General features: G+C 52.7%; 2 protein-coding genes and 1 long non-coding RNA gene across 4 annotated transcripts in view; 1 reads left to right on the top strand and 2 right to left on the bottom strand.

The window, feature by feature from the left end:
• The first annotated feature begins 46,186 nt into the window (after nucleotides 1-46,186).
• apbb3 (amyloid beta (A4) precursor protein-binding, family B, member 3) lies at nucleotides 46,187-223,297 on the top strand. Its single transcript, XM_072512744.1, has 12 exons — nucleotides 46,187-46,345; nucleotides 99,986-100,173; nucleotides 100,874-100,965; nucleotides 119,473-119,530; nucleotides 122,038-122,184; nucleotides 133,035-133,162; nucleotides 190,517-190,631; nucleotides 191,488-191,575; nucleotides 208,031-208,114; nucleotides 211,406-211,521; nucleotides 220,515-220,694; nucleotides 222,951-223,297. The coding sequence occupies exons 1-12, from the start codon at nucleotides 46,297-46,299 to the stop codon at nucleotides 223,194-223,196; spliced, it is 1,491 nt and encodes a 496-aa protein (XP_072368845.1). The 5' UTR covers nucleotides 46,187-46,296; the 3' UTR covers nucleotides 223,197-223,297.
• LOC140427173 (uncharacterized) lies at nucleotides 48,116-69,177 on the bottom strand. Its single transcript, XR_011948403.1, has 3 exons — nucleotides 69,042-69,177; nucleotides 50,444-50,475; nucleotides 48,116-48,272 (listed from the first exon to the last, which is right to left on the bottom strand). It is a non-coding gene; the product is annotated as an uncharacterized lncRNA (long non-coding RNA).
• A 19,266-nt stretch (nucleotides 223,298-242,563) lies between the features above and the next one.
• The window catches only part of mrpl22 (mitochondrial ribosomal protein L22), a 7,964-nt gene continuing 3,879 nt past the window's right edge, over nucleotides 242,564-246,648 (bottom strand). For both annotated transcript variants that reach the window (XM_072512742.1, XM_072512743.1), the window contains 3 exons: nucleotides 245,620-245,697; nucleotides 244,268-244,337; nucleotides 242,564-242,868 (listed from right to left, as the gene is read on the bottom strand). In XM_072512742.1, the coding sequence (XP_072368843.1) occupies nucleotides 242,660-242,868; nucleotides 244,268-244,337; nucleotides 245,620-245,697 (357 nt within the window). In that variant the 3' untranslated portion in view covers nucleotides 242,564-242,659. The remainder of the gene's footprint in view (nucleotides 242,869-244,267; nucleotides 244,338-245,619; nucleotides 245,698-246,648) is intronic.

The following is a 246,648-nucleotide window of genomic DNA, read 5'->3' as shown; positions in this document are numbered from 1 at the left end:
ACAGCTTGGAGGAAAATGCCCGCAACTCGCCTGGGAACTGTCTATGCTGCCCACCATACAGGACTATGTGCCGAACCTTTGACAGGACTGGCTCCGTCTGGGTCCACTCACGGATCTGTGATGCCGTGACAGGCAAGGTGACCATAAAATTTAGGGTTGCAACCACCTCACCGGTCGTGGAGGTCAACATGGGGCCGGTCGATAAAGTCAATCGGCTCAGTGCGTCGGCATTTGCTATCTGCGTACCTGGTTTGTGCTCCAGAGAATACTCGTATGCAGCAAGCAACAAAGCCCAGCGCTGGATCCGTGCGGAAGCAATGGGCGGTATTGGCTTATCCTCTCTGAAAAGTCCCAGCAGAAGCTTATGATCAGTCACGATAGTGAAATGGCGGCCATACACGTACTGGTGGAAGCGTTTCACCGCAAAAACCACTGCCAGGCCCTCCTTCTCGATCTGCACGTACTTTTTCTCCGCTGCAGTCAATGTGCGGGAGGCGAAAGCTATCGGTCGCTCAGCCCCGTTCTCCATCTTGTGGGACAGGACGGCCCCAATACCATACGGGGATGCATCACATGTGACGAGCAAAGGCTTTCCAGGATCATAGTGGGTTAGTAACCCAGACGACGACAATTGTTGCTTTACCCGCCGGAAAGCAGTTTCTTGCGGCTGACCCCAAACCCAGGTGTGATTTTTCTTTAGCAGAAGGTGCAAAGGGGCCAGCGTAGTTGCCAGATTGGGGAGGAACTTCCCGTAATAGTTTACTAGACTGAGAAAAGAACGAAGATGCGAAGTGTCAGTCAGGGCGGGGGCCTGTTGAATTGCACGCACCTTCTCTGCGACGGGGTGCAAACCTTCGCGGCCCACCCGATAACCTAGGTAGACTACTTACTTTGCCTGAAATACGCACTTTGCGCGACGTAAACGGACTCCAGCCTCCGAAAGGCGTCTAAGGACAGCCTCCAGATTTTCCAAATGTTCCTGCTCCGACGTCCCTGTAATCAAAACGTCATCTAAGTAGACAGCAACACGTGGTGAACCTCTCAAAATGCCCTCCATAACACGTTGAAAAATTGCGCAGGCAGAGGATACTCCAAAGGGCAACCGTGTATATTCATACAGGCCCCAGTGTGTATTAATCGTTACATATGGTAGGGAGGCAGGGTCCATCCAGCTCCAACTGCAGGTAGGCGTGACTCATATCTAATTTTGTGAACGAGAGTACACCTGCAAGCTTCGCGTAGAGATCCTCTATGCGAGGCATTGGATATCGGTCGAGTCGGGAAGCCGTATTCACTGTAAGTTTATAGTCGCCACACAAGCGAACTGTGGCATCTGGCTTCATTACAGGTACAATTGGTGCTGCCCAGTCAGCAAAACGGACGGGCCTGATAATACCCAAACTCTCCAAACAAGTGAGCTCCCCTTCTACCTTCTCGAGCAAGGCTTAAGGCACCGGGCGCGCCCGGAAATAGCACGGTGTGGCTCCTGGTTCGACTTAGATATGGGCTACGGCCCCTTTTATTTTCCCCAAACCAGGCTGGAATACATCTGGGTATCGTCCTAGCACTCAGTCAACCCTTCAGAAACTGTTTGGAGGATGTGCTGCCATTGCAACCGCAAATGGCGCAACCAGTCCCGACCCAACAGGCTGGGCCCATGTCCGCGCAACACGATAAGTTTCAAACGTCCCTCCTGGCGTCCATAAACAACAGGGGTCATTGTAGTTCCTGCAATGTCCAGTGGTTCCCCCGTGTAGGTGGCCAACCTGGCCTGTGAGTCGGTTAATGTAAGGGTCTGTATACCCTGCTTGATGCGGTCGAATGTCCTCTGGGCGATCACGGAGACCGCTGCGCCAGTGTCCAACTCCATCTCAAGCAGGTGGCCATTGACCCGTACTGTCACCTTAATGGGGGCCACACGGGGAGCTGCCACACAATGCAGCTGCAGGCAGTCGTCCTCCGTCTCCACGTCCTCAGGAATAGTCGCCGCAGGTTCATCCACATGGAAGGTACGGCCCCTGGGCTGGTCCCAGTTACGGCCCCTGGGCTGGTCCCAGTTTCGGTCGGAACGACGGCGCCTCTGGCGTCCCCAGGACCGCCGTCCGCGACCGGGTCGGCGCCTACAAGTCTGACACGGACATGGCTCCTCATCCATTGGTTCTGGAGAAGGCTCCCTTCGGGGAGGAATGTCCGACGGCCACTGGCGTTGGTCTGGTCGTTGCCTCTCCCAAGGTACCGCAGGAGTGCGGGGGGATGTTTTCGGACGGAATGGGTTGCGCCCCAAGGCATGCACTTCCATTCCCTGTAGCTCCTGCACTCCTCGTTCTGCGCTCTCTCGGGACAATACTATTTGAATGGCCTGTTGAAAAGTCAATGTTGACTCAGCTAACAACTTTCTCTGGGTGGCCGCATTGTTAATACTGCAAACCAAACGGTCGCGTAACATTTCTGACAAGGTCTCACCATAGTCACAGTATTCCGCAATCCTGCGTAGCCTGGATAGAAAATCGGCAAGGGATTCTCCAGGGGTCCTCTCAGCGGTATTAAACCGGTAACGCTGGACTATCGTGGACGGGGTTGGGTTAAAATGTTGATCCACTATATTCACAAGTTCATCAAATGTTTTGGTGTCCGGCACAGCTGGGTACATAAGGCTCCTAATCACCCCAAACGTATGCGGGCCGCAGGCGGTGAGCAATATGACCACCTGGCGCTCGTTTTCAGTGATATTGTTTGCCCGGAAATAGTAACGCATCCGTTGTGTGTACTGGTTCCAGCTTTCCAGCGCAGCATCAAAAACATCCAAACGTCCGTACAGAGGCATGGTATAATAGAAAACAACTTCCAACCTGTATCCAACAAAAATCCAGGGAAGTGGCTTCAGCAGTGTAGACAGCTATTCACTTTTACCTTCGTCGCCAGTTTTGTGAGGGCCACGAAGAATCTAGCACGAGTTTTAAGGATACAAAGTAATAACATTTATTTACAATAACATATATATATAACAGCAGCAGCAACTTCCCTTGCTGCACTCTCCTTCCTGCTGGTTTCTAAACTGGCCAGCTTTATTTATACTAGGAGTTTACTAATGGTTTCTCCGCCCCCCTCATTGGGGAAGCTCATACTCCCACAGGATTGTGGGATTGTCATTAGTCCCCAGCCAATGGTAAGTAGGCAGGTTATAACAGTTCGATTCCCCGCTGGGTCACTGTTTGTGCGGAGTCTGCACGTTTTCCCCGTGTGTGCGTGGGTTTCCTCCGGGTGCTCCGGTTTCCTCCCACAGTCCAAAGATGTGCAGGTTAGGTGGATTGGCCATGATAAATTGCCCCTTAGTATCCAGGGATGCACAGGATAGGTTACAGGGATATGGTAGAGTGCATCGGTGCAGGTTCAATGGGCCGAATGGCATCCTTCTGTACTGTATGATTCTGAAAAACCTTTTCACACTGCAAGTGGCTGGGATCTGGAATGTTCTGCCTGTAAGTCCCCTGGGCCGGATGGGATTTATCCTAGGATTCTCTGGGAAGCTAAGGAGGAGATTGCTGAGCCTTTGAACTTTAAGTCATTTTTGTCAACAGGAATAGTGCCAGAAGACTGGAGGATAGCAAATGTTGTCCCCTTGTTCAAGAAGGGAAGCAGAGACAACCCCGGTAACTATAGACCAGTGAGCCTTACTTCTGTTGTGGGCAAAATCTTGGAAAGGGTTATAAGATTAGAGATAGTCAACACGGTTTTGTGAAGGGTAGGTCGTGCCTCACAAACTTTATAGAGTTCTTTGAGAAGGTGACCAAACAGGTGGATGAGGGTAAAGCAGTTGATGTGGTGTATATGGATTTCAGTAAAGCGTTTTATAGGGTTCCCCATGGTAGGCTACTGCAGAAAATATGGAGGCATGGGATTCAGGGTGATTTAGTAGTTTCGATCAGAAAGTGGCTAGCTGGAAGAAGACAAAGGGTGGTGGTTGATGGTAAATGTTCAGACTGGAGTCCAGTTACTAGTGGTGTACCACAAGGATCTGTTTTGGGGCCACTGCTGTTTGTCAATTTTATAAATGACCTGGAGGAGTGCGTAGAAGGAAGGGTGAGTAAATTTGCAGATGACACAAGTCGGTGGAGTTGTAGACAGTGCGGAAGGATGTTACAAGTTACAGAGGGACATAGATAAGCTGCAGCGCTGGGCTGAGAGGTGGCAAATGGAGTTTAATGCAGAAAAGTGTGAGGTGATTCATTTTGGAAGGAATAACAGGAAGACAGAGTACTGGGCTAATGGTAAGATTCTTGGCAGTGTGGATGAGCAGAGAGATCTTGGTGTCCATGTACATAGATCCCTGAAAGTTGGCACCCAGGTTGAGAGGGTTGTTAAGAAGGCGTACGGTGTGTTAGCTTTTATTGGTGGAGGGATTGAGTTCCGGAGCCATGAGGTCATGTTGCAGCTGTACAAAACTCTGGTGCGGCCGCATTTGAAAAATGAAAAATGAAATGAAAATCGCTTGTCACAAGTAGGTTTCAAGGAAGTTACTGTGAAAAGCCCCTAGTCGCCACATTCCGGTGCCTGTTCGGGGAGGCTGGTACGGGAATTGAACCGTGCTGCTGGCCTGCCTTGGTCTGCTTTAAAAGCCAGCGATTTAGCCCAGTGTGCTAAACCAGCTCCCATTTGGAGTATTGCGTGCAATTCTGGTCGCCGCAGTATAGGAAGGATGTGGAAGCATTGGAAAGGGTGCAGAGGAGATTTACCAGAATGTTGCCTGGTATGGAGGGAAGATCTTATGAGGAAAGGCTGAGGGACTTGAGGCTGTTTTCGTTAGAGAGAAGAAGGTTAAGAGGTGACTTAATTGAGGAATACAAGATGATCAGAGGATTGGATAGGGTGGACAGTGAGAGCCTTTTTCCTCGGATGGTGATGTCTAGCACGAGGGGACATAGCTTTAAATTGAGGGGAGATAGATATAGGACAGATGTCAGAGGTAGGTTCTTTACTCAGAGAGTAGTAAGGGCGTGGAGTGCCCTGCCTGCAACAGTAGTGGACTCGCCAACACTAAGGGCATTCAAATAGTCATTGGATAGACATATGGACGATAAGGGAATAGTGTAGATGGGCTTTAAAGTGGTTTCACAGGTCGGCGCAACATCGAGGGCCGAAGGGCCTGTCCTGCGCTGTAATGTTCTATGTTCTATGAAGTGTGGTGGAGGCAGGTTCAATCCAAACATTCAAAAAGGCATTCGATAATTATTTGAATTGAAAGGCTGTGCAGGGAAAAAGCAGGAGAACAGCACTGAGCCATAAAGTTCCTTTGGGGAGCCGATGTGAGTAAAAGTAAAGTCGCCACAGTCCTAGATGACCGTTGGCTGGTGGCTGTGTCGGGTAAGCCTCCCATGTAGTATATTAAATTGATGCGCTCAGCGTCAAGAACCACAAAGACATGTGAGACTTTAACTCAGGCTTTAATATACTACATGGGAGGCTTACCCGACACAGACGACCCCAGACAGAATGGGGCTGCCCCAGAAGAGGTTCTTATACTGACTCCCGGGGGAGTGGCTAAGGCGGAGCTCTCCGTGGCCAGGTCGGGTTACCTACCAGTGACCGAACCTCTGCAGAGTTACAGTACAATACACAGTATTACAGGGCCACGTTACGCACAACTATTATATACTAGGTACAATGGTAGGGAGGTACAGTGGTGTATCACCACAGTGGTTTAACCTGAGCATCATCACACTCCAGGCAAGGGGCAAGGTTGAGAAGGCGGAGCCCTCATTACTAACCTCAGCCGGTGCGGGAATTGAACTCGCGCTGTTAGCCTCGCTCCGCATCACAAACCAGCTGTCCAGCCAACTGAGCTAAACCAACGGTGCAAACATGCTGGTGTAAATTTGATGGGCCAAAAGGCCTCCTTCACCATAACAATTCTAACAATTTGCCTCAGGTTGAGGCAGAATTGGACAGGCTGGTCCAGACTGGGGTCCTTAAACTCATTAATGTAGCTGATTGGGCCACGTTGACAGTCCCATTGATGAAGAAGTTTGGTACGCATATTTGGTGATTTTAAAGTCACTATCAATCTGGTACTGGGTTCAAAGCTGTACATCTACCTTTAATTGATGATTTATTTGCTGGGTTAGCTGGAGGTCAGCATTGCAGCAAAGTTGACCTGAGTCAAGCTTATCTACAGATAAATGTGGATCCAGATTCACAACAATATTTGACAATCGTGACACACAAAGGACTAGTCAGATATAAAAGACTTCCATTTGTCATCACGTCCGGACCTGCCTTGTTCCAATGTGCCATGGATCAAATTCTAAGCGGATTAGATGAAGACCAGCGTTACTTAGACAATATGCTAGTTACTGGAACAAATGAAGAAGAGCACCTTCATAATTTAGATTCAGAGACTAGAGGATTACGGATGACGAGTACAGAAGGATAAATGCGAATCTTCAAATTTTCGATTGACTCCTGGGGCACGTCATATATGCAAAGGGACAGCACAAATCACCTTCGAAAGCAACCCCCCCCCCCCCCCCCCGCCTCCCCCCGGAGCACCAGTCCGGGGACGATACCAGCTTCTCGTCACTGCTGTCACCAGCACCCTCCACCATCCCAGAGACTCTCACCTCAGTGGGTCACTATTGAGCCTATCAGCAGCACATTGGGAGGGGAAGGCCTGAAATTAGAGGACCAGCCCCTTGCACGAATCCTCGACCTCACGGACCCGTCTTCGCATCATTTTGAACGATGGCGCTGGGGGGGGGGGGGGCACACGGAGGGGGTCCTGTGGACCACAATGAGGCTCGCTGGTCATGGATTGGACAAGTGGGTCGTGGGTTTGGAAGATGCTGTTGAAGGACCCATGGTGAGTTGCTGCAGTGCAACTTGTAGATGGTACACACAAATCTTACTACTGTGCGTCAGTGGTGGAGGGAGTGAATGTTTGCAGATGGGGTGCCAATCAAGCTCTCTCTGGCTGCTTTGTCCTGGATGGTGTTGAGCTTCTTGAATTTTATTGGAGTTGCACTCATCCAGCCAAGTGGAGAGTATTCCATTACACTCCTGACTTGTGCCTTGTAGATGGTGGACAGGTTATGGGTGTGTGTGAGGAGTTGAATTACTCTCACAGCCTTTCACAGTATCTCCCGGTATTTCTTTTGACTTTGAACTGCCTTAGACGGAGGGAGAGAGTGGAAGAACTAGAAACAGAGACTGAGATCAATGAAGCTGGGGAGACAAAGAGACAACGTTCTGAGTCTTCAATGTGAACCAAAACTGGAATCATGTTCTCATCAAGGGCATTGGAGACATTGTAAATTCAATGAGACTTTAATGTGTTCACTACTCCTTTGGGTAATTATCTGCTTCAATTCCATAAACCTCCTCATGTGAGAACGTCTGAGTTAGCACAAAAATTGTATTTTACTGAGGTTCATGCTCCTTAAAATATAAATTTTAACTTCTTCTCTCCCTCTCGCTATAAAATGAGGAACCTTTGAACTGATTCGTAACGAATGGTTTTCATTGGGCGGCAGGGTAGCACGGTGGTTAGCACTGTTGCTTCACAGCTCCAGAGTCCCAGGTTCGATTCCCGGCTTAGGTCACTGTCTGTGCGGAGTCTGCACGTTCTCCCCGTGTCTGCGTGGGTTTCCTCCGGGCGCTCCGGTTTCCTCCCACAAGTCCTAAAAGACGTGCTGTTAGGTGAATTGGACATTCTGAATTCTCCCTCAGTGTACCCGAACAGGTGCCGGAATGTGGCGACTAGGGGCTTTCCACAGTAACTTCACTGCAGTGTTAATGTAAGCCTTGTGACAATAAAGATTATTATTATTATTATTATTAATAAAATATTTTATTCAGGCATTTGCACAAACAACAAACTAAACAAATGAAAGTAGGAGCAAAATAATACAACGTGATAAATATCCAACATCCACTCCCCCCACTCTGCCTTGACACCTCCTCCCATCCTGAATTTCCATTTTAACCCCCTTAAACCACCATTTCCCCCCTCCTTTCACTGATTCCTAAATCCTCCTTAAAGAAGTTGATGAACGGCATCTACCTCCAGGTAAACCCATCAACCGACCCCCTGAGGACGATATAGACCTTCCCCAGCCTCAGGAATTCTGCCGGTCACTCACCCACACCCCCGCTTTCGGCAGCTCCGAGTCCCTCCATCCAAGTAAGATCCGTCTCCGGGCTATCAGGGAGGCAAAGGCTGAAGCGTCGGCCTCTCTCGCCCCCTGGACTCCCGGGTCTTCCGACACCCCGAATATCGCCACCTCTGGGCTCGGGACCACCTTCACCCCCAAATACCTCGGACATTATGTCCGCAAACCCCTGCCGGAACCTCATTAGCAATGGACATGCCCAAAATATGTGGACTTGGCTCGCAGGCCTCCCCGTGCACCGGCCACACCTGTCCTCTACTCCCGCAGAAAAACTACTCATCCTCGCCACTGTCACATGTGCCCCGTGGAATACTTTAAACTGAATGAGGCTGAGCCTCGCACATGGGGATGCATTCACCCTCCGCAGGGCCTCCTCCCACGTCCTGGCCTCCACCGCCCCATCCAGCTCGTCCTCCCACTGTTGCTTTATATCCCCCACAGGGCCCCCTCCCTGTCCATCAGCTTCTATAGACCTCGGACACCTTCCCCTCCCCGTCTCCCTCTTTGACAACACCTTATCCTGCAGCCCCAAGGGCGGCAACCCGGGTAAAGACGGCGAGGATGGCACCTCCCTCCTCCCTCCATCTCTCCCCCATGCCGACCCCTCCCACACTACCCATTTCGTAACCATGGTGATGTTCCCCGCCCAGTAGTAGCTCATTATATTCTGTACCCCCTCCCCCTCGCTCCTGCTCCAAAAAAGCCCTTTTGACCCACGGGGTCTTCCCCGCCCAGACAACCCCCGAGGTCAGCGCGTTAACCTTTTTAAAGAGCGACTTTGGAACAAAGGTCGGGAGGTTCTGAAATACGAACAGGAACCTTGCAGCACCGTCACCTTCACTGTCTGCACCCGCCCTGCCAATGACAACAGCAGCACCTCCCAACTCTTAAAGACCCCCTTCATCTGCTCCACCAACCAACTCAAATTTAACTTGTGCAGCTGCGCCCAACCCCGCGTCACTGAATGTCCAAGTATCTAAAACTCACGCCCACTACCTTAAATGGCAACTCCCCTAACCTCCTCTCCTGCCCTCTGGTCTCAATCGGGAACACCTCGCTCATTCCCATGTTCAACTTGTACCCGGAGATCCGACCAAAGTCCTCCAAAATTCCCATAATGTCCCCAATGCCACCCAATGGATCCGAAATATATAACAACAGGTCGTCTACATACAGTGAAACGCTGTGGTCAACGCCCCTGTGGTGAACCACTGTATGAGGAGATGTAAGGTAGGACCTGCGCTACAGGTTCGCCGGTAGCCCCTGCCGGCTGGCTCTGCCCAGGGTGAACTGTATAAATATACATGACCTCCAGTGCCCTGCCATTTCACCAGCTGCAGCAGGAGGCCACGCATCTGACTGTAATAAAGCCACAGTTGTACCCAACTTTAGTCTTTGTGCAATTGATCGTGGATCAATTTATTACAGTCAGATTTTCCACAGAATGGATATCAGAATTAAGCCCGATCGCCTGCAGCTGGATCCGCACTCGCCCGACGCCAGGAAAGACTTTACTCACTGGCTAGCATGTTTTGAGGCCTACATCAAGGCTGCGGACCCCGCGCCAACGGAGGCTCAGAAGATAAACGTCCTGTACTCCAGACTGAGCTCCAGCGGGTTCCTGTTGATCCAAGACGCTACGAATTACACAAAAGCAATGGAACTCCTGAAGGAACACTACGCGCAGAAGGCGAACACGCTCTTCGCCAGGCATGTACTCGCCACCCGCTCGCAAATACCTGGTGAGTCCATCGAAGACTTCTGCCAGGCCCTAATTCCACTCGTCCGGGACTGGGACTGTCAGGCCGTTACTGCCGCCGAACACGCAAATCTCCTCATGCGCGATGCTTTCGTGATGGGGATTGTGTCGGACCGCATCCGAGAACGATTACTGGAAGGGGCCACGCTCGAACTGGCGGAGACAAAAACCTTGGCGCTCTCCATGACGGTCGCATCCCGTAATGTACAATCGTACCCCTCCCGCCGCACTGCCCACCCTTCTACTCCTTCCTACCCCTCCTGGACCCCGTCGAAGACCTCCTCAGCCGGGGCCCTGCCTTCCCAATACGCCTGCGCCGCACGCCGCTCCGCGCACCCCGGGGGTCCCCGCTGCTACTTCTGCGGTCAGCGGAAGCTCCCCCGCCAAAACTGCCCGGCCCGCACGGCCGTTTGTAAAGCCTGCAGTAAAAAGGGCCACTTCGCGGCTGTGTGCCAGGCCCGCGCAGTCGCTGCGATCGCACTCGCTATCGCCCCCTCCCCCATGCCAGACACACAATGGGAGCCGACATCTTCCCCTCCCGGGTCCATCTGCGACCAATGGGCGCCGCCATCTTGTCCCCCTTTGGCCACGTGCGCCGCATGGGCGCCGCCATCTTGTCCCGACCCCGCAATGTGCGCACCATGGGTGCCGCCATCTTGTCCCGACCCTGCAATGTGCGCACCATGGGTGCCGCCATCTTGTCCCGACCCTGCAATGTGCGCACCATGGGTGCCGCCATCTTGTCCCCCTTTGGCCACGTGCGCCGTATGGGCGCCGCCATCTTGTCCCGACCCCGCAATGTGCGCACCATAGGCGCCGCCATCTTGTCCCGACCCTGCAATGTGCGCACCATGGGCGCCGTCATCTTGTCCCCCACAGGGTCTCTGGACATCCCGACATCGGAACCGCACATGCTTGCCACCCGAAGCATCCGACGGCTACCCCCAACTCGCTTTGATGACGCTGGACCAATTTCGCCCGCACAACCTGGCCACCGCGCCGACGATTGTGAAAATCAACGGCCACGCGACCTCGTGCCTGCTGGACTCCTGGAGCACCGAAAGCTTTGTTCACCCAGATATGGTAAGGCGCTGCTCCCTCGCGGTCCACCCGGTCAATCAAAGGATCTCCCTAGCCTCCGGATCCCACTCCGTCCCGATCCGAGGCTTTTGTCCAGTCACCCTCACGGCCCAGAATTTAGTAACTTCCGCCTCTATGTTCTTCCTAATCTCTGCGCTGCACTCCTGTTGGGCCTGGACTTCCAGTGCAACCTCCAGAGCCTCACCCTCAAATTCGGTGGGCCCTTACCCCCCCTTACCGTTTGCGGCCTCGCGACCCTCAAGGTCGATCCCCCCTCCCTTTTTGCCAATCTAACTGCGGATTGCAAGCCCGTTACCACTAGGAGCAGACGGTACAGCACCCAGGACAAGACCTTCATCAGGTCCGAAGTCCAGCGGCTGCTTAAGGAGGGTATTATCGAGGCCAGCAACAGCCCCTGGAGAGCCCAAGTGGTAGTGGTTAAAACTGGGGAGAAACACAGGATGGTCGTGGACTACAGCCAGACCATCAACCGGTACACGCAGCTCAACGCGTACCCCCTCCCACGCATATCTGATATGGTCAATCAGATTGCGCAGTACCGGGTCTTCTCAACAATTGACCTGAAATCCGCCTACCACCAGCTCCCCATCCAGAGGTCGGACCGGCCATACACGGCCTTCGAGGTGGACGGTCGCCTCTACCACCTCCTTAGGGTCCCTTTCGGTGTCACAAATGGGGTCTCGGTCTTCCACAGAGAGATGGACCGAATGGTCGACGAGTACGGTTTGCGGGCCACCTTTCTGTACTTAGATAATGTCACCATCTGCGGCCATGACCAGCAGGACCACGATGCCAACCTCGATAAATTCCTCCGCACTGCCACTCTTCTCAACCTGACCTACAACAAAGAGAAGTGTGTGTTCAGCACGACCCGGTCAGCCATTCTCGGGCCCGACCCCGATCGCATGCACCCTCATGGAACTTCCCCTCCCCCACTGCCCCAAGGCCCTCAAATGCTGCCTGGGGTTCTTTTCCTATTATGCCCAGTGGGTCCCAAACTATGCGGACAAGGCCCGCCCACTCATTCAGTCCACCCAATTGCCCCTCGCGGCCGAGGCACAACACGTTTCGCCCGCATCCGAGCAGACATCGCCAAGGCCGGGATGCGCGCAGTGGACGAGTCACTGCCTTTCCAAGTAGAAAGCGACACTTCAGACGTCGCCCTTGCCGCCACTAAACCAGGCAGGCAGACCCGTGGCATTCTTTCCCCGCACCTTTCATGCCTCTGAAATTCAACACTCACCCCTCTAAAAGGAGGCCCAAGGTATCGTTGAAGCTGTGCGGCATTGGAGGCATTACCTGGCCGGTAAGAGATTCACTCTCCTTACGGACCAACGGTCGGTAGCCTTCATGTTCAATAACACACAGCGGGGCAAGATCAAAAATGATAAAATCTTGCGGTGGAGAATCAAGCTCTCCACCTATAATTACGAGATTTTGTATCGCCCCGGTAAACTCAACGAGCCCCCAGATGCCCTCTCCCGAGGTACATGTGCCAGCGCACAAGTGGACCACAAGTGGACCAACTCCGGGGCCTACACAACAGCCTTTGTCACCCGGGGGTCACTCGATTGTACCATCTGGTCAAAGCTCGCAATCTGCCCTACTCCGTCGAGGAAGTAAGGACAGTCACCAGGGACTGCCAGGTCTGTGCGGAGTGCAAGCCGCACTTCTACCGGCCAGACCGTGCGCGCCTGCTGAAGGCTTCCCGTCCCTTTGAACGCCTCAGCGTGGATTTCAAAGGGCCCCTCCCCTCCACTGACCGTAACGCGGACATTCTCAGTGTGGTCGACAAGTACTCCAGATTCCCCTTCGCCAGCCCCGATATGACGTCTGCCACCGTCATCAAGGCCCTCAGCACCATCTTCGCTCTGTTCGGTTTCCTCGCCTACATCCACAGTGACAGGGGATCCTCATTCATGAGCGATGAGCTGCGTCAGTTCCTGTTCAGCAGGGGTATCACCTCCAGCAGGACGACCAGCTACAACCCCCGGGGAAACGGGCAAGTAGAGAGGGAGAACGGGACAGTATGGAGGGTCGTCCAGCTGGCCCTACGGTCCAGGAACCTCCCAGCCTCTCGCTGGCAGGAGGTCCTCCCTGACGCTCTGCACTCCATCCGGTCACTATTGTGCACCGCCACTAATAACACACCCCATGAATGTGTTTTACCTTCCCCAGGAACTCCACATCTGGGGTGTCGCTCCCGACTTGGCTCGCAGCTCCAGGACCGGTCCTTCTCCGTAGGCACTTCCGACTCCACAAGGCGGACCCCTTGGTGGACAGGGTTCACCTGCTCCACGCCAACCCTCAATATGCCTACGTTGAGTTCCCCGACGGCCGCCAAGATTACTGTCTCACTCAGGGATCTGGCACCGTTAGGTTCCACCCCAACACACCCCACCCATGCGGCATCCCCCTCTCACCGCGCCGCCAATATTGACCCCACCAGACCACCCCCCCCCTCCCCTTTTCTGCACAAGAGGACAAAGAGGACTTTGGCACCCTCCCGGAGTACCCCGATGACTGGCCAGCATCAGCACCGCCATCACCGCCATCGGTGCCACCTCCACCACCGCCAGCACCGACTTCGCCGCCACCGTTACGGCGCTCCCAACGAAGCACCAAAGCACCGGACCGGCTGAACCTTTGACGGACTCCGGACCGTCAACATGGACTTTTCTTTCCCTACCACTGTACATAAGTACACTAATTGTATATAGTTTCACGTCACCCCCGCCAGACTCATTTTTAACAGGGGGTGAATGTGGTGAACCACTGTAATAGGAGATGTAAGGTAGGACCTGCACTACAGGTTCGCCGGTAGCTCCTGCCGGCTGGCTCCGCCCACGTAGAACTGTATAAATATGCATGACCTCCAGTGCCCTGCCATTTCGCCAGCTGCAGCAGGAGGCCACGCATCTGACTGTAATAAAGCCACAGTTGTACCCAACTTTAGTCTTTGTGCAATTGATCGTGCATCAGTCCCCCCCTCCCTCCTCCCGCCTCCATTGACACTCTAAGCGCCATTACCAATGGCTCAATCGCAAAAAGTGGCAGGAGAGTAGGCAGCCTGAGCTCACCCGACTCACCCGGACACTTGCGACAGGTGCCTAGCACAGCAACCGTACCCAGTCCACAAACCCTGCCCGAACCGTCCCAGCACTTCCCACACATATTTCCATTCCACCGGGTCGAAAGACTCCTCCGTGTCCATTGATACGTCTGGTATCACAGAGAGTGTGGTGATATAGCTAAGGCCCCCGAGGATAATAGTTTGGACACTCTAGAAGCGATCTTGCTGGAGGCAAAGGGTCAAAGTATCTACATTCACATCACTAACCATTTAAAAGGTTATGACATCAGGTTTTAGCTCTTCTTATTCGGCGATCACTCGCTAACGAGTAGGATTATCCACCTGAGCAACCCGTGCTACGGGTAACTGGTTCTGTGGGTTCTTGTGTGGCTGATGAGCCCGACCCTAGAGCCTCATCTTCGACCGCACACTTGACAGGTGCTTCCAGGAGGTGGGATTGCTCCTTGGATTGGAGATCACTGGCAGTCCTTTCTTAGGCTCCTTTTCATGGCCTCCTCTAGCTGTTGGATGTTCTCAAAGAATCATGTCCCATCAATCAGGGGATTCCTCCAAGTAGGCCTCTTCTGAGCAAGGGTCTACCAGGCATTGACGTCTATGTTGCGTTTCTTGAGATAAGCCTCCAGGGTGTCTTTGACGTGCTTCCTCTGTCTTCCTCTTGTTCAGAAGCCTTCCTTAAGCTGGTGTTATGGGCGAGGCATTTTCAGAACCCCAAAATGTATCATGGAGTTCAACCAACCTCTCCCTTTAATGTATTTGTTGCTCTTCCTAACACGGCTTGTTCCCTAGGTGTGGGATTACAATTATGGACACGTGGGTTTTTAAACACAAAACAATGTTGATTCCATGAACTCAACTTAACATCTTAAATAAACATTGGACCTCTTAACACCCCTTACTTCAAAGATAACTCAGAAAATATTGCAACAGTAAATAATTCCTCAAAATGTTCCTTCAAACTTCCAAGAGACTTAACCCCTTTAGACAGAATCACATCAGGTTAAAGGCTTTACTATTAAGAGTTTAAATCACCAAATGATCCAGAGAGTCTTTCATGGCAGAGATCCAGCTCACTGCAAACACAGACACTCCCCAAGCTCTTTTCAAACTGTAAAACTAAACTGCAAAATGGCTGACCTGACCTCAGCTCCATCCACTCTCTGACATCACTGTTTTCTTCAAGGTACATTGCTTAAACATCCATGTCTTGAAGGTACTCTCACATGACACTGGGAAAAGAAGATTTATATCCTAAACACCTGGCCGGCCAAGCGGAGTTGGTTTCGGATGATAGTGGCCTCGATGCTGGTGTTCTTGGCTTCTTCAAGAACACTGATGTGAATACGCCTGTCAAAGAACAAAGAGAAGTACAGCACAGGAACAGGCCCTTCGGCCGCCCAAGCCTGTGCCGACCATGCTGCCCGTCTAAACTAAAATCTTCTACACTTCCTGGGTCTGTATCCCTCTATTCCCATCCTATTCATGTATTTGTCAAGATGCCCCTTAAATGTCACTATCGTCCCTGCTTCCACCACCTCCTCCGGCAGCGAGTTCCAGGCACCCACTACCCTCTGTGCAAAAAACTTGCCTCGTACATCTCTTCTAAAAACCTTGCCCCTCGCACCTTAAACCTATGCCCCCTGGTAAGTGACCCCTCTACCCTGGGAAAAAGCCTTTGACTATCCACTCTGTCAATGCCCCTCATAATTTTGTAGAACTCTATCAGGTTGCTCCTCAACCTCCGTCGTTCCAGTGATAACAAACCGAGTTTATTCAACCGCTCCTCATAGCTAATGCCCTCCATACCAGGCAACATCCTGGTAAATCTCTTCTGCACCCTCTCTAAAGCCTCCACATCCTTCTGGTAGTGTGACGACCAGAATTGAACACTATACTCCAAGTGTGGCCTAACTAAGGTTCTATACATCTGCAACATGACTTGCCAATTCTTATACTCAATGCCCCGGCCAATGAAGGCAAGCATGCCGTATGCCTTATTGACTACCTTCTCCGCCTGTGTTGCTCCTTTCAGTGACATGTGGACCTGTACACCTAGATCTCTCTGACTGTCAATACTACACCTAGATCTCTCTGACTGTCCTCCCAACTGATTCTGAAAATCCATCTCAGACATCATTGATGGTGACAATATTGAATTCTTTACCCGTCAGTCTGGCCTCAATAAAACTCGAGATGGATTTGTAGGTATAGTATTATTTATTTTAACCAACTTGCAAGGCTGACTCGCTCCACAGAGATTCAGAACACAGAAGCTGTCTCCTGGACCCCTAGAACCGAGTGAGGTCGGAGATAAAGAAATCTCTGCAAATACATTCAAATGGCATCAAGTTTCACATACAAGATTCCCATAGGTCATCCTATACCCCTCCTGACCTGGCCATATGTCCTGATTGGCTCACTTCGCATTCCTTAACCCTGGGCCTCTTGTTACCCAGCATCCTTTTCCCCATCCTCCTTGCCATGCTTTCTGAATTCCTTTGTCCTTTGTGAACTCACTACTATCTACATTACTGTAACTAATATTTGAACTAACTATTTTATATCACATTTGTTTGTTCAATTCCTCAATGGTGCCTGTCCAGGGCCTTGAGGTGGCGTCTGTATGTAATCCTGGTTTCTGAGCCATACAGAAGAGTTGGGAGGACAACCTCCTTGTACACGAAGATCTTGGTGTCAGCATGTTGCGGCCATCGAAGACTCTTGTCCTTCGGTGTCCGAAGGTGGCACTCACAGATTGGATACAATGTCATATCTCCGCATCAATGTCAGCCTGAGATGAGAGATAGCTCCCTTGGGAGGGTAAATATTCCATGATTTGTCTATTGATCTTGTTTGAGGGAGAGATCGGATCTTGCTCTGGGGCACGTTGGTAAAGATTTGAATCTTCTTGAGGATGAGATTGAGACAGATTCTTTGGTTTGATTCTGTGAAGGTGTCAAACATGACTTGAAGATTCTCTTCTGAGAGAGTGGAAATGGCATCCACATGTGGACGTTCCGTGAGTGATGTTGGCGATGTTTTTTTATTGAATTTCAACCGGATGAGGTTGTAAAGTTTCCCCTCCATCCTGTAAACTATGTGCACCCCACTGGGAACTTTGCTCTTGACAAGGTGAAGGATGGTGGCGATGAAGATGGAGAAAAGGGCGGGTGCGATGACTCATCCTTGCTTGACTCCAGTCTCGGCCTCGAAGGTTTCTGTCCTATCTACGTCGGTGAGGACAGGCGCTGACACCTTGTCGTGGAGGAGACGGAGGACGTTGATGAATCTTTCGGGTCACCTTCTGGTTGCTGCCTTGCTTTGCTTTCAGTTTTTCAGCCCACAGACCGAGTAACTTTGTTGGGCTGTCCCTGTGGGATTGCCCCCACACCCTGTGCAAAGACTCCATTCTGTCTCCGCTCTTCAGCCTGATTGGGCAGTTGTACAGCTTCACCTCAAGTCAAGTCTTCCGAAGATTGTAAAAGCTCAGAGAGGTTTTCATCTAAAGCACCTACAACTATTCCATCTCTGCTCAGGTCATTTTTTAATGTTCCAAACTCCCAATAGCTAGCTAGACGGTACAATTTGTTGATGAATGAGTCAATCCCTTCACCTTGTTTTTGACTGCGTCGATTAAATTTTGCTCCCTCCATCATTAAATCGCTATGGAGACGGAAGTACAATTCAAAGGCTCCAATGGCACACTTGGCAGCTGTCCATTTGTTCATTCCCTTGTCTGGCCAGCGCATCTATCTCGTTCCCGACTTCAAATAACAAAGGGCTAAATTGATCATTATTATTTTTATTCACAAGACCTAAAGCGTTGTGTACTAGGTCAAACGCCTTTCCAATGTTGCCATTGTTCAGCCTGTCTGGGGCCCTCCATGTTTTGGAATGAATTCTGGGAGAGGTAAAGAATTAGCCATTTCTCAACCCGGATTGAGGTTCACTTTTCCTCGCGTTGCCTGTCTTGCTAGTCGTCGGGCTGTCCCCATGTCTTTCTCTGACAAAGAGTTGTCCGGACTCGAAACGTCAGCTCCCTCCTCTCTCCACACAGGCTGTCAGGCCTGCTGAGATTGTCCAGCATTTTATGTCTTGGTTTCAGATTCCAGCATTTGCTTTTATCTCGTGTTTTTCTTCTTCGTTGTGGTTGTCGGGTTGGCCTCAAAGTTCTTCACCCACTGCTCTGCACTTCTAGGTTTCGCTTCAGGATTTTCCCACCATTTTCTACTGCTTCTCTGTGGGTGTCATCACTGCTGCCACCGTCAATTGTGGGTTTATCTCCAGGTTCTGTGGTTTCACACTCGAGAGGCGATCTTGCTGGAGGCAATGGCCTTTCACGCAAAATACCTTTATTTAGATCACTAACTATTTTTTTTTAAAAAAATATTTTATTGAAAGTTTTTGGTCAACCATCACAGTACATTGTGTATCCTTTACACAATAATATAACAGTATAAATAACAATGACCTGTTTTATAAACAAAGAATAAATAATATATAACAAAAACGAAAACTAAAACTAAATGGCAACTGCCTTGTCTCAGATAAACACTCTCCAAAAATATGATTTAACAGTCCAATATACAATTATTTATAGCAACGACCTATACATATTATACATATATATTAACAACCCTGAGAGTCCTTCTGGTTCCTCCCCCCCCCCCCCCCCCCCCCCCCCCCCGGGCTGCTGCTGCTGCCTTCTTCTTTTCCATTCTCTCTATCTTTCTGCGAGGTATTCGACGAACGGTTGCCACCGCCTGGTGAACCCTTGAGCCGATCCCCTTAGGACGAACTTAATCCGTTCCAGCTTTTTAAACCCTGCCATGTCATTTATCCAGGTCTCCACCCCCGGGGGCTTGGCTTCCTTCCACATCAACAGTATCCTGCGCCGGGCTACTAGGGACGCAAAGGCCAAAACATCGGCCTCTCTCGCCTCCTGCACTCCCGGCTCTTGTGCAACCCCAAATATAGCCAACCCCCAGCTTGGTTCAACCTGGACCCCCACTACTTTCGAAAGCACCTTTGTCACCCCCACCCAGAACCCCTGTAGTGCCGGACATGACCAAAACATGTGGGTGTGATTCGCTGGGCTTCTCGAGCATCTCGCACACCTATCCTCTACCCCAAAAAATTTACTGAGCCGTGCTCCAGTCATATGCGCCCTGTGTAACACCTTAAATTGAATCAGGCTTAGCCTGGCACACGAGGACGATGAGTTTTCCCTACTTAGGGCATCCGCCCACAGCCCCTCCTCAATCTCCTCCCCCAGCTCTTCTTCCCATTTCCCTTTCAGCTCATCTACCATAATCTCCCCCTCGTCCCTCATTTCCCTCTATATATCTGACACCTTACCGTCCCCCACCCATGTCTTTGAGATCACTCTGTCCTGCACCTCATGCGTCGGGAGCTGCGGGAATTCCCTCACCTGTTGCCTCGCAAAAGCCCTCAGTTGCATATACCGGAATGCATTCCCTTGGGGCAACCCATATTTCTCGGTCAGCGCTCCCAGACTTGCGAACTTCCCATCCACAAACAGATCTTTCAGTTGCGTTACTCCTGCTCTTTGCCATATTCCAAATCCCCCATCCATTCTCCCCGGGGCAAACCTATGGTTATTTCTTATCGGGGACCCCACCAAGGCTCCCGTCTTTCCCCTATGCCGTCTCCACTGTCCCCAAATTTTCAAAGTCGCCACCACCACCGGGCTTGTGGTGTATTTCTTCAGTGAAAACGGCAATGGGGCTGTCACCATAGCCTGCAGGCTAGTCCCCCTACAGGACTCCCTCTCCAATCTCTTCCACGCCGCTCCCTCCTCTTCTCCCATCCACTTACTTACCATTGAAATATTGGCGGCCCAGTAGTACTCACTTAGGCTCGGTAGTGCCAGCACCCCCCTATCCCTACTACGCTGTAAGAATCCCTTCCTCACTCTCGGGGTCTTCCCGGCCCACACAAAACTCATGATACTCTTTTCGATCCTTTTGAAAAAAGCCTTCGTGATCACCACCGGGAGGCACTGAAACACAAAGAGGAATCTCGGGAGGACAACCATTTTAACCGCCTGCACCCTCCCTGCCAGTGACAGGGATACCATGTCCCATCTCTTGAAGTCCTCCTCCATTTGTTTCACCAATCGCGTTAAATTTAACCTATGCAATGTACCCCAATTCTTGGCTATCTGGATCCCCAAGTAACGAAAGTCCCTTGTTACCTTCCTCAGCGGAAAGTCCTCTATTTCTCTGCTCTGCTCCCCTGGATGCACCACAAACAACTCACTTTTCCTCATGTTCAGTTTATATCCTGAGAATTCTCCAAACTCCCGAAGTGTCCGCATTATCTCTGGCCTCCCCTCCGCCGGGTCCGCTACATATAACAACAAATCATCCGCATACAGAGATACCCGGTGTTCTTCTCCTCCTCTAAGTACTCCCCTCCACTTCTTGGAACCCCTCAATGCTATTGCCAGGGGCTCAATCGCCAGTGCAAACAATAATGGGGACAGAGGGCATCCCTGCCTTGTCCCTCTATGGAGCCGAAAGTATGCAGATCCCCGTCCATTCGTGACCACACTCGCCACTGGGGCCCTATACAACAGCTGCACCCATCCAACATACTCATCTCCAAAACTAAATCTCCTCAGCACCTCCCACAGATAATCCCACTCCACTCTATCAAATGCTTTCTCGGCATCCATCGCCACCACTATCTCCGCTTCCCCCTCTGGTGGGGGCATCATCATTACCCCTAGCAGCCTCCGTATATTCGTATTCAGCTGTCTCCCCTTCACAAACCCAGTTTGGTCCTCATGGACCACCCTCGGGACACAATCCTCTATCCTCATTGCCATTACCTTGGCCAGAATCTTAGCGTCTACATTTAGGAGGGAAACAGGTCTATAGGACCCGCATTGCAGCGGGTCCTTTTCCTTCTTTAGGAGAAGCGATATCGTTGCCTCAGACATAGTCGGGGGCAGCTGTCCCCTTTCCTTTGCCTCATTAAAGGTCCTCATCAGTAGCGGGGCGAGCAAGTCCACATATTTCCTGTAAAATTCAACTGGGAATCCATCCGGTCCCGGAGCCTTCCCCGCCTGCATGCTCCTAATTCCTTTCACTACTTCCTCTATTTCAATCCGTGCTCCCAGTCCCACCCTTTCCTGCTCCTCCACCTTGGGAAATTCCAGCCGGTCCAGAAAGCCCATCATTCTCTCCTTCCCATCCGGGGGTTGAGCTTCGTATAATTCTTTATAAAATGCCTTGAACACTCCATTCACTCTCTCCGCTCCCCGCTCCATCTCTCCTTCCTCATCCCTCACTCCCCCTATTTCCCTCGCTGCTCCCCTTTTCCTCAATTGGTGGGCCAGCAACCTGCTCGCCTTCTCCCCATATTCGTACTGTACACCCTGTGCCTTCCTCCACTGTGCCTCTGCAGTACCCGTTGTCAGCAAGTCAAATTCTACATGTAGCCTTTGCCTTTCCCTGTACAGTCCCTCCTCCGGTGCCTCCACATATTGCCTGTCCACCCTCAGAAGTTCTTGCAGCAACCGCTCCCGTTCCCTACTCTCCTGCTTTCCTTTATGTGCCCTTATTGATATCAGCTCCCCTCTAACCACTGCCTTCAGCGCCTCCCAGACCACTCCCACCTGGACCTCCCCATTATCATTGAGTTCCAAGTACTTTTCAATGCACCCTCTCACCCTTAGACACACCCCCTCATCTGCCATTAGTCCCATGTCCATTCTCCAGGGTGGGCGCCCTTCTGTTTCCTCCCCTATCTCCAAGTCCACCCAATGTGGAGCGTGATCCGAAATGGCTATAGCCGTATACTCCGTTCCCCTCACCTTCGGGATCAACGCCCTTCCCAAAACAAAAAAGTCTATTCGCGAATAGACTTTGTGGACATAGGAGAAAAACAAAAACTCCTTACTCCTAGGTCTGCTAAATCTCCACGGATCTACTCCTCCCATCTGCACCATAAAATCTTTAAGCACCTTGGCTGCTGCCGGCCTCCTTCCAGTCCTGGACCTCGACCTGTCCAGCCCTGGTTCCAACACCGTATTGAAATCTCCCCCCATTACCAACTTTCCCACCTCTAGGTCCGGGATGCGTCCTAGCATACGCCTCATAAAATTGGCATCATCCCAGTTCGGGGCATATACGTTTACCAAAACCACCGTCTCCCCCAGTAGTTTGCCACTCACCATCACGTATCTGCCCCCGCTATCCGCCACTATAGTCTTTGCCTCAAACATTACCCGCTTCCCCACTAATATAGCCACCCCCCTGTTTTTCGCATCTAGCCCCGAATGGAACACCTGCCCCACCCAACCTTTGCGTAGTCTCACCTGGTCTACCAGTTTCAAGTGCGTTTCCTGTAACATAACCACGTCTGCCTTAAGTTTCTTAAGGTGTACGAGTACCCGTGCCCTCTTTATCGGCCCGTTCAGCCCTCTCACGTTCCACGTGATCAGCCGGGTTGGGGGGCTTTTTACCCCCCCCCCCCTTGTCGATTAGCCATCCCCTTTTTCCAGCTCCTCACCCGGTTCCCACGCAGCTGTGTCCCCCCCCAGGCGGTGCCCCCCTGCCCATCCCACCCCATGCCAGCTCCCCCCTCTTCCCAGCAGCAGCTCAATAATTCCCCCCTCCCACCCCCCCGCTAGATCCCCCACTAGCGTAGTTACACCCCCCATGTTGCTCCCAGAAGTCAGCAAACTCTGGCCGACCTCGGCTTCCCCCCGTGACCTCGGCTCGCACCGTGCAACGCCCCCTCCTTCCTGCTTCCCTATTCCTGCCATGATTATCATAGCGCGGGAACCGAGCCCGCGCTTCCTCCTTGGCCCCGCCCCCAATGGCCAACGCCCCCATCTCCTCCACCTCCTTTCCTCCCCCCACCACCTCCTGTGGAAGAGAGAAAAGTTACCACATCGCAGGATTAATAACATAAAACCTTCCTTGCCGCTGCTCTAAAGGATCCACTGCAATCCGGCCACCTTCCTCTCCTTTTTTCATCCGTATCCAGGGGGGATTCCCTTCTGGTTCACCGCACAGTACTTTTAGCCATTAAAATTGCCGTTGGGGCTCTTATTAAGAGCCCAAAAGTCCGTTCCACCGGGAGCTGCCGAAACGTGCGACTCAGCTGGTCATCGCCGCACCCGGAAGTCAGATCACTAACTATTGACATCAGGACTCCTCTCCAAGGTAATTCTCACTCAACTCCTCGCAGTGACTGTCATCACTACGACATTGCTCCATACGCATATGCTCAGTTTCATTTTTCTTAAATAACCCTTTTGTGACATTATATAGAATGTCTAGAATATTGGATAAAAGCTTAACCATGCTTAACATCCCAGGCCCAAAATACTCATTCTGACGAATGTGATATAAAATAGTTACTTTAGAGATATTAGTTAATGTAATGTAGAAATAAGCCACTTTGATTCTGGCAGGTAGAGACAAAGGGATTTGAGACCGCATGGAAAAAGCAGGAAGAGGTGTGTCTATGAGAGTGATGCTGCATTGATAGGGGCCGGAGAAAGGGATTGGAAGTGAGCCAATCAGAATAGATCAAACAGGTCAGGAGGGACATAGGATGACCTATGGGTGTCGAGTATGTGAAACTTGATGCCATTTGAATGTATGAGTACTGATCTCTTTGTCTGGGACCTTCACTTAGTTCCCGGGACTGCAGACAGCAACATGTTGTCTGTATCACTGTGGACTAGGTAGCTTGCAAGCTGAATAAAATAACTTATTTTTACTTGCAAATCCATCTCGACTTTTATTGAGGCCAGACTGATGGAGAAAGAAATTTGGAAATCAACATTTGGTGCCGAAAACCGGGATTTCTCAGGGCGATCCTGATCCAACTGCGAAATCAGAATTAGACTGATTATGAACAGGAGGATGGGGAACAAAGGGCCCTCAATGTAGAACTGGAAAACGACCGCGCATTGATTGTTCCCCTCTTCTTATCGTCTGATTAGTCTGGTCACTCGCGGTTGGCACAGAAAGACCGCCTCGCCGAAATCACAGGTCAGTCTGGGGATTAGCAATTTAATTGATGGGATTTCATATTGTTGTTTCGGCTTGGGTTAGGGTTTTGGGTTGATGTGACATCTCAAATGATGATTCAATTCCAAGTATAAGGGTTCAGAGGCTGATGGGACTTCAGTAATGAAGGTTCAGTCTATTATATGGGTTCAGGGGCTGATGGGACTTCAGTAATGAAGGTTCAGTCTATTATATGGGTTCAGGGGCTGATGGGACTTCAGTAATGAAGGTTCAGTCCAGTATAACTGTTTTTAAATCTGAAGATGGTTCAACTCTATGTGTGAGTGTTTTAAATATATAGTTGATTAAGCTAAAATTGTCTCCTTGGACTGTATTGGCGAAAAACGCAGTTCCGAGGACTAGTTGAGATTGTGGGGAACGCTGCATATTGGTTGAAGCAGAAGTCTCTCAAAGGGTTAACAGCAGCAGGCAAAGTTAAAGACAGACAGTGCTTCTCACTCAGGCCTTGAGATAACAGCACCAGTCTGTAGTGTAATCGGATACCTTTCCTTTGAGTCAGTGAACACCAGCAAAGTTACGTTTTGAATTAATTAAAGGAAACCAGTGGGTTTCTCCACCTCTTTGATAAAAGTTATTATTTTCGAAAGCAATTGATTGAAATTGCCAGAATCTTAAGTTTTACTTACTTGAAATAAGGTTTATCTCATTTTATCTGGAGATTAATAGAAACTTAAAGAAGATCATGGACACCATTTTAAAAAGTGTCAATCTGGAGATGATAGTTGATTTTGCTAATACTTATGTGTATGTAAAAAAAAAACTTGATAAAAGAAAAATTGTTAAGATAAAGAAATAATTAAGTTGTAAATGTTATACAAGTTTGTGTTAAGCAAATTGTAAATTTAGTTCTGAGTTGAGATCAGAGCTAAGCTTGCAAGTTGCAGTAATTCAATTTGAATTTTCAAACATTTTTAAGTTTAAAAAAAAAGCGCAAGTAGAGACAGGAAAGACGCGGGTCAAACAAGAGAGGAGCTACGTAGTTCAATGGCTGGCCTTGAATTGACAGAAAAAGAAAAATTCAATAATTTGGAAAAGTAAGCATATCACCTAAGTCTCTCCAAACTAAGCAGAAACCACAAGATTCGGGAACAAAGGAAGCTGAAACAACTTCTTTTGAAGAGAAAGAACTCCCCCTAGTGACAGGGAGAGACGTTGAAGTCTTGGAACAACCTGGGGAAATAGCTAGAGTGCCCCCTGGTGACATTCGGAGACAGTTACCGATTAGGAAGATGCGAAACCCCGACCCAGTGACTGCGGGAGCGAACCCCACGATAGACGTTTACTTCCCATGGACACCCAGTGAGATGATGGCTATTATGTCTACAATCCCAGATAGAAAAAATCTCCTGCTGCCTTCATGGATTCCTTGAGAACTACCATCTCAATTTATCAAGCTGATTCAAGGGGCCTCTGGGCCCTAGTCCAGCAGATTTTAACCCCAGCAGAGTACCGCAATTATCTTAACCACCTGAATTATGCTAGTCATGCCGCACTCCAGCAGGCCTATGCGTTAGACGACGATAGAAGGACACAGATCTTGAATGCGTTGAATAGCACATTTCAAAGGCCCATAAATCTTTCTGTTATCTTAGACCTAAAACCTAAGAAGACTGAAGAGCCAGAGGAATTTCTGGAGCGTTTTAATGAAATCTACCGGGGACAGTCAGGCGATTTGCTGTATCAAAATGGTCAGAATTCCCCTCAATACTGTGCTATGTTAATGCATTGCCTACCACCTTCTGTGGTTACTGCTGTGAAATGTAATAACATGAATTGGACAGAGAACGACCCTTCCCAAATGGCAAGGGCAGTCAGATTTTACTGGAAGGAGGGTGTAGGCCAAGAAGGAGGCTCAGTTACAAAGGTTAAGACTGAGTATGTAATGAAAAAGGATGATCTGCGACCCCAACAAGCGGCAGAAATGGTAGTTTACCAGCAGGAGCCCCAATATAGTGACTTTGGGTGGGTGGATCAGCGAAGAGGAGGATACAAAACCCACCCAAAGGGACCCTCACCCCCTTTTTATGGCCCACCGAACGAATCAATAGCTCTACAACCGCAGCCCCCTCTGAGGGGCCATTGGTCTACTGGAAGAAGAGGACGGGGCAGCCATGTCTTCTGTGCAATCAGCACTTAAATTACCATTATCCGACCACACGCAGCAATTGTCAGTGTTCCAAGGACAGGTGTGTGAGTATCCTATTTCTGAACCTGTGACAGTCACTTACGAGAATAAGTCTGCAGATCATCAGTTTGTAGTGACTACTGGATTGGACTGTAACTTGTTGGCCCGAGATTTACTGTGTATCTTCCAGCTACAGCTAGAATGCGGAGATGAGGGGGTAACGGTTATATCATGGCGGATGAGACAACAGTGCTTTATTTCTATCACCCCCCCCAGTGGTGGACGTTAGACGTTGAACAGTCACTGCATCACGTTACCCTGGCCTATGACAGAACTGGACGAAACAGGGAGTTGGAGGACAAATACCGGCCATTACTTGAGACCGAATGGCCAGTCAAGGTTACAGCCACAGTCACGGGAAAAGAAGGTACAGCCGATTTTGTTACAATATCACCACATTTATGGCCACAGTCAGCTTCGGTAAGCCCTCATATTACACATCAGGTCCATGACCAGTACCATGCCAGGGATATGGGGCGAATGGTCAGGAGGGCAGTGGATCATTCGGATCCAACAGACTACGCACTTCAAGTCATGCCGGACGGCACTACCATAAAATATTTTGAGGTCCCTGAAACAATTAACACTCGACTGCAGCATCACAGGGGACATGATGTGTTGGAATATGTCAATCCACAGGTCTGGGCGGAATACCCATCACAAGTGGGAAAGACAAATGTTACACCTATTAAGGTGATGATTAAGGATCATGTAAAGCTACCTTCCATTCGACAATACCCCCTGAAATCTCAAGCTGCTCCATCAATAGATAAATTAATTCAAGAGCTGTTGAAACAGGGTATTTTGGTCCCTTGCCAATCAGAATGTAACACCCCCATACTTGCTGTGCCTAAACCAGCCAAACCAGACCAGTACCGATTAGTACAGGATTTACGTTCAATCAATGCCATCGCATAGCCATTACATGCTCTCACCCTCCAACAGGATATTACGGTGTATAGCTCCCACTCGGTCATCGCACTACTGAGGCAACTGCAGACTCAGCATTTTACCGCAGCTCATCAGAATAGGTATGAGATATACCTTTTGAACAATCCACGTCTGACATTTAAACACTGCACCACTATCGATCCAGCCTGTTTTCTTAGTGGTCCCCCTGTCCATGAAGACGCACCTGGCCACGACTGTTTAGCCTTGATACAGGAAACTACCACAATAAGGGGCGATTTGAGTGACATTTCGTCAGAACAACCTGACATGATTATGTGTGGTCAAATATCCCACCGGGGTTTAGTTAATGACCTACTGCAGGCCCTCCTTATGCCCGCGCAGATTTCCGTTATTAAATGCGCTGCCCACACGAATGGTACAACCCCAGTTGACGTTGGTAATGAACAAGCAGATTGTGCAGCGCGAACAGCCGCGCAAATTCAGCAAGTGATGGTGCCTAAGATGTTAAGTCAGACTAAACGATCTACTATAAATATGTCTGCTTCTGACAAGTCAATGCCAACCATCCAAGACGTCATAAGGTTACAGGAGGACGCTCCTGAGAGTGATAAACAAATGTGGAAACGGTTAGGTTGTACATATGATTCTGTTTCCTCTTTATGGACCACGCCTGCACATCAGACTTGTATGTCTGATGTGCTGGCTTTATGGGTCATTGAATGTATACACTTTGCAACTCATTGTGGGGCTCGAGGGACTAGTGATTTGTTGCTGGACACTTGGTGGCACCCTAAAATGCAGGGGTTAGCCCAAAGTATCAGTATTCGGTGTTTGATTTGGCAGCAATATAACACCGGAAAAGGTATCCCTTGTGGGAAGGGGCAAACCCCGTTGCCCAGTGGTCCCTTTGAGACGCTCCAAATGGATTACATTGAGTTGGAAAGGTGTCAATGTTATAAATATGTTTTGGTCATTGTGGATGTGTTCAGCAGATGGGTTGAGGCGTATCCGACTACCGATAATAAAGCTGCTACTGTGGTTAAAGTCTTGATGAGGGAAATCATTCCCCGGTACGGTATACCAGCTCAGTTAAGTTCTGATAATGGGCCTAATTTTATTGGACAAATTAACAAGGAGTTTTGCTCCCAGTTGGGCATACGCCAGCAGTTACACTGTGCTTACAGACCGCAGGCGGCCGGGTTGGTTGAGAGACACAATCAGACCCTCAAAACTAAATTGGCTAAATTAAGAGCAGACACGGGATTGACATGGCTTAAGTTGCTCCCCGTTGCCCTCTTCCAGCTGCGGGTTACACCTGCGGGACCGGCCCGGCTCTCTCCCGCCGAGATTCTTTATGGCAGGCCTCTTAGAACTCCCTGGAGCCTGCAGGTTCCCAGACTGGTTCAGTTTCATCAGATGACTGAAGAAATGACCACCTATGTTCTAGCCCTCACGCAAGTGCTCAAGGAACTCCATGGCCAGGTCCGCGCGGCTCACCAGCCATTGCCCCCAGTACCTAGCTCACTTTCAGTCCAGCCCGGTAGTTATGACATGGTCAAAAATTGGACTAGGAAGGGGTCGGAGCCGCGATGGGACGGGCCCTTCCAAGTTCTCCTTACCACCCCCACAGCAGTTAAAGTGGAGGAGAGAAGTGCTTGGGTCCACCTACATCAGTGTAAATTGAGTCCATCTCCACTACTGTAAAAGGTCGGATACTAACCTGCCTCCCTTCTCCAGTGCTATTTTACAGGTGTGGAGCATGATGGAGTGGCTACGTATCGTCTGTCTGATATTTGGCCTCACTTCGCTTGGCGTGTTATTGGCGATGGACATGGAAAAGGGGAATATTATGTATCTGTGTAGCCCCAACCAATCTACAAGGATACATCACCTCTGCAAAGGTGATGTTCTTCGCTGCCCCCATATACGAGGACATGGTATCGACTCATGGAAGGTCATCAAAGTTAAGGAGAATGCAGGAGTCATGAAGCAGTTGCACCGGTCCCGGCGATGGGAAGGGAACATTATATGGACATTGCCTTGTTTTCGGAATACATGTAAATTCGATTTTGGATGTGTTAAGAGTGGTACAATAAAGGTAAAATCAGGCTGTCAGAAGAGTGTAGGAAGAGGCTATGAGAAAGAGAAAGGGACTAGAGAGAGGACGGGACGTATGAGAAGGGAAGTACAGCTAGAACGTAGGTTACCGGGAGATACACTTAAGTTAATTAAAGGCCAAACTGAGGAAAACCCGGGTAGTATGAATCTCTTCTACCAGATTTACCATCGCTTGTATGGCCAGGGACGGGTTGTCTGCTACCCAAACCCCGCAGCGGTGTCTAGGTTATTTTCTGTTTCACCGCTTTGGGGCACTCCCCAAACGGTGGTTCATTGTCAGCATTCTGAACCACTGCCCGTTCAGGTCACTCTTCCTTACGATCCGGGTTCAGCACCACCGGCTATTTGCCTTCCCCTTCCTCGGGATAATTCCCATTCACAGTACGATAGGCTGCGACGGTAGAGGGCGTACATACCTAGCCACTTCACTCCCAATAGGGATTCCCGGTCGTACGAGAATTGCTTCAGCAGTGAAGGATACGGCTGTTTGCTGGTAGAGGTGGACACAAATATAACATGTCTGTTTCCCACCTGTACGGACAGGAGGTGCCATATCACCCAGGCGTCTGGCCAATGCGTTTGTTACAACACCACTTGCGTTCCATTGAACGCCGGCCTCCAGCTCCTCTGTGGCTGGGCGAATGTCTCTCATATCACTGTTGGGACTAGGGCTTTCCGCATTGCTGGGCGGCCCGAATGGGCATTTCAAAGTTGGATAAACTGGGCTACTGGGGGGTCCTTACGCAACCGATATGCTGATTGTGATGCTAGCCTGCACACGGAGCAAGGATACTACTTTTTATTTAATGGCACAGCGACCAACGTTTTGTCACCCCCATTTCCCCGCCGAATTGCTATAGGGACTCTAGTCCCTACCACAGTCCCTTGCCCCTCGGCGTGGATGCTGCATACTCAGTTAACCCGCCGGGCAGTCTCGGCTGAATTTTGCGAGAACTGGAAAAAACCTCAGGTTCTCGCACCCAACCGGGGCCACTCAGCCGGGTGGGGCATTCTGAGCGTATTGACACTGGGAGGTGTGGGGTGTTCCTTGGCTGTCAGTGATCGGAATTATTTTATTTGCGGCCTTACCATCTTGGGAAATGAAACCTTGGGAGCCCTCGGGGCAATAACCAAGGAGTTGTCTCAGCTACGGTTGTTTGCAATGCAGAACCGGTATGCTCTTGACTATCTTCTGGCCCGTGAGGGTGGGGTATGCGCCATAGTACAGGGCAAGTGTATCATGGGAGTTCAGGACTTGACCGCTAACATCACTAAATTTATGGATCGCATACAGGATCACTTGGACGGGATGCAGGATCCTGGCTCTTGGGGTAACTGGGGATTTGGAGGATGGAAGGACTGGTTGATAAATATGGCCATGTATCTAGTGGTAGCTATCGGCTACATCTTTGTGGGCCTGGCCATCCTTAAATGTGTGATGGGTAGAATGCGGGGTACACTGGATCAGATCACCGCCCCAATCACCGCAAAAAAAAATTTAACTGTTAAAATCCATGAGGGTGAGGCAGATGAAGGGGGGCTAAGACAGGAATTGGAAATGCAGCGACGGATCTTTTTAGATGAGGAACCGTAGCTATGGATTGGATAGTCCGGTTATCATGGAATGATAAAAGGAGGGAATGACGAATGTGATATAAAATAGTTACTTTAGAGATATTAGTTAATGTAATGTAGAAATAAGCCACTTTGATTCTGGCAGGTAGAGACAAAGGGATTTGAGACCGCATGGAAAAAGCAGGAAGAGGTGTGTCTATGAGAGTGATGCTGCATTGATAGGGGCCGGAGAAAGGGATTGGAAGTGAGCCAATCAGAATAGATCAAACAGGTCAGGAGGGACATAGGATGACCTATGGGTGTCGAGTATGTGAAACTTGATGCCATTTGAATGTATGAGTACTGATCTCTTTGTCTGGGACCTTCACTTAGTTCCCGGGACTGCAGACAGCAACATGTTGTCTGTATCACTGTGGACTAGGTAGCTTGCAAGCTGAATAAAATAACTTATTTTTACTTGCAAATCCATCTCGACTTTTATTGAGGCCAGGCTGACGGAGAAAGAAATTTGGAAATCAACAATTCCAGGTTAAGCAGCGTTTCACTTGCACCTCTTCCAATCTGGTCTACTGCATTCGCTGCCCCCAATGTGGTCTCTATATCAGAGAGACCAAACGCAGACTGGGTGATCGCTTTGCTGAGCACCTTCGGTCTGTGCGTATTCAGGACCCTGACCTACCCCTTGCTTGCCATTTTAACTCAAGACCCTGCTCCCATGCCCATGTGACTGTCTTTGGCCTGCTGCAATGTTCCAGTGAAGCTCAACGCAAACTGGAGGAACAAGATCTCATCTTCCGGTTAGGCAGCTGCAGCCTTCCGGTCTCAACATCAAATTCAACAACTTCAGCTCTACCGCACCTCGACCCATTTGTTTTCATTTCATTTTAACCGTCTTTTACCATTTCTTTCTTTCTTAATATATATTTAACCCCCCCCCCCAACCTTATCCACCTTTCCTTCACCTTTCTCCTCTTTGCTTCCCCCTTCCCCTCCCCCACATCTACAGTTCATCCTCTGATGTTAGTTTCCCTGCTGTTTGACCTTTCACATCTTTTGTCCTCTCTGGGGACTGCCATTAACACTCTTTCCCCCTGGTTTCTGTGGCCGTTAGCACCCAGTTTCCCTGGGTTTCTGTGGCTATGACTCATCTTTCATTCTCACTCCAAGGTATCAATATTTCCCACTTTCTCTGTCTGTTAGCTTTGACAAAGAGTCATTGGACTCGAAACGTTAGCTCTTTTCTCTCCCTACAGATGCTGCCAGACCTGCTGAGATTTTCCAGCATTTTCTCTTTCATGTCTAGAATATTAATGATGTGGAGATGCCGGCGTTGGACTGGGGTGAGCACAGTACGAAGTCTTACAACACCAGGTTAAAGTCCAACAGGTTTGTTTCGATGTCACTAGCTTTCGGAGCGCTGCTCCTTCCTCAGGTGAATGAAGAGATATGTTCCAGAAACACATATATCTTCACCTGAGGAAGGAGCAGCGCTCCGAAAGCTAGTGACATCGAAACAAACCTGTTGGACTTTAACCTGGTGTTGTAAGACTTCGTACTGTGCTCACCCCAGTCCATCGCCGGCATTTCCACATCATAGAATATTAATGGTTAATGTAATATCATAATTGACCACTAGATGGAGCTGGAAGCTGAACTATATAAAGCACTGACCCTCAGTCTTCTGGGAGAGGGCTGGAGAGAGTGCAGAGGAGGGGTCTAGAGGGTGCAGAGTACAGTTATGGATAGAGTGTAGAGACTGGTGTTCGTAGAGTGTAGATTACTAGATTATTGCTTGCTATAGAAGTAAGTGGTCGAGCTTTAATAAGTCAGATAATAAATGTAAGCTTTGTTATTGAACTTAGCTTCTGTGGTCTTTGTGAACACTACAACATCCATCCTGATAATAAAAATCAGAAAGAACACCACACTGTTACTCTACAGGGAGTTTAGGCCGTGTGCAGCTGAAGGCACTAACCCTAATAATGGGGTGAGGAAAAGCAGCGATGCTCAAGAAGCCAGGGTTGGAGGAGGGCAATAGGATGTTGACCAAGTGATATCAGTTAAGGATTGAATATTGGTTAGAGGGCCGGGTATAATTCCATCGCCCAGCTTCTGTTTTACATCAACGTGCGAGGGCAGATAGACTTCACTTTAAATTCTCAGTCCGAAAGACAGCACCACCAATAGTGCAGCACACCCTCAGCACTGGAACCGGGGTCACATGTTCAGGTTCATGCAGGGGTACCTGGACTCATGTCCTTGACAAAACTGCCGCTAACTAGGTAAATAATAACAGCATAAGATTTTAATATTTGCATCTGAAAACTAAGGAATGCAAGATGCATGCGACCCGAGTTTGAACAATGAGTTTGGAATCAATGGCACAAACATGTATTCCTGTGCTGTAATATTATCGGCGCATTGATCCTGTGTTTCTATATATAGGAGCCAGGATTCATTCTGCCAAACCCATTCAGAATCAGTACAAGAAAAGCCTTGGATAAACAAACCATCAGCAACTTTTAATTTATTCCTCGGTGAGCTTGGACAATACCTTTAACTAAACCTTATTTGAGCTGGATGAGCTACTGTACTTAAACTATGGACTTAAAGTGGGGGAAAGGAGGGTTCGTAAATTAACTTTTCAGATTCCTTTCACCTAATTGGCTTGGGTTTTTGTTTTGTCTCCCACCTGGAAAGACGGAGGTTGAGGGGGGACCTGATTGAGGTCTACAAAATTATGAGAGGTATGGACAGGGTGGATAGCAACAAGCTTTTTCCAAGAGTGGGGGGTGTCAATTACAAGGGGTCACGATTTCAAGGTGAGAGGGGGAAAGTTTAAGGGAGTTGTGCGTGGAAAGTATTTTACGCAGCGGAGGTGGTAGAGGCGGGCATGATAGCATCATTTAAGATACATCTAGACAGATAAATGAACGGGCGGGGAACAGAGGGAAGTAGATCCTTGGAAAATAGAAGACAGGTTTAGATAAAGGATCTGGATCGGCGCAGGCTGGGAGGGCCGAAGGGCCTGTTCCTGTGCTGTAATTGTCTTTGTTCTTTGTTCTGTCTTTCAGGGTGGAAGGGATCCGGGGGGTATTACTTTAAACATTTGATGGTTCGTGTCATAATATACACCAGTATATCATAGTGCAGACACACACACTGATGGACACACAGTGGGACCAATCAACACACACAACACCGCAGCCAATCACCAGTTATAAAGACAGAGGGCATCAGAGTTCCCGCTCATTCGAGTTGCAGCTAGCTAGGAGGACAGAGCTCACAGCCTGCAGCACAGACATTCACCATGTGCTGAGTGCATCGACTGGTTAGGACAAGGCAAAGGTCTTTAGTTAAAGCTGGTGTCATATTAACCCACAGTGAGAGTATGTTAAACTGTTAATGACTCAATAAAATAGTGTTGCACTATTTCAAGTGTTGGTGACCTGTATGTGTCCCACGGATCCAGAACACCCAGCACATCAGCCGTTCAGGGAGCGTTTCCTCACATGAAAGGTGCTGGAAATGGGGAACTCTCTCCCTGCAATGAGCTGTTCATAGAGCCATAAAATCTCTACAGTGCAGAAAGAGGACATTCAGCCCATCGAGTCTCCACCGATCTTCTGAAAAAGCACCCCACCCAGCCCGGCCCGCATGCCCGCCCACTCTCCCTATTCCCGCAACCCAGTAACCCCATCTAATCTTTTGGACACTAAGGGGCAATTGATCACGGCCAATCCACCTAACCCGCACATCTTTGGACTGTGGGAGGAAACCGGAGCACCCGGAGGAAACCCACGCAGACACGGGGAGAAAGTGCAGACTCCACACAGACGGTGACCCGAGGCCGGAATTGAACCCGGGTCCCTGGCGCTGTGAGGCAGCAGTGCTAACCACTGTGCCACCGTGTTCAGTCTGGGGGTCAATTGAAAATTCCAACGCTGAGATGGAGAGATTTGTGTTGAGTGAAGGGTATAAACGGTTAGGGGAACTAAGACAGGTAGAGGGGTCCGAACCAGCCTATCACAATCCTGAGATGTTGGGTGCCTTGTCCTGTTCTTGGCTTCCTACGGCGAGTGGCGGGAGGCAGGGGAGTGAGGGGCTGGGATTCTACATAGTGATACACAAAGAATCGCAATTGTATGGTGCAACAATAACTTCCATTTATATAGCACATTCAATGCAGTAAAATGTCCCAAGGCATTTCATAGGAGCGCTATCCAATACAATGACAGCAAGAAACAGAAAATAGGGGCAGGAGGAGGCCATTCGGCCCTTCGAGCTTGCTCCACCATTCATTATGATCATGGCTGATCATCCAACTCAATACCGGTAGCACAGTAGTTAGCATTGTTGCTTCACAGCGCCAAGGTCCCAGGTTCGATTCCCACTTGGGTCACGGTCTGTGTGGAGTCTGCACGTTCTCCCCGCGTCTGCGTGGGATTCCTGCGGGTGCTGTGGTTTCCTCCCACAAGTCCCAAAAGACTTGCATGTTAGGTGAATTGGACATTCTGAATTTTGGCGCCTGTTCGGGTACACAGAAGGAGAATTCAGAATGTCCAATTCACCTAACAAGCACGTCTTTCGGGACTTGTGGGAGGAATCCGGAGCACCCGGAGGAAACCCACGCAGACACAGAGAGAACGTGCAGACTCCGCACAGACAGTGACTCAAGCCGGGAATCGAACCCGGGTCCCTGAATGAATGAAAATGAATGAATGAAAATCGCTTATTGTCACAAGTAGGCTTCAAATGAAGTTACTGTGAAAAGCCCCTAGTCGCCACATTCCGGCGCCTGTTCGGGGAGGCTGGTACGGGAATTGAACCGTGCTGCTGGCCTGCCTTGGTCTGCTTTCAAAGCCAGCGATTTAGCCCTGTGCTAAACAGCCCCAGTAGGCGCTGTGAAGCAACAGTGCTAACCACTGTGCTACCGTGCCACCCTTCATCAAGGTTTTGGCCATCTGTCCTAATATCTCCTGAGGTGGTTTGGTGTCAAAGACTGCCTTTCACCCGCTGGGAAGTCCTCACTATGATGAAGGGGCAGTATGAATGCAACTTGTTGTTAAAAAGAAGTGGATAATTATTTGAAAATTTAAAAATAGAAGGGCTGTGGAAAAGGTGGGGATTTGGTAATAAATTGAAAGTTCTTTCAGAATATGGACACATGTATGCAGGAAAATTGCCCTGTAGAGTTTACCGTTCCATTTGTATATAGTTTGTGGGATCAGTGGACTCAGTCCCTCCTGATAAGAATTGGACAGCACAGAAACAGGCCATTCAGCCCAACTGGTCCATGCTGGCGTTTATTCTTCATCTTAGCCCCACCAACATAGCCTTCTCCCTCGTGTGTTTCCTCACTTCCCCTGAGCATCTAAGAACAGAATAAATATGAGCTGGAGTAGATCATACCGTCCCTTGTGTCTGTTCCACCATTTCATAACACCATGACTGACTCTTTATGACTCAACTCCACTTTCCTGCACTATTCCCACATCTTTTGATTCCATTAGGGTCCAAAAATCTATCATTCTCAGCCTTGAATCTACTCAATGACTGGGCATCGACAGTCCATTACGATAGAGAATTTCAGAGTTTCACAACTCTCTGAATGGAGGCATTTCTCACTCCAGCCTTAAACGATCACCTTGTCCTGAAAATGTGAGGCCTAGTCCTAGATTTTCCAGCCAGGAAATACCAGCTTCCCAGCTGTCAAGCTCTCTGGGAATTTCGTTTGGGCAGGAGTTTTTGGACGATGGGGTTTCCGGCCCTGCCACCTGAAGACTCGGCGGGGAACGCACTCCCACCAATACCAGCTGCCGCACAGCCATTAAACGTTCTGAGGAGTGTTCATTGGCTGGAAGTGGGACCTCCCCTCCCCACGCGGGCATCTGTCCCAGCTCAGGTTGGCCGATGGTTCTGTAGCCCCAATAGCGCCAAACAGTGGTCAGCACTGGGACTGCAAGCAACACTCAGATTCTATATCCTGGGGTCCAGGACCAGGTAAGTGCGGGGGGGTGGGGGGTGAGGGAGGAGGGGGTCACAGCAGGGAGAAGGTGACGGAGAGGGATTGGGGATTTGGTGGAGGGATGGTGGTGAGGGATCACCGTGCTGGGGGTGGGGTGGGAGGGTGTGAGCAGTCCTTGGTCTGGGGCGGGTGGGGGTTTGGCGGGGGGGGGGGGGTTTCCAATGAGTGAGATGTTCCCCCTTCCTGCCTGAGGCTCAAGCAGGGTGACCAACTGGGCCCTGCCCCCCAAAAAGGGTCCTTAAGTGGTACAAACACCTGCCAGCCAGGGTCAGGGGCGGGCTTTGGGAGTTGGGGGGGGGGGGGGGGGGGGGGGAGAGAGGGGGTGGCGAGGGAGGGTCATAGAATTCCGTCCTCTGTTTCAGCAAGATCACTTCACATGCATCTAAACTACAGAGAGTAAAGGCCGTGTGTACTCAATCTCTGCTCCCGTTTTACAATAATCTTTATTAGTGTCACAAGTAGGTGTGGTAAACCACTGTTAGTATATTATATGTAATGTGGTAAACTGTTACTGTACTACATGTATTGTGCTAAACCACAGCCTGATGGCTCCGCCTCCCCTCGGGCTCGGCATAAAGGTGGCTGACCTCCGGCCCTGCCTCAGTTCGGGATCAGAGGCCAGGAGGCTTTCTGTTGAGCTTATTAAAGCCTCAGTTTCGTTCACTACTCTTCTTGTGATTAATTGATGGCGCATCAGAAGGCTGACATCACCACTGCAATGAAGTTACTGTGAAAATCCCCTTGGGACTCCCCCTCCATCCTCAGCATTAGTGAGACATCACTGAACCCCCCCCCATGGCAAATATATTCTTCCTTTTCCTCTTACCCTGTAGCACTTATGCTATTTGCCTCAATTCCTCCAAGTGGGAACATCTTTCAAATTGCTTCTTGTGAATGTAGAAATACTGATTCAGTATTTACCAGATTCCAGCAGTTATCCTCACAGCAATGTAAAGGCTGTTCATCTTAATGTCAGACAAAGTAACCATGTTTGATCGGACTGGGGATCTGTGCCAGGGAAATTAAGCAACTTCCACTGCAGTTATTCAACTCCCGATAATTAAAGAGGCTGTTAGCAGAGACCTGAGTAATCTCCGAGATTCAGGCTCATTGCCTTGTGGTCAGTAGCCTGTATTTCCAGGACACGGTGAGATTGTCTCCACGTTTTCCTTTCTCTTTATTTCTTGACAGTTTTCCCAGTGTAAACACGGCTGTGACAGCACATAGCAACGCCTTGCAGTTAACATAGAATTACACCCAATTCATAAACAGGTTACTCAGCTCACCTAGTCTCTGCCAGTATTTATGCTCCACACCCTACTTACTCCCACCCACCCCGATCAGCAGAAGCTTCCAGAATCATAGAATGATACAACACAGAATGAGGCCGTTTGGCCGATTGTGGTCTGTGTTAGCTCATGGCCCAACTCATGGGTGGAACGGGCAAACGCATGGCATTGAAATCGTGTGGCACAGAACATGTCAAGTGATTCAACTTGGTAGGAAGAACAAGCAGAAGCAATGTAAATAAACGGTGCATTTCCACAAGGGTCCCGGGGGCAGATTGTGTAGCCACACAAGTCTTTCGCATTGTTGGGGTTGGTCGAAAAGGCTGCGAAAGGGCAGCACGGTGGCACAGTGGTTAGCACTGCTGCCTCACGGCGCCGAGAACCCGGGTTCGATCCCAGACCGGGTCACTGTCTGTGTGGAATCCGTACATTCTCTTTTTTTTAATATAAATTGAGAGCACCCGATTAATTTTTTTCCCAATTAAGGGGCAATTTGGTGTAGCCAATCCACCTACCTTGCACATCTTTTTGGGTTGTGGGGGTGAAACCCACGCAGACACGGGGAGAATGTGCAAATTCCACACGGACAGTGATCCAGGGCCGGGATTCGAACCCGGGTCCTCAGCGCCACAGTCCCAGTGCTAACCACTGCGACACATGCCGCCCATGATTTTTTGCATTCTCACCGTGTTTGTGTGGTGTTATATGAGAGTACCTTTAAGAAATGGGTGTTTATAAATGGGTGTGTATATAAATGAAATGAAATGAAAATGAAAATTGCTTATTGTCACAAGTAGGCTTCAATGAAGTTACTGTGAAAAGCCCCTAGTCGCCACATTCCGGCGCCTGTTCGGGGAGGCTGGTACGGGAATTGAACCATGCTGCTGGCCTGCCTTGGTCTGCTTTAAAAGCCAGCAATTTAGCCCAGTGTGCTAAACCAGAATATCTGTAGTGAGAGTACCTTTAGGAAATGGGGCTGGTTTAGCACAGGGCTAAATCGTTGGCTTTGAAAGCAGGCCAGCAGCACGGTTCAATTCCCATATCAGCCTCCCCAAACAGGCGCCGGAATGTGGCGACTAGGGGCTTTTCACAGTAACTTCATTTGAAGCCTACTTGTGACAATAAGCGATTTTCATTTTCATTTTCATTTCAAATGGGTGCTTATTACTGCAGTGATGTCAGAGAGTGGGTGGAGCTGGGCTGTCTGTCAGATTTTTACTTTCATTTTAGGCTGTTTGCTGCAGGATGTGTTTTAGTTTTGTTTTCAGTGTTGGAGCTGAAGCCAGACAGAGCAGGTGTACTGCTGTTCTCTCTGCCTTGAAAAGACTATCTCTTGATCATTTGGTGAACTCAGAATTATAAATGTTTTCAGTAGTGAATGTAAACCTGATGTGCTTCTGTTAAAAGGTATTCCTTTTGTCTTCTGGATGTTGTTTGGGAAGTTATGAAGGATTACTTACTGTTGTATTCTTTGGGGGTTGTATTTGAATTAATGGTTGCTAAGATGTTCACTGTATGTTTTAAAAAGGTTGACTTGAGTTCATAGAATAAACATTGTTTTGCTTTAACAAATACTTTTCCATTTCTGCTGTACCACACCTGTAGAGTGGGCCGTGTGCTCCCCATACCACAATCTATTAAAAGTTGTGGGTCAGGTGAACTCCATGATACACTTTGGGGTTCTCTAAAACCCTGGCCCATAACAGTGGGTCTCACCCCCACAACCCAGGGCAGGTGGATTGTCCACGCTAAATTGCCCCTTAATTGGGAAAAAAATTATTGGATGCTCTATGTTTATAAAAAAGAAAGAAAAGGCTGTGAAAAAGGTACACAAGATCCTTGACTTTATTAGTGGAGGCATAGACTATAAAAATGAGGAGGTTATGGTAAGCCATTATAAAACACCAGTGAGGCTTCAGCTGGAATATTGTGTCTGGGCTGCAGGATCCGCAAACACGTTGGACAATTTCAGGGCCTCAGGCTCCTCCATTGCTACCTTACGAATCCCCATACCTGCCTCTCTTGCGGCCGCACCCTCCAGACCCCGACCACCGAGCTGAAACCCACAGTCTGAGGGTTGCAACCGTCTCCTGGAGCCAAAGCCTGCAGGTAATCGCCCCCCCCCCCCCCCCCTCCCTGATGCATCACAGTGCCCAACACTCAGACTCCAGCTCAGCATCTTTGAGTGTGAGCAGACACTCAGTGTCGCTGTGGTTGCCGTGGGTCACAGCAGGACCTACGTGCTGCGACCTTGCTAGCGATGCCCACATTTTATGGATCAGTAAATAAATAACAACTCTTCCCGAAGTCAGTGGAACAGAAAACAATCCTATGAATGAATTTTTGTTGCAGTAATGACTGTCTCGATATGAAAAAAAGGGATGGCAGGCCAACAAACACACCATCGTAAGTAATTTTAGCCCTGGACTGGAGCCATATTGATAACCAGTTTCCAGCATTTTCTCGAGGGAGGACAGCTTGAAAGGTCCTGTCATTTGGAGGGTAGATTTAATGTATTCCTTGATTCCACATATTTTTGATAACTGTTATCTTTAAGGCACTTCAAGCAACAAAGGAGATGTTCATGCCGGGTCGCTCATGACAACCAATATAATGGGGGATGTTTCTTTATGGATGAATCCTCCTTAGATGTCAGCCACAGCTCAGTTAGCAGCACTCTTCTCCCTGAGTCAGAAGGTTGTGGGTTCCCGACACACTTCAGGGCACATAACTGAATCACGCAATATTGAGGGAGTGCTGCTGATGTGCTAAGCGTCAAGAACCACAAAGACATGTGAGACTTTAACTCAGGCTTTAATATACTACATGGGAGGCTTACCCGACACAGACGACCCCAGACAGAATGGGGGCTGTCCCAGAAGAGGTTCTTATACTGACTCCCGGGGGAGTGGCTAAGGCGGAGCTCTCCGTGGCCAGGTCGGGTTACCTACCAGTGACCGAACCTCTGCAGAGTTACAGTACAATACACAGTATTACAGGGCCACGTTACGCACAACTATTATATACTATGTACAATGGTAGGGAGGTACAGTGGTGTATCACCACAGCTGCACAGTCAGGAGTTCCGTCTTTCCGATTAAGGTGTTAAATCTAGGTCCTTGTCATCTCTCGCTGGGGCACTATTGGAAGAACAGCAGGAGGGTCTCCATTCCAGTATTTATACATCAGCCAACTTCACTAACACAGGTCACCCAGTTGTTCATCTCATTATTAGATAGGACGTGATGAAGGAGCTGCTCTCCGAAAGCTAGTGATTCCAAATAAGCCTGTTGGACTTTAACCTGGTGTTGTTAGACTTCTTACTGCGCCCACCCCAGTCCAACGCCGGCATCTCCACATCATATCTCATTATTGTTTGAGGGAACACGCACGAACAGACTCAAAAACAGCTTCTTCCCCACTGTCACCAGACTCCTAAATGACCCTCTTATGGACTGACCTCATTAACACTACACCCTGTATGGTTCACCCGATGCCAGTGCTTATGTAGTCACTTTGTGTTGCCCTATTATGTATTTTCTTTTATTTCCTTTTCTTTTCATGTACTTAATGATCTGTTGAGCTGCTCGCAGGAAAATACTTTTCACTGTACCTCGGTACACGTGACAATAAACAAATGCAAATCCAATCCAATGTGTTTTCCACATTGCAACACTTCAATCGTAGCTCATTGGCTGGAATGGGATGCCTTGATGTCACAAAACTACTCCCACCAATGACCTCTTTCGTTTGTTATCTTACATCCACCCAAACTGATTCTTCATTTTGATCCTCTGAACAAAGATCATTTCTCACGGCTGTACTGATCTCATTCTTTATTAACAGAGCTACCCCACCTCCTTTTCCTTTCTTACCGTATTTCCAAACTATCAAATACCCTTGAATATGAAGTTCCCAGCTGTGATCACTTTGCAACCATGGCCGGGATTCCCCGGTATCCGGCGAGGCGGGCCGTATCGGCGCCGGTGGGTGTGGCGTGAACCACTCCAGCGTCGGGCCGCCTGGAAGGTGCGGAATCCTCCGTACCTTCGGGGGCTAGGCCGGCGCTGGAGTGGTTGGCGCCACACCCACCGGCGGTGAAGGGCCTCCGCCGGCGGGCACGAGTTGGCCATGCGCAGGAGCGCCAGCGTCTTCCCAGAACCGCTGGCATGATTCCTGCACATGCGCAGGGGGTTTCTTCCCGCGCCGGCCATGGAGGAGCTTTACAAAGGCCGGCGCGGAGGGAAAGAGTGGCCCCACGGCACAGGCTCGCCCGCAGATCGGTGGGCCCCGATCGCGGGCCAGGCCACCGTGGGGGCCCCCCCACCCCGGGGCCGGATCCCCCCCGTGCCCTCCCCCCCCCGAGGACTCCGCAGGCCGCCCTCAGAGCCAGGTCCCGCCGGTACGGACCTGGTCTAATCCACGCCGGCGGGACTGGCCGAAAATGGGTGGCCGCTCGGCCCATCGGGGACCGGAGAATCGCCGGGAGGGCCATTGCCAACGGCACCCGACCGGCGTGGCGCGATCCCCGCCCCCACCAAAAAAACCGGCGCCGGAGAATTCGGCAGCCGGCATCGGAGCGGCGGGGTGGGATTCACGCCGTCCCCCGGAGATTCTCCGACCCGGCGGGGGGTCGGATAATACCACCCCATGTCGCTTTAATCTTCTACTCGTTTATTTCTATTTGCACTATCAATTCATCCTTTTTCTTACGCATGGTGTGAGGATTAAGATTACAGAGCCTTGAATTCTGCCTTTTTATCATTTTCCCTACTCTGACCTTATTCGCTGGTGCAATCTTCGGTTTGTATGGTCTGTCCCTTCCTGTCACAATCTGGTTATCATTGTCCTGCACAATTGTCTTGCCTCTTTAACTTTATAAATGTCTCCTCACGTGGAACCTCCCCAGCTATTTAGTTTAAAGCCGTCTCTGTAGTTGTATCATTCACCAGGACACTGCTCCCAGCCCAGTTCAGGTGAAGACTGTCATCCTTTACTTCCCTCAGTGTCCTCAGATGTATCGCAAGTGCTCCTGGGGATTTATCAATTTTAATCCAGCATTTCTGATGTCTTCTCTTTATCAATAATTATTCCACGTGTGGCGAATTCGTGAGTAGGGCCACACAGCCGCCCGCACAGCCATTCAGTACGATCATGACTGATCATCTGCCTTAACTTCACTTTCCCGACCATTCCCCATGTCCCATAATTTCCCGAGAGACCAAAAATCTGTCCATGCCAGCCTTAAATATACTCAACCACGGAGCATCTATGGCCCTCTGAGGTAGAGAATCTCAACCCCTTGAGCATCATCATCTCGCATTTACAACTGCACCATTCCCACTTCCTTGGTCAATTAACCCAAATCTATCCCATTTAATCACATCCCATTTATCCCAGGCTGTAACATCTCCCCTTGTACTGGAATAATAACCCTGCCCCTCACCCCCGCATAGCCCCCAGTGCTGCAATGATTGAATTCAGGAGAAACTTTACCCACGGAGCAGTTGAAGAACGGATCTATTCAAGGGAAGAGAGCTGAACACAGGAGGGAGAGATGAATTAAGGCCATGTTGGTGGAATGAGATGAGGAAGGGTGGGTGGAGGCTCGTGTGGACCAGTTTTCCTGCTGTAATGCCGAGGACCCACTGGAGAGCTACCTGGACACAATCGAAGAGATTGGATCGTGAGCTGTGATCATGGTTTTCATGGGAAAACGTTGAAAGGTGACCTATTTGCTGACTTTAGGATTCCGGAGAATGGCCACGGCAAGTTGTCTCACACTGCCTGGAGGAGAGAAAACAGGAAGCTGCAACGGAACATCAACAAACAATAGGGGAGGGGGAGAGAGCGAGGGAGGAGGGGCTGGAAAGGGGAAGGGGTGATCAGGAGGGAAAGGAGGGATGTGGATGGGGAGGGGAGAGGGACGGAGGGCAAGAGGGAGGGAGGAGACGGAGGAGTGAGACGGAGAGATGGAGGAGAGGAGGGTGATGGGGAGGAAGAGGAGGGAGTGGGTGATGCACGATTAATTACACAAAGACGAGAGTAGGATGTAATCGAGGCTTTATGGGCGGAGCCAGCAGGCAGGGATCTACCCCCGTACCTGTAGTACAGGGGCCTTACCGTAACATCCTCGTATGCAGTGCAGTATGTACAATATAATACAACAGTGGTGACTACCACAAGGGGGTGGGGAGGGAGGAGCAGAGGGCGATGGGGAGAGGGAGATGGGGAGGGGGGGCGAGGGAGAAAAAAGGAGGGGAGAGTGTGATGGGAGGAGGGGAAGAGGGAGATGGTAGGAGGAGGGAGATGGTAGGAGGTGGAGGAGGGGAGAAGGGGGGTGGGGAGGAGGGAAGTAGATGGGTGGGGAGAAGGGGATGTAGAGGAGGAGAGGGGGCGAAGAAGGAGGGGAAGGCAATGAGGGGAGGAGAGCGAGGAGTAGAGGGTGATGTTGGAGGGGGAGAGGGGACGGGTAGTAGGGGAGGGGAGGTGTTGGGGGGAGGGGAGGTGTTGGGGGGGGGAGGGGAGGTGTTGGGGGGAGGGGAAGTGAGGGGAGGTGTTGGGGGGAGGGGAAGTGAGGTGAGGTGTTGGGGGGAGGTGTTGGGGGAGGGGAGGTGTTGGGGGGGAGGGGAGGTGTTGGGGGGAGGCGAGGTGTTGGGGGGAGGGGAGGTGTTGGGGGGGAGGGGAGGTGTTGGAGAGGGAGGGGAGGTGTTGGAGGGGGGGGAGAGGGGAGGTGTTTGGAGGGGAGAGGGGAGGTGTTTGGAGGGGGGAGGGGAGGTGTTGGGGAGGGGGAGGGGAGTTGTTGGGGGGGAGGGGAGTTGTTGGAGAGGGGAGGTGTTGGGGAGGGTGGGTGTTGGGGAGGGGAGGGGTTGGGGAGGGGGAGAGGAGGTGTTGGGAAGGGGAGGTGTTGGGGAGGGGGGAGGGGAGGTGTTGGGGAGGGGGGTGGGGAGGTGTTGGGGAGGGGGAGGGGAGGTGTTGGGGAGGGGAGGTGTTAGGGAGGGGGGAGGTGTTGGGGAGGGGAGGTGTTGGGGGGTAGGGGAGGTGTTGGGGAGGGGAGGTGTTGGGGAGGGGAGGGGAGATGTTGGGGAGGGGAGGTGTTGGGGAGGGGAGGTGTTGGGGAGGGGAGGGGAGATGTTGGGGAGGGGAGGTGTTGGGGAGGGGAGGTGTTGGGGTGGGGGGGAGGGGAGGTGTTGGGGAGGGGGGAGAGGAGGTGTTGGGGAGGGGAGGTGTTGGGGAGGGGGGAGTGGAGGTGTTGGGGAGGGGGGTGTTGGGGAGGGGAGGTGTTGGGGAGGGGGATGGGGAGGTGTTGGGGAGGGGGGTGTTGGGGAGGGGGATGTTGGGGAGGGGGGGATGGGAGTTGTTGGTGAGGGGAGATGTTGGGGATGGGGAGGTGTTTGGAGGGGGAGGGGAGGTGTTGGAGGGGGGAGAGGGGAGGTGTTGGAGGGGGGAGAGGAGAGGTGTTTTGGAGGGGGAGAGGGGAGGTGTTGGGGAGGGGGGAGAGGGGAGGTGTTGGGGAGGGGGGAGGTGTTGGGGAGGGGGGAGAGGGGAGGTGTTGGGGAGGGGGGAGGTGTTGGTGGGGAGTGGGGAGGTGTTGGGGGGAGTGGAGGTGTTGGGGGAGAGAGGGGAGGTGTTGGGGGGAGTGGGGAGGTGTTGGGGGAGAGGGGAGGGGAGGTGTTGGGGAGGGGGGTGTTTGGGGGGAGGGGAGGGGAGGTGTTAGGGAGGGGGAGGGGTGTTGGGGAGAGGGGAGGTGAGGTGTTGGGGAGGGGTGGTAGGAGAGGGGAGGGGGAGAGGAGAGGGGTGGTGTTGGGAGGGAGGTGTTGGGGGTGAGGGGGAGGGGTAGCAGGAGGGGAGGTGTTGGGGGGGGGGGGGGCACATTGCCTTGCGAGCTGTCAGTGAGGAAGCCATTAGTGAGCAGTGACTGAGGCTGGGGGAGAGCAGCAGCGCGGAGCCTGTCTGGGTGTCTATGGAAAAGGCAGCGGAGGGTTGGTGCCGCCGCGATGCTGGGCAAGGATTACATGTTGGCCATCATCATTGTCAACTATGACGGTGGGTGAAATGTTGCAACAATCTGAGCTGCTGCTGTTTGCAGAGAGAAGCTGCGCACTGGCTGCGTGCAGCTGCTGCATTAAAAGCTTCTCTCTTCATTCACCCGCCACACATTCTGGCGACAGCGATTCTTGCCGGTTAAACTTCGCAATTCAGGCCACAGAGATGTGTTTCCCCAGAGCAGTGAGTGTGCAGTGTGTGTGTGTGACATGAGCTCCAGGGAAGGGCACGATCCTGCCTTTTGCATCCCCTGCTCCGGTCCGCACTCAGCAAGTCCCAACAACAACAGCAGCAGCAGCAGCAACTTGCATTTCTCTAGCGCCCGTGACAGAGGCAACGGCTCCAAAACGTTTCACAGGAGGATCACCTGCCACAATGTGACACTGTCCACATAAAGAGGTGGGGGGGGGGGGGGACTGAATGTTTTAGGGAGCAGGATAAAGGGATGGAGAGAGGGAGAGGGATAGGGAGGTAGAGAGGGTTAAGCAGGGAGTTTAGGGATCAGCTAGCAGAAGGCTAGATGGAGCGATTGAATCAGGACTGCTCATTGCAGGGGTAGAAAAGAGGGTTTAGAGTTAGTGCAAGTGCTGGTCCCGAAATCAGCAAATAATCAGGATGGTGCTTAAAGCTAAAGGGTTAAATGATGAGGCCAGGCTCTGTGGACCAGGCTTCTATTCCCTCGAGCAGAGACGATTAATGGATGATCTAATTGAGTTGCTTAAGATGATTAAAGGATTTGATGGAGTAGATAGAAATAAACCATTTCTCCGGTCGGTGGGGTGGGGAGAAGGCCACATACCAATAACATTGGAGCCAGAGTTAACCATTGAGGGGGCATTGGCATCGTGGAAACCTGAAACTGCCTGGGAAAGCAGGTGAGGCTAGCGGTCGATTGAAATGTTCAAAACTACGATTAATAGGCAATTTATCGAGAGGTCTGGAACGAAGGCAAGCAGATGGTGTTCAGATGCAGCTCAGTCACAACCTAATTGAATGGCAGCGGAACAGGCTCGAGGGGCTGAATGGACTCTTCCTGTTTCTGATCACTGTCCATTGATCCTTCTGGAAATTGGGTTTGTCGGTGGACGTTGAATCTCTGTAATTTAACAGAGTCAGCATTCACCGTGGACTTTGCTGACGAAACCTGGAACAGGCCAGGTTCATTGTATCTCAGTGAGAATCAGCCCCCCCCCCCCCCCCCCCCCCGTGAGGAGGAGGAGAACATTTGAGGGGGAACTCAAGACTAAGGTTAAAAACCTCAGCTCGTCTCGTTTCCTGCGAGTAGCTGGGCTCAGCCTGACGTGGCCGGCCCATTGTACTTCCTGCTAATCCATTATGTCCCCGTGTGAATTGAAAGGACCTGCGGCAGCAGCATACGCGCATCAGCCTAGCCTCTCACCTCAGCTGGACAGGGCTTCAGGTCCCCGCTGCACAGAGCTGAGCACAACATCCCAGTTGACACTCCCTGTGCGTGTACTGAGGAGGTGCTGCACTGTCAGAGGCCCTCTTCTTTGAACGAGATGTTATCAACTCAGTGAACTTAAGAGATCCCAGAGCAAATATTTTGGAGAAAGAGCTGTTTTTTAATATATTGCATGTATCAAACATATTCGGGCGAGACGGTGATGTGTGGTGGTCATGTCATTGGGATAGTAATCCAGAGAGCCAGGCTAATGCTGTGGGGGACGCAGATGGAAATCCCACCGTGGCATCTGACATCGGGAACCGAAAGATAATCTCCGTAATGGTGACCATGAAACCCTTGTCGTTTGTTGTAAAAACCCGCCTGGGTCTCTCATGTCCTTCTCCGCTCTGGCCTACACGTGACTCCAGACCCAAGCAATGTGGTTGACTCTGAAATGGCTCAGCAAGCCACTCAGTTCCAGGGCCCATAAGGGGGGTGGCCTTGCCAGCGATGCCTGCAACCCTTGACGGAGTGAATTAAAAAAAAAATATTCGTAACTAGGGCAGGCGAGGCTTAAGTTGGAAGTTTGTGCCTCAGAGATGTAAACAGTGAAGAGGATAGTAACAAACTGGAGTAAAGGGCTGATGATGTAATGCGATGGTTAGAAGTGTGAAGTGATTCATTTTGGAAGGAAGAGGCAATCAAAACAAAATGCTTTGACTTTTAAGGAAGTGCCGGAACAGACACTTTGGGTCGATAAGGGGATGTTTAGCACAGGGCTAAATCGCTGGCTTTGAAAGCAGACCAAGGCAGGCCAGCAGCACGGTTCAATTCCCGTACCAGCCTCCCCGAACAGGCGCCGGAATGTGGCGACTAGGGGCTTTTCACAGTAACTTCATTTGAAGCCTACTTGTGACAATAAGTGATTTTCATTTCATTTCATAAGTGGAGGCACAGATTACAAAAGCTGCATTTGTTATAAAACCCTGGTTAGGCCTCAGCTGAAGATCTTTGGCTAATTCAGGCCATTGTATTTTAAAAGATGACAAAGCCTTGGCGATGGTGCATAGTTTGCTAGAATTCCTGGAAAACCTTTGTGGTAAACACCACGTCATACCCTACGTGTATTACGGTACTGCCACTGTACTACAGTCAATACAGTAAATCCCGGCCTGCTGGCTCCACCCAGCAGGCTCAGGATAAGAGTGTGCACTCTCCTGTGCTGCCTCCATTCTGGTTCCTCCACCAGCTGGAGGTTCCCCTCCAAGTCATTCACCACCCTGACTTGGAAATACATCGGCCGTTCCTTCACTGTCATCGGGTCAAAATCCTGGACCTCCCTCCCTAACAGCACGGTGGGTGTACCTACACCACATGCACTGCAGCGGCTCAGGAAGGCAGCTCACCATCGTCCTCTCAAGGGCATTTAGGGATGAACACACCTTGTGAACAGATTTAAAAAAAATTAGCAACAGGGATGAAGACATTGGAGAAAGAGGAGGATCTGGGATTGTTCTCTGTTTGAGCAGAGAAGGTTATGGGGAGATTTAACTGAGCCATTCACAACATTGCAAGGTTCTGCTGGATCAAGCAAGCACAAACTGTTTCCAATGGCAGCAACTGGAGGATACCGAGTGCCGGAGATTGACAAGAGAATAATAATAATCTTTATTGGTGTCACAAGTAGGCTTATATTAACATTGCATTGAAGATACTGTGACAATCCCCTAGTCGCCACATTCCGGCGCCTGTTCGGGTACTCACTGGTGGCGGGATTCTCTTCCCGTCGCTTGTCAATGGGATTTCCCATTGAAGCCACCCCATGCTGCCGGGAAACGCACGGGTGGATTTATTTGACAAATCAAATCCAAATCCAAGGTGCTACATCAAAGGATATTGTAGGAAGTAAGAGCTCATGGTGTAAGGGGTAACACGGACAGAAGATTGACCAGCTGACAGTAAACAGAGAGTATGCACAATTGGATCTTCGCCTGATTGGCAGGATGTGATAAGTGGAGCCCCACGGGGGTCTGTGCTGGGGCCTCACCTTTATGTAATTTATATCGCTGACTTAACTCAAGGGATTGAAGACTTGGTAGCTAAATTTGCAGATGACACAAAGAAAGGCAGGAACGTACAAGGACAAAAGGAGTTTGCACAGTGGTTAGCACTGCTACATCACGGTCCCAGGGACCCGGGTTCTGGCCTCGGGTGACTGTGTGGAGTTTTCACTTTCTCCCCGTGTGTACGTGGGTTCCCTCCGGGCGCTCCGGTTTCCTCCCACCGTCCAAAGATGTGCAGGTTAGCTGGTTTGCCCATTCTAAATAGCCTCTTAGTGTCCAAAGATGTCTAGGTTATGTGGGATTATGGGGATAGGGCAGGGGAATGGGCCTAGGTAGGGTGCTTTTCCAGAGAGTCGGTGCAGACTTGATGGGCCAAATGGCCTTGTAAGGATTCGATGGATTCTATAGGGTGCACTGCCAGTGGGAATTGAGAATCCCAACGGCTGGAGAATTCCTGTCTATGAGTCTTTAAGGGCAAGGCCTCCCCCTTCCTTCTCTCCAAGTCGATATTTATCCACTGAGACTGATTATCGGGCTATTTATTTCATTGTTGTTTTGTGCATTTCTGGGCACAAATTGGTGGAATTGTTTCCTACGTTGTAACAGTGACGGTGCTTCGAAAGTACTTACTGTAAATGCTGACCCGGCAGGTCAGGCAGCATCTGTGGAGAAAGAAACAGAGTTAACGTTCCAAACCGGTGATCTTTCATCACATCCGATTTCACCCACAGTATTTTGCTTTTGCTCTCAAAGTACTTGATTGGTTTTTAAAGTTTTGGGATGTCCAGGAATTGTGAAAATTGACGTTGAAATGCAAGTTTAAGCTTTCTGAAACTGTCAGAAATATATTTCCTGTAATTCCACTTGCAGGATCGATCCAGCCCGTCAGAGTTCCTGAAGAATCTTTGTTATAGAGACAGCATCAGTGTTAATATGAATTATACTGATCAGGCAGTTTTGCTGAAATATTCCAGGCAGCATCAGTATTTGTGATCAAAGCTGTATTACTGATTAACTAGCAATTTTGCTGTAGCCGTTTTCCCTTTGTCAATCTCATGCTCCTCGGTATGATGAATAACGGGCAGACTGAGAGGTTGCATTCCCTGGCCGGGAAATTTAGACACAAGGGGCAACGTCTCGGGATAAGGAGATGCTGATAAAAATGGGAAAGTGTTGCTGCAACTGTACAAGGCAGTGGTGAGACTGCACCTGGGGTACTGTGCACAGACCTGGTCCCGTTACTTGAGGAGGGATGTAGTTGCATGAAAGGCAGTGCAGAGGAGCTTCACTGGATTGAAACCAGAGATGAGGAGCTAGATTCTCTGCTGTCGGGATTCCCCGTTGCGTCGGCCGCGCACCCGCGCCCGGGGTTTTCCCGACGGTGTGGGGCTGCCCACAATGGGAAACCTCATTGGCCGGCTGGCGAGATGGAGAATCCCGCCACCGGCGGGGGCGCAGGCGTGCCGCATGTGACGGAGAATCCCACCCAAGGGGTTTGTCATATGAAGAGTGATTGAGCAGTATCGGTCTATACTCTCTTGAGTTTAGAAGAATGAGTGGAGATCAAATTGAGGTATACAAAATAATAAAAGGTATTGACAGAGTAGACAAAGAGCAGATGTTGCCTCTTGTGGGGCAATCTGGAACGAAACGTCATTGTTTTAGGATAAGGGGTAGCAGTTTTAAAACAGAGATGAGGATAAACTACTTCTCCCAAAGGGTCATGAATCTGTGGAATTCACAACCCCAGAGTGCAGTGGATGCTGGGACATTGAGTAAATTTAAGGTGGAGATAGACAGATTTAAAAAAAAAATTTCAATTCCCCAATTCTATTTTTCCCCAACTAAGGGGCAATTTAGCGTGGCCAATCCGCCCACCCTGTGCATAGAACATAGAACGATACGACGCAGTACAGGCCCTTCGGCCCACGATGTTGCACCGAAACAAAAGCCATCTAACCTACACTATGCCATTATCATCCATATGCTTATCCAATAAACTTTTAAGTGCCCTCAATGTTGGCGAGTTCACTACTGTAGCAGGTAGGGCATTCCACGGCCTCACTACTCTTTGCGTAAAGAACCTATCTCTGACATCTGTCCTATATCTATTACCCCTCAGTTTAAGGCTATGTCCCCTCGTGCCAGCCATTTCCATCCGCGGGAGAAAGCTCTCACTGTCCACCCTATCTAACCCCCTGATCATCTTGTATGCCTCTATTAAGTCTCCTCTTAACCTTCTTCTCTCCAACGAAAACAACCTCAAGTCCATCAGCCTTTCCTCATAAGATTTTCCCTCCATACCAGGCAACATCCTGGAAAATCTCCTCTGCACCCGCTCCAAAGCCTCCACGTCCTTCCTATAATGCGGTGACCAGAACTGTACGCAATACTCCAAATGCGGCCGCACCAGAGTTTTGTACAGCTGCAACATGACCTCCTGACTCCGGAACTCAATCCCTCTACCAATAAAGGCCAACACTCCATAGGCCTTCTTCACAACCCTATCAACCTGGGTGGCAACTTTCAGGGATCTATGTACATGGACACCTAGATCCCTCTGCTCATCCACACTTCCAAGAACTTTACCATTATCTTTGGGTTGTGGGGGTGAAACCCAGGCAGACACGGGGAGAATGTGCAAACTGCACCCAGACAGTAACCCGGGTCGGGATCGAACCCGGGTCCTCGGCGCCGTGAGGCAGCAGTGCTAACCATTGGGCCACCGTGCCACCCAAGATAGGCAGAGTTTTAATTAGTCATGGGTTGAAGGGTTATGGAGAACGGGCAGGACAGTGGAGTTGAGGCCGAGAGGAGGCCATGCTGGTACTGAATGGCGGAATGGGCTCGAGGGGCTGAATGGCCAATCCTGATCCTAGTTTTTACGTGCTTATGATCATTTCGGATGGAGATGAGGAGAAACGTGTTCAAAGGGTTGTGACTGTGTGGCATTCTCTACCTCTGAAGGTTGCGGATGGCCCACACGACTGAATATATTTAAGGCTGGAATAGACAGATTTTTGTTTCTCAAGGAATCAAGGGATTTTGAGTGTGGCCGGGAAAGTGAAGTTGAAGCCGTGGTCATTATGATTGGCGGAGCAGGCTGAATGGGCCGTACGATCCACTCCCGCTCCTGTTTCCCATGGGAACATCGGAGCAGGGGAAGGCCCTCCCACCATTCAGTGAGATTATTGCTGATCTGCTCTTTGATCATCGAATCATAGAATCATTGAATGGTTCTAGAAGCCTGTTATGTAAATGCTGACTCCGTACAAGAACATCTCACTTTATGGAAACAGTGTGCAGGGAAAAGGCAGGGTAATGGCACAAAGCCATGATGCTCAATTGGAGAGCCGGGGCAAACACGATGGGCGGGATCAGTTGGCAAATCTACATGAGACAGCGAGTGAAAAAATGAAAATCGCTTATTGTCACAAGTAGGCTTCAAATGAAGTTACTGTGAAAAGCCCCTAGTCGCCACATTCCGGCGCCTGTTCAGGGAGGCTGGTACGGGAATTGAACTGTGCTGCTGGCCTGCCTTGGTCTGCTTTAAAAGCCAGCGATTTAGCCCAGTGTGCTAAACCAGCCCCTGTTTATAATTTGGCACGGTAAGCACCGTTCAATTCTGGCCCCCACAAATTGGGAACAGACGTAATGGCACTTGGGGGGGGGGAGGTCTCCCGGGGGCTGGAGGCCCCCATGTGGTTGCCCTCGTGGGCAGGCTGGCACTGCCCAGATGGAACCTCCAGTTGGCAGGGGACACTGGCAAGGTGCCAGGCTGGCATTTTTCCCATGCTGGAGATCAGGCCTGGGGGTGCCCTGCCCATGTGAGGTGCGGGGGGGGGGGGGGGGTGGTGAGGTTGGCTGAGAACCCCCTCGTAGGTGAGTTGGGGTTGCTTTGTGGGGGGGTGGAGAGCGGAGCTCCTCAGTGGTGGAACTAAGTGCGGCTCGGTGGGTGTTCTCCGCTCAGGCTACCGATTGCAACAAAGTCCCGCTAGATAGCGTGGTCTTTCTCGCCGCTGCCGGGAAACACCCGGCTAAACACGCTTGACACGGGACTCTGCTGCAATTTGGTAGGAAGATCGCGCCCATTGTCTCTCTGTGATCTTCCGACCAAAATGAATCAGCTCACACTTCCCTGCATTAAATTTTATCTGTCACCTATCCACTCATTCTACTAACCTGTCTGTGGCCTCTCGAAGTTAAACACTATGTCCCTTACTGTACGCTTAACCTGCAGGTTTCGTAGCATCTGCAAATTCTGAAATTGTGCCCTGTACACCAAAACCTGGTCATTAGTAGAAATCAGGAAAAGCAGGGGTCCTAACACTAACCCTGGGGAGTCCCACGATAAAGCTTCCTCCTGTCTGAAAGACAATGGTTCACCACTATTCTCTGCTTCCTGTCACACAGCCGATCTCATATCCATGCTGTTTGTTACTGTCCCTTTTATTCCATGGCCTCTAGCTTTACCCACAAGTCTGTTATGTGGCACTTTCTCAAATGCCTTTTGGAAGTCCATGTAAACCACATCAACAGCATTAGTCTCTCCTACCCGCTTGGTAGCTCATCAGAAAGCTCAAGCAGGTTCGTTAAACATGATTTTCCTTTAAAAAAAATCCAACCTGGCTTTCCTTAATTAATTCACCCAAGTGACAGTTAACTTTATCCCAAATTATTGCTTCTCAACGTTTCTGCACCACTGAGGTCAGACGGACTGGCCTGAAGTTGCTGGGTGTAGCCTCACACCCTTTCTCAAACCAATGTGCAACATTTGTCATTCTCCAGTCCTCTGGCACCATTCCTGTATCTAAGATTATGGCTGGTGCCTCCGCATTGCCTGTAATTATGTGATAAATTATTAAATCGGCTTTAGTTTTTGGTTTTTATACTAATGAATCGATGAAGTCTTATTTTAAAGTTGATTAATTTAGGTTAGATTAAAAGCTTACCAGTATACTTAGCTCACCTGCTTTCTGTTTCTCACTCTCTCTCGCCCTCCCCCTCTCTCTCTCCCTCCCCCCCTCTCTCTCTCCCTCCCCCCTCTCTCGCCCTCCCCCTCTCTCTCTCCCTCCCCCCCTCTCTCTCCCTCCCCCCCCTCTCTCTCTCCCTCCCCCCCTCTCTCGCCCTCCCCCCTCTCTCGCCCTCCCCCTCTCTCTCTCCCTCCCCCCCTCTCTCTCCCTCCCCCCCCTCTCTCCCTCCCCCCTCTCTCTCCCTCCCCCCTCTTTCTCTCTCTCTCTCTCTCTCTCTCTGTTGATTATGATGTCACTCCAACAATCACTTTGTGATTTCTCTCAACAATGAAGTTAGAAAAGGGTTGCTGTTGTCTCTGTGGATTTTAAAATTGATAACATTTTAATAGATTTCCGTTAAAGTACCACATAAAAGACTAAAAAACATGAAGCTGATGGGGGCTAAAGGGATGGTGGCAGAGTGGGTACCAAATGGGGGGCAGCTGGCACAGATGACGAGATAGCAAGAGAGCGCTGCAGAATGTTGTCAAGGTGCAGGTTCGATCCTCGTACTGGCTGCTTTAGTTCAAAGCGGCTTGTCTCCTTACCTTGCCCCGTGCTTGATGTAGAGTGGTGTCCCCATGCTGCATAACCAATGGTCTATCTCTCTCTAATGGAGAGATATGCCTATTGTCCTTTGTGGACTTCAGATAGTTGGTCAAATTGGCGCGCGGACAGAAAGTAAATGGTGAATATTGTCATGTGAGAGTACCTGTAAGACATGGATGTTTAAGCAATGCACGTTTAAGAAAACAGTGATGTCAGAGAGTGGGTGGAACTGAGGTCAGGTCAGCCATTTTGCAGTTTAGTTTTGCAGTTTGAAAAAGCAGCTTGGGTGTGTCTGTGTGTTTCCAGAGAGCTGCAGTTGCAGTTTGAAAAGAGCTTGGGGAGAGTCTGTGTTTGCAGCGAGCTGGATCTCCGCCATAAAAGACCATCTCTGGATCATTTAAACTCATAATAGTAAAACCTTTAGCCTGATGTGATTTTGTTTAAAGGTGTTAAGTCTCTTGGAAGTTTGAAGGAACATTTTAAGGAATTATTTACTGTTGCAATATTTTCTGAGTTATCTTTGAAATAAGGGGTGTTAAGAGATCCAATGTTTATTTAAGATGTTAAGTTGAGTTCATGGAATAAACAGTGTTTTGTGTTTAAAAACCCACTTGTCCATAATTGTAATCCCACACCTAGGGAACAAGCCGTGTGCTGGGAAAGGCAACAAATCCATTAAAGGGGGAGGTTGGTTGAACTCCATGATACATTTTGGGGTTCTGAAAACGCCTCGCCCATAACAATATTGTTCTCTAGTCTGGAGTGAAACATACGATCCTTCAGGTGTTGATAGAAACATAGAAAATAGGAGCCATTCGGCCCTCGAGCCTGCTCCGCCATTAATTCTGATCATGGCTGATCATCCAATGCAGTAACATGGGGAGGCAGTAGCTGAGTGGTATTGTCGCTGGATTAGTAATCCAAAGACCCAGAATAATGCTCTGGGGACAAGGGTTCAAATCCCGCCATGGTGGAATTTGAATTCAATAAAAATCTGGAATTAAAAGTCTCAAGGTGACCATGGAACCATTGTCGATTGTCTTAAAAACCCATCTGGTTCACTAATGTCCTTTAGGGAAGGAAATCTGCCGTCCTTACCTGGTCTGGCCTACATGTGACTCCAGACCCACAGCAATGTGGTTGATTCTTAAATGCTTTCAGGATGGGCAATAAATGCTGGACCAGCCAGCGATACCCACATCCCATGAACGAATTGAAGCAAATCCTGTTCCCTCTTTCCCCCCAGGGATCATAAAATCCCTATAGTGCAGAAGGAGGCCATTCGGCCCATTGAGCCTGCATCAACCCTCCGAAAGACCACCCTTACCCACACCTAACCTTTGGACACTAAGAGCAATTTAGCACGGCCAATGCACCTAACCAGCACATGTTTGGACTGTGGGAGGAAACCGGAGCACCCGGAGGAAACCCACGCAGAAAGTGAAAACTCCACACAGTTACTCCACAGTTGAACCCACGTCCCTGACAGCAGTGCTAACAACTGTGCCACCGTGCTGATATGTCGAACTCCTTCTTGAAAACATACAATATATAGGCCTCAGCCGCTTCCTGTGGTGACAAATTCCACATTTTTACCACTCTTTGGGTGATGAGAATTCTCCTCAGCTGAGTCCCGTCCTCTCAGCCTATGACCCCTGGTTCTGTATGCCCTCACCATCGTGAACATCCTTCCTGCATCTACCCTGTCTCGTCCTTTTAGAATTTTCTACGCTCCTATAAGATCCCCCCTCATTCTTTTGAACTCCAGCAAATACAATCCTAACAGAGTCAATCTCTCCTCATACATCAGACCTGCCATCCCAGGAATCAGTCTGATGAACCTTCTCTGCACACATTAGCTACCCTCCAATCTGTAGAGATTGTTCCAGAATCTATAGAATCTTGGAAGATGACCGCCAATGCATCCATTATTTCGAGGGCCACTTCCTTAAGTACTTTGGGATGTAGATTATAAGTTCTGGGGATTTATCGGCCTTCAATCCCATCAATTTTCCCAACACCTTTTCTCTATTAATACTGATTTCCTTCAGTTTATCCCTACTCACTAAACCAGGCATCGTCAGCAGCTGGCTTTCAATAACGTCAGCTGCGAGCGGCCTTCAACATGGCCACGAACATGTAAAAAAAATTGGCCGCACTGAGCATGCGTGCGTGATCATCGGTGCGCATGCGCGCCTGATCGTCGGTGCCGCAAAACTATGCGCATGTGCACCGATGATCGGGCACGCATGCGCAGTGCGGCCGTAGTTTCTTTTTACGGTGGCAGCCTTTTTTTTCGGGGGGGTCAAAGGGACCATTGGGGTCAAAGGGAGCCAAAACCATTTCCTCCATTTTTGTCAGCAACAAACAAGGTAAGAGAAAATGGCGGGTCGCGCAGGTCAGCCGGCGTGGGTCGCGAAGGTCGGCTGGCATGGGTTACGAAGGTCGGCCGGCGAAGGTCGCGAAGGTCGGCCGGCGTGGGTCACGAAGGTTGGCCGGTTGGTAAAAATGGGTCCCCAGAAAAAAAGTTTGAAAAACACTGCACTAAACCATGTATCCCCCACCATTTCTGGCACATTTCTTGTGTCCTCCTATGTGAAGACAGAACCAAAGTATGTATTTAGTTGGTCAGTCATTTCTTTGTCCCCCATTATACATTCCCCTGTTCTTGACTGTAGGAGACCTACATTTGTCTTCACCGATCTTTTTCTATTCACATACCTATAGAAGCTTTTACAGTCATGTTGTTGCAAACGTACTCTCGTACTCTATTTTGCCCCCTTCTTGATCAATCCTTTGGTCTTCCTGTGCGGAATTCTAAACTGCTCCCAATCCTCAGGTCTGCTGTTTTTCCTGGTCAATTTGTATGCCTCTTCCTTCGATTCCATACCATCTGTAATTTCCCTTGTAAGCCATGGTTTGGCCACCATTTCCGTTTTACTTTTGCACCAGACAGGAATGAATAATGGGCTCCTTCAATGTTTCCCATGCATGTGGGAATCATGACTTTTATACGGATTAATGGCCTGACTATGGGCACAGGGGGGCATCATTTCAAAATTTGCAGGTGAGACAAAACTTGGAGATGTTGGAAACAGTGAGGAGGTTATAAAACCAGAAGATGTAGGGGCAACTCTGTAAGAGCTTATAAGCCAGTTTACATTGGGTGTCTGGGGAGAACTGGGAGAGTGTGTGACTCTGCTTTGCTGTCTTGGAAATAGACCTGCTTCAAGGTAAAGGTTAGCTTCAGAGTCATTTTTCCTCAACACACAATTAGTGGAAATGACACTCGACAAGCTTAGAAGCTTTTGTACTCAAATCTGTGAAGGCGGTACGGCAAATCAAGACGGCTACTGGAAAGTTGTACGGGATCTGTGGGATGGAGATCTAGAAACAAGATGGTAGCGGAGTTCGCTCAGCGGGTCCCGGTTGCCGTGGCAACATGCACTTTGTAGTCTGGCGCTGTGGGTGGCGATGGTCGAGGCTCCAATATTCTTTCCATCATCTGGCTGACGAGGAATCTCTCCCGTTACTACCTGCCATTAGCATGTGTTGGAAGGATTTGCAGGTTAACATTCGATCTGCTTGACCACGTTACGAAAGAACCTTCCTTGGACGTCAGGTCCTGGGTGGGTCTCGAAACCGGAGCTTCCGGCTCAGAGAGAGGGACGCAACCCACAAGACCACAAGTCCTCCAATCAAAGCAAGGACATTGTGTAAAGTCTTTATAATTAGGCCCCAGATGAAGCATAATTGCCAATTACGGGCATCACACTTTAGGATAGATTTATTGGGATTGCACAAGGGATGAGGGACATCCATTGCTGGAGAGGCTTGGGTTGTTCTCCTTAAAGCAGGGACTTAAAGGTGCAGTTTAACAGAGGATATTCATAAACATGAAGGAGTTTGATGAAGTAAATACGAAGAAACTGTTTCAGCAACAGTGGTGACGTGGAGGAATGTTTAATGTAGTGAGTGAGTTCTGATGATCTGGAACATGCAGCCCGAAAGTGGGGCGGGGCGGGGGGGGGGGGGGGGGGGGGGTGGCAGATTCAACAGTAACTCGCTGCGCCGAGAAGGAACTCGCTATCTAATGTGGCTCTGGCTAGAAATGGGGCCTTGGCGGGGAACGCGGGGTCGAGGCCGCACTTAGTACCATTTCCTGCACTGAGGAGTCCCGCTCGCCGAGACCCCTCAGGGCAGGGGGAGATTGGGACGCCATTTAAAAAATGTTCTCAAGCCCCCGACGCAACCTCCAAAAGAAACCCCGCCCCCCCAACCCCAACTCACTGTAAGGGGGTCCCCTGGCCCCATCCCCCACCCCACACCCATGCAGGGCACCTCCCAGCCCAATCACCGCCGCGCAGAAGATGCCAGCTTGGCATCTTGGCAGTGCCAGGCTGACAGTGTACCAGCCAGCTGGCAGTGTCACCTGGGCACCTTGGCAGTGACAGCTTGGCAGTGTCCCGGCCAGCTGGCAGTGTCGGCACCTTGGCAGTGCCAGCCTGGCAGTGTCCCGGCCAGCTGGCAGTGTCACCTGGGCACCTTGGCAGTGCCAGGCTGGCATCTAGGTGGCACTTCCAGCATGCTAGGCCGGCAGTGCATAGATGGCACGAGCAGTGATAGGGTTCCACCCTACCCAGAGGGCAGGGGGCATCTACCTGGTGGCCTCCAATCCCCTGGGAGACGCCCACAAGTGCCGTTCCGTCTGGTACCTATTTGCGGAGACCAGCACTGAACGGCGCTTGCCCGAGGTCTCCGTGGCAACGGGGATAGACCCCACTGCCTTGCACTTGCAACCCTGTATTAGAGTGAGCCTCGCTGTCTCGCTCTCATATGCAGATTTTCCAAAAAGCAATCTTGCCCACAATGGGCGGGCTTCAGAACACGATGTCTGACGAGATCGTGTTCGATCTCGCGAGACATGTCGGGTTGGGTAGATCCCGGGAGTGGAGTCTCCCGGCAGTGAGCGACCACGTTGCGCCGCGGCGCATTGCTTTTTGGGCACAGCGTCGCCAGTAGCTCGTGCCCGTAATGTAGGAAGCGCTCCAGTTAATTGGTGCACAGCAAGCTCCCAGAAACAGGAATGTGATAGTGACCAGACAAGCCGTTTTCTCAATGATGATTGTTTGAGGGATAGATATTGTGCAGAACATTCTTGCCACTCCTCATTGTAGTGCCTCAAGATGCTTGAATCTATTTATCAGAGAGGGCAGACGATAGCTCATCTGATTCTATTAGTATTGTGCTCCAACAGTGGGAACATCAGTCTGACTGAATGTCTCTGGATGGCACTTAGACACTGTGGTAGTATGTATTGGGGGTCATGTGCGACTGGAAGCCCTAGTGTCATTGGCTGACAGATCCCGGGTCCTGGTTGGCCGTTGACCTCAAGCTCCGCCCTGAAGGCGGAGTATAAGAAGCCGGAGTCTTCCCCCGCAGGCCAGTTTACTATCGGGCTGCTGGGGAACAGACACGCTTAATAAAGCCTCATCGGCTTCACTCTATTCGTCTCACGGAGTCTTTGTGCGCTACAATTTATTAAGCGTGCCTAAAAAGGACTATGGAGCTCAGGATCATTCCGGAATGCCTGAGGATCAGCCCCCACGCAGTGAACGCGGCAGCAGCCTTCAAACACTGGCAGACTTGCTTCGAGGCCTACCTCAGAACGACCACCGGCCGAGTCTCAGAAGACCAAACACTGCAGGTCCTGCACTCGAGGGTGAGCACGGAGATTTTCTCCCTCATCGAAGACTCGGACGATTTCCAGACGGCGTTCGCAGCACTGAGAAGTCTATACGTTCGCCCAGTTAACCAAATCTACGCTCGCAACCAGCTCGCGACGAGACGGCAAGCTCCCGGAGAATCGATGGACGAGTTCTACGCTGCGCTGCTGATTTTGGGACGAGCCTGCAGCTGCCCGTTGGTGAACGCAAACGAACACACGGACATGTTAATGCGCGACGCTTTTGTGGCAGGTATGCAATCCTCCCAAATCCGCCAAAGGCTTCTAGAAAAAGAGGCGCTAGGACTCTCAGAGGCACGGGCCCTAGCAGCCTCCCTAGACGTGGCCGCGCGTAATACCCGCGCCTACGGCCCCGACCGCGCGGCAGCCCCGTACGTACCCGTCGCGGCAAACCCCCTACCCCCCCCCCCCCGGACACCCCACAGGCTTGCGCGGTCCAAACGCTGAGTCGCACCGGGGGCGCCCGCAGTTATTTCTGCGGCCAGGCGAAACACCCCCGACAGCGCTGCCCGGCCCGCGCAGCTATCTGCAAAAGCTGCGGGAAAAAGGGCCATTATGCGGTTGTGTGCCGGTCCCGCGAGGTCGCCGCCGTCCCGGGAGCACAGGGAGCCCTGCAAGCAGTTTACGCGCCCCAAGCCCCCCAGCACGCCATGTACGACCCGCAGGCGCAGCCGCTCTGGGTCCCGACCACCGCGGTCCCGGGAGAACTGGGAGCCCTGCACGCCGCCTACGCTCCCCAACCCCCCTCCCCGCAGCCCATGTATGACCCGCCGCCGGCACTACCGCTTTGGGTCCCGGCCAACACTCTCCACGGAGAGGAAGGAGCTTTCCGCGTCCCTTACACCACCCTAACCCCCACCCCGCGCCCCACGCCTGACCCGCCGGTGCCACCTACTTGGGCCCCGACCACAGCTGTCCCCGGTGAGGGAGCTCCGCGCGGTCCTAGCGCTCGCGGCCCCACGCCTGACCCGCCGGCGCCGCCGACTTGGGCCCCGACCACCGCTGTCCCCGGTGAGGGAGCTCCGCGCGGTCCTAGCACTCGCGGTCCTAGCACTCGCGGTCCTAGCGCTCCCCAGCACACCATGTGCGACCCGCAGACGCCGCCATTTTGGGTCTCGGCCACCATGAGGGGAGGAGGGGCGCCGATGTGCGACCCGCAGACGCCGCCATTTTGTTTCCCGGCCACCACGAGGGGAAGAGGGGCGCTGCCATCTTGGACCGCCCCAGACCTGTACGGCGCATGGGGGCGCCCATTTTGTCCACCCCCGCCGCCATCTTGTGACCCCCCAGCCACGTGCGATGTATGGGGGCGGCCATTTTGTTCATCCCCGACGCCATCTTGGACGGCAACAATGGACCCCACTCCACTACTACAACCACGGCTCGCTTCGATTACGCTCGATCAAGCTCGGCCCCGGACACTCCAGACGACGACGACAACGGTCCTAATAAACGGCCACGAGACGCCATGCCTAGTCGACTCCGGGAGCACGGAAAGCTTTATCCACCCCGACACGGTAAGACGCTGTTCCTTGACCACCTATCCCAGCGCACAAAAGATTTGCCTAGCTGCAGGATCCCACTCCGTACAGATCCAGGGATTCTGCATAGTTACCCTAACGGTGCAGGGGAGGGAGTTCAAAAACTACAAACTAAACGTCCTTCCCCAACTCTGTGCCCCCACCTTGCTGGGATTAGATTTCCAATGCAATCTACAGAGCCTTACGTTCAAATTCGGCGGCCCCATACCCCCACTCACTATTTGCGGCCTCGCAACCCTCAAGGTGCAACCCCCGTCCTTGTTTGCGAACCTTACCCCGGATTGCAAACCCGTCGCCACTAGCAGACGGTACAGCGCCCAGGACCGGACCTTCATTCGGTCCGAGGTCCAGCGGCTACTAAAGGAGGGCATAATCCAGGCCAGCAATAGTCCCTGGAGAGCGCAGGTGGTAGTAGTGAAGACAGGGGAGAAACAAAGGATGGTCATTGACTATAGCCAGACCATCAACAGGTACACACAACTAGACGCGTACCCTCTCCCCCGCATATCCGACATGGTCAATCGGATTGCCCAATATAAAGTCTTCTCCACCGTGGACCTCAAGCCCGCCTACCATCAGCTCCCCATCCGCCCAAGTGACCGCAAGTACACAGCCTTCGAGGCAGACGGGCGATTATACCATTTCCTACGGGTCCCTTTTGGCATCACAAACGGGGTCTCGGTCTTCCAACGGGAGATGGACCGGATGGTTGACCAACATGGGTTACGGGCCACGTTCCCGTATCTCGACAATGTAACCATCTGTGGCCACGATCAGCAGGACCACGACGCCAACCTCCAAAAAGTCCTCCAGACCGCCAAAGCCTTGAACCTCACGTACAACGAGGACAAGTGCGTTTTTAGCACCGACCGGCTAGCCATTCTGGGCTACATAGTACGCAATGGGATAATAGGCCCCGACCCCGAACGTATGCGCGCGCTCATGGAATTTCCCCTCCCGCAATTGCCCAAAAGCCCTGAAACGCTGCTTGGGGTTCTTTTCGTACTACGCCTAGTGGGTCCCCCAGTACGCAGACAAGGCCCGCCCCCTAATACAGACCACGACCTTCCCTCTGTCGACAGAGGCTTGCCAGGCCTTCAGCCGCATCAAAGCGGATATCGCAAAGGCCACGATGCGCGCCATCGACGAGTCCCTCCCCTTCCAGGTCGAGAGCGACGCCTCCGACGTGGCTCTAGCGGCCACCCTTAACCAAGCGGGCAGACCCGTGGCCTTTTTCTCCCGGACCCTCCACGCCTCAGAAATCCGCCACTCTTCAGTAGAAAAGGAAGCCCAAGCCATAGTGGAAGCTGTGCGACATTGGAGGCATTACCTGGCCGGCAGGAGATTCACTCTCTTCACTGACCAACGGTCGGTAGCTTTCATGTTCGATAATGCACAGCGGGGCAAAATTTAAAATGACAAGACCTTAAGGTGGAGGATCGAGCTCTCCACCTTCAACTATGAGATCTTGTACCGGCCCGGAAAGCTGAACGAGCCGTCCGATGCCCTATCCCGCGGCACATGTGCCAACGCACAAATTGACCGCCTCCAAACCCTCCACGAGGACCTCTGCCACCCGGGGGTCACTCGGTTTTACCACTTCATCAAGTCCCGCAATCTCCCATACTCTTTAGAAGAGGTCCGTACAGTCACAAGGGACTGCCACATCTGCGCGGAATGCAAGCCGCATTTTTTCAGGCCAGATGGAGCGCACCTGATTAAGGCTTCCCGCCCCTTTGAACGCCTCAGTCTCGATTTCAAAGGGCCCCTCCCCTCCACCGACCGCAACGCATATTTTCTTAATGTAGTGGACGAATACTCCCGCTTCCCTTTTGCCATTCCCTGCTCCGACATGACCGCGGCCACAGTCATTAAAGCCCTGAACAGCATCTTCACACTGTTCGGTTACCCCGCATACATCCACAGCGACAGGAGGTCCTCTTTCATGAGTGACGAGCTGCACCAGTTCCTGCTCAGCAAGGGCATAGCCTCAAGCAGGACGACCAGCTACAACCCCCGGGGGAACGGGCAAGTAGAAAGGGAGAACGGCACGGTCTGGAAGGCCGTCCTACTGGCCCTACGGTCCAGGGACCTCCCAGTTTCACGGTGGCAGGAGGTCCTCCCGGACGCTCTCCATTCCATCCGGTCGTTATTATGTACAAGCACTAATCAAACGCCTCACGAGCGTCTCCTTGTCTTCCCTAGGAGGTCCTCCTCTGGAACGTCGCTGCCGACCTGGCTGGCGGCCCCAGGACCCATCCTGCTCCGAAAGCATGTGCGGGCACATAAGGCGGACCCGTTGGTCGAAAGGGTTCACCTCCTCCACGCGAACCCCCAGTATGCCTACGTGGAGTACCCCGACGGCCGACAGGACACGGTCTCCCTGCGGGATCGGGCCTTGTCTGCGTACTGGGGGACCCACTGGGCGTAGTACGAAAAGAACCCCAGGCAGCGTTTCAGGGCTTTTGGGCAGTGCGGGAGGGGAAATTCCATGAGTGCACGCATACGTTCGGGGTCGGGGCCTATTATCCCATTGCGTACTATGTAGCCCAGAATGGCTAGCCGGTCGGTGCTAAAAACGCACTTGTCCTCGTTGTACGTGAGGTTCAAGGCTTTGGCGGTCTGGAGGACTTTTTGGAGGTTGGCGTCGTGGTCCTGCTGATCGTGGCCACAGATGGTTACATTGTCGAGATACGGGAACGTGGCCCGTAACCCATGTTGGTCAACCATCCGGTCCATCTCCCGTTGGAAGACCGAGACCCCGTTTGTGACGCCAAAAGGGACCCGTAGGAAATGGTATAATCGCCCGTCTGCCTCGAAGGCTGTGTACTTGCGGTCACTTGGGCGGATGGGGAGCTGATGGTAGGCGGACTTGAGGTCCACGGTGGAGAAGACTTTATACTGGGCAATCCGATTGACCATGTCGGATATGCGGGGGAGAGGGTACGCGTCTAGTTGTGTGTACCTGTTGATGGTCTGGCTATAGTCAATGACCATCCTTTGTTTCTCCCCTGTCTTCACTACTACCACCTGCGCTCTCCAGGGACTATTGCTGGCCTGGATTATGCCCTCCTTTAGTAGCCGCTGGACTTCGGACCGAATGAAGGTCCGGTCCTGGGCGCTGTACCGTCTGCTCCTAGTGGCGACGGGTTGGCAATCCGGGGTAAGGTTCGCAAACAAGGACGGGGGTTGCACCTTGCGGGTAGCGAGGCCGCAGATAGTGAGTGGGGGTATGGGGCCGCCGAATTTAAACGTAAGGCTCTGTAGATTACATTGGAAATCTAATCCCAGCAAGGTGGGGGCACAGAGTTGGGGAAGGACGTTAAGTTTGTAGTTTTTGAACTCCCTCCCCTGCACCGTTAGGGTAACTATGCAGAATCCCTGGATCTGTACGGAGTGGGATCCTGCAGCTAGGCAAATCTCTTGTGCGCTGGGATAGGTGGTCAAGGAACAGCGTCTTACCGTGTCGGGGTGTATAAAGCTTTCCGTGCTCCCGGAGTCGACTAGGCATGGCGTCTCGTGGCCGTTAATTAGGACCGTTGTCGTCGTCGTCTGGAGTGTCCGGGGCTGAGCCTGATCGAGCGTAACCGAAGCGAGCCGTGGTTGTAGTAGTGGGGTGGGGTCCGTTGTTGCCGTCCAAAATGGCGTCGGGGATGGACAAAATGGCCGCCCCCATATATCGCACGTGGCTGGGGGTCACAAGATGGCGGCGGGGGTGGACAAAATGGCCACCCCCATGCGTCGTACAGGTCGGGGGCGGTCCAAGATGGCGGCGCCCCTCCTCCCCTCGTGGTGGTCGGGACCCGAAATGGCGGCATCTGCGGGTCGCACAACGGCGCCCCTCATCCCCTCGTGGTGGTCGGGACCCAAAATGGCGGCGTCTTTGGGTCACACATGGTGTGCTGGGGGGTCTGGGGAGCGCTAGGACCGAGAGCGCTAGGACCGCGCGGAGCTCCCTCACAGGGGACAGCGGTGGTCGGGGCCCAAGTCGGCGGCGCCGGCGGGTCAGGCGTGGGGCCGCGAGCGCAAGGAGCGCGAGGAGATCCCTCACCGGGGACAGCGGTGTTCGGGGTCCAAGTAGGTGGCGCCGGCGGGTCAGGCGTGGGGCGCGGGACGGGGGTGAGGGTGGCGTTAGGGACGCGAAAAACCCCCTCCTCTCCGTGGAGAGTGTTGGCCGGGACCCAAAGTGGTTGCGCCGGCGGCGGGTCGTACATGGGCTGCGGGGAGGGGGGTTGGGGAGCGTAGGCGGCGTGCAGGGCTCCCAGTTCTCCCGGGACCGCGGTGGTCGGGACCCAGAGCGGCTGCGCCTGCGGGTCGCACATGGCGTGCTGGGGGGGTTGGGACGCATAGACTGCTTGTGGGGCTCCCTGTGGCCCCGGGACGGCGGCGACCTCGCGGGATCGGCACACCACCGCATAATGGCCCTTTTTCCCGCAGCTTTTGCAGATGGCTGCGCGGGCCGGACAGCGCTGTCGGGGGTGTTTCGCCTGGCCGCAGCGGGCGCCCCCGGTGCGACTCGGCGTTTGGACTGCGCAAGCCTGTGGGGTGTCCGGGGGGGGGGGGGGTAGGGGGTTTGCCGCGACGAGTACGTACGGGGCCCAATGGGCTGCCGTGCGGTCGGGGCCGTAGGCGCGGGTATTACGTGCGGCCACGTCTAGGGAGGCTGCTAGGGCCCGTGCCTCTGAGAGTCCTAGCGACTCTTTTTCTAGAAGTCTTTGGCGGATTTGGGAGGATTGCATACCTGCCACAAAAGCATCGCGCATTAACATGTCCGTGTGTTCGTTTGCATTCACCGACGGGCAGCTGCAGGCTCGTCCCAAAATCAACAGCGCGGCGTAGAACTCGTCCATCGATTCTCCGGGAGCTTGCCGTCTTGTCGCGAGCTGGTAGCGAGCGTAGATTTGGTTAACTGGGCGAACGTAGAGACTTCTCAGTGCTGCGAACGCCGTCTGGAAATCGTCGGTGTCTTCAATGAGGGTGAAAATCTCCGTGCTCACCCTCGAGTGCAGGACCTGCAGTTTTTGTTCGTCTGAGACTCGGCCGGTGGTCGGTCTGAGGTAGGCCTCGAAGCAAGTCTGCTAGTGTTTGAAGGCTGCTGCCGCATTCACTGCGTGGGGGCTGATCCTCAGGCATTCCGGAATGATCCTGAGCTCCATAGTCCTTTTTAGGCACGCTTAATAAATTGTAGCGCACAAAGACTCCGTGAGACGAATAGAGTGAAGCCGATGAGGCTTTATTAAGCGTGTCTGTTCCCCAGCAGCTCGATAGTAAACTGGCCTGCGGCGGAAGATACCGGCTTCTTATACTTCGCCTTCAGGGCGGAGCTTGAGGTCAACGGCCAACCAGGACCCGGGATCTGTCAGCCAATGACATTAGGGCTTCCAGTCCCACATGACCCCCAATACATACTACCACACACGCACACCCCCCCGACACCATCAACCCAACCCCACACACTGCCAACCCCCCCCCTTCCTGCCACCACCGCACCCCGCGACCCCCCCTTCCCAGGAGGATCGGTTCCCCTCCCCTCAGCACCGACCAAGAATCAAACCCGAGCTGAAACCGTACGGCTCCTGGAGGCGACAACACCGGTACAAGCACCACCACCACCGCCGGGGCCGAGGCGATCGACACGGACGACCAGACCGCCCGACCGACTCGTGGCGTCGATGTAAAACAAATATGGACTGTTCACAAGAACATTTTGATTTTCTTCCTATACCCTCTGTAAATAGTTGCAACAGGACGAAATTGTCCAATACTGTATTGCCATGTGAATGTTTTGTCCTCCCAGGACCAGCCCTGTAAACCCTTACCACCATACGAAGCATCACCCCGCCGGGTTCATTTTTGACAAGGGGTGAATGTGGTAGTATGTATTGGGGGTCATGTGGGACTGGAAGCCCTAGTGTCATTGGCTGACAGATCCCGGGTCCTGGTTGGCCGTTGACCTCAAGCTCCGCCCTGAAGGCGGAGTATAAGAAGCCGGAGTCTTCCCCCGCAGGCCAGTTTACTATCGAGCTGCGGGGGAACAGACGCGCTTAATAAAGCCTCATCGACTTCACTCTATTCGTCTCACGGAGTCTTTGTGCGCTACAGACACACGACTATCTGACTCAGAGACAGGAGTCGCAAGTGACACTGACTACCTGGGCCGCTATCTAAAATGGGCCCCAAATTTCCGACCCCCTTCCCGCACCCCCCCAAGCCTCCCAACCCAAACTTTGACCGACTTGATCTCTGCTGCTCTCGGTTTCATTGGCTTTGTCTCTGATTCCCTGCTGCTCTGCAATGGAAATTAAAATCTTCACCCAGCTTTCTCGATACATAAATATACAGATATCCGCTTGCAGAGAGAGGGTAAAGAGTCCGTTAACCTGCTCATTTCTTTCAAAATCCCCTTTCCACAGCTGCAGCTTCCCAATTCTGTTTTAGTAGGGCATTGTTTCCCAGATCGGCACGGCTCAGCACACTTCGAGCAGGGTCTAATTTTAGGTCTGACGTTCCTGTCGAATTGCTGAAAGACAGAGAGAGAGAGAGAGAGAGATGGAATCGAGGTGGATTACTGCGGTGTTCGGTCACAGAGGAGGAGAGGTTTATCACTGGGGCCTGCATTTAAATAGTCACACTGTAGTAAATCCTTCTTACATAACCTCAGGAAGTAGGTGGTGTGCAAAACGCACTGTTGTGCCAGGTAGAATTGGGTAGGGTATTTGATCCTACCCTGCACTCTGTCACAGTCTCTGTCACAGTCTCTGACCCTGATCCCGCTCTCTGTCACAGTCTCTGTCACAGTCTCAGTCACTGTCACTGTCACAGTCTCTGACCCTGATCCCGCTCTCTGTCACAGTCTTTGTCACAATCTCTGTCACAGGGCGCGATTCTCCGACCCCCCACCGGGTCGGAGAATCGCGGGGGGCTGGCGTGAATCCCGCCCCTGCCGTATCCCGAATTCACCACCACCAGAGATTCGGCGGGGGCGGGAATGGCGCCGCACCGTTCGGCGGGAATGACGCCGGTCGGCGGGCCCACCCCCGGCTATTCTCCGGCCCGCGATGGGCCAAAGTCCCGCCGCTGTCAACCCTCGACAGCCGGCGTGGATTAGACCTCCTTTTGAACGGCGGGACAAGGCGGCGCGGGCAGGCTCCGGGGTCCTGTCGGGGGCGCGGGGCGATCTGGCCCCGGGGGGGGTGCCCCCACGGTGGCCTGGCCCGCGATCGGAGCCCACCGATCCGCGGGCGGGCCTGTGCCGTGGGGCACTCTTTTTCTTCCGCCTTCGCCATGGTCTTCACTATGGCGGAGGCGGAAGAGACCCCCTCCCCTGTGCATGCGCGGGGATGCCGCGAGCGGCCGCTGACGCTCACGCACATGCGTCGCCCGGTGAAGGCCTTTCGGCGCCGGCTGGCGGGGGCGGAAACCACTCCGGCGCGAGCCCAGCCCCTCAAGGTGAGGGCTTGGCCCCTAAAGGTTCGGAGAATTCCGTACCTTTGGGGCGGCCCGACGCCGGAGTGATCCGCGCCATTTTTGGCGCCGGGTAGTGGACATCGCGCCAGTTTGCGGAGAATCCCGCCCACAGTCTCTGTCACAATCTCTGTTGCAGTTTCTGTCACAGTCTCTGACCTTGATCCTGCTCTCTATCACAATCTCTGTCACTGTCTCTGACACAGTCTCTGACCCTGATCCCGCTCCCTGTCCCAGTCTCTGTCACAGTCTCTGACACAGTCTCTGTCACCATCTCTGTCACAATCGCTGTCACCTTCTCTGTCACAGTCTCTGTCACAGTCTCTGTCACACTCGCTGTCACAGTCTCTGTCACCATCTCTGTCACAATCGCTGTCACAATCTCTGTCACAGTTTCTGCATCAGCTCCTTTCTTTTGTGAATCCCGTTTATTAAGATCGGTCTGATACAGATTGGTTATAAATTTTCAAAATAAGCTTTCAAATAAAATCAGAAAATGCTGAAAAACAGAACTGTTCCCACGTTCTGCTCTTAAGTCCAGCATCTGTAATTTTCCTCTTTCCTGATCACAAGATTAACTTGTGTTTCTGATGCCCATTCGATAGCCCAAGATCTCCCGATCCATTCCACAGCCAACTAACTGCTGTTGAGGTCTCTGGTGTGTTTGTGTGCACAGCAAGCTCCCACACGGAGCAATATGGTCATGACCAAACATTGTTTTTAAGTGAATTTTCTTTGAAGGGTAAATATTTGTCAGGGTATTGGGGAGAGTTCTCCTGCTGATAGAATCCTACCACGCGATGACGGAGAACGAGGCCATCCAGCTCATCACGCCTGGGCCGCTTTCTAAATATTGATTGAGGAATATGTTACATTCAGCCGAGAGAGCGGGCAGATCCTCGGCCTAATGCCTCGGAGTGCCACCAACAATGTGGCTTGGTCTCAGTGCAGCAACCGACAAGATCCTGGGCTCAAGGCTTGAACCAGCAGCTTTCTGACTGGGAGGTGGGAGAGTTAACAACCAGTCAGCAAGAGCTGTCAGGTCCGCTTTCAATTATTATTATTTCACAGGCACAGCTTTTCTTAGCTGTGCCCACACCTCACAGATAGTCCAATTCCAGGGTCGTTAACGACAAGACGATGTCGAACACGGAGAGGCATTTCTTGAAATATATGTGCTTAACCCAGCTGTCAAGTCTTAATTAAAGCCTTCAATGGAAGTCGTTTAAAGTGCGGCACCACCTCCTTGCAGGGAAATGCCTGTCATCCCATTTATAATGATGGCTTCCCTGGCCATAATGGGTAGCACGTGATTAGCACTGTGGCTTCACAGTGTCAGGGTCCCAGGTTCGATTCCCTGCTGGGTCACTGTCTGTGCGGGGTCTGCACATCCTCCCCGTGTGTGCGTGGGTTTCCTCCGGGTGCTCCGGTTTCCTCCCACAGTCCAAACACGTGCAGGTTAGGTAGATTGGCCATGATAAATTGCCCTTAGTGACAAAAAAGGTTAGAAGGGATTATTGGGTTACGGGGATAGGGTGGCGAGGGCTTAAGGTGGATACACGGTGCAGATGGGCCGAATGGCTTTCTTCTGCAATGAATGTTCTATGTTCTTGCTTCATTGGGGATGACGTGAAGGGGACTTGACGTGTCCAGGGGCTGGTTTAGCACAGGGCTAAATCGCTGGCTTTGAAAGCAGGCCAGCAGCACGGTTCAATTCCCGTACCAGCCTCCCCGAACAGGCGCCGGAATGTGGCGACTAGGGGCTTTTCACAGTGACTTCCTTTGAAGCCTCCTTGTGACAATAAGCGATTTTCCATTCATTTCATTTCAGAGGGCTTGGGATTGGAATCCCTCTGGCTCTCTAACCACCTGGGAGACGGGAGGCCTCGGCGTTCCTTGTGGAACACAAAGCTGGCGCTCCTTCTCTCCCTGGCCCGCACCGGAAAAGGGCTAAGCCTGGAAAGGCTCACTGCATTCCCCGCCCTCTCCACAGCGGCCTCCACTGTCTCTTTAACAACCTCCAAGCCCCTGATCCCAAAGGGGCTGAGATACAAAAGGCGGGAGGAGTGGTGCTTGAGCTGGAAAGAGCCTCGGTCAGACCCCCAGCGGAGTAAATGTGGTCAGTGCAGGACCACGCACCTCAGGAAGAATATATCAGCCTCGGGCTGGATGAGGCCCTGAATCACCAGAATGATACCAGCACAGAAAAGGGTTACAATTCTGTGGTAGTCACCACTAGTAGTATATTACATGTATTACGGCACTGCCCATATATTAGAGGTACAAGGGTAAATCCCTGCCTGCTGGCTCCGCCCACTATGCGGGGTATAAATGTGTGTGCTCTACGGCGCTGCAGCCATTCTGTTCCAGCTACAGGAGGCACAACATCTCGTTCAATAAAGCCTCGATTATTCCACTACTCTCGTCTTCGTGGTAATTGATAGTGCATCAAATTCGAAGCCAGATTAAGTAAACGTGGCTTCTATTCATTAGAGTGTAGAAGGATGCTTTAATTGAGGTGCTTAAAATGATGAATGGGATTTGTTAAGGGCAATAGAGGGCAATTATAATCGAGGACAAGGGAGCATAAGCTTGAAATAAGAGCCAGGTCATTTCAGGGGTAAACTCAGGAAAAGAATCTTCCCAAAAAGGGTAATGGAAATCTGGGAATCTACTTCCCCCTGCCGCAGGGAAACTATTGGAACTTTCAAAACTGAGATTGATAGACACTTGTTGGGTAAGGATATGGAGAGATAGTAACGGCAGGTAAATGGGATTCAGGTACAGATCAGCCATGATCTGAATGAATTCTTACAGTGCAGAAGGAGACCATTCGGCCCATCGAGTCTGCACCGACCCTCTGAACGAGCACCCTTCCTCGGCCAATCCCCCACCCTATCACCAGAACCCCGGAACGCCACCTAACCTGCTCATTCTTTGACCCTAAGGGGCAATTTAGCACGGCCAATCCACCTAACCTGCACATCTTTGGATTGTGGGAGGAAACTGGAGCACCCGGAGGAAACCCACGCACACACGGGGAGAAAGTGCAAAGTCCACACTGACAGTCCCCGGAGGCCGCAATTAAACCCGGGTCCCTGGCGCTTTGAGGCAGTAGTGCTAACCCGGGTCCCTGGCGCTGTGAGGCAGCAGTGCTAACCCGGGTCCCTGGTGCTGTGAGGCAGCAGTGTTAACCCGGGTCCAGGGCGCTGTGAGGCAGCAGTGCTAACCCGGATCGCTGGCACTGTGAGGCAGCAGTGCTAACCCAGGTCCCTGGTGCTGGGAGGCAGCAGTGCTAACCCGGGTCCCTGGTGCTGTGAGGCAGCAGTGCTAACCCGGGTCCCTGGCGCTGTGAGGCAGCAGTGCTAACCCGGATCGCTGGCACTGTGAGGCAGCAGTGCTAACCCGGGTCCCTGGTGCTGTGAGGCAGCAGTGCTAACCCGGGTCCCTGGTGCTGTGAGGCAGCAGTGCTAACCCGGGTCCCTGGCGCTGTGAGGCAGCAGTGCTAACCCGGATCGCGGGCACTGTGAGGCAGCAGTGCTAACCCGGGTCCCTGGTGCTGTGAGGCAGCAGTGCTAACCCGGGTCCCTGGCGCTGTGAGGCAGCAGTGCTAACCCGGGTACCTGGTGCTTTGAGGCAGCAGTGCTAACCCGGGTCCCTGGCGCTGTGAGGCAACAGTGCTAACCCGGGTCCCTGGCGCTGTGAGGCAGCAGTGTTAACCTGGGTCCCTGGCGCTGTGAGGCAGCAGTGCTAACCCGGATCGCTGGCACTGTGAGGCAGCAGTGCTAACCCGGGTCCCTGGTGTTGTGAGGCAGCAGTGCTAACCCGGGTCCCTGGCGCTGTGAGGCAGCAGCGCTAACCCGGGTACCTGGTGCTTTGAGGCAGCAGTGCTAACCCGGGTCCCTGGTGCTGTGAGGCAGCAGTGTTACCCCGGGTCCCTGGCGCTGTGAAGCAACAGTGCTAACCTGGGTCCCTGGCGCTGTGAGGCAGCAGTGTTAACCCGGGTCCCTGGCGATGTGAGGTTGCAGTGCGAACCCGGGTCCTGGCATTGTGAGGCAGCAATGTTAACCCGGGTCCCTGGCGCTGTGAGGCAGCAGTGTTAACCCAGGTCCCTGGCGCTATGAGGTGTCAGTGCTAACCCGGGTCCCTGGCGCTGTGAGGCTGCAGTGCTAACCCGGGTCCCTGGTGCTGCGAGGCAGCAGTGCTAACCCGGGTCCCTGGCGCTGTGAGGCAGCAGTGCTAACCCGGATCGCTGGCACTGTGAGGCAGCAGTGTTACCCCGGGTCCCTGGCGCTGTGAGGCAACAGTGCTAACCCGGGTCCCTGGCGCTGTGAGGCAGCAGTGTTAAACTGGGTCCCTGGCGCTGTGAGGCAGCAGTGCTAACCCGGATCGCTGGCACTGTGAGGCAGCAGTGCTAACCCGGGTCCCTGGTGTTGTGAGGCAGCAGTGCTAACCCGGGTCCCTGGCGCTGTGAGGCAGCAGCGCTAACCCGGGTACCTGGTGCTTTGAGGCAGCAGTGCTAACCCGGGTCCCTGGTGCTGTGAGGCAGCAGTGTTACCCCGGGTCCCTGGCGCTGTGAAGCAACAGTGCTAACCTGGGTCCCTGGCGCTGTGAGGCAGCAGTGTTAACCCGGGTCCCTGGCGATGTGAGGTTGCAGTGCGAACCCGGGTCCTGGCATTGTGAGGCAGCAATGTTAACCCGGGTCCCTGGCGCTGTGAGGCAGCAGTGTTAACCCAGGTCCCTGGCGCTATGAGGTGTCAGTGCTAACCCGGGTCCCTGGCGCTGTGAGGCTGCAGTGCTAACCCGGGTCCCTGGTGCTGCGAGGCAGCAGTGCTAACCCGGGTCCCTGGCGCTGTGAGGCAGCAGTGCTAACCCGGATCGCTGGCACTGTGAGGCAGCAGTGTTACCCCGGGTCCCTGGCGCTGTGAGGCAACAGTGCTAACCCGGGTCCCTGGCGCTGTGAGGCAGCAGTGTTAAACTGGGTCCCTGGCGCTGTGAGGCAGCAGTGCTAACCCGGATCGCTGGCACTGTGAGGCAGCAGTGCTAACCCGGGTCCCTGGTGTTGTGAGGCAGCAGTGCTAACCCGGGTCCCTGGCGCTGTGAGGCAGCAGTGCTAACCCGGGTACCTGGTGCTTTGAGGCAGCAGTGCTAACCCGGGTCCCTGGCGCTGTGAGGCAACAGTGCTAACCCGGGTCCCTGGCGCTGTGAGGCAGCAGTGTTAACCTGGGTCCCTGGCGCTGTGAGGCAGCAGTGTTAACCCGGGTCCCTGGCGATGTGAGGTTGCAGTGCGAACCCGGGTCCTGGCACTGTGAGGCAGCAATGTTAACCCGGGTCCCTGGCGCTGTGAGGCAGCAGTATTAACCCAGGTCCCTGGCGCTATGAGGCAGCAGTGCTAACCCGGGTCCCAGGCGCTGTGAGGCTGCAGTGCTAACCCGGGTCACTGGCGCTGTGAGGTAGCAGTGTAAGCCCGGGTCCTTGGTGCTGTGAGGCAGCAGTGCTAACCCGGGTCCCTGGCGCTGAGAGGTAGCAGTGTTAACCCGGGTCCCTGGCGCTGTGGGGTAGCAGTGCTAACCCGGGTCCTGGCACTGTGAGGTAGCAGTGTTAACCCGGGTCCCTGGCGCTGTGAGGCAGCAGTGCTAACCCGGGTCCCTGGTGCTGTGAGGCAGCAGTGTTAACCCGGGTCCCTGGTGCTGTGAGGCAGCAGTGCTAACCCGGGTCCCTGGTGCTGTGAGGCAGCAGTGTTAACCCGGGTCCCTGGCGCTGTGAGGCAACAGTGCTAACCCGGGTCCCTGGCGCTGTGAGGCAGCAGTGTTAAACTGGGTCCCTGGCGCTGTGAGGCAGCAGTGCTAACCCGGATCGCTGGCACTGTGAGGCAGCAGTGCTAACCCGGGTCCCTGGTGTTGTGAGGCAGCAGTGCTAACCCGGGTCCCTGGCGCTGTGAGGCAGCAGTGCTAACCCGGGTACCTGGTGCTTTGAGGCAGCAGTGCTAACCCGGGTCCCTGGCGCTGTGAGGCAACAGTGCTAACCCGGGTCCCTGGCGCTGTGAGGCAGCAGTGTTAACCTGGGTCCCTGGCGCTGTGAGGCAGCAGTGTTAACCCGGGTCCCTGGCGATGTGAGGTTGCAGTGCGAACCCGGGTCCTGGCACTGTGAGGCAGCAATGTTAACCCGGGTCCCTGGCGCTGTGAGGCAGCAGTATTAACCCAGGTCCCTGGCGCTATGAGGCAGCAGTGCTAACCCGGGTCCCAGGCGCTGTGAGGCTGCAGTGCTAACCCGGGTCACTGGCGCTGTGAGGTAGCAGTGTAAGCCCGGGTCCTTGGTGCTGTGAGGCAGCAGTGCTAACCCGGGTCCCTGGCGCTGAGAGGTAGCAGTGTTAACCCGGGTCCCTGGCGCTGTGGGGTAGCAGTGCTAACCCGGGTCCTGGCACTGTGAGGTAGCAGTGTTAACCCGGGTCCCTGGCGCTGTGAGGCAGCAGTGCTAACCCGGGTCCCTGGTGCTGTGAGGCAGCAGTGTTAACCCGGGTCCCTGGTGCTGTGAGGCAGCAGTGCTAACCCGGGTCCCTGGTGCTGTGAGGCAGCAGTGTTAACCCGGGTCCCTGGTGCTGTGAGACAGCAGTGTTAACCCGGGTCTTTGGCGCTGTGAGGCAGCAGTGCTAACCCGGGTCCCTGGTGCTGTGAGGCAGCAGTGTTAACCCGGGTCCCTGGTGCTGTGAGGCAGCAGTGCTAACCCGGGACCCTGGCGCTGTGAGGCAGCAGTGCTAACCCGGGTCCCTGGCACTGTGAGGCTGCAGTGCTAACCCGGGTCCCTGGCACTGTGAGGCTGCAGTGCTAACCCGGGTCCCTGGCGCTGTGAGGCAGCAGGATTAACCCGGGACCCTGGCGCTGTGAGGCAGCAGTGCTAACCCGGGACCCTGGCGCTGTGAGGCTGCAGGATTAACCCGGGACCCTGGCGCTGTGAGGCTGCAGTGCTAACCCGGATCCCTGGCACTGTGAGGCAGCAGTGCTAACCCGGATCCCTGGCGCTGTGAGGCAGCAGGATTAACCCGGGACCCTGGCGCTGTGAGGCAGCAGTGCTAACCCGGATCCCTGGCGCTGTGAGGCAGCAGTGCTAACCCGGATCCCTGGCGCTGTGAGGCAGCAGTGCTAACCCGGGTCCCTGGCGCTGTGAGGCAGCAGTGTTAACCCGTGTCCCTGGCGCTGAGAGGCAGCAATGCTAACCCGGGTTCCTGGCGCTGTGAGGCAGCAGTGTTAACCCGGGTCCCTGGCGCTGTGAGGGAGCAGTGTTAACCCGTGTCCCTGGCGCTGTGAGGCAGCAGTGCTAACCCGTGTCCCTGGCGCTGTGAGGCAGCAGTGCTAACCCGGGTCCCTGGTGCTGTGAGGCAGCAGGGCTAACCCGGGTCCCTGGTTCTGAGAGGCAGCAGTGCTAACCCGTGTCCCTGGCGCTGTGAGGCAGCAGTGCTAACCCGTGTCCCTGGCGCTGTGAGGCAGCAGTGTTAACCCGGGTCCCTGGCGCTGTGATGCAACAGTGCTAACCCGGGTCCCTGGCGCTGTGAGGCAGCAGTGCTAACCCGGGTCCCTGGCACTGTGAGACAGCAGTGTTACCCCGGGTCCCTGGCGCCGTGAGGCAGCAGTGTTAACCCGGGTCCCTGGCGCTGTGAGGCAGCAGTGCTAACCCGGGTCCCTGGCGCTGTGAGGCAGCAGTGCTAACCCGGGTCCCTGGCGCTGTGAGGCAGCAGTGCTAACCCGGGTCCCTGGCACTGTGAGGCAGCAGTGTTAACCCGTGTACTTGGCGCTGTGAGACAGCAGTGCTAACCCGGGTCCCTGGCACTGTGAGGCAGCAGTGCTAACCCGGGTCCCTGGCACTGTGAGGCAGCAGTGCTAACCCGGGTCCCTGGCGCTGTGAGGCAGCAGTGCTAACCCGGGTCCCTGGCGCTGAGAGGCAGCAGTGCTAACCCGGGTCCCTGGCACTGTGAGGCAGCAGTGCTAACCCGGATCCCTGGCGCTGTGAGGCAGCAGTGCTAACCCGGGTCCCTGGTGCTGTGAGGCAGCAGTGCTAACCCGGGTCCCTGGCGCTGTGAGGCAGCAGTGCTAACCCGGGTCCCTGGCGCTGTGAGGCAGCAGTGTTACCCCGGGTCCCCGGCGCTGTGATGCAACAGTGCTAACCCGTGTCCCTGGCGCTGAGAGGCAGCAGTGCTAACCCGGATCCCTGGCGCTGTGAGGCAGCAGTGCTAACCCGGGTCCCTGGCGCTGTGAGGCAGCAGTGCTAACCCGGGTCCCTGGCGCTGAGAGGCAGCAGTGTAAACCCGGGTCCCTGGCGCTGTGAGGCAGCAGTGCTAACCCGGTCCCTGGCACTGTGAGACAGCAGTGTAAACCCGGGTCCCTGGCGCTGAGAGGCAGCAGTGTTAACCCGGGTCCCTGGCACTGTGAGACAGCAGTGTTAACCCGGGTCCCTGGCGCTGAGAGGCAGCAGTGTAAACCCGGATCCCTGGCGCTGTGAGGCAGCTGTGTTAACCCGGGTCCCTGGCACTGTGAGACAGCAGTGTTAACCCGGGTCCCTGGCGCTGTGAGGCAGCAGTGCTAACCCGGGTCCCTGGCGCTGTGAGACAGCAGTGTTAACCCGGGTCCCTGGCGCTGAGAGGCAGCAGTGCTAACCCGGGTCCCTGGCGCTGTGAGACAGCAGTGTTACCCCGGGTCCCCGGCGCTGTGAGGCAGCAGTGTTAACCCGGGTCCCTGGCGCTGTGAGGCAGCAGTGTTAACCCGGGTCCCTGGCGCTGTGAGGCAGCAGTGTTAACCCGGGTCCCTGGCGCTGAGAGGCAGCAGTGTTAACCCGGGTCCCTGGCACTGTGAGACAGCAGTGTAAACCCGGGTCCCCGGCGCTGTGAGGTAGCAGTGCTAACCCGGGTCCCTGGCACTGTGAGACAGCAGTGTTAACCCGGGTCCCTGGCACTGTGAGACAGCAGTGTTAACCCGGGTCCCTGGCGCTGAGAGGCAGCAGTGTTAACCCGGGTCCCTGGCACTGTGAGACAGCAGTGTAAACCCGGGTCCCTGGCGCTGTGAGGTAGCAGTGCTAACCCGTGTCCCTGGCGCTGAGAGGCAGCAGTGCTAACCCGGATCCCTGGCGCTGTGAGACAGCAGTGTTAACCCGGGTCCCTGGCGCTGAGAGGCAGCAGTGTTAACCCGGGTCCCTGGCACTGTGAGACAGCAGTGTTAACCCGGGTCCCTGGCGCCGTGAGGCAGCAGTGTAAACCCGGGTCCCTGGCGGTGAGAGGCAGCAGTGCTAACCTGGGACCCTGGCACTGTGAGACAGCAGTGTAAACCCGGGTCCCTGGCGGTGAGAGGCAGCAGTGCTAACCTGGGTCCCTGGCACTGTGAGACAGCAGTGCTAACCTGGGTCCCTGGCACTGTGAGACAGCAGTGTTAACCCGGGTCCCTGGCGCTGAGAGGCAGCAGTGTTAACCCGGGTCCCTGGCGCTGTGAGGCAGCAGTGCTAACCCGGGTCCCTGGCGCTGTGAGGCAGCAGTGCTAACCCGGGTCCCTGGCGCTGTGAGACAGCAGTGTTGACCCGTGTCCCTGGCGCTGAGAGGCAGCAGTGCTAACCCGGGCCCCTGGCGCTGTGAGACAGCAGTGTTACCCCGGGTCCCCGGCGCTGTGAGGCAGCAGTGTTAACCCGGGTCCCTGGCGCTGTGAGGCAGCAGTGTTAACCCGGGTCCCTGGCGCTGTGAGACAGCAGTGTTAACCCGGGTCCCTGGCGCTGAGAGGCAGCAGTGCTAACCCGGGTCCCTGGCGCTGTGAGACAGCAGTGTTACCCCGGGTCCCCGGCGCTGTGAGGCAGCAGTGTTAACCCGGGTCCCTGGCGCTGTGAGGCAGCAGTGTTAACCCGGGTCCCTGGCGCTGTGAGGCAGCAGTGTTAACCCGGGTCCCTGGCACTGAGAGGCAGCAGTGTTAACCCGGGTCCCTGGCACTGTGAGACAGCAGTGTAAACCCGGGTCCCTGGCGCTGTGAGGTAGCAGTGCTAACCCGTGTCCCTGGCGCTGAGAGGCAGCAGTGCTAACCCGGATCCCTGGCGCTGTGAGACAGCAGTGTTAACCCGGGTCCCTGGCGCTGAGAGGCAGCAGTGTTAACCCGGGTCCCTGGCACTGTGAGACAGCAGTGTAAACCCAGGTCCCTGGCGCTGAGAGGCAGCAGTGCGAACCCGGGTCCCTGGCGCTGTGAGGCAGCAGTGTTAACCCGGGTCCCTGGCGCTGTGAGGCAGCAGTGCGAACCCGGGTCCCTGGCGCTGAGAGGCAGCAGTGTTAACCCGGGTCCCTGGCGCTGAGAGGCAGCAGTGTTAACCCGGGTCCCTGGCACTGTGAGACAGCAGTGTAAACCCAGGTCCCTGGCGCTGAGAGGCAGCAGTGCGAACCCGGGTCCCTGGCGCTGTGAGGCAGCAGTGTTAACCCGGGTCCCTGGCGCTGTGAGGCAGCAGTGTAAACCCGGGTCCCTGGCGCTGTGAGGTAGCAGTGCTAACCCGTGTCCCTGGCGCTGAGAGGCAGCAGTGCTAACCCGGATCCCTGGCGCTGTGAGACCGCAGTGTTAACCCGGGTCCCTGGCGCTGAGAGGCAGCAGTGTTAACCCGGGTCCGTGGCACTGTGAGACAGCAGTGTAAACCCAGGTCCCTGGCGCTGAGAGGCAGCAGTGCGAACCCGGGTCCCTGGCGCTGTGAGGCAGCAGTGTTAACCCGGGTCCCTGGCGCTGTGAGGCAGCAGTGCGAACCCGGGTCCCTGGCGCTGAGAGGCAGCAGTGTTAACCCGGGTCCCTGGCACTGTGAGACAGCAGTGTTAACCCGGGTCCCTGGCTCTGTAAGACAGCAGTGTTAACCCGGGTCCCTGGCACTGTGAGACAGCAGTGTTAACCCGGGTCCCTGGCGCTGTGAGGCAGCAGTGTTAACCCGGGTCCCTGGCGCTGTGAGGCAGCAGTGCGAACCCGGGTCCCTGGCACTGTGAGACAGCAGTGTTAACCCGGGTCCCTGGCTCTGTAAGACAGCAGTGTTAACCCGGGTCCCTGGCACTGTGAGACAGCAGTGTTAACCCGGGTCCCTGGCGCTGTGAGGCAGCAGTGTTAACCCGGGTCCCTGGCACTGTGAGACAGCAGTGTTCACCCGGGTCCCTGGCTCTGTAAGACAGCAGTGTTAACCCGGGTCCCTGGCACTGTGAGACAGCAGTGTTCACCCGGGTCCCTGGCGCTGTGAGGCAGCAGTGTTAACCCGGGTCCCTGGCACTGTGAGACAGCAGTGTTAACCCGGGTCCCTGGCGCTGTGAGGCAGCAGTGCGAACCCGGGTCCCTGGCACTGTAAGACAGCAGTGTTAACCCGGGTCCCTGGCGCTGTGAGGCAGCAGTGTTAACCCGGGTCCCTGGTGCTGTGAGGCTGCAGTGCGAACCCGGGTCCCTGGCACTGTGAGACAGCAGTGTAAACCCGGGTCCCTGGCGCTGAGAGGCAGCAGTGTTAACCCGGGTCCCTGGCGCTGAGAGGCAGCAGTGTTAACCCGGGTCCCTGGCGCTGAGAGGCAGCAGTGTTAACCCGGGTCCCTGGCGCTGAGAGGCAGCAGTGTTAACCCGGGTCCCTGGCGCTGAGAGGCAGCAGTGTTAACCCGGGTCCCTGGCGCTGTGAGACAGCAGTGTAAACCCGGGTCCCTGGCGCTGAGAGGCAGCAGTGTTACCCCGGGTCCCCGGCGCTGTGAGGCAGCAGTGTTAACCCGGGTCCCTGGCGCTGTGAGGCAGCAGTGTTAACCCGGATCCCTGGCGCTGTGAGGCAGCAGTGTTAACCCGGGTACCTGGCGCTGAGAGGCAGCAGTGTTAACCCGGGTCCCTGGCGCTGTGAGGCTGCAGTGTTAACCCGGGTCCCTGGCGCTGTGAGACAGCAGTGTTAACCCGGGTCCCTGGCGCTGAGAGGCAGCAGTGTTAACCCGGGTCCCTGGCGCTGTGAGGTAGCAGTGTAAACCCGGGTCCCTGGCGCTGTGAGGCAGCAGTGTTAACCCGGGTCCCTGGCGCTGAGAGGCAGCAGTGCTAACCCGGGTCCCTGGCACTGTGAGACAGCAGTGTTAACCCGGGTCCCTGGCGCCGTGAGGCAGCAGTGTAAACCCGGGTCCCTGGCGGTGAGAGGCAGCAGTGCTAACCTGGGACCCTGGCACTGTGAGACAGCAGTGTAAACCCGGGTCCCTGGCGGTGAGAGGCAGCAGTGCTAACCTGGGTCCCTGGCACTGTGAGACAGCAGTGCTAACCTGGGTCCCTGGCACTGTGAGACAGCAGTGTTAACCCGGGTCCCTGGCGCTGAGAGGCAGCAGTGTTAACCCGGGTCCCTGGCGCTGTGAGGCAGCAGTGCTAACCCGGGTCCCTGGCGCTGTGAGGCAGCAGTGCTAACCCGGGTCCCTGGCGCTGTGAGACAGCAGTGTTGACCCGGGTCCCTGGCGCTGAGAGGCAGCAGTGCTAACCCGGGCCCCTGGCGCTGTGAGACAGCAGTGTTACCCCGGGTCCCCGGCGCTGTGAGGCAGCAGTGTTAACCCGGGTCCCTGGCGCTGTGAGGCAGCAGTGTTAACCCGGGTCCCTGGCGCTGTGAGACAGCAGTGTTAACCCGGGTCCCTGGCGCTGAGAGGCAGCAGTGCTAACCCGGGTCCCTGGCGCTGTGAGACAGCAGTGTTACCCCGGGTCCCCGGCGCTGTGAGGCAGCAGTGTTAACCCGGGTCCCTGGCGCTGTGAGGCAGCAGTGTTAACCCGGGTCCCTGGCGCTGTGAGGCAGCAGTGTTAACCCGGGTCCCTGGCACTGAGAGGCAGCAGTGTTAACCCGGGTCCCTGGCACTGTGAGACAGCAGTGTAAACCCGGGTCCCTGGCGCTGTGAGGTAGCAGTGCTAACCCGTGTCCCTGGCGCTGAGAGGCAGCAGTGCTAACCCGGATCCCTGGCGCTGTGAGACAGCAGTGTTAACCCGGGTCCCTGGCGCTGAGAGGCAGCAGTGTTAACCCGGGTCCCTGGCACTGTGAGACAGCAGTGTAAACCCAGGTCCCTGGCACTGAGAGGCAGCAGTGCGAACCCGGGTCCCTGGCGCTGTGAGGCAGCAGTGTTAACCCGGGTCCCTGGCGCTGTGAGGCAGCAGTGCGAACCCGGGTCCCTGGCGCTGAGAGGCAGCAGTGTTAACCCGGGTCCCTGGCGCTGAGAGGCAGCAGTGTTAACCCGGGTCCCTGGCACTGTGAGACAGCAGTGTAAACCCAGGTCCCTGGCGCTGAGAGGCAGCAGTGCGAACCCGGGTCCCTGGCGCTGTGAGGCAGCAGTGTTAACCCGGGTCCCTGGCGCTGTGAGGCAGCAGTGTTAACCCGGGTCCCTGGCGCTGTGAGGCAGCAGTGTTAACCCGGGTCCCTGGCGCTGAGAGGCAGCAGTGTTAACCCGGGTCCCTGGCACTGTGAGACAGCAGTGTAAACCCGGGTCCCTGGCGCTGTGAGGTAGCAGTGCTAACCCGTGTCCCTGGCGCTGAGAGGCAGCAGTGCTAACCCGGATCCCTGGCGCTGTGAGACCGCAGTGTTAACCCGGGTCCCTGGCGCTGAGAGGCAGCAGTGTTAACCCGGGTCCGTGGCACTGTGAGACAGCAGTGTAAACCCAGGTCCCTGGCGCTGAGAGGCAGCAGTGCGAACCCGGGTCCCTGGCGCTGTGAGGCAGCAGTGTTAACCCGGGTCCCTGGCGCTGTGAGGCAGCAGTGCGAACCCGGGTCCCTGGCGCTGAGAGGCAGCAGTGTTAACCCGGGTCCCTGGCACTGTGAGACAGCAGTGTTAACCCGGGTCCCTGGCTCTGTAAGACAGCAGTGTTAACCCGGGTCCCTGGCACTGTGAGACAGCAGTGTTAACCCGGGTCCCTGGCGCTGTGAGGCAGCAGTGTTAACCCGGGTCCCTGGCGCTGTGAGGCAGCAGTGCGAACCCGGGTCCCTGGCACTGTGAGACAGCAGTGTTAACCCGGGTCCCTGGCTCTGTAAGACAGCAGTGTTAACCCGGGTCCCTGGCACTGTGAGACAGCAGTGTTAACCCGGGTCCCTGGCGCTGTGAGGCAGCAGTGTTAACCCGGGTCCCTGGCACTGTGAGACAGCAGTGTTCACCCGGGTCCCTGGCTCTGTAAGACAGCAGTGTTAACCCGGGTCCCTGGCACTGTGAGACAGCAGTGTTAACCCGGGTCCCTGGCGCTGTGAGGCAGCAGTGCGAACCCGGGTCCCTGGCACTGTAAGACAGCAGTGTTAACCCGGGTCCCTGGCGCTGTGAGGCAGCAGTGTTAACCCGGGTCCCTGGTGCTGTGAGGCTGCAGTGCGAACCCGGGTCCCTGGCACTGTGAGACAGCAGTGTAAACCCGGGTCCCTGGCGCTGAGAGGCAGCAGTGTTAACCCGGGTCCCTGGCGCTGAGAGGCAGCAGTGTTAACCCGGGTCCCTGGCGCTGAGAGGCAGCAGTGTTAACCCGGGTCCCTGGCGCTGAGAGGCAGCAGTGTTAACCCGGGTCCCTGGCGCTGAGAGGCAGCAGTGTTAACCCGGGTCCCTGGCGCTGTGAGACAGCAGTGTAAACCCGGGTCCCTGGCGCTGAGAGGCAGCAGTGTTACCCCGGGTCCCCGGCGCTGTGAGGCAGCAGTGTTAACCCGGGTCCCTGGCGCTGTGAGGCAGCAGTGTTAACCCGGATCCCTGGCGCTGTGAGGCAGCAGTGTTAACCCGGGTCCCTGGCGCTGAGAGGCAGCAGTGTTAACCCGGGTCCCTGGCGCTGTGAGGCTGCAGTGTTAACCCGGGTCCCTGGCGCTGTGAGACAGCAGTGTTAACCCGGGTCCCTGGCGCTGAGAGGCAGCAGTGTTAACCCGGGTCCCTGGCGCTGTGAGGTAGCAGTGTAAACCCGGGTCCCTGGCGCTGTGAGGCAGCAGTGTTAACCCGGGTCCCTGGCGCTGAGAGGCAGCAGTGTTAACCCGGATCCCTGGCGCTGTGAGGCAGCTGTGTTAACCCGGGTCCCTGGCGCTGAGAGGCAGTAGTGTTAACCCGGATCCCTGGCGCTGTGAGGCAGCAGTGCTAACCCGGGTCCCCGGCGCTGTGAGGTAGCAGTGTTAACCCGGGTCCCTGGCGCTGAGAGGCAGCAGTGCTAACCACCATGTCACTGTCCCGCTCCTGGAATGTAGGTAACAGGTTGGAGGGGTTGAATGGCTTCTTCCTCTTCCGATGAATGTTTCAGGGTTAGGAAGGGAAATTGAAGCAGATTGCAGAGCAGAAGAAGATTCACAGTATCCACTGCAACAAATTACACGCTTTCAAATCTCTTGGAGGGTGTTTGAGAGTCTGACAATGTTAGCAATATGCAGACCATGTCCCACGATTAGTCCAGTTATGCCTCCCAGTCATTCTTGTTGGCCAACAGAGCTGGTACTGTCCTGTGAACATCACTATCCTATTTTGATAGGACTGTAATTAAAGACAATGGGTTCTAGAATGACTTGGCACGCCACATGTGCTCAGTCAGATCTCAGGCACAGATCACCTTGTTCTGCTGCACTGCATACTTTGTCCATTTATAGCCCATGTACCATAATATCATCTTCATCTGAATAGTTATAATCAATGATGTGGCTGTTTCTCAGTCACAGGATGTCACTGTTCCCAACTGTGATCTTTGCACAATCGAATTGGACTGTGGGCATTGCTGGCAATGTTCGCATTTATTCCCCATTCACAGGTTTTAAATGTTTTTTCTTTATTCGTGGGACGTGGTGCCAGCATTTATTGCCCATCCCTAATTGCCCTTGGGGGTGCAATTAAGAGTCACATTGCTGTGGGTCTGGAGTCACATGTAGGCCAGACCGGGTAAGGACGGCGGATTTCCTTCCCGATAGGACACCAGTGAACCAGATGGGTTTTTACGACAATGGTCATCGCTGGACTTTTAATTCCAGATTTTTATTGAATTCAAATTTCAGAGGCCGGATTCGAACCTGGGTCCCCAGAGCACTACCCGGTCTCTGGTTTACTTGTCCAATGACAATACCACCACGCCACTGCATCCCCTGAGAAGGAGGGTGGGGGTATACCTTCCTGAATGTTTGTGGGTAAATCTACAGCCCTGATAGGGAGGGAGTTCCGGCATTGTGACCGAGCAATGATGAAAGGGCAGTTGAAACATCTTCAAGTCAGGATGGCGTGTACGATTCGAAAGAGAAAACTTGCAGGTGCCTGGTATCGAACATCGATAAATCCCTTTCTTAACTACTGGAAACCCCCAGTGTATGTCTCGAGACACCACATTGGCGACGAGGTGAAAGTTTTCAATCACAGCCGACAGTCATTGTGAACCCGGGGGGGGGGGGGGGGGGGGAGTTGAGAAAATTGAGAAGCTCCAGCAAGAGTCAGAATCATTTAAACCGTGAGTGAAAATGCAGATCATCAGGAACCCCGGTCATGGCCAATGCGGAGACGAACCCTCCCGCGCATGCGCTGGGATGACGCCAGCACACGTTGGCGCTCCCTTGCATGCGGCAACTTGCGGCGGCCGGCGGAGGCCCTTCGGTGCCGGTTGGCGCGTCGCCAAGCCCCTTCCCCGCCGGATGGTGGGGCACAAACCACTCCGGGGCGGGCCTAGTCCCTGAAGGTACGGAGGATTCCGCACCTTCGGGGCGGCCCAACGCCAGAGTGGTTCACGCCACTCCTCGGCGCCGGGATACCCCGCCCTGCCGGGTAGGGGAGAATCCCGCCCACTGTATCAGAAAGTTGAAGCAGAGCTAAAGAGATTGGAAGAGCTGGGTATAGTCAAGTCGGTTCAGTTTTCGGAGTGGGCGGCCCCGATAGACCCTGTCCTTAAACCTGATCAGTTGATAAGGATTTGTGGACTATAAGTTAGCCAGGTTGATCAGTAGCCGATTCCCCAAATTGAAGAATACTACATCAAGCTGGCGGGGGCCTCCCTCACCTCTTCAAATTTGGACATCAGTGACACCTATCTGCAACAAGAGGAGTTTCAGAAGTTTGCTACCAGACTGTTGTTCGGCATGGCTTCAGGCTGCGCTATCTTCCAGCACACGATAGGAAATCTGCTCCAGGGAATTCCCATCTTGGTGACGTGCCCGTCACCGGCACCGCACCAGAAGAACACATGGCCAGCCTAGAGGAAAAAGTAAACAGATTTTGTGATGCTGCAGTCCGCCTAAAATAATAACTTATTGTCACAAGTAGGCTTCAGTGAAGTTACTGTGAAAAGCCCCGAGTCTCCACATTCCGGCGCCTGTTCAGGGAGGCCGGTACGGGAATTGAACCGTGCTGCTGGCCTTGTTCTGCATGACAAGCCAGCTGTTTAGCCCATTGTGCTAAACCAGCCCCTGGTTTACACGGAATATGTACTTTTCAGAACCTCTGAAGTGACGTAGGATTTTGCGTTGATGCGACACAGTTGCACCTTTGGCAAGAAAGGGCCAAGGCCATACGTGACATCCTTGCACCAAAAATGTCAGCGAGCTTTAGTCCTTCCTCAGTATGGTCAATCACTGTGGAAGGTTTATTTAAAATCTAACCACAACTTTGCCACCATTGCACCTAGTTTTAGGGAAGAATCAGTGGTGGCGATGGAGGGAGCCCTGTAAAGAAACCTTCCGAGGTGTGAAATAATAATAATAATCTTTATTGTCACAAGTAGGCTTACATTAACACTGCAAAGAAGTTACTGTAAAAATCCCCTAGTCGCCACATTCCGGCACCTGTTCAGGTACACAGAGGGAGAATTCAGAACGTCCAATTCACCTAGCAAGCACGTCTTTCGGGACTTGTGGGAGGAAACCGGAGCGCCCGGAGGAAACCCGCGCAGACACGGGGAGAACGTGCAGACTCCGCACAGACAGTGACCCAAGCCGGGAATCAAACCTGTGAAGCAACAGTGCTGACCACTGTGCTATCGTGCTGCCCTACCACCACCTTCTGAAGTGAAAATGGGATAGTGTTATATTGTTATATTCCAAAATAAGCACGACAGTCATCAAACCTCTTGGTGCATTTCGATCTGGGAAAACCAAATGTGCTGACTTGTGACCCTGAGGTACAGGGGCAGTTTTGTCCCACAAGATGGGAGATGGTTCGGAATGTCCTATCGCTTTGCCTCAAAGACCCTTTCCGAAGTAGAACAAGACTACGCCCAGATTGAGAAGGAGGGCTTGGCGGTTATATTCGGTGTGAGGAAATTCCAGCGGTATGTGCACGGTCGACGGTTCGACATAGTGACAGACCACAAGCCATTGTTAAGAGGAGATAAGCCAATACCGCCCATAGCCTCGGTGAGGGTGCAGCGTTAGGCCCTGCTGTTGGCAGCTTACAACTCTGCTTTCCGGCACTGGCCTGCGACACAAACTGTCAATGTGGATGCATTAAGTTGCCTGGCCCGAGCCAAGAGCATTCCGCCACCACCTGTACCCCAGGAGATCATTCTAACCCTGAACCTCTTAGACACCCTGCCAGTGTCTGTGGGGCACATCCGCAGCTGGATGCAAAGAGACCCTATTCTTTCAAAGGTTAAACGAATGATCCGGTCTGGCTGGCGCGAAGTCTGAACAGCTGACATGTGAAGACAGCATGATTCTGTGGGGGCCACGGGTGGGCAGCCCCGACCCAGGCCAGGGGGAGCCTCTCCAGACAGCGCCCACCCAGGGCAGAGGAAGATGAAGATGTTGGTATGCAGCTACCTCTGGTGGTTGGGCATAGACAAAGCCATTGAAGAATTAGTACGACAGTGCAACCCTTGCCAAATGAAGCAATCTCTGCCAGCATGCACCAACCTTCACCTTGGGAATGGCCAGATCACCCGCGCCTAGGGTGCACATTGATTATGCCGGCCCTTTTCTGGTCGAGATGTTTTTGGTGCTGATGGATGTCCACTCAAAGTGACCATCAGTTCAAGAGATGGTGACCATGGCCTTGGCGGCCACGGTAGATTCCTTGTGCCAAATGTTTCCCTTTCATGGGCTTTCCAAGTCAATTGTTTTGGACATTGTCATGTGAGGGTACCTTTAAGAAATGGATGTTTAAGCAATGTACCTTTAAGAAATGCAGTGATGTCAGTGTGGGTGGAGCTTGGTTTTAGTTCAGCCATTTTGCAGTTTAGTTTCAGTTTTGAGGAAAAGAGCTTGGGGTGTGTCTGTGTTTGCAGTGAGCTGGATCTGCTGTGCTCTCTGCCATGAAAGACTATCTCTGGATCATTTGGGTGATTTAAACTCACAAAAGTAAAGCCTTTAACCTGATGAGTTTCTGTTTAAAGGTGTTAAGTCTCATAGATGTTGAAAGGAATAACTGAAGGATTATTTAGTGTTGTAATATTTTCTGGGTTATCTTTGAGGTAAGGGGTGTTTAGAGTTCCAATGTTTATTTAAGAGGTTAAGTTGAGTTCATGGAATAAACATTGTTTTGTGTTTAAAAACCCACGTGTCCATAATTGTAATCCCACTCCTGGGGAACAAGCCGTATGCTTGGAAAAGCAACAATAGCATTAAAGGGGGAGGTTGGTTGAACTCCATGATACATTTTGGGGTTCTGAAAACGCCTCGCCCATAACAACATCGGCGATGATTCCCAGCGTTCTGTGAGAGCAAATGGCATACAACACACGAGGACAGCCCCCGATCACCCGGGGCCAAACAGTCTGCCTCAGAGGGCCATTCAGACTTTCAAGAATGCCATGAAAAAGTAGTCAGCTAAACCACTTCACCAGAGATTGGCTAATGTTTTGTTGTTGTCCAACTCAGCCTCCTTTCATAGAACATAGAACATACAGTGCAGAAGGTGGCCATTCGTCCCATTGAGTCTGCACCGACCCACATTAAGCCCTCACTTCCACCCTATCCCCGTAACCCAATAACCTCTCCTAACCTTTTTGATCACCAAGGGCAATTTATCATGGCCAATCCACCTAACCTGCACGTCTTTGGACTGTGGGAGGAAACTGGAGCACCCGGAGGAAATTCACGCACACACTGGGAGGATGTGCAGACTCCGCACAGACAGTGACCCAGCAGGGAATCGAACTTGGGACCCTGGAGCTGTGAAGCCACAGTGCTGTCCACTTGTGCTGCCGTGCTGCCCTACCATGAAAGTCACACCAACTGAGTTGCTCATGGGCCGACGGTTGAGAACCTGGTTGGATCTTGTATTTCCAAATTTGACGGGGAGGGTGGAGGCACGTCAGGCCTCCCAGAAGAGTCAGCGGTCAGAGCAGAAAGGTGACAGGTTGTTCTGGATGGGATACCTGGTAATTTCACAGCAGGCTTGCTTTGGTTAGAAGAACTGGTTGTGGCCCAGTCGGGGTCGGTGTCTTATCGACCACGTTCAGGAAGTATGTGTTTCGGTCGGTGGAGGGGTCCTTTGAAGTCCATGCTGAGGCTTTCAAAGGGGCGGGAGGCTTTCACCAGGTGCGCTCGATCTGGTCGGTAGAAGTGCGGTTTCCACTCCGCGCAGACCTGGCAGTCTCTGGTGACAGCCCTGACTTCCGCAATGGAGTAGGGGAGGTTGCGGGCCTTTATGAAGTGAAAGAACTGGGTGACCCCCGGGTGACAGAGACCATCGTGTAGGGCCCGGAGTCGGTCCACTTGTGCGCTGGCACATGTACCTCGGGATAGGGCATCGGGGGGCTCATTGAGCTTCCCGGGGCGATACAAAATCTCGTAATTGTAGGTGGAGAGCTCGATCCTCCACCTTAAGATTTTATGATTTTTGATCTTGCCCCGCTGTGTGTTATTGAACATGAAGGCTACCGGCCGTTGGTCAGTGAGGAGAGTGAACCTCCTGCCGGCCAGGTAATGTCTCCAATGTCGCACAGCCTCTACGATGGCTTGGGCCTCCTTTTCGACAGAGGAGTGCCGAATTTTGGAGGCATGGAGGATGCGGGAAAAGAGTGCCATGGGTCTGCCTGCCTGGTTGAGGGTGGCGGCCAGAGCGACGTCTGAAGCGTCGCTCTCGACCTGAAAGGGGAGGGTCTCGTCGACTGTGTGCATTGTGGCCTTAGCGATGTCTGCCTTGATACGGTTGAAGGCCTGGCGTGCCTCAGCCATCAGGGGGGAAACTGTGGAGTGGATGAGTGGGCGGGCCTTGTCCGCATAGTTAGGGACCCACTGGGCATAATAGGAGAAAAAACCCAGGCATCATTTGAGGGCCCTGGGGCAGTGGGGGAGGGGGAGTTCCATGAGAGGGCGCATGCGGTTGGGATCGGGCCCTAGAACTCCATTTTCCACAACATAGCCAAGGATGGCTAAGCGGTTGGTGCAGAACACTTCTCCTTATTGTACGTGAGGTCCAGGAGTTTGGCGGTGTGGAGAAATTTGAAAATGTTAGCGTTGTGGTCCTCTTGGTCGTGGCCGCAGATGGTGACGTTATCCAGGTACAGGAAGGTGGCCCACAGCCACACAGTTAGTGACGCCAAAGGGAACCCTAAGGAAGAGGTAAAGGCGGCCGCCTGCTTCGAACGCAGTGTATTGGTAGTCCACCTTGCGGATGTGGAGCTGGTGGTAGGCAGATTTCAGGTCCACTGTCGAGAAGACCCGGTACTGTGCAATTTGATTGACCATATAAGATATGCGTGGGAGGGGGTACGCGTTGAGCTGCGTGTACCGGTTGATGGTCTGACTGTAGTCAATGACCATCCTGTGTTTCTCCCCAGTCTTCACTACTACCACTTGGGCTCTCCAAAGGCTGTTTCTGGCCTCGATGATGCCTTCCCGCAGCAGCCGCTGGACCTCCGACCTGATGAAGGTCCTGTCCTGGGCACTGTACCGTCTGCTCCTGGTGGCGACGGGCTTGCAATCCGGGCTGAGGTTTGCAAACAGGGAGGGTGGGTCAACCTTAAGGGCCGTGAGGCCGCAGACGGTGAGGGGGGGTAGGGGTCCGCCGAATTTTAGAGTTAGGCTTTGGAGGTTGCACTGGAAGTCCAGGCCGAGTAGCAAGGCAGCGCAGGGGTTGGGGAGGATGTAGAGCCGGAAGTTGCTGAACTCTACGCCCTGGACGGTGAGTGTGGCGATACAGTCCCCCCGGATTTCCATGGAGTGGGATCCGGAGGCCAGGGAGATTCCCTGGGTAACGGGGTGTACCGCGAGGGAGTAGTACAGTAGAGGGGTGGATGAAGCTTTCTGTGCTCCAGGAGTCAAGAAGGCAGGAAGTCTTGTGCCCATCAACTTTCACCGTCGTCGTCGCGGTTGCGACGTTGTGAGGCCGGGACTGGTCGAGCGTGATGGAGGCGAGCTGCGGCTTGTGTTGGTAGGCCCCGTGCTGGTCGGTGGCGGTGGCGGGCGATGAGCGGCCAGATGACGTGCCCGACGAGCCGGGGACCTGAGGCGCCGTCCAAAATGGCGCCGAAGATGGCGGTGCCCATGGGACGCACGTGGCGGGCAGCGTTAAAGATGGCGGCGCCCACGGGCCGCACGTGTTCTGCTGGGAGAAAGATGGCGGCGCCCACGGGCCGCACATGGGCTGCCGGGACGAAAATGGCGGTGCCCAGTTTGAGCTTCCGGGCACGAATGGTCCTTCAGGTCCGGGTCTTTGTAGGTAGGCAGGTTCCTAGCTTTCCTCGCCTCCCCCTGAGGGGACTACAGGATAAGGTGATGTCAAAAACTGGGGTTGGAGAGGGGAGGATTTCGAGATATACAAGGAGTTTGTGGAGTGGGAGGGGGCCCCGATCAGGGAGGTGAAGCAGAAGTGGGAAGAGGAGCTAGGAGGTGAGCTGGAAATGGAAAAGTGGGAAAAAGCCTTGAAGAGAGTCCTGTGCCAGACTTAGCTTGATCCAGTTCAAAGTGTTCCACAGGGCCCACATGCCGGGAGCCCGGATGAGCAGGTTCTTTGAGGAGGTGGAGGATAGATGTGGGCGGTGTAGGGGTAGCCCGGCTAACCATATACATATGTTCTGGGCGTGTCCGAAGTTGAGGAAGTCCTGGAAGGGAGGGCAACTCCGGGTCCAGAATTGGCAATATTTGAGGTGTCGGATGATCCGGGGGCCAAGGGGGGGGGAGGGAGGCCGATATCCTGGCCTTCTCCTCCCTGGTGGCCCGGAGACGGATTTTGCTGGGATGGAGGGACTCGGAGCCCCCGAAGTCGAGAGTGTAGGTCAGCGATGTGGTAGAGTTTCTCAGCCTGGAGAAAATCAAGTTCGCCTTGAGAGGGTCAATTCAGGGGTTCGCCCGAAGTTGGCAGCCGTTCATCGACTTCTTCAAAGAAAATTGAACGTTAGCAGTAAAGGGGGGAGAAAAGCGGGGGGGTGGGGGGGGGGGGGGAAAGAAAATAGGAGGCATGGCAGTGTTAGATAAGGACAGGGGACTCAGCATGCGGGTAGTTAGGGACTAGGGCATGGGCAGCAGGGGACATTGTTTTTAGGTTTTTTGTGTGAATCATAGAATTTACAGTGCAGAAGGAGGCCATTCGGCCCATCGTGTCTGCGCCGGCTCTTGGAAAGAGCACCCTACCCAAGCCCAAACCTCCACCCTATCCCTGTAATCCAGTAACCCCACCCAACACTAAGGGCAATTTTGGACACTAAGGGCAATTTAGCGTGGCCAATCCACCTAACCTGCAAATCTTTGGACTGTGGGAGGAAACCGGAGCACCCAGAGGAAACCCACGCAGACACGGGGAGAACGTGCAGACTCCACACAGACAGTGACCCAAGCAGGGAATCGAACCTGGGATCCTGGAGCTGTGAAGCAATTGTGCTATCCACTGTGCTACCGTGCGGCTCATGCGGTTGTTTAAGAAATGTTAATGTGTTAAACTGTGAAAATTACAAATGCTTCAACAAAATATTTTCTAAAAAAAAAAGAAATTGTGAGCCCAAGTCACTGACATATCAACTCGCGGAAACAGGTTATCCTTCTTCACCCTGTCAAAATTGTTCAGAATTTTGAACACCTCAGTAAGGTCGCCTCTTAATCTTCTCTGCTCCAAAGACAACAAGCCCAATTTCTCCAATCTTTCCTTGGCGATCTATAGTTCCTCATTCCTGGCATCATTCCAGTAAATCTCCTCTGCACTCTCTCCAGGGTTACCATTTATCTTCCATCTTTTATTAAAAATGTACAATGATAGAAGCTTGCAGTTCAGTCGTTCAATGAAAGAGCCAACTGTTCACCTCACAAAATAGGTGTCAGCAAATTAATAGAATTCTGTCCTCATTAAATGGCTACCTAGATTACAAGGATTTAGCAATTTTCTTTTTTGCTGGCTGGTGCTCTGGGCCAGACTTTTCTTATTTTTCATGGAATGTGGGCAGCATTGGCAAGGCCTATTTGTTGTCCATCATTAATTGGGTGGCACGGTGGCACAGCGGTTAGCACTGTTGCTTCACAGCACCAGGGTCCCGGGTTCGATTCCCGGCTTGGGTCACTGTCTGTGCGGAGTCTGCACGTTCTCCCCCTGTCTGCGTGGGTTTCCTCCGGGTGCTCCGGTTTCCTCCCAAAAATCCCGAAAGACGTGCTGTTAGGTGATTTGGACATTCTGAATTCTCCCTCCGTGTACCCGAACAGGCGCCGGAATGTGGCGACTAGGGGCTTTTCACAGTAACTTCAGTGCAGCGTTAATGTAAGCCGACTTGTGACAATAAAGATTATTATTATTATAATTGCCATTTCAGAGGGCAATTAATGGTCAACCACATCGTTGTGGGTCACGTGTAGGTAAGAACTCCTTCACTAAAAGGGCATTAGTGAACCAGATGGGTTTTTCCACCAATCGATGACAGTTTTGTGGTCACCATTACTGACATTAGCTTTCAATTTCAGATTTGATAACTGAACTTAATGTCCACCAGTGGCTGTGGTAGGATTTGAACCCACGTCCCCAGAGCATTCGCCTGGGTCTCTGGTCCAGTGACATCGCCACTACCTCACCGTCTATCCTACAGCCACTTAGGTGAGTTGCACTGTCTCTCTGGATTGTCACTGGCTGGGCCACGTTGCTGAGTTGCACTGTCTCACTGGATTCCCCCTGGCTGGGGCACATTGCTGAGGTGCACTGTCTCTCTGGATTCTCACTGGCTGGGGCACATTGCTGAGGTGCACTGTCTCTCTGGATTGTCACTGGCTGGGCAACGTTGCTGAGTTGCGCTGTCTCTCTGGATTCTCACTGGCTGGGTCACATTGGTGGGTTGCACTGGCTCTCTGGATACCCACTGGCTGGGTCACATTGCTGAGTTGAACTGGCTCTCTGGATTCTCACTGGCTGGGTCAAGTTGCTGAGTTGCACTGGCGCTCTGGATTCACACAGGCTGGGTCACATTGCTGAGGTGCACTGGCTCTCTGGATTGTCACTGGCTGGATCATGTTGCTGAGTTGCACTGGCTCTCTGCATTCTCACTGGCTGGGTCACATTGCTGAGTTGCGCTGTCACTCTGGATTCTCACTGGCTGGGTCACATTGCTGAGTTGCACTGGCTCTCTGCATTCTCACTGGCTGGGTCACATTGCTGAGTTGCACTGGCTCTCTGCATTCTCACTGGCTGGGTCACATTGCTGAGTTGCACTGGCTGTCTGGATTGTCACTGGCTGGTCACATTGCTGAGTTGCACTGGCTCTCTGCATTCTCACTGGCTGGGTCACATTGCTGAGTTGCACTGGCTGTCTGGATTATCACTGGCCGGTCACATTGCTGAGTTGTACTGGCTCTCTGCATTCTCACTGGCTGGGGCACCTTGCTGAGGTGCACTGGCTCTCTGGATTGTCACTGACTGGATCATGTTGCTGAGTTGCACTGTCTCTCTGGATTGTCACTGGCTGGGCCACGTTGCTGAGTTGCGCTGTCTCTCTGGATTCTCACTGGCTGGGTCACATTGGTGTGTTGCACTGGCTCTCTGGATACCCACTGGCTGGGTCACATTGCTGCGTTGAACTGGCTCTCTGGATTCTCACTGGCTGGGTCAAGTTGCTGAGTTGCACTGGCTCTCTGGATCCACACAGGCTGGGTCACATTGCTGAGGTGCACTGTCTCTCTGGATTGTCACTGGCTGGATCATGTTGCTGAGTTGCACTGGCTCTCTGCATTCTCACTGGCTGGGTCACATTGCTGAGTTGCGCTGTCACTCTGGATTCTCACTGGCTGGGTCACATTGCTGAGTTGCACTGGCTCTCTGCATTCTCACTGGCTGGGTCACATTGCTGAGTTGCACTGGCTCTCTGCATTCTCACTGGCTGGGTCACATTGCTGAGTTGCACTGGCTGTCTGGATTGTCACTGGCTGGTCACATTGCTGAGTTGCACTGGCTCTCTGCATTCTCACTGGCTGGGTCACATTGCTGAGTTGCACTGGCTGTCTGGATTATCACTGGCCGGTCACATTGCTGAGTTGCACTGGCTCTCTGCATTCTCACTGGCTGGGTCACATTGCTGAGGTGCACTGGATCCCTGGATTCTCACTGGCTGGGTCACATTGCTGAGTTGTACTGGCTCTCTGCATTCTCACTGGCTGGGGCACCTTGCTGAGGTGCACTGGCTCTCTGGATTGTCACTGACTGGATCATGTTGCTGAGTTGCACTGTCTCTCTGGATTGTCACTGGCTGGGCCACGTTGCTGAGTTGCGCTGTCTCTCTGGATTCTCACTGGCTGGGTCACATTGGTGTGTTGCACTGGCTCTCTGGATACCCACTGGCTGGGTCACATTGCTGCGTTGAACTGGCTCTCTGGATTCTCACTGGCTGGGTCAAGTTGCTGAGTTGCACTGGCTCTCTGGATCCACACAGGCTGGGTCACATTGCTGAGGTGCACTGGCTCTCTGGATTGTCACTGGCTGGATCATGTTGCTGAGTTGCACTGGCTCTCTGCATTCTCACTGGCTGGGTCACATTGCTGAGTTGCACTGGCTCTCTGGATCCACACAGGCTGGGTCACATTGCTGAGGTGCACTGGCTCTCTGGATTCTCACTGGCTGGGTCACGTTGCTGAGTTGCGCTGTCTCTCTGGATTCTCACTGGCAGGGTCACATTGCTGGATTGCACTGGCTCTCTGGATTGTCACTGGCTGGTCACATTGCTGACTTGCACTGGCTGTCTGGATTCTCACTGGCTGGGTCACGTTGCTGAGTTGCACTGGCTCTCTGCATTCTCACTGGCTGGTCACATTGCTGAGTTGCACTGGCTCTCTGCATTCTCACTGGCTGGGTCACGTTGCTGAGTTGCGCTGTCTCTCTGGATTCTCACTGGCTGGGTCATGTTGCTAGATTGCAAAGGCTCTCTGGATTGTCACTGGCTGGGTCACATTGCTGCGTTGCGCTGTCTCTCTGGATTCTCACTGGCTGGGTCACATTGCTGAGTCGCACTGGCTCTCTGGATTGTCACTGGCTGGTCACACTGCTGATTTGCACTGGCTCTCTGCATTCTCACTGGCTGGTCACATTGCTGGTTTGCACTGGCTCTCTGGATTGTCACTGGCTGGTCACATTGCTGCGTTGCGCTGTCTCTCTGGATTCTTACTGGCTGGGTCACGTTGCTGAGCTGCGCTGTCTCTCTGGATTCTCACTGGCTGGGTCACATTGCTGGATTGCACTGGCTCTCTGGATTGTCACTGGCTGGTCACATTGCTGACTTGCACTGGCTGTCTGGATTCTCACTGGCTGGGTCACGTTGCTGAGTTGCACTGGCTCTCTGCATTCTCACTGGCTGGTCACATTGCTGGTTTGCACTGGCTCTCTGGATTGTCACTGGCTGGGTCACATTGCTGATTTGCACTGGCTGTCTGGATTCTCACTGGCTGGCTCACGTAGCTGAGTTGCACTGGCTCTCTGCATTCTCACTGGGTGGTATCATTGCTGAGTTGCACTGGCTCTCTGCATTCTCACTGGCTGGGTCACATTGTTGAGTTGCACTGGCTCTCTGCATTCTCACTGGCTGGGTCACATTGCTGAGTTGCACTGGCTCTCTGCATTCTCACTGGCTAGGTCACATTGCTGAGTTGCACTGGCTGTCTGGATTCTCACTGGCTGGATCACATTGCTGATTTGCACTGGCTCTCTGCATTCTCACTGGCTGGGTCACATTGCTGATTTGCACTGGCTCTCTGCATTCTCACTGGCTGGGTCACATTGCTGAGTTGCACTGGCTGTCTGGATTCTCACTGGCTGGGTCACATTGCTGATTTGCACTGGCTCTCTGGGTTAGGTTTATGGTCTGTATTGGCTGCACTCTCATGAGCTGATCGTGCTGCCTTGGAAACCGTTGACCCACTTGCGTTTGGGTCAGCTTTGGCTGCTGACAGGTTTCCAATTTCACTGAAAACTTCAGACAGGGAAAATGTTAAGTTGGTCATTTTGGAAAGTGAAAAAAAGAACGGTTCTATTTAAATGGAGGAAAACTGCAGAAAGCTGCAACATAAGGGGACTTGGGAGGGACTTGTGCACGAAACACGGGAAGCTAGCACACAGGGCAGCAGCGAATCAGGAAGGCTTTGGAATGTTGGCCCTTATGTCAAAGGGGTTGGAGTATAAGAGTCGGGAAGTTTTGCTGCAACTGCACAAGGTACTGGTGACACCACATGGAGCAGTTTTGGTCCCTTATTTAAGGAAAGATATTATTTAATTGGAGTCTTTGGAACTCCTTTTTACAGAGAGCCGTGGGGGCAGAGACCCCGGGCGGATTCTCCGACCCCCCCGAGCTGGAATCGGGCCCGGCGCGGGGGCGGAGAATAGCCGTTCACGCCGGAAATCCGCGATTCTCCGCCGACCCGCCAGTCGCGCGCGCGGTCGACGCGGTGCCGGTCGGGGGCCGTTGGAAGAGGCCCCTGGGGCGATTCTCCGCGGTCGACCGGCTGAACTCCCGTCGGTGTGGTTTACATCTGCCACCACACGGCGGGAGCTCGGACCCCCGGCAGCGGCGGCAGTCCTGGTGGGGGGGGGGGGGGGGCAGTGGGGTATCTGACTCCAGGGGGGGGCCTCAGCAGTGGCCAGGCCCGCGATCGGGGGTCACCGATCGGCGGGCCATCGCGATCTGGGGGGGGGGATCTACCTTACTCTGCGCCGGCCGGCTGTGTGGCTCCGTTACGTCGGCGGCGCCCGTGCCGAAGTGGGCCGCCGCCGCATGCGTGGCAGCACGGTCTGGTCAGCAAGGCCCCGCTGGCAGCCAGGGCTGCGGGACGCGTGCCAGGGCCCTGCTAGCCCCCTGGAAATCACCCGGGACTTTCGAGGAAAAAGTCGGGAGCGGTTCTCGCCCGTTTTCCGGTGTCGTGGGGACTTAGTCCCCCACAGGAATCCCGCCCCTGTGTATATTTAAGGCTGAGATAGATTAATGATCAATAAGGGAATCAAGCTTTACAATAAAGGGCAGGGAAGGGATGGGAGGAATGTCGGATCAGCCACGATCCTAGTGAATGGCGAAGCCGGCTCGATGGGCCGAATGGCCTACTCCTGTTCCTATTTCTTAGGGTCTTCAGTTAGGGACGGACTGGTCTGTTGGAGTTTATGAAACCCACCTTCAAATCATTGGTGGGGAGCATAAAATCCTGCTCATGTAATTTTTTTAAGTTCATGCAGTGTGAGGTCATCCCAAAGTTCCCTTGCGAAAGGGGTGATGAGCTGCCATCTTGAACCGCTGCAGTGTAGGTGCACCTATAGTGCTGTTAGGGAGAAAATTCCAGGATTTTGGCCTGGCAACAGTGAAGGAACGGCGATATATTTCGAAGTCAGGGTGGTGAGTGACTTGGAGGGGAACCTACAGGTGGGTGGGGTTCCCAGGTACTGCTGCCCTTGTCCTTCTCGTTGGCAGAGGTGTACTCATTCAGCCAGCTAGATCAATTCTCATGCTCGTTCCCCATTGCTGTCAAGGTTTGCCCAATTCCTTTCTGCGTCGGGCATTGTGTTCGAGATCATAAACTCGTGTGACTTTGTTTCGATGGTGCATTTGCAGACAATCTGTGGAGTGATCAATCACTGGAGATAGACCCGGACCTCCCCCCGGGGTGGAGGACAATCAGGGACACGAGTGGGACGTACTATTGGCATGTCCCAACTGGCACCACCCAGTGGCAGCACCCGGCATGCATCTCCGATATCAGTCTGGGCTCGGAGAAACTGTCAGCAGCCCTGGAGCACAAGGTGAGTGAGAATGGAGGGGAGCCGATTCTGAGCACATTTTAATCGTCGGCGTGTGTGCAGTGTGAGTAAGTGTGCACACCAATGTGTGCACATTCCAGTGTAAGTGTATACATGCATTTGCCAGTGTGTATATGTCAGTGTGTACACATGTTCACGTGTGACTGCACCTGTGTGTATGCACCAGTGTGTGTGTGTTCATGCGCTGGCGAGTGTGCCTGCCAGTGTGAGCATGTGTGCCAATCTATGTGCGAACAAGTGTGAGTGAGTGAGTGTGTGTGTGAACCAGTCTGTCTGAGTGGGTGTGCACCAGTGTGTGTTCATGCGCTGGCGAGTGTGCATGCCAGTGTGTGTGTGTGTGTGCCAGTGTATGTGTGTTCATGTGTGAGCAAGTGTGAGGGTGTGTGTGCAAGCAAGTGTGAATTAGTGTGTGTGATTGTGACTGATTTTGTGTGAGCAGATGAGTGAGTGAGTGTGCGCCAGTGTGTGAGCGTGCACGCATCTGTGTGCCCGTGTCTGTCAGTGTGAGTGAGTATGAATGAGCAGCTGTGTGTGTCATTGTGAATGTGCACACGTGTGCTGCAGGTCGGTGTCTGTGAGTGAGCGGATTTGAGTGTATGATTGGTGTGAGGGAGGTAGTTTACGGGAATGAGTATATCTGTGTTTCTGAGTGTAATCTCTCCGCTGTTTCTGCCTGTCTCAGGCTGTTGCCCCAGATGCTGCGACAGTGAATCGTATCTCTGGAGGAGGGAAGTTCGCGAACTCAATGCCATCTTCCTCATCGATAAATCTGAGGTAAATCTCCTCAGGCTGGGGACCGGGGTGGTAATGGAGTGATATTCCATCTCGGCTCAGTGACTGAGCTGTGTGAGTGCCCTTCAGTAGCTCTGCCCTGAATTAAATTAAATGAATCAGTATGTCCCCTATAAACATGTCAAATATATCAGATGGCTTTAACAATGCATCACCCTCTGAAGAACCATGTCTGCTGCTGTGGTGGATGATATACGTTGAGACAGAGCTCCTGAGTGATGGATATTCGGTGGTAGAATGCCAGAACTTTCACTGAACCGGAAAAACACAGAAACATGGACAATTTATGGCTCAGAAGGAGCTACTAGGCCCATCATTCCCATGCCAATCGAGAAAGAGCCGTCCCCTCTTGCCCCACTTTCCAGCTCTTTGTCTGCTGCCTTGTAGGTTACACTGCCTCAAGTGGGGAGAGAGGGTAATTAACATCTTGTTAATGTCACTGGGCTAGTAATTCGGGGGCCCAGACTCATGCCCTGGGGATGTGGTTTCAAATCCCGAATTCAATGAATGGTCTGGAAGTGAAAGGTTAGCCTCAGTAATTGGTGGTGACCATGGAAACGACTGTCATAACCACCCATCTGGGGAAATCCGCTGTCCTTTCCTGGTCTGGCCTGGCCTACATGTGGTTGGCTCTCAGTTGTTCTCTGAAATAGCCCAGCAATCCACTTAGTTCACAGGGCAATTAGAGTTGGCCAATAAATATTTTAAAGAGCGCATCCAATTGCTTTTTAATGATAGAATCATAGAATTTACAGTGCAGTAGGAGGCCATTCAGCCCGTCGAGACTGCACCGGCCCTTGGAAAGAGCATCCCACTTAAGCCCACACCTCCACCCTATCCCCGTTACCCCGTCTGATCTTTTTTGGACTCTAAGGGCAATTTAGCATGGCCAATCTGCACAGACAGTGGCCTAAGCCAGGAATCGAACCTGGGACCCGGGAGCTGTGAAGCAACTGTGCTAACCACTGTGCTACCGTGCTTCCCACATGGTGATGAGGTGCCTCCCCCTTTAGGCGGTGGATGAAACACTTCCTCCTCAACTCCCTCTAATCTTTCTACCAATCGCTTTAGAGCAAAGAGAATAAAGAACAAAGAACAATATAGTACAGGAACAGGCCCTTCAGCTCTCCAAGCCTGTTCCGGTCATGATACCAGCCTTGACCAAAACCCTCAGCACTTCCTTGTGCCGTATTCCTCCATACCCATCCTATCCATGTGTTTGTCAAGATGCCTTTTTAATGCCGTTAATGTATCTGCTTCCACAACCTCCCCTGGCAACGCGTTCCAGACACTCACCACCCTCTGCGTAAAAAACCTGCCTCGCACATCTCCTCTAAACTTTGCCCCACAAATCTTAAACCTATGCCCCTCATGACTGACCCCTCCACCCTGGGAAAGAGTGCCTGCCCATCCACTCTATCAATGCCCCTCATAATCTTGTAGACCTCTATCAGGTCACCCCTCAACTTCCATCATTCTAATGAAAACAGTCCGAGTCTATTCAGCCTCTCCACATGGCTAACACCCTCCAGACCAGGCAACGTTCTGGTAAACCTCCTCTGCACCCTCTCCAAAGCCTCCACATCCTACTGGTAGCGTGGCGACCAGAATTGTGCCAATATTCCAAGTGCGGCCTTACCAAGGTTCTATACAACTGTAGCATGACTTGCCAGTTTTTATACTCGATGCCCCGTCCAATGAAGGCAAGCATTCCGTATGCTTTCTTGACTACCTTGTCCACTTGTGTTTCCACCTTCAAAGATCTGTGGACCTGCACGTCCAGATCTCTCTGACTTTCTATGTTCCTAATATTCCCAAATCGATGCCGCCTAGTTGTTGGCCTCTCTGCTCACTGAAATAGCTCCTCCCCATCCGATCCAACTCGGAGTATTGTACACCTTAAATAAGTCTCCCAGCAGCCTCCTTATTGCACAGAAAACATCCCCAAGCAACAGTGGAATTAAAAAAAAATAAAAGCAAAATATCACGGATGCTGGTAATCTGAAATGAACAAAAATGCTCGAAATCCTCAGCAGGTCTGGCGATAGAAACAAAGCGAAACTTTCAGATTGGTGGCCTTTCGGCAGAACTGGGAAAAGGAAACATAATGGGTGGGATCCTCCACCCCGCCAGCCGGCCAATGTGGTTTCCCCTTGTGGGCACCCCCACGTCCTCGGGAAATCCATGGGGTGTGAGTGTGCTGTCGGTGAAACGGGCGATACTGCCGGTGGTGAATCCCGCCCAATAGCTTTTGAGCAAGTGAAGTAGGCAGTGTCTTGTTATGCTCTAGGTGTAGCATAAACGGCTCCCTTGTGGTGCACTTGACAAAGGAAGGTTCAGACGTGGAGATAACTTCAACACGTTTATTAAACTACTTACACTTCTATTACTCGGGTTCGACACTACTGCTAATCCTACTATAGCTACCCAGACTGACTAACCAGTCTGCTGCAATCCACGTGGTGGGTGTAATATTGAATCAACCCTGTGTCTCTACTCACTGACTCTCTCCACTGGAAAGAGGCAGATCATGTGTGTGGTGTCCTTTATATATGGGTTGGTGTAATGCCCTCCTGTGGTCATGTCACCCCTGTGTGTATCGTGAATGTCCATTGGTCGTGTCCTATCTTACTGATCTATTGGTTGAGTGTGTGTGTGTGTGATGTCACTGGTGCTCCCTCTAGTGTCTAGCTAGCCTACATGCATTTACATTAACCCCTTGTGTATTTACAGTGATGCACATCACCACAGGCAGGGGAGGAGTTGGGAGGATGGAGGTTGGGAAGAATAATAAAAAGGAGATTGGGTAGGGGGGCAGCTTATTCAATCTTTCCTCATAGCTAAAAGCCTCCAGTCCTAGAACCATCCATGTAAATTATTCCTGTAATGTGGTGATCAGAACTGTACCCAGTTCTCGAGCTGTGGCTTAATTCGTGTTTTGGATAGTTCTAGCAGATTGCTCTTATTCTCTAGGCTTTGACTAATAAAGGAAAGTATCACATATGTCTTCTTAACCACCTTAAGTACCTGTCCTGCTATCTTCAAGGATCTATGGACATACATTCCGCGGTCCCTCTCTTCCTGTACCACTCAGTAACTTCCCATTTTGTGTTCCACTGTCTTATTTTTCTTCCGCGATGCATCTCATACTTTTCTGGATTGAAATCCATTTGCCGCTTCTCTGCCCACCTGACGAGTCCAGTCCACAGCTTTCTCCCTCACCATCAACCACCCGGCCACTTTTTGTATCACCTGCAAACTTTTTATTCAAGTTAATCGAAGTTACATCGGCCCATTCATCCCAACCAGTCCATATCAGTATTATACACCCCACTCTCATATCTCCTTGATTCCCTTTTCCACCCCCTTTCATCCACCAGCGCCTTCCCTTCCGAGCCACTCACCACCCGGACGGGGAAATATATCGGCCTTTCCTTCACTGTCAACGGGTCAAACTCCTGGAACTCCCTCACTAACAGCACTTTGGGTGGACCTACACCACATGGACTGTAGCGATTCAGGAAGGCAGCTCACCTCAAGGGCAGTTACGGATGGACAATAAATGCTGGTCCAGCTAGCAAATACGTACAAAACCGCCAATGCATTCCCTAATTACAGCCTCTAACACTGGGCATACATCATAAGACCTCACAATTTAGTGACGATGAGGAAATCAGAGTATTGAATCTTCTGTCTGTGACCCCTGTTATGATCCCAGTTGATATTAAGCTGGATGGAAAGATTGGCTCAAAAGGTGGATGTGGGGGGGGGCAGCAGCAACTTTTACTATTGTTTAGTGAATGTGGCGGAACAGTCACAGGAATGCCACATTAGCTTTTAACAACAAAAAACATTCATTAAACATGAAAGGTTTGACTATAAGGGGCGGCACGGTGGCACAGTGGTTAGCCCTGCTGCCTCACGGGGCCGAGGACCCGGGTTCCAACCCGGCCCCGGGTTTACTGTCCGTGAGGAGTTTGCACATTCTCCCCGTGTCTGCGTGGGTTTCGCCCCCACAACCCAAAAAGATGTGCGGGGTAGGTGGATTGGCCGCGCTAAATTGCCCCCAAGGGACATAGTGCAGCAACTTGAAAACATAGACACGGTTGTCCAGGAGACAGCAGTTTCCTCAATTGCAGCGAGTGAACTCTGTGTCACAATTGCTGTGTCTCCAGTGCTGCTTCCCAAGGCCACTAAATGGATTAAATTATGAGGACAGCTTGCACTGACTAGGATTGCATTCCCTTGTATATAAAAGGTTAAGGGGTGATCTGTGTGAACTGGTTCAGATGATTCAAATATTTGATAGGACGGATCGAGAGAAATTATTTCCCTTGGTGAGCAGGAGTCCAGAATAAAGAAACGTAGCCTTAAAGTCAGACATACACCATTCAGAGGTGATGTCGCGAAGCACCTCCTCACACAGAAGGATCGTGAAAATTCAGAACCAAGAACCACCCCACCCCCACAAATACAGAACTCCACCCCCCCCCATTCCAGAACCCCCCCCCAAATCCAGAGCTTCCCCCCCATCCAGAACTCCCCCTAAATCCAGAACTCCCCCCCCCACATCCAGAACTCCCCCCCCGTAAATCCAGAACTCCCCCCCAAATCCAGAACCACCCCCCCAAATCCAGAGCTTGCCCCCAATCCAGAACTCCCCCTAAATCCAGAACCACCCCCCCAAATCCAGAGCTTCCCCCCAATCCAGAACTCCCCCTAAATCCAGAACTCCCCCCCCAATCCAGAACCACCCCCCCCCCCCCCCTCCACCGCCCCAAAGCTGATGAAGCTGGAGGTCAGTGGAAGCGAGGTTGATAGATTCATTGGGCCAGGGTGGTTAATGGATTCAGGATCAGGGCAGGAAGATGGGACTGAGGTTCACGTCATCCATGATCGGAGCCATTAAAGGACCACGCAAAATGGGCTGCACATTCTCGGCCTGGTCCCAAGAGCAGAATACTGTTGAAAGCACGGTCCCGGATTCAGGGTGCTGGTCCCAGTAACTGAGGGAACCAGGGAATTTGCTTGAACCCTGGGTTCCTCTGCTATTCCTCAGAGCTCAGTGACTCCCAGATGGGCATGGCCTGTAGGCAAGGCTCATGTTGGCATTGCTCACTCAGCCGCCCCTGCATTGTCATACTGTTAACATTCCCTCCAGCAAAATGGAACACTGAAATCATCTCAGTCTGTACATGGGGGAGTTGGTGGTGATGTCACTGGGCTAGTAATCCAGAGGCCCAGGTTAATAGCTGCTCCACAAGCCACCATGGCAGCGAATGGAAATCAATGAATGGGCGCGATGCTCGGCTCCGACGGCAGAGTGTTGGCTCCGGCGTCAAAACGGGAGTGTTTCACTCCGCGGTCGACGCCCGTTCAGGGACCTCTTTCTGCGCCGTACACGGGGGCTAGCAGGGGTGCGGAAGGAAGCGCGGGGTCGTGGCCTCAGAGCAGCGTCGGAGATGCGGCACCACGCAATCGACGCGGTGCCGCATCGCACATAAGGCGACGTGAACGCACAGGCCGCCGATGGAGCAACATGGCGCCACGCCGAGCAGTGCCCCGGTTCACCGACCACGACCTGGAGATGCTCCTGGACGCCCTCGAGGAAAAGAGAGGGCATCTGTACCCTGGACCCGGCCAGAGGGTCCCACCCAACATGGCCCGGCGTCTGTGGAGGGAGGTGGGCGTGGCCGTCAGTGCCATCGCCGTGACACCCAGGACTGGTGAGCAGTGCCGCAAAAAGCTCAGCGACCTACTGAGGGCAGCCAGGGTGAGTACCCAGCAACGTGCCCATGGCACCAACCCCCCTACCCCCCACATGTGTAACACCCACCCCCTCCCCAGGGGGACAGTACAACCACAGCCGTGACCCGCATGGCTGCAGCCACCCATGCAAGCCGTGCTGGCCGTGTGCCCTGTGCATCCATGCCAACAGAGATCCAACCGCATGCATTGGACCGCCGACCAATGCTGTCACCCCCCCCCACCCCCCCCCCAGGAGAAGAGCGCCCATAACCAGCGAGAGCGTGCCCGAACCGGAGGGGGTGAACCTGACTTGCGGCCCCTCACCGTGCACGAGCAGAGGGCACTGGACATCGCCGGTGCACCGAGGACCGGGAGATTCCCCATGCCAAGGACTGGGGCGCAAGGACTTTCCCCTCAGCACTCCCCCTCAGCCCTCCCCCTCAGCCCTCTCCCCTCAGCACTCTCCCCTCAGCCCTCCCCCTCAGCCCTCCCCCTCAGCCCTCTCCCCTCAGCCCTCTCCCCTCAGCCCTCCCCTCAGCCCTCTCCCCTCAGCACTCTCCCCTCAGCCCTCTCCCCTCAGCCCTCCCCTCAGCCCTCTCCCCTCAGCATCCCCCTCAGCCCTCCCCCTCAGCCCTCCCCCTCAGCCCTCTCCCCTCAGCCCTCTCCCCTCAGCACTCTCCCCTCAGCCCTCCCACTCAGCCCTCTCCCCTCAGCCCTCTCCCCTCAGCCCTCCCCTCAGCACTCTCCCCTCAGCCCTCTCCCCTCAGCACTCTCCCCTCAGCACTCTCCCCTCCGCCCTCCCCCTCAGCACTTTCCCCTCCGCCCTCCCCCTCAACCCTCTCCCCTCAGCCCTCTCCCCTCAGCCCTCTCCCCTCAGCCCTCCCCCTCAACCCTCTCCCCTCAGCCCTCTCCCCTCAGCCCTCTCCCCTCAGCCCTCCCCTCAGCACTCTCCCCTCAGCACTCTCCCCTCAGCACTCTCCCCTCAGCACTCTCCCCTCAGCACCCTCCCCTCAGCCCTCTCCCCTCAGCCCTCTCCCCTCAGCCCTCTCCCCTCAGCCCTTTCCCCTCCGCCCTCCCCCTCAACCCTCTCCCCTCAGCCCTCTCCCCTCAGCCCTCTCCCCTCAGCCCTCCCCCTCAACCCTCTCCCCTCAGCCCTCTCCCCTCAGCACTCTCCCCTCAGCACTCTCCCCTCAGCACTCTCCCCTCAGCACCCTCCCCTCAGCCCTCTCCCCTCAGCCCTCTCCCCTCAGCCCTCTCCCCTCAGCCCTTTCCCCTCCGCCCTCCCCCTCAACCCTCTCCCCTCAGCCCTCTCCCCTCAGCCCTCTCCCCTCAGCCCTCCCCCTCAACCCTCTCCCCTCAGCCCTCTCCCCTCAGCCCTCTCCCCTCAGCCCTCTCCCCTCAGCCCTTTCCCCTCCGCCCTCCCCCTCAACCCTCTCCCCTCAACCCTCTCCCCTCAGCCCTCTCCCCTCAACCCTCTCCCCTCAGCCCTCTCCCCTCAGCCCTCTCCCCTCAGCCCTCCCCCTCAGCCCTCTGCCCTCAGCCCTCTCCCCTCAGCCCTCCCCCTCAGCCCTCTCCCCTCAGCCCTCTCCCCTCAGCCCTCTCCCCTCAGCACTCTCCCCTCAGCCCTCCCCTCAGCACTCTCCCCTCAGCCCTCTGCCCTCAGCCCTCTCCCCTCAGCCCTCCCCCTCAGCCCTCTCCCCTCAGCACTCTCACCTCAGCCCTCTCCCCTCAGCCCTCTCCCCTCAGCCCTCTCCCCTCAGCACTCTCCCCTCAGCCCTCCCCTCAGCACTCTCCCCTCAGCCCTTTCCCCTCAGCCCTCTCCCCTCAGCCCTCTCTCCTCAGCACTCTCCCCCTCTCAGCACTCTCCCCTCAGCACTCTCCCCTCAGCCCTCTCCCCTCAGCACTCTCCCCTCAGCCCTCTCCCCTCAGCACTCTCCCCCTCTCAGCACTCTCCCCTCAGCACTCTCCCCTCAGCCCTCTCCCCTCAGCACTCTCCCCTCAGCCCTCCCCTCAGCACTCTCCCCCTCTCAGCACTCTCCCCTCAGCACTCTCCCCTCAGCACTCTCCCCTCAGCCCTCTCCCCTCAGCACTCTCCCCTCAGCACTCTCCCCTCAGCCCTCTCCCCCTCTCAGCACTCTCCCCTCAGCACTCTCCCCCTCTCAGCCCTCTCCCCTCAGCCCTCTCCCCTCAGCACTCTCCCCTCAGCCCTCTCCCCTCAGCACTCTCCCCTCCGCCCTGTCCCCTCCGCCCTCCCCCTCAACCCTCTCCCCTCAGCACTCTCCCCTCAGCCCTCTCCCCTCAGCACTCTCCCCTCAGCCCTCCCCCTCAGCCCTCTCCCCTCAGCCCTCTGCCCTCAGCCCTCTCCCCTCAACCCTCCCCCTCAGCCCACCCCCTCAGCCCTCTCCCCTCAGCCCTCCCCCTCAGCCCTCTGCCCTCAGCCCTCTCCCCTCAGCCCTCTCCCCTCAGCCCTCTCCCCTCAGCACTCTCCCCTCCGCCCTGTCCCCTCCGCCCTCCCCCTCAACCCTCTCCCCTCAGCACTCTCCCCTCAGCCCTCTCCCCTCAGCACTCTCCCCTCAGCCCTCCCCCTCAGCCCTCTCCCCTCAGCCCTCTGCCCTCAGCCCTCTCCCCTCAACCCTCCCCCTCAGCCCACCCCCTCAGCCCTCTCCCCTCAGCCCTCTCCCCTCAGCACTCTCCCCTCAGCCCTCCCCTCAGCACTCTCCCCCTCTCAGCACTCTCCCCTCAGCACTCTCCCCCTCTCAGCCCTCTCCCCTCAGCCCTCTCCCCTCAGCACTCTCCCCTCAGCCCTCTCCCCTCAGCACTCTCCCCTCCGCCCTGTCCCCTCCGCCCTCCCCCTCAACCCTCTCCCCTCAGCACTCTCCCCTCAGCCCTCTCCCCTCAGCACTCTCCCCTCAGCCCTCCCCCTCAGCCCTCTCCCCTCAGCACTCTCCCCTCAGCACTCTCCCCTCCGCCCTGTCCCCTCCGCCCTCCCCCTCAACCCTCTCCCCTCAGCACTCTCCCCTCAGCCCTCTGCCCTCAGCCCTCTCCCCTCAACCCTCCCCCTCAGCCCACCCCCTCAGCCCTCTCCCCTCAGCCCTCCCCCTCAGCCCTCTGCCCTCAGCCCTCTCCCCTCAGCCCTCTCCCCTCAGCCCTCTCCCCTCAGCCCTCCCCCTCAGCCCTCTCCCCTCAGCCCTCTCCCCTCAGCACTCTCCCCTCAGCCCTCTCCCCTCAGCCCTGTCCCCTCAGCCCTGTCCCCTCAGCCCTGTCCCCTCAACCCTCTCCCCTCAGCACTCTCCCCTCAGCCCTCTCCCCTCAGCCCTCTCCCCTCAGCCCTCTCCCCTCAGCCCTCTCCCCTCAGCCCTCTCCCCTCAGCACTCTCCCCTCAGCCCTCTCCCCTCAGCACTCTCCCCTCAGCCCTCTCCCCTCAGCACTCTCCCCTCAGCACTCTCCCCTCAGCCCTCTCCCCTCAGCCCTCTCCCCTCAGCCCTTTCCCCTCAGCACTCTCTCCTCAGCCCTCTCCCCTCAGCCCTCTCCCCTCAGCACTCTCTCCTCAGCCCTCTCCCCTCAGCCCTCTGCCCTCAACCGTCCCCCTCAGCACCCTCCCCTCAGCCCTCTCCCCTCAGCCCTCTCCCCCCAGCACTCTCCCCTCAGCACCCTCCCCTCAGCCCTCTCCCCTCAGCACTCTCCCCTCAGCCCTCCCCCTCAGCACTCTCCCCTCAGCCCTCTCCCCACAGCCCTCTCCCCTCAGCACTCTCCCCCCAGCACTCTCCCCTCAGCACCCTCCCCTCAGCCCTCTCCCCTCAGCACTCTCCCCTCAGCACTCTCCCCTCAGCACCCTCCCCTCAGCCCTCTCCCCTCAGCCCTCTCCCCACAGCCCTCTCCCCTCAGCACTCTCCCCCAGCACTCTCCCCTCAGCACCCTCCCCTCAGCCCTCTCCCCTCAGCACTCTCCCCTCAGCACTCTCCCCTCAGCACCCTCCCCTCAGCACTCTCCCCTCAGCACTCTCCCCTCAGCCCTCCCCCTCAGCACTCTCCCCACAGCCCTCTCCCCTCAGCACTCTCCCCTCAGCACTCTCCCCTCAGCACCCTCCCCTCAGCCCTCTCCCCTCAGCACTCTCCCCACAGCCCTCTCCCCTCAGCACTCTCCCCCCAGCACTCTCCCCTCAGCCCTCTCCCCACAGCCCTCTCCCCTCAGCCCTCTCCCCCCAGCACTCTCCCCTCAGCACCGTCCCCTCAGCCCTCTCCCCTCAGCACCCTCCCCTCAGCACTCTCCCCTCAGCACTCTCCCCCAGCACTCTCCCCTCAGCACCCTCCCCTCAGCACTCTCCCCTCAACACTCTCCCCTCAGCACTCTCCCCTCAGCACTCTCCCCTCAGCCCTCTTCCCTCAGCCCTCCCCCTCAGCCCTCCCCCTCAGCCCTCCCCGTCCACCCTCTCCCCTCAGCACTCTCCCCTCAGCACTCTCCCCTCAGCCCTCCCCCTCAGCACTCTCCCCTCAGCACTCTCCCCTCAGCCCTCTTCCCTCAGCCCTCTCCCCTCAGCACTCTCCCCTCAGCCCTCTCCCCTCAGCACTCCCCCTCAGCACCGTCCCCTCAGCACTCTCCCCTCAGCACCGTCCCCTCAGCACTCTCCCCTCAGCACTCTCCCCTCCACCCTCTCCCCTCCGCCCTCTCCCCTCAGCCCTCCCCCTCAGCCCTCTCCCCTCAGCCCTCTCCCCTCAGCCCTCTCCCCTCAGCACTCTCCCCTCAGCCCTCTCCCCTCAGCACTCTCCCCTCAGCACTCTCCCCTCAGCACTCTCCCCTCAGCACTCTCCCCTCAGCACTCTCCCCCCAGCACTCTCCCCTCAGCACTCTCCCCCCCCGCATCTCCCCTCAGCACTCTCCCCCCAGCACTCTCCCCTCAGCACTCTCCCCCAGCACTCTCCCCTCAGCCCTCCCCATCCACCCTCTCCCCTCAGCCCTCCCCCTCAGCCCCCTCCCCTCAGCCCTCTCCCCTCAGCCCCCTCCCCTCAGCCCTCTCCCCTCAGCCCCCTCCCCTCAGCCCTCTCCCCTCAGCACTCCCCCCTCAGCACTCCCCCCTCACCTCGTGCCGCGACCCACACCCGCCTCCAGCTGCCTAGCCATGATGGTGTATTGTGTGTCGCCAGGCCCCGCGGTGCCCGACCCGGAGCACCCGGCAGACACCGCCCCCTGGCCTGGGCGGCCAGCCCACAGGGACTCTAGCAGCGATGGGGAGGCAGCTCCAACAACAGCCCTCCGGCCCAGTCCAGCGATGACACGAAGACCCAGGACACCAGCACCCAGGGGACAGACGGACATGAAAGAACACAACACAACACCACCATGGAGGGGACGGACATACAGGACATGGCCACCCAGGAGACCCCCGACCGCAGGTCCGATGAAGACACCGAGATTGCATCACAGCTGTCCCCCTGCAGCCTCCGGCATCGCAGACACTCTCACCTCAGTTGGCCATTTTAGTGGTGAGGCTTCTGGGACACTAACTGGTGCGCACCACACAGCCGCTCCGGTACAGCAGATGGAGGTAGGGGCAGCCGAGGGGCCAGACAGTCGGAGGGCAGCCCAGCCCCGGCAAACACTTGCCGCCCAGACGGGTCCCGAGTTCCTGGAGTTCCCCCGCCCACCCATAGACCCGATGCAGTCAGGGACCCAGGGGCGTGATAGCGTGACGGCCGGTTTCCAGCACCTGCAGACGCAAGTGCAGGAGTGCATCCCCGTCCAGGAGCAGGAAATGGTGCCGGTCATGAGTGCCACACAGGCCAACACCGCACGGGTGGCGTCCGCGGTGGAGACAATGGTGCCGACAGTGTCGGGCATGGGACTGAGTTTGCAGGGCCTGGGGCTATCTGTGCACGCATCCCCCGCGGCCCAGGACAGGGCTGCCGTCTCACAGGCCGCCATGAGCCAGGGCCAGCTGAACATCACAGAGACACTCAACAACCTGACCCGGTCTCAGCAGTCCATGGCCCAGTCCCAGCAGGCCATGGTCCAGTCCCAGCAGGCCATGGCCCAGTCCCAGCAGGCCATGGCCCAGTCCCAGCAGGCCATGGCCCAGTCCCAGCAGGCCCAGGCCCAGTCCCAGCAGGCCATGGCCCAGTCCCAGCAGGCCCCGGCCCAGTCCCAGCAGGCCCCAGCCCAGTCCCAGCAGGCCATGGCCCAGTCCCAGCAGTCCATGGCCCAGTCCCAGCAGGCCATCGCTGAGAGCATCAGTGCCATTGCCCGGGTGCTGGACGACGTTGTACAGAGCCAGACAGGGATGGCGAACTCCCTGAGCTCCATGGCTGCGAATGTCCAGACCCTGGTCGATGCCAGTGCGGGCCTCCAGTACTGGCAGCGCCAAGTGATGGTGGTGCCCCGGGTGCTGGATCCGCCCGCACCCCCATCCCATGGAGAGCCCCGGGGGCCACCGGGCACCCCGAGGGAGGAGGAGGTACTTGAGCGCGTTCCGGCTCCCCCTGCAGGGGGGTGCCGGAACCCCGCGCCACCTCTCCCCCCCCACCGACCCTGATGCATCTAGTGGGCAGCGGGCAGAACAGTGTGGCATCACGCCATCCCAATTGCCCGAGGTGCAGCCTGGCCCATCCAGGCCGGGCCGCCCCAGGAAACGGCCGCCAAAGGGGACCCCAGTCACAGGGCAGGAATCACAGGAGTCCAGTTCTGCTGTACCGTCGGGGGGGAACACCGAGACGTAGTCATCGGGCCCGTAAGGCCAGAAAAGTAAACACTGCTGAGTAAGTTGGCAAGGGTGCAGGGCACAGAATAGTTAAATGGTCTAGGGCACATGTGCAGGACGTCTGTTTTTAAACACATTCCACACGTATGTGAGCTGCCCCGTACTCTGTCCGATGGGGGTGGGGCGGGGACTGTGTGCCAGTGTGTGTGACGGGCGCTGCGATAGAAGTTGAGCTCCGGGTGCGTGTGACGTGCAGCCCTGCGCCATGCCCCCCCTCCCCCGCGGTTCTCCCATGCCAACCTACCCCCAGCCAGCCATACGCCAGGGCCATGGGATGCAGTGTCTGGGCCGCGTGCAGGGTCCACCCAGGTGGAGGGTGTGGATGTGGCCATGAGTCAGACATTGTCGAACGATGTATGGTCGGTGGTGGGGGGGGTGAGGGTGGTCGGTGGTGGGGGAGGTGAGGGTGGTCGGTGGTGGGGGAGGAGAGGGTGGTCGGTGGTGGGGGGGGTGAGGGTGGTCGGTGGTGGGGGAGGAGAGGGTGGTCGGTGGTGGGGGAGGTGAGGGTGGTCGGTGGTGGGGAGGTGAGGGTGGGGGAGGTGAGGGTGGGGGAGGTGAGGGTGGTCGGTGGTGGGGGAGGTGAGGGTGGTCGGTGGTGAGGGGGGTGAGGGTGGTCGGTGGTGGGGGGGGTGAGGGTGGTCGGTGGTGGGGAGGTGAGGGTGGTCGGTGGTAGGGGGGGTGAGGGTGGTCGGTGGTGGGGGAGGTGTGGGTGGTCGGTGGTGGGGGAGGTGTGGGTGGTCGGTGGTGGGGGAGGAGAGGGTGGTCGGTGGTGGGGGAGGTGAGGGTGGTCGGTGGTGGGGGAGGTGGTGGTGGGGGAGGTGGTGGGGGGGGTGAGGGTGGTCGGTGGTGGGGAGGAGAGGGTGGTCGGTGGTGGGGGAGGTGAGGGTGGTCGGTGGTGGGGGAGGAGAGGGTGGTCGGTGGTGGGGGAGGTGAGGGTGATGTGGTGGTGGGGAGGAGAGGGTGGTCGGTGGTGGGGAGGAGAGGGTGGTCGGTGGTGGGGGGGTGAGGGTGGTCGGTGGTGGGGGAGGTGGTAGTGGGGGAGGTGAGGGTGGGGGAGGTGAGCGTGGTCGATGGTGGGGGAGGGGAGGGTGGTGTGGGTGGTGGGGGAGGTGAGCGTGGTCGATGGTGGGGAGGTGAGGGTGGGTCGGTGGTGGGGGAGGTGAGCGTGGTCGATGGTGGGGGAGGGGAGGGTGGTCGGTGGTGGGGGGGTGAGGGTGGTCGGTGGTGGGGGAGGTGAGGGTGGTCGGTGGTGGGGGAGATGTGGGTGGTCGGTGGTGGGGAGGTGAGGGTGGGCGGTGGTGGGGGAGGTGGTGGTGGTCGGTGGTGGGGGGGGTGAGGGTGGGCGGTGGTGGGGGAGGTGGTGGTGGTCGGTGGTGGGGGAGGTGAGGGTGGTCGGTGGTGGGGGAGGGGAGGGTGGTCGGTGGTGGGGGAGGTGAGGGTGGTCGGTGGTGGGGAGGTGAGGGTGGTCGGTGGTGGGGGAGGTGAGGGTGGGGGGTGAGGGTGGGTCGGTGGTGGGGAGGTGAGGGTGGGTCGGTGGTGGGGAGGTGAGGGTGGTCGGTGGTGGGGAGGTGAGGGTGGTCGGTGGTGGGGGAGGTGAGGGTGGGTCGGTGGTGGGGGAGGTGAGGGTGGGTCGGTGGTGGGGGAGGGGAGGGTGGTCGGTGGTGGGGGGGGTGAGGGTGGTCGGTGGTCGGGGAGGTGCCGAACTCTGCTGTCTGTGCCCAAGCCCATCACTACTGACCCCCACCGTGGTCGCCAAAACATTCAGCTACCAGCGACACCCGTGCCTGCTGGCCCAGCCGGCGGCGCTGGGCAGCCTCCTGTTGCCGTCCATCCCCCATGTCCCGTGCGTCTGCTTCCCCCTCGCCATCCCCCTCATCTGGAGGAGTTCCCCTCATCCTGACCGTCCTCCAGCACATCGCCCCTCTGCTGGGCTATGGTGTGCAGGACACAGCAGACCACGACGATGCGGCCGACCCTCTCCGACGGGCACTGGAGGGCCCTCCAGAGCGATCCAAGCGCACCTCGAGCAGCCCAAAGCACCTCTCGACCACACGCCTGGTCGCTGCATGGGCATTATTGTAGCGGTGCTCCGCGCCGGTCTGTGGCCTCTGTATAGGCGTCATCAGCCACGACCGCAACGGGTAACCCCTGTCACCCAGCAACCAGCCCCGCAGGCGGGGGGCAGTATCCCTCGAACATGGTGGGGATGAACGTTTGGGACAGTATAAAGGAGTCATCCAGACTGCCCGGGTACCTGGCGCAGAGGTGCGGGATCGTCATCCTGTGGCCACAGACCACCTGCACGTTCATTGAATATGGACCCTTCCTGTTCAGGCACATGACCCTGTCCTCCGAGGTGGGCCGCATGGCGATGTGCACTCGATCGCCCAATGCACCATGGGTATCCGGGCAACAGTGGCGAACCGCGCTGCGCGGGCATCCTGGTGGACACGGTCCGCAGGGAACTGTATGTACCGGTCCGCGATGTCGTACAGGGCGTCGGTGACGGGTCGGATGCACCTGTGCACCGATGGCTGGGAGATGCCGGGCAGCTTCCCACTCGGCGACTGGAACGACCCCATCGCGAAGACGTTGAGGGCGACCGTCACCTTGACGGCCACCGGGATGGCATGTCCACGTGGTGCCAGGTGTGCCATCAGGTGGCAAATGTGGGCCACGGTCTCCCGGCTCATCCGGAGTCTTGCACTGCACGCCGTGTCCGGGAGGTCCTCGAAGGACATGCGGGGCCGGTGCACACGTTGTCGCATCGGACGCCTCCATGGCCGTGGCACACCTCCTCCTCCTCGGTATCCCCGTGCTGTGGCTCCCGCACGGCGTGATGCTCCTCCTGCCCCTCTCAGGCGTGTGGCCCTGCGGCCTGGGCGGCTTGCACGTGCCCCACTGCAGCCCGCTGCTCTACAACAGGCTCCGCCACCTCCCAGTCACGCCTGGGCTCCACCTCCCACTGGGCCTCATGCAGGGCTGCCGCCCCCGCCACGGCGGCCAACAACGCTGGAAGATGGCTAAACATTGTACTATCTGTAGGGGGTGGGAGTAGACAGGGTTTCAGCATTGGTATACCCCCCTCCACAACCAGGTGCCATGGGCTACATGGCCGGCCTGATTGCCAGCACGCGCCCCGCCCCTGTCCCCTCGGTGCCCTGGCACCTGTCGGCCGTCCCCCCTGCCAGGGCCACCGTCTGTGGCACTGCCCTCACTGGGGGGCTGCCGTGTGTGCCGCCCTGGACCTACCCGCTGGTGGGTGCCGCCAGTTTGGCGGGGGGGGGTAGGGAGTCTGGCACACGTCAGGACAGCGGGGTCGCCTGCGCCGCAAAGCGAACGGGTTGGGTGGACGGCCGCGTGTCCGCTGTCATGGCGCCTGGGCCGTTGGATCTGTCCAACCATGGTGGGCCGTGGCCGCCCGTAGCCTTTGTCGCCCCCACCGCTCCTTCCCCATCCCCACCCCCGGCAGGGGGTGTGTGGGCCCCCACCCACGGATGTGTGGGCCCCCCCCCCACCACACCACCCCCGGCAGCGGATGTGTGGGACCACCCAGCAGCCTCCCCAACACCCAGCAGCCTCCCCCACACCACCCGCAGACACGGCCGTGCCGCTCCCCCTACCGGGCTCCCGGGCTCCAATGCCATCAAACACCCCCCCCCCCCGGGGGCCGCTCCACGCCGTCACCCACCTCCTCCCGCAGCGTCAGCCAGCATGACTTGCTGACGCTGTTCTATACCATGCTCGAACGGCGCCGACCGGCCCGGAGAAGCCCTGCTCCATCGGAGAATCGCCGCTACGGCCGTTTTCGGCGATTCTCCGTGTGGCTGGGCGCCATGCGCGGGCGCCCGTTTTTGCACGCATCGGAGGATGGCGTCCCGGCATCCCAGCATCGGAGAATCGCGCGACGCCGCGGCGATTCTCCGGCCCGGCGGGGGGGGGGGTTGGAGAATTCCGCCCAGCGTACTAAATCTGGAATTGAAAGCGAACGGTGACTGCGGAACTACCATTTCTTGCGGTGAAAACCCGCCTGCTTCACCAAGGAAATTTGCCATCCAAACCTGGTCTGGCCTACACGTGACTCCAGACCCACAGCAACATGGTCAACTCGTACCTGCTCCCTGAAGTGTCCTAGCAAGCCACTCAGTTCAAGGGCAATTAGGGATGGACAACAGATGCTCAGTCACGCTCGCAACCCATCAAAGAATTAAAAGAAATGCCATTAATGCAAACAGTGTGAGCCAAAAGGTTGTGGATTACATAGAAAATAGGAGCAGGAGGAGGCATTTGGCCCCTCAAACCTACCCCACTATTCAATATGATCATCGCAGATCCTCAGTCTCAATGCCATACCCCTGATCTCTCCCCATACCCCTTGATGCCTTTAGTGTCCTGAAAATCTATCTAATTCCTTCCTCACCATATTCAGTGACTTGACCTCTGTGGTAGTACCTGGTATTGCGGTACCTGAGAGGCTGATGACCATTGGTTAGACCCAGGAGTCTACCATTGGCTGTATTACATAGCTCCGCCCTGAAGGCGGGGTATAAGAGATGGTGCCATCCCAGCAGCCTTCACTTTCTGTATTGAAGCTGCTGGGGAAGAGTTCTAGTAGATTAAAGCCTTCAGTTATGAAATCACTTCGTCTTGAGTGTAATTGATTACGCATCAACCTCCACAACCCCGGGTAGAGTATTCCACTGGTTCAACACCCTCTGAGTGAATAACTTTCTTCTTACCTCAGTCTTAAATGACCTACCCCATATGCTAAGGCTGTGACCCCTTGTTCTGGGCCCCCTTCCCCCCCACAAGACCTCTGATGCACTATCAATTACACCGAGATGAGAGTGGAATGTAATCGAGGCTTTATTACACAGAGACGTGTGGCCTCATACAGCAGCTTACGAAATGGCTGCTGTTCGGAGAGCACACACATTTATACTCCGCCTACTGGGCGGAGCCAGCAGGCAGGGATCTACCCCCGTGCCTGTAGTACAGGGGCCTTACCGTAATACCCATATATACAATATAATACAACAGGGGTGACTACCACAACCTCCCAAGTGTTGAAGAGAGTTGAGCAGCTGATTAATGGAGACACGCCCAGTGCCAGAGCAGGGGGAATGCTACACAGTTGGAACTGCCGTCTTTAAGGTCAGACGTTAAACCGATGCCCTGTCTCAGGCGGACATATAAGATCCAGGCCTTTTCTCGAAGGAGAGCAAGAGAGTTCTCCCCAGTATCCGAGACCACCATTTATCCCTCAATCAACAGCACAAAATAAACAGATAATCTGATCATCATCGCTGCCTGTGGGAGATTTTCTTTATTCACTCAAGGGATGTGGTCTTCGCTGACTGGGTCAGCATTTATTGCTCATCCCTAAGCTGCCTTCTTGAATTACTGCAGTCCACGAGGTGCACCCACTGTGCTGATGGGGAGGGAGTTCCAGGATGTTGCCCCAGCGACAGTGAAGGAATGGCCGCTATATTTCCAAGTCAGGGTGGTGAGTGACTTGGAGGGGAATTTCCAGGTGGTGGGGTTACCGCGTATCTGCTACCCTTGCCCATCTAGATGGCAGAGGTTGTGGGTTTGGAAGGTGCTGCCTAAGGAGCCTTGGCAAGTTGCTGAAATGCATCTTGTAGATGGTACACACAGCTTGCTGTGCAGAAATAGTCTGCCACCTTTCCCACATTAAACTAGAGACTACACTTCAAAAACATTTCATTGTCCGTATCTGTAAAGCATTTTGACTCGTCCATTGGTCATGAAAAGCGCTACACAAATACAAGTCTTCCTTTCTTTTAAGAAAAAGTACTTCACGGCACACCCTGAGATTGCGAGAGATGCTATAAGTTCACAAGATATAGGAGCAGAATTAGGCCATTTGTCCCATCGGGTCTGCTCCGCCCTTCTGATATGTTCAATCTTTACTGCTGACTTCTCAATTCAAACGATTCAATCCTCAGCAATATTTTCCTGTTTTGCAGAACTGAGCTCCCGTGGCAAGACAGCAGCCTTCAGCTCAACAGCGACCCAGATTCAAAGGTAGAGCAAGCTTTTGCCTCCTATCAGTGTTCACCATCACCAAACGGATGGCAAGCTATATTGAGGTACCCTCCTCATGAAACTCCGGATTCTGAAGGCTCGTCTTTTGTGTTAAAGGCACCAGCAAACAGTTTGCATAGCAGGAGGCCCTTCTTTGTCATCTGATATATATCAAGCTGGAAGAATGTGACCAGTTTTGGTTCCCTTATCTAAGGAAAGATATACTGGCGTTGGGGCCAGTCCAGAGAAGGTTCACCAGGTTGATCCCGGATATAGTGGGATTTTCTGATGAGGAGAGGTTGAGTAGATTGGGCCTGTCCTCATTGCAGTTTAGACGAATGAGAGGTGGCCTTATTGAGGCATATCGGATTCTCAGGGGGCTTGACAGGGTCGATGCTGAGAGGTTGTTTCCCCATTGGGAAGTGTCTGGGACCAGAGGGCAGAATCTCAGAGCGAGGGAGTCGCCCATTTCAGACAGAAATGAGGAGGAATTTCTTCTCTCAGAGGGTGGTGAATCTGTGGAAGTCTTTACCGCAGAGAGCTGTAGGGGCTGGGCCGTTCAGGATGTTCAAGGCTGAGATAGACAGATTTTTAATGAGTGAAGGAATCGAGGGTTGTGGGGATAAGGCGGGAAAGTGGAGTTGAGGATGATCACATCAGATCAGTTATCATGTCATTGAATGGCAGAGCAGACTCGATGGGCTGAATGGCCTACTTCTGCTCCTCCATCCTATGGTCTTAATCTATTGGCTTCATTCTATCGGTCGCAGTGCACAAGGGGTTAGAGTATAGCTTCGCTGATAGAAAGGAAAATGCTGAGTGCGTTTTATTAGTTACATTTCTAAACAGAAATGAGAGCTTTTATCACAATGGACTGGAACACAAGTGTGTGGAGATTAGGTCACAGTTACAAAGCCCTGGTCATACCTCATCTAGAGTTACTGTGTCCGGTTCTGGTCACCAAATCTCAGCAAAGTGATATTGGCCTTGGAGGGAGTGCAGATTTACCCAGAATGATCCCAGGGCGAAAAGGGTTAAATTATGAGGAGCGGTTTCACAGAATGGCCTTGTATTTGCTTCAACCCAGAGGATTGGGGGCTTGATGATACAACTGAACCGTTTAAGACGATTGAAGAGTTTTATAGGATAGATAAAGACTATTTGCTCTGGTGAGGGGAGGGATGGCAGGGACTTTTTCATACAATGGATCTCTCTGTCAAAGTTGTTGAGACCAGGGGTCAATTGAAAACGCCTAAACTGAATCATAGAATCCGTACAGTGCAGAAGGAGGCCGATCCTCTGGAAGAGCAGCCCACCTAGGCCCATTCCACTGCAACCCCACCTGACCTACACATTTGACAGTAAGGGGCAATTTATCATGGCCAATCTACCTAACCTGCACATCTTTGGACTGTGGGAGGAAACCGGAGCACCCGGAGGAAACCCACGCAGACACGGGGGGAACGTGCAAACTCCGCGCAGACAGTCACCCGAGGCTCGAATTGAACCCTGATCCTTGGTGCTGTGAGGCAGCAGTGCTAACCACTGTGCCACCGTGCCTCCCCAACTGAGACCAATGGATTTTTATTAGGTAAGGGTATTAAGGGATATAGGAAATAGCAGGGGTAGGCCATTCGCAGGCAGGTGCCAGGAGGGTCGCGGAGCCGTCCTGTGCGGCGCTCCCGATCGCGCAAATCTGTGCACAGCAGCCGGCTTTTAATAACACCGGCTGCAAACGGCCTTCAAAATGGCCGCGAACATGCGAAAAAAACTGTGGCCGCGTTGCACATGCACACCTGATCGTCGGTGGCGCAAAACTATGCGCAAGCGCACCGATGATCGGGCACGCACGCGCAGTGCGGCCGCTTCTTTTTTTAAACGATTGCAGCTTTTTCTTTTACAAGTTCGGGTTTTTTTAATTCATTTTATTAATTTATTTTATTAATTAAATTTTTATTTTTTTCATTTATTTTATTGTTTATTTTTTACAAGTTCGGGGGGGGGGGGGTTTATTTGATAAAATTTTACGGTGACAAAAATGCAGAACTTTGGACAGATGGAGACTCCATACTTTCCGACACCGGAAGGCTTCACCTTCACCCAACAGGTTCCATTGGAGGAGCGTGTACGAGGGCCAAAGGGACCCAATACCATTTCCTCCACTTTTGTCAGCAGCAAACAAGGTAAGAGAAAATGGTGGGTCGCGCCGGTTGGCCGGCGTGGGTCGCGCCGGTCGGCCGTCGTGGGTCGCGCAGGTCGGCCGGCGTGGGTCGCGCCGGTCGGCTGTCGTGGGTCGCAAAGGTCGGCCGGGTTGGGTCCTGAACGTTGGCCGGTTGGTAAAAATGAGTCCCCGGAAACAACGTTTGAAGAACACTCTGCTGGAGGGTCCCTTTGCACATCGAGGCAAATAGGTACAGTGCCTGTGCCCTCTTGGCTCACTGATAAAATGCGAGCCCAGTCTTCTGTCTAACTTAACGTTAGTCTCCTCTCTTTTTCTCCCTATGCAGTGCTTCGCAGTGAGGTCTCTGGGTTGGGTGGAGATACCAGAAGAGGATCTGACTCCGGGGAAAAGCAGCATCGCCGTGAACAACTGCATCCAGCAGCTCTCGTACAGTAAATCTGAAGGAAGACAGAGGGGGCTAGCCTGGGGAGAGGTGCGTTTACTCACTAATTCCGCCTCGCTGTGCCACGCCCCACGGTGATTGATCGGCGTAAACTTTCCACAGCCTTTGATACAAATTGTGTTGAACTGGAATGGGCTCGGGCCCCAGGCTCAGAACCGTGAAATATCGAGCTGATACAGCACATGGCCAGTCCACAGCGTATTAGGGACTGGTTTAGCACACTGGGCTAAATCGCTGACTTTTACAGCAGACCAAGCAGGCCAGTAGCACGGTTCAATTCCCGTACCAGCCTCCCCGAACAGGCGCCGGAATGTGGCGACTAGGGGCTTTTCACAGTAACTTCATTGAAGCCTACTTGTGACAATAAGCGATTTTCATTTCATTGTCCCTTACTGGGTGAGGTAGTGCAGTGCTGAATAAATCCAGAAACTCGGGATAATAATCCAAAGAATGTGCTTACAAATCCCACTGTGGAAGGTTCAGGATTTGAATTCAGAATGCTGAAAATTAAAAGCTGTCGAATTGTTGTCTCTTTCAGCTGGCTGTTAACCTGAACCCGGGCCAGTGGATATAATATGAAACACTAATGCGTTTCTTGATAATGGGTTTATTGACCGACTGGAGCATTAAAAAAGTCAGCTTTCTGGCTATCAGTTGTGTCCCAGCACTCTCTCTTTAAAAAAACCCATAAAATAAACAAATTTACCGATAAACAAATTAATAGCCCCTTAAAGGGACACCGCAACCAAAGACAAAACTTTAAAGGTTACTTGTCTCATTAAGTTGAAATATTTTTTTCCGGGGCTGATGCTACACGCCAGCCCCTGCATTGCTCGCCAATCATGAAAGGCCTTGAGCAAACTCTGGACACCGCATGTTCACTCTGCAGTGACACCTGGGTATGACCATGGCTGCGGCATAGGGGCAGAGAGACGAGTCTAATGACCCCCTCAAACGCCCGCTGCCTGGACCTGTTAATGACCACCTTGGCCAAGACCCATGAGGAGATCGTCCGATCTGCCCGCACCCATCCGCCCCCACCTCACCCCCACCTCACCGGCTGGCTGAATACCTAATTAAATAATGCCCTTCACCTGTGTATCTTTAAAAAAAAAATTCAGAGTGCCCAATAATTTTTTCTAATTAAGGGGCAATTTAGCATTTGGCCAATCCACCTCCCCAGCACATCTTTGGGTTGTGGGGGTGGAACCCACGCAGACACGCGGAAAATGTGCAAACGCCACACGGACAGTGACCCAGGGCCGGGATTCGAACCCGGGTCCTCAGCGCCGTAGGCAGCAGTGCTAACCACTGCGCCACCGTGCTGCCCTCACCTGTGTATCTTAACAATATAATGAACGATAATTAACAAACCGTTAACACAGGGCCTGCTCACTATTAACTACCCTATGAGATGGCCTAACAAGTCATTCAGTTGTATGAAAAACTGCTACAGAAGGTCCACCAACACCACCTTCTCAGGGCAACCAGGGATGGACAACAAATGCCAACCCTGCCAACGATGCCCACATCCCATTCAATTGTTTTAGAACAATTGTCTGGTCATTGTACAGAGTTTGATGCAAATTTCTTGTAAGAAAAGAGGAAAATGCTGGAAACCCTCAGTGCCTTTGGAGAGGGGGAGACTGAATGTTTCTGTTGCTGATTCACTGGATTCATCATTGTGAAGTGCCAGGGTGGCACTGCCGAGGGCCAGGGCCCGAGGGGGGGGGGGACATGGCCATGAAAGGAGGGTGGTGAGGGGGTATGGAAGGTGGGGAGGTACAGGGCAATTACCTCTGGGAGGTTTGGGGAGTGACGGGTGGGGGTCCTGGAAGGGGGGGGGGGGCTGTAAAGGGGTGTGGGGGGGGTCTGAAGAAGGGGGCCTCCATGGACCACATAGCAAAGTGTCCTCGCTTGGGGGGGGAGGTAGTGCCCATTTGTGCAGGGGGGGAGGTGACATTGCCCATGGGTGGGGGTGTAGGGAACCCACAAGCTCAGTTAGCGATCAGGGCACCCTTTCAAAATGGCGGCCCAGTCTCTGCATTCAGCTCCCCAGTAATAAAAAAAATCCTTTTTTTTTAGAAAACATTTTATTGGGGCATTTATAATTTCAACATTCTAAACAACAGAGCGGTCCGACACACGCAAAAACCCCACAGTAACATACCCAACTTCGCCCCGCCCTAACTACCCATATATTAGATTCCCTGCCCTTATTCTTCACTGCCATGCCTGCCCTTTCCCCCCTGTTCTGCTGTCAATTTTCCTCAAAGAAGACTATTGAACCCCTTAAGGCCAACTTAACCTTCTCTAGCCTGAGAAACCCTGCCATGCCACTGACCCACAAAATAAATTCTAAGTGTGGTCTAAACTGGTGAGAAACTCTCCAGGGCCCAGGAAAGTGATGAAATGTCATCTGACAGCGGCGGGGATCTTTGGACTGTGGGAGGAAACCGGAGCACCCGGAGGAAACCCACGCAGACACAGGGGGGATGTGCAGATTCCGCACAGACAGTGACCCAAGCCGGAATCGAACCTGGGACCATGGAGCTGTGAAGCAATTGTGCTATCCACAATGCTACTGTGCTGCCCTTAAGAACAAATAAATCTACACTATATCATTTTACTATAATCCATGTACCTATCCAATAGCTGCTTGAAGGTCCCTAATGTTTCCGACTCAACTACTTCCACAGGCAGTGCATTCCATGCCCCCACTACTCTCTGGGTAAAGAACCAGATGTGCAGGTTAGGTGGGGTTATGGGGATAGGGCGGGGGAATGGGCCTGGATAGGGTGCTCCTTCAGAGGGTCAGTGCAGACTCGATGGGCCGAATGGTGTCTTCTGCACTTTAGGGATTCAATGGTTCTGTGAAACTAATGGGGCTAAAGGCGATAGGTCCCCTGGATCAGATGGATTGCATCCTCGGATATTAAAGGAATAGCGGATACACTGGTAGTAATGGATGCAGTGGCATGGTGGTATTATCACTGGGCAAATAATCCAGACAACCCAAGATAATACTCCGGGGACGTGGGTTCGAATCCCACCATGGCAGATGGTGAAATTGAATTCAATAAAAATATGGGATTAAAAGTCTAATGATGACTATGAAACCATTGTTGCTTGTCATAAAAAACCCATCTGGTTCACTAATGTCCTTTAGGGAAGGAAATCTGCCACCCTTACCTGATCTGGCCTACATGTGACTCCAGACCCAAAGAAATGTGGTTGACACTCCTCTCAGATTTGGCTATAAATGCTTGTCCTACATCTTACAGTCTTATACTTGAGATCTGTAATTATATACACAATGCTTGGAGATTTCTGGCTCTTAAATTTCAAAGGAACAAGAGAGTTGCGTAACTGGTTGGGTAAATGAGGTGTCGGACTGGGTCGTCGATTTGGGGATAGAGGGTGTTGGATTATGTACAGTGGGATGCTGGGATGCTAGAGTGGGATATTGTGCTGGGGACAGTGGGATATCGTGTTGGGAACAGTGAGATGTCGCGATGCGGACAGTGGGATATCGTGTTGGGAACAGTGGGATGTCACGATGCGGACAGTGGGATATCGTGTTGGGAACAGTGGGATATCGTGTTGGGGACAGTGAGGTATTGTGTTTGGGACAGAGGGATATCGTGTTGGGGACAGTGGTATATTGTGTTGGGACAGTGGGATATCGTGTTGGGGACAGTGGGATATCGTGTTGGGGACAGTGGGATTTTGTATTGGCGACAGTGGGATATCGTATTGGGGACAGTGGGATATCGTGTTGGGAACAGTGGGATATCGTGTTGGGAACAGTGGGATATCGTGTTGGGGACAGTGAGGTATTGTGTTGAGGACAGTGGGATATCGAGTTGGGGACAGTGGGATATTGTGTTTGGGACAGAGGGATATTGTGTTGGGGACAGTGGTATATTGTGTTGGGACAGTGGGATATCGTGTTGGGGACAGTGGGATATCGTGTTGGGGACAGTGGGATTTTGTATTGGCGACAGTGGGATATCGTATTGGCGACAGTGGGATATCGTATTGGGGACAGTGGGATATCGTGTTGGGAACAGTGGGATATCGTGTTGGGAACAGTGGGAAGGCGTGTTGGGGACAGTGGGATATCGTGTTGATAACAGTGGGATATCGTGTTGGGAACAGTGGGATGCTGTGTTGGGGACAGTGGGTTATCGTGTTGGGACCAGTGGGATATCGTGTTGGGAACAGTGGGAATTTGTTTTGGGGACAGTGGGATATCGTGTTGGGAACAGTGGGCTATCGTGTTGGGAACAGTGGGCTATCGTGTCGGGGACAGTGGGATATCGTGTTGGGAACAGTGGAATATCGTGTTGGGGACAGTGGGATATCGTGTTTGGGACAGTGGGATATCGTATTGGGGACAGTGGGATACTGTGTTGGGACAGTGGGATATCGTGTTGGGGACAGTGGGATATCGTGTTGGGAACAGTGGGATATTGTGTTGGGAACAGTGGGATATCGTGTTGGGGACAGTGGGATGCTGTGTTGGGGACAGTGTGTTATCGTGTTGGGAACAGTGGGATATTGTGTTGGGAACAGTGGGAATTTGTTTTGGGGACAGTGGGATATCTTGTTGGGAACAGTGGGATATCGTGTTGGGAACAGTGGGATATCGTGTTTGGGACAGTGGGATATCGTATTGGGGACAGTGGGATACTGTGTTGGGACAGTGGGATATCGTGTTGGGGACAGTGGGATATCGTGTTGGGAACAGTGGGATATTGTGTTGGGAACAGTGGGATATCGTGTTGGGGACAGTGGGATGCTGTGTTGGGGACAGTGGGTTATCGTGTTGGGAACAGTGGGATATTGTGTTGGGAACAGTGGGAATTTGTTTTGGGGACAGTGGGATATCTTGTTGGGAACAGTGGGATATCGTGTTGGGAACAGTGGGATATCGTGTCGGGGACAGTGGGATATTGTGTTGGGGACAGTGGGATATCGTGTTGGGAACAGTGGGATATCGTGTTGGAAACAGTGGTATATCGTGTTGGGAACATTGGGATATTATTTTGGGAACAGTGGGATATCATGTTGGGGACAGTGGGATATCGTGTCGGGGACAGTGGGATATTGTGTTGGGAACAGTGGGCTGTCGTGTTGGGGACAGTGGGATATCATGTTGGAAACAGTGGGATTTCGTGTTGGGGCAGTGGGATATCGTGTTGGGAACAGCGGGATATTGTGTTGGGAACAGTGGGATATTGTGTTGGGCACAGTGGGTTTTTGTGTTGGTAACAGTGGGATATCATGTTGTGAACAGTGGGATATCGTGTTGGGAACAGTGGGATATTGTGTTGGGAACAGTGGGAGATTGTGTTGGGAACAGTGGGATATCGTGTTGGGGACAGTGGGATATCGTGTTGGGACTGTGGGATATTGTGTTGGGGACAGTGGGATAATGTGTTGTGGACTGTGGGATATCATGTTGGGAACAGTGGGATATCATGTTGGAAACAGTGGGATATCGTGTTGGGGACAGTGGGATATTATGTTGTGAACAGTGGGATATTGTGTTGGTAACAGTGGGATATCGTGTTGGGAACAGTGGGATATTATGTTGTGAACAGTGGGATATTGTGTTGGGAACAGTGGGATATCGTGTTGGGAACAGTGGGATATCGTGTTGGGGACAGTGGGATGCCGTGTTGGGAACAGTGGGATATCGTATTGGGGACAGTGGGATATTGTGTTGGGAACAGTGGGATATCGTGTTGGGAACAGTGGGATATTGTGTTGGGGACAGTGGGATATCGTGTTGGGGACAGTGGGATATTGTGTTGTGAACAGTGGAATATCGTTTTAGGAACAGTGGGATATCATGTTGGGAACAGTGGGGTTTTGTTTTGGGGACAGTGGGATATCGTGTTGGGGACAGTGGGATATCGTGTTGGGAACAGTGGGATTTTGTTTCGGGAACAGTGAGATTTCGTGTTGGGGACAGTGGGATATCATGTTGGGAACAGTGGGATTTTGTTTTGGGGGCAGTGGGATATCGTGCTGGGAACAGTGGGATATCGTGTTGGGAACAGTGGGATATCATGTTGGGAACAGTGGGATATCGTTTTGGGGACAGTGGGATATCGTGTTGGGAACAGTGGGATATCGTGTTGTGAACAGCGGGATATCATGTTGGGAACAGTGGGAAATCGTGTTGGGAACAGTGGGATATCGTGTTGGGGACAGTGGGATATCGTGTTGGGGACAGTGGGATATCATGTTGGGGACAGTGGGATATCGTTTTGGGAACAGTGGGATTTTGTTTTGGGGACAGTGGGATATTGTGTTGGGGACAGTGGGATATCGTGCAGGGAACAGTGGGATATCATGTTGGCAACAGTGGGATTTTGTTTTGGGGACAGTGGGATATCGTGTTGGGGACAGTGGGATATCGTGTTGGGGACAGTGGGATATCGTGTTGTGAACAGTGGGGTTTTGTTTTGGGAACAGTGGGATGTCGTGTTGGGGACAGTGGGGTATCGTATTGGGGACAGTGGGATATCGTGTTGGGGACAGTGGGATATTGTGTTGGGGACAGTGGGATATCGTGTTGGGGACAGTGGGATATTGTGTTGGGAACAGTGTGATATCGTGTTGGGGACAGTGGGATATCGTGTTGGGAAGAGTGGGATTTTGTTTGGGGACAGTGGGATATCGTGTTGGGGACAGTGGGATATCGTGTTGGGGACAGTGGGATATCATGTTGGGAACAGTGGGTTATAGTGTTGGGAACAGTGGGATATCGTGTTGGGAACAGTGGGATATCGTGTTGGGAACAGTGGGATATCGTGTTGGGAACAGTGGGAAGGCGTGTTGGGAACAGTGGTAATCGTATTGGGGACAATGTGATATCATGTTGGGAACAGTGGGATATTGTGTTGGGGACAGTGGGATATCGTGTTGGGAACAGTGGGATATCGTGTTGGGAACAGCGGGATATCGTGTTGGGAACAGTGGTAATCGTGTTGGGGACAGTGTGATATCGTGTTGGGAACAGTGGGAAATCGTGTTGGGAACAGTGGGATATCGTGTTGGGAACAGTGGGATATCGTGTTGGGAACAGTGGGAAGGAGTGCTGGGAACAGTGGTAATCGTGTTGGGGACAGTGTGATATCGTGTTGGGAACAGTGGGATATCGTGTTGGGAACAGTGGGATATCATGTTGGCGACAGTGGGATATCGTGTTGGGAATAGTGGGAAGGGGTGCTGGGGACAGTGTGATATCGCGTTGCGGACAGTGTGATATCGTGTTGGGAACAGTGGAATATCGTGTTGGGGACAGTGGGACATCGTGTCGGGAACAGTGGGGTGCTGTGTTGGGGACAGTGGCTTATCGTGTTGGGAACAGTGGGATATCCTGTCCCGTACCAGCCTCCCGAACAGGCACCGGAATGTGGCGACTAGGGGCTTTTCACAGTAACTTCATTTGAAGCCAACTTGTGACAATAAGCAATTTTCATTTCATTCATATCGTGTTGGGGACAGTGGGATATCGTGTTGGGGACAGTGGGAAGCCGTGTTGGGAACAGTGGGATATCGTGTTGGGAACAGTGGAATGCTGTGTTGGGAACATTGGGATATCGTGTTGGGAACAATGGGATATCCTGTGGGAACAGTGGGATATCGTGTTGGGAACAGTGGGATATCGTGTTGGGGACAGTGGGATATCATGTTGGGAACAGAGAGATATTATGTTGGGAACAGTGGGATATCGTGTTGGGAACAGTGGGATATCGCGTTGGAGAAAGTGGGATATTGTGTCGGGGACAGTGGGATATCGTGTTGGGAACAGTGGGATATCGTGTTGGGGACAGTGGGATATCGTGTTGGGGACGGTGGGATGTCGTGTTGGGAACAGTGGGAGATCGTGTTGGGGACGGTGGGATATTTTGTTGGGAATAGTGGGTGTTGGGATGGGTACTGAGGGTGTTGGGATGGGTACAGTGGGTGTTGGGATGGGTACAGTGGGTGTTGGGATGAGTACAGAGGATGTTGGGATGGGTACAGTGGGTGTTGGGATGGGTACAGAGGTGATGGGATGGGTACAGTGGGTGTTGGGATGATTACATTGGGTGTTGGGATGGGTACAGAGAGTGTTGGAATTGGTACAGTGTGTGTTGGGATGGGTACAGTGGGTGTTGGGATGGGTACAGTGGGTGTTGGGATGGGTACAATGGGTGTTGGGATGGGTACAGAGGTGATGGGATGGGTACAGTGGGTGTTGGCATGGGTACAGTGGGTGTTAGGTTGGATACAGAGGGTGTTGGGATGGGTACAGTGGGTGTTGGGATGGGTACAGTGGGTGCTGGGATGGGTACAGTGGGTGTTGGGATGGGTACAGTGGGTGTTGGGATGAGTACAGAGGATGTTGGGATGGGTACAGTGGGTGTTGGGATGGGTACATAGGTGATGGGATGGGTACAGTGGGTGTTGGGATGATTACATTGGGTGTTGGGATGGGTACAGAGAGTGTTGGAATTGGTACAGTGTGTGTTGGGATGGGTACAGTGGGTGTTGGGATGGGTACAGTGGGTGTTGGGATGGGTACAATGGGTGTTGGGATGGGTACAGAGGTGATGGGATGGGTACAGTGGGTGTTGGCATGGGTACAGTGGGTGTTAGGTTGGATACAGAGGGTGTTGGGATGGGTACAGTGGGTGTTGGGATGGGTACAGTGGGTGTTGGGATGGGTACAGTGGGTGCTGGGATGGGTACAGTGGGTGTTCGGATGGGTACAGTGTGTTGGGATGGGTACAGTGGGTGTTGGGATGGGTATGTGGGTGTTGGGGTGGGTACGGTCGGTGTTTGGGTGGGTACAGTGTGTGTTGGGATGGGTACAGTGTGTGTTGGGATGGGTACAGTGGGTGTTGGGATGGGTACAGAGGGGATGGGTACAGTGGGTGTTGGGATGGGTACAGTGGGTGTTGGGATGGGTACAGTGGGTGTTGGGATGGGTACAGAGGTGTTGGCATGGGTACGGTGGGTGTTGGGATGGGTACAGTGGGTGTTGGGATGGGTACGGTGGGTGTTGGGATGGGTACAGTGGGTGCTGAGATGGGTACAGTGGGTGTTGGGATGGGTACAGTGGGTGTTGGGATGGGTACAGTGGGTGCTGAGATGGGTACAGTGGGTGTTGGAATTGGTACAGTATGTGTTGGGATGGGTACAGTGTGTTCGGATGGGTACAGTGGGTGTTGGGATGGGTATGTGGGTGTTGGGGTGGGTACGGTCGGTGTTGGGATGGGTACAGTGGGTGTTGGGATGGTTACATTGGGTGTTGGAATTGGTACAGTGTGTGTTGGGATGGGTACAGCGTGTGTTGGGATGGGTACAGTGGGTGTTGGGATGGGTGCAGAGGTGATGGGATGGGTACAGTGGGTGTTGGGATGGGTACAGTGGGTGTTGGGATGGGTGCAGAGGTGATGGGATGGGTACAGTGGGTGATGGGATGGGTACAGTGGGTGTTGGGATGGGTACAGTGGGTGTTGGGATGGGTGCAGAGGTGATGGGATGGGTACAGTGGGTGTTGGGATGGGTACAGTGGGTGTTGGGATGGGTGCAGAGGTGATGGGATGGGTACAGTGGGTGTTGGGATGGGTACAGTGGGTGTTGGGATGAATACCGAGGATGTTGGGATGGGTACAGTGGGTGTTGCGATGGGTACAGAGCGTGTTGGAATTGGTACATTGTGTGTTTGGATGGGTACAGTGGGTGTTGGGATGGGTACAGTCGGTGTTGGAATGGGTACAGTGGGTGTTGGGATGGGTACAGTGGGTGTTGGGATGGGTACAGTCGGTGTTGGAATGGGTACAGTGGGTGTTGGGATGGGTACAGTGGGTGTTGGGATGGGTACAGTCGGTGTTGGGATGGGTACAGTGGGTGTTGGGATGGGTACAGTGGGTGTTGGGATGGGTACAGTCGGTGTTGGGATGGGTACAGTGGGTGTTGGGATGAGTACAGAGGATGTTGGGATGGGTACAGTGGGTGTTGGGATGGTTACATTGGGTGTTGGGATGGGTACAGAGAGGATTGGAATTGGTACAGTGTGTGTTGGGATGGGTACAGTGTGTGTTGGGATGGGTACAGTGGGTGTTGGGATGGGTACAGAGGTGATGTGATGGGTACAGTGGGTGTTGGGATGGGTACAGTGGGTGTTGGGATGGGTACAGAGATGTTGGCATTGGTACAGTGGGTGCTGGGATGGGTACAGTGGGTGTTCGGATGGGTACAGTGTGTTGGGATGGGTACAGTGGGTGTTGGGATGGGTATGTGGGTGTTGGGGTGGGTACGGTCGGTGTTGGGATGGGTACAGTGGGTGTTGGGATGGGTACAGTGGGTGTTGGGATGGGTACAGTGGGTGTTGGGATGGGTACAGTCGGTGTTGGGATGGGTACAGTCGGTGTTGGGATGGGTACATTGGGTGTTGGGATGGGTACAGTGGGTGTTGGGATGGGTACAGTGGGTGTTGGGATGGGTACAGTCGGTGTTGGGATGGGTACAGTCGGTGTTGGGATGGGTACAGTCGGTGTTGGGATGGGTACAGTCGGTGTTGGGATGGGTACAGAGGGTGCTGGGATGGGTGCAGTGGGTGTTGGGATGGGTACAGTCGGTGTTGGGATGGGTACAGTGGGTGTTGGGATAGGTACAGTGGGTGTTGGGTTGGGTACAGTGGGTGTTGGGATGGGTACAGTGGGTGTTGGGATGGGTACAGTCGGTGTTGTGATGGGTACAGTCGGTGTTGGGATGGGTACAGTGGGATGTTCCACTGCGTGCAATGGAAAACCCGTTGGACAAATTTGTTTGGTTGAACTTGATCATTGGCACTTTTGTTGTTCCTGCAGGGTCAGGACATGGTGATGGTTCTTAGGAAGGACACACTGAGCCTCGTGGACCCTGTAGATCACAGTTTGATTCATTCTCAACCAATTATCAACATTCGAGTGTGGGGAGTTGGATGTAACAACGGCAGGTGAGTTTCGGGATCTCAAACCCTTTGTATTCTCTGGGGAAGTAAGGTAGTATGCTGAATGGTCTGTGCAGATAGTCGAATTGTAATTCTCTTTCTAAGAGGATAATATCCCTTTTCTCTTTCTGTTGGGATTTGGGGACATTTGTTATCTATTAAACTTTTGACCAATAGACAACCAAACCGATCAGAATTTGAACCACAGTCTCAACGAGTTATGTTGGCTTCAACTTGGCAAGTGCAGAGGGCAGGAGACAGCTCCAGTTGAATTAAGGCTGAACGTTTTGAACTCTCAACTCCACACTCCTTCAGTTACAACAATTTCTGATCGTCAATGAACTGACTGCTCGGAGCGATAAAGAGTAACAGGGAGAACTTGTCTGGTGGCATTGGTAGACCACTTCTTTTGGATGGTTGTAAACCTGTAAGAAATGCTAAGAAGCAGAAACCGCCATGAACTTTAGTAATGAATGTCAATTTGCAACTCGCTGGATTATTTGCCGAGATTCCTGCACATTTTGTATCATCGGAGATCTGTGAACGTGTTGCAAGCCCAGGATCCGCCGTTGAATTGCTCCTCTCCCAGACTCAGTGTGTTAAGGCGTAGACCAGTGGTTTTCTTCATTCTTTCAAGGGCTGTAGGCGTCACGGGCAAGGCCACTATTTTTTGCCCATCCCTAATTGCCCTTGAACCGGAGCGCCACGTTCTTTCTGGGTCTGGAGTCACGTACAGACCCGGGACCGATTTAGCTCAGTTGGTTGGACAGCTGGCTTGTGATGCAGAGCGAGGCCAACAGCGCGGGTTCAGTTCCTGTACCGGCTGAGGTTATTCATGACCTTCTCAACCTTGCCCCTCGCCTGAGGTGTGGTGACCTTCAGGTGAAATCCCCACCATTTCCCTGTCAAAGGGGAAAGCAGCCTCTGGTCATCGGGGACTGTGGTGACGTTACTTTTGATAAATTTACATCAATTACTTACCATAGACCAGATCAGGTGAGCACAGCAGATTTCCTTCACTCGAGGGTCATTAATGAACAATTTGGGTGTGGTATTATCAGGTATTGCAGTACCCGAGAGGCTGAAGTTCCATTGGTTAAACCTGAGGGTTTACCATTGGCTGTATAGTATGTAGCTCCGCCCTGATAGGCAGGTATAAGAACCGGTGCCGTCCCAGCAGCCCTCATTCTGCACCTGAGCTGCTGGGGAACAGTTCTAGTCTATTAAAGCCTTCAGTTGTGCCACAACCTTGTTTTAGAGGTAATTGATCGTGCATCAATGGGTTTTGACAACAATTAATGACAGTTGTTGTGGCCACCGCCATTGCTGAGATGAGCTTCCAATTCCAGATTTTCTGAATTGAATTTAAACGTCCCCAATTGCTGGGGTGGGATTTGAACCCAGAGCACGAGCCTGGGCCTCAGGATTACCACTATGCCTCGTCCCCCCCCCCCCCGAACATGAACCTAAGCTACGTGGATTGGTGGGTTACAGGCTCAAGCCCCAATTTGCGCCAGTGTGACAATAGGGGCAAACCGACAATTTACCTCGGCTGGAGGAGGGGGGCAGAAATCACACCCCCCGGCTGCTACACAGCGCCAGGATTTGAGGCCGAGTCGAGATTTCTCTTGATGCACGATCAATTGCACAAAGACTAAAGTTGGGTACAACTGTGGCTTTATTACAGTCAGATGCGTGGCCTCCTGCTGCAGCTGGCGAAATGGCAGGGCACTGGAGGTCATGCATATTTATACAGTTCTCCGTGGGCGGAGCCAGCCGGCAGGAGCTACCGGCAAACCTGTAGTGCAGGTCCTACCTTACATCTCCTATTACAGTGGTTCACCACATTCACCCCCTGTTAAAAATGAGTCCGGCGGGGGTGATGTGAAACTATATACAATTGGTGCAATTATGTACAGTGGTAGGGAAAGAAAAGTCCATGTTGACGGTCCGGAGTCCGTCAAAGGTTCAGCCGGTCCGGTGCTTTGGTGCTTCGTTGGGAGCGGCGTAACGGTGGTGGCGAAGTCGGTGCTGGCGGTGGTGGAGGTGGCACCGATGGCGGTGGTGGTGGTGCTGATGCTGGCCAGTCATCGGGGAACTCCGGGTGCGTGACAAAGTCCTCTTCTTCCTCTTGTGCGGAAAAGGGGAGGGGTGTGTGATCTGGTGGGGTCAATATTGGCGGCGCGGTGAGAGGGGGGGCGCATGGGTGGGGGAGGTGGGGGTGTTGGGGTGGAACCTGATGGTTGCAGGTCCCTGAGTGAGACAGTATCTTGGCGGCCGTCGGGGAACTCAACGGAGGCATATTGAGGGTTGGTGAGGAGCAGGTGAACCCTGTCCACCAAGGGGTCCGCCTTGTGGAGTCGGACGTGCCTACGGAGAAGGACCGGTCCTGGAGCTGCGAGCCAAGTCGGGAGCGACACCCCAGATGTGGACTTCCTGCGGAAGGTAAAAACACGTTCATGGGGTGTGTTATTAGTGGCGGTGCACAATAGTGACCGGATGGAGTGTAGAGCGTCAGGGAGGACCTCCTGCCAGCAAGAGGCTGGGAGGTTCCTGGACCGTAGGGCCAGCTGGATGGCCCTCCAAACTGTCCCATTCTCCCGTTCTACCTGCCCGTTTCCCTGGGGGTTGTAGCTGGTCGTCCTGCTGGAGGCGATACCACTGCTGAGCAGGAACTGACGCAGCTCATCGCTCATGAATGAGGATCCCCTGTCACTGTGGATGTAGGTGGGGAAACCGAACAGGGCGAAGATGGTGCTGAGGGCCTTGATGACGGTGGCAGACGTAATATCGGGGCATGGGATGGCGAAGGGGAATCTGGAATACTCATCGACCACACTGAGAATGTACGTGTTACGGTCGGTGGAGGGGAGGGGCCCTTTGAAATCCACGCTGAGGCGTTCAAAGGGGCGGGAGGCCTTCACCAGGCGCGCACGGTCTGGCCGGTAGAAGTGCGGCTTGCACTCCGCACAGACCTGGCAGTCCCTGGTGACTGTCCTTACTTCCTCGACGGAGTAGGGCAGATTGTGAGCTTTGACCAGATGGTACAATCGAGTGACCCCCGGGTGACAAAGGCTGTCGTGTAGGGCCCGGAGTTGGTCCACTTGTGCGCTGGCACATGCACCTCGGGAGAGGGCATCTGGGGGCTCGTTGAGTTTGCCGGGGCGATACAAGATCTCGTAATTATAGGTGGAGAGCTCGATTCTCCACCGCAAGATTTTATCATTTTTGATCTTGCCCCGCTGTGTGTTATTGAACATGAAGGCTACCGACCGTTGGTCCGTAAGGAGAGTGAATCTCTTACCGGCCAGGTAATGCCTCCAATGCCGCACAGCTTCAACGATAGCTTGGGCCTCCTTTTCGACGGATGAGTGTCGAAGTTCAGAGGCATGAAGGGTGCGGGAAAAGAATGCCACGGGTCTGCCTGCCTGGTTTAGAGTGGCGGCAAGGGCGACGTCTAAAGCGTCGCTTTCTACTTGGAAAGGCAGTGACTCATCCACTGCGCGCATCCCGGCCTTGGCGATGTCTGCTCTGATGCGGGCGAAAGCGTGTTGTGCCTCGGCCGCAAGGGGGAATTGGGTGGACTGAATGAGTGGGCGGGCCTTGTCCGCATAGTTTGGGACCCACTGAGCGTAATAGGAAAAGAACCTCAGGCAGCGTTTGAGGGTCTTGGGGCAGTGGGGGAGGGAAAGTTCCATGAGGGGGCGCATGCGATCGGGGTCGGGCCCGAGAAGTCTGTTTTGGACTATATAGCCGAGAATGGCTAACCGGGTCGTGCTGAACACACACTTCTCTTTGTTGTAGGTCAGGTTGAGAAGAGTGGCAGTGCGGAGGAATTTATCGAGGTTGGCATCGTGGTCCTGCTGGTCGTGGCCGCAGATGGTGACATTATCTAAGTACAGAAAGGTGGCCCGCAAACCGTACTAGTCGACCATTCGGTCCATCTCTCTTTGGAAGACCGAGACCCCATTTGTGACACCGAAAGGGACCCTAAGGAGGTGGTAGAGGCGACCGTCCGCCTCAAAGGCAGTGTATGGCCGGTCCGACTTCCGGATGGGGAGCTGGTGGTAGGCGGATTTCAGGTCAATTGTTGAGAAGACCCGGTACTGCGCAATCTGATTGACCATATCAGATATGCGTGGGAGGGGGTACGCGTCAAGCTGCATGTACCGATTGAAGGTCTGGCTGTAGTCCACAACCATCCTGTGTTTCTCCCCAGTTTTAACCACTACCACTTGGGCTCTCCAGGGGCTGTTGCTGGCCTCGATAATACCCTCCTTAAGCAGCCGCTGGTCTTCGGACCTGATGAAGGTCTTGTCCTGGGTGCTGTACCGTCTGCTCCTAGTGGCAACGGGCTTGCAATCTGCAGTTAGATTGGCAAAAAGGGAGGGGGGATCGACCTTGAAGGTCGCGAGGCCGCGAGGCCGCAAACGGTAAGGGGGGGGGGGGGGTAAGGGCCCGCCGAATTTGAGGGTGAGACTCTGGAGGTTGCACTGGAAGTCCAGGCCCAACAGGAGTGCAGCGCAGTGATTAGGAAGGACATAGAGGCGGACGTTACTAAATTCTATGCCCTGGACCGTGAGGGTGACGGTACAAAAGCCTCGGATCGGGACGGAGTGGGATCCGGAGGCTAGGGAGATCCTTTGATTGGCCGGGTGGACCGCGAGGGAGCAGCGCCTTACCGTATCTGGGTGAACAAAGCTTTCGGTGCTCCCGGAGTCCAGCAGGCACGAGGTCGCGTGGCTGTTGATTTTAACCGTCGTCGATGCGGTGGCCAGGTTGTGCGGGCGAGATTGGTCCAGCGTCATCGAAGCGAGCTGTGGGTAGCCATCGGATGCTTCGGGTGGCGAGCGTGTGCGGTTCCGATGTCGGGATGTCCAGAGACCCTGTGGGGGACAAGATGGCGGCGCCCATGGTGCGCACATTGCGGGGTCGGGACAAGATGGCGGCGCCCATTGGTCGCACATGGCCCTGGGAGGAGAAGATGGCGGCTCCCATTGTGCGCCTGGCGTGGGGGAGGGGGCGATAGCGGGCACGATCGCAGCGACTGCGCGGGCCTGGCACACCGCCGCGAAGTGGCCCTTTTTACTGCAGGCTTTACAAACTGCAGTGCGGGCCGGGCAGTGTTGGCGGGGGTGCTTCCGCTGACCGCAGAAGTAGCAGCGGGGACCCCCGGGGTGCGCGGATCGGCAGGCGTATTGGGAAGGCAGGGCCCCGGCTGAGGAGGTCATCAGCGGGGGCCAGGAGGGGTAGGAAGGAGTAGAAGGGTGGGCAGTGCGGCGGGAGAGGTACGATTGTACGTTACGGGATGCGACCGTCATGGAGAGCGCCAAGGTTTTCGTCTCTGCCAGTTCGAGCGTGGCCCCTTCCAGTAATCGTTCTCGGATGCGGTCCGACGCAATCCCCGTCACGAAGGCATCGCGCATGAGGAGATTTGCGTGTTCGGCGGCCGTAATGGCCTGACAGTCCCAGTCCCGGACGAGTGGAATTAGGGCCCGCCAGAAGTCTTCGATGGACTCACCAGGTAGTTGCGAGCGGGTGGCGAGTACATGCCTGGCGAAGAGCGTGTTCGCCTTCTGCGCGTTGTGTTCCTGAAGGAGTTCCATTGCTTTTGTGTAATTCGTGGTGTCTTGGATCAACGGGAACCCGCTGGAGCTCAGTCTGGAGTACAGGACGTTTATCTTCTGAGCCTCCGTTGGCGCGGGGTCCGCCGCGTTGATGTAGGCCTCAAAACATGCTAGCCAGTGAGTAAAGTCTTTCCTGGCGTCGGGCGAGTGCGGATCCGGCTGCAGGCGATCGGGCTTAATTCTGATATCCATTCTGTGGAAAATCTGACTGTAATAAATTGATGCACGATCAATTGCACAAAGACTAAAGTTGGGTACAACTGTGGCTTTATTACAGTCAGATGTGTGGCCTCCTGCTGCAGCTGGCGAAATTGCAGGGCACTGGAGGTCATGCATATTTATACAGTTCACCCTGGGCAGAGCCAGCCGGCAGGAGCTACTGGCGAACCTGTAGCGCAGGTCCTACCTTACATCTCCTATTACAGTGGATCACCACATCTCTTCAACAGTCGAATAACCTTCACAACCCCCATGCAAGGAAAAGCCTATTTGGATCAACAGACCAAGAACGCAGTGGGTACTCCTGGAACCATAACCCCAACAAGGAGTGAGCTAGGTGATCGGTGGTGGTGGCGAGGGGGGGGGGGGGGGGGGGGGGGGGGTCTGTTAGAAGGATGAATCATTTTTTAACCAATGTGAATGGAGATTGCTTGGTGGAAAGTTAGTATCTCCCTCCGGTGGAAGATGGGAGAAGTGATTCTTTAATCAAGTGTTTTTCAAAATTTTTGTCCGGGATATCGTGTTGGGGACAGTGGGATATAGTTCAGGACCCACGCCGGCTGACATTAGTGATCCACGCCAGCCGAACTCAGCGACACACGCCAGCCGACTGTCGCAACCCACGCCAGCCGACCTTCGGGACCCACACCAGCCAACCTTTGAAATGAAATGAAATGAAATGAAAATCGCTTATTGTCACAAGTAGGCTTCAAATGAAGTTACTGTGAAGAGCCCCTAGTCGCCACATTCCGGCGCCTGTTCAGGGAGGCTGTTACGGGAATTGAACCGTGCTACTGGCCTGCCTTGGCCTGCTTTCAAAGCCAGCGATTTAGCCCTGGGCTAAACCGGCCCCAGTGACCCACGGCAGTCGACTTTCGCGACCTACGCCACCCAAACCTTGTGACCCACCATTTCGCTTACCGTTAATGTTTGGTCCTCAGGATCTCACATTTCTGCATGGGTTGTTCGTCAGAGGCCCTGGAGCTCACGCCAGCACTGCTGTGTCTTGTCGTAGGTTCTCCTGAGCCGCTCTCTCCAGCAGGTTGAGTTGGGAGATCCTGGCCTGTTTGTGTCTCTGGCCCTCTCTTCCTTATTACAAAATCTTCAGTCCTGTGGCTTGCTTGCTGCTGACAAAATGGAGGAACTGCAATTGCGCCCAGGGCACGTGACGTCAGCGTTCAGGGTGGATGACCTGCTCCCTGCCGCCGCTTCAGGCAGGAAGTCTGCATCAAATTTCTTTTTAAACCTCCTGGTTCAGCTCGCTCAGCTCAGTCTGTTTGGTGGGTTTGATGTTTACGAGCTCAATGATGTTCACCAGCTTGCGGCTTCCGCTGGGCCTCATTGATAAACATAAAGGTGTATCACAGGGATCAGTGCTGGGTCCTCTGCTGTTTGTGATTTTTATCAATGACTTGGAGGAGGGGGCTGAAGGGTGGGTCAGTAAATTTGCTGATGGCACCAAGATTGGTGGAGTAGCGGATGAGGTGGAGGGCTGTTGTAGGCTGCAAAGAGACATTGATAGGATGCAGAGCTGGGCCTAAAAATGGCAGATGGAGTTTAACCCTGATGAGTGCGAGGTGATTCATTTTGGTAGGAAAGATTTGCATGGGGATTACAGGGTCAGCGGCAGGGTTCTGCGGAATCTGGAGGAACAGAGAGATCTTGGGGTTCATGTCCACAGACCTCTGAAGGTTGCCACTCAAGTGGATAGAGCCGTGAAGAAGGCTTATAGTGTGTTAGCGTTTATTAATAGGGGGCTTGAGTTTAAGAGCCGCGGGGTTTTGCTGCAACTGTACATGACCCTGGTGAGACCACATTTGGAGTATTGTGTGCAGTTCTGGTCACCTCACTTTAGAAAGGATGTGGAAGCATTGGAAAGGGTGCAAAGGAGATTTACCAGGATGCTGCCTGGTTTGCAGGATACGTCTTATGAGGAAAGGTTGAGGGAGCTAGGGTTTTTCTCTTTGGAGCGGAGGAGGATGAGAGGCGACTTAACAGAGGTTTATAAGATGATGAGGGGGATAGATAGAGTGGACATTCAGAGACTATTTCCTCGGGTGGATGTAGCTGTTACAAGGGGGCATAACTATAAGGTTCAGGGTCGGAGATATAGGAGGGATGTCTGAGGTAGGTTCTTTACTCAGAGAGTGGTTAGGGTGTGGAATGGACTGCCTGCTGTGATAGTGGAGTCGGCCACTTTAGGAACTTTCAAGCGGTTATTGGATAGGCACATGGAGCACACCAGAATGACAGGGAGTGGGATAGCTTGATCTTGGTTTCGGACAATGCTCGGCACACCATCGAGGGCCGAAGGGCCTGTTCTGTGCTGTACTGTTCTATGTTCTATGTTAACTCCCAGCAAACGGGCAGTGGGGCTGTTTAGCACAGGGCTAAATCGCTGGCTTTGAAAACAGACCAAGGCAGGCCAGCAGCACGGTTCAATTCCCGTAACAGCCTCCCCGAACAGGTGCTGGAATGTGGTGACTAGGGGCTTTTCACAGTAACTTCATTTGAAGCCTACTTGTGACAATGAGCGATTTTCAGTCATTTCAACTCGATCTACTTGATTTGATTCCCTCACCCTTACCCAGACCTCACCAAAAAAAATCCGTCAGTCGCATTATAAAAGGTTCAGCGTCAGCAGCTGTTTCTGGAGGACACAATTGCAGAATTTCATTCCTGCTTTGTGCGGAGAAATGCTTCCTGACATCACCCCGGACCTGCCTAGCTCGAAATTTAAGGTTGTTCTGGATCGTGTTCTGGACTCCCCGCCACCCGCCCTTCCCCCATCCCCCCCTCTGAGGAAATACCTTTTGTCCGTTTACCCCATAAAATCTTTAAACAGATCCTTTGTCCCTCAATATTTTATACTCGAGGGAGTACGAGCCTCGTCTGTGCAGGCGACCCTCCTGATTTAATCTACACCGCCTGCTTTCTACCTGATTAGAAAACAGTATGTGATGAACGGTTACTGTATTACTGTACCCTTATCATCATGTAAGGTGATGTCCCCTTTAAGACCGGGCTTGGAACCCTGGGGGACTCTGCCTCCGGCTCCGCCCACCTGGGAGTCGTTTATAAGGGGATGCCTTGTGGGAGGCACCCAGTAAGCACCCGTCTCGGCACCAGGCTAGTTCTTATCTTATTAAAGCCTTCTTTACCGTTTTACTCTCTCGCGTCGTTATTAAGGGTACGACAAAGTAAATGCTGGAAAATCTCAGCAGATCTGGCAGCATCGGTGGAGAGGGAAACAGAGTTGACGTTTCGGGTCGCGATGAGCTCGTGTTTGTTTTTTTTAAATTAACCTGTTGATTATGAATTAGTCCCAAATTTAAAGCCCCCTCGTTGTCTTTCTCTCTGTCTGCTCAATGCAAACCGCCCCCGCCCCCCCCCACCCCTCTCCCCACTTGCTATTTGATTACACTGACGCCTGTTGCTTTTAGTAGTCCGTGAATAGATTGGCGATTGGAGGTCAGGTTTGTGTGTCGTATTACCCAGAAATTCCTTGGATTCAAGGACATGCATCCTCCCGATTGTGCGTCAGGATGATCGATGACTGAAGGCCATTACGGGATTGCTGAATGCAACCTCAACAATACTGATAAATATCCAGAATCCTTGAATCGAAACAATCTCATTCGTCAGGGTTTCACACAAATCAGCGGAAAACCCTTTCACTCCAATCTCACTGAAATGTATAAAATAGCACAAGATGTTTCTGGAATGGAGATGGGTGATAGGGATATGGATCAGGAACAAATGAACGGAGCTGGTACCAGAGGGAAGTTCTCCTCTCAGAGAGGCGCACGTCTACAATACTCTGTTAGGCTGGAAGAGAGAGTAAACTGAGGGGACAGATCCGATTGGTGAGCTGAAGGATGGAGGGAGGGGGTTTGATGAGTGAGTTGAAGGGTGGAGGGAGGGGATTTGATGATGAGTTGAGGGGGGTTTGATAATGATGTGGTAGTCGGTATTAGGGGTATTACGGTACCCTGTAATGCTGTAAGACCATTGGTGTAGGAGGTACTGTTTTCATTGGTGAAGCCTGCCTGCTGGTTCCGCCCAGTAAGGCGGAGTATAAGAGTCTGTGTCTCCCCAGCAGCTGCCTTCTGTACCTGCGCTGCTGGGGGAAACATCTAGTGTAATAAAGCCTTCAATTTCTCCAATCTCGCTTCTGGAGTTATTGATCGAGCATTAATTTATTACACTAGATTTTAAAGGATGGAGCTCCGAATCAAGCCGGAGTGTCTGCAACTCAGCTCCCACGCGGCAAACTCAGCGGCAACATTCAAGCACTGGCTGGCGTGTTTCAATGGATATCTCAGGATGGCCACAATTACACCCACGGAGGACCAGAAAATGCAAGTTCTGCACTCGAGGGTGAGCCCAGAGATCTACACTCACAACGAGGATGTGGACGATTTCGAGGCCGCAATGAATCTGCTGAAAGGACACTATATTCGCCCTGTAAACCAGGTCTATGCCCGACATCTACTCGCGACGAGGCGACAAATCCCTGGGGAATCGCTGGAAGAGTTCTACCGTGCGCTCCTGTTGTTGGGGAGGAACTGTAACTGCCCACAAGTTTTGGCCAGCGACCACACAGAACTTTTGATCCAGGACGCATTTGTTGCAGGGATGCTGTCCTCCCAAATCCGCCAGCGATTGCTGGAGAAAGAGACACTAGGCCTCAAGGAGGCACGGGCCCTCGCTCGCTCCCTGGATGTGGCCTCCCGAAACGCCCGCGCTTACATCCCCGACCGCGCGGCAGCTCCTTGGGCAGCGTGGACACCCCCGCGACCGACTCCGATGCATCCACCATCCCCCCCACAAGCTTGTGCTGCGAGACTGCCAGGCAACCCCGGGGGGCCCCGCTGCTATTTTTGCGGGCAAGCCAAGCACCGCCGACAGCGCTGTCCGGCCCGCTCATCCCTCTGCAAAGGATGTGGCGAAAAGGGCCACTTCGTGGCGGTATGCCAGGCCCGGGCTGTCGCTGCGGTCTCCGGAGGCGAATCGGGACCGCCAGCACAACCCTTTCCACGGGCCACGTGCGGCCAGCGGGTGCCGCCATCTTCCTCCTTCGGGACCGCCAGCGCAACCCTCTCCACGGGCCACGTGTGGCCTCTGGGCGCCGCCATCTTGTCTCTCAGACACCACGTGTGATGGATGGGCGCCGCTATCTTGTGCACCCCCAACCATGTGTGACCAGTGGGCGCCGCCATCTTGGCTGGACTCTCAGGACTCCAACTCGGATGACCACACATCGCCCGAGGAGAACACCCAACTTCTGCCACGACTAGCCTCGGTGACCCTGGACCAGTCTCGGCCCCAAACACTCTCGACTGCAACGACGACCGTGCTCATCAGTGGGCATGAAACGTCCTGTCTGATCGACTCTGGGGCTTGCACGCTCCTTCCGTCCATCTCTGGTCGGTCGTCCAATCTTCTCTGCTGCCTTGTGAGTCTTTGCTCTGGAACCCCTTCCCTAACAGCACAGTGGGTGTACCTACACCTGAAGGAATGCAACGGTTCAAGAAGGCAACTCACCAGCACCTTCTGAAGGCCACTATACCACAGCTGCCACAGAATTTACAGGTGTAGAAGGAGGCCATTCTGCCCATCGAGTCTGCACCGACCCTGGGAAAGACCACCCTACTTAACCCCACGCCTCTACCCTATCCCCGTAACCCAGTAACGCCACCTAAACTTTTGGACACTAAGGGGCAATTTAGCGTGGCCAATCCACCTGACCTGCACATCTTTGGACTAGGGATGGGCAATAATGCTGGCCTAATCACCGACGGCCGCATCCCGTAAACAAATTTTAAAAAAAATATTTAGGAAGGGCAGACAAAAAGGAAAAGGCAGTGGAGTGGCAGTGCGGGTAAAAGAGGAAATGAATGCAATAGTGAGGAAGAATATTAGCTCCGACAATGTGGAATCTGTATAGGTAAAACAGAGAAATACCAAGAGGCAAAAAACGTTAATGGGAGTTGTATATAGACCCCAAAACTGTAGCGATGATGTTGGGATGGCATTAAACAGGGAATTAGAGACACATGCAATATAAGGAACATCTTCAGTTATGGGTGACTTTAATCTTTCTTTTACATTTAAAGTACCCAATTCATTTTTTCCAATTAAGGGGCAATTTAACGTGGCCAATCCACCTACCCTTCACATCTTTGGGTTGTGGGGGCGAAACCCACGCAGACACGGGGAGAATGTGCATACTCCACACGGACAGTGGCCCAGAACCGGGATCGAACCTGGGACCTCAGCACCGTGAGGCAGCAGGGCTAACCCACTGCGCCGCCGTGACACCCTTGGGTGGCTTTAATCTTCATATAGATTGGGCAAATCAAATTAATAACAATGCCATAGAGGAGGAATTCCTGGAGTGTATAGAGGATGGTTTTCTGGACCAATAGGTTGAGTAATCAACGAGAGACCAAGTCATCCCAGGCTGGGTTTTGTGTAATGAGAAAGGAATAGCTGGCAATCTAGTTGTGCGAGACCCTTTGGGGATGAGCGACCATAATATGATCGAACTCTTCATCAAGATGGAGAGTGACGTAGTTGATTCTGAAACTAGGGCCCTGAATCTAAAGAGAGGAAACTATGATGGTATGAGGCATGAGGCGTGAGTTGGCTATGATGAATTGGGGAAAAAACAGAAAATGCTGGAAAATCTGAGCAGGTCTGACAGCGTCTGTGGAGAGAGAACAGAGTTAACATTTTGACTCTTTTTCAGGGCAACACAGTAGCACAATAGCACAGATATAGTTCGAGTACATTAGATGGGTCGTTTTTTGTACAGTGTGTGCAGGAGGGGTTCCTGGCACAGTTTGTTGACAGGCCAACAAGAGGCGAGGCCACATTGGATTTGGTTTTGGGTAATGAACCAGGCCAGGTGTTGGATTTGGAGGTAGGAGAGCACTTTGGGGACAGTGACCACAATTCGGTGACGTTTACGTTAAGGATGGAAAGGGATAAGTATACACCGCAGGGCAAGAGTTATAGCTGGGGGAAGGGAAATTATGATGCCATTAGACGTGACTTGGGGGGGATAAGGTGGAGAAGTAGGCTGCAAGTGTTGGACACACTGGATAAGTGGAGCTTGTTCAAGGATCAGCTACTGCGTGTTCTTGATAAGTATGTACCGGTCAGGCAGGGAGGAAGGTGCCGAGCGAGGGAACCGTGGTTTACCAAAGAAGTGGAATCTCTTGTTAAGAGGAAGAAGGAGGCCTATGTGAAGATGAGGTGTGAAGTTTCAGTTGGGGCGATGGATAGTTACAAGGTAGCGAGGAAGGATCTAAAGAGAGAGCTAAGACGAGCAAGGAGGGGACATGAGAAGTATTTGGCAGGAAGGATCAAGGAAAACCCAAAAGCTTTCTATAGGTATGTCAGGAATAAGCGAATGACTAGGGAAAGAGTAGGACCAGTCAAGGACATGGATGGGAAGTTGTGTGTAGAGTCTGAAGAGATAGGCGAGATACTAAATGAATATTTTTCGTCACTATTCACTCAGGAAAAAGACAATGTTGTGGAGGAGAATGCTGAGCTCCAGGTAAATAGATTAGATGGCATTGAGGTACGTAGGGAAGCGGTGTTGGCAATTCTGGACAGGCTGAAAATAGATAAGTCCCCAGGACCTGATGGGATTTATCCTAGGATTCTCTGGGAGGCCAGGGAAGAGATTGCTGGACCATTGGCTTTGATTTTTATGTCATCATTGGCTACAGGAATAGTGCCAGAGGACTGGAGGATAGCAAATGTGGTCCCTTTGTTCAAAAAGGGGGGCAGAGACAACCCCGGCAACTATAGACCGGTGAGCCTCACGTCTGTAGTGGGTAAAGTCTTGGAGGGGATTATAAGAGACAAGATTTATAATCATCTAGATAGGAATAATATGATCAGGGATAGTCAGCATGGCTTTGTGAAGGGTAGGTCATGCCTCACAAACCTTATCGAGTTCTTTGAGAAGGTGACTGAACAGGTAGACGAGGGTAGAGCAGTTGATGTGGTGTATATGGATTTCAGCAAAGCGTTTGATAAGGTTCCCCACGGTAGGCTATTGCAGAAAACACGGAGGCTGGGGATTGAGGGTGATTTAGAGATGTGGATCAGAAATTGGCTAGCTGAAAGAAGACAGAGGGTGGTGGTTGATGGGAAATGTTCAGAATGGAGTTCAGTCACAAGTGGAGTACCACAAGGATCTGTTCTGGGGCCGTTGCTGTTTGTCATTTTTATCAATGACCTATAGGAAGGCGCAGAAGGGTGGGTGAGTAAATCTGCAGACGATACTAAAGTCGGTGGTGTTGTCGATAGTGTGGAAGGATGTAGCAGGTTACAGAGGGATATAGATAAGTTGCAGAGCTGGGCTGAGAGGTGGCAAATGGAGTTTAATGTAGAGAAGTGTGAGGTGATTCACTTTGGAAGGAATAACAGGAATGTGGAATATTTGGCTAATGGTAAAGTACTTGAAAGTGTGGATGAGCAGAGGGATCTAGGTGTCCATGTACATAGATCCCTGAAAGTTGCCACCCAGGTTGATAGGGTGGTGAAGAAGGCCTATGGAGTGTTGGCCTTTATTGGTCGAGGGATTGAGTTCCGGAGTCAGGAGGTCATGTTGCAGCTGTACAGAACTCTGGTACGGCCGCATTTGGAGTATTGCGTACAGTTCTGGTCACCGCATTATAGGAAGGACGTGGAGGCTTTGGAGCGGGTGCAGAGGAGATTTACCAGGATGTTGCCTGGTATGGAGGGAAAATCTTATGAGGAAAGGCTGATGGACTTGAGGTTGTTTTCGTTGGAGAGAAGAAGGTTAAGAGGAGACTTAATAGAGGCATACAAAATGATCAGGGGGTTGGATAGGGTGGACAGTGAGAGCCTTCTCCTGCGGATGGAAATGGCTGGCACGAGGGGACATAGCTTTAAACTGAGGGGTAATAGATATAGGACAGAGGTCAGAGGTAGGTTCTTTACGCAAAGAGTAGTGAGGCCGTGGAATGCCCTACCTGCTACAGTAGTGAACTCGCCAACATTGAGGGCATTTAAAAGTTTATTGGATAAACACATGGATGATAATGGTATAGTGTAGGTTAGATGGCTTTTGTTTCGGTGCAACATCGTGGGCCGAAGGGCCTGTACTGCGCTGTATTGTTCTATGTTCTATGTTCTAATAGGGCAGCATGGTAGCACAAGTGGATAGCACTGTGGCTTCACAGCGCCAGGGCCCCAGATTCAATTCCCCGCTGGATCACTGTCTGTGCGGAGTCTGCGCGTTCTCCCCGTGTCTGCGTGGGTTTCCTCCGGGTGCTCCGGTTTCCTCCCACAGTCCAAAGACGTGCAGGTTAGGTAGATTGGCCATGATAAATTGCCCTTAGTGACCAAAAAGGGTAGGAGGGGTTATTGGGTTACGGGGGGTAGGGTGGAAGGGAGGGCTGAAGTGGGGTCGGTGCAGACCCGATGGGCCGAATGGCCTCCTTCTGCGCTGTATGTTCTATGTTCAGAACTAGGCTGACAGACCTGCTGAGATTTTCCAGCATTTTCTGCTTTTGTTTCAGATTCCAGCATCCGCAGTGATTTGCTTTTATCTATGTATTGGGGAACGTCACTTAAAGGGATGACAGTGGATAGTCAATGGCAAACATTCAAAGAGCGAATGGGTGAACTGCAACAATTATTCATTCCTGTCTGGTGCAAAAATAAACTATAAAAAGTGTCCAAACCCTGGCTTACAAGGGAATTAGAGATAGTATTAGATCCAAGGAAGAGGCATCCGTATTGGCCAGGAAAAACAACAGGCCTGAGGATTGGGAGCTGTTTAGAATTCAGCACAGGAGGACCAAGGGATTGATTAAGAAGGGAAAATAGAGCACGAGAGTAAGCTTGTGGGGAACATAAAAACTGACTGTAAAAGCTCCATTGGTGCGCAAAGATTGGTGAAGACAAATGTAGGTCCCTTACAGTCCGAAACAGGGGAAATTATAATGGGGAACAAAGAAATGGCTGACTAACTAAATACATACTTTGGTTCTGTCTTCACAAAAGAGGACACAAATAACCTACCAGAAATGTTGGGTAACACAGGGTTTAGTGAGAGGGAGGAGCTGAAGGAGATCAGTATTAGTAGGGAAGTGGCGTTGGGGAAATTGACGGGATGGAAGGCCAATAAGTCCCCCTACATCCCAGAGTACTTAAGGAAGTGGCCCCAGAAATAGTGATGCGTTGGTGGTCATCTTCCAAGATTCTATAGACTCTGGAACAATCCTACAGATTGGAGGGTAGCTAATGTAACCTCACTATTTAAAAAGGGTAGAGAGAAAACAGGGAAATATAGACCAGTCAGCCTGATGTCAGGAGTGGGGAAAATGCTAGAGTCCATTATAAAAGATGTCATCGCTGAGCACTGGAAAAGAGAGGCAGAATCGGACAGTCATCATGGGTTTACAAAAGGGAAATCATGATTGACAAATCTACGGGAGTTCCTAGAGAACGCGACTGGTAGAGTTGATGAGGGGGGAGCCAGTGCGTGTGGTTTATTTGGACTTTGAGAAAGCTTTCGACAAAGTGTCACATAAGAGCTTAGTGTGTAAGATGAAAGCACATGGGATTGGGGGTCGTGTATTGAGATGGATGGTGTAATAACTACAGGAGACGCAGAGTGAAAAGCCAAAGTGGTCCATAATCAAAATAAAGCTGCTACTGCGGCGCACAAGAACAATCGTCCCAGCCCGGGACTATCGGGAAATGCCGGTCCGGCTCTGGGAGCCCACTGATTAGGCCCAGCTGGATGAGCCTCTGCCCGCTCACCACGGGAACTCATATTTGATGAAGCCCACGGGGAGATCAGTCAGCGTTCCCCTGTGGTCCTCGTGAGGGTTAGCACAGTCCTTCCACCTCAAGTTCGAATCATCTCCCTCACTTCCAGGACAATGAGACCTCTTCCGTTGCTTGGCACAAGGCCTCGAGTTAGCGGCAGGTGGACCGCTGGGCCTGAAGTGGACGGGGGACCATCGCTTCCTTTTGAGCAACGAAGGATCACATGGGGCGGCTCGTCTTTTGCGCTGATCTCCGGCGGAGGATCAATCTTCATTTCAGACTCAGAATCCTCATTGTCGGGGGAAACGACTCTTGGGGCGCCCCATAGAATGAGTCCCCTGGTTGGAGGTAGTCGCAACGGGTGTCAAGGACGTCGTCTCTGCTGAAATCATCTCTGCTGGAGGTTCCCTGCTTCTCAGGTGGTCCAGGTGTGATGTCACGGCCTTCCCCTGGACTTTGACTTTGTAAGAAACCGGAGCAGTCTTTTCCAGCACGACGCCTGGGATCCTGGCACCTTCTCCAAAGTTCCGCACATAGACGCCATCTCCTATTCTGAAGATCATTTTGAATCTTCTGGTGTTGTACTTCTTTTTATAGGTCTCCTGCTTTGGGGCAAATTCCACATGGGCAGTGACCCGGGGCCGGGATCAAACCCAGGTCCTCGCGCATTCCAGTGTTTGAACTGCCCATTCGGCCTGGCCATTCGAAGATGGATTGTACGGCGCCATTCAGATGTGTTTAATGCGCTTCGATTTCATGAATGCCTGAAATTCTCCACTGGGAAAGGGGGACCATTATCGGATACGAGGACCTCTGGTATGTCAGAACGTTTGCCTGAGTTTTTCTATTGTTGCATGCTAAGTTGTGGAGGATACACAATGTACTTCTAACCATTTTGAGTGGGTGTTAACCACAATAAGGAACATCGATCCCAGGAACAGGCCAGCGAAGTCCACGTGCACCTGTACCCATGGTCTTCCTGGCCATTCCCATGGGTGCAAAGAGTCCAAAGGTGGGAGGTTCTGGTTCTCCTGGTACACGGAACACAGCTTCTCCAGATTTTCAATGTCTGTATCAAACCCAGGCCACCAGATGTAGCTCCTTGCGAGCATTTGTATCTTGGATATCCGGGGTGTCCATTGAGTAATTCCGTCAGGATTGGGTGCCGACCTGGGCGGTTGGCGACTACTCGGGCTCCCCACGGGATGATGCCATCTTCTACACTCAGCTCTTGTTCTTTAGTGAGGGAGGGCTTCAAGTCAAAGATGGGACGTCCTCAGCTTCCGCCACTGAGGATCCAATGGTGTAATTTTGTCAGTGGGAGATCCTTCCGGAAACTGCTTCGCGGATACTGGCAAGGTATCCAGGAAGTTCATGGTTATGATGACTTCCTCCGATGCTGGCAGAGGGGCGGAGCTTGTGGGCAGTGGGAGGTGACTCAGGGAATCCAATTGGCAATGTGTGTGCCTGAGCAGTGATCGAGAGAGTATTCGTAGGCCGCAAACAATAATGTCCAATGTTGGATCCGAGCCGAGGCAATGGGGAGAATCACTTTATCCTCTTTGAAAAGGCCCAGCAGGGGTTTATGGTCCTTTATGATTGTGAAATGTCGGCCGTAGACAAATGGGGTGAATTCCTTCATGCCAAAAATAACAGCCAACCCCTCCTTTTCAATCTGAGAATAGCGTCTTTCCCCACCTGGATGTATATGCTGCAGGTCTCTCTGTGCCACTGCCCCATCAATGGGAATGGACTGTCTCTATTCCATATGGAGAGGCAACACATGTTAATACCAGTCCTCCCTTAGGGTCGTAATGAGCCAGGATGTTCGATGACAGTAACTGCGGCTTCACCATCATGAAGGCTTCATCCTGCGGCACCTGCCACGACCACTTCTGATGGTTTTTTTGACAGTGTGCGCAGGGATGACGAAGTGTCCAGGTTTGGGATACATTTATCCTCCATGTGCGTGTGGGCCTTTTTTTATCAACTCAGTACTCAAGGCAAATCACGTTTCCCGCCCGGAACGCAGATAGTTCTCATTTGAGATGGACAACTGCATCGAAAAACCGTCTCTCAACCTCTTCCAGGTTTGCTAGGTGCTCTTTATCGGTGACTCCTGTGGTTGGTGCTTCGTGTGAGTAGGCTGCCGCCTTAGGTGGCTCCTGGAGAGTGTTGTCCATTGAAAAACGGCGCACGGCGACGAGACTCTGACGGGTAGGCGTGTACATTCGAATAAACCCTTATGGGTGTTAATAGTCACGTATTTCCTGGATAACTCGCCTGGTTGGTTCTAGCTGGAGGTAGACATGGCTCATATTTAGTTTGGTGAGTGTTCGACCCGCTGTCAGTTTGCCATTTAGATCTTGTATGCCTGTCATGGATACCGATCTAAACGTGAGGCTTTATTAACCATTCGATTATAGTCCGCAAAGGCGGACTGATTTTTCGGGCTTGAGGACATGGACTACTGGTGCAGCCCACTCTGCGAACTGCACTAGTCCTATTATCCCGAAGCTCTCTAACCCCTTGAGTTTGGTCTCTACTTTGGTAAGTAAAGCGTATGGGATTGGCTGTGCCCTGAAATATTTGGGTAGATTGTCAGGGTCCACATCAATCCTTTGCCCTTACTCCCTTTATTTCTACCAAGGCCTTCTTGGAATACCTCGGGGTGTTTGCCAATGACCTTACACAGTCCACTGGTTCCTAGTTTAAAAAATTTGTAGCCAGTCCAGCCGGATCCTCTAGAGCCAGTGCCTGCCTGAGAGGCTGGGTCCTGGTCTCGTAAAACTATAGCAGTTGTCGGGCCACCTGCTGCTCAAAAGTAACCAGGGTCATCGTGCTCCCCCATAATCTTCAGCGGTTCCCTGTATATGTGGCCAACCTGGACCTGGTATTGCGCAGGCCTAAGGGCAAGAGGTCCACCCGGAGTCGCCAGAAGGTCTGTTCCTGACGATGGAGACGGCCGCTCCCGTATCCACCTCCATTTCTAGGATATGGCCATTGATCAAGACTGTTATCTTTATCGGGGCAACCATAGGGTTGATGATGCAGTTTAACCGCATTGTTTCGGCCTCTACGGGCTGATAAAGTTGCAAGGCCCGGGCCTGAGGTTGCTTTGGCCTCCAGCCTGGGCGGCATGCGTCCTGCTGATTCTGGCAGCCTTGCCTGGGCCGTGGTCTTTGGCCACACTTACACCAGGCCAAACTGTTGGTGTTTATAAAACTGAAAATAAAGCCACCACTGCGGCACACAAGACAAACGTCCCAGTCCAGGACCATCAGAACTGCCTGTCCGTTCATTCGTTGTTGCAGCGTCTGCATGGTCTCGCCAATGTACCACGCTTCGGGACCATGCAGACGCAGCAACAACGGATGAACGGACATCGCGCGACAATCACCAGGCAGGAATGTTCCCTTCCAGTCGGGGAACACGTCAGCAGTCAAGGGCATTCAGCCTCTGATCTCCGGGTAAGCGTTCTCCAAGGCGGCCTTCAGGACGCGCGACAACGCAGAATCGCCGAGCAGAAACTTATAGCCAAGTTCCGCACACATGAGTGCGGCCTCAACCGGGACCTGGGATTCATGTCGCATTACATTCATCCCCCACCATCTGGCCTGCGAAATCCTACCAACTGTCCTGGCTTGACACAATTCACACCTCTTTAACCTGGGGTTACCCCATCTCTGGATCTGTAAAGATTTAATCACCTGCTAATGGTCGCATTCCAAGCATTGTCTGGCATCTTTGAATTTGTCTATATATATGTTTCTGGAACATACCTCTTCATTCACCTGAGGAAGGAGCAGCACTCCGAAAGCTAGTGACATCGATACAAACCTGTTGGACTTTAACCTGGTGTTGTAAGACTTCGTACTGTGCTCACCCCAGTCCAACGCCGGCATCTCCACATCATTTGAATCTGCTGACACCATTCTAGAATCTAGGATATTATGGAGAATCATAACTAGTGCATCCACCGTGTCTGCCGCTAGGGCAGCACGGTAGCCTTGTGGATAGCACAATTGCTTCACAGCTCCAGAGTCCCAGGTTCGATTCCAGCTTGGGTCACTGTCTGTGCGGAGTCTGCACATCCTCCCCGTGTGTGCGTGGGTTTCCTCCGGGTGCTCCGGTTTCCTCCCACAGTCCAAAGATGTGCAGGTTAGGTGGATTGGCCATGATAAATTGCCCTTAGTGTCCAAAAATTGCCCTTAGTGTTGGGTGGGGTTACTGGGTTATGGGGATAGGGTGGCGGTGTTGACCTTGGGTAGGGTGCTCTTTCCAAGAGCCGGTGCAGACTCGATGGGCCGAATGGCCTCCTTCTGCACTGTAAATTCTATGATAATCTATGATAATCTCTTTTAGAACCCCAGCACGTTGGCCATCACATCCTGGAGAATTGCCGGACTTCAGTCCCTTGAGTTTCCCCAATTCTTTTACTCTACTGATATTAATTATTTTAAGCTTCTTGGTTTACCATCTATTTCTGGTGTCTAGTTTGTGTCTTCAGCTATGAAGGCAGACACATAGGGCTGGATTCTCCGTCAGCGGGATTCTCTGGCAGCGCACTCACGCCCACGGATTTCCCGCCGGCGTGGGGGTGCCCACAATGGGAAACCCCACTGGCCGGCTGCCGGGGCCGGAAAACGGGTGCGGCGGGACGGATAATCCCGCCAATAGTATTTGATGTCTCTGCCATTTCCTCAATCCCCATGGAACCTTCTCCTGTCTCTGCCTCAAAGGGACCAACATTTATTTTAACTACTGCCCTCCTTTTTATATACTTGTGAAAGCTCTTACAAACTCTTTTTATATTCCTGGCCCATTTACTTTCATACACCGGGCGCAATTCTCCCATCGGGAGACTAAGTGCCGACGCCGGAGTGAAAACTGGAGTGTTTCACTCTGGCGTCGGAGGCCGCTCCCAGCCCCCTATTCTCCCACCCCCGGGGGGCTAGGAGCGGCGTCGTGTCATTTACGTGCGCCCGGCCTTGGCGCCGCGTAAAAGCGGTGCCTCGTAAATGACGCGGCTGGCGGCGCGCAAATGACGTCACCCGCGCATGCGCAGGTTTACTGGCTCCAACCCGTGCATGCGCGGTTGCCGTCCTCCCCGCAGCCGCCTCGCAAGAAGATGTCGGATGGATCTTGCGGGGCGGCGGAGGAAAGGAGGTCCTCCTTCAAAGAGGCCGGCCCGCCGATCGGTGGGCACTGACCGCGGGCCAGATCCCTTTTGAGCCCCCCCCCCCGGTGCAGTAACCCCCCTCCCCCTCCCCACCCCACAGGCCGCCCCCCCCCCCCCCCCCAGCATTCCCGCGCTGTTCCCGCCGGCAGCGACCAGGTGTGGTCGGCGCCGGCAGGAACCTGTCGTGTTGGGCAGGCCGCTCGGCCCATCCGGGCCGGAGAATCGCCGCTCGCCCGATAGGAAACTAGGGGGGGGGGGCGCCGACCTGCGCGGCGCGATTCGTGCCCCCGACGAATATCCGGTGCCGGGGAATTCGGCAACCGGCGGGGGCGGGATTCACGCCACCCCCCCCCGGCGATTCTCCGACCCGGCGGGGGGGTCAGAGAATCCCGCCCCAGATCTCTTAGTGTATTTTGCAGATCTCCCCATATCGTGTAATTGGCTTTGGTTAAGTTTAAGATTCCTGTTGGGACTGAAATCCATCATTTTCAAATTAAATATGGAAATCAGTTGTATTATTATCACTTTTCCTCAGAATATCTTTTATGAGAAGATTACTGATCAGCCCTCCCTCATCGTCCCGTACTGGATCCAAAATAGCTTTATCCCCAGTTGGTTACACAATGTATCACGGTTCCACAACAGTCACAAAAGCAATCTACAAACTCACCTTCCAGACTACTTTTGCCAATTTCATTTGTCCAGTTTTTATGAAGATTAAAGTCACCCACAATTATTACATTTCCTCTGTTAAAATCTCCAAATTATTTCTTGCTTAATGCTCTCCAACAGTATAACTACTGTTAGGGGGCCTGTAAACTGCTCCCATCAGAACTTTACGGCTCTTGTTGTTCCTGACTCCACTCTTACTCTCCTTCAGTTTTAAGTATTCTAAATCATTCTATTATTTAGGGTATTGCCTTTCTCATTCTTCCTATCCAAATTTATCATCTGACACTTTTCCATCTTCATAGAATCCGCAGAATCCCTCCAGTGCAGGAGGCCATTCGGCCCATCGGGTCTGTACCGACCCTGTGAAAGAGCACCCTACCTTGGCCAGCTCCCCCACCCTATCCCCATAACTCCACCTAAACTGCACATCCCTGGACACTTAGGGGCAATTTTATCATGGCCAATCCTCCTCACCTGCACATCTTTTAGACTGTGGGAGGAAACTGGAGCACCCGGAGGAAACCCACGGAGACACGGGGAGAAAGTGCAAACTCTACACAGTCACCCAAGGCAGGAATTGTACCCGGGTCCCTGGCGCTGTGAGGCAGTAGTGCTAACCACTGTGCCGTCCACTGAATGTTGAATTTCATCCTCCATATGTCCCCTGTTCCACCCCTTTCCATGTCCTCTTGAAGCCTATCTCTCTCTTCCTCACTGTCTACTATATTTCCAAGTCTAGTGACGTCTATAAATTTGGACATTGCGCCCTGTGCGCCCACGTACAAGTCATAATTTCAGAGCTCGGGGGCCGGGTCACAGGCAGGAATCAGGGCTTCAGGAGTGGGAAGCCAGCGGGAACTCGATCTCGGCAACCGTGAGTCAGGATTCTGGAACCTTCTGCCCAAGGTACTCGGCTGACCTGTGGAATTTGTACTCAGGTGAATGCAAAATACGGGGGATGCTGGAAACCAGAAATAAAAAACGAAAATGCGGGGAGGAGGACCCAGCAGATCTGGCAGCATCTGTGGAGCGAGAAACAGGGTTAACGTTTTGTGTCCGTATCGCTCTTCTTCAGAGAGGCTTCTGAAGTTTTTATTTGTGGAATATTTACTTGGGTATTTATCTGAGTAATGGTCAGTTTTTCTGTTTCGCTCTCCACCTTTCTTTTCCCTTTTAGGAAACTCCTTCAAATCTATTTCATTGACCAAGCCTTCGTTGACCTGTCCAAAAATGTGTCAAAGTTTTGTAATGTTCCTCTGAAACATCTTGGGACATTTTATTAGGTTCAATACGCTATACAATATGTTGCTTGGTGATATATATGTATATGTATGATTTTATTGATTAATTGATTGTTTTTTTCATGCTGCCATGGAGACAGAGACAGGTAGAGTCTCCAATTTATATGTCCTTTACGTCTTCTTACAGCAATCCATTTTTAAAATTTAAAATGTTCTGTATTATACTGTCACAAATGACAGCAGCTTCAGTGTCTGTTGACGCCATCCGGTAAAAATTGCTTCAGGAAATCTGGGCCCTCCGTGAGCAAGGGAAGCTCTTGCGTGTCTCCTGAAGGAATGGGATTTTAGGATTGGGAAAGAGGAGACAAGGATAGAGAGGGAAGTCAGGTGATTTACCGTGGAATTGGGGAGACCAGATAGAGACAGAGATTATTTGATTATTTTAAAATCTCGAGCAATCGAGAATGAGATTGAACTGTTTAATTTGTTACTTTCCTGGGCCAGAGGGAATGATCAGTTTTGCATTCATCATTTTAATGGGTTCCTGCCCCCTTTAATTGCCAGCCCTATCTCTCTGCACGAGTATAGTAAGGAAGACTTGCAGTTAGACAGTGCTTTTCAACATCAGCAAACATCTCAAAGCACCTTACAGCCAATGCAATAATGCAGTAAACGCAGTCACCAAATTGCACAAAGCAAGCTGCCAAAATTAACAGTGGTAATGATGACCAGACAATCTGTTCTTGTGATGTTGCTGCAGATAAACATTGGCTGGAGCATCAGGGATAACCCCTGCTGTTCTTCGAAATAGAGCCATCCACCTGAGACGGCAGATGTGGCCTTGGTTTAGCGCTCAATCTGAAAGGCAGCTCCTCCCACAGTGCAGCACACCCGCAGCAGCGCATCGGAGTGCCAGTGAGACTAAGTCCTGGGGCTGTAATTTACGTGTCCTCATTGGCAGTGTTTTGGGCAGGGTGGGATGGGTGCCTACCACTCCCACCCCACTCACCCCCCATAATAAGGCCGCCCACCCACCATATTCAAAGAAGAATTCAAGGGTTAGTTAGGCTTGTTACCTACAAGTTTGGGGCAAGCCCAAAACATGTGGGTGTGGTTGGCCGGGCCCCGCTGGCACCGCTCACATTTGTCCTCCACCTCCGGGAAGAACCTGCTCATTCGGGTTCTGGTCAGGTGCGCTCTGTGCACCACTTTGAGCTGCATTAGGCTCAGCCTTGCGCAGGAGGAGGTGGAGCTCACCCTTCTCAGTGCTTCGCTCCGGAGTCCCCATCCCACCTCTGTCCCCAGTTGGTCCGTCATTTTTGTCTGGTCCCGTCCAGTGGTGTTCGGGCTCTGTCCATTAGCTGTCCGTATATTTCCCCACATAGCCCCCTCTTCTCGCTGCTTGTGCCTATCAGGTCCTCTAGTAGTGTGCTTTCTGAGGCCCCGGGGTACCCTACTGCCTCTTTGCGGAGGAAGTGATTTATTTGGAGGTGTCTCAATTCTTGTCCTTTTGCTAGTTTCCACTTCCTCGTCAGTTCGTCCAGTGTCGCTAGTCTGCGCCCTATGTAAAAGTCCCCGACTGTCAGTGTGCCCCCGTCCCGCCTCAATCTTTTGAAGGTGGCATCTAGCATGGCTGGGGGGAATCTGTGATTGCCACAGATGGGGGCCATAGGGGACATTTTGGTTATCCCGAAGTGCTGTCTCAACTGGGTCCACGTTCTCAGCGTGGCCGCTACCACCGGGTTCATTGTGTATCTTGTTGAGGAGGATGGGAGTGCTGCTGTGGCCAGGGCCCGGAGGGTCGTTCCTTTACAGGATGCCTCCATCTGTGTCGGGTTCTTGTACCCATCCCCTCACTCTTTCTGCAGTTGCTGCCCAGTGGTAGTATTGTAGGTTCGGTAGAGCCAGGCCCCCTCTGACTTTCCCTCTTTGCAGTGTCGTTTGGGAATTCTCGGGTTCTTACCCACCCCACACAAACGCCATGATTAGACTGTTTTCGTTTTGGAAAAAGGCCTTGGGGATGAAGATCGGAATGGATCTAAACAGGAAGAGGAACCTTGGCAGTACGTTCATCTTGATCGTCCGCACTCCCCCCGCCAGGGAGAGTGGGAGTGAACCCCACCTTTGAAGGTCTTTTCTTACTTCCTCCACCAGGCTGGTCAGGTTCCACTTGTGGATCTGTGTCCAGACTCTGGCTATTTGGACCCCCAGGTAACGGAATCTGTTCTGGGCCGTTTTGAACGGGAGCCCCTTCAGCTCTGCCCCTCCCCTTTTTGGGTTCACTGGGAATGCCTCGCTTTTGCCCAGGTTAAGTTTGTAGCCCGAGAAGGTTCCAAACTCTTTCAGCATTTGCAGTATTGCCTTCAGTCCCTCCTGTGGCTTCGAGACATAGAGGAGCAGGTCATCTGCATAGAGTGAGACTCTGTGCTCTCTGTCTCCTCTCCGGATTCCCTTCCAGCTTTTTGCCCGCAGGGTTATCGCCAGGGGTTCGATGGCTAGCGCGAACAAGAGTGGGGATAGGGGGCCGCTCTGTCTTGTTCCTCTCTGCAGCTGGAAGTATTTAGAGCTGGTGGTGTTAGTTCAGATGTTCGCTTTGGGAGCGTTGTACAGGAGCCTCACCCAGGCGGTGAATCCCGCTCCTAGCCCAAACTGTTCCAGTACCTCGAGGCGGTAGCTCCATTCGACTCCGTCAAAGGCCTTTTCTGCGTCCAGGGAGACGATCACCTCTGGTGTTCTCTCCCCGGTGGGGGGGGTCATTATCACATTCAGCAGCCGCCTGATGTGAGCTGTGAGCTGCCTACCCGTGACAAAGCCCTTTGCGAGTATTTTCGCATCCAGGTTCAGCAGTGAAATGGGTCTGTATGATCCGCATTCCGTCAGGTCGTTATCTTTTTTTGGTATCAGTGAGATTGGGGCCTGCGCTAGCGTGGGGGGGTAGGGTGCCCCTTTCCAGTGAGTCCGCGAACATGTTCCTCAGGTGTGGGGCCAGGACTGGTGCGAATGTCTTGTAGAAGTCCGCCGGGAGCCCGTCGGTGCCTTCCCCGTCTGCATGGAGCTGATGCTCGCCATGGTTTCTCCCAGGTCTATTGGTGCTTCCAGCTCCCCCCGCCTGTCTTCCCCCACCACTGATAGTTCCAGTCTGTCTAGGAACTGTTTCATTCCCACATCCCCTTCGGGGGGCTCGGAGGTGTACAGTCCCCGGTAGAAGGCCTCGAATGCCCGATTGACCTCCTTTGGTTCTGTTACCAGTCTGCCTCTACTATCCTTTACCTGCGCTATTTCTCTCGTGGCTGCCTGCTTTCTCAGCTGGTGAGCCAATAGGCGGCCAGCCTTGTCTCCGTGTTCGTAGAAGGTTCCCCCGTGTCTGACGGAGTTGGTACACTGATTTCCTGGTGGATAGCAGGTTAAAGTCCATTTGCAGCTTTTTTCTCTCCGCCAGCAGCTCTACGGTCGGGGCCTCGGAGTATTTTCTATCGACTTCCAGAATTTAGTCCACTAGCTGTTGCTTGGCCACCCTCTCTTCCCGATCTCTGCTTGCCTTGTAGGCTATGATCTCTCCTCTGATCACAGCCTTCAGTGCCTCCCAGAACGTGGAGGGTGAGACCTCCCCGTTTTGGTTGTTACTAACGTAATTGCCTATGGCCTGCGCTATTTTTTGGCAGAAAGCCTTGTCGGCCAGGAGGTCCGTGTCCAGCCTCCATGTGGGGTGCTGGGCACGGCCTGTCTCCAACCTCACATCCATATAATGTAGAGCGTGGTCGGAGATAACGATCGCGGAGTACTCCGTTCCCGTGATCCCTGGAAGCACTGATTTCCCCACTGCAAAGAAGTCGATATGGGTGAATACCTTGTGCACCTGTGAAAAGAACGAGAACTCCTTTTCTCCCGGGTGCAGGAACCTCTGTGGGTCCACCGCCCCCATCTGTTCCATGAAGGCCCCTAGCTCCCTAGCCATGCCAGACGTTTTCCCATTTCTGGGGTTAGATCGGTCGGTCAGTGGGTCCAGCACGCAGTTAAAGTCGCCCCCCCCCATAATCAGTCGGTGTGTGTCAAGGTCGGGGATTTCCGCCATGGTCTTCTTTATGAATTCTGAGTCGTCCCAGTTGGGAGCGTACACATTTACGAATACGACAGGTGCCCCTTCCAGGACACCGCTAACCATGACGTACCTTTCCCCTGGGTCCGTTACTGTCTTGGTTCCCGTAAACCTCGTCCTTTTGCTAATTAATATTGCTACCCACCTAGCCCTCGTCCCGTAGCATGAGTGGTACGTCTGCCCCATCCAACCCTTCCTTACCAGCAGTCGGTCCTTCTCCCTCAGGTGCGTCTCTTGTAGGTAGATTGTCTGCTTTCAGGCTTCTTAGGTGGGCGAACACTCTGGATATTTTCACTGGGCCGTTGAGTCCCCTTACATTCCAGGTAACAATCCTGGGGGTTTCTGACCCCCAGGTCCTGTGGGATCACCGGTACCTGGTGGATGCGCCCCTGCACTCTGGGGTTTCCCTTTTGTTATGGGTCAGGGTTGAGAGAAACCCAAAGTGTAGCATGGAGTTCACCTGACCCACAACGTTTACTAGATTGTGGTACGGGGAGCACACGGCCCACTCTACAGGTGTGGTACAGCAGAAATGGAAAAGTATTTTTTACAGCAAAACAATGTTTATTCTATGAACTCAAGTTAACCTTTTTAAAACATACAGTGAACATCTTAGCAACCATCAATTCAAATACAACCCCAAAGAATACAACACTAAGTAATCCTTTAAGCTTTCCTTTTAACATCCATAAGACTTAAAACACCTTTTACCAGAAGCACATCAAGTTAAAGTCACTACTGTTATTAGTTTTAAATCACCAGGATCGATTTACATTCTTTAGATTACAGAGAGAGACTCTAATACACCTTCTGGCTGTGACTGCAGCTATCCAGCTCTGAAAACGAAACTAAAACACACCCTGCAGCAAACAGCCTAAAACGAAAGTAAAAAGCTGACAGACCGCCCAGCTCCACCCACTCTCTGACATCACTGCAGTAGTAAACACCCATTTCTTAAAGGTGCTCTCACTACAGATATTTATATACACACCCATTTATAAACACCCATTTCTTAAGGGTACTCTCACATGACCCTTTGCCAGGGTTGCCGCTCTCACCATGGGGTCAGGCCCCAGCGCTCAGGGGTTTCCGTTTGCCAGGGGGCACCCAATGTGGCCACCAGCTGTGTGTACGCCACGCGGGTGCGCCCCTGCCCTCCGAGGTCTCCCTCCGCCCTGATGCCCTCTCGAGTGGCTGTTTGCGGTGCCCTCTTGGTTCTCGCCCTGCTCCGTGCCCGCCGAGGCCTATGTCTGTACTGCTTCACCTTTCTCTTTGCTTCTCTTTTGTTCTGCGTTCTCCCCCAGACTCCTCTCCCCCCACCCTAGCCCCTGTCTCTTTGTCCTCTCCTGCGCTCTCTCCCCCCCTTCTGCCACCACCCCCCCCCCCGTGCCAGGCGCTCCCCCTCCCTTGAGAGGCGCGCCGCGGCCCTCCTTCCTTCCTGCCCTCCCGTGCTGGCCCTCCTCGCTAGTACGGTGGTCCTCCCAGTCTTTCACCCAGTTCTGGCCCTGTTTAACCTTGCTCCTCCTGGCCCTTGTCCCGCCCTCCTGTCCGCTTCCCTCACCCTCATTTCTCTCGCTCCACTCCCCCCCCCCCCCCATTGCATTGAGAGAGGAGACAAGCTCTGAAACGAGGCAGCAGAGTCCCGCTCAAGGCATAAAACACCTGTTCATGAGTCCATTGTCCTTGTTTGCGGTCTGTCCTCTGCTCTTTGTTCTGGTTTTCTCTTCCTTTTCCGTCCCGATGGCTTTCATTGCGGTTGCGTGTGCCCCTCCCCCAGCTTGTTCGCTCCAACTAACTCATCAGCTGCCGCTGGGGTGTTAAAATACAGCTCATTCCCCTCAAATGTTACCCCGAGTTTGGCCGGGAATAACATCCTTGCTTTTGTGCAGTGCTGATTTCGCCGTGTTGAATTCAGCCCTTTTTTTGGCCAGGTCCGCCCCAATGTCCTGATACACCCGTTTGGTCTTCCCTTCACACCTGCTCTGTTTCGTTTGCCGGGCCCACTTTAGGATTTTCTCCCACTCTTGGAACCGGTGCAGCCTTGCGATAATCGCTCTGGGCTGGTCCCCGGCTTTGGGCTTGGGTCGGAGCGACCTGTGCGCCCTGTCTATTTACGGTGGGTTTGGGAATACCTCCTTTCCCACTAGCTTGCCCATCATTTGGGTGATGTAGCCTGTTGGGTCTCTGCCCTCTATCCCCTCTGGCAGACCCACTATTTTAAAGTTCTGCCGTCTGGACCTATTTTCCTGGTCCTCCACTTTCCCTCTTAGGCTCCCCTGGGCCGTTACTAACCTTTTGACCTCGACGTCTAGGGTTATCACGCTGTCGCTCTGGTCCGAGGCGGCCCTCTCCAACTCCAGAATCGTTTTGTTCTGCGCCTTCACTTCCCTTTCCGGGCCTTCGATGGTCGGCTGCATTTTGGGCGTCGTCTCCTTCACCTTTGCTTGGAGCTACGCCCAGAGCGCCTCCTTTATGCTGGTCGCTGCGTCCTGCTCACGCTCCGCTGCTTGGTCCGCCATCGCTTTCCCTTTCAGGCTCGCCTGTACCGCCGTCTCGTCTCGTGGGGCCGCCTGCCTGCGCGCCCGTCGCTCACGCGCCTTCCCCTCGCTGCTGCGTGCGTCTCGCTGTCCCTTCACCTTGGTGTTTTTCTTTCCTCCAGCCATCTGTCTGTCTCGCTTTCCCTCCCCACTGCTGTTCCTTACCCTGAGGTTGCTCTCACTTCCCCCGCTCCTCTGCTCTCGCTGGCTCTGCCTCGGGCTTCGGGTTTCCTTTATTTTTTTGTTGGGGGGGGTGGGGGGGGGGGGGTTGTGGTTGGTTCGCTTCCTTCCTTTCTCTCTTTCCTTGTCTATTTATTTGTTTACTATTATTTTTCCCCCTTCTCTTTTTTCCCCTTCCTTCTCACTTCTCAGGAGGGTTCGGGAGAGATGTTTCCTGGTGCGGACGGGAGTCCCTCTTTGTCTCGCCGCTCACTGCTGGTCCCGTTGGGGAGGGGAGGTTCTCTCTCTCTCTCCTGGTCGTTGGCCACGCTGGCTCCGCTCCCGTGGGCTCGCGTCTCTGGCTTCGCGGTCCGGGCTGCCGCTTCCCTTCTGCCGCTCCCCGCTCACGTTAAACAGCCTTCTGACGGCAACTCGCGCCGTCTATCCACTATAAGACCGATATGGGACGAATGGACAATCCATCTCCAGTTTCACAACTCCACAGGTCACAGCAGATATTTAAATTATTTCTCCTGCTAGCTGTACAGCTATACGGGGCAGCACGGTAGCACAGTGGTTAGCACTGTTGCCTCACAGCTCCAGGCTCCCAGGTTCGATTCCCAGCTTGGGTCACTGTCTGTGTGGAGTCTGCACTTTCTCCCCTGTGTCTGCGTGGGTTTCCTCCGGGTGCTCCGGTTTCCTCCCACAGTCCAAAGATGTGCAGGTTAGGTGGATTGGCCATGATAAATTGCCCTTAGTGAACAAAATGGTTGGGTGGGGTTACTGGGTTACGGGGATAGGGTGGAGGTGTGGGCTTTAGTAGGGTGCTCTTTCCAAGAGCCGGAGCAGACTCGATGGGCCGAATGGCCTCCTTCTGCACTTTAAATTCTACGATTCTATACAGTTAAATATGTGCTGTACCTGTGAATCTCAGAATGTACAATCAATACCCAGGGTTCTTCAATAAACAACAAAAATATTAATTTGTTATAAAACCAGACTTGTCAAATCGACAGGCAAAGTTTATGAACACACACTCACGCACACACTCACTCAAACTCACACACACACTCACACACACACTCACTCACACACTCACTCACTCACACACTCACTCACTCACACACTCAAACTCACACACTTTTGTAAGGGCCACGAAGAATCCAGCACGAGTTTTAAGGATACAAAATAATAACGTTTATTTACTATAACAATATATACATAGCAGTAACTTCCCTTGCTACCTTCTCCTTCCTGCTGGTTCCTGAACTGGCCAGCTTATTTATACAAGGAGTTTCTCCGCCCCCCTCATTGGGGAAGTTCATAAGCAAACTCCTCACTCGTGAATGGAGTGCCATTATCCGTGACTAGCACCTCAGGGAGGCCATGCGTACTAAATGATAAACGCATCTTTTCAATTGTTGCGCAGGACGTTGTCCCCTGCATCTTATGCACCTCCAGCCATTTGGACTGGGCGTCAATTAGTAGAAGGAACATGGATCCCTGAAAAGGGCCTGCGAAATCTGCATGTATGCGTGCCCAAGGCCGCCCTGGCCATTCCCAGTGATGTAGGAGCGCTGCCGGCGGAAGCTTCTGATGCTCCTGGCAAATGGAGCAGTTTTGGGCCACCTTCTCAATGTCGGTGTCGAGGCCTGGCCACCAGACATAACTCCGGGCCAACATTTTCATCTTGGTCACGTCCGGATGCCCATTGTGCAAGTCTGATAATATCAGCTCCTGGCCTTTTTCCGGGACAATCACACGCGTCCCCCACAAGAGGATGCCGTCTTCCACGCTGAACTCTGACAGCTTGGAGGAAAACGCCCGCAACTCGCCTGGGAGCTGTCTATGCTGCCCACCATACAGGGCCATGTGCCGAACCTTTGACAGGGCTGGGTCCGTCTGGGTCCACTCACGGATCTGTGATGCCGTGACAGGCAAGGTGTCCATAAAATTTAGGGTTGCAACCACCTGACCGGTCGTGGGGGTCGACATGGGGCCGGTCGATAAAGGCAATCGGCTCAGTGCGTCGGCATTTGCTATCTGCGTACCTGGTTTGTGCTCCAGAGAATACTCATATGCAGCAAGCAACAAAGCCCAGCGCTGGATCCGTGCAGAAGCAATGGGCGGTATTGGCTTATCCTCTCTGAAGAGTCCCAGCAGGGGCTTATGATCAGTCACGATAGTGAAATGGCGGCCGTACACATACTGGTGGAAGCGTTTCACCGCGAAAACCACTGCCAGGCCCTCCTTCTCGATCTGCGTGTACTTTTTCTCCGCTGCAGTCAATGTGCGGGAGGCGAAAGCTATCGGTCGCTCGGCCCCGTTCTCCATCTTGTGGGACAGGGCAGCCCCAATACCATACGGAGATGCATCACAGGTGACGAGCAAAGGCTTTCCCGGATCATAGTGGGTTAGTAATCCCGACGACGACAATTGTTGCTTTACCCGCCGGAAAGCGGTTTCTTGCGGCTGACCCCAAACCCAGGTGTGATTTTTCTTTAGCAGCAGGTGCAAGGGGGCCAGCGTAGTTGCCAGATTGGGGAGGAACTTCCCGTAATAGTTTACGAGACCGAGAAAAGAACGAAGATGCGAAGTGTCAGTCGGGGTGGGGGCATGTTGAATTGCACGCACCTTCTCTGCGACGGGGTGCAGACCCTCGCGGTCCACCCGATAACCTAGGTAGACTACTTCTTTTGCCTGAAATACGCACTTTGTGTGACGTAAACGGACTCCAGCCTCCGAAAGGCGTCTAAGGACAGCCTCCAGATTTTCCAAATGCTCTTGCTCCGACGTCCCTGTAATCAACACGTCATCTAGGTAGACAGCAACACGTGGTGAACCTCTCAAAATGCCCTCCATAACACGTTGAAAAATTGAGCAGGCAGAGGATACTCCAAAGGGCAACCGTGTATATTCATACAGGCCCCGGTGTGTATTAATCGTTACATATGGTCGGGAGGCAGGGTCCAGCTCCAACTGCAGGTAGGCGTGACTCATATCTAATTTTGTGAATGAGAGTCCACCTGCAAGTTTCGCGTAGAGATCCTCTATGCGAGGCATTGGGTATCGGTCGAGTCGGGAAACTGCATTCACTGTAAGTTTATAGTCGCCACACAAGCGAACTGTGGCGTCTGGCTTCATTACTGGTACAATTGGTGCTGCCCAGTCAGCAAAACAGACGGGCCTGATAATACCCAAACTCTCCAAACGAGTGAGCTCCCCTTCTACCTTCTCGAGCAAAGCGTAAGGCACTGGGCGCGCCCGGAAATAGCGCGGCGTGGCTCCTGGTTCAACTTGGATACGGGCTACGGCCCCTTTTATTTTCCCCAAACCAGGCTGGAATACCTCTGGGTATCGTCCTAGCACCTCAGTCAACCCTCCAGAAACTGTTTGGAGGATGTGCTGCCATTGCAACCGCAAATGGCGCAACCAGTCCCGACCCAACAGGCTGGGCTCATGGCCACGCACTACGATAAGTGGGAAACGCCCCTCCTGGCGTCCATAGACAACAGGGGTCATTGTAGTTCCTGCAATGTCCAGTGGTTCCCCCGTGTAGGTGGCCAACCTGGCCTGTGAGTCAGTTAATGTAAGGGTCTGTATACCCTGCTTGATGCGGTCGAATGTCCTCTGGGCGATCACGGAGACCGCTGCGCCAGTATCCAACTCCATCTCCAGCGGGTGGCCATTGACCCGTACTGTCACCTTAATGGGGGCCACACGGGAAGCTGCCACACAATGCAGCTGCAGGCAGTCGTCCTCCGTCTCCACGTCCTCAGGAGTGGTCGCCGCAGGTTCATCCACATGGAAGGTACGGCCTCTGGGCTGGTCCCAGTTACGGCCCCTGGGCTGGTCCCAGTTTCGGTCGGAACGACGGCGCCTCTGGCGCCCCCAGGACCGGCGTCCGCGACGGGGTCGGCGCCTACAAGTCTGACACGGACATGGCTCCTCATCCAATGGCTCTGGAGAAGGCTCCCTTCGGGGAGGAATGTCCGATGGCCACTGGCGTCGGTCCGGTCGTTGCCTCGCCCAAGGTACCGCAGGAGTGCGGGGGGACGTTTTTGGGCGGAAAGGGTTGCGCCCCAAGGCATGCACTTCCATTCCCTGTAGCTCCTGTACTCCTCGCTCTGCGCTCTCGCGGGACAAGACTATTTGTATTGCCTGTTGAAAAGTCAATGTTGGCTCCGCTAACAACTTTCTCTGGGTTGCTGCATTGTTAATACCGCAAACCAAACGGTCGCGTAACATTTCTGACAAGGTCTCACCATAGTCACAGTATTCCGCAATCCCGCCTAGCCTGGATAAAAAATCGGCAAGGGATTCTCCAGGGGTCCTCTCAGCGGTATTAAACCGGTAACGCTGGACTATCGTGGACAGGGTTGGGTTAAAGTGTTGCCCCACTATATTCACAAGTTCGTCAAACGTTTTGGTGTCCGGCGCAGCTGGGTACGTAAGGCTCCTAATCACCCCAAACGTATGCGGTCCGCAGGCGGTGAGCAATATGACCACCTGGCGCTCGTTTTCAGTGATATTGTTTGCCCGGAAATAGTAACGCATCCGTTGTGTGTACTGGTTCCAGCTTTCCAGCGCAGCATCAAAAACATCCAAACGTCCGTACAGAGGCATGGTATAATAGAAAACAACTTCCAACCTGTATCCAACAGAAATTCAAGGAGGTGGCTTCAGGACTGTAGACATCTATTCACTTTTACCTTCGTCGCCAGTTTTGTAAGGGCCACGAAGAATCCAGCACGAGTTTTAAGGATACAAAATAATAACGTTTATTTACTATAACAATATATACATAGCAGTAACTTCCCTTGCTACCTTCTCCTTCCTGCTGGTTCCTGAACTGGCCAGCTTATTTATACTAGGAGTTTCTCTGCCCCCCTCATTGGGGAAGTTCATACTCCCATGGGATTGTGGGATAGTCATTAGTCCCCAGCCAATCGTAAGTAGGTAGGTTATAACACATACACACTCACTCACACATACACACACACTCACATAATCACTGACACACACTCACTCACACTCAGTCACATACACACTCACACACATACTCACCACTGTCACTCCCACACACACACTCACTCACACACTCCCACACACACACTCACTCACACACTCACATACACACTCACACACATACTCACACTGTCACTCCCACACACACACTCACTCACACACTCACATACACACTCACACACATACTCACACTGTCACTCTCACTGACACACTCACTCACACACTCACACATACACACTCACTCACAACCTGCCATCCAGCATTTGATGCACCAACACCGATCTGATCCTGTACTGGGAGGTGTCACAGGTGACAATCAAAGGTTTTCGAGGGTCATAGTGCATCAGCAAGCCCGAGGTCGTCAGGCACCTCTTTATTCACCGGAAGGCGGGTTCCTGTTCGGGGCCCCAATGCCATTCGGGGGTTTTCCACAAAAGAGAAGACAGCCAGGTATGGAACGGGTTTCCCATAATAATTAACGTGGCCGAAGAACGACCTCAGAGTCATGGCTCAGTGGGAGCCGGAGCCATTTGGATGGTTTTCACCTTGTCCGCCATGGGCTGGAGGCCAGCGCTGTCCACTCGGTACCCCAGGGAGACCACTTTGCCTGCATGAAAAACACATTTCTCTTGAGGCAGTCAAATGCCGAAGTCTGCCTTCAGATTGTTCAGGTGTTCCTCGTCTGAGGCGCCGGTGACCAAACCATCATCCAGCTAACCGGCCACCCGCGGCAATCCACATGGCGCGCTTTCCACGGTGCGCTGAAAAATGGCAAAAGGCAAACGCGTGCATTCAAATAGGGTGGGTGTTTTTGGTGACATAATGCCGAGAGGCCTCATCCAATGGCAGCTGCAGATACGCGTTGCTCATGCCTAATTTTGTGGATGTAACGCTGCCGGCCAGTTTGGCGTGAAGGTCTTCTATTCGCAGAAGCGAATGTTTGTCCAAGTGGGAAGCGGTATTCACAGTTAATTTATAATCGCCACCAATGTGGACAGAGCCATTTGGCTTGAGGACAGGAACAACAGGAGCCGCCCAATCGGCAAAGCGAACAGGCCGGCTTATGTCCAAAGCTTCCAGACAATTCAACTCTGCATTAACTTTGTCAACTAAGGCATACGGAACAGGGCGGGCCTGGAAAAACTGAGGCTGGGCCAGAGGGATGACGTGAATCCCTGCTACCCCCTCTCGGACGGTGCCGAGCCCTGGGAGGAATACTTTGGGAAACTTCCCCAAAACAGCACATAAACTGGCCGAGCCAACCTGTAGAATTCGGCTCCAATCTAAGTGTAAATGGTGGAACCAATTGCGGTCCAACAAACTAAGCCCGTCCCTATTAACTTAGTCGGATTCCCTGATACACACCTTCCTTCGCCTGGCCATTTTGATGGCCTATGACAACGTCAGAGACGGCTCCACCAGTAACCAGCACTGTGTCTCCACGTCGCTGATACCCCAGACCAATGGTCACTCAGGGCATCCGATAATGACTCTCCAAACGAAAAGAATTCAGTCATTCAGTGCAAGCGGGTCACAAACATGGCCACTGACTCCCCTGGATTGCAGGTGCCGTTATTAAGTCTAAACCGCTGCATTATTGCCGAAGGCGTCAGGCTCAAATCGTCACTGACCCCCTGTGGATCAGTTGTTCAAAAGCGCAGGAGTTGGGACGCCGGGGGACAAAATGAGTCTCGGATCACCCCGTAAGTCTCCACCACCACCGCGGTGAGGAACACCACCACTTGCCGCTCATTCTCAGCAATGGCATGGGCCCGAAGGAAGAAGCAAACACGCTCAGCATAGCGGACCCAACTCTCCCGAGCGCATCAAACGGATTCAACCGACCAAACAGGCATCCCGGGGCGCGGAAGAACCCAACCGGAACTCGGGGCTTTGGAGGCGGCAGAGGTCAAAGGCTGCAGCGTCGTCCAGAGACCAGAGTTTACTCCTCGTCGCCAGTGTTATAAGGTCCGGAAAGGAGTCCACACCGAGCCAAACAAGTTGAATCAAAAGGAAAAAGGTTTAATGCAACAGAACAAAAGTACAGAGCAATTACTCTACCACCGGTGACAGCTCCTAGTTCATGGCCGTCTGGTTTTATAAAGGATGGAGAAGGGGGTGCCCCGTCCCTCAGTGGGGGAGTACATTTCTCCATTAGTGTCCCATGACCTGCTTAACCCCAGGTTATGACACCCTGGGAACATTCTCATGAATCTGCACCGAGCTCCTCCCGGAGTCAATATACCCCTTTCAGAGGTATAGTCCCCAGAACTGTATACAGTTCACCAGATGTGGCTGAACCAAGGCTTTGTACAGCTGTGGGAAAATTCCCCCCTTTTTATATTCTGGCCCATGAAGACAAACAGCCCATTGCATTTGTGGGTAATCTTTGCGCCCGATCACTGCACTGTAGTGATTCCTTCATCTCTGCAGACTTGTCAATCTTACTGAAACATAGAAGATTGTGAGGGGGCGTGACAGGGTGGATGTCAAAATGATGTTTCCTTTCTCAGGGGAAACTGCAACAAGGGAGCACAGTATCAAAATAAGGGGCCGCCTGTTTCAGACAGAGATGAGGAGGCATTTTGGCTCTCAGAGGGTCATTCGTGTTTGAACCCCTTCTCCAGGGAGATGTGGAGGCTGGGAAACTGGATATATATGATCGACCCGGGAACATTCGGGGGGGTGAGTTACCAAGAAGAGTCACACGGACTCGAAACGTTAACTCTCTCTCTCTCTCTCCACAGATTCTACCAGACCTGTTGAGTTTACCCAGCGTTCCCTGATTTTATTTCAGGCTGTCTGAGGTTGCAGCATTTTCCTTTCGATATCGGGGTTAAGGGGGAAAGGCAGGAAAGTGGAATGATGGGCACATTCAGATTAGCCAGGATCTTATTGAATGGCACAGCAGGCTCCGTGCTCAGAGTTTTTAATGATCTTGAAAACGAAAGTCGCTAATTGTCACAAGTAGGCTTCAATGAAGTTACTGTGAAAAGCCCCTAGTCGCCACATTCCGGCACCTGTTCGGGAAGGCCGGTACGGGAATTGAACCGTGCTGCTGGCCTGCTTGGTCTGCTTTAAAAGCCAGCGATTTAGCCCAGTGTGCTAAACCAGCCCCTCTGACGAGCTACACTGCTCGTATTCCCATTTAGATAATACCGCTGTGTATCCCTTTTTTGATCCAGAATGGACACCCTCACATGTTAATTAAAATCCATCTGCCCACCCACTTAATCCATCAAGGCCTATTTGTAATTTTATGCTCCCGGCTCTGTTATTTACCAGACTACCAATTTGTGTGTCATTGACAAACTTTCATATCCTGCATTGTCTTCGCCATTATAATAAATGGGGTGTGCAGACAAGGCACAGCACAGATCCTTGTGGGACATTATCATTTGTTTAAACTTGAGTACAGACCCATTATCCCCCTGTCTTCTACACAACCAATAGGACAATGACGTGCCTTGGTGACCCAGCAATGATATATCCCCATGTTGCAATGAGGTTTGAATCGCGGGGAACACAGAAGTGACGATGCTGTGGCGACGTTGAGGCTTTGTTGAAATGAAAATGAAAATCGCTTATTGTCACAAGTAGGCTTCAAATGAAGTTACTGTGAAAAGCCCCTAGTCGCCACATTCCGGCGCCTGTTCGGGGAGGCTGGTACGGCAATTGAACCGTGCTGCTGGCCTGCCTTGGTCTACTTTAAAAGCCAGCTCTTTAGCCCTGTGCTAAACCAGCCCCTTGTTCTTCCTTGTGTTAGAGGTCACATGGAAGGGACGTGGAGTACAAATGGCTGGCACATGTAGGGTTAATGTAGGACTGAGTATAGTACCGCCCATAAAGTGATGTGAGAGGGACATGACCCGCATCCAGGGTCAGTCTAGTGTTGGACAGAGCCGTGTGTATCAGCCAGCACGGAGACAGCTCCTGGCCATGAACCCTTTACTGTAGATTTTGGAATAGTTCTGGGCATCAACAAAGTCTTATGGTTAACCTATGTATGACTATGAAGACTTCCTCAGACCTACCGAACTGTAATCAACAGCCTACAACACGGTGGCAGCTGTAGAAAAACCCAAGGCCGCTCAGAAAATGCCAAGAAGAATTAAAATGCTGGGAGACTGAGGAAAAATTCAGCAAAGCATTCTGACCTGAAAAGAAACTCCCGAAGCAGAGATGCAAGGAAAGAATCTCCCGGAAAAAGCTCCAATAAAAGGCTTGGAAACTGAAGGCAGAAATTAAAAATTCTTCACTACAGCAGAAGACTCCATTGAATCTCGGTTGGAAGCCTAGCTTCAGAAGCCAGAGTCAGCTGTTCAAGCAGGGGGTGATCTCAAACATTTAAGCTTCAGGATACCGCAGTTCCTGAAAAACTTTTAAATAGTTCAGTGGTCAGAAATTGCTATTTAAATTGGAATAACCAGATTCCCTAATCCATGCCTGAACAAAGGGGTGTCTGAGCTCACGCCGAGAAGAAAAAGAAAGTAATTTATGAATTTGGAAGAATCACAACTAAAGAATCAGTTTTAAAAACGGCAAAGACCGTAGTATTCGACGCTTTAATGACCCTAAAGCATTGAAAGAGAGAAATTTGCTGCTGTTAGTTGCAAACCTTTCTCAAGCTGACCGCGATCGTCATTGTAGCGGAGTCCACCAAAACCTACAAACACAAGTTAACCCTTTCTCCTCAAGTGAACGGCGATGCCATCCTGAAACTCTGAAAGCTTGTAAACTCAAACGTACACTTTTATAATAATAATAACAATATTCGCTTATTGTCACAAGTAGGCTTCAATGAAGTTACTGTGAAAAGCCCCTAGTTGCCACATTCCGTCGCTTCTTCGGGGCGCAATCTTCCGGCCGGGATGTGCTAGAAAAGCAGCTCGGCGCCGGCGTGGTCGGTGAAAGCCTGGAGCCCTGCTCCCCGGATCCACATAGCTCGCAAGGCCTTGCGAGATTCAATGCAATCTTGCGAGACGTTGCAAGGAGAATCCCACAATGGGCGGGATTACTTTTTGACAAATCTACATATTAGAGTGAGGCAGTAAGCCTTACTCTAATGTGCAGATTCCCGAGGTACCTCAGGTTTTGGGATTCAATCCCTTCGCTTCTGGAACATCATGCGAGCGCCATCTGGTATTGGTCGCCACAAACGAGGACCAGATGAAACAGCACTCGTGGGGTCGCCAAGGGGATCGGAGGCCCCCAGCTGCATGCTCTTTGAGCAGGGTCGTGTCATAAGAACATAAGAACTAGGAGCAGGAGCAGGAGTCGGCCACCTGGCCCCTGGAGCCTGCTCCGCCATTCAATGAGATCATGGCTGATCTTTTGTGGACTCAGCTCCACTTTCCAGCCCGAACACCATAACCCTGAATCCCTTTATTCTTCAAAAAACTATCTATCTTTATCTTAAAAACATTTAATGAAGGAGCCTCTACTGCTTCACTGGGCAAGGAATTCCATAGATTCACAACCCTTTTGGTGAAGAGGTTCCTCCTAAACTCAGTCCTAAATCTACTTCCCCTTATTTTGAGGCTATGCCCCCGAGTTCTGCTTTCACCCGCCAGTGGAAACAACCTGCCCGCATCTATCCTATCTATTCCCTTCATAATCTTATATGTTTCAATAAGATCCCCCCTCATCCTTCTAAATTCCAACGAGTACAGTCCCAGTCTACTCAACCTCTCCTCGTAATCCAACCCCTTCAGCTCTGGGATTAGCCTAGTGAATCTCCTCTGCACACCCTCCAGTGCCAGTACGTCCTTTCTCAAGTAAGGAGACCAAAACTGAACACAATACTCCAGGTGTGGCTTCACTAACACCTTATACAATTGCAGCATAACCTCCCTAGTCTTAAACTCCATCCCTCTAGCAATGAAGGACAAAATTCCATTCGCCTTCTTAATCACCTGTTGCACCTGTAAACCAACTTTTTGCAACTCATGCACTAGCACACCCAGGTCTCTCTGCACAGCAGCATGTTTTAATATTTTATCATTTAAATAATAATTCCTTTTGCTATTATTCCTACCAAAATGGATAACCTCAAATTTGTCAACATTGTATTCCATCTGCCAGACCCTAGCCCATTCACTTAGCCTATCCAATTTCCTCTGCAGACTTCCAGTATCCTCTGCACTTTTTGCTTTACCACTCATCTTAGTGTCATCTGCAAACTTGGACACATTGCCCTTGGTCCCCAACTCCAAATCATCTATGTAAATTGTGAACAGTTGTGGGCCCAACACTGATCCCTGACGGACACCACTAGCTACTGATTGCCAACCAGAGAAACACCCATTAATCCCCACTCTTTGCTTTCTATTAATTAACCAATCCTCTATCCATGCTACTACTTTCCCCTTAATGCCATGCATCTTTATCTTATGCAGCAACCTTTTGTGTGGCACCTTGTCAAAGGCTTTCTGGAAATCCAGATATACCACATCCATTGGCTCCCCGTTATCTACCACACTGGTAATGTCCTCAAAAAACTCCACTAAATTAGTTAGGCACAACCTGCCCTTTATGAACCCATGCTGTGTCTGCCCAATGGGACAATTTCCATCCAGATGCCTCGCTATTTCTTCCTTGATGATAGATTCCAGCATCTTCCCTACTACCGAAGCTAAGCTCACTGGCCTATAATTACCCGCTTTCTGCCTACCTCGTTTTTTAAACAGTGGTGTCACATTCGCTAATTTCCAATCTGCCGGGACCACCCCAGAGTCTAGTGAATTTTGGTAAATTATCACTAGTGCATTTGCAATTTCTCTAGCCATCTCTTTTAGCACTCTGGGATGCATTCCATCAGGGCCAGGAGACTTGTCTACCTTTAGCCCCATTAGCTTGCCCATCACTACCTCCTTAGTGATAACAATCCTCTCAAGTCCTCACCTGTCATAGCCTCATTTCCATCAGTCACTGGCATGTTATTTGTGTCTTCCACTGTGAAGACCGACCCAAAAAACCTGTTCAGTTCCTCAGCCATTTCCTCATCCCCCATTATTAAATCTCCCTTCTCATCCTCTAAAGGACCAATATTTACCTTAGCCACTCTTTTTTGTTTTGTATATTTGTGCCATATGGGTGCCAGCCTGGCTCTGCCAAGGTACCCAAGTGGCACTAGCAGCTGGCAGGGGCATTGCCAAGGTGCCAGGCTGGCATATTTTGTGTGTGTGCGATTGGGCCCTCAGTGGATGTTGGGCCCTCAGAGGGTGTGCGGGGGAGGGGCTGGGGGCGGGGGAACCATCCCATTATGTGTTCGGGCTGGTGGGAGGTCAGGGAAATTTTTTCGGGGCCTCGGAGATCGGGACGCCATTTAAAATAATAATAATCTTTATTGTCACAAGTAGGCTTACATTACCACTGCAATGAAGTTGCTGTGAAAAGCCCCTAGTCGCCACAATCCGGCTGTTCGGGTACACTGAGGGAGAATTCAGAATGTCCAAATTACCTAACAAGCACTTCTTTCGGGACTTATGGGAGGAAACCGGAGCACCCGGAGGAAACCCATGCAGACAAGGGAAGACAGCGACCCAAGCGGGAATCGAACCTGTGACCTGGTGTTGTGAAGCAACAGTGCTAACCACTGTGCTACCGTGCCGCCCAATGGCATCCCGATCTCTTGCTACAACGGGGAGTTCCGGGGAGCGGTGCTCCCCATTGTAATAAACAGGGCTAAGTTCACCCTCGTTCCCCATTTAGGCCCCTTATTCAAAGTGAGTCGTGTTGAATAGCCATGTGTTTCTCGCCACTGCGAGTGCCGGGAAACCCCCAGCTAAACGCACTCGCTCGGGGACCTTGTTCCCCTTTCAGAAGGTCGCGGCCTTAAACTTTAGCAATGGACCAAAATTCCATACTTCCAAATCAGTTCAGACTAATATAAAACTCAGATCAATCACATTTGTGACATGGCAGCTCGGTGGTTAGCACTGCTGCCTCACAGCCGCCGGGACCTGGGTTCAATTCCGGCCTCGGGTGACTGTGCGGAGCCTGCATGTTCTCCCAGTGTCAGCGTGGGTTTCCTCCGGGTGCTCCGGCTTCCTCCCACAGTCCAAAGATGTGCAGGTTAGGTGGACTGGCCATGCTAAATTGCCCTTTGTGTCCAAAAAGGTTAGATGGGGCTACTGGGTTACAGGGATTGGGTGGAGTTGTGGGCTTAAGTAGGGTGCTCGTTCCAAGAGCCGGTGCAGATTTAATGGGCCGAAAGGCCTCCTTCTGGATTGGATTGGATTGGATTTGTTTATTGTTACGTGTACCGAGGTACAGTGAAAAGTATTTTTCTGCGAGCAGCTCAACAGATCATTAAATACATGAGAAGAAAAGGGAAGAAAAGAAAATACATAATAGGGCAACACAACGTATACAATGTAACTACATAAGTACCGGCATCGGATGAAGCATACAGGGTGTAGTGTTAATGAGATCAGTCCATAAGAGGGTAATTTAGGAGTCTGGTAACAGCGGGGAAGAAGCTGTTTTTGAGTCTGTTCGTGCGTGTTCTCAGACTTCTGTATCTCCTGCCTGATGGAAGAAGTTGGAAGAGTGAATAAGCTGGGTGGGAGGGATCTTTGATTATACTGCTCGCTTTCCTCAGGCAGCGGGAGGTGTAGATGGAGTCAATGGATGGGAGGCAGGTTGGTGTGATGGACTGGGCGGTGTTCACGACTCTCTGAAGTTTCTTGCGGTCCTGGGCCGAGCAGTTGCCATACCAGGCTGTGATGCAGCCAGATAGGATGCTTTCTATGGTGCATCTGTAAAAGTTGGTAAGGGTTAATGTGGACATGCCGAATTTCCTTAGTTTCCTGAGGAAGTATAGGCGCTGTTGTGCTTTACATAGAACATAGAACATAGAACGATACAGCGCAGTACAGGCCCTTCGGCCCACGATGTTGCACCGAAACAAAAGCCATCTAACCTACACTATGCCATTATCATCCATATACTTATCCAATAAACTTTTAAATGCCCTCAATGTTGGCGAGTTCACTACTGTTGCAGGTAGGGCATTCCACGGCCTCACCACTCATTGCGTAAAGAACCTACCTCTGACCTCTGTCCTATATCTATTACCCCTCAGTTTAAAGCTATGTCCCCTCGTGCCAGCCATTTCCATCCGCGGGAGAAGGCTCTCACTGTCCACCCTATCCAACCCCCTGATCATTTTGTATGCCTCTATTAAGTCTCCTCTTAACCTTCTTCTCTCCAACGAAAACAACCTCAAGTCCATCAGCCTTTCCTCATAAGATTTTCCCTCCATACCAGGCAACATCCTGGTAAATCTCCTCTGCACCCGCTCCAAAGCCTCCACGTCCTTCCTATAATGCGGTGACCAGAACTGTACGCAATACTCCAAATGCAGCCGTACCAGAGTTCTGTACAGCTGCAACATGACCTCATGGCTCCGAAACTCAATCCCTCTACCAATAAAGGCCAACACTCCATAGGCCTTCTTCACAACCCTATCAACCTGGGTGGCAACTTTCAGGGATCTATGTACATGGACACCTAGATCCCTCTGCTCATCCACACTTCCAAGAACTTTACCATTAGCCAAATATTCCGCATTCCTGTTATTCCTTCCAAAGTGAATCACCTCACACTTCTCTACATTAAACTCCATTTGCCACCTCTCAGCCCAGCTCTGCAGCTTATCTATGTCCCTCTGTAACCTGCTACATCCTTCCACACTGTCGACAACACCACCGACTTTAGTGTCGTCTGCAAATTTACTCACCCACCCTTCTGCGCCTTCCTCAAGGTCATTGATAAAAATGACAAACAGCAACGGCCCCAGAACAGATCCTTGTGGTACGCCACTTGTAACTGAACTCCATCCTGAACATTTCCCATCAACCACCACCCTCTGTCTTCTTTCAGCTAGCCAATTTCTGATCCACATCTCTAAATCACCCTCAATCCCCAGCCTCCGTATTTTCTGCAATAGCCTACCGTGGGGAACCTTATCAAACGCTTTACTGAAATCCATATACACCACATCAACTGCTCTACCCTCGTCTACCTGTTCAGTCACCTTCTCAAAGAACTCGATAAGGTTTGTGAGGCATGACCTACCCTTCACAAAGCCATGCTGACTATCCCTGATCATATTATTCCTATCTAGATGATTATAAATCTTGTCTCTTATAATCCCCTCCAAGACTTTACCCACTACAGACGTGAGGCTCACAGGTCTATAGTTGCCGGGGTTGTCTCTGCTCCCCTTTTTGAACAAAGGGACCACATTTGCTATCCACCAGTCCTCTGGCACTATTCCTGTAGCCAATGATGACATAAAGATCAAAGCCAAAGGTCCAGCAATCTCTTCCCTGGCCTCCCAGAGAATCCTAGGATAAATCCCATCAGGTCCCGGGGACTTATCTATTTTCAGCCTGTCCAGAATTGCCAACACCTCTTCCCTACGTACCTCAATGCCATCTATTCTAATAGCCTGGGTCTCAGCATTCTCCTCCACAACATTATCTTTTTCCTGAGTGAATACTGACGAAAAATATTCATTTAGTATCGCGCCTATCTCTTCAGACTCCTCACACAACTTCCCATCCCTGTCCTTGACTGGCCCTACTCTTACCTTAGTCATTCGCTTATTCCTGACATACCTATAGAAAGCTTTTGGGTTTTCCTTGATCCTTCCTGCCAAATACTTCTCATGTCCCCTCCTTGCTCGTCTTAGCTCTCTCTTTAGATCCTTCCTCGCTACCTTGTAACTATCCATCGCCCCAACTGAAACTTCACACCTCATCTTCACATAGGCCTCCTTCGGGGCAGCACGGTAGCATTGTGGATAGCACAATTGCTTCACAGCTCCAGGGTCCCAGGTTCGACTCCGGCTTGGGTCACTGTCTGTGCGGAGTCTGCACATCCTCCCAGTGTGTGCGTGGGTTTCCTCCGGGTGCTCCGGTTTCCTCCCACAGTCCAAAGAAGTGCAGGCCAGGTGGATCGGCCATGATAAATTGCCCATAGTGTCCAAAATTGCCCTTAGTGTTGTGTGGGGTTACTGGGTTATGGGGATTGGGTGAAGGTGTTGACCTTGGGAAGGGTGCTCTTTCCAAGAGCTGGTGCAGACTCGATGGGCCGAATGGCCTCCTTCTGCACTGTAAACTCTATGATAATCTTCCTCTTAACAAGAGATTCCACTTCTTTGATAAACCACGGTTCCCTCGCTCTACGCCTTCCTCCCTGCCTGACCGGTACATACTTATCAAGAACACGCAGTAGCTGATCCTTGAACAAGCTCCACTTATCCAGTGTGCCCAACACTTGCAGCCTACTTCTCCAACCTATCCCCCCCAAGTCACGTCTAATGGCATCATAATTGCCCTTCCCCCAGCTATAACTCTTGCCCTGCGGTGTATACTTATCCCTTTCCATCACTAATGTAAACGTCACCGAATTGTGGTCAGTCCCCAAAGCGCTCTCCTACCTCCAAATCCAACACCTGGCCTGGTTCATTACCCAAAACCAAATCCAACGTGGCCTCGCCTCTTGTTGGCCTGTCAACATAGTGTCAGGAAACCCTCCTGCGCACACTGTACAAAAAATGACCCATCTAATGTACTCGAACTATATCTTTTCCAGTCAATATTTGGAAAGTTAAAGTCTCCCATAATAACTACCCTGTTACTTTCGCTCTTATCCAGGATCATCTTCGCCATCCTTTCCTCTACATCCCTAGAACTATTTGGAGGCCTATAGAAAACTCCCAACAGGGTGACCTCTCCTTTCCTGTTTCTAACCTCAGCCCATACTACCTCGGAAGATGAGTCCCCATCTAGCATCCTCTCTGCCACCGTAATACTGCTCTTGACTATCAGCGCCACACCTCCCCCTCTTTTGCCTCCTTCTCTGAGCTTACTAAAACACCTAAACCCCGGAACCTGCAACATCCATTCCTGTCCCTGCTCTATCCATGTCTCCGAAATGGCCACAACATCGAAGTCCCAGGTACCAACCCATGCTGCCAGTTCCCCTACCTTATTTCGTATACTTTCTTGGTGGTAGCGTCGACGTGGGTGGACCAGGAGAGATTTTTGGAGATGTGCACCCCTAGGAATTTGAAACTGCTAACCATCTCCACCTCGGCCCTGTTGATGCTGACAGGGGTGTGTACAGTACTTTGCTTCCTGAAGTCAATGACCAGCTCTTTAGTTTTGCTGGCATTGAGGGAGAGATTGTTGTCGCTACACCACTCCACTAGGTTCTCTATCTTCTGCCTGTATTCTGACTCGTCATTATTCGAGATCCAGCCCACTATGGTCGTATCGTCAGCAAACTTGTACATGGAGTTGGGACCAAGTTTTGCCACGCAGTCGTGTGTGTACAGGGAGTAGAGTAGAGTAGAGTAGAGCACTGTAGATTCTATGATTTGGAGGGAAAGTTTCCTAAGATACATCGCTTAAGGTTTAGTCAGAAAGCCAGAAGCTGAGCAGGTCAACACTTCAACCACTGCACCTCGCTGCAGCTAAAGGCTGTGCTGGAATCTGGTATCAGCCAGTGAAACGCAGAGGTGAGCGTATCACTAAACCTCATTCTAGTCACAGGAATGCACATCCTCCGCCACGGGGGACATCGCCACGACCCACCCGATGGTGGAAGAAATGGGAGACAAAACAAGGAGAACTGCTCAATGTTCATCCAGCCCAGAAGAAACAAGTCGGGAGCAACCAGCGATCAGCGGGACAGCTGGACTGATCAAGAATCGATGAATACGAAAGAATGGAAGAAAAGGATGCAAAGATACCCAGGTGCTAGAACAACCTCCAAACACACAGGAAGAACCAGCGGTGACGAACACTCCTCCCACAGGAGTGGAGTGAGATATGGGAGGGCCAGAAGGCCTGCAGATATTCTGAACCCTTGAACTCAAGGATTTGAAAGAGGCGGCTGGGGTATGGTTAATATAGTAATGACAATGTAAATGTATGAAAGTAATAATAATGTAAGACATAAGGTAAACTATACTCAACTTAGAATGCATTGGTAAAGGTTTGGGGGAGGTGAAGTATATATAGGGTTAACATGGGACCGTGTGGAGTATTGCCCACACAGCGATGTGAGAACACGTGTTGGACAGAGCTGTGTGTACCAGGCAGCTTGGAGACAGCTCCCAGCTTGTTCATAGAATATAGAACATTACAGCGCAGTACAGGCCCTTCGGCCCTCGATGTTGCGCCGACCTATGAAACCACTCTAAAGCCCATCTACACTATTCCCTTATCGTCCATATGTCTGTCCAATGACCATTTGAATGCCCTTAGTGTTGGCGAGTCCACTAGTGTTGCAGGCAGGGCATTCCACGCCCTTACTACTCTTTGAGTAAAGAACCTACCTCTGACATCTGTCCTATATCTATCTCCCATCAATTTAAAGCTATGTCCCCTCGTGCTAGACATCACCATCCGAGGAAAAAGGCTCTCACTGTCCACCCTATCTAATCATCTTGTATGCCTCAATTAAGTCACCTCTTAACCTTCTTCTCTCTAACGAAAACAGCCTCAAGTCCCTCAGCCTTCCCTCATAAGATCTTCCCTCCATACCAGGCAACATTCTGGTAAATCTCCTCTGCACCCTTTCCAATGCTTCCACATCCTTCCCATAATGCGGCGACCAGAATTGCACGCAATACTCCAAATGCGGCCGCACCAGAGTTTTGTACAGCTGCAACATGACCTCATGGCTCTGAAACTCAATCCCTCTACCAATAAAAGCTAACACACCGTACGCCTTCTTAACAACCTTCTCAACCTGGGTGGCAACTTTCAGGGATCTATGTACATGGACACCGACATCTCTCTGCTCATCCACACTGCCAAGAATCTTACCATTAGCCCAGTACTCTGTCTTCCTGTTATTCCTTCCAAAATGAATCACCTCACACTTTTCTGCATTAAACTCCATTTGCCACCTCTCAGCCCAGCACTGCAGCTTATCTATGTCCCTCTGTAACTTGTAACATCCTTCCGCACTGTCCACAACTCCACCGGCTGTAGTGTCATCTGCAAATTTACTCACCCATCCTTCTACGCTCTCCTCCAGGTCATTTATAAAAATGACAAACAGCAGTGGCCCCAAAACAGATCCTTGTGGTACACCACTAGTAACTGGACTCCAGTCTGAACATTTCCCATCAACCACCACCCTTTGTCTTCTTCCAGCTAGCCAATTTCTGACCCAAACTGCTAAATCACCCTGAATCCCATGCCTCCGTATTTTCTGCAGTAGCCTACCGTGGGGAACCTTATCAAACGCTTTACTGAAATCCATATACACCACATCAACTGCTTTACCCTCATCCACCTGTTTGGTCACCTTCTCAAAGAACTCAATAAGGTTTGTGAGGCACGACCTACCCTTCACAAAACCATGTTGACTATCTCTAATCAAATTATTCCTTTCCAGATGATTATACATCCTATCTCTTATAAACCTTTCCAAGACTTTGCCCACAACAGAAGTAAGGCTCACTGGTCTTTAGTTACTGGGGTTGTCTCTACTCCCCTTCTTGAACAAGGGCACAACATTTGCTATCCTCCAGTCTTCTGGCACTATTCCTGTAGACAAAGGTGACTTAAAGATCAAAGCCAAAAGGTCAGCAATCTCCTCCCTAGCTTCCCAGAGAATCCTAGGATAAATCCCATCCGGCCCAGGGGACTTAACTATTTTCACACTTTCCAGAATTGCTAACACCTCCTCCTTATGAACCTCAAGCCCTTCTAGTCTAGTAGCCTGAATCTCAGTATTCTCCTCAACAATATTGTCTTTTTCCTGTGTGAATACTGACAAAAAATATTCATTTAGCACCTCTCCTATCTCCTCAGACTCCACGCACAACTTCCCACTACTGTCCTTGACTGGCCCCACTCTTACCCTAGTCATTCTTTTATTCCTGACATATCTATAGAAGGCTTTAGGGTTATCCTTGATCCTACCTGCCAAAGACTTCTCATGTCCCCTCCTGGCTCTTCTTAGCTCTCTCTTTAGGTCCTTCCTAGCTAACTTGTAACTCTCGAGCACCCTAACTGAACCTTCATGTCTCATCTTTACATAAGCCTCCTTCTTCCTCTTGACAAGTGTTTCGACTGCTTTAGTAAACCACGGTTCCCTCGCTCGACCACTTCCTGCCTGCCTGACAGGTACATACTTATCAAGGACACGCAGTAGCTGTTCCTGGAACAAGCTCCACATTTCCATTGTGCCCATCCCCTGCAGTTTTCCTCTCCATACGATGCATCCTAAGTCTTGCCTCATCGCATCATAATTGTCTTTCCCCCAGATATAACTCTAGCCCTGCAGTATATACCTATCCCTTTCCATCACTAAAGTAAACGTAATCGAATTGTGGTCACTATCACCAAAGTGCTCACCTACCTCCAAATCTAACACCTGTCCTGGTTCATTACCCAGTACCAAATCCAATATGGCCTCGCCTCTCATTGGTCTATTTATAAGAACATAAGAACTAGGAGCAGGAGTAGGCCACCTGGCCCCTCGAGCCTGCTCCGCCATTCAATGAGATCATGGCTGATCTTTTGTGGACTCAGCTCCACTTTCCGGCCCGAACACCATAACCCTTAATCCCTTTATTCTTCAAAAAACTATCTATCTTTGTCTTAACAACATTTAATGAAGGAGCCTCTACTGCTTCACTGGGCAAGGAATTCCATAGATTCACAACCTTTTGGGTGAAGAAGTTCCTCCTAAACTCAGTCCTAAATCTACTTCCCCTTATTTTGAGGCTATGCCCCCTAGTTCTGCTTTCACCCGCCAGTGGAAACAACCTGCCCGCATCTATCCTATCGATTCCCTTCATAATTTTATATGTTTCTATAAGATCCCCCCTCATCCTTCTAAATTCCAACGAGTACAGTCCCAGTCTACTCAACCTCTCCTCGTAATCCAATCCCTTCAGCTCTGGGATTAACCTAGTGAATCTCCTCTGCACACCCTCCAGTGCCAGTACGTCCTTTCTCAAGTAAGGAGACCAAAACTGAACACAATACTCCAGGTGTGGCCTCACTAACACCTTATACAATTGCAGCATAACCTCCCTAGTCTTAAACTCCATCCCTCTAGCAATGAAGGACAAAATTCCATTTGCCTTCTTAATCACCTGTTGCACCTGAAAACCAACTTTCTGCGACTCATGCACGAGCACACCCAGGTCTCTCTGCACAGCAGCATGTTTTAATATTTTATCATTTAAATAATAATCCGTTTTGCCGTTATTCTTACCAAAATGGATAACCTCACATTTGTCAACATTGTATTCCATCTGCCAGACCCTAGCCCATTCACTTAGCCTGTCCAAATCCCTCTGCAGACTTCCAGTATCCTCTGCACTATTTTGCTTTACCACTTATCTTAGTGTCGTCTGCAAACTTGGACACATTGCCCTTGGCCCCCAACTCCAAATCATCTATGTAAATTGTGAACAGTTGTGGGCCCAACGCTGATCCCTGAGGGACACCACTAGCTACTGATTGCCAACCAGAGAAACACCCATTAATCCCCACTCTTTGCTTTCTATTAATTAACCAATCCTCTATCCATGCTCCTACTTTCCCCTTAATGCCATGCATCTTTATCTCATGCACTTTATCTTATATACTGTGTCAGGAAACCCTCCACACATTGGACAAAAACGGACCCATCTAAAGTACTCGAACTATAGCGTTTCCAGTCAATATTTGGAAAGTTAAAGTCCCCCATAACAACTGCCCTGTTGCGTTCGCTCCTATCCAGAATCATCTTTGCAATCCTTTCCTCTACATCTCTGTAACTTTTCAGAGGCCTATAGAAAACCCCTAACAGGTGGCTTCACCTTTCCTGTTTCTAACCTCAGCCCATACTACCTCAGTAGACGAGTCCTCATCAAGCGTCCTTTCTGCCACCGTAATACTGTCCTTGACTAACAATGCCACCCCTCCCCCTCTTTTACCACCTTCCCTGAGCCTACTGAATAATCTAAACCCCGGCACTTGCAACAACCATTCCTGTCCCTGCTCTATCCATGTCTCCGAAATGGCCACAACATCGAAGTCCCAGGTACAGTTTACCGTAACTTTGTAAATAATTCTGAGAGTCAATAAAGATTTACACTTAACCTGCGTGTGAAAGCGCAGATTTCTTCAAACCTACTGAACTGTGGTAAACACTCTACAAAAGGAAGTTCTTCCAAAGTCACTGATGAGTTGCTCCAGTAGACCCTGCAGAAACCAGTCATAAGCATGAATAAACTGATTGAAGTAGCATCAGATAGAATCTGAGATAAATAAATACATGGACAATGAGACAGGTGGATAAATAATGTATGTGTGTCTGATGGGTCAATGTGGTGCTCTGGTGTGTGAGTGAAGAGAGATAAAGTGCTTTCTGATTTTTGTCTGCTAGTTAGCTTCTCATGTTCAGCCACACCGCTCACCAGTAGCAATGTGAAAAAGAGAACCGCATTTGTGAGTCTCCCGCTGTCAGTACACAGAAGGAAAAAACAGTCAAACATGGGAAATGGCCTGTACTGGTCTGAACTGGCCAAATAAACCTTAAAGTGGAACCAACTCCTGTTCAGAGCAGTACCCGTCACTTCCAAGTTTTACTGGATTTTCTATCAGACACAGCCTCCCCATTGGAAAATCCTCAGCCTGTGCCTCCTCGTGGCGACACACAGAAACTGGGGCCCTCACGGCTCCGGGCTGAAGCTTGAGAGGGGTGGCACGGTGGGAGAGTGGTCCGCAATGCTGCCTCACAGAGCCAGGAACCTGAGTTCGATTCCGGCCTTGAGTGACTGTGCTGAGTTTGCACTTTCTCTGCGTGGGTTTCCTCCGGGTGCTCCGGTTCCCGCCCAGAGTCTAAAGATGTGCGGGTTAGGTGGATTGGCCGTGATACATTTCTCCTGATCTGCGTGGCTTTGGGACCAGTCAGAGAGGTCGACAGGCTCCTCCCTGACATTTAAGCAGCCCAGATGTTTCCCAGGCCTGCGCCCTGGAGAGGCTATTGCAATTTTCACTGCGGAGTTAACACAGCACAGGAGACAGCAATGAAAACAGAGGCCGTCGAATCCTGCACCCTCTCTGCCCACTGTCTTTGCAGCAAAGGCGGCAGAGGCTGTCACACCACAGAGGGGTTCCTGAATCACGCCAGCCGATGTTTAACAGCTCTCCGCCAGTGCGCAAAGCAACGGCTTACATAACGGAAGGCTGCCAAAGATGAAAGGGCAGATATGTAGAGATGGGCATGTTATACTGGAACGGTGGATTGATTGGCAGACAAGTGAGCACGAAGACAGAAATAGACCAGCTGGTCCATTAACAACCCCAAACAGTCACAATGATACAACAAAACAGCAGTAACCCTCAGTGTTCCTCCCAGCTGGTAGAGTGAGAGTCAGAAAGACTGACCAAGAAACAAACAGACATAGACAGGCTAAAAGAACAGAGATAACCTGATCAATAAATATAGATAAAGTATAGAATGACAAATGGTAAATAAACTGCCTATGGGCAGACTATAGACAGAGAAATGTTAGACACAGAGACTGACTACAGACAGTGAGTTTTTAAAATTCATTCACGGGATGTGGGCGTCGCTGGTTAGGCCAGCATTTGTTGCCCATCCCTAGCTGTCTTTCAGAAGGTGGTGGTGAGTTTCCTTCTTGAACCGCTGCAGCACCTGTGGTGTAGGTACACCCACCGTGCTGGGAGTGAATTCCAGGATTTTGACCCAGTAACAGTGATGCACTATCAATTACGACGAGACGAGAGTAGAGAGTAATCGAGGCTTTATTACGCAGAGATGTGTGGCCTCCTACAGCTGCTGCCGAAATGGCTGCAGCTCGGTGAGCACACACATTTATACTCCGCCTACTGGGCGGAGCCAGCAGGCAGGGATCTACCCCCATACCTGTAGTACAGGGGCCTTACCGTATTACATCTCATACGTGCACTACATACAAACAGTGGTGACTACCACAAAAAGTGAAGGAACGGCGATATATTTCCAAGGCAGGATGGTGAGTGACTGGAGAGGAATCTCCAGATATTTGCTGCTCTTGTCCTTCTAGATGGCAGTGGTCGTGGGTTTGGAAGGTGCTGCCTAAGGAACCTTGGTGAGCTCCTGCATTACACCTTGTAGATGGTACACACGGCTGCCGCTGTTCGTCAGTGGTGGTGGGAGTGAATGTTTGCGGAAGGGGGAGCAATCAAGTGGGCTGCTTTGTCCTGGATGGTGCTGAACTTATTGAGTGTTGTTGGAGCTGCGCTCATCCAGGCAAATGGAGAGTATTCCATTACACTCCTGAATTGTGCCTTGCAGATGGTGGATAAGCTTTGGGGAGTCAGGAGATGAGTTACTCTCTGCAGGATTCCTCGCCTTTGACCTGCTCTGGTAGCCACAGTATTTATATGACGAGTCCACTTGAGTTTGTGGTCAATGGTAACTCCCAGAATGTTAAGATTGGGGGATTCAGCGATGGTAATACACACCTGATGCGTGCCTTGTAGATGGCTTTGGGTAGACAGAGACAGTCCTCTCTTCCTTCAGGCTGAGAAGCAGAGCCTGGATTTCAGGCAGGTTGGGTTAGATGTAGGTGCTGTAGTTGCCTCCTGGCCTCATGTAATGAGCTGTCGCTCCTGCCCCTTGCACATGCACCCCTCGCACCCTGCGCCCTGTGATAGAGTTGATGCTGAGGGTGTGATGCTAACATAAGACCCTTGTTTCTGCCCATAAGAGTTTGGTATCCTTAACGATAGATAAACAGACTAAGAGCAGATGGTATCACAGGATCAGAGAATTGTTACCACACAGAAGGAGGCCATTCGATCCACCACGTCAGCACCGTCTCTCCAAACGAGCATCGTGACTTAGTGCCAGTCCCCTGCGATTTGCCCTGCACGTTGTCTCGATTCAAATAACCATCCACTGCCCTCTTGAATACCTCGATTGAACCTGCCTCCACCACACTTCCAGGCAGAATATTCCAGACCCCAACATTTGTTTCTTTTGCAAATCACTTTAAATCTGTGCCCTCTCGTTCTCGATCCTTTTACCAGCGGGAACAGTTTCTCCCCGTCTCCTCTGACCAGCCCCCTCATGATTTTGAGCATCTCCATCAAACGGTAGACAGACTATAAACAGATTAAAGATGGTCTGAGCTGGAATTCCCTCTCTACCTTCTATAAGATGCTCCTTAACCTACTCTTTGGCCAAGGTTTTAGTCACTTGTCCCAATATTTTCTTCAGTAGCTCGGTGTCAAATGTTATTTGATTATCATTCCTGTGAGGCAAAATGGGACATTTTATGATGTTAAAGGAGCTGTTGTAATGACTGAGTGAGAAGCAGTGAACTGGTTGCCCTCTGTTAGAATCAGAGAATTCAGACAGTGCAGAAGGAGGCCATTCGGCCCATCGAGTCTGCACCGACCCTTTGAAAGAGCGCCCTACCTAATCCCACTCCCCCGCCCTAGCCCCATAACTCCGTCTAACCTGCACACCTTTGGGCACTAAGGGGCAATTTAGCATGGCTAAACTTGTACATCTTTGGAGTGGGAGGAAACCGGAGCACCCGGAAGAAACCCACGCAGACACGGGGAGAACGTGCAGACTCCCCACAGACAGTGACCCAAGGCTTGAATTGAACCCGGGTCCCTGACACTGTGAGGCAGCAGTGCTAACCACTGTGCCAGCGTGCCACCCCAAAATTTAGTTTCTTCGGTTAGTTGAACAAAGGTTGACATTCCTTTTCCCCGAGAATATACTTTTTCAGAATCAAAATATATTGAATAAGGAACCACTCAAAAAAGGTTTACTTGAATTAAAGAAAGAACAAATTTGTTAACCTCTGAACCTGAGGGGAAAATAAAAAAACTTGGGAGTCACAAACTCACACTCACGCACACATGAGCACACCCACCCACAGGCCCAGATGCACGCACGCACACATACACACACCACAGGCACACACACGCAGGCAAACACAAACACAAACAGTCATGCACACACACATGCAGTACACACATGCACACACAGACAGAGACACAAACACAGACAGACACGCACACACACAAATCAGAAATATGGAAACTTGGAGTCCAGTAAGGAGAAAGAAGTCAACGGTTTCGCGGTTAAGAGTTCTTTGATTGTCCTTGAGGCATAGATTGTTAAATGTTGCGGCCGATTTAGGTTCACTGGTTTCATGGATGCTGTCAGCTGTAGAAGATATTGCAATTCTTCCGAGATCTTGGTTCATTAGTAGATTTCCAGTACATTGAGTTCTGAGAGAGACAGAGAGGGAGAAAGAGTTCTTCATCCTTTTCTGCCTTTCGCTTCTGCTGAAGCCTCTTGCAAAAGTCGCCCTTCGCCATCTGCAGCCGGCCCTATTTCTTGCCCACCGTGCATTTCCAACAGGTTTGGGGTGGGGTTGCGTGTGCCAACAACTGTTTCAATATCCAGAACTTTCCATCTCAAACTCTTCCTTCGACAGTGATGAGTTCTGACGGAACTATGGATTACTGGAAATGTCTCTCTCTTCACACTCTCTTTGTGGGATGGGTGGGGGGGGGGGGGCCTTGTTTGCTTTTCTCACCTTCACCTTGTTCAGTGACCTTGCATTTTTAGGTAGTTTGCTCTGCCTCGGGTGGGGGGGGGGGATGCACCGTGACGGGCGCGGTTAACTCCTGGACAATATTTTCTGCAGCCAAGTGATATTTGCTCGCTGTGTTCACTGTTCAATCTGTTTCTTTCCTCCGGGTAGGGATTTTGCATACGTAGCGAGTGACAAGGACACGTGCATGCTGAAATGCCATGTGTTTCACTGCAACTCCCCTGCGAAAGCCATCGCCACCGCCCTCCATCAGATGTGCTCCCAGGCAAGTCCTCTTTATCACTTGGCAAGCTAACGTAAAGGTCAGGCTCTGTTCTCGTCATCCTGGCAATGCATGTTGCTTTACCCTCTCGCTCACTCAAAGCTGGTTCGCCGTGGCTCTCCCCCATCTTACTTTGTAAAATTCTGTTACGGGATGAGGCCGTCACTGACCAGACCATGATTTGTTGCCCATCTCTAATTGCCCTTGAACTGAGTGTCTCGCTCGGGCCATTTCAGGGGGTAGTTCAGAGTCAACCACATTGTTGTGGGTCTGGAGTCACGTTGTGGGCCAGGCCGGGTAAGGGCGGCAGATTTCCTTCCCTAGAGGACATTAGTGAACCAGATGGGTCTTTGCAACAGTCGATGATATTTTCGCCATGACTGAGACTTGTTTTTTTTCAATTCCAGATTTGAATTTAAATGACACCAGCTGCCGGGGTGGGATTTGAACCCATTTCGCCAGGGCTTTAATTTGGGCCTCTGGATTATTAATTCCACTAATCCTGCATCTCCCAACAATGGTGGAGGGTGATGTGTGCAACTTGTTAAGCTAACCTGTATGTAAGTACAGGCCAGTTGTAAATCCTTCAACGTGACAGTCAGTGTCTGTCTGGACATACACGATGGGGTCATTTCAAACTTTAACAATAGTGTAAAGGGGACAATGTTGATTTAGATATGTTCCGATTCCCAGAGCCATTTGATCACTTCAACTGATTTTGCTCAAAGTTAAAACTACACCATCCATCATCCCAGTACTCTCGCCCACTCAATCTAGAGCACTAACATAAATCATCTTGCAGTGTGTTAACCAAATCTGTTCCATCTTGGAATCTAAAACCTTCCTCAACTTATTGCAGATCATGGCAGAGCGAGCAATGACTAGTGACTCCCCCAATGCCGTGGGAATGGAGGAGGGTACTTCCTCAGCCGACCTGCCTCTGCAAGGTACCTTTAACATTATTTGTTTAGCAGAGCTGTGTTTGCTGAGGTATGAAGGCTTACTACTGAGTCTAATATTATTCAGATGCAGTTGGAATACCTTGGGCACGTAACAAGGACTCATGATTTAGAAAGCCTGGTGCTGATTGCTGGAGATCTTGTGGGGCAATGGGCTGTGTTCCTACCTCTGGGCCAGAGGCTCTGGGTTCGCGTCCACTCCAGGAACACAGAGATCTTGGGGGAGGATTGTCCACAGATCGCTGAAGGCAGCAGGACAAGTTAATAGGGTAGTTAAGACACTTGCCCTTATATCAGCCGTATCATCGATTATAAGAGCAGGAAGGTTATATTAGAGCGGTACAAAACATTGGTGATGTGTTGGGTGCTCTGGATCCGTGGAACACATACAGGCCACCAACCCTTAAAATAGTGCACACTGTTTTATTAAGTTAGAAACTGTTGAACATACTTTCACTGTGGGTTAACACGACGTTAGATTAAACTAAAGACCTATGCCTGTCCTAACCAGTCTATGCACTCAGCACATGGTGAAGATCTGTGCTGTAAGCTCTGTCCTTCTAAGAGGCTGCATCCCGAATGAGCGGGAACTCTGATGCCCCCTGTCTTTATAGTGAGTGTGCTCTAACTGGTGATTGGCTGTGGTGTTGTGTGTGTTGATTGGTCTTGCTGTGTGTCCATCAGTGTGTGTGTATCTGCACCATGATATACTGATGTATATTATGACATCCCCCCTATTATAAAAGAATGTATGTGTGTGGCAATACATAATGTGGGGCGAGAATGTTCCTAACTACGTGTGGGATGCGAAGACACATTTATAGGACTACATACATGAGAACTAAGCTATTTACATGGGAAGGTGCCTGGTGCAGAGAAGCAGTATGCAACAAGAATAACGAGATCAACACTATATACAAACCAGGGAGACGATCAAACAAAGCAACAAAACAATTCAGAGAGTCCACAAGTTCGAAAAGTTCATAAATTTAGTCTCGGAGGTGGCAACGAATTCTGGTTGACCGCCTCAAGGGTGGGTCGAGAGCCGCCGGTTCAGGAGCGGGCTGGACTGCGTCAGAGTCAGGGGGAGGCAGAGTGACAGGGAGCTCTGCATAGTCCGTGGCAGGGTCAGCAGGAGGGCGAGGCGACACTGGGGGATCACGCGGCGAGCGTGGAACGAGACGAAGGGCACGTCGATTGCGGCGCAGAATGGAGCCATCCGGTAGACGAACCAGGAACGAGCGGGGGGCCACCTGCCGAAGGACCACAGCAGTTGCAGACCAGCCACCATCCGGAAGATGGACGCGGACGTTGTCATCTGGAGCCAGAGCAGGGAGATCAGCTGCACGGGAGTCATGAGCCGCCTTGTGCTGTGCACGAGACAGCTGCATCCGGCGAAGGACCGGAACGTGGTCGAGGTCTGGGACATGGATGGACGGCACTGTCGTCCTCAGGGTGCGACCCATGAGTAACCAGGCTGGCGACAGGCCAGTGGACAGTGGGGTGGAGCGATAGGCCAGCAAGGCAAGATAGAAATCGGACCCAGCATCGGCAGCCTTGCATAGGAGCCGTTTGACGATATGTACTCCCTTCTCTGCTTTGCCGTTGGATTGGGGGTACAGGGGACTGGATGTCACATGGGCAAAATTGTACCGCCTGGCAAAGTTAGACCATTCTTGGCTGGCAAAGCAGGGGCCATTGTCCGACATAACCGTGAGTGGGATGCCATGTCAAGCAAAGGTTTCTTTACATACACGAATGACTGCCGACGAGGTGAGGTCGTGCAACCGTATCACCTCCGGGTAATTCGAAAAGTAGTCCACGATCAGGACATAGTCTCTACCCAGCGCGTGGAACAGGTCGATGCCCACCTTGGTCCATGGTGACGTGACCAACACATGGGGCTGCAGGGTCTCACGTGGTTGGGCCGGCTGGAAGCGCTGACAAGTGGGGCAGTTGAGCACTGTGTTGGCTATGTCGTCATTAATGCTGGGCCAGTACACTGCCTCTCGGGCCTGTCGGCGGCACTTTTCCACGCCAAGGTGGCCCTCGTGTAGTTGTTCCAGGACAAGCTGGCGCATGCTATGCGGGATGACAATGCGGTCCAGTTTTAGAAGAACCCTGTCTACTACCGCCAGATCATCTCTGACATTATAGAATTGAGGGCATTGGCCCTTGAGCCACCCGTCTGTTAGGTGGCGCATGACACGCTGTAGCAAGGGGTCAGCCGCCGTCTCGCGGCGAATTTGGACGAGGCGTTCGTCCGAGGCAGGTAGTTTGGAGGCCACGAAGGCCACATGGGCGTCAACCTGGCAGACAAATCCCGCTGGGTCACATGGAGTGTTGCTGCCCTGGAGAGAGCGTCAGCAATGATGAGGTCCTTGCCTGGCTGGAAGTCGTATCGCCGGAGCTTGAGAAGAATACGCTGGGGGTGAGGCGTCATGTCGTTCAAGTCTTTCTGTATTATATTGACCAGCGGCGGACGATGGTCGGTCTCGACGGTGAATTGAGGAAGTCCGTAGACATAATCGTGAAACTTCACCACACCGGTCAGAAGGCCCAGGCACTCCTTTTCTATCTGCGCGTAGCGCTGCTCCGTGGGGGTCATCGCACGTGACGCATATGCAATGGGGGCCCATGATGAGGCCTCATCACGTTGAAGGAGCACTGCCCCAATGCCGGATTGACTGGCATCGGTCGAACTTTTGGTCTCCTTTGCTGGATCAAAGAAAGCTAAGACCGGGGCCATGGTCAGTTTGTTTTGAGTTCTCTCCATTCGCGCTCGTGGGCGGGGAGCCATTGGAAGTCTGTCGTCTTCCTGACCAGGTTCCTGAGAGCCGTGGTATGAGAGGCGAGGTTAGGGATGAATTTCCCTAAAAAATTGACCATGCCCAGAAATCTGAGTACCGCCTTCTTGTCCTCTGGTGTTTTCATAGCTGTGATGGCAGCTACCTTGTCCGCATCCGGCTGCACACCCAATTGGGAGATGTGGTCCCCGAGGAACTTGAGTTCCGTCTGACCAAAAGAGCATTTGGCCCTGTTGAGGCGGAGGCCATGCTCATGTATACGTCTGAATACACGCTGGAGGCGACTAGCATGCTCCTGCGGGGTGGTAGACCAAATGATTATGTCATCGACATAGACACGAACACCTTTAATGCCTTCCATCATTTGTTCCATAATCCTATGGAACACTTCTGATGCAGATATGATCCCAAACGGCATCCTGTTGTAACAATATCTGCCAAAGGGGGTATTGAATGTGCAAAGTTTCCTGCTGAATTTATCGAGCTGGATTTGCCAGAATCCTTTTGAGGCGTCGAGTTTGGTGAAGAGCTTGGCGCGAGCCATCTCACATGTGAGCTCTTCGCGCTTGGGAATTGGATGATGCTCCCTCATGATATTGCGATTTAGATCCTTAGGATCAATGCAAATTCTCAATTCGCCGGAAGGCTTTTTTACACATACCATGGAACTGACCCAGTCGGTCGGTTCCGTGACTTTGGAAATCACTCCTTGGTTCTGGAGGTCCTGCAGCTGCTGCTTGAGGCGGTCCTTAAGGGGTGCTGGGACCCTGCGAGGTGCGTGCACCACAGGCCTGGCATTCTGTTTTAATAAAATCTTGTAGGTGTACGGGAGCATGCCCATGCCCTCGAAGACGTTGAGGTACTGGTTGATAATGGCATCGAGTTGCGCCCTGAAGTCGATGTCCTGAAAGGCAGACACGTCAGCAGGAGAGAGAAGGTGAACTCTCTGAACTAGGTTCAGCAGCTAGCACGCCTGCGCGCCAAGCAGGGAGGCTTTCGAGGAGCCCGCGATTTCAAAGGGCAGGATGGCTTTGCGTGACCTGTGCGTCACTTCAAGTTGGCATGAGCCGCTGGCAGCAATGGCATTGCCATTATAATCTAATAGCTGGCAGGCTGATGGGAGAATGGTTGGATTGACACAAAGGCTTTGGAGATCGGACCGTGCAATGAGATTGGCTGAGGCACCAGTGTCCAGGCGGAATCGTATTTGGGACCGGTTGACCATAAGGGTGGCACACCACTCATCGTCTGGATCGATGCTGTATACCGATAGAGGCTGGATTCTTTGCTTCAGGAACACCCTGTTTTTTGTAATGATACCGACTCGAAAAGGCGCCTTCGGGTCCTCGGTGGCAATATCGGGTAGCAGGTCCGCATCGGACTCGGTGACCGTGGGTTGAATGGTCCGGACATTCCTGCGAGGCTGGCTGGAGCGATATGAGTTGGCAGGCTGAGCTGATCTGCATAAAGCAGCATAGTGGCCAAGTTTGCCACATCTCAGGCATTGTCGGGATTTGGCAGGGCATTGCCGCTTTAAGTGGGCGGAGCCACAATTGCCGCGCGTTGTAGCGCCAGTACGTTCGCTGTGCCACTGCGCATGCGCGGTGCAGTCGTACGTGGTGCGCGCCTGCGCAGTACGTTCGTCGCCGTCCCCTCGTTCGGTGCGCACAGGCGCGGGAGTCCGCGAAAAGCGCACAAAATGGCCGCCCTCATCCAGGCTGAGGCCCTGGAGTTGCTCGATTGCTTGGACCCGTTCTGCCTCGTGGGGACCTTGCCGCGCCATTTCAGCCGCTTTGATGTGGGAATACCGACTAGTGGCGTGTTCGTGTAGCACGTAGGTCTCGATGGCGGTCGCTAGGGTGAGCTGCTTTACCTTGAGGAGCTGCTGGCTAAGGGGGTCCGACACTGAACACTGAAAACGATCTGGTCGCGTATCATGGAGTCGGAGGTGGGCCCCGTAATTACAGGACTGCGCAAGGATGCAGAGGTGGGTGAGAAAGGACTGGAAAGGTTCATCCTTACCCTGCAAACGCTATTGGAACACATAGCGCTCGAAACTTTCATTCACCTCGATGTTGCAGTGAGTGTCAAACGTAAGGAGGACCGTCTTGAATTTTGATTTATCTTCACCATCAGCAAAATTGAGAGAATTGAAAATATGGATGGCATGTTCCCCGGCCGTGGATAGGAAGAGAGCGATCTTCCTGGTGTCTGAGGCAGCTTCCCGGTCTGTGGCTTCAAGGTAGAGCTGGAAGCATTGTTTGACTATCTTCCAGTTGGCCCCTAGGTTACCGGTGATGCGGAGCGGCGGGCGGACGCTGTCCATTTTGCAGGATGGCTGTATCCTGGTGGAAGGCAGATCACTTGCAGGTAGGTCTAAGAAGTTCTAACATCCCTCAACTCCTGGTATCATGATGTGTTGGGTGCTCTGGATCCGTGGAACACATACAGGCCACCAACACTTAAAATAGTGCAACACTATTTGATTAAGTTAGAAACTGTTGAACATACTTTCACTGTGGGTTAACACGATGTTAGATTAAACTAAAGACCTATGCCTGTCCTAACCAGTCCATGCACTCAGCACATGGTGAGGCTCTGTGCTGTAAGCTCTGTCCTTCTAAGAGGCTGCATCCCGAATGAGCAGGAAAACTGATGCCCTCTGTCTTTATAGTGAGTGTGCTCTAACTGGTGATTGGCTGCGGTGTTGTGTGTGTTGATTGGTCTTGCTGTGTGTCCATCAGTGTGTGTGTCTGCACCATGATATACTGGTGTATATTATGACAATTGGTTAAAACAGCTGGAGTGCTGTGTGTAGTTCTGGTCACCGCACTATCGGAAGGAGGCGATTGCAGTGGAGAGGGTGCAGAGGAGATTCACCAGGCTGTTGCCTGGGATGGAACATTTTAAGTATGAAGAGAGGGTGGAAAGGCTCGGGTTGTTTCCTTGGAGCGAAGAAGGCTGAGGGGTGAGCTGATTGTGTAAAAGCTGAGGGGCATGGGCAGGGTGGATAGGAAGCAGCTGTGCCCCTTATTTGAAGAGTCAGTAGCAAGGGGGCATAGTTTTAAGGTGAAACGCAGGTGGTTTAGAGGGGATGTGAGGAAACGTGTTTCCACCCAGAGGGTGGTGGGAGTCTGGAATGCACTGCCTGGGAGGGTAGAACGGGCAGGAAACGTTACAATCTTTAAGAAACCCTTGGATGTGCACTTCCAATGTCACAACAGTCAAGGCTATGGGCCAAGTGCAACTATCCATGACCCTGGTGAGACCACATTTGGAGTATTGTGTGCAGTTCTGGTCACCTCACTATAGGAACGATGTGGAAGCATTGGAAAGGGTGCAAAGGAGATTTACCAGGGTGCTGCTTGGTTTGCAGGATAGGTCTTATGAGGAAAGGTTGAGGGAGCTAGGGCTTTTCTCTTTGGAGCGGAGGAGGATGAGAGGCGACTTAATAGAGGTTTATAAGATGACGAGGGGGATAGATAGAGTGGACGTTCAGAGACTATTTCCTCGGGTGGATGTAGCTGTTACAAGGGGACATAACTATAAGGTTCGGGGTGGGAGATATAGGGGGGATGTCCGAGGTAGGTTCTTTACTCAGAGAGTGGTTAGGGTGTGGAATGGACTGCCTGCTGTGATAGTGGAGTCGGCCACTTTAGGAACTTTCAAGCGGTTATTGGATAGGCACATGGAGCACACCAGAATGACGGGGAGTGGGATAACTTGATCTTGGTTTCGGACAATGCTCGGCACAACATCGAGGGCCGAAGGGCCTGTTCTGTGCTGTACTGTTCTATGTTCTATGTTCTAAGTGGGATTAGTGCAGGTTAGAATCATTTTTTTTTTCTCGGGCAGGCTTGATGGGGTCGAGGGGCCTTTTCTATATTGTATGATTCTATGAATCTATTCCAGGATTTGGAGGCCACGGAAGGTGCATTCATAACGTTGCCAAACAGGTTGAATATCAGCCTGTAAATCCTTCCATTACGCCTGACAGCAGGCGGTAAGATTGGGAGAGATTCCTGGTCAGCGATACTGCAAGGGGTAATGGCAAATCGTTGCAGTACTTTGCCAAGCTTACAGATGGACCAATGTCTTCTTCGGGGGTGGCACCGGAATAGTGAAATTATCCACATATTATCAACGACACAAATCTCAGACCTGAAGTCATGACCCCCACCCTCACTCTGTATCGACCCCATTACGTCTCTGGAATTGGATTTGAGGATGGACAGTTCGCTGTCCATCTGAATACAATGTGACATTTCCCATACCCTGATCCTTTGTTCCTCACTGGGTCTTTTTCAAGGAGTGTTTTGAATCAGCGACCTATCAGCAGGAGCCAAGAGAAGCTGGTAGGCTGATGGCTTCTAAATAATGTCAATATTCAAGAAGGATTTGAAAATAGCCCTTCACAAGGCTTCAGAGTAAATCTTGAATGTTGATTTAATTTCTGCCTCAACTACTAACTCCGGAGATGATCCCTCAGCCTCACAACTCTGTGCACGGAAAGGTTTAACTCATACTGCGTTCTAAGACCCTTACATTTAATCTTGTATCCACGGCTGCTAATTTTTCACTCTTCAAGGATTAGAAACTATCTGGACAAAGAGAACAAAGACCAAACAGCGCAGGAACAGGCCCTTCAGCCCTCCAAGCCTGTACCGGTCAAAATCCTCAGCACCTACCTCCTTGTGCCGTATCCCTCTCTACCCACCCTATCCATGTATAAAGACTGCTTCTATCTACTTTGGCCCATTTATTTCAGCGTTTTAAACACTTCTACCATCTCACGCCGTAATCTGTGTCGTTCCCCCAATAAAAGCCCCAATTATTTGGAGCCTTAGGCTGTGTAACAATATGAAATGTGTCCAGTGTAAATCAAGGGCGGTGGTGTTAAGTGGGGTTAAAATGAAGGTAAGTAAGACTCTGATTGAGGCTCTGTGTACACGGTAACGGCATCATTGACATGTAGAGCAGTGTTCTTCAAACTTTTTTTCCGGGGACCCATTTTTACCAACCGGCCAACCTTCGCGATCCACACCGGCCGACCGTCGCGACCCAACCCGGCCGACCTTCGCGACCCAATCCGGCCGACCTTCGCGACCCAACCCGGCCGACCGTCGGGACCCAACCCGGCCGACCTTCGCGACCCAACCCGGCCGACCTTCGCGACCCAACCCGGCCGACCTTCGCGACCCAACCCGGCCGACCTTCGCGACCCAACCCGGCCGACCTTCGGGACCCAACCCGGCCGACCTTCGCGACCCAACCCGGCCGACCTTCGCGACCCAACCCGGCCGACCGTCGGGACCCAACCTGGCCGACCTTCAGGACCCAACCCGGCCGACCTTCGTGACCCAACCCGGCCGACCTTCGTGACCCAACCCGGCCGACCTTCAGGACCCAACCCGTCCGACCTTCAGGACCCAACCCGGCCGACCTTCGCGACCCAACCCGGCCGACCTTCGGGACACAACCCGGCCGACCGTCGGGACCCAACCCGTCCGACCTTCGGGACCCAACCCGGCCGACCGTCGCGACCCAACCCGGCCGACCTTCGCGACACACGCCGGCCGACCTTCGCGACCCAACCCGGCCGACCTTCGCGACCCAACCCGGCCGACCTTCGTGACCCAACCCGGCCGACCTTCAGGACCCAACCCGGCCGACCTTCGCGACCCAACCCGGCCGACCTCCGCGTCCCAACCCGGCCGACCTTCGCGACCCAACCCGGCCGACCTTCGGGACCCAACCCGGCCGACCTTCGTGACCCAACCCGGCCGACCTTCAGGACCCAACCCGGCCGACCTTCGCGACCCAACCCGGCCGACCTCCGCGTCCCAACCCGGCCGACCTTCGCGACCCAACCCGGCCGACCTTCGCGACCCAACCCGGCCGACCTCCGCGTCCCAACCCGGCCGACCTTCGCGACCCAACCCGGCCGACCTCCGCGTCCCAACCCGGCCGACCTTCGCGACCCAACCCGGCCGACCTCCGCGTCCCAACCCGGCCGACCTTCGGGACCCAACCCGACCGACCTTCGGGACCCAACCCGGCCGACCGTCGGGACCCAACCCGTCCGACCTTCGGGACCCAACCCGGCCGACCGTCGGGACCCAACCCGGCCGACCTTCGCGTCCCAACCCGGCCGACCTTCGGGACCCAACCCGGCCGACCGTCGGGACCCAACCCGGCCGACCGTCGCGACCCAACCCGGCCGACGTTCGCGACACACGCCGGCCGACCTTCGCGACCCAACCCGGCCGACCGTCGGGACCCAACCCGGCCGACCTTCGCGACCCAACCCGGCCGACCTCCGCGTCCCAACCCGGCCGACCTTCGTGACCCAACCCGGCCGACCTTCAGGACCCAACCCGGCCGACCTTCGCGACCCAACCCGGCCGACCTCCGCGTCCCAACCCGGCCGACCTTCGCGACCCAACCCGTCCGACCTTCGGGACCCAACCCGGCCGACCTTCGCGACCCAACCGGCCGACCTTCGCGACCCAACCCGGCCGACCTTCGCGACCCAACCCGGCCGACCCTCGCGACCCAACCCGGCCGACCCTCGCGACCCAACCCGGCCGACCTTCGCGACCCAACCCGTCCGACCTTCGGGACCCAACCCGGCCGACCTTCGCGACCCAACCCGGCCGACCCTCGCGACCCAACCCGGCCGACCTTCGGGACCCAACCCGGCCGACCTTCGCGACCCAACCCGGCCGACCCTCGCGACCCAACCCGGCCGACCTTCGCGACCCAACCCGGCCGACCTTCGCGACCCAACCCGTCCGACCTTAGGGACCCAACCCGGCCGACCTTCGCGACCCAACCCGGCCGACCCTCGCGACCCAACCCGGCCGACCTTCGCGACCCAACCCGGCCGACCTTCGCGACCCAACCCGGCCGACCTTCGCGACCCAACCCGGCCGACCTCCGCGTCCCAACCCAGCCGACCTTCGGGACCCAACCCGGCCGACCTTCGGGACCCAACCCGGCCGACCTTCGCGACCCAACCCAGCCGACCTTCGCGACCCAACCCGGCCGACCTTCGCGACCCAACCCGGCCGACCTCCGCGTCCCAATCCGGCCGACCTTCGCGTCCCAACCCGGCCGACCTCCGCGTCCCAACCTGGCCGACCTCCGCGACCCAACCCGGCCGACCTTCGCGACCCAACCCGGCCGACATTCGCGACCCAACCCGGCCGACCTTCGCGACCCAACCCGGCCGACCTCCGCGTCCCAACCCGGCCGACCTTCGGGACCCAACCCGGCCGACCTTCGGGACCCAACCCGGCCGACCTCCGCGACCCAACCCGGCCGACCTTCGGGACCCAACCCGGCCGACCTCCGCGACCCAACCCGGCCGACCTTCGGGACCCAACCCGGCCGACCTCCGCGTCCCAACCCGGCCGACCTTCGGGACCCAACCCGGCCGACCTCCGCGTCCCAACCCGGCCGACCTTCGCGACCCAACCCGGCCGACCTTCGCGTCCCAACCCGGCCGACCTCCGCGACCCAACCCGGCCGACCTTCAGGACCCAAACCGGCCGACCTTCGCGTCCCAACCCGGCCGACCTTCGCGACCCAACCCGGCCGACCTTCAGGACCCAACCCGGCCGACCTCCGCGTCCCAACCCGGCCGACCTTCGCGACCCAACCCGGCCGACCTTCGCGACCCAACCCGGCCGACCTTCGGGACCCAACCCGGCCGACCTTCGCGACCCAACCCGGCCGACCTTCGCGTCCCAACCCGGCCGACCTTCGGGACCCAACCCGGCCGACCTTCGGGACCCAACCCGGCCGACCTTCGCGACCCAACCCGGCCGACCTTCGGGACCCAACCCGGCCGACCTTCGCGACCCAACCCGGCCGACCCTCGGGACCCAACCCGGCCGACCTCCGCGTCCCAACCCGGCCGACCTTCAGGACCCAACCCGGCCGACCTCCGCGACCCAACCCGGCCGACCTCCGCGACCCAACCCGGCCGACCTTCGCGTCCCAACCCTGCCGACCTCCGCGACCCAACCCGGCCGACCTTCGGGACCCAACCCGGCCGACCTTCGCGTCCCAACCCGGCCGACCTCCGCGTCCCAACCCGGCCGACCTCCGCGTCCCAACCCGGCCGACCTTCAGGACCCAACCCGGCCGACCTTTGGGACCCAACCCGGCCGACCTTCGGGACCCAACCCGGCCGACCTTCGGGACCCAACCCGGCCGACCTTCGGGACCCAACCCGGCCGACCTTCGGGACCCAACCGGCCGACCTTCGGGATCCAACCGGCCGACCTTCAGGACCCAACCGGCCGACCTTCAGGACCCAACCGGCCGACCTTCGGGACCCAACCGGCCGACCTTCAGGACCCAACCGGCCGACCTTCAGGACCCAACCCGGCCGACCTTCGGGACCCAACCCGGCCGACCCTCGGGACCCAACCCGGCCGACCTTCAGTACCCAACCCGGCCGACCTCCGCGTCCCAACCCGGCCGACCTCCGCGACCCAACCCGGCTGACCTCCGCGTCCCAACCCGGCCGACCTCCGCGTCCCAACCCGGCCGACCTTCGGGACCCAACCCGACCGACCTTCGGGACCCAACCCGGCCGACCTTCGGGACCCAACCCGGCCGACCTTCGCGACCCAACCCGGCCGACCTTCGCGACCCAACCCGGCCGAACTTCGGGACCCAACCCGGCCGACCTGCGCGTCCCAACCCGGCCGACCTTCGGGACCCAACCCGGCCGACCTCCGCGACCCAACCCGGCCGACCTTCGGGACCCAACCCGGCCGACCTTCGGGACCCAACCCGGCCGACCTTCGGGACCCAACCCGTCCGACCTTCGGGACCCAACCGGCCGACCTTCGCGACCCAACCCGTCCGAACTGCGCGACCCAACCCGGCCGACCGTCGCGACCCACGCCGGCCGACCTTCGCGACTCAACCCGGCCGACCTTCGCGACCCAACCCGGCCGACCTTCAGGACCCAACCCGGCCGACCTACGGGACCCAACCCGTCCGAACTGCGCGACCCAACCCGGCCGACCGTCGCGACCCACGCCGGCCGACCTTCGCGACTCAACCCGGCCGACCTTCGCGACCCAACCCGGCCGACCTACGGGACCCAACCCGTCCGAACTGCGCGACCCAACCCGGCCGACCGTCGCGACCCACGCCGGCCGACCTTCGCGACCCAACCCGGCCGACCTTCGCGACCCACCATTTTCTCTACCTTGTTTGCTGCTGATAAAAATGGAGGAAATGGTATTGGGTCCCTTTGGTCCTCGTACACGCTCCTCCAATGGAACCTGTTGGGTGAAGGTGAAGCCTTCCGGTGTCGAAAAGTATGGAGTCTCCATCTGTCCAAAGTTCTGCATTTGTTTCCTGTAAAATTTTATCAAATAAACACCCCCCCGAACTTTTTTTTAAAAAAATGAATAAAATAAATGAAAAAAATAAAAATTAAATGAATAAAATAAAAACCACTCCAGAACTTGTAAAACAAAAAGCTGCAACCGTTTAAAAAAATAGCGGCCGCACTGTGCATGCGTGCCCGATCATCGTCCGCGCATGTGCAAAGCGGCCACATTTTTTTTTTAACATGTTCGCGGCCGCTTGCAGCCGACGTTATGAAAAGCTGGCTGCTGCGCGGGGATTTGCGCGATCGGGAGCGCCGTGGACAACGGCTCCGCGACCCTCCCGACACCCGCCCGCGACCCACCCGCGGGTCATGCCCCCAACTTTGAAGAACACTGTGTAGAGCATCTACTTTGTAAACTCTTGCATGAATGCACGGGCGTCACAATGGCACAGTGGTTAGCACTGCTGCCTCACAGCGCCAGGGACCCGGGTTCAATTCCAGCTTCGGGTGACTGTGTGGAGTTTGCACGTTCTCCCCGTGTCTGCGTGGGCTTCCTCCAGTTTCCTCCCACAGTCCAAAGATGAGCAGGTTAAGTGGGTTGGCCATTCTAAATTGCCCCTTAGTGTCCATAGATATGCCAAAGATGTCCAAATATAGGTGGGGTTACAAGGCTTGGCGGGGAAGTGGCCTAGGTAGGGTGCTCCTTCGGATGGTCGGAACAGACTCAGTTGGCCAAATGGCCTCCTGTGCTGTAGAGATTGTATGGATTCTTTGGAATATAAGAATGATATAACAAATTGAAGGCCAGTCGGCTCATTAGACCAGAAGACGTAGGAGCAGAATTAGGCCACTCGGCCCATCGAGTCTGCTCCGCCATTCAATCATGGCTGATATTTTTCTCATCCCCTCCTGCCTTTTCCCCATAACCCCTGATCCCCTTATTAATCAAGAACCTATCTATCTCTGTCTTAAAGACACTCAGTGATTTGGCCTCCACAGCCTTCTGCGGCAAAGAATTCCACAGATTCATCACCCTCTGGCTGAAGAAATTCCTCCTCATCTCTGTTTTAAAGGATCGCCCCTTTAGTCTGAGATGGTGTCCTCTGGTTCTAGTTTTTCCTACAAGTGGAAACATCCTCTCCACGTCCACTCTATCCAGGCCTCGCAGTATCCTGTAAGTTTCATCCTTCTAAACTCCAACGAGTACAGACCCAGAGTCCTCAACCATTCTTCATACGACAAGCTCTTCATTCCAGGGATCATTCTTGTGAACCTCCTCTGGTCCCTTTCCAAGACCAGCACATCCTTCCTTAGATACGGGGCCCAAAACTGCTCACAATACTCCAAATGGGGTCTGACCAGAGCCATATATAGCCTCAGAAGTACATCCCTGCTCTTGTATTCTAGCCCTCTCGACATGAATGCTAACATTGCATTTGCCTTCCTAACTGCCGACTGAACCTGCACGTTAACCTTAAGAGAATCGTGAACAAGGAATCCCAAGTCCCTTTGTGCTTCTGATTTCCTAAGTATTTCTCCATTTAGAAAATAGTCCATGCCTCCAATTCCCCTTCCGAAGTGCATACCCTCACACTTTCCCACATTGTATTCCATCTGCCACTTCATTGCCCACTCTTCTAGCCTGTCCAAGTCCTTCTGCAGCCCCCCTGCTTCCTCAACACTACCTGCCCCTCTATAGATCTTTGTATCATCTGCAAACTTAGCAACAGTGCCTTCAGTTCCTTCTTCCAGATCATTGATGTATATTGTGAAAAGTTGTGGTCCCAGCACCGACCCCTGAGGCACACCACTAGTCACCGGCTGCCATCCTGAAAAAGACCCCATTATCCTCACTCTCTGCCTTCTGCCAGTTAGCCAATCCTCTATCCATGCCAGGATCTTACCCTGAACACCATGGGCTCTTAACTTATTTCACAGTATCCTATGCGGCACCTTGTCAAAGGCCCATTTCTGCTGGCTCTGGAAAATAAATTGGACTCTTTCCCCTGTGACAGAACAATGTAATTTTTTTAAAACTCTGATATGGGATGTGGGCTTCACTAGCTGGGGCAGCATTAATCACCCTTGAACTGAGCTGGGCCATTTCAGAGGCAACCACATTGCTGTGGGTCTGGAGTAACATGTAGGCCAGACCGGGTAAGGACGGCGGATTTCCTTCCCTAAAGGACATTAGTAAAAGGTCTGGGGTTTACGATGATTGATTTACAGTCATTATTCTATTTTTATTGAATCCAAATTTCACCATCTGCCATTGTGGGATTCAATCCCAGATCCCTAGAAGATTACTCTGGGTCACTGGGCCAGCGACAATACCACAACGCCACTGCCTCCCCTATGGCGGGGTGATGTGATTAGAAGTGCTCAGTCCAGCACGGGCAGCACTGCTCAGTAGGGCATCACGGTAGCATAGTGGTTAGCACAATTGCTTCACAGCTCCAGGGTCCCAGGTTCGATTCCCGGCTTGGGTCACTGTCTGTGCGGAGTCTGCACATCCTCCCCGTGTGTGCGTGGGTTTCCTCCGGGTGCTCCGGTTTCCTCCCACAGTCCAAAGATGTGCAGGTCAGGTGGATTGGCCATGTCCAAAATTGCCCTTAGTGTCCAAAATTGCCCTTAGTGTTGGGTGGGGTTACTGGGTTATGGGGATAGGGTGGAGGTGTGGGCTTGAGTAGGGTGCTCTTTCCAAGAGACGGTGCAGACTCGATGGGCCGAATGGCCTCCTTCTGCACTGTAAACTCTATGAAGTGCTTAGGATGGGACAGGATAGACAGAAGCGGGCTGTTGGCATGAGATGAGGAGTCAAAGGATTAAATATTGACATATAACAGAGGGCAGGCGACACACGTATTAGGGCAAATGACCAAAGCTTGACCAAAGATATTGGTCGAAATTCTCCGGCCCTTCCTGTCGGTAGGATCTTTCAGTCCCACCGATGACGATCCCCGAGACACGTTCCCCCGGGGATGGAGGGCGTGGGGCACGTAAAACGCTGTAGACTTCGCCGGGACTGCGAGATTGCGCTGTCGGACAATGGCGGGTCGGCAGCGGCAAATAAGCTGCAGGATGGCCGGGAAATCCCACCATTGGTTTTAGACACATTTTATAGGAGAGGGAGGAGGCGAGGTTTAGGGTGGGAATTCCAGAGCTTCGTGCCCCAGGGAACTGAAGGCACGGCCAATGGTGGAGCGATGGAAATTGAGAATGCTCTGTTTGGGAATCAGCATCAGCGATATGGACACAGGTAACGGCCACAATGATCAAACAATGCGTGTGACACAATGGTCCCTGTGCTGCTGGGCTGGGGTTGAAACTGAGGAGGGAGGTTCTGGAGACGCAAAAAAGGAGCTGGAGGGGAACAGTGGAAACATGAAAAAGGATGTAGATCCTAAAGCATTGGAAATCAGAGAATATTTTAATGGAATGATCGCTCAGTGGGATAAATAGGTGGGATGGAATACGTGGTAGGGTTAAAAAGGAAATAAAGACTTGCATTTATATATTCACAACCATCAGATAATAATCTTTATTATTGTCACAAGTAGGCTTATATTAACACTGCAATGAAGTTACTGTGAAAATCCCCTAGTCACCACACTCCGGGGCCTGTTCAGGTACACTGAGGGAGAATTCAGAACGTCCAATTCACCTAACAGCACGTCTTTTGGGTCTTGTGGGAGGAAACCGGAGCGCCCGGAGGAAACCCACGCAGGCACGGGGAGAACGTGCAGACTCCGCACAGACAGTGACCCAAGCCGGGAATCGAACCCGGGACCCTGGAGCTGTGAAGCAACGGTGCTAACCACTGTGACACCGTGATATCCCAAAGTGTCTTACGGCCAATAAAGAGATACTTTTGAAGGCGAGACATTGTTGAGATGTCGGAAAGGCATCAGTTACTTTGCCCGCAAACAGCAGTGTGACAATGATCAGGTCATCTGTTTTCAGTGATGTGATTGAGGGATAAATATTGGCTGGGATACTGGGGGGAGCGCGACGGGATTGTTCGCTCCCATCTCGGTTTTAATGCCTCACCTGGATAACGGCACCGCAGCACTGGAATGTCGGCCTGTGTTTCTGTGCTGGAGCAGAACTTGAGAACTCCGACCCAGAGGCACGCCTGCGACGGGCAGAGCTGGCACACGAGCTGGCACACGAGCGAAGAGCACACATGGGTTGTGGGATGAGGTTACAGGTACAGTCCGTGATGGCATGAATACACCAACTCTCTGTGACCACCCGTCTCCCTTTCTGTTCCAGTGGATCTCCTGGGGGCAGTTCGGCAGTCTGTGCAGAGGTTTAACGTGCAGTACATTGGCTCTCTCCCTGTGGCCAATTCAATGGGTGAGTAAATCTGTTTGTGAAAACCGTCTGCAAGTTGGCGTTGTGAAGGTCACAACCGATTGCTGGTCAGTCCACGCAAGAGAATTGAGGCAGAAATAATCTCTGGCGTGCAAACCAAAAACTTCTGATTTAAGCAATTTTTAAAAACATGAACGGTGCTGTGGTAGTCAGTATTAGGGGTATTACGGTACCCTGAAAAATGCTGTAAGACCATTGGTGTGGGAGGTACCTGAGGCTGCTATTTTCATTGGCGAAGCCTGCCATATCAGGGCGGCTGACATGTGGCATCCGCGGATGGACGACACTCTCCACTCCCTCCCTCCCACATCCACTCCCTCCCTCACCCCCCCTCCCACCTCCACTCCCTCCCTCCCACATCCACTCCCTCCCTCACCCCTCCCACCTCCACCCCCTCCCTCACCCCCTCCTCCCACCTCCACTCCCTCCGTCACCCCCCTCCCACCTCCACTCCCTCCCTCCCACATCCACTCCCTCCCTCACCCCTCCCACCTCCACTCCCTCCCTCACCCCCTCCTCCCACATCCACTCCCTCCCTCACCCCCCCTCCCACCTCCACTCCCTCCCTCCCACATCCACTCCCTCCCTCACCCCTCCCACCTCCACCCCCTCCCTCACCCCCTCCTCCCACCTCCACTCCCTCCGTCACCCCCCTCCCACCTCCACTCCCTCCCTCCCACATCCACTCCCTCCGTCACCCCCCTCCCACCTCCACTCCCTCCCTCCCACATCCACTCCCTCCGTCACCCCCCTCCCACCTCCACTCCCTCCCTCCCCCTCCCACCTCCACTCCCTCCCTCCCACCTCCACTCCCTCCCTCCCACATCCACTCCCTCCCTCACCCCCCCTCCCACCTCCACTCCCTCCCTCCCACATCCACTCCCTCCCTCACCCCCCTCCCACCTCCACTCCCTCCCTCCCACATCCACTCCCTCCGTCACCCCCCTCCCACCTCCACTCCCTCCCTCCCACATCCACTCCCTCCCTCACCCCCCTCCCACCTCCACTCCCTCCCTCCCCCTCCCACCTCCACTCCCTCCCTCCCACATCCACTCCCTCCCTCCCCCTCCCACCTCCACTCCCTCCCTCCCACATCCACTCCCTCCCTCACCCCCCTCCCACCTCCACTCCCTCCCTCCCCCTCCCACCTCCACTCCCTCCCTCCCACATCCACTCCCTCCGTCACCCCCCTCCCACCTCCACTCCCTCCCTCCCCCTCCCACCTCCACTCCCTCCCTCCCACATCCACTCCCTCCCTCACCCCCCTCCCACCTCCACTCCCTCCCTCACCCCTCCCACCTCCACTCCCTCCCTCCCCCTCCCACCTCCACTCCCTCCCTCCCACATCCACTCCCTCCCTCACCCCCTCCCACCTCCACTCCCTCTCTCACCCCCTCCCACCTCCACTCCCTCCCCCTCCCACCTCCACTCCCTCCCTCCCTCCCACATCCACTCCCTCCCTCACCCCCCTCCCACCTCCACTCCCTCCCTCATCCCCCCTCCCACCTCCACTCCCTCCCCCTCCCACCTCCACTCCCTCCCTCCCACATCCACTCCCTCCCTCACCCCCCTCCCACCTCCACTCCCTCTCTCACCCCTCCCACCTCCACTCCCTCCCCCTCCCACCTCCACTCCCTCCCTCCCACATCCACTCCCTCCCTCACCCCCCTCCCACCTCCACTCCCTCTCTCACCCCTCCCACCTCCACTCCCTCCCCCTCCCACCTCCACTCCCTCCCTCCCACATCCACTCCCTCCCTCACCCCCCTCCCACCTCCACTCCCTCCCTCATCCCCCCTCCCACCTCCACTCCCTCCCCCTCCCACCTCCACTCCCTCCCTCCCACATCCACTCCCTCCCTCACCCCCCCTCCCACCTCCACTCCCTCCCTCATCCCCCCTCCCACCTCCACTCCCTCCCCCTCCCACCTCCACTCCCTCCCTCCCACATCCACTCCCTCCCTCACCCCCCCTCCCACCTCCACTCCCTCCCTCATCCCCCCTCCCACCTCCACTCCCTCCCTCGATCTCAACCTTGAACATAGTGACCCAGCCCCTACAGCTCTCTGTGGTAAAGAATTCCACAGATTCACTATCCTCTGAGCGAAGAAATTCCTCCTCATCTCAGTCTTAAATGGGCAACCTTTTTCTGCACCTAAGGAATTTTACAGTTCTATATATTGTTGGTATAAATTTTATGAATTCATATGATTAAACAATACAATAAATAAGTTGAGAGCAAGCCAGTCAAATTGTAGCAAAGTGGAAAGATTTATTGTTTAGTAACCTGGACAGTCATCACAATCACAGTAAGGGACCATTCAGTCTATCGTGTCTGCACCTGCTCTTCAAATAGGCAATTTCCTGATTGCCATTCCCCCACCTTCTCCCTGTAACCCAGTACATTCTTCCTTTGCAGCTAACCGACTAATTAACACAGCTAAAGCTTCCCTGTTTAGGATATGGACAATGGAGCGTGCAGATTCCTGCACTGGATTTGTCTTGGAGGCTTCACTTTCCAGAGTAGAGTTCCTACAGTGTAGAAGGAGGCCATTCGGCCCATCGAGTCTGCACCGGCCCTCTGAAAGAGCACCCTACCTAGGCCCAACTCCCCGCTCTATCCCCATAACCCCACCTAATAAGGGGTCATTTACCGTGGCCAATCCGCCTCAGGTGCACATCTTTGGACTGTGGGAGGAAACCGGAGGAAACCCACGCAGACACGGGGAGAACGTGCAGACTCCGCACAGACAGTGACCCAAGTTTGGAATTGAACCCGGGTACCTGGCGCTGTGAGGCAGCAGTGCTCCCCACTGTGCCGCCATGCCGCTCTGTCTTGCACTCTTGTAGTCTCTTCTGATTTCTGTACCCCGTCCGGGCTTCTCCTGCATCTTGGGTGCTACGTTGAGGTGGTCCCTCTTGTTGGATCTCTTCTCCTTGCTGCAAACGACGCAAGGGGGGGAGTGGGGACTGGATATTCTGGTACTTCCCACCTCAGCAGGATGTACCCGTCCCACCAGGCTGACAAACATTCACTTAGATTCTAAATGATAATGTTAAACTGCTGCAGACACGTGTTAAAGCTGCAGAATTTGAAGAGACGGTTTATTTTACAATGTGTTATTCTAAGACACGACTTTCTCACAAGACTCTACCGGCACATATTTTATAAGGATAGTCACATTAAAAAAAACATTTTTTGTCAGTTCATGATTTAATTTTTTAATGGTACGTTTCTGCTGATTTCAATTGTCTGAATGTTGATGTATTTCTAGGAATGAAGCTGGTGAACGGAGTGATCAAGAGTCTGGTGGATTCAGTGGACAGACATGACTGGCCGTCGGTTCTGCTGCAAGTCACAGATACCACACTGTCTGTGTGTAAGGGGGAGGTGAGCCCAGCTGTCAGATCCACATCCTCCGCATCACTCTCTCCACTTTCATTTCCCCGGCCTCAATCCTGCAGGGCCGCCCTTCACAATCAATCCGGAGGAACTCATTCCCTCCTCCGGTCGCACCTCGCACCACTCCTGGAGAAGACTCACTGGTTGTCTTTACCAATTATCCCATTGAGATTTAGAGGTGCCTGTATGGGCAATAGTCAAGATGAACCCACAGCCCGCTGGTATGGTCCAGCTGGGCTGAATGGCCTGTTTGAGTCCATGGAATCATAGAATTTACAGTGCAGAAGGAGGCCATTCGGCCCATCGAGTCTGCACCGGCCCTTAGAAAGAGCACCCTACTTAAGCCCACACCTCCACCCTATCCCCGTAACCCACTAACCCCACCTAATCTTTTTGGACACTAAGGGGCAAGTTATCATGGCCAATCCACCCAACCTGCACATCTTTGGACTGTGGGAGGAAACCGGAGCACCCGGAGGAAGCCCACGCACACACGGGGAGAACGTGCAGACTCCGCACAGACAGTGACCCAAGCGGGAATCGAACCTGGGACCCTGGCGCTGCGAAGCAACAGTGCTAACCACTGCACTACCATGCTGCCCGAAATACGACGCAAATCCCGCCGTCACAGCTCTTTCTCTCTCTATTTTATCCACAGTACTTTGGCAATTGGTCCGCTGAAAATTTCCCCTTTTGTTCCTTCTAATGTCCAACTGAGCTCCTTGCTCGACTCCTTCACTGCAGTGGAACCAATATTCACCTCCTATAAGCACTCACCTCGGGCTGTTAGCTGTGCTTCAGTGGGAAGCACCCTCACCTCCGAGTCTGGATATAAATCCCACTCCAGAGACTTGGGGATAAACTTTAAGGCTGACCCTCCTGAGCAGTATTGAGGGAGTGCTGCACTGCCAGAGGTTCCGTCTTTTGGGTGAGGAGTGATCCCGTTCTGCTGTCTCCTGTTGCCTTTTATACCTACTGTAACTATGGCAGTCAGTGAGGTTGCCCTCCTTCCATTGGATATCAATATTCTAATGCTCAGAATCGCCAGGTATCAAATGATACCATCACAAGGTTCAACCGGATATCGCTCACAGAGCCAAACACCAGTTAGTTAGTTCAAGGTCAAGGGTACTTTATTTACGCACAATTAATCACGCAACATAGACACTACTAGTTAAACTACACCTATCAACTATGACAACCTGTACTTACCTTCAGGCACCCGGCTTAGGTCAGAGGGACAGTGGCCGTTGTTCGATTCTGGATCTATCGGATCTGTAGGAGTAACTGCTGCTCCGCTCGGCTCATCCGCCTGGTAGCGGGCGTTGAACTTGAACTTGCTTCTGGTGGTGCTGCGATTGGAAGTGGACGTTGCCGGGGCGCCAGGTCCAAGAGAGGCCGAACACATGGTGATCTCTCAGTTTATCCTTGGGGGTTTTCGCGCTCCTTTGGGCCGTCCTTCAGTTTGGGCCCCACTAATTGTGTTCGATTCGAACCAATAAAGGGGCGGGTACCTTGATGACCGGGCGTGTCCCAAGCGGTCATTGACCCTGTTGTTTACGCTTCCCGAGTACAGGGACTGGCGCCGGAATGTCTGGGACTGTTTCGGTCGCTCAAGTATCAGTCCTTTGTCTGGCGGAGATGGGCCATCAAATGCTAATCGGCTGGGGATTTTGATACCACCTGGGTCCCTCACTCGGAAATATACATTCAGGCTCTGAGCCTGCCTGAATCTCGCATTGTCCATTTTACCCGCTATGCTTTGCGACCTTCCCTGTTCCTGGTTGTAAGTGGCCATCCCAGATGGCTACATCCCCCCAGCTACTATGGCACATATGAGTAGGGGTCTTCTCCTGACCAATAGTCCTTCTTCAACCAGCACCTAAAATACATTATTTATCTCAATACTGTTTACAAACTAGTTTTTCTTTATTTATATCTTTAACCTTTGTCCCATCTATCTATTACCTCAACTGATATCTAGGTGCTCACACGTGAAGTGCATCAATCAATACTTCTTTGGAAAGTAATTGTGAAGAGTTCGTCACACTATAACTGTTGCCAATTCCTGAAGCATTCTTCCCACATTGCACCGAGGCATAATGATACACCCTTCACTTCCCAAGCTTCTGGACTCAGATCGCTGGGCCTTTGGGAAATGATATCTGGAATAATATCCAAGCACAACATGGCACAAATTGGGCCTAATTTGGCGAGCAGATATCGTCCTGAGACACTCACCGGCAATTAGTCTCATCATAAAAAGCGTTGCAAAGTCGAAAGGCCATTGAATATTCAGCTCAGCCACTGACCGTCCCTGGCTAATGAATTTCAATACCGGCACGGGTCAGGAAATACAGAATACAGAGGCTTCATAATCTTTGAAAAATAAGCGTCAAAATGAGGTTGAGGAGCAGCGAGATCTGGCATACAGATCACAAATGACTTTGGTTAATGAGGCAATTTCTAAAAGTAGACTAAACACCAGGGTTCGTTTGCAGAGCAGAGTTTCATTTGGGCAAAAATCAAGTAGATTTTGTTGGAAAGGGAACATGAATTGGGCATCAGTAAGACTACGTCAGGGAAGAAAAAGTAGACAGTCAAGAATGAAAGGTTTGGCCGGCACGGCGGCCCAGTGGTTAGCACTGCTGCCGCATGGCGCTGAGGACCCGGGTTCGATCCCAGCCCTGTGTCACTGTCCGTGTGGAGTTTGCACATTCTCCTCGTGTCTGCGTGGGTTTCACCCCCACAACCCAAATATGAGCCGGTTAGGTGGATAGGCCACGCTAAATTGCCCCTTAATTGGGAAAAAATAATTGGGTCATCTAAATTTATTTATTTATTTTTAACGAAAGGCGCTATGCCTGAGGGCGTGAAGCATTCAGGACAATAGAAGCGAATTAATGGCACAAATAGCAATAAATGGTTTCGATTTAGTCGTCACTATTGAGGCATGAGTCCAGGTCAGGGAGAGTTGGTGTGGGGGGGAATGGGTGGTCATGGTGGGTTTTAGGTAGCAGACAGTAGAAAGAAAGTTGGGCACCATCGAAGGTGGGCCCCCTCCACTCTCCGATCCGCAAAGGGCGACCCTGGAAGACAGAACCCCGCCTTCCATCCTGCCCTTTGAAGAATTTATTTTTTAAATCGGGCTGCCCATTCCCGCCCGACTGCCCACGCCAAATGCTTTACGGCACGGACAGAGTATTAGCAGGGTCAATTGGCAGGTAAGAAACCAACAAGGCATGGCAGCACAGGCTTGAGGCCTTTATGAAATCACTCCTGTTCTTCACTTTGATGTTCTACTGATATAATTCTGAAGAGAGTTATGTTAGACGTGTTAGAGCCTTGGTTAGACCACAGCTGGAATGCTGTTAACAGCTCTGGTCTCCAGATTGGAAAAAGGATACAGAGGCCCTGGAGAAGGAAAAATGATTTACTCGATTGATACGGCGGCACAGTGGTCAGCACTGTTGCTTCACAGTGCCAGGGACCCGGGTTCGATTCCTGGCTTGGGTCACTGCCTGTGCGGAGTCTGCACGTTCTCCCCGTGTCTGCGTGGGTTTCCTCCGAGTGCTCCGGTTTCCTCCCACAAGTCCCGAAAGACATGCTTGTTCGGTGAATTGGACATTCTGAATTCTCCCTCTGTGTACCCGAACAGGTGCCGGAATGTGGCGACGAGGGGATTTTCACAGTAACTTCATTGCAGTGTTAATGGAAGCCTACTTGTGACAATAATAAAGATTATTAGTATTACCAGAACTGAGAGGCTATACCTAAAGGGAAATACTGTAAAAGTTGGAGATCTTTTGTCCAGAAAAGAGAAGACTGAGTGTAAACTGATGAAGATCTTTATAATTCTGAAAGGATTTGATCGGATAGAATGTGAAGGCTTCCCACCTCTAGAGATGGTTGAGGCAGACAAACAACGTGCGGCGGTCTGTTTTTCAGAGCTACACTTTTCTGGTTACCTGGTGCCAGTGGCTCCAGGTTGAGGGACATCATTCTGCATCAAGCGTGGCTGACCAGGAGTCTCTTCTCCACCTTAATAAACAATCTCTGAGCAAAAGATCCACTAGGAAACAGTGATCATAACATGATAGAATTTAGCATTCAGTTTAAGACTGAGCAACCTGGGGCAGAAACCATTGTGCTAAACTCAAATAAGGGTACTTACAAAGGAATGAGGGCAGATTTGGCTGGAGTGGACTAGGAAAGGAGTTTAGCAGAATAGACAGTTGATCAACATTGGCAGATATTGATCAAAATAGCTCATGACTCAAAGCAAAGATGTATGCCAGTGAGGAAGAAAGATTCTAGGAAGGAGATAAATCAACCACAGTTAACCAATAAGTTAAAGATAGTATGAAACTGAAAGAAAAGACATACAATGTGGCAAATATTAGTGGGAAACAAGACAATGGGTAAGTTTTAAAAATCAACAAAAGATGATCAAAAAAATAATAACGAGGGAGAAGATAAACTACGAGGGCAAAATAGCAAGTAATATAAAAATGGACAAAAAGTTTCTATCAATATATAAAAAGGAAGAGAGAGGCTAAAGTGAAGACAGGCCTCTTAGAGAGTGAGACTGTGGAAATAATAATGGGAATCCTGGAAATGGCAGAAGAGTGTGTCAGTCTTCACGATAGAAGACGCTAATAGCATTCCAAAAATACTAAATAATCAAGGGACCAAAGGGATGTAGGAAATAAATACACTAACTATCACTAGAGAAAAGCTACGAGGCAAGCAAATGGGGCTAAAGTCCGATAGTGGATTTCATCCACGGATAGTAAAGGAAATAGTTACAGAGATAGTGGATGAACTGGTAGTAATCGCTAAGAATCCTTAAATTATGGGAAAGTTCCAGAGGATTGGAAAACTGCCAATGTAACACAATTATTCAAAAGGGGAGAATGACACAAAACAGGTAATTATAAGAACATAAAAACTAGAAGCAGGAGTAGGCCATCTGGCCCCTCGAGCCTGCTCCGCCATTCAATGAGATCATGGCTGATCTTTTGTGGACTCAGCTCCACTTTCCGGCCCGAACACCATAATCCTTAATCCCTTTATTCTTCAAAAAACTATCTATCTTTATCTTAAAAACATTTAATGAAGGAGCCTCTACTGCTTCACTGGGCAAAGAATTCCATAGATTCACAACCCTTTGGGTCCTCCTAAACTCAGTCCTAAATCTACTTTCCCTTATTTTGAGGCTATGCCCCCTAGTTCTGCTTTCACCCGCCAGTGGAAACAACCTGCCCGCATCTATCCTATCTATTCCCTTCATAATCTTATATGTTTCTATAAGATCCCCCCTCATCCTTCTAAATTCCAACGAGTACAGTCCCAGTCTACTCAACCTCTCCTCGTAATCCAACCCCTTCAGCTCTGGGATTAACCTAGTGAATCTCCTCTGCACACCCTCCAGTGCCAGTACGTCCTTTCTCAAGTAAGGAGACCAAAACTGAACACAATACTCCAGGTGTGGCCTCACTAACACCTTATACAATTGCAGCATAACCTCCCTAATCTTAAACTCCATCCCTCTAGTAATGAAGGACAAAATTCCATTTGCCTTCTTAATCACCTGTTGCACCTGTAATCCAACTTTTTGCGACTCATGCACTAGCACACCCAGGTCTCTCTGCACAGCAGCATGTTTTAATATTTTATCATTTAAATAATAATCCCTTTTGCTGTTATTCCTACCAAAATGGATCTAACTTAACATCTGCCATTGGGAAAATATTAGAGTCCATTATAAAGGATGTAATAGCAGAGCAGAATGGCTTCATGAAGGGGAAATCATGTCTGACGAATTTCTTAGAATTCTTTTGGTGTGTTACCGAGCAGGATAGATGAAGGGGTACCAGTAGATGTAATATATTTGGATTTCTATAAAGCGTTCGATAAGGTGACACACAAAAGGACACTTAATAAAATAAAAGCCCATGGTATTGGGGGTTGTATATTAGATTGGCTAACCGACAGAAGACAGAGAGCAAGACAGAGTTGGGATAAGAGGGGCATTTTGAGGATGACAATCTGCTAACTAGTGGATGCCACAGGGATCAGTGCTCGGGCCACAATTATTTACAACATATATTAATGACTTGGACAAGGAAAGTAAATGCACTATTGCCAGGTTTGTGGGTGACAAAAAATAGGTGGGAAGGCAAGAACATAAGAACTAGGAGCAGGAGTAGGCCACCTGGCCCCTCGAGCCTGCTCCACCATTCAATAAGATCATGGCTGATCTTTTGTGGACTCAGCTCCACTTTCCGGCCCGAACACCATAACCCTTAATCCCTTTATTCTTCAAAAAACTATCTATCTTTATCTTAAAAACATTTAATGAAGGAGCCTCTACTGCTTCACTGGGCAAGGAATTCCATAGATTCACAACCCTTTGTGTGAAGAAGTTCCTCCTAAACTCAGTCCTAAATCTACTTCCCCTTATTTTGAGGCTATGCCCCCTAGTTCTGCTTTTACCCGCCAGTGGAAACAACCTGCCCGCATCTATCCTATCTATTCCCTTCATAATCTTATATGTTTCTATAAGATCCCCCCTCATCCTTCTAAATTCCAACGAGTACAGTCCCAGTCTACTCAACCTCTCCTCGTAATCCAACCCCTTCAGCTCTGGGATTAACCTAGTGAATCTCCTCTGCACACCCTCCAGTGCCAGTACGTCCTTTCTCAAGTAAGGAGACAAAAACTGAACACAATACTCCAGGTGTGGCCTCACTAACACCTTATACAATTGCAGCATAACCTCCCTAGTCTTAAACTCCATCCCTCTAGCAATGAAGGACAAAATTCCATTTGCCTTCTTAATCACCTGTTGCACCTGAAAACCAACTTTCTGCGACTCATGCACGAGCACACCCAGGTCTCTCTGCACAGCAGCATGTTTTAATATTTTATCATTTAAATAATAATCCCTTTTGCTGTTATTCCTACCAAAATGGATAACCTCACATTTGTCAACATTGTATTCCATCTGCCAGACCCTAGCCCATTCACTTAGCCTATCCAAATCCCTCTGCAGACTTCCAGTATCCTCTGCACTTTTTGCTTTACCACTTATCTTAGTGTCGTCTGCAAACTTGGACACATTGTTAAGGATGATTGTTAAGGCAAGTGTTAAGGATGACACAAAGAACCTACAGAGGGATATAGACAGGTTAGGTGAGTTGGGCAAAGACTTGGCAGATGGAATATAATGTAGGAAAATGTGAAGTGATGCACTTTAGTAGGAAGAATAAAGGAGCTGAATATTGTTTAAATGGAGAGAGACTGCAGAAAGCTGCAGCACGGAGGGATTGGGGGTCCTCGTGCATATATCACAAAAAGCGAGCATGCAAGTTCAGGAGGTAATAGGGATGGCAAATGGAATGTTGGACTTTATTTCAAAGGGAAGGGAGTATAAAAAATAGGGAAGTCCTGCTAAACTATACAAAGCACTAGTTAGACCTCACCTGGAATACTGTGAACAGTTTTGGTTCCCCATCTAAGCAAGGATACACTGGTATTGGAGGCCAGAGAAGGTTCACTCAGCTCAACACGGGTACGGAGGGATTTTCTTATGAGGAGGGGATTGAGTAGGTTGGGCCTGTCCTCATTGGAGTTTAGAAGAATGGGAGGCGACCTTATTGAGACATATCAGATTCTCAGGGGGTTTGACAGGGTCAATGATGAGAGGTTGTTTCCCCTTGTGGGAGAGTCTAGGACCAGAGGGCAGAATCTCAGAGTGAGGGGTCACCCATTTCAGACAGAGATGAGGAGGAATTTCTTCTCTCAGAGGGTGGTGAATCTGTGGAATTCTTTACCGCAGAGAGCTGTAGGGGCTGGGTCGTTAAGTGTGTTCAAGGCTGAGATAGACAGATTTTAAATCAGTGAGGGAATCGAGGGTTGTGGGGATAAGGCGGGAAAGTGGAATTGAGGATTGTCACATCAGATCAGTCACGATGTCATTGAATGGCGAAGCAGACTAGATGGGCCGAATGGCCTGCTATGTCTCCTGGTCTGCCGTTGGGGTGTATCGAAAGGATTTACAGGTTGACACTCAACCTGTTTCGCCGCGTTATGTACGCACCTTCCTTGACCATCACGCCCTGGGGTGGGACTCCAACCCTTCCAGCTCACTGGTGAAGATGCTGCCCACTGCACCACAAGGCCACTTTCGATGAGGTAGACATGGGGAAATTGTTTCCACTTGTAGGGGAGACCAGAACTGGGGTTATAAATAGTCACAAATAAATCGAATAGGAAATTCAGAGAAACGTCTTTACCCAGGGAGTGGTGGGAACATGGAAGTCACGAACAGAGGGTGCGGCCGAGTTGAACAACATGCATTTAAGAGGAGGTTACATAAATAAATGCAGGAGAAAGGACAAGGAACAAGTGGTGATAGCGTGAGATGAACAAGGGTGGGAAGAAGCTTGTGTGCAGCATGAACAGATCAATGGGCTGAATGGCCTCTTGTGGTGCTGTAAATACGCTGTGAGACGCCCCTGTCATAATATACACCAGTATATCATAGTGCAGACACACACACTGATGGACACACAGTGGGACCAATCAACACACACAACACCGCAGCCAATCACCAGTGAGAGCACACGCATTATAGACAAGGGAAATCAGAGTTCCCGCTCATTCGAGTAGCAGCCAGCAAGGAACACAGAGCTCACAGCCTGCAACACAGACATTCACCATGTGCTGAGTGCATCACCTGGTTAGGACTAGGCAAAGGTCTTTAGTTAAAGCTGGTGTCGTATTTACCCACAGTTCAAGTATGTTTAAATAGTTAACCTTTTAATAAAATAGAGTTGCACCACTTCAAGTGTTGCTGACCTGTTTGTGATCCAGAACACCCAACACATCAGCCCCTGCTCCAGGAGACGTCTGGGCCAATCAGTCTGGTGGGAACATATAACCTTTGAACAATCTGTATTTTGTGTTCTCTCCAGGAGGGCGGGGTGCCGTGGTGGGAGTGCCGTGTGCGCTACTTGACGTTTCTGGGGATCGGGAAGGACCCGTGCACTTTCGGCCTCATTGTGGACACGGGACTCCAACGCTTTGAGTGCCACGTTTTCTGGTGCGAGCCTGATGCAGGCTGCATCTCCGAGGCCATTCAGGCCGCTTGCATGGTGAGTCTTGTTGGAGCATCATCGGGTGCCGCAAAAAGGGGGGCCACATGGCTCATCGCACATATACTGGCTCTGTCTCTTATTCCAATTCCCCATTGCGCTTGCCCCGTTGCTTTGCAATTTAGAGTCATGGAGTAATTGAATCTCGGCGTATTTCGGAAAAACGTTCAGCCAATCTTGCTTGCCCTTAGAAAGAACTATCCAATGACCTCCATTCCTTCTCTTTCGCCATTGTAAAATTCATAAAATCCAGAGTAACTGAACCAAAGCCAACACAATGTATAGCATATATACCCCTAGTGATCGTATAGAGTGAGGTCTGGTGAAAAGGTTACAGGTGTTGGGCATTTCTTTCCATTTTATTTATCCATGGGATACGGGTATTGCTGGTCAGGCCACAATTTGTTGTCCGTCCCTAGTTGCCTTGAGAAGTGGGGGTGAGCCCCATCTTTGAACCGCTGCTGTTCATGTGGTGTAGGTACACCCACCGTGCTGTTAGGGAGGGAGTTCCAGGACTTTGACCCAGCGACAGTGAAGGAACGGCCCATATATTTCCAATATGGTAGGTGAGTGACTTGAAGGGGAACCTCCAGGTGGGGTATCTGCTGCCCTTGACCTTCTAGATGGTAGTGGCCGTGGGTTTGGAAGGTGCTGTTGGAGGAGCCTTGTTGAGTTGACGCAGTGCATCTTGTAGATGGTACTCACGGCTGCCACTGTGCGTCACTGGTGGGGGGAGCGAATGTTTAAGGTCATAGATGGGGTTCCGATTGAATGGACTTTTTTGTCTCGGGTGTTGAGCTTCTTGAATACTGGAGTGTCACTCAGGCTGTTTAGCACAGGGCTAAATAGCTGGCTTTGAAAGCAGACCAAACAGGCCGGCAGCACGGTTCAATTCCCGTACCAGCCTCCCCGAACAGGCGCCGGAATGTGGCGACTAGGGGCTTTTCACAGTAACTTCTTTGAAGCCTACTTGTGACAATAAGTGATTTTCATTTCATCCAGGGATTTATGCGGAGGGATTGGAGATGCTGAGAAGGTTAAGAGGAAATTTAATAGGGGTGTTCAAAATTGTGAGAGAATTTGATAGATAGACAGAGAAAAATGGTTTACACTGATTTGTCGATAATCAGAGAACACAAATTTAAGATAATTGTCAAACGATACAGAAGATGGATGTGGAGAATCTTTTTCCCACAACGAGTTGTAATCTGGAATGCACTACCCGGGTGGAATCAGATTCAATCATTGTAGGAGCGTTTCCAAGGCCTGAGTATTGAGCCAGCCTTTACGTGGGGTTCCTCCCTCATTGTTAGGCCTTAGCTTAATAAAAGAGCAGACACACAAGCTGGTTAAGATGGCTTTATTAACCCAAGCTTGATTCTGTGTACACGAGAGAGGGACCTGGATAATGCCGAGATCGATCTGTTGAACACTGACAAAAACACATCAATTATACGATTTCCAAAAATCAATAGCCCACCCCAGTAGGACTCGATCGAATCCCTGAAGGTGTCACGTTCAAACTAGCCAATAAAATTGTGACAAACACATGATTTACTCCCATCCTATCACCTGTTGTTTACCAAGGTTCTGTGTCCATTTTAAGTTGTTTTTCCAATCCTAATATCGCCTTCCGATCCTGTTCACCCATTGTCCAGCTAGCGACTCCATGGATCGTTTCATGGTTATCACTGATTATCATGATTATCACTGCTATCTCCTAAAATATAGGTTTAATGGTTAATAATGATTTTTGGGTATACTTTCTATAATTAATCTCAATCCTTAATAAACTAACTTATGTAGAAGTACTCTAGTGGCATCCTAGCTATTCAGTTTTAAGAGGTCGCTGGATATTCCCGTCGATCATAATTTTCACAAGAAGGTTGGATAAATGCTTGAAAATGGAAGAATTTGCAGGGCAATGGGTAGGGAGCTGGAGTGGAACTAACTGGATAGCTCATTCAAAGAGCCAGCACAGACACGATTGGCCAAATGGCCTCCATTTATACTGTGTTCTCTTCCTGAAATTGTTATTGAACACAGGGGGTAGTGTCAGGTCTGACCGGATTCTATGGTGAAACACTGAGAGGAGAGTAAATAATCATCCCACAATCATCTCACAAGGAATTACGTTGCGCCCATCTCTCGGGGCTTTCCGTCCCTCTTTAAGCGATGCCCTATCGAGGTAACCGAACTCTGCCGTCGCTCCTCGTGTGCTGTTGGTTAACCTCGTGATATCCTTCTGTCCAACAGCTGCAATACCAGAAGTGCTTGGTGGCCGCAACTCCCTCATCGAGACCAAAGGGAGCCATCCGCTCGCCGTCGCCCCCCGCAGGTCTGAAGAAGCACCTTTCGCACCCGGTGATTGATGGCGCGGGGCCTGCGCCCAGACCCCTCCACTCCGCCCCCAAGTGCACCGGCGGTTCCAATCTGAAACGCAGCATGCTGGCACTGCTGGGCACTTTCAAACATAAACAGGCGGTGTTACAAATACCCTAGTGTTGCGGAGAAAGGTGCTGGGTGCGGGGCAGGGGAGGAGGGAGCGTAAGGGAGAGGGAACTATATTGGGAGCAGATGGGAAAGGGTGTGAGTGGTGGGGGGAACGATTGGGTCAGGTGGCAGAGAGGAAGGGGGACGGGCCACATGGGTACATGGTGGGTGGGATGATTGAATGCGGGGGGGGGGGGGGGCCAGGTGTGGAGAGGTGGGTTAGTTGGGGGAAGGGGTGATAGGTACAAGTGAGAGTGGGTATGAGGGGAGACAGCTGTTAGGTAGGGAGGGGGGGGGGGTGCGCATGATGGGAGGAAGCCATGTTGGGTAGGAGGGGAAGAGGGTAGGGCGGTGGGGGGCTGTGTTCGGCAAAGGGGGCAGGGGCGCGTGGGGGAGGTGAGGGTGTGAAGAGGACGAGGGGAGGGAGGGAACACACATGAGGGAAGTATAGAGTTTCAATGTGTAGTGCATATGAGAGGTTTGACAATAATAGAAATAGCTGTGAGTCGCATCCATTTTAATTTTGTACAAGTGTTGTCGAATGAAGGGAAAATTCCCGGTTATAAAGTTGGGGGTTTGTAAGGACGGTGTGCAATACTGAATTCCCGGTTGGAAAGTTGGGGGTTTGTAAGGACGGTGTGGGAAAATGCCAAGACTGGACACCTGGCGAAGGAAAGGCACCTGAGTGAATATTTAACATTGTCTCTTCCCTAGTTCCTGCTGCTGATATACTGGTAGAATTCCCAGCATGGTAGCACAGTGGTTAGCACTGTGGCTTCACAGCTCCAGGGCCCAGGTTCGATTCCCCGCTGGGTCACTGTCTGTGCGGAGTCTGCACGTTCTCCCCGTGTCTGTGTTGGGTTTCCTCCGGGTGCTCCGGTTTCCTCCCACAGTTCAAAGACGTGCGGGTTAGGCGGATTGGCCGTGCTAAATTGCCCTTAGTGACCAAAAAAAGGTTAGGAGGGGTTATTGGGTTACGGGGATAGGGCGAAAATGAGGGCTTAAGTGGGTCGGTGCAGACTCGATGGGCCGAATGGCCTCCTTCTGCACTGTTTGTTCTATGTGAAAACAGGATCGACAGATTCCCTGAGGAAATTAACACCCTCGCCCCCCTGGGGGAGACCATTGAGGCCCTTGAGCCTGTTCCGTCTTTCAGTTAGATCATGGCCGATCTGGGTCCTAACCCCCTCTGCCCAGGCTGATTCCATTTCCCTCGATGCTCTAACCCCCCCCCCCCAAAAAAACGATTGGTCTCAGTTTTGAAAACTCCATTTGACCCCCAGCAACCGTTGACGAGGGAGTTTCAGACTTCCCCCATCCTGTGTGCGAGGAAGTGCTTCCAGTCGTCACCCCCACACGGCCTCGCTCCGGTTGTATATTGTTCCCCTTACTCTGGACTCCCCCACAAGAGTGTTAGGGATTGGGTAAAATTAAGATTAAAAAGACAAAATAAAACAGGGAGTTGATGAGAGGCAGAAGAAACGATGAGATGTGAATTCACCTATCAGTGGAAAACAAGCAACGCGCACATGTGACTGGAGTAAACACGAGCTACAGAGGTGGACATGGAACAAAGCTGACACGTACCTGCCAAAAGCCGACTCCACAGGGTGAATAACATTAAAGGGAAAGAATAATATAACTGCAGAATCCTAACTAGAGAAAGAGAGAGAGACAGAGAGAGAGAGGCAGATAATATCAGAACATCAAGTTGCAGATATAGTCTCCTGAAAAACAACAACCAATTTTCCACCTTCGCTGAATCTGGACACTATTTCCCTACCGTGGCCACCTTAACCTCCTTGTGGTAATTATTTGCTGGATTCAACTCATAAAGTGCTTAAAGTTGGATGCTGTTTGGGAAAAGGGGTTTCTGAGAGTTCAGATAAATGTAGGTAGTTGGGGTCCAGGGATATTTTCATGTAAAATGGTGTGCGTTTAGTCATCAGCCTACTTAAGTGTCGTATTGAATTATAGTCCTTCTTGTCGTGTGCGTTTTTGCCTTACTTTTAAGTTAATAAATATTCTTTATTAATTCTTCACACAACAACAGGACTGTTCCTCACTGGGTTGTATACCGTTCCTGACATTATACCAGAAAAAACACACACACTATCAATGGGTGCTCCACGTTACCCTTCTGGGTTTTAGGATACCCTCACATTTAACATCAGCATGGTTCATAACAAGAGGAAATTCTTCCTATCTCCCTCACCCTAGACATCTTAGGCACCTCGATTAGATCACTCCTTAATCTTTAATGCTCAGGGAAACAGAGGAGGAGAGATGGTGTGGTGGTAAGGTCACTGGACTCGTAATCGAGAAGAACAGGCAAGTGTCTTGGGGTCATTGGTTCAAATCCCATCATAACACCTGGTGGAATGTAAATTCAATTAATAAAATAAAGGTTGGTGACCAGGAAACACCATCAATTGCCTAAAAAACCCATCTGGTTCACTAAGGGCGGCTGGTTAGTACTGTGGTTAGCACTGTTGCTTCACAGCGCCAGGGACCCGGGTTCGATTCCCGGCTTGGGTCAGTGTCTGTGCGGAGTCTGCACATCCTCCCCGTGTCTGTGTGGGTTTCCTCCGGGCGCTCCGGTTTCCTCCCACAATTCCGGAAAGACGTGCTTGTTAGGTGAATGGCACATTCCGAATTCTCCCTCTGTGTACCCGAACAGTCCTGGTAATCTCATGCTAATCTCGGTTTCTTTCCAGTGAATCCTCCTCCAAAGCTATTGTGGTAGCACTTGTCCCAATATAACCTTGGAGGGGGAGGATTCCGTCCCCCTCCCCCCCCCCCCTTTCCTTCCTCCCCACCACTGCCACCAATTAATACCATAAGACCATAAGACACAGGAGCGGAAGTAAGGCCATTCGGCCCATCGAGTCCACTCCACCATTCAATCATGGCTGATTTCAACTCCATTTACCCGCGCTCTCTCCATAGCCCTTAATTCCTCGAGAAATCAAGAATTTATCAACTTCTGTCTTAAAGACACTCAACGTCCCGGCCTCCACCGCCCTCTGTGGCAATGAATTCCACAGACCCACCACTCTCTGGCTGAAGAAATTTCTCCTCATCTCTGTTCTAAAGTGACTCCCTTTTATTCTAAGGCTGTGCCCCCGGGTCCTAGTCTCCCCTGCTAATGGAAACAACTTCCCTACGTCCACCCTATCTAAGCCATTCATTATCTTGTAAGTTTCTATTAGATCTCCCCTCAACCTCCTGAACTCCAATGAATATAATCCCAGGATCCTCAGACGTTCATCGCGTGAGATTCTTAAACATCGAAGACAATCAGTGCCCTCGACTGTCAGTGCAACTAATATCTGAATCCAGGTTATTAAACCCTTGTGGAATCAACACCCATTTAGTCTAGCAAAGGGGTGTGACCCTTTCCTAAGGCATCAAAAGGACTCACGGCAGCTCCCTGTTGGCGGTGAATTGCATTGGGAGCCATGAGTGACGTAACGGGCAAGGTCCCGGGGAATGTGCGAGATTGGGGCCCTGCTCTCCTCCTTCCTGGGTGAATTCTAACGGGTTGCTTGGACGAAGCTCGTATTCACACAGGTGGAGAAGATTAATGGATGATCTAAACTAAGCTGGCTGTTTAGGACATTTAGCACATCCCTGTTCCTATTTCTCATGTTCTAACTTCCCAGGTAGTCTTCCTTGGTGTGGGAAAGGCTCGGCACTGGCCTCCCCCCATGGGAATTTAAAGGGGCTGGGATAACCGGGAGCCACTTCAAATTTCCTCCTCGTCGCCAGAAATTTTGGGCTCTTTGCCTTGTATTCATTCAGATTGCAGCCAATGGAAACTATTCTTGAAGGAGATGCTTTCACAATCTGAGCGCAGGGATTGGTGGAGAGAGATGTTGTGAACAACCCATTGTTTATTAAATAAATGAAAATGTGAAAATGAGCGTGGCGGCAATTTGTAATAATTTGAGCCTGCAGGCATCAGTGGAACTCTCCCGACAGCACTCAGCTTCGATACTCCAATAGTCTTTCGCAAATCCTCTTTGCGTTTTGCTCCGGCTCCTATTTCATTAACTCCTGCTAAAATATCTGAAGTGTGATCTCTGGCAGGAAGAGTAAGATAAAACCTTCCTCACCCCCAATCAATAACTGCGGCGGCAGCAGCAGATGGTTCTCACACAAGGTGAACCGATCGGAAACGAGGGGATATAGGAGAGAAACTGAAGCAAGTTCAGGGGAGGAATGTGGTGAAGCAGTTGGCTGAATTCTCTCAACCTTGGTGACCAAGTCCACCAGCTCCTTTGTGAGGATGAAGCGGACTGGGGAGATGTGGGGCTGGATTCTCAGATTTGAAGACGAAGTGCTGATGCCGGAGTGGGAACCGTGATGTTTTACGCCCGCATAAAACGGCGCGAAAGCTGTACCGATCCTCCATCTGGTGGGGGGGGCTAGCAGGCATGCCGCGTAAAGCCCCCGGCATTCCCTGCGGATACGGCCGGAGAATTGGCGGCACCTTGGCCGCACATGTGCACAGCGGTGGCCTGCAGTGGTCGCGCCGTGCAACATGGTGGCGTCCGCGCGCGGCCCTGCCAAGAACTGCCCCCCTGTAATCAGCCTCGCCACTCCTGGAACCCCTCCCCCACCAGTGTCCCCCGCCAAAGCCCCCCCCCCCCCCCGCCCGCCCGCGGAATGGCTCCCACCCGATTGTGTCGGCGCTGGACTCAGTCCGCAGCTGCCATGCCAGGTTCCCACGCCATCGGGAACTCGGCCTATCCAGGGCGTAGTATCGGGGGAGGGCTTCAGGTGGTGTCCTGAGGCCGTCCCAATGGCGTGCGGCATACGCTGCGAGTCCGCCGTTTTCAAGGGGGCGGGAACATTGCAAAAGCGGCACCGCCCCCAATTTCGGCGCAAAGAAGGATTCTCCGGCCGATCGCCGAACGCGATTTTGGCGTTGGCGACCAAAGAACCCAGCCCATGGTCTAAGGAGAAGGTTTGTGCTGAACAAGGCCGGGGTTTCATTTGCGTTCCAGGCGTTTTGGAAACCTCCAGGTCCATTTCCACAAAACCTCTGCCCTTCCCTCCCTGGCTCCCACATTAACCACGTTCCTCCCTCGTCAGGTGCTGTCCCCCTCCCCCTCACGGATGGCAGAGTGGTTAGCATTGCTGCCTCACAGCGCCAGGAACTTGGGTTCAATTCTGGCCTTGGGTGACCGTGTGGAGTTTGCACTTTCTCCCCGTGTCTGCGTGGGTTTGCTCCGGGTGCTCCGATTTCCTCCCACAGTCCAAAGGTGTGCAGGTTAGGTGGGGTTACGGGGAGAGGGCCGGGCAGTGGGCCTACATAGAGTGCTCTTTCAGAGGGTCTATGCAAACTCAATGGGCCGAATGGCCTCCTTCTGCACTGCAGGGATTGTCTGGATTCTGAATCAGCTTTCTGTCCCTGTCACAGAGCTGAAACAGTCTTTGTCAAAGAAGCTTGAGGAAGAGTCATAAGGACTCGAAATGTTTGCTCTACTCTTCTCCACTGACGCTGCCAGACCTGCTGAGTTTTTCCAACACTTTCTGCTTTTATTCCTTGTAAAGGTAAGGTTTCCCTCCTTCTCCTCTCTACCACCCCTGACAGGGCTGACCATATCATCCTCCTCCAACATCTCTCCACTGTCGTTCAGCTGGGTGGGGCTGCAGTCACCTGCTTCAAACATATAGAACATAGAACATTACAGCGCAGTACAGGCCCTTCGGCCCTCGATGTTGCGCCGACCTGTGAAACCACTCGAAAGCCCATCTACACTATTGTCTTATCCTCCATATGTCCATCCAATGACCATTTGAATGCCCTTAGTGTTGGCGAGTCCACTAGTGTTGCAGGCAGGGCATTCCACGCCCTTACTACTCTCTGAGTAAAGAACCTACCTCTGACATCTGTCCTATATCTAGCTCCCCTCAATTTAAAGCTATGTCCCCTCGTGCTAGCCATCACCATCCGAGGAAAAAGGCTCTCACTGTCCACCCTATCTAATCCTCTGATCATCTTGTATGCCTCAATTAAGTCACCTCTTAACCTCCTTCTCTCTAACGAAAACAGCCTCAAGTCCCTCAGCCTTTCCTCATAAGATCTTCCCTCCATACCAGGCAACATTCTGGTAAATCTCCTCTGCACCCTTTCCAATGCTTCCACATCCTTTCTATAATGCGGCGACCAGAATTGCACGCAATACTCCAAATGTGGCCGCACCAGAGTTTTGTACAGCTGCAGCATGACCTCATGGCTCCGAAACTCAATCCCTCTACCAATAAAAGCTAGCACACAATACGCCTTCTTAACAACCCTCTCAACCTGAGTGGCAACTGTCAGGGATCTATGCACATGGACACCGAGATCTCTCTGCTCATCCACACTGCCAAGAATCTTACCATTAGCCCAGTACTCTGTCTTCCTGTTATTCCTTCCAAAATGAATCACTTCACACTTTTCTGCATTAAACTCCATTTGCCACCTCTCAGCCCAGCGCTGCAGCTTATCTATATCGCTCTGTAACTTGTATATAAATCATATATCAGGAAGCGTAGCACGGCACCCCATCCCTCCCCATCTACATCAATGGCTCCAAAGTGGAGATGGTCGATAGCTGTAAGTTCCTGGGGGTCACCATCACCAACAGTCTGTCCTGGTCCCCTCACGTTGATGCAACAGTCAAGAAATCCCAACAACGTCTCTACTTCCTACGGAAGCGAAATAAATTTGAAGAGATTCTACATTGACTCTCACAAACGTGTACAGATCTGCCATAGAGAGCATCCTATCCGGCAGCATCACAGCCTGGTATGGCAACTGCTCGGCCCAAGATCGCAAGAAACTGCAGAGTGTGGTGAACTCAGCCCAAAGCATCACACAAGCTTGCCACCCCCACATTGATTCTGTCTACACCTCCCGCTGCCTCAGGAAGGCAGACAGCATTATCAGAGACCCCTCCCACCCAGCATTGCCGTCTTCCAGACCCTTCCATCAGGCAGAAGGTACAGAAGTCTGAAGACCCGCACATCCAGACATAGGAATAGCTTCTTCCCCACAGCTACTAGACTCCTCAACGACTCTCCCTCGGACTGATCTATTTCCTGTAAGAACAATATTCACAACGCCCTATGCTGCTCTTGCTCATTTATTTGCTTTGATTGGTCCTTATTCCGCACTGTAACTTGTTGATGTACTATTTCTCAATGTACTCTGTTGATTATTCTTTTCGTCTACTATGTACGTACTGTGTGCATTTCCTTGGCCGCAGAAAAATACTTTTCACTGTACTTTGGTACATGTGACAATCAATCAATAAATCACTGGCCCTTGAAAGAGCACCCTACTTAAGCCCACACCTCCACCCTATCCCCGTAACCCAAGTAACCTTTGGACACTACGGGGCAATTTATCATGGCCAATCCACTTAACCTGCACATCTTTGGACTGAGAGAGGAAACCGGAGCACCCGGAGGAAACCCACGCAGGCACGGGGAGGATGTGCAGACTCCGCACAGACAGTGACCCAAACTGGGAATCGAACCCTGGTCCCTGGCGCTGTGAGGCAGCAGTGCTAACCACCGTGCTACCGTGCCCCCCTCCTCTCCACATCCACCCTGTCAATACCCCTCAGGATGTTAAAGGCTTTGATCAAGTTGCTTCTTCTTCTAAACTCCAGCGGATACAAACCCAACCTCTCCTCATAAAACGACCTGCCCATTCCTGGTTTTTGGTCGAGTACACCTTCTCGGAACTGCTTTTTTAAAAAGTATTTTTATTCAAGTTATTAACATTATAACGTTCAAAACACCTACCATTACAAAGTAAAACCAACACACAACCCCACACCTGCCCGCCTCCCCAGCACCCCCCTAACAGCCGACGGTAACCAGCTCCTTGAAATATAAACAAGCCCCAGCTCTTGTGGAATCCTTCGCTCACCCCCAAAGCAAATTTCACCTTTTCCAAGTACAAGAACTCCATTAAATCGCCCACCCACCCCGAGGTACAAGGCAGAGAGATTGACCTCCACCCCAACAGGACTCGCCTGGTCAACGAGGCGAAGGCTAAAACATCTGTTCCCGCTCTCGCCTGCAACTCCGGCAGATCTGACACCCGAATGTGGCCCCCAGGGGACTGGGCTCGAAATTCACGTCGGCAGGATCTCCGACAAGGTGCTGAAGAATGACCTTGGGCAGGGCCAGAACATGTGTCAGCACGGTAGCATTGTGGATAGCACAATTGCTTCACAGCTCCAGGGTCCCAGGTTCGATTCTGGATTGGGTCACTGTCTGTGCGGAGTCTGCACATCCTCCCCGTGTGTGCGTGGGTTTCCTCCGGGTGCTCCGGTTTCCTCCCACAGTCCAAAGATGTGCAGGTTAGCTGGATTGGCCGTGATAAATTGCCCTTAGTGTCCAAAATTGCCCTTAGTGTTGGGTGGGGTTGCTGGGTTATGGGGATAGGGTGGAGGTGTTGACCTTGGGTAGGGTGCTCTTTCCAAGAGCCGGTGCAGACTCGATGGGCCGAATGGCCTCCTTCTGCACTGTAAATTCTATGATGTGTACGTTATTGGCTGCCCCCCCCCACCCCCACCCCCCCTCTCCCCACACCGCTCACAAATATTCTCCACCCGCTCAAACAGCCGGTTCATCCTCAACTTTGTCGGGTGCGCTCTGTGTACCACGTTTAGTTGTATCAGCCCCAGCCTCGCGCACGAGATTGAGACATTCACCCTCCGCAGCACCTCAAAACACTGCCTATTCCAGTGACATTCCCAGCTCCTCCTCCCACTTGGCCTTAGCACCCTTCAGAGACACCCTACCCTCCTCCAAAATCCCCCCAAAGATCGCTGGGGGACACCCCCGCCCCCAACACCATCACCGACAACACCGCATCCAGCAACTAAGAGGGCGGAACCATCAGAAAACTCAGGAAGACCTTTTTCGCAAAATCCCGCACCTGCACATACCTGAAAACCTCCCAAACTTCTCCCCCGTTCCTCCAAACTTGCAAACAGCCTCTATAAATAAGTCCTTCATCTCCATCGCCCCTCGCTCATCCCATCCCCGAAACCTCGCGTCAATCCTCACTGGCTCAAACCCGTGGTTCCCTCGGATCGGCATCAACTTTGACCCCGCCCCCCAACCTAAAATGCTGCCGAAACTGCCTCCACATTTTCAGTGTGGCCACCATCACGGACACCCCGGGCACTTCCCTGCGGCAAACAGGAGCGGCGTCGCTGCCAACGCCTGCAATTTTATTTTTTTTAAATGTCTTTTAATTGAGAGTACCCAATTCATTTTTTCCAATAAAGGGGAAATTTAGCGTGGCCAATCCGCCTACCCTGCACATCTTTGGGTTGTGGGGGCGAAACCCACGCAGACACGGGGAGAATGTGCAAACTCCACACGGACAGTGACCCAGAGTCGGGATCGAACCTGGGACCTCGGCGCCGTGAGGCAGCAGGGCTAACCCACTGCGCCACCGTGCTGCCCTCCCGACCCTTTATGAGAGCCAGCCTCCATCCTCACCCCACAAAGCCTGCGTCTCCCTCCACCAACCCCACACCTTCTCCGCGGTCGCCGCCCAATAATAGTACAACAGGTTCGGAAGGGCCAAACTGACTTTCGCCCTCTCTGAAGCACCGTCCTCCTTGCCACCTTACCTGTCCACACAAACGACAAAACCGACCTACTCACCCCAATGAAAAACGATTTCGGCAAAAAGACGGATCAGCACTGAAACAAAAATAAAAACCGCGGCAAAATGTTCACCTTAACTGTCTGCACCCGGGCTGCCAACAATCGGGGTGTCCTACCTCGATAGATCCGCCTTGACCCAGCCCACCAGACTCGTAAAGTTCAACTTACATAATCTTTATCAGTGTCACAGGTAGACTGACATTAACACGGCAATGGAGTTACTGTGAAAATCCTCGAGTCGCCACATTCCGGCGCCTGTTCGGGTACACAGAGGGAGAATTCAGAATGTCCAATTTACCTAATAGCACGTCTTTCGGGACTTGTGGGAGGAAACCGGAGCACCCGGAGGAAACCCACGCAGACACGGGGAAAAAGTGCAGACTCCGCACAGACAGTGACCCAAGCCGGGAATCGAACCCGGCTCCCTGGAACTGTGAAGCAACAGTGCTAACCGCTGTGCCACCAGGTCCAGTCCTGAGCCACCTGATACCTAAAGTGGATTGTTGCCACCAGAAAGGGCAAACCCTCCGCCCCCATCCCCTCAACCTGGCTCCCACCCCCAGTAAAGACACCACAAAACACTCACTTTCTCCCAAATTTAACTTGTAGCCTGAAAAAGCCCCAAATCTCCAAAGCAGTCCCACTTTTTCCCCCACTGAAGAGCCCGGGTTGGAGATACACAGCAACAGGTCATCAGCAGACAGGGACACTCGATGTTTCAACCCACCCCCCCAATCATCCCCCTCCATTTATCCCACCACATCAGCGCTATGGCCAAGAGCTGTATTGCCCCTGTTTGTAGGTGGGACTTTTGCTAGCATGGAGGAGAAATTTGGGTTGCCTCCCGGAAACGCTTTTAGATATATGCAAGTGAGGGCGTTTGTGAGACGGCAGGTGAGGGAATTTCTGCTACTTCCAGCACGAAGGATTCAGGACAGGGTGATTTTGGGTGTATGGGTTGGAGAAGGCAAGGTCTCGGCGATTTATCAGGAGTTGCAGGAAGCGGAGGAGGCCTCGGTGGAGGAGTTGAAGGGCAAGTGGGAGGAGGAGCTTGGGGCGGAGCTGGATGAGGGTCTGTGGGCTGATGCCCTGGGCAGGGTCAATTCCTCCTCCTCATGCGCCAGGCTCAGACTAATACAGTTCAAAGTAGTACATAGGGCGCATATGACAGGGGCGAGGATGAGTAGGTTTTTTGGGGTGGAGGACAGATGTGTGAGATGTTCGGGGAGCCCAGCGAATCAAGCCCATATGTTCTGGACATGCCCGGCGCTGGAGGGGTTCTGAAGGGGTTTTGCGAGGGCTATGTCCAAAGTTGTGAACACCCGGGTCAAGCCGAGCTGGGGGATAGCATTATTTGGGGTATCGGGCGAGCCGGGAGTGCAGGAGCTGAAAGAGGACGGAGTTCTGGCCTTTGCGTCCCTGGTAGCCCGGCGGAGGATCCTACTCATGGGGAGAGATGCAAAGCCCCCCGAGCGTGGAAGCTTGGATCAATGACATGGCAGGGTTCATTAAGTTGGAGAGGATAAAGTATGCCTTGCGAGGGTCTGTGCAGGGGTTCTCCAGGCGGTGGCAACCGTTCCTCGACTTTCTCGCGGAGCGTTAGGTGGAGATCAAAACAGCAGCAACCCGGGGGGGGGGGGGTTTGGTTTATGTTTTTGTTAAAAGGGGGCGCTTTCCCCACTTTTGTATTTATTGGTTAAATGGGGTTGATGTATCCTTGTTTGGTTTCCGATGTACAATTTTGTTTTTCTTTTTCTTTCTGGAGTGTTTGGTTGAAAATTGTTGGAAATTTTGAATAAACATTTTTTTTTTAAAACTGTATTGCCAACGCAAACAGAGGGGAGACAGGGGGTACCCCTGCCGAGTTCCCCTATGCAACGCCAAGTACCCTGAATCATCTCATTTACGCGCACACACGCCAGCGGCTCCTTATACAACAGTTTTATCCATGCCACAAACCTAGGCCCAATCCCAAACCTCTCCAACACCGCAAACATACAGCTCCATTCCACAGGATCAAATGCCTTTTCTGCATTCGGCGGCAGCACCACCTCCAACTCCCTCCCCTCTGCTGGAGAAAGCACCACATTCAACAGACATTTGACGACAACTGTCTGCCCTTTACGAACCCCGTCAGGTCCTCCCCAATCACCTTCGGGAGGCACTCCTCCAACCTGGGTGCCAGCACCTTCGCCAATACCTTGGCATCCACGTTCAACAGAGATGTTGGCCTATGCGACCCACACTCCACCAGGTCCTTGTCCCTTTTAAGCAGCTAATGAAATGGATGCCTGACCCACTGTCTCCAGTGGTTTCCCCTTGGCCACCAGGTCTTCAAACATCTCCACCAACAGCGGCGCCAGCTTATCCATAAACTTTTTATAAAACTCCACCGGGAAACTGTCCGGCCTCGACACCTTACCCACCTGCAACTTCCCTATCTGTGTGTGCGGAGTCTGCACGTTCTCCCTGTGCCTTTGTGGGTTTCCTCCGGGTGCTCCGGTTTCCTCCCACAAGTCCCAAAAGACTGCATGTTAGGTGAATTGGACATTTTGAATTCTGAATGAAAATGAAAGGAAAATCGCTTATCGTCACAAGTAGGCTTCAAATGAAGTTACTGTGAAAAGCCCCTAGTCGCCATATTCCGGCACCTGTTCAGGGAGGCTGGTGCGGGAATTGAACCGTGCTGCTGGCCTGCCTTGGTCTGCGTTAAAAGCCAGCTATTTAGCCCAGTGTGCTAAACCAGCCCCATTCTCCCTCTGTGTACCCAAACAGGCGCTGGAGTGTGGCGACTAGGGGATTTTCACAATAACTTCATTGCAGTGTTAAAAAATTCTATGTAAATTCTATCATTATCTCAATGTAAGCCTACTTGTGACACTAATGAAGATTAATTTTAGATTATTATTATTATCGCCACCCGTACTTCTTTCACCCCCACTGGCTCCTCCAGCCCCGTCCTCTCCTACTTCGGGACACCCCAGAAACTACCTGATATTTAATTGATCCTCCGGAGGCTCTGACATATACAAATTCTTGTAGACCTCCTCAAATGCTTTGTTCACCTGTTCCAGTGTCACCACCAACTCCCCTGTCCCATCCCGGTCCCAATCAATCTCTCTCGCAGCCGCCTGCCAGCAGAGCTGGCCCGGCAACAAGCGGCAGGCCTTCTCCCTGTACCCATACACCGCCCTCCTCGCCCACCTCAGCTGCTGAACCGCCTTTCCTAGGGACAGAAGGTCAAACCTCGCCTGTAACTCCTTCTTTCTCACCAGATGATGTGGAGTCGGATACTCCGTATACCTTCCGTCCACCTCCAAAATCTTCTCTACCAACCGCTGCCGCTCCTCTCCTCTCTCTCTCTCTCCACCTGGCTCCTCACTGCTGCTTTCAACGATTCGCGCACCACTGAAGCCGGGTCCCCCTGTTCCTATGAAACCCTACATGGTCCTCAATCACCTTTCCCAATTGTAGAAAATTTTGGGTCCGCCAACAATCCCACGTCCAACCTCTGTGCCGGCCCCTTCTCCAGGACCACATCCACCCAATGTGGAGCATGGTCCGAGATAACAATCGCCGAATACCTGCCTCAGCCCGGCCCTATCCCCTATCCCTCGGGTGCAAAACCCTCCACGGGTTCGCCCCTCCCATCTCCCTCATTACTGCCCGCCCCTGCCCCGAGGGCAGGCCGGCAGCATGGGCCTACCCACCTTTGGATTCAGCAGTGTATTCAAGTCCCCCCCCCCCCCCCCCCCCCCCCCGCCCACCCCAGTATTAACTGTTGTGTATCCAAATTCAGTATGGTAGCCAACATCTTCATAAATCCTACGTCGTCCCAATTTGGGGCATATAGACTAACCACCACCTCCCCTCCAAAGCACCCGCTGCTATTACGTACCCCCCCCCGGTCAGCCACCACCTTCTCTATCTGGAACCTCTCCCTCTTCCCCCCAGTATCGCAACCCCCCCCCCCCATGGGCCCTATGAAAGCCCGAGTGGAACACCTGACTCCCCAGCCCTTCCGAAGCCTCACCTGGTCCTTCACCCTCAGGTGGGTCTCCTGCAACAGCAACATGTCGGCTTTCAAACACTTCAAATGCGAGAAGACTCTCGCTTGCCACACCGGTCCCCCAACCCTCGCACATTCCACATTGTCAGCTGGACCGGGGTCTGTCAGCTCCCCCCACTCCTATCAGTCACAACCGCTACTCCTGGCATTGCCCAACGGGCAGGACCCAGCCCCACACCTGGTCACCGTCAGCCATCACCCATCCCCCTTCCCAAAAGCCCCCAGCAACTTCCTCTCGAAACCACCCCTCCCCGCCTCATCCCCATCCCCCCCCCCCTCCCCCACCATTCACACCTCCCAGGCCCATCAAATCCTATCCATACAGGTTCCAATGACCATGACCCCTCCCCCCCCACCTCACTCCCGTTCATTAACCAATTTACCGTTGTTATCGAGGTGGCCCCTGCCAGAGCCCCCTCCCCCACTTAGAGAAAACCAACACAAAGCCCCCCCCCCCCGCAACCCAGATCTTCCAAACTCCCAACAAAGTAATTACTCGAACCCGAACAAAACAAATCCCAACAAATCCCCACAATTTCCCAAACCATCCCGTCCAAAGAAACAAAAAGGAAAAGAGAAGAGGGAAAAGGATTAACACGAGCAAAGCCCAAACTCATATCAGTCCCAGTCCTTCAGCTTTCACAAACGTCTCCGCCTCCTTCCCCGTCTCAAAGTAGTAGGGTGAGAGCCTCGGTTCCCCTGCACCAGTTTTCTGGTGTGACGCCCCCCCCCCCCCGCCGGCAGCGGGATTCTCCGTCCCACCAGCTGGCCAATGGGGGTTTAACCATTTTGCGCAGCCCCACGCCGGCGGGAAGCCCCCGGGCGTGGGTGCGCTGCCGGCGTAACGGGAGAATCCCGCCAGCAGAGAATCCTGCCCATGCTCCTTGGAGTTATGTGTGACTCTCTGCTTCGCTGGGCCCAAACCTCACGTTGCTTTTATACAACGCCACCTTCGTCTGACCAAAGGCCGCCCGCCTTCTTGCCAGCTCCGCCGTGAGATACGGGTATCTACGAATAGCACACTGGGCTAAATCGCTGGCTTTTAAAGCAGACCAAGGCAGGCCAGCAGCACGGTTCAATTCCCGTACCAGCCTCCCCGAACAGGCGCCGGAATGTGGCGACTAGGGGCTTTTCACAGTAACTTCATTTGAAGCCTACTTGTGACAATAAGCGATTTTCATTTCATTTTCACACCTCCCCTCTCGATTCAGCTTCGCCCATCCCAGCACCTTTTCCAGCACCCGGTAGCCATGGAAGTAGACTATCACAGCTCTTGGTGGCTCAATCGCCTTTGGCCTCGGCCAGAGTGACTTGTGAGCCCCGTCCAGCTCATAGAGGGAGGGGTCCTCCTCCTCCCCCCAATGAACCCAACAACTTGCCGATGATCTCTGCCAAGTACTCCGTCGGCCTCCGGCCCTCCAGACCCTCAGGCAGTCCCACGATCCTTAGATTCTGCCTTTGTGACCTGTTCTCCAGGTTTGCCTCCGTGGCTCTCAGCCCTCGGTTAATCTCCACCACCCTCTGCAGCTCCTCTCCCATCGAGGTGAACTGGTCGCTGTGCTGCGACAGTGCCTCCTCCACTCCCTTCAACACCTCTCCTTGCTCTCGCACCGCCATCAACGTCTTTCCCGGAGCCTCCTTTATCGGGGCAAGAATCTCATCCACCCACTCCTTGAGTGAGGCCATCATTTCCTTGTGATGCCTGTCAAAGTGCCAGAAAACTAGCCGCTCAAACTCCCTCCGCCATCACCTCGGCCAGCGTGTCCACTGTAATGGGCATCGTGAGCCTGCTCCTGCTATCTTTCCGCCCACTGAGAACTCCCCACTTTTCCCCCGGATTCCGTTTCTGGGCTTTCGACATCCCTTGGCCGCCTTTGACTTTCCAACAAATAATCGTACAAAATTCTCCCCAAAAACTGGGTGCGAGGGGCCAAAAAACAAAAGCTCTAACAGGAGTCACCCAACCTGCGACCTCTGCATGTTGTGACAAGAGGTCCATCCTCTGAACTGATTCTAATGCATTTAAATCACTCATTAAAATAAGGAGACCAACAGTGTACACAATACTCTCGATGTGGTCTCACCAATACCCTGTACAACTGAAGCATAACCTCCTTAATTTTGTAATCAATTCCCCTCACAATGAACAATAACGTTCTATTAACTTTCCTAATTACTTGCCGAACCTGCATGCGAACCTTTTGTGATTTATGCACTCAGGCACCCAGATTCCTCTGCTCTGCAATCTCTCACCATTTAGATAATAAGTTTATTCTTCCTGCCAAAATTGAATATTCCACATTTGCCCACATTCTATTCCATTTGTCAGGTTCTTGCCCACTCACTTAACTTCCATATTCATCTGTCTAATTGTAGCCAGAGAATTAACGGCAATGCCTTCTCCTCCTGCTCCCACACTCTGATCACCTTCTATTTTTCCCACTTGATGTCCCTCGGTAATAGCATTGAAAACAGGTCACTTTCTTTCTATATATACTGACGACACCCAGCTCTGTCTCACCACCACATCGTACTGCCAGCCTAATGTTGGACTGACTGTTCTCCTGTGTCACCCACGTTCAGCAAGAGACACTGTAGCAATCGGGAGCAGCAAGTGGTTGAGTTTTCTCTACCCAATTACAATGCTTGCTGAAAGCACTTGGTTCAATTCAGTTCTGAAGTAGTCGTATTGGACTCGAAACACTCACTCCTGCTTTCTTCTCCACTGATGCTGCCAGAACTTTCTGCTTTATTTTAACTCAGGGTGAAGCTGAAACGTAAAGTGAGAAATAGGAACAAGAGTGGGGCATAGGAACAAGAGTGGGGCATAGGCCCCCCCCCCATCCATGCTAGTATACGACCCCCAATCCATGGGCTCTTGTCTTATTAAGCAGCCTTTTGTGCGGTACCTTTTCAAACACTTTTTGGAAATCCAAGTACATCACCTACTGGTTCCCTTTATCGATCCTGCTCATCGCCTAAAATAATTCTAATACATTTGTCAGGCATGATCTCCTTCATGAAGCTATGCGGACTCTGCTCGGTTATATGATGCATTCCCAAATGCTCTGCCATTACATCCTTTATAATGTGGAGATGCCGGCGTTGGACTGGGGTGAGCACAGCACGAAGTCTTACACCACCAGGCTAAAGTCCAACAGGTTTGTTTCGATGTCACTAGCTTTCGGAGCGCTGCTCCTTCCTCAGGTGAATGAAGAGGTCTGTTCCAGAAACATATATATATAGACAGATTCAAAGATGCCAGACAATGCTTGGAATGTGAGCATTAGCAGGTGATTAAATCTTTACAGATCCAGAGATGGGGTAACCCCAGGTGAAAGAGGTGTGAATTGTGTCAAGCCAGGACAGTTGGTAGGATTTCGCAGGCCAGATGGTGGGGGATGAATGTAATGCGACATGAATCCCAGGTCACGGTTGAGGCCGCACTCATGTGTGCGGAACTTGGCTATAAGCTTCTGCTCGGCGATTCTGCGTTGTCGCGCGTCCTGAAGGCCGCCTTGGTCACAAATGATGCAAAGTATTTGTTTAACTCCTCTGCCATTTCCTGGTTCCCCATTATTTCTCCAGTCTCATTCTCTAAGGGGCCTATGTTCACTTCGGCCTCTCTCTTCCTTCCAAAGTATTTAGGGAAGCTCTTTCTGCCCGTATTTATACTTGCTAGTTTACCGTCTCCCTCGTTATTTTTTTTGGTCACCTTTTGTTGGTTTTTGAAACTTTTCCCATCCTCCGGTTTACCACTAATCTTTGCCGCATTGTATGTTTTTTCTCTTTCAGAGTAATACTATCCTCAACTTCCTTAGTTAACCATGGTTAATTTATCCCCTTCCACAAATCCTTCTTCCGCACTCGGATAAATCTTTGGATATATTCCAATGGAAATACTCAGTAGGGCAAAATGAAGTTGGTTTAACAAGGTGGAGGTGAACCATCTAGGCACGTCCTGGCGTGGAAGAGGATCGTACAGAATGTTCAAGGCGTGGATTGTTCAGTCAGGGGGCAAATGGATCTAATGTGAGGTTATCCACTTTGGTAGGTAGAATAAAAAGACAGAACTTTCATTCAGTGAAAACCAGTAAATATGGATGTCCTGAGGGATTCTGGTGACCTTGCAGAAGTTAACAGCAATTAGAAAGGTGAATGGCAGATTGTGGTAAGTAGTTTGAGTCCAAGAATAAAGGGCTGGATTCTCCGCCGCGGGATGCTCCGTTTTGTCAGCAGCCCGGGGGTTTCCCGACGGCGTGGGGCTGCCCCACAATGGGAAACCCCATTGACCAGCCGGCGTAACGGAACGTCACGGCGGGGCGGAGAATCCAGCCCAAAGTCTCTCCGCATTTGGACAGGGTGTTGGTGAGACCAGGCATGGAGCACTCTGCACAGTTTGGGATCTGTACCTAAGGAGTGGGTGTAACAAAAGCTTATTCAATTGATCCCTGGGTTGAGAGAGATCGAGAAATAATAATCTTTATTATTGTCACAAGTAGGCTTACATTAATACTGCAATGAAGTTACTGTGAAAAGCCCGTCATAGATTTATCATAGAATTTACAGTGCAGAAGGAGGCCATTCGGCCCATCGGGTCTGCACCGGCTCTTGGAAAGAGCAACCTACCCAAGGTCAACACCTCCACCCTATCCCCACCCAACACTAAGGACAATTTTGGACACTAAGGGCAATTTATCATGGCCAATCCACCTAACCTGTACATCTTTGGACTGCGGGAGGAAACCGGAGCACCCGGAGGAAACCCACGCAGACACGGGGAGAACGTGCAGACACCGCACAGACAGTGACTGGAGAAGCCAGTGACCCAAGCCAGAATCGAACCTGGGACCCTGGAGCTGTGAAGCAATTGTGCTATCCACAATGCTACCGCGTTGCCACCACATTCCGGCGCCTGTTCGGGTACACAGAGGTTGAATTCAGAATGTCCAATTCACCTAACAGTGCGTCTTTCAGGATTTGTGGGAGGAAACCGGAGCACCCGGAGGAAACCCACGCAGACACAGGGAGAACGTGCAGACTCCGCAGTGACAGTGACCCAAGCCGCGAATCGAACCCGGGACCCTGCCGTGTGAAGCAACAGTGCTAACCACTGTGCTACCGTGCCACCCAAGAATGGGCCTATACTTTCTGCAGTTCGGACGAATGAGAGATGCTCGAATTGCAGCCTATAAAATTATTAGCGGGCTTGGCACAGTGGATGATGAGAGGCCTGTTCCCGCAGGCTGGAGAGTCTGGAACTAGGGGGCCCCATCACAAGACAACTGGGGCGGATATTTTGAACAGAGAGAAAAAAAAATGTCTCCACTCAGCCGCTTATGAATCTTTGGAATTCTCTAGCCCAGAGAGCTGTGGATGATCAGTCGACGAGCATTAAGGCTGAGATCTGTAGGGAATCAAAGGTTATGGAGATGAGACAGGATCGAGGGTCAACAACGATAACTGAAAGATGCAGCAGGTTCGAGGATCCTTATGGCCTACTCCTGATCCCGTTTCTTATGGTCTGATGGAAGAGCAGTCCTGATTTCTACTCGGATCAACGGGCCCTCACAAAGGCAGCAGGGCAAATACGTTTATGAAATAAAACAAAAAATCACGGAATGATAAGTTTTTATTTACAATCATCTGATAAGCCTGTTCCAGACATTGCTGCATTGGTGTGCTGGGTATCGGTACCACCATTGCGCCATTACAGCGAGTTAATGATGGTTCTGTTGCGCAATTGTTGCACGTACTCCTTGGCCTGGTCAAAGCCGGTGGTCGTCTTCTCAACTGGGGGTCTTCCTTCCACCATCTTGACAAAGTAGTGGCAGTAGACCCTGTCCATGATGCCAAACATACCTCTGCCATGGTAACGAATCCTCTTCAGATACTGACCCTTACTCGAGAACGACTCGGCTGAAAGGGGGGGTGGGGGGGGGGAAGAGAAGGAGCAAGAGATGAAATGGAGCCTTTGGGGAGATGGTCTACTTCAGGCATTTTCAAAGTCGGGGTCACGACCCACGGGTGGGTCGCCAGGCGGGTGTCGGAAGCGTCGCGGGACTCCCGATTGCGCAACTTTGTGTTCAACAGCCGGCTTTTAACAATGCCGGGTGCGAACGACCTTCAAAATGACGGCCGCGACCATATAAAGAAATGGTCTTTTATATGGCCACTGCACATGCGTACCAATGAGCGGACACGCATGTGCGGTGCGCCCGCATTCTGTTATATGGTCACGGCCGTCATTCTGAAGGCCGCTGGCACCCGGCATTGTTAAAAGCCGGCCGCTGCGCGCGAATGTGCGCAATCGGAGATGCAGGAGAAGATTTTTGTTTGCAATTAATGTAACCTTCCTGCCTGAAGGGAGGCGGAGAGCAGGTCCCGCCTCCCGAACGGCGACGTCACGTGCTTGGGGCACGATTGCGTTTCCTCCATTTTGTCAGCAGCAAACAAGGTAAGAGAAAATGGTGGGTCGCGAAGGTCGGCCGGCGTGGGTCCCGAAGGAAAAAAAGTTTGAAAAACACTGGTCCACCCTGCCTTCGACTTCTGTGCCTCAGCGGATAAGCAGGCTTGCCTCTCAGGTGAGAGGTTCAAGTCCCGCTCCGGGTCTTGAGCATAAAGATTTGGACAGTGCGGAGCCGAGGGAGTGCTGCACTGTCAGAGGTGCTGTCGTTCAGATGAGGTATTAAATCAAGGTCTTGTTTGCCCTCTAAGGTCAATGTCAGCCCAAGGCACCATTTTAAAAAAGAGCAGGGGAGTACTCCCCTGTGTCCGGTCAATATTTATCCCCCTAATCATGAAGAACTGGTTATTATCACACTGCTGTTTGAGGGAGCTTACTGTGAGCGAATTGGCTGCTTTCCCTGAATTGTAAAAATGACTATACTGCAAAGTATTCAATAACTGTAAAGTCTTTTGAGATATCCCAGCAGATCGGAAAAGCAGGATATAAATTCAGGTCCTTTTTTCCATTTCAAACTGGTGGTGCAGTGGTAATGTCGCTGGATGATAATCCAGAGGTCTAGGCTGATGCTCTGGGGACATGGGTTCAAATCCGAGAAGAATTTAAATTCAATCAATAAAAGATTCTAGAATTGAAAGGTGATGCTAATGCAATTTAGTGACGTCAGCTGGTCTGGCCTATGTGTGAATCCAGATCCCCAGCAAGGTGGCTCACTCTTAACTGACCTCAGTTACTCAGTTCAAGACCTGGATTGTCTTGAGATCAGGAAATGTGTCACATAAATATAAATGAACAGTACTGGTGATCGCGGAACGGCCCGGCTGCCATGAGGTGACCGGGGTTGGTCGTTACCTATGTACAGGTTCGATCTATACTCCAGATTGTGGTTTCGCACGGCCATTTCTTGAGCTTCCAACAGAACCTGAAGGAGGCAACAAACAAACACAGATTGGAGAAAATACAGGACACCCATCAGAACAAACAGGTCAAAACCCCAATTGCAACAAAACACAGAGAGACTTGAATTTACACACCACCTTCCACAAGGCCAGGGTGTCGCAAAGCATGTTCCAGCTGATGAAGTGCTTTCGGCCAATTGGTCACAGCAAGCTCCCTCAACAACCCTCTGCATATATAAGCACCTTTAACATGATGCAAACTTCCCAAGGAGCGACTGGAAAACAGAATCCGAGACCAGGCCACATCACGAGACGTTAGCACAGGAGCTTGGATAAAGAGGGAGCTTCTAATAGTGGGTGGGGAGAGAGGTAGCGAGGTTTCGGGAGGGAATTCCAGAGTTTAGCGCCCTGGGAGGTGAAGGCGGGGCCGGCAATGTGCAGCGAAGGAAAAGCAGGATGTACAAGAGACCAGAGCTGGAGGAAAGATCCCGGAGGACATGGGGATATTGAAGGTCACAGGAACCGCAGATAAAGATTGTATAATCTGATGTTAGCTGAGGATAAATGTTGGCCAGAATATCAGGAGAATTCCCCTGTTCTTTAAATAATGCTTCAACCAAAGAATATTCGTTTAAAAAAAATGTTTTTCCAATTAAGGGGCAGTTTAGCGCGGCCAATCCACCTACCCTGCACATCTTTGTTGTGGGGGTGAAACCCACGCAGACACGGGGAGAATGCACAAACTCCACACGGACAGTGACCCAGGGCCGTCTATCCTCCATGTCCTTGCTGCCGTTATAAAACAAACATCGGGTGATCACGAGAATGGCAACTGCTGAGCAATTTCCAGTTTCTCTGCAGTCCGACAGGCAGCTTCCGAAGCAGCTCACTTACATCTGAGCCAGCAAAGTCAGGGGGTGACATTTCACTCCAAACTCTTGTGCGCAAAATCCTGGCTGACACTCTGAGTGCAGCACTGGGGGAGCCCTGCACTTCTGGAGGCTCAGTTTCTCAACTGAGATGTTAAACCGAGACCCTAGCTGCACTCTCTAGTTACAATCGACGTGAGCTTAGTCCAGTATCGACAGGTCAAATGTGCGATGACACACGTGCAAAGTCTTTACCGTGGGCTCCTCTGAACCTCAATTAAACATCTAGTGTTCGAATTAGACTCCGGATGTCCAGGGAGGTGGTGGAAGGTGCTACAGGAATGCTTTCTAAGTGGCAGTGTTAAGAAATCAGCCACCAGGCAGCTTAATATCACCAGTTGTCTAAACCCCCATGTTCTTCAGTTGATTCTCTTACCTCCAGCATAACCTTTGCTCCCTTTTTGTCATTGAACTGTAGCTGGGCAACTGCTTGGTCAAAGGTCATCCCTCTGATCTGCAACAAGACGTTCAGGGGTAAAGTCTTTCACACAGTCACACACACCTCATGCATCAACTCACCAAGGCTCCTTCGACAGCACCTTCCAAACCCCCGACCTCTACCATCCAGCTGGATGAGGGCTGGACGTTCTGCCCAAAACCGTTCACCATCCCGACTTGGAAATATATCGGCCGTTCCTTCACTGTCGCTGGGTCCAAATCCTGGAACTACCTCCCTAACTGCACGGTGGGTGCACCTACACCACATGAACCACAGCGGTTCAAGAAGGCAGCTCACCACCACCTTCTCATGGGGCAATTAGGGATGGGCCACAAAGGTTGGCTTATAAATAAATACATTTTTATTTGAATTTTCAAAAATCCAGGAGGAAAGCTGGAGCAAAAACCCCACATCCTTCGAGGATTGGGGAATCACTGACCTGGGCTGTCTGCTTCTTCCACCTGGGATCTGTCTCATCCTGAGTGATTCCTTATTTTCAGGATGGTTATAAACTGGATTATATGCCGAAGACGAACAGGAGGAGACCCTCTGTGCAGTGCAGCCTGCTCGATTGACGTTTGTATTGGGTTGGTGAGATAATAATAATAATCGCTTATTGTCACAAGTAGGCTTCAATGAAGTTACTGTGAAAAGCCCCTGGTCGCCACATTCCGGCGCCTGTTCAGGAGACCCGTACGGTGTCCTTGGAAAATGTGTTCCCCAAAGAGGTAGAGGAAGATCCAGTGGGCCAGATCCAGTGGAAACAGGAGCACCCGGAGGAAACCCACGCAGACACGGGGAGAACGTGCAGACTCCACACGGCAGTCACCCGAGGTCGGAATCGAACCCGGGACCCTGGAACTGTGAGGCTGCAGTACGACCCACTGTGCCACCCATACTACATTACCACAATCACCATAAAACAGGCATTTACCATTTACTACAAAACAAATTAGACCGTAAGAC

The sequence above is a fragment of the Scyliorhinus torazame genome, chromosome 7 (genome assembly GCF_047496885.1).
Source record: "Scyliorhinus torazame isolate Kashiwa2021f chromosome 7, sScyTor2.1, whole genome shotgun sequence".
Taxonomy (NCBI): Eukaryota; Metazoa; Chordata; class Chondrichthyes; order Carcharhiniformes; family Scyliorhinidae; genus Scyliorhinus; species Scyliorhinus torazame.
The sequence above is the reverse complement of the archived record's forward strand: the minus strand, read 5'-3'. Positions and strand labels throughout refer to the sequence as shown.

What these genes read in the sequence shown, in the direction of transcription:
- apbb3 (XM_072512744.1), top strand. Translation starts at nt 46,297, where the DNA reads ATGCTGGGCAAGGATTACATGTTGGCCATCATCATTGTCAACTATGAC. An exon ending in GGGGGCTAGCCTGGGGAGAG is followed by an intron (nt 122,185 to 133,034) that starts GTGCGTTTACTC and finishes TTGTTCCTGCAG; the next exon opens with GGTCAGGACATGGTGATGGT. An exon ending in TCCATCAGATGTGCTCCCAG is followed by an intron (nt 190,632 to 191,487) that starts GCAAGTCCTCTT and finishes AACTTATTGCAG; the next exon opens with ATCATGGCAGAGCGAGCAAT.